The 283,088-nt window shown below is 35.0% G+C and overlaps 13 protein-coding genes across 21 annotated transcripts; 10 read left to right on the forward strand and 3 right to left on the reverse strand.

The window, feature by feature from the left end:
• Nucleotides 1-865: 865 nt before the first annotated feature.
• Nucleotides 866-11,768, forward strand: LOC120633745 (putative riboflavin kinase). The gene is made up of 3 exons (XM_039904075.1): nt 866-1,452; nt 10,107-10,258; nt 11,432-11,768. Exons 1-3 carry the CDS (start codon nt 1,365-1,367, stop codon nt 11,639-11,641), a joined length of 450 nt encoding a protein of 149 aa, XP_039760009.1. The 5' UTR covers nt 866-1,364; the 3' UTR covers nt 11,642-11,768.
• Nucleotides 11,769-13,235: 1,467 nt separating this feature from the next.
• LOC120633747 (40S ribosomal protein S27) lies at nt 13,236-16,423 on the reverse strand. Its single transcript, XM_039904078.1, has 3 exons — nt 16,359-16,423; nt 15,801-16,020; nt 13,236-13,408 (listed from the first exon to the last, which is right to left on the reverse strand). Exons 1-3 carry the CDS (start codon nt 16,362-16,364, stop codon nt 13,380-13,382), a joined length of 255 nt encoding a protein of 84 aa, XP_039760012.1. The 5' UTR covers nt 16,365-16,423; the 3' UTR covers nt 13,236-13,379.
• Nucleotides 16,424-17,114: 691 nt separating this feature from the next.
• Nucleotides 17,115-18,572, forward strand: LOC120633746 (DNA-directed RNA polymerases I, II, and III subunit RPABC2). The gene is made up of 2 exons (XM_039904076.1): nt 17,115-17,420; nt 18,276-18,572. Exons 1-2 carry the CDS (start codon nt 17,207-17,209, stop codon nt 18,461-18,463), a joined length of 402 nt encoding a protein of 133 aa, XP_039760010.1. The 5' UTR covers nt 17,115-17,206; the 3' UTR covers nt 18,464-18,572.
• Nucleotides 18,573-24,020: 5,448 nt separating this feature from the next.
• On the forward strand, nt 24,021-33,743 carry LOC120633749 (sarcalumenin). Of its 3 annotated transcripts, none has more exons than XM_039904081.1 (11): nt 24,021-24,104; nt 24,322-24,500; nt 28,674-28,760; nt 28,913-29,242; nt 29,443-30,065; nt 30,159-30,480; nt 30,563-30,735; nt 30,828-31,019; nt 31,346-31,609; nt 31,854-32,017; nt 33,002-33,743. In XM_039904081.1, the coding sequence occupies exons 2-11, from the start codon at nt 24,419-24,421 to the stop codon at nt 33,210-33,212; spliced, it is 2,448 nt and encodes an 815-aa protein (XP_039760015.1). In that variant the 5' UTR covers nt 24,021-24,104; nt 24,322-24,418; the 3' UTR covers nt 33,213-33,743. The 3 variants fall into 3 exon arrangements, with proteins under 3 accessions (XP_039760015.1, XP_039760017.1, XP_039760016.1); XM_039904083.1 differs by lacking the exon at nt 24,021-24,104 and adding an exon at nt 24,157-24,173; XM_039904082.1 differs by lacking the exon at nt 24,021-24,104 and having other exon boundaries at nt 24,180-24,500.
• A 1,593-nt stretch (nt 33,744-35,336) lies between these two features.
• On the forward strand, nt 35,337-36,613 carry LOC120633786 (protein Abitram). Its single transcript, XM_039904134.1, has 2 exons — nt 35,337-35,433; nt 35,838-36,613. The coding sequence occupies exon 2, from the start codon at nt 36,039-36,041 to the stop codon at nt 36,564-36,566; it is 528 nt and encodes a 175-aa protein (XP_039760068.1). The 5' UTR covers nt 35,337-35,433; nt 35,838-36,038; the 3' UTR covers nt 36,567-36,613.
• Nucleotides 36,614-37,657: 1,044 nt separating this feature from the next.
• LOC120633785 (aminomethyltransferase, mitochondrial) lies at nt 37,658-39,240 on the forward strand. The gene has a single exon (XM_039904133.1). It carries the CDS (start codon nt 37,995-37,997, stop codon nt 39,222-39,224), a length of 1,230 nt encoding a protein of 409 aa, XP_039760067.1. The 5' UTR covers nt 37,658-37,994; the 3' UTR covers nt 39,225-39,240.
• Nucleotides 39,241-41,029: 1,789 nt separating this feature from the next.
• LOC120633768 (intracellular protein transport protein USO1-like) lies at nt 41,030-60,101 on the reverse strand. Of its 3 annotated transcripts, XM_039904107.1 has the most exons (21): nt 59,796-60,101; nt 59,611-59,710; nt 58,503-58,733; nt 58,112-58,188; nt 57,637-57,781; nt 56,651-56,808; nt 55,549-55,598; nt 55,403-55,469; nt 53,167-53,385; nt 51,280-51,418; nt 49,968-50,073; nt 49,267-49,489; nt 48,435-48,614; nt 47,464-47,728; nt 47,214-47,324; nt 45,787-45,980; nt 44,823-45,167; nt 44,072-44,302; nt 42,422-42,607; nt 41,875-41,969; nt 41,030-41,453 (listed from the first exon to the last, which is right to left on the reverse strand). In XM_039904107.1, exons 1-20 carry the CDS (start codon nt 59,913-59,915, stop codon nt 41,883-41,885), a joined length of 3,234 nt encoding a protein of 1,077 aa, XP_039760041.1. In that variant the 5' UTR covers nt 59,916-60,101; the 3' UTR covers nt 41,030-41,453; nt 41,875-41,882. The 3 variants fall into 3 exon arrangements, with proteins under 3 accessions (XP_039760041.1, XP_039760042.1, XP_039760040.1); XM_039904108.1 differs by having other exon boundaries at nt 41,030-41,969; nt 58,515-58,733; XM_039904106.1 differs by having other exon boundaries at nt 41,030-41,969.
• Nucleotides 60,102-60,745: 644 nt separating this feature from the next.
• LOC120633703 (pseudouridine-5'-phosphatase-like) lies at nt 60,746-63,958 on the forward strand. The gene is made up of 4 exons (XM_039904020.1): nt 60,746-60,920; nt 61,502-61,720; nt 62,613-62,842; nt 63,528-63,958. Exons 1-4 carry the CDS (start codon nt 60,866-60,868, stop codon nt 63,705-63,707), a joined length of 684 nt encoding a protein of 227 aa, XP_039759954.1. The 5' UTR covers nt 60,746-60,865; the 3' UTR covers nt 63,708-63,958.
• An 11,702-nt stretch (nt 63,959-75,660) lies between these two features.
• LOC120633653 (ecdysone 20-monooxygenase) lies at nt 75,661-144,117 on the forward strand. The gene is made up of 9 exons (XM_039903947.1): nt 75,661-75,864; nt 117,958-118,171; nt 120,158-120,356; nt 124,432-124,622; nt 134,487-134,682; nt 136,636-136,798; nt 138,674-138,907; nt 139,524-139,721; nt 140,875-144,117. Exons 1-9 carry the CDS (start codon nt 75,814-75,816, stop codon nt 140,977-140,979), a joined length of 1,551 nt encoding a protein of 516 aa, XP_039759881.1. The 5' UTR covers nt 75,661-75,813; the 3' UTR covers nt 140,980-144,117.
• A 4,774-nt stretch (nt 144,118-148,891) lies between these two features.
• Nucleotides 148,892-159,512, forward strand: LOC120633969 (glycoprotein 3-alpha-L-fucosyltransferase A-like). Its single transcript, XM_039904405.1, has 7 exons — nt 148,892-149,029; nt 149,282-149,439; nt 149,831-150,071; nt 151,095-151,292; nt 152,000-152,232; nt 158,770-158,941; nt 159,176-159,512. The coding sequence occupies exons 1-7, from the start codon at nt 148,892-148,894 to the stop codon at nt 159,314-159,316; spliced, it is 1,281 nt and encodes a 426-aa protein (XP_039760339.1). The 3' UTR covers nt 159,317-159,512.
• Nucleotides 159,513-159,690: 178 nt separating this feature from the next.
• On the forward strand, nt 159,691-162,856 carry LOC120633793 (putative hydroxypyruvate isomerase). The gene is made up of 4 exons (XM_039904145.1): nt 159,691-160,156; nt 160,760-161,044; nt 161,289-161,419; nt 162,500-162,856. The coding sequence occupies exons 1-4, from the start codon at nt 159,964-159,966 to the stop codon at nt 162,674-162,676; spliced, it is 786 nt and encodes a 261-aa protein (XP_039760079.1). The 5' UTR covers nt 159,691-159,963; the 3' UTR covers nt 162,677-162,856.
• A 78-nt stretch (nt 162,857-162,934) lies between these two features.
• LOC120633794 (aurora kinase B) lies at nt 162,935-165,349 on the reverse strand. Its single transcript, XM_039904146.1, has 6 exons — nt 165,145-165,349; nt 164,812-165,003; nt 164,570-164,726; nt 164,024-164,160; nt 163,333-163,564; nt 162,935-163,059 (listed from the first exon to the last, which is right to left on the reverse strand). The coding sequence occupies exons 1-6, from the start codon at nt 165,213-165,215 to the stop codon at nt 162,973-162,975; spliced, it is 876 nt and encodes a 291-aa protein (XP_039760080.1). The 5' UTR covers nt 165,216-165,349; the 3' UTR covers nt 162,935-162,972.
• A 36,506-nt stretch (nt 165,350-201,855) lies between these two features.
• Nucleotides 201,856-265,633, forward strand: LOC120633601. Of its 5 annotated transcripts, XR_005659200.1 has the most exons (23): nt 201,856-202,144; nt 244,967-246,225; nt 246,460-246,667; nt 247,466-247,511; nt 248,796-248,884; nt 248,978-249,761; nt 249,841-250,533; nt 251,021-251,216; nt 255,687-255,934; nt 256,051-256,173; nt 256,311-256,475; nt 256,630-256,874; nt 256,965-257,122; nt 257,874-257,989; nt 258,939-259,086; nt 260,033-260,155; nt 260,280-260,501; nt 260,718-261,430; nt 262,038-262,205; nt 262,494-262,589; nt 263,539-263,635; nt 264,688-264,938; nt 265,102-265,194. XR_005659200.1 is itself a non-coding variant. In XM_039903829.1 (22 exons), the coding sequence occupies exons 2-22, from the start codon at nt 245,001-245,003 to the stop codon at nt 265,209-265,211; spliced, it is 5,973 nt and encodes a 1,990-aa protein (XP_039759763.1). In that variant the 5' UTR covers nt 201,856-202,144; nt 244,967-245,000; the 3' UTR covers nt 265,212-265,633. The 5 variants fall into 5 exon arrangements, 4 of the variants coding, with proteins under 4 accessions (XP_039759763.1, XP_039759764.1, XP_039759761.1 ...); XM_039903829.1 differs by lacking the exon at nt 264,688-264,938 and having other exon boundaries at nt 265,102-265,633; XM_039903830.1 differs by lacking the exon at nt 264,688-264,938 and having other exon boundaries at nt 257,874-257,980; nt 265,102-265,633.
• Nucleotides 265,634-283,088: the final 17,455 nt, after the last annotated feature.

The raw sequence follows: 283,088 nt of genomic DNA on the forward strand, positions 1-283,088 counted from the left end.
TACTATTTGAAATGAGTATTTGAATAGAATAGAGTAGAATTTGTTTATTTACCAGAACAACACAAACAGACTTACATACGGAGTAACTTAAAATTTTGTACTTAATTATTAATAGCTTTAGTCTATGATGTATCGTGCCAATAAATAACTTGCTGGCTATTTTTATCATGTTGCAATCAATTTGTATAGAAATCACATAAACATGGCAAAAAGGGGCTAAAACATCGTGCCGGTATTTAAGCTTGACAGTGATATAAATACATCGAAATTCACAAATCCAAAAGCTAAAATAGCTTTATACTTCATCAACATACACTAACCTGTTCATTACACGAAACACTGAACTTACCGTGATACAATTGAAAACCGAAACTTTCCGAAATTTACAATTGAAATCCCTCTTTGCAGAGCATGCATGGAGGAGAATGAAATACCTACGCACGTGATGCTTGAGTGCACGGGCGTGACAGAGCAACGCGAGATTTACCTGGGATCACCAGCCACTATCCCAGAAGTCCTCAGCAACCTGGGCGGCATGCTGGGATTCTGGAACGAGCTTGGATGGCTGGAGTAGCGAGCAACAATGGGAAATTTCACGTATAACAAGCAAAGTGCTTACGTGCGGAAACTGCCCAGAAGAAGAAGAAGAAGAAGAAGACAATTGAAAACATCCAAATATCGTAAATGGTGACTGGCGGTAATTTTTCTGGCTCTCGACATTGGAATGATGGTATGAATAGAATAGTTATTACTCGTATATTTCTCTATGGTCATAACTTCTTCATACAAAAGTCTACTGTACCCTTTACAAAATTCAACTTATCGTCTGGGCAGGCTGTAATGTATATAACACTGCGCTCATAAGTGCAAGGATTTTGGATCACGTGACCTGTGATTTATACGTTACCAGGCGCTATTGTATTTTTATTTATATTTAAAGTGACCAAAATGGTAATAACTCAAAACATACAATGAGTGAATCAGACTGATAATGAGGTTGAAAACGGACGAAGTCTGTGTGTAGAGGTTCGTTTTCACCATAATTGAAACGGAACCCTAAAAATGATCTCGAGGTGACATACAATTTGACAGCACATAGTATGCCAAGTCTAGAAAAATAGATCAAGAACGACAGTTCTTCGCTGTTTTTTGTTGGGAAATGTTGTAAATTATTTTTATTACTAATATAATTTCCTGGTGTGAGTTTCGTCATTTTACAATTGTAGAGACGTATTACGGATGTAATTTATATTTAATTAACTGAATTAAAAAAAATACATATTCAGTCGGCAGGAAATATTGTCAACAAAATCTGACAAAAATACAAAGAATTACATTCGCCCAAAATTTTCGGTAAAATAAAAATGTCACTGTCCTGTTTACCTTTATTTTTAAAAGGTGAAGTAGTAAAAGGGTTCGGAAGAGGATCAAAGGATTTAGGTTGTCCTACAGGTAATACATTTTTAGTTATATCAATTTGATACTTAAACCTTCTTCTTGATAAAAAATAATTGTACAAAAAACATAATGACAAAGAAATATAATAAATAAATAATAAATTAAATTATATCCTAATTGGAAAGATTTGTTTGCTTATTTGTATCAATTTTATTTAATTTTTTCACTATTATTAACAAGCTATACATACAGTAATAATAAGATTTATTCAATAACAATATTAGTAAAGCAAGATAACTAGCTCAGTAGGCATGACAACATGGTTCATCTTACATAAAAACTTGTACTAAAATAAATTGTCCCTAGTTGACATAAAAAAATAGTTTGCAAAGTCCCTATCTACTACAATAACTAATTTTAAATCAAAAATTATAGATAAATTTAAAGAACTGTCATTATTAGACAATATTAATCATTCCAAATTAAAGTCAGTTTATCAACAAGACAATTTTATGTAGGTAAATCTTGGATGGATGCATTTAGGAGATAACGAAAAATTAAAATTACTTTGATTGACGGGAGGGCTTTACATCTATGAGTTTGGTATCTCGGTTGTCATTATTATGCTTAACATAATTATATTACAACCCTTAGTTAATGTGGGTTAAACTGTGGGGAACAGCTATTTTATATATAAAATTGCAAAATTAATTTTTCCTTATGGTACTTTCAACCTAATTCTTTTATTTTTTATTCCAATAACCTGTAATCTCACCCGCTGTTATGTGTTGATGCAGTTTAAGATGGTAACAGAACCTGTCAGGTGTATCACAGTTATATTAAACCCATACCCTAATCAATTTTACGTGACATAGTACTGGAATTCTGAATTGTTTAGTAGCACATCTTTGTTGGTAGGGAGGTAATTAGCCTTGGCCGAAGCCTCTCACCAGACCAGAACACAGAAAATCAAAAAAATTATGCCAGGGACCTCCCACTTAAAACTGCAGTGCTCACCACTGTACCGCAATTTATAAAACAGATAAGACATAAACTAGTTTGTGTTTATTTAGTTCATGAAACAATTTGCTTTGTCATTAGTATTTAAGAACTTATAAATGTATATAGTTATTTGATGTGTAAATGCTGTTATAAGTAAAGCAAAATTATGTGTTAAATATGAGTATCACTCATGTGAGTCACATTTCCTCATTCAATTTGTAAAATACTATTTAACATTATTTATCCATAGTCACATATTAAACTTAATTTGTTGGAATTGATGAACCTTTCTTTAAATAAATAAAAAGTAAAAATTTCAATTTCAATTTCCAAACTGTGATGTCTTGACCCAGTTACATGGATTGTGGTCAAAGAGGGACTCAAATTTGATAAACCAATCTGATAACAGTACCTATGTTCATTATATAATTTAAAGAAATACAGTTCAATTGTTTAACAAAGTTCTATCATAATGAATAATGATGGCCCTTTTTACTGTAATATATATTACTATTATAGTTCTACATTAGATTAACATAAATACTGTGTGCATTTAAAAACAAAAATATCTTTACACTTCTCATGCTTATTTTGTGTTGCTAATATGTAAGCCAACTGATAATTATTGCTCAATCTAGTAATTTATTTTGGTTTTAATATGGGTTATTCTAAAGTCTCTTACAATAAGTTGGGGTTATACAATAAAAAAACATTTATGCATAATTTAAAAGTGTAGGTGAATATGACTACATTTTTGAAAGTATTGCACAATACAAAGTTAACAGCTAATGTTGTATTTTTAAAACATATATGAGTTTTGAGGACTTTGACCTAGTCTCCCATACGTAGCATTTTGCATCAAGGTGTTCAAAATGCTTCACTTCAAATGACTTACGATTGTTGCTTATCTATGATGACATAGGCAGGTATTAAATAGTTTGTGATGTAACACTCGTTCACATAATCCTGTTTAAAACTTACAAATTGTTACTATCATGCTTTGCTATATTATTTCACAAGTGTTTTCAGTACACATTAAGGCCACAGTTGATCTGGCATAATAAATGTTTTTTATGATAACTGGGGCTTTGTAACACTTAAGATTACATTTCATTTTAAGTACCATAATGGCCTAAAAATAAGGATTATAATTCTGTAATGAAACATCAACAATATTATAGTAAAACTGTTATAAGCGATGGTAGTGTAACCCTGTTCTTAAATGTTACACTTGTTTATACAGTTTATGATATCAGAAAGGCAAATAATAATTAACATGAGATATAACTTTTGTCATTATGTAGCTTGTTACATCTCTGTATTTTTAAATACCATTTGTGCTAACCTGTTCAAGGAACATGTTATTTATCTAAATATTAATTTAATCTGTCTGGTTCTTACTTCTTAGATATTTATGTAACTTGTTGGTCTAGTGGTTTACATAATTGACTGGAAACGACCCAAGTTCAATTCCAGATTCTGTTTGAAAAAGTTTGTGTAAGTTTGGGAAATGCGTTTGACTTAGCGTTCCGGTACGTTGTCGCGTAGAAATCATAATGTTAAGGATTACTTAAACGATAAAAAAGCTTGGGTGTGAATTGCTCTAGCTTCATAGCTAAATAAAATAACTGTGATAACAAAAAAAAAATTACCCGGCTAAGTTTGTTGTGGACTCTTCTTAGACCAGGGCGCGTTTGGAACCCTCGTAACGTTAGTTTTAAGTTGGCGAAGTTATCACCATCCCCTTACAATTATGTAAACATGTATGTATGAACGCTTCGTAAGTGCCTGTGATAGGCCTACGTGAATAAAGAAATTTCAAATTTGAATTTGAAAAATTTGCAATCTTGTATAAAGTCAAAGTCAAAGTCAAAGTCAAAGTCAAAAATATCTTTATTCAAGTAGGCCCACAGGTGGCACTTTTGATGCGTACATAAGAATTACACGGTAGTGAGATGATGGCGATAACCACATTCGTAAACTTAAAACTAAAGCTACGAGGGTTCCAAACGCGTCCCGGTCTAAGAAGAAGCCCACAACAAACTTAGCCGGGTGTTTTTTTTTTTTTTTTTTGTTATCGCCATCTCACAATGTCATTTTAAATTATTAGAAGAGCAACCTGGTTAGAGCAATAATTTACACCCAAGCTTTTTTATCGTTTACGTAGTCCTTTATACTATAATAGGACTTTTCTATAAGCTTACGTTTAATACAAACTTTGAACTTTTTAAGAGACATCTCCAAGATGTCAATTGGTAGTTTATTGTAGAATTGTATGCAATTTCCTTTAAACGAATTATGAATTTTATGTAACCTAGTATATTGCACTGTAAGTTTATTCTTACTTCTAATGTTTAAATTATTGCAGTCACATTTTTTCTTAAATTTAGAAATGTTTTTATGGACGTACATTAAATTTTCAAATATGTACTGACTATACACTGTCATTATTTTAAAATCTTTAAATTTATCTCTCAATGACTCTCTCGGACCCATTTTGTAGATAGAACGAACAGCCCTCTTCTGCAGCACGAAAATAGTGCTAATATCAGCAGCATTACCCCAAAGTAAAATTCCATATGACATAATGCTGTGAAAGTAACTAAAATATACCAGTCTAGCAGTTTCTACGTCGGTCATATGGCGTATCTTCTTTACCGCATAGGCAGCAGAACTAAGCCTGTTCGATAAATTATTTACATGAGGGCCCCATTGAAGTTTAGAATCTAACGTTATTCCTAGAAAAACTGTCGTATCCTCCAGTTTCAGTTCCTCATTATTAAGTAGTACAGTGGTTTTCACGTGTTTAAAATTAGGTAAAGTGAATTTTATACACTTGGTTTTTTTTCCGTTAAGAACCAAATTATTAGCTTCAAACCACTGTACCACTTTAGCGAGAGAGTTGTTTACGTCGTCAAAAGCTAGTTCACGTCGATTTATTTTAAAAGTCAGTGATGTATCATCGGCAAACAGAACTATCCCGTGTTTATCCTTGGCAAGGTAAGGAAGGTCATTAATGTAAATAAGGAACAGAAATGGTCCTAATATAGACCCCTGTGGGACACCTATTTTCATAACTGATCCATTAGACCGTTTTCCATTCACGTCGACTTTCTGAATTCTATCGCGTAGATAGTTACTCATTAAGTCTAGAGCTACACCCTGAATTCCATAGTGGTGTAGTTTCCTAACTAACGTTTCGTGTTGAACACAATCAAACGCCTTAGATAAGTCACAGAACACACCAAGTGCATCACGTGACTCCTCCCAGGCTTCAAATATGTTTTGTATTAGCTCAACACCTGCGTCGATTGTTGAGCGACCCCGTGTGAAACCAAATTGCTTAATATGAAGTAAATTATACTTATGAAAATGGTAAAGTAATTGATTTAAAATGAGTTTTTCAAAGATTTTACTGAAAGTGGGTAGTACGGATACTGGTCTAAAGTTAGTGGGGTCAGAAGTACTACCCGATTTAAACAATGGAACTATTTTACTAAGTTTCATTAAGTCAGGGAACACACCACAATCTATACAATTATTAAATATTAAGGCTAAATCGGGTGCAACAATATCAATTAATGATTTGACAACGTTTACGGAAATGCCCCACAGATCATTTGTTTTTTTATTAATTAATAATTTAAAGGCTTTAATAACGTCAGAGCCACTAACATGCGTGAATTTAAAAGAATGGTTACACTCAGGCACATTTTCCTTTAATAGAGAGAGAGCCATATCTGGTGAAGAGTTTAATGATTCTGTTGTGGAGACGGGAATGTTGGTAAAGAAGGTTTCAAAAGCAGTAGCCACCTCGAAATCTGTTGTTAAGGCTTTATTATCTACATTAAGTTTAAAGTTAATATTTCGTGGTGTTACTCTTCCCGTCTCCTCATTAATTATGTTCCAAGTAGTTTTGATTGCATTGCTGCTATTTTTAATTTTATTTTTGATGTATCGCGTCTTTTCTAAGTGGCAAGCGCGTTTAAAATTCTTGGAAAACAATTTAACATAATCCCCAAACTTATCACCAGTGTTAAATTGACGTTCAGCATACAATTCGTACAGCTTTTGCCTATTTTTATGAAGTTCAACATAGGTATGAGTTAAAAAGTTGTGGTACTGGAACAACTAATGATCGCCACGGTACTACAGACTACCCAAAAGCGTAGAAATATCTTGAATTTTAGAGAGGGGAATGGGACACGTTTAAGCCCACAAAACGGAAGCAAAGCTCACAAAACAGCTGCTGAAAAATCCGCCATGCAGATACCCATTTTTCAACAGCTAGTGGCATTTATACTTATGAAAAATAAAGACCGAAGAAAGTATCTTGTGTATTTTCGAAGTTATTACATTTGTTTCACAATTCAGATTATTCAACGTTATCATTAATCATTTTAGTTGTTTATCAGAGTGCTATCTAGTGTTTCAAAATTATTTACTGCTGCCAAAGCTTAATGGTTTCGTATTACAATTCTAGGAGATAAAGAGTTATAGGGGCAGTAATGTTTTCTAATCTATATTAATTTCAAAGTTTTTTTTGTGAAAGTAGGTATAATACTCTATTGCGAATAAAATATTGTTAGCCTAGTGTTAAGGACTTCAGCTTTCCTTGCGTCGGGAACGAGATCGACCCCGGATATGAACCGCTTACTTTCCAGAGTTATGTGCGTTTTGAGCAATTTAATAATTGATCGATTTCGTCGATCATTTATGGGTCATTTGGGAATTTATAATTTTAAAATTTTCTATTCCCTGGTCTGGTATACGCGGCGCCAAGCAATTTTGATTTTCAGTGTGTCGCTTAGAATTGATTATGGGTATTGTGTTTTACTATAACTGCTTTACCCTTTAGGTTAGCTCTCTAATCATCACATACCTACCATTACTGTTTTATGTGTACTTTATGTTACATAAAGTGTTTCAGACATGCACTAGTTGACCTATATTATTAGTTTGAAGCGCTTTAATACATATAATTTCAAAATAAAAATATGGTCCAGGTCGTTCACTGAATCATTGAAGCTACTGTAGGATCGCTTTGCAGTGCGACGCAGTGCGCGATAATCCTTAATTACATTACGTTAGCACGCCGACCTGGATTTACAAACAGCATTAACACGGCGAGTGTTGGTTCCACGTGTTATAATAATCGTTAAAGCACGCCAACCCACATTGGAGTATCTTGGTGCGTCTATGCTCTAAAATCAACTCATAGAGATAGATGTCCCGTGCCCAGCAGTTAGATTAACATCCCCATTTCATAGGCTTATGATGATCACAGTGATGGTTTTTTTCGTAGCTATATGAGCAATAAAAACTGTTTTATAAGCAAACCAGTACCTAACAAAGCTTTTGGTTGTACTCTTTGTTTCCAACCAATAAATTGTACTTATTGATCTAAGTTCATCGTAGGAGATTATAATTCTTATCTTTTATATCTATTACATTTACAAGCAATAAAACATTCGCCGATAAAAGCTGATAGTATTTAAAAAAAGTTTATATGAGACCATAAATAGTTATAACGTCCAAACTCTATTGGTGTACCTAATACAAGAGGCATCGGATAGATCTCCTCTCTCTCTCGCGTTTGTTCATTCCTATAGATCCTGGGTGAGATCTCAAGTCTCCATCGGGAGAAAAGTTGTGTGTTGGAAGGCAATTTTCTCGATGGTGTAGGATTTGCTACGACTAAAGCCTCTGAATTTTTGGCCCTCGGTGTTTGCCTGCCATTAGTTTTGCTAAGCAATCTAACCAAGGGGGGTTAGATTCTCTATCTAACCCCCCTTGCACGATGTACCCAAAATATTATAATATTTTTTAAAGAAATTATTCAGCTGCGACGATTGTGCGCTTGGTTGTCTGTGGTATTCTCAACATGTGGCTCCCCTCCAGCATCACATCTTAAGTCGACAATAAACGCATCTATGCTTTACCTTTCTGTTACCTTAATGGTCCACCCTTAAGCAAAAAAAATTTGGGATAAAAATGTCAAGGCAAGCTAAAATCAAGGGTTAGTCAAACAGGGCGGATTGTTATTTCTTATGCCTCGATTTTAAAACATAGCACTCTTTGATAAGACCTAGCTTTCGATAGAGTTTTTTTTTTGGTTCTTTTTTACACACCGAAGTTAGTCCTTGACTGCAATTCACCAATCTCCTGTATGATGCCGCCTTAGAGGTTAACAAGCCAAGCTGTAATTTAGGGCAGGTTTCTACGCGGCATCGTACCAGAACGCTTAATCACATGGCGGCATGTGTTTAATAGAACAGCCGGGCTGAAGCTTCCTATCAGCAGACCATAGAAATTTCAGAAACTATAAGTTCTTAAACTTCTATCTGGGTATCAAACCCGGGGCCTCCCGCTCACTACTGCGCTGGAGAGGTCGTCATAACTGTTGGAATAGGTATTCAAATTTGAATCAAATTTATGGTCGATTTGCTTCAATAATTTAACTGACCTAAATATCTTGCAATTAATCAATATGTAATTAGGTGTATACTGTATCTTCTGTAGGCAATTAGCACATGATCAAACATAATAAGTACTATGTCCAGCGAGTTTCAATTGACTTCATTGACAAGAACATCTGTATTAATTGGTCGATTGATACCCGCTCGCAATTTTCCCGGTATTATACAGCGCTAAATAAAACTGGTAGTGTTGACCTTAGATATTGTTGTCTGTGGCAGAGGATATCACTATTTTTAATCAACTTCAAAATGGGCGTTTATCAATTATTTATTAGATAATTTACATAACTACGATTACTACTAAAATAGCCGAATGGCGCAGTGGGCAGCGACCATGCATGCTTTCCGAGCCCTTGGGTTCGATTCCCAGAAATGGAAAATGTTGTGTTATGAACATGAATGTGATTTCAGTGTCTGGGTGTTTATCTTGTATATTATAAGTATGTACGTTTATTATTCCAAAAACATATTCATCAGTCATCTTAGTACCCATACTACAACCTACACTTACTGTCGTAGTTTATTTATTTTATTTATTACTTATTTTACTATATTTCAAACAACTTTAATTTTATCTTTACTTTTTGTTTAATTTAATTCCAAGTTGTGAACACATACTTTGGGTTGTAGCTTAGAACAAAACTTGTTAATACTTATATTTTGATCTACTTTTAGTTATTACCTGTTTTGTATACCTAATAACAATAAATAAACAGGACAACATAAGTGTATGTATGTATATTTGTCGACGCATTTTTCCGAAACTATTAGTCATTCACCATTATTTCTTTGATGGCATAAACACTTAAATATATCTACCTACTAACGCAGCAAGGAAGAAAATAATACTTTAGTATTAGACCTGTCAATTTTGTTGAGTTTATAGATTCCACAATAGAGTTGGCAGCGAACGAAAAAAACAATGTTTTATTTTTTATTCCACTAAAATTTAGCCTTCGATCGCAATCTCACTTGATGGTAAGTGATAATGCAGTCTAAGATGGTTGCGGGCTAACCTGTTAGAGAGCATGTCAGTTATACTAACCTAACTTACCAGTTTCTACGCGTCATCGTACCGCTAAATCTCTTAGCGGCAAGTGTTTATAGGGTGGTAACAAGCTACGGCTGAAGCCTCCCCCAGACACCTACCTTTTCTAATTTAATGATTTTTTAACAATTTTTAAACGTATTTATTCAACTTAGTAATTTTCTGTTGTCTTTTTGCAGCAAATTACTCACGCGAGGTGGTACAGACACTACCCAATGATTTGAAGCCTGGTGTTTACTATGGCTGGGCCAAAGTTAATTCTACACCCGTTCAAAAGATGGTTGCCAACGTCGGCTGGTGCCCTTTCTATCAAAATCAGGAATTGTCTGTGGTAAGTTATCGATCTATAAGATTATAGATAACATTGTGCCGAAGGTAAAATAAGATTTACCTTTGCCTTGTTTGAACAATGTATTAAAAAAATATCGTGGTTATTTTAATTATTTTTTAGGCAACAAAAACAACTTACAATTGTAATTTAAAATTAATTCTTAAAAAAACAAAGTTTATATTCTAATAATTATGAGTGCATATAGGTCACAGCGTGAATAAAGGTTTTTTTAAAGACACAATTGATTTTCTTAACCACATCTTAACAAGGCTGCTGGAAGCCGATCGGAATTGTTAAAACTGTAAAATGATGTTGAAAAAGGGCATTCCTGTGAGTTTCTTCTCGGTAGAATCTGCCTTCCGCAGCTGTGGTAGTCACTAACAACAGACTGATTTGACTTTTAAAAAATGAAGAGTCGCTGGACACGTTCAGCACAGGATGGAGGCGTGTGGAATTCGAGTAGGTTGAAGTATAATAAAATCAATCAATCTCTGCTATTAAATATTTAAATGATAGCGCTATGATGGCCATGGTTACTAGTGCTCATCAATTATTTAAATAAAAGATAAGCTAAACAAGTGATATTACAATTTGCTATTGGTTTTCGGCTAGGAGTTGAATTTTTATATAGCACTCATTTATAAGTGATTGCTTCCTTGTATTTTCTAATATGCCGACTATGAAACTATAATATAAAAATCGTATTGTATGTGCATTTCTGTTACCGCTATATCAATAAATACCTACTAATAAACAATAAATCTTATATCTTTAAACGAGCAATTCTTGTATATAGATATAATTAGAATCTCGGAATCGGCTCCAACGATTTTCATGAAATTTAATATACAGGGGGTTGCAGGGGGGGGCTATCTGTGTTTTCCGGTAACAACCGATTTGGTGCAGACGAAGTTGCACGGGTCGGCTAGTTAAAAATTAATAGAGGCTCCCATACAACAGACATTATTACCTTTTTGCCAATTTTATAGATAGGTAATGTTGCGGAACCGTTCGTGCGCGAGTCCGACTAGCACTTGGCCGGTTTTTTTATCTACGTTTTACTGCTTGGCGGCACGCATTTGATCGTCGTGTTGTAACCGCCGAAGATCCAGATAAACCAGTCGGAACGGAATAAATGATAATTCTTGACAAATATTTTTAATTATATTTCAGGAAACTCACGTGATGCACGACTTTGGGAGGGATTTCTACGGATCAAATTTGAAAATATGTATGGTTGGTTATTTGAGACCAGAGATGAATTTCAATTCTGTGGATAGTTTGATAGAAACTATCAAAAATGACATTAAAAATGCGGATGAGCTGCTAGACGTTCCAGAGGCAATTAAATTGAAAGATCATGACTTCTTTACTGATCAATGATACATTCATTAGGTCTAGGAAAATTATGTTTTTTTTTTTCGTTAATTGTTATTGGATTTAAATCCAAGCTGTACAAATATAGTGTTATCTTATTATTAAATATATTTTTTTATACGAATGTTATAAATAGACGAATAAATATTTATTCTTACTTACTTTATGTAAATTGTGTATAATATGATATATATTTAAAATAAATATCTGTAACCTATTAATTGGAATAATTAGTGAATTAGCTGCTTAATTCCATAATGTGATATTTTTATATTGTACCAAATTATTATGTAAATAAATAAATGAATTTTACATGTTTCGTTACGTATTTTTAAATTTATCTACGCTGGCTACCATTGTTATAAACTTTAGTCTCACCCCATGCTGGACACAAGCCTTAACTAGATAATATAAAATACTCGCGAGTACATAATGTAAATGGAAATATGCACAAGAGATTGATGTCCAGCAGATGTCCATCAGTTGACACCACTCCAGTACAGATTGGCAGCTTAGGTAACAGATAATATTCTTAGGTAGTTTCACAAAGATTTTAATAACATCTCCATAGCGAATCGTGAAGCTACGAACCGGGCTCGAAAGGTAGATTGTAGAACGGTTTTACGTACTTTTTATCGTCCAGGCCCCTTATAACCTCTGGTTTAAGCCGGCCGTTTAGTAGGAACCCCGATTTTTGATGTCACGCGTTATCCAGCTGTTCGTCTTATCGCGTCACGAGGACCTAACATCTGGCGCCCATAGGATAAGAAGTTATAATAATCGATGCTTGGTACCAAAATCTTAATATTCTCTAAAGCACAAATAAGATTTACACCTCTAATACCAATCCAATTACTGGGCATTATATGGCCTATTATTCTTCGGCTCTGCTCACACATATGATTGATAATTCTGCATATTGCCAATAATGTTGAATTGTAGAATTGAAGTATTGGTACAAAATATAGACACGTATGGACAATATTATTTATTAATAAGATTGTTAGCGGGCAGCTTTTGATTAGGAAACTGAAGATTAAAAGTAAAAAAATATAAGGCTTCGAACAGCAACAGCCAAAAAAATGATCCAAACCTTTAAGAATCCTTAATCCAAAAATGTGAAATAAAATTTTACGATTTAGAAGATAATCTTCTAGTGTCAGGTATCTGAGATACAACTGGTGGTTTTCAGTGAATGAAAATAATAGGCTCTGCAATATTGTTTTATTGTTAAATCCAAGTCGAAAAGTAAACTGATACAGTATTTTCAGAGTAGGAATGCCTGATTTTTATTAGTTTCGTTTTCCTGTATTCTGTAGAAAAATAGCTTTTAGGTTTATCTAAGACTTGGTATGATTGAAAACAATAGTAAAGTAATTTTTATTGATGGTGCCACCAGTAAAACTTTATCAAAGTTACTGGAGGCACTTATATGTGAGAAACCTGATGCCTATGAGTTCTTGTTTGTATTGACTCTAGTTTATGTCTCATATTTATCTGTGGTAAATCTCTTAAAATAATGTGTATGGATTGCTGGGTCAAAATATTTAATTCCCTTTGATATTATTATGATTAAGAGGTTTAAATAAAATAACTTATGTGTAGGTAAAATTACCCTTTGAAAAAGCCTTTATTTGTAATGCTTTAACAAATCCAATGAATAATAAAAATTTTATTACTCATTCATAATGATACAATTGGAAATAAAATGCAAATCTTAAATTAGGGCTCTCTTCAGGTAATTCTAATGTTGTTTTCTTCTAAATGAACATCCTGAAACAAAAGTAGATAATTATTAGTAAAACTGGCTGTACACTGCCACCTTTTGGATATGGCTATTTTTCAAACCACTGAAAATAAAAATCTTACTCAGATCCTTAATGTCAAGAACATTTTAACGAGCATAAGCAACACATTTGATGTAAGGTTTCAAAGAGTTGGTTGGCCTAGATAGACCTGGTTGCAGTATCGGGTGTATCTGTCATTAGGATCTTATAAGAGTTGCTTAAATTCCTCCAATCGGGAATATTGTGTTAACCTGTTTATATAAACAGTAGATGACAGTGTAAATAAAAGGAAAATAGAAAATTTGTTCATTAAAAATTGGCTTAAAATATCCTCTAGGAGAAGCTTTTTGGGCTCATACATTAAGATTTTAAAATTTATTTAAACAATATTAATGAACTCTATGATCACTATCTCATAAATTGTTAATTCAATGATCTGCAAATTAATGTTGTAAGAATAAGATAATAGTTAGTTTCCACCAATAAATTTTAATTTGTCAGATAACTGAACAGTCAACATAGAGGTTCCCGGTTATTTCATAGCCATGTTGCTGTATAATAAAACCTATGTAAAATAACATAATCCTAGATATGGTACATTTATCATCGTAGTTGGTGGCAGGTGGCTAATCTAGCAAAATAATGCCAAACCTGTGTTTCCAACCATAATATAATCTTCTATTTTTATGTAAGCTATGTCTTCCGCCTACGAGACACTTGCGGTCTTGCGTGTAAAAAAATCCTCTTGATGTCCCTTCATATAATACTATTTTCTTCCAGAAATCTTTCCCCATCCACACTACACACGTTTGGAACTTACTACCAGAACATATTAGACACTGCCGATCGGTGCACTCTTTTAAACACAATGTAAAGGAGCATTATCTATCGTTGTCATAGTATATTTATCACTGTTTACTTATTATAGATATATATTTATATTTATTATATTATTTTTATGTATTTTGTATATATAGTATATTCAAATGTTATTGTATTAGTATATAGAATTTTGTTATTATTTAGATATATTAAATATACTTAGTAGTTATTATGAAGTATATTGTACTTTTATATGACCTATACCACAATTAAATCATCTTATTCACATGTTTTAACACAGCTAAGAACCATTGCAATGAAAACTGCTCCATATAAACAAGAACACTTCAAAATCAGACTATACATTACAATGCCAAAATTAGGCAGAAAAACCAATCAAACTTATATAGTGATAATAAATTGAAAACCAATTATACTCAGTTAATGAAAACTATTAGGATACATTATTTTAAAGTGAATGAACATCAAAAGCATGTGCCCAACAAAAATTTAAGAACAAATAGAAATGGTAAAGGTTCAGTTTCTTCTTCAGGGGACCAAGTTTAATCCCCAGCACATTCCTCTAACCTTTAATTAACTAATTAAATAAAACACTCTTTAACTTGAAACCTTGTGAGGAAACCTGCATGCCTGAGGTTCTCCATGCTCTCAATGTTCAGGTCTCAAGTCTATCAATCAGCGTTTTTTTATTGTGGTGAATTTCAGCTAAATCCTTCTTATTTTGAGGGAAGACCTGTGCCTTATTGTATGGGTTCATAATCATACCATTACACTTCTTTTGCTATAAAATATTTACTCCAGGCCTTAGGGAGATATTAATTTACAAGATTATATTATAAACACTAGCTAAGGCATTTAAAAAGCTAGTGGATACTGGCAGAAACTACAAAAGGAGTACTTTTGCAACATTTGTTGTCACACATCCAGGCTCCACAATTTCACAATATTTTTTTCGCATTGTTGCACAACAACAATGATGAGACACTCAATAGTTCCTTTTCTATAATAATAACATTGTGCAATATTACTTTCATGAAACTGTGTAATTTTACTAATATTGAATGCTATGCAGCCCTATATTAAAATATTGCACCATTTTATTGAAAATGGTTTGAATCAATACACTTTTCAAATTTATGTAGGAAAAAGTTTTCCTTGTTCCAAGTAATATAATGCAACATAACTATATAGAACGATAATTTATTGGAGATTTATAGTAATTTTACTTTAGAGATACAAATCAGGGATCAGAAAATTAGCTAATCTCTAGGGAAAGGGTTTTTAAATTTATACTTAGAAAGGGATACAAAGTTACCTCTTAGGATATTTATGATATCAAGAGGTTTTTTTTTTAACAAAGCACGTAATAATGCTATGAACTAATGCTGCAACATTATATACGAACTTAACTAAATGACTGAACATTATGAGGAGCAGAGCTATAGCCTATTTAGTAAACATACTCCACAATAATTTTGCTAGATAAATGGTGGAAAGGGTGTATAGGTAATTGGTACATATGAAAGTTCCTTTACCTTCAGTTAATCTGGCGCGACCACCAGTGGGTTGGCAAAGAATCGTCGAGCATCCTGCACATACGACTACTCTCTGCGCGTGACTGAATACGGTTGTGATTTTATAACAGCCTGGGCATTTCACGTCCATGAAGTAAGAGTTTGGATGTGGCACAAGCCTCTTGAGCTTGTGCTTCCTCCTCTCAGACGCGGGCGAAGGGTGCAATAAGTCAATTGCGAGCTGAAACACGACATGTTTAGGTTAGTTTCATGCTTTCACTTACACATCTAATGTTATGTATCACAAAACCATCCGTAATTCGATAGGAAATAGCGTCTGGATGGAACAATCAAATTAATATAAACGTTTATTGAATTTATTTGCCACTAAGTTGAACTTTTGTGTCAGATAATAAACGTCAAATAGTGCCATGTGTTTATCTTGATTTGGACGCAATTTCTGTTTTTGGAGGATGTTCTCACAATACCACACAATTGCTCGTTTATTTATTTACACAATCATCACTGAATTTTGTCACAAGGGAAGTTTAGTTTGGCTAAATTTTTAATAATACACACCGGCATGGTTTCAGCTTCGATGCAGAACCGGAAAAGGAAAGACGATCTATGAACCAAAGACAAGACAGTAGTTTCATAAATAATTTAGCATAAGCTTAAGTCACGTTCATTTTACTAGTAGGTACTGTCATTTATCAGGGTAACTTTGGTAATACTTTATAAGTATTTTTTAGGAAGCCGTGAAAAGTTTTTATTATTTGAAATATGTTATTTGTTCATATTCTAGTCAAATCGAATTAGGCGTAAGCTTCGTAGAAGCGAATACTCTCGCATCATTACATTAACCCATTACCGGCTCACTGCACAGGTCTCCTCTCACATTGAGAAGGTGTTAAAACCGTAGTCCACCATGCTGACCCAGTGCGGATTGACGGACTCCACACACCTATGAGAACATTATGAAGAACTCTCAAGTTGCCTTTGGCTTTGAAGCAAGTGATATTTTAATTGCTTAAAATGCATATAACTTAGCCAAGTCAGTGGTGCGTGCTGGGGTTCGAACCCCCGGAAGTGAAGTCCTACCCACTGGGCTATCACCGCTTCAATATTTTAATTTACTACCATAAATTGTTATGTATATGTTGCTATTTTATTGTTATTATTGACTATTGTTTTAGGAAGGTCACAGATGTTAAATTAATTGATTGTATACTAAACTCTAAAAATGAACTTGGCATCAGCTACTTATCTATACAGTTTTGATTTCTGACAGTATATTTGACATTGACATTTAATACTTGTGTGTACTTGTGGTTGTTTTCGTTTTCGAATTTTTGGTTATTTTTGATTCACGGCCTTTTAAATTGCATTCAGTTAATTAAGGTCATCTGAGTTCCATTGAATAAATAATGGCTGATGAAGAATACGATGGAGAGGACGGGGGGGCAGATTATGACGACATCGTCGAAGAGGACAATAATATCGAGGAGGTTGAAGAACAAGAGGAGGAACCGGGGTACAACGTGCAGTGCCTGGCCCCAGGGCAAGCCGGTGGTGGAGTGGAGAAGTCCAAGCGGATCACCACACGATATATGACTAAATATGAAAGAGCACGGGTCTTAGGTTAGTTACATTTTAGTGAAAACATTGGAAAATTAAAAAGGAATGCAAGACTTTATAACAATGCAACAGGTCCCTTTTACGACGATTTACTGTTCAAATACCAAGTTGCAATGAAACTAGCATGGTTTGTTTGTAATATCATACTAAGCTTTCAGGGGAGGTTTACCCAGTACATGTTTGTATTTAAACTGGCTTAAGCATCAGACTTGGAAACTTCATTACCCACCTCGCCGAGCCAAGAGTCTTATAGGCGAGGATTCACCACTTTTGACTAAACTCCAAAGTCTTGATCATTGTCAGAAGGAACCAGTCTTATCTGTGTTTTATAGGATATACTTTGGAGTGTGTGCTCAGGAACTATTCGATCTCATCCCCTGCCCAACATTCTACCATCACACTGCAATGCAGGCGGCATCCCTATGTTGCTAATGTCCCAAAAAATTGCATGAAGCAATTTGTATATTCTTTTCTTATATATGCATATATAAGAAAACACTAAAGGCTAAAGTTTGGAACACCTTTTCAAGTTCTGTGTTACCTTATTCTTACAAACTGGCTATCTTTAAAATAAGAGTGAATAGGCATCTACTAGGCAAATGTTTCCCACCCTAGACCACATTTACACTTTACATCAGGTGGGATTGCGCTAGTCTATTAAAGTAAAAAAAAAAAAATTAAAATCCCGCTGCTGGAAGCAGCCGCTCTCGAAGAAAATTGGACTACAGTGCTCATTGAAATACAAAGCACAGATAACATGTATTATTGAATTTTGTACATTGTTCCTTATACTGTGTGAGTCTGGATAGGGATAGGTTTTTGATTATTCAGATTATCATTTATTTGTTCCTGTTGCAGGTACAAGAGCCTTACAAATAGCTATGTGTGCCCCAGTAATGGTGGAATTAGAGGGAGAAACGGACCCACTGCAGATTGCTATGAAGGAACTGAAACAAAGGAAGATCCCCATCATAATACGAAGATATCTCCCAGACCATTCCTATGAGGACTGGAGTATAGATGAATTAATTATTATTGATCATTAAGAATAAGATATTCATAAGATATATTTAGGGTAATAATATTTTAAGACAAATTACATTATCATAAGTTACTGTAAACAACATGAAATAGAAAATAAATAAATAAACAATTTTTAAATTTTTTTATTTCCCTATTTCATTTCAATTTTAAAGGTTAACAAGCTTCAGCTTGTGAATTTGTCCATGTTTGTTTTGGGTTTGAAATATTGCGCAGGAGGTTTTAATTTTCCCATGATAAAAATATTCTATGTACATTTCCAAGACTAAAGTTAGAATGTTTTTGCAGTAAAGTCATGCATAAATAACAATAAGTTTTTTTAATTTGACGCAGGGTTTTGAACAGCAGGCAATTATCCAAACGAAACCATGTACCTTGCGTCTTTATTAGTCCTTTTAGTATACAAGAACCATGCCAAGAATTTTAAGAGTCAACAAATATGTCCAAAATGAATTATCTCTTAACTCTATCTACATAACTAAATGCATTGGTTTTACTAAACCCTCTTATCCTTATACAACATGTACACAGTGGCATGCACTTCATACATGCACAAAAGCTCTGCCTACCCTAAATTTTTTATATAACTCATAAATACGAAGGATTTTTCCATTTTATGGTACCTATCTTCCTTCTTCATGCATACCCTGGTCAAAAACCCTGTGCACGCCACTGCATGTAAATGCAAAACCGAAATAATACTTTACAGACTTTGGAGTTTGTAGGTCTCTGAGACTTATGTGTGAAACCAAAAACCTAACCAACGTAACCAGTTTTCGAGTAAACCACTGCCATAGATACAGCCCTAACATCACATGCAAAATTAAAATTATGTAACTCTCGTCGCTTTATTAGGTACGCGCCACATAGCGCAGGCACTATGCCCGTGTCGGTCTTTTTTCTTTAATAGGGTTGTCAAAATAAATAATAAATAATGTTTGAATTCGTTTGTATGGAAAATAAATATGCTTCTTTTGATTTTTTTTTTTCATATAAGGAATCACCCTTATGAAATATACTTATGCATCCTTCAACATTATTTCGTAATTCGGTTACACGTTGTATATACGTAAGAAAGACAGAATACACTAATCACCTACACTATCAAATGTTAAAGATATATCAGTCAATATACAGGTAGCCCATCATTGTCTAAATTTTTTTGTTGTCGTAATAATTTTAGTACCAGCCCGGAGTTTAGAATTTGGCATTGGCATTGTTTACATGTAAAGCTTCCGAGTTATTTCATATAATAAGAAAATAAAAGACCGCCGACCCATACTGGAGCTGCTCTGAATTCCAGTGGGAGGCCAGTTACCACTCGATCAGCGATACCTTACGCAAATTGCGGCGATCCAGTGGTTCAAAACTGCCATCCTGCATTCGTATAATAGGTCGCTGCGATTGAATGCTTTGCCTCGTCTTTAACGGGAAGTGGCATCACAGATGTCTCGTGCAAGATCCTATTGTAATTGATTCCTTAGTTTAAACTGCCTTGCGTCTTTCGCGATTTCTACCTCTTCAATAAGTTGCTATATTAGGTGGTCTAGCATATCGCAAGATATTTTATTTAAGAAATGTAATTGCATGCCATCCTATGCCCAATGTACAATTAACCCATTAATAATTTTAATAAATTATCTTTTAAGGAAATATGTTATGTGTAGTTGGTTTTTAATTTAATAAAAACCAAGGAATATATGATCTATGTCATATTTTACAATAATTTAGTATATTATATTTCTATAACCCCAAATTTTCTGTGAATTTGTCAATTTATTTGAAAATGGATGAATAGGGATGTAGACAAGTTTTATTTTACAATTAAAAAGCGCGTTTCATCATATCAACCCCTTACCGGCCCACCACAGGGCATGGGTCTCCTCCCACAATAAGGAGGGTTTAGGCCGCAGCCGAACACGCTGGTCCAATGCGGATTGGTGGACTTCACACGTCTTTGGTAACGTTATGAAGAACTCTCAGGCATGCAGTTTTCCTACACCGTTGAAGCAAGTGACATTTTAATTGCTTAAAAAACGCAAATAACTTACAAAAATCACTTTTTATTCTTAATAGTTGTGCTCATCGATACCATATAACAGTCTAATGCTGGACTAACGACCCAACAAGAGGGTTTTCCCATGATCACTACGCTTGTTAGAAAGGTTTCTGGACGAAATTCTCAGTAGGTAGCCGATGCTGCCCATTCTCCGTTAATTTATTATTTCCTTACTCGCCTTGTATGACAACTATATTCCGATTTGCGGTCACCACTCGGCAATAGTTTTGATGCTCCAAGTTGTTTAATAAGAAATATTAAACTTGACCACCTCCTTGGCGCAACGGTGAAGGCTTTGAATTTAATTAGGAGGTCCCGGGATCGATTCCCGACAGGGGCAATTTGAGAATTTATAATTTCTGAATTTTCTCTGGTTATTTCTGGGAGGCTTTTGTTGTAGCTAGTTACCACAGTGTTCCGGTGCGATGTAGCGTACAAACCGATTAGGGGTATGACTACCATACTCCCTAACATCTTAGGCGGCATCATCACTTACCATTAGGTGAGATTGCAGTCAAGGGCTAACTTGTAGTGGAATAAAAAAAAAATTAACTTCATATTGCTACAAAACCCTAAAAGTGCACGTGTCAAGCATAACGTAACACCCTCTCGATTACTTATATAATCATTGAATTCCAATGGAAATATATCTCTTCGATAAACGTTTTGGCAATTGTTATTAATTCTGTAAATAGCCGTTGCTGTTTGTAGTTGTAGTTTTTTCCACGGAACACCGGCGACGCATTTTTAATGGCACCGTCGAAATAGCGCATATCGTAGCTATATCTAGGGCGGAAATTATATTATGTAAGGTGTCTAATTTATGGCGCCTAGGAGAAGAGCGGGGTGGCTAAAAAGCGTGAGTCAGTGTAACGGATATAAATATGTTTATGATGCATATCCAACGGTGAAGGAAAACGTTAGTAAATACCTATACCTGCATGCCTGAGAGTTCTCCATAATATTCTCAAAGGTGTGTGAAGTCTACCAATCCCCCCTCGGTCAGAGTAGTGGACTACGGCCCTTACCTGCCCGTGCCCTGCAGTGGACAGTTAAGATGAAGTAAGTATCATCATCACCATCATGTCTACCCATTAGCGGCCCAAACTGTATTTTTTCATTGAAAATACATTGTTATATGCAATTTGTAATTTTATAATCTGGTTTAAAAGGACTCAAGGTTGATGCGAGTAGCAGTGGCGTGCACTTCGTACATTCACAAAAGCACTGCATACCCTAAACTTTTTGCCATTTTATGCAATTTTCCTGCTGTATGCATACCCTGGTAAGAAACCCAGTGCACGCCACTTGCGAGTAGGTAGGTATACAATAAGTAAAATCTGCTTCAGTCATTCTATCTACCAGATAGGTAAGTATGTACATTCTACCTATTCTTACTAGATTTAATAAAAAAATAAATAAAGTGACTAGGTCGTCTAATTACTTCCCTACACTTTTTCTATCACCAAAACGTTTTGTAGCTGCAATGCAAACGAAGTCTTGTAGTGTACATTAAAGTCTTATTTTAATCCCATCTGGCAGATCATATTAGACGTGATTGTTTACGTGACGTTCTATCAATATGGAGAACAATCAAATGGTGACGGAAGTCAGGGCAGGGCACGCGCGGGAGGGAACGATGTAATTTTAAGAATGGCAGCTTGAAATATTCAAGCGGGTGGTCTAGTCTCGCCTTGCCAACTGATACTGTAATTCGATGGCCGGTATTAATCTTTAGGTATTCTGGCGTCTTATTGAATCTTTTAAATTAATTTTGTTAATGACCTATTTTACTAGCTATTGACATATATATATTTGCGCCGAGTCCGGCTAAGTGTGACTACGTTAGTACCTTGGAAATAATCCTATATTTAATTTTTAAATGACTATATTTTATTAACTTGAAATAAAAATATTTTTGTTTTAGACAGTTTGCTTGTAAATTATTGAATGAATTAATAAAAACATTTGAATTATACGCCACACACAACTTCAGAAAATAGAGACAATATAACTTCTTTAAGTATTAATTGTTCGCATCGTTTACCTAAAGGTTTGCGAACAATACCAATAGCTACTCATTATACAGTGCTACGAAGGGAATTAGCTGTATAAATTTACCTCCAAACCTACCCAGGAACAAATTATCATAACTCCAGCCATAACCTAAAATGTAGGTAATATAAAAGTATCGAAACAATAATGAAGTTGCGCACTAAAGAAGAGACAGATGGATTGTTTGACAGAGGAGTACTAAGTGGGATAAAAGTTGCCGGATGATAGATGTGAGGAATTGGAGGTAATGTGAAAGGGAATTTCGAAAGCCTTACAAGAAAACCTACTACAATTTTGTGACAGGGAAATTGATAGCACGGTAGCGAACCAATGCAAAGTTACGAATGGGGTAATACGGTTATGAGCCATAGAGCCTGTTGAATGTTGGCTGACTTATTGAAGAAGTAAGGCCTTTTATGATGTACACTTTTGCTGAGAAGCAGCCACACAGAAAAGGGACCTGGGTGAGTCCTGATGGTTCCACGGTTGATTACTTCCTCATGTCGTCAGATAGGATTTATTCAATGATGTATTTGTGATGAAAACCGGATGTGATGGCACCGAGAGCGTGCTAATAGGCATATTAAATAACAACATACAGCTAGGATATGGTGATTACCATTGGTAATCTCATTTAGTTGAAACTTGATCTTGAGTGAGGTTAAAAAGTTTTACACACAGTTATAGATTCAGTCCTGCTATCGATTCTAAACTCAGCGACTTAAACAACAACATGTTGCTAGATGATGATGGAATCTTAGTGGAACTCCGGAAAGCGGGTGATTAGCTATTTTTTATTCAGTCATTCATCAAGGGACAATGTCAAGGGCATGGCACAAGAGCTTGTTTGTTCAATTTTTAAAAAAAGGAGGAAGTAAGGAGTTTTTAATCTTTCACAACAACTAGGCTAGGTATCGTCCAAAGAAGGAATCAAGGATAATGAAAAGGAAATAAGGAAAGTCGTAAGGAATGGTTGGATAATGCTTATTCAACTTTATCAAATAGTGATATTCTATTGACGTCGTATTCTTTTTTTCTATCTTTGTTTTTTTATATAGCTTAAATAACAGAGGGATGATTTTGACTGCTTTCACTTACGAAACCTGATGTCAAAACGTCAAGTATCTTGCTCAGCAGCACAATTTAATGATTTGTACTCAGTACTGTAGGTACAGAATGATGGTTGAGCTAACCCAATCATCCGGTAGATGTTCTGGAGACTGGAGAGGTATATTATGGTGGTAGGTTACGGCTTGTTGGTCGTTTCACTGCAGAAGTTTGTAAAAAAAGGTCTAAGTTTCAAGCGCAAACGCATCTTAGTTGTAGCTTGTAGCGTAAAACTAAATAATTCATGATGAGCGATGCGTACGGCGACGGCATAAGAAACACCAACGCGACCCGCCCGCCCAGCGATTGGCACGCTTTACGCGCTGAATCCGAAGCTCGCCGCGCGGGGAGCTCCGCGGGCGAGCACGCGCCTCGCGCGCCAGTACCCCTTCGACCAGCGATGCTGTGCTGTCTCCGGAAATAGAGTACGTCCGTCGTTCCTCCCCGCGGACCCAGACGTCACCGCGAGTGACAACGCGACCATTTAAATTGCGGTTAATTTTAACGATCGCCGCGACTAAGTCATTCAGTTATACCATAGATACGGCCTTTATCTTGATTGAACCGCAATTTAAACGCGGTGCTTGCGAGCTGCATTCCTGCGGGAATGCATTTCGCTCACAGTGCGATCTCTGTTTTCAGTGTAGTTTGTGATTCGCGTACATAGATCTACCGATCGGGTGCGCGAGTGTGAGTGCAAATGACTGGTAGCCCGGTTTAGTGGGCCGGACCTTACAAAATGTGGACCAAGAGATTAAAGCTATGGAGGTTTATGTTGTGCGTGTTGTTTGCCGTATCGGCGCTTGCGCTCGCGGCGAGAGGTAAGTGGAGTCGCGCGGCGGAGCCAGGGCAGCTGCGCACGCCCTGCGTCACTACATCGTTGCTATTTTCGGTGTAACTTGCGCTGAAATTATGTAAAAACGGCGTTTGTGCGCTATTTTTGGCTATAACCTTAGGAGAATATTTAAACTACAAGGTTATTATGATTTAATTATCACTCATCGTGTTCTATCAGAGCTGGGAGCGGGCAGCGCGCCGCTAGACGTGTCGCACGGTATAGCTACGCAAATAGAAATACAGGGATTTGTCGTTGAGCGTCGCCATCTTGTGAAAAACGATAGGATCATGACGACATTATAAAAGTGAGACACGGAAATAGGTCAGATCATAACTTTTACATAACTTCTGACCTAGTTACATTCAATTACCTGCTGGGTACATGATTTTTTACTAAAGCCTTCTTTAAAAGAAGTGGTAGGTAGGTATATTAATGCATTTTTAAGATTATATATACTAACATATAAAAAAACGAATTGTATTGATTTATTTACTGATAAATTGAAAAAATAAGGTGGATTTGAAAAATCCTTGGGTTGGTTATAATCGCCTAATAAACCTACCCCTTAATTATTTAAATAAAACAAAATTAGTAAAAGTAGATTGCCATTTCATTTCATACAATCCGGGTCGAAGGACCAAAGCTTCACTATACGTTTTTTACTATCTTAAATACATTTTTATCTGTTGTGTAAGTACTAAATGTGTACCTTGTGTGTAACGTGTACGTTACTTAATGCATTAATGAATATAAATCGGGGAAATTTTTGAAAAACTAATGTAGAGCATTCAATTTAGTACTAAATCAATGACGAATAATCTGTAGCTAGAAAGATTACAGTGAGGAATGTATGAAGGCCAATCCATTTGGGTCAAACGGATTGCAAGTAGAAAGCAATAATAAATATCGTAAATCTTAAATAGCTTGTACGACCTAGGCATTGTTTATTTGACTAATATTTACACATAAACTAAATTTTATTGCCTGTATCTGTAATATATATGTCGTATCTGCTTTGTTGCGGTGATGCAGTACTGAAATAAGGAAAGTTTAAAAATAATCTTGGTCTCTCTTAACTTAGGGTAAACCAAAGGAATGTCTTAAGATTTCTAAGCAATCCGTTTAGTTTACATAGGTACCTACTACATTCAAATATGTGACTATTGAACATTATCACATAGTGAGCTTAAATGGGTTATGTGTTCTTTTATTTTGCCCATTTGTTTAAAAATTTGAGTTAGCTCGAAATTTCAGCAGATTATTCTCCAGGATCAGGCATCATTTATCACACTGCCTTGGGCTTAGGTCGTTGGCTTCGCTTACTTTATTTCATAAACATTATTACTTTTAAAAGAGCAAATGCGAAACGGAAAGAAATGAATAACCTAATTAAAAAGTAAAGGATGAAGGAAGGAAAATGTTTATTAGTAACTTTGCGTTGCAGAGCTCGTTCGGGGAAGCACCTACTACAGTACTACTACGTATTTCTGCCGAAAAGCAGCATTGCTGTGTTCCGTACATTATTACAGGCCCAAGAGGCTTAACACCGACGCGTCATATTGACAGGGCGGCACTTTGTAGGACGTATTCCCTGCAAGACGTGCGAAGCTAGGCTCTGTGTATAGGCGATGGTTTGTCACTTCCAATTATTTTTAATTTTTTTTTGTAGACGAGCTCTTGACTGCAAACACACGTGATGGTGATGATGCAGCCTTAGGTGGAGCGCGCTTGAATAGCGCCATTTACTTGGTCCGTCTAATCCTCCTCCTTAGTCGTCCACTATTGACAGAGTGGTCGTGGTTGACGATGATACATTTTCTTTGGCTACAGCAGCCCCCGCGATGCGCCTCCATTTGTTACGATCTTCAGCGTTTCGGGAACATTGGACTATGGAGGTTTGTGTTGCAGCTTTTATTGTGTCTGTCCAACGCGTGGGTGATCGACCGCGTGACCGTTTGCCTCCCACTTTCCCCTGGACAACAAGTCTTTCCATGGAGTGTTTATTCCTAGTTATGTTTCCAAAGAAATTGACTTCGTATCTGCACAGTCGACGATAACCTCTCTTTGACTTTTAGTTCCTTCAGGATCGACACGTTAGTCCGAACAGCTGTCCAAGGGATCCGCAACAGTCGCCGACAGCACCACATTTCTAGTGCATCGATCCGTCTAATATAACTATAAAAGAAAACAAAGTTTGTGTTTATTAATTTTATACCAACAATATATTGTACTCCGAAGCGATCTGCAATTGGTACTTAATTTTAAAACTAAGTAAGTTATTATCCATAAAGTCAAAGTCAAATAATTCTTTAATTAAAAAGATGGCACTTTTGATGCGTTGTTTACATACAAAATGTTTACATTGTAGTGAGTAGTGATGGCGAATACTACATTCGTAAACGCGACAAAAATATGCGAAGGTTTCATTCGTTTAAATTTAAAACTGAAATTATTTATCGAAAATCCTTCTACCACCTCGAAGTGTGTTTTTATACTTATCTATACAGAAAATTTTAATGCCTAAATGTGGCCCGTTTGCCTATAAAATGGAAATCTCTGTTTTAAACGAGGTGTCATAAATATTTTTTTCTCTGTTATCAAAGTTGAATCTTAAATTGCTTTTACCAGATTAAAGTCAATGACATGAAGAATCATGCTACGTAATATCACTCACTTATGTTTAGTATTTACTGAGATAAATTGAAATCAGTGCTGCCAAATTTCCAATGCGTCGCCTTAAAACTAAAGCTACGAGGGTTCCAAACGCGCCCCTGGTCTAAGAAGAAGCCCACAACAAAACTAGCCGGGTGTTCTTTTAGTTATCACCATCTCACATTGTCATTTGAATTAGATATTTTATTTCATACGAGTATGTCGTTCCGGTAGAAACCTCTAGACCGGTTGAGTCGCTCAAAATAAATACATTCGTTAATGAAGGTTCTAAAGGCACCTTGATCTAATAAGAAGCCCACAATAAACTTGAAATTGGCTACAATAAAGATAGCTCACATGAAAAAAAAGTTCTTACATAACATAAATATCGTGTTAATTTTTTCTGAACAGCTGTGGTACAACAAACATAAGTGAAATAAAATTAACATAAAATAAACATATAACATATTACATAATATACATAAGTAAATGTAGTTATAATATGTTCATCAATAATGAAACACTGTTGAATAAGTACACTTTTATTTCAAACCTCAGAACGGTTATGTAGCCTTTACAATAATATTATATTAATTTACTAAACGCTAATATTATAAGTAATAGCTAGGTACGTGTTGTTTATCTGCTATACTGAAATGATGGGATATCAACAGACTATGCAAAGGTGATCTTTTTAATATTTGGTTACAAATAAAATAAATAGAGATATTCTTTAAGAATGAACATTTTTATTTTATTTTAATATTTTCAAAAATATCTCTACACTAAAAATTTTTTTAAATATTGATAACATAATAAGAAAAAGTTAAATAATTTCCCACGAGAGGATTTAAAGTAGTGTAACTGAGGAGAGATCGGCCTTCACCCAATCATGAAACAATGTTGATTGTAAACAAACATGTTTCACTAAGGTCAATGATTTCACATCCTTCGGCTTACTCAGAATTTAGAACGTTGGCTTCCGTTTATTTTATTTCTAAAGTAAAAAATTTCCACTACGAAAAAGACTGAGCAGAAAACGCACAGTAACTAGTTCACATTCTCCGAAAACAGTGAGCTGTTTCAGATGCGTTAGGGTCACACCGGAACTCGTGTTAAAAATGCAAAGCGAGATGAAATGAAAAAACCTTAAAAAAACATAGTAATGGGTTAATCTTAGGAATCTACCGCCGCTCCTGTAGAAACTGATGAAGCCAAGCTAAATGATAACTTGTAACGGAACCCTCATAGGATTACTTTTTTGTCTGTTTTCCCGTCCTGCCGATTGTCTTTACAATAAGGTGTTTTTGCTATAGGTAGGGTTTGAGTAAAAAATCGCAAATTCTGCAATATTGAACTTTTTTTTTACTATTACTACATTAGATAATCGTGAATGAATTATTATTTTTCACGTTTAAAGTTAAATTATATAATCATAAACTAATCTAGTTAAAATAAAATCATGGAATCATGGAAAATAAATTGAGTTCATGTTTTTTTTCAGCCGATGACGACATTCCTTCAGAGTCACAATGTCGTCCATACATCGAAAAGGCACTTAAAGAGCTCGAATCGGGAGACACAGAACCAGGTACAAAATGTTTGTATATCGTTTGTATGCAAAATATTTTTTTAAGAAATTCACACAAACTAAAATAAAAAAAACAAATAAGGATATTAAAGCAAACACGCACATATTTCCTCCATTAAAAATCATAGTTTAATATTAGTTATATGTTTCAGAATCTACAGAACAAAACGAATCAAGTGAAGCTAGTGTAGATGACGATACGAAAGAAGAAACTTCAGCAGAAGGTGGGGCGACGGCAGAGGCAGATAGTGCAGAAGATGCAGATAGTAAAGAAGATGCACCATCAGTAGAAGTTGCGGATGAGCCGTACGTATCTCAAGTATCATATGAAGAAGAAGGTAGCCCTGCCGACGCAGAATCTAAGGAAGACGCGACCACAGAAGAGACTGATGATAGTGCCGAGAAACAAGCAGATGACAGCAAAGAAACTGACGGAGACAGTAAGGAAGATGCATCTGCTGACGAACAAGAAACCGAAAAAGGTTACTTTTTTATATTTGAATGACAAAATTATAAAGTCAGCCCTTTTTAAAGTGCGGATAAAAAAGAATCCCGATACAATATCAGTGATTTTTTTTTATTGCCACTAATACATCAGTGATTTTTTTTTATTGCAACTAACTTAAAATACATAGGAAGTAGAATTTAGGGCACAGTAAAAATGTTTACGATTATTTTTTAGAAAGTGGTGAGGTAGCGGATGAAGGTGTCAGTGAAGAAGATTCTGAGGATAGCAAAGAGGCAACTGAAGATAGTACAGAAGATGAAACTCAAGAAGAATCTACTGAAGCTTTAGCTGTAAGCAAAGAAGAAAAAGAATCTGATGAACAAGAGGGCGATGATATTGCAGAATCCGAAGCAGTAACTGATGTGGATAAATCTGAGAAATCTACCGAAGCATCCGAAGAAACTGATGAAGCCAAGGCTGAAGGTGAAAGTGACGAAGATACCAAAACAGAAGAAGAAGACGATAGATCTCAAGAAAAGGCTGAATCTGATGAAGTAAAAGATGACACCAGTGATTCCCAAGAAGAAAAAGACAAAGAAGATTCTGGAGAGGATACAGTAAAGGAAGAAGCTCAAGAAAATTCAGAAGAAGAGCAGGAGTCAGCCAAAAAAGATGAATCTGTTGAAGGTGACACTGCAGAAGAAAAATCTGATGAAGATGATACCGAAAAAAGTAGCAATGAGGATGAGGCAAAGGAAGAAAGCGAAGAAAAAGAAGCTAGTGAAGAAGATGTAGATAAATCCGAAGAAGCTGGTTCTGAGGAGAGTGAAGGCGCTCCCGAAGAAGACTTGCTCCTAGTAAGTTATTTCACATATAACAAGACAAAATTCGCCAAGTATACGTTTTAGTGACATAAAATTAGATACTGTTATTTAATTTTTTATTTTCAGACAGGGGAGATTCCCGAAAATCTGAGATCCCGTGATCACATTATTCAGATCTTAAGACTAGACGAAGACGCAAGTGAGGCAGAATTAATTATTAAAAAATCAGCTGACATTGTTCTCAGAGATTTGAAAAGACTTTACGAGCACTCTATAAAGCCTTTGGAAGCTCTTTATAAGTACAGAGATCTGAGCAACAGACATTTTGGTGATCCTGAAATATTTTCGAAGCCCTTAGTACTGTTTATGGGACCATGGAGTGGTGGAAAATCTTCTATTTTAAATTATTTGACTGGAATAGAATTTACGGAATGGTCTTTAAGAACAGGTTCGTATTTTTCGAGTTCAATTTCATTTTACGTATCGGGTATCAAGCTAACAAAGTATAACTTTTACACAATATTTTATAGGTGCTGAACCATCTCCTGCTTACTTCAATATTTTAATGCACGGAAAAGATCCAGAGGTACTTGATGGAACACAGTTAGCTGCCGATTGGACATTCTCTGGATTACAGAAATTTGGACAAGGTTTAGAAGAGCGTTTGAGGGGACTTAGATATCCTAGTAAATTACTAGAAAAGGTATACGCCAATATATTTTAAAAATCAAAAAAAAATGTTTTAAAAATGTTTTAACTTAACTACTAAACTACAATTACGTTTATCGATTTTAGGTGAACATTGTTGAAATCCCTGGAATACTGGAAGTCAGGAAACAAGTATCTCGAGTCTTCCCATTCAACGATGCTTGTCAGTGGTTCATTGATCGTGCAGATATCATATTCCTTGTGTATGATCCTTCAAAACTTGATGTCGGACCTGAAACTGAGGCTATCCTCGACCAGCTTAAGGGCAGAGAATCTCAGGTTTGCTTACAAAACATATTACACAATAGTTAATGCATTCGTTACTTATATATAATTTTTAGAAACTAATATCTTCAATAATAGATGAATTATTATAATGAAAGATAATAAGATACGCGGCTTCCAAAAATTGCTATGAAACCAGTGTAATATTACTGCTCTTCGTCCCCAGTGCAGTACTGATTCGGATCAATATGCATTAAACTTTTAATGATTAGGAAATTTAAAAAATATATATTATCAGAAGTAGATTTAATATATAAAACAACAGAAAAACAACAGGCATATAATTATTGTGAAAATAATACTTTATTTTTATTAAACAGACTCGCATCGTGCTTAACAAAGCTGACACCGTTAAACCCGAAGAGCTAATGCGTGTGCAGAGTGCACTTATCTGGAACATATCGCCACTGATGAGCTCCCCACAGCCTCCTGTAATGTACACGGTCTCGCTGTGGTCACTGCCGTATGAACCGGGCGCGCCAATCCGCCTGCTGCAGGCCCAGGAGCGTGAACTGCTGCGCGACCTGCGACAGGCCATCGACCGGCGTATAGAGAATAAGATCGCCAGCGCTAGGAGATTTGCGGTGAGAATTCCGAATAGCACGAATTACAAACCGGATATAAGCACCTTGGCGGAATCGGATATTTTACATGATACTTTTTTTGCTTTAAATTATTTTAAAAATTATCTTTATGTTGGGAGTTGTGGATGGGAATCTAATGTTAATCATCCTGTCCAAAAATTTAAACTATGAGTCTAACGAGTCTGTAGCAAAAAGATCAAATTTACGTTGTAAAATTAAGCTTATGCTTTCAACCTTGTTTTAGGTCCGCGTAAGAAATCATGCTAAGATGGTCGACTGTTATCTAACAACATACTATAATCACAAAACTATCTTCGGTAATAGAAAGGTTATTGCCGATGCTATTATTGAGAATCCTCAGAACTACCATATATATGAGGGTCTCAGTACACTTACCAACATTTCCAGGTGAGTCTTTAAAAAAGTCTACTTCAGTTTTCTATGAGTATATCATACTGGTCTCCAGCTTATCACTATAGGACTTTACAAACCAAGCCCAGAAATTCCTATCTCCTAATGTGGTGTAGTAAAATTTAATACTTGAAGTGTTTAACATTTCAAGTATTAAATTAAACCCAACGGTTGATGTCTAGTAGACGCTTACTCCTGGTTTCTACTGATGGAGTGCCTAAGTGGTGAAATCAGAAATTATTATTAGAGGATTCAGAATAAAAGAAAGCTAAACGGGATGTGAAGAAGAAGTAGTAAACGTGTAGATAAACAAAAGTTAGTCTTTAAAGGAAGTTCCCTTGCCGAAAAACGTTGCGTTTCTATGATTTTATACACCTAGGTGGACAGAGCGTACTGTTGACATGAAGTGAGTTGTAGGAACCTATTGGGTTCAAGTTACTGTGAATGGCAAAGGGAATCTAAAATAAATGCCTACAGAAATACGTCCTGTATTGATTGACATCCGTTCATTGGTTGAGATGAGGAATTACTTGTATAAGAGAATGTCTTAACCACAGTAAGCTAATAAATGAAAGCCACAAATTAATTCATTATCTTAACAGTAACTAATATATGTTAAATTTAAGTCGATTTTTTAAACATGTATTTGGGTCGAATGTAAACATTTCTGTGGTGGTCTAAACTGTTTGTCACAATAATAGATATAGAATAATTTCAAACTCACACTAAAGTAGGATTTTGTTTTCGAACGAACGTTATTTAGTGTAGTAGCTGGCAGAACCTGAGGAAAAAACGTTATACCACTTTTTTCTTAGCCCTACGCGTCGCGAGGGTTTAATCGGACTTTTTTTCTGATTGTCAGATTCTAGTACAGAACTTTGTTCCTAATGTTTTCCCTCCACTTTTTTCGGCATGATAATATATGAGCGATGTGTCCGGAATTCATTAATTATTTACTAATAACGAAATAAAATGTTTTAGGTATGATCTTCCCGATCCAGAAACATATCGGGATTTCTTCAGACTGAACTCGTTGTACGAGTTCCAGCAACTGTCGGCTACATGCACCTACTTCCGCGGCTGCCCGATCACGCAGCTCGACGTGGCTATTGCCTATGACTTACCAGAGCTGGTCGGAAAGTACAAGAAGATGGTAGAAACTGCCACCCCCCAGGGAATGCCCAAGAGTTGAAACGCAGGCCCTCGCCACGAAAAAAAAATAACACCTGCTTTTTATCTTAGCGTATTGGATTAGACGAATTTTTGGGCACATTATGCATTTCTTTTTCTAATTGGGCGTCGTAACATTTTATAAAAAAAATAAACCCGCATTTTCTATTCATTCGTTTAATCATATAGTAGATATTTATTTTGCTTGAATACTCGCTTGTTCCTGTTTTTGACGTGAATGTTATCGTGTCTGAAGGTTTGGAACTACCTGTTTGATGTTGATTTTTTTTTGAATTTTAGTAAACATTGAAAATGCAACACACTTCCATTTTCCTAATTAACCATTTTTATACGAATTTCAAAAAGAAATAATCTAGTCATTACGTTTAAAGGTTGTTAGTAAAACGTTGTTACTATAATTTATTTATTGAGGTGCGTTCCTAAAATACTAGGATCTAAGTAATTATTTTATTGCTGTCTCAACCCTGATTAAATCTATGTTAGAATGAGACACTATGTGAATACTTAAAAAAATTAAATAAAATATTGTTAACATTGTTTTATTTATATACCCTACAATCGAACCTGTATAGCATATAAATTGCAATCTCTTTGACGGCCCGATTGCTAATTCAAGTTGAATCGAAGATATGAAGAAACCCTTACTACCAGTAATTCTTAATTTCAAAGTTTTTTTATAATTATCGGACATCCCTTAATCACGGTATTATTTGGGGCGATTTGACGTCTATGCCATCTATGGTAGGTATGTCTATAAACCTAAGCGCATTAAATCTTAATATATATAAATCTCCTGTCACGATGTGTGTCCGTGATGGACTCCTAAACTACTTAACCGATTTAAAATTAAATTGGTACACCGTGAGCAGTCTGGTCCAACTTAAGAGATAGGATAAAGCTATCCTATCTCTTAAGTTGGACCTTTAATTATAGTCGCAATTTTATTTTATTTAAAATTATTTGTCTATAATTAATTGGCAGTCACATGTTATATATACATATATACTCATTTAAAGCTTAGCGATACTGAATACTTTAAAAACAAAATCAAACGCAGACGAAGTCGCGGGCAACAGCTAGTATAATTATATATTCTCATCATCACCCTCGGATTTCTTTCGTTTCCCTGGCTGAAAGTCGTCCTATATAATAATCTTTAAGATACAAGATAATTATTGCTTCGCCAAATTTGATAATGACCATTTTAGTTGTGATTGATATATTTCAAAGGTTATTTTTTTATTCTCCGGAAACAAAGAAAATTTTATTTTTCTAGGGAAATAATAATTACAAACTAAAATGAATATTTACAATAAATATAAGCCGTCTAACTTTACTTACCTCTGGAAACTGTTCTCGTTTGCTATTCAGTATATCGTACATTACAGAAAAGTGAAGAACTATCTATACCTACTGATAGTATAAATGCGTTTGTTACATATGATCGGCACAACTGCTAAACGATCTACTAGACTATGGAGGGTAGAGGTAAGGAGAGTCATCTTATATGGGAGAAAAGTTGAAAAAGTGTCCAGTTGTATGCGCTAAATAACAGTTCAAAAATCCTCCACAGTGGCGCTGGTGGATGCACACGGTATGGTATGAATGTAGCAATCGTAGATGAATTGAAGTATGCCGAGTTAAAAAATTTAATGTCATTATCGACTAAAGTAGTTAATTATTGGGAATTTCAACAACTTACGTTGTACAAAATATTGTGGTAAATATAACCTTACTTCCTTGTTTATTTTTCAAGCCTACTCTAACAATATTTATATTTGGCGCTTCTTTTAAGAGTTACCTTGATGCAAATGTGGCGCCATCCTAATTTAATACATTTTGACGACACTTTTTCATATACACAGATGATCCTCCTTACCTCTACCCTCCATATAATAGACTAGACTAGATGAAATTTTCTCAGCTTGCATCCTGTAAACAGAATATTAACATTTTTTATAACTTCGGTAAATGTTTTATTATTTATTTTTATTTTTTTATTTTTTTTATAATGGCTTGCGTTTGTACCAATTGGGTACGATTTACTTCGCCAATGTCACGTGGTATGGAGGAGACACATTTCGGTAAATGTTATGTTATAGTTCGTTTGGCATGTCTCAATTAAGCTAGAGCTCAAATCTATACAGCCAGTTTATTATTTAAAAAAAAAAAATTAAGATTGACTTTGACATCCATCTCTACTCAAAAAAGGTTGAGTTGAGGTTAGTTTTGTTCTGTTTTGCCTATTTTGTCAATATTTAAAACACGTAATGCACACAGATTTAGCACCTCATTTACATACGAATGAATGTAATATTCTAATAAAATTATTACAGGACTGTCACGTGGAGGTAAATTAAGCCTTTTAAGTTTACTGATATCCTTCCCCACTTACATTAGTAAGTTTTTGGCGGCCCCTTAGGTATGCTTGCTCTTAGTCCAGTGCATAGATAGTGATACCTGTTCAGGTCGGTCAGAAATACAGCTGTACCTATTTGGTCATTCTGATCCTAATGCACAATAACATATATTTTAGCAAATGACCTATGACGTTATTAAAAAATATATCTTAGGAATGATATCTATTATTGAACTAGTATAATATGAGTTAAATATTCCCTTGCAGCATCCATTTCGAAAGTTTGTCGGATACTGCAATGACTATGATCGTGATATGAGAAAATGTTTAAAGGCAGAACGAATCCAACGACAAAGTGCTAACAATGCAGAAGCAATAAGAAAACACGCAGAAATTCGCGCAAGGATATATGCAAATCAACAAAGCTAGTTTTTTTTTCTCTATTAGCTACATAAATCATTTTCTACAATGGAGTATAACATCTTAGACTCAATAGACCTCAATGACCCAGCCATCTATAAATCATTCACAGAGAGATACTTCAGTAAAAGATACTTATTGAATGTGAACGGTATTAAAAACAATGACATTATGTTAATGTTTCACTCAAACAGGATAACTTTAATCTGTCTCGCCCCAAGCCACTTCTTTTTTAAGAAAAATGACAATTATACTTTGAATTTTAATATAGGCAAAGTTGATCGGCTAAGTAACCAAGTGAAGGGTAAAGGGAAAAAGGGTGGGCAGGCACTTTTTCCTGATTCAGCCATTTGCAAAGTTGAATGGGGTGATAAAACTGCCTTCACAATTCCTTGTGGTATGAGAGGCACTCTAGTAGAAATAAATGAAAAGTTAGTTAAGTATCCACAGCTTTTGAAAGAATCGCCTGACTCGGATGGGTTCATTGCTATCATGTTATCCAGTATTGCAATTACCGATGCTACAAAGAAAGAATTAATAACACACGAAGAGTATTTGAAAATTGTTAATGTGTGATATTATGTTTGTTAGATTAGAATAGAAAAAATAAATGACTTTTTATTTATGATTTAATTTTTAACAAACATTTTAATGTGTATACTTACTATCCCTAAAAAATATTGTGGCAGGTTTTTAAAGAATCCTTGGGGAAGAGTTTCATTTGCCTGGGCGTATAATGTCTAACTCCAGGATACAAGCTTTCTTATATCTATGTAATATTTTATCAAGAGTGGTTTATAAAAGTATAATTTTTTTAACTGTGCTGAAACTGTACCTTTGTTCTTTTAGGGGATACAAAGTATCATATTTCTCCGGGATGCCAGCAATCACAGTGTCTAATACATCAGACATAGATACAAAAACACTTTCGTAACAATATTTTCAATCGCATCGGTTCGCAATCGCAATCGGTTACTACGTTTTACATTATCTATAATACTTTTAATTCCCTACCACAAATGGCTGCTAATAAAATCAAGATGTGTGGCCTAGTAGCAGCACTAAAAAATTGTTTGAAGGTTTGAAGGATAATTTGTTGTATTCAGTTTCTGCTATAATAATTAAATTAAGAGTCAACATCGTTCAACTCAACACAACACAACACTTATGCCGGTTTTCACTAATGACGATCAAGATTATGCCTAAATAAGTAACGCCTAATCTAAGGAGATTCCTAGGCCTATTCCTATAAGGATATCAACCATTCACCTATAGTTTTCACCTAAGAGTTGGTGAAACGATTTTATTATAGACATCGCCCAAACCATTAGGCTTTCGATTGAATTTTATATTTCCAATAAAATTGCTTTAAACACTAAATTGCACTTAAAGTAGGTTCCTCGAGCCGACATACACAATCATCATCATATTATCAACCCATTACCGGCCAACTACAAGGCACGGGGGTCCTCGCACAATGAGAAGGGTTGAACGCGCTAATCTCAGAAAATGCTGTTTCGATTTCGATTTTTTTCGGATTGGTAGTATCAATTAAGGATGTTTAATATCACGCTACGACAAAAATTATCCTTTTTGAGAGATTCCGATGGGTGCGATGCGTGAACGGTAAACGTAACGCCAAACGACGGAAATATGTAGTAAGTATATCGAAATTGTTTCTTTAAAGTTCTATAAAACAGTCCGCGACAACATACGGACTACTTTTTGGAGTAGGCACATTCGCGGACGAAGTCGCGCGGGTCCGCTAGTCCTATAATATAAGTAGGTAAATTGAACCTGGTTTTAAAATAGTACTTTAAACAGCTCAAAAGATATAAAATCTTCATAAGAAGCTGTATATCAGTTTCTGTATTTGTTGTTCTTATTGTTATCAGTAAACAGTTTAACCACCGCCTGAACTATGACCTATTATTATTGACATCATGATAATTTGTAATCATTTAGTTAATTTCACCCAAATAATAGCACCATTTGCATTGAAAAATGAGTTCTAGAAGCATTACCTTTACTAAAAATAGATTATTTGCGTGCCGTGTTAGCAGCACAAGCATACAGACTCGAAGTTTAAGTGACAGTGATGCAAAAGTCAAGAAAACTCCGCTGCATAACTTGCATAAGAAATATGGTGGTAAATTAGTAGACTTTGCAGGTTTTCTCTTACCAGTTCAGTACTCTGATTTAAGCGTTTCTGCATCTCACCTCTTCACAAGAAGTAATGCTTCCATTTTCGATGTTTCTCACATGCTGCAAACTAATGTTCGCGGAAAGGACTGTATCTCGTGGTTCGAGTCGATTTGCCCGGTAGATTTAAAAGGAATGGAACCTGGAACTGGTTCTCTAACAGTGTTCTTGAATGAAAAAGGTGGGATTATTGATGATCTGATCGTCAACAAAGTGATGGAAGATCAACTTTACATTGTTTCGAACGCTGGACGTTTAAAAGTCGACAAGCAGCACATGATGGAAACTTCAGAAATATTACGTAAAAAAGGCAAAGATGTGACAGTTGAGTTTTGGGATGTGACCGAGCGGGCTCTGATAGCTCTGCAAGGACCAAAAGCAGCGAACAATTTACAAACTTTAACAGATATTCCACTGTCCGAGTTAACGTTTATGACGTCTCAATTAGGTCTTGTCGCGGGTGTTGAATGTCGTGTTACTCGTTGTGGCTATACAGGCGAGGACGGTTTCGAAATATCTATACCCGCAGACAAGGCGGAAAATGTGACAGAAGCACTGCTACAATCACAGGATATAAAACTAGCAGGTCTCGGTGCGAGGGATTCGCTACGTTTAGAAGCGGGGTTGTGCTTATATGGAAATGATATTGATGAAAGTGTAACGCCGGTGGAAGCCGCTTTGACATGGTTGATCGCCAAGAGACGCCGGGCAGAGGCAAATTTCCCTGGTGGCGATCTTATATTGCGTCAAATTAAGGAAGGTGTGAGTAAAAGGAGGGTAGGGATAAGAATGGAGTCTGGAGCTCCTGCTAGAAAAGACGCAATTCTTAAGAATGTTAAAGGAGATAATATAGGTAAAATAACGAGTGGTTGCCCAAGTCCTTCGCTAGGAGGTAATGTGGCAATGGGCTATGTTGTCGAAGAATTTAAGAAAGTTGGCAACGAATTATCCGTTAACATCCGAGGTAAGGATGTGTTCTGTAAAATCGCAAAAATGCCTTTCGTACCATCTAAATATTACGTTAGGAAATAAAAATGCTTTTAATGAGTACAAAATAGTAGTTTTATTTACAATAATTATTACTAATCCAATATAATTATTATATTATAATAAACATAATAGAGAATTAAGTAACGATTCTAATATTAACACAAATAAAGGACCTTTGAACTATACAAAAGCGTGCTCACAATCAAATTAACCAATTAACACAAATAGAAGTAACAATTGAGCAATAATAAATAAATTCGATATTAATTGGATCATTCAATACGTCTATTAAGTATAAAAAGAAAATAGTGCATTTTACAATTTTGTAAAAAAACATTGTGTAATTAAAAGGAATGTTAGGGCAATGTTTTGTATTACATTAATACTGTTTATTATTTATTACTTAATACTTTAAAAAATTTATCACAGGAATCAATCCTAAATGGAAATTGTTATCAAAAATATTGTCTTTTGTTATGTTATATAATTATTTTGAATATCTTGGGGCCTTAGTTTATTTTAGGAAATAGAAAATAGGAACTTCGCAATTTATATACTGTACTGCTTGCTGATACGTTACAACCATAGATATTATGTTATATTTCAGTCCGAATGCAACCTAAGTAGCGTAAATGCAATGTTTTACATACAATATTGATCTTCTCCTATTTATGAATATACATTCTTTAAGAAATCGTAATATTATTATAACCTATTTGTTTGAATCTATCCAAAATTATTTACTTAGCATATAGCACCTTTAGAATTGAAGTGGCATAACTAAAAATATTAAATATTTCTAATATTTAATATTTGTAGTTTGTAGTACTTCTAACTTTTATGCATGCATCAAGCTTATTTAAATATAATAAACTAAAAATTCCCAAGTATTCAATTACGTTTTTTGTGTTTACTAAAAAAACTAAAAATTTGGGTTAAGCAATTTAAATTCTAAAGGTGTGAAAGGATATGGCTTCAAATAAATTATTACATTTATACAAATGTTAAGTTGCCTATAACCGGCATCGATGTATATTATAAAGTTTACAAAAACAATAGAAAAGGTAAGCACCTTTATAAAATCTTGAAATATTTTATTTTGCTTCGAAACCATGTAGTAGCACAGTTTAATACAGTTTATTGTGAGAATACTGTTCAAATATTACCAATAAAGAACTGTTTCAATTTAAACTCCCGGTTTAATGTAATCTCTTTGTTAAAATTTTATCTGAAATTGACTACATCTAATCCTAGTAATTAAGTATCAACTTATAAAGTTTTGTACAACACACATTTGAACTTGGACGGAGATCAGAACTAAAATGTAATTTATTAAAATGGCCCTTTTAATTAATATTATTAAACTTAAAATTAGATACTTTACAAAAATAAACTATAAGACACAATAAACAACATTCTTTTATATTAAGTATTTCTAAACTGGTATGCCTAGCTTTGTACTACTAATTTGGAGTTCTTTATATTAATACATATTTTATGGAATTAAAATAATAGAATTAATAAATATTTAAAAAAAAAGTTGGCAGTGCTTTTGGTTTACATGGAATGCATACTGATATATAGTGTAAGTGTGATATACACTGACTTATATTATAAACATATAAGTAGTGGTAGAAGTTTTTGTGAAAAATCTCGTCTGGGTAAGTTCTACCGCCAATCGCCATGCTTCTGCCGCGAAGCAGTAATACTGATATACACATGGCGGAATTTCGCAGAAAGTGCTCCTTGCATGCCTTGCAAAGTGTTGTTTTATTTATAGGCGATTGTGTTCCACTTACAATCAGACAAAAAACATATTGAACTCTCTATCCCTATACAATTTTAGGAGTTTTCCTCACATAAATCTCTAAATGTGACAATGTCTTTGGAACTAAAATTATGGTGTTTTTAGTTATTCTAATTTACTTCCTAGGACACTCGTATAACAACGCTAAAATGGTGTCAATAAATTGAAGACAAAAATAAAGTCAGAGCAGCCTGTGTTGATATACCGTGAAATTACTTTAAGCGTCTACGCGAATAATATTGTTTTTTTATTTTCCTAACATAATTGTGGTGTACAAATAAAGTGTTAAATAATAATAATAATAAAAAAAACATAAATTTCACATAGGACATCTCTTTTGACATATTAAAAACATAAATTTGCGTAAAATTTACAAAATAAAGAGAACTTGAATATTTTGCTTTACCTACTTGCCAGCAATAATTTATTTTTATTCAGCAGCCATGTGTTAAACGAGTATGAATCTGAAAAGAATGAAGCTGGAAATAGATAACAAGAGAATAATCACGTAGTGAAATTAGTTTGTATTGATGCACAGCTTTTTATACAAATTTTATGCGTAGCAGCTATTTTATTGAAAATTAAAAATGCCGGACTGTAGGAAAGCCATGTGCCATGCCAATAATGAAACTCCACTTAACAGATTTCCTGTACAATAATATATTAGAATACAATGTCATCGACTGAAAAATCTACCTTTAACAAAATGGTAATGTGACATATTTAATGTGATGTATTTGACTGCTCATTGGATGCCATAAAAATTGCTTGATCCTCATTGGTTGAAATAAAAAATTATTGTTTTTGAGCCTTGTCTTGGTCAGGCATGAAGTGAAGACAAGCATAATAGCTTTTGACCTATTAACAATCCACTGTTTGTTGTACCTTTTTTGTCAGTGAACACTGTCCGGGCTGTCCTTAAAGTTAGCTTGGGCAAGTCTCGCGAAATCTTCCGTCAGTTCGTTTATTCTTTCTGTGTACTAGAAGAGAAGATAATTGAGTAAAATTTTTATTGGCAAAAAAAAAAAACGAAAAACAACGATAATCAATGTTCTGTGAAATAAAGTTATTATTTTTAGACCGGAAACCTGACTATCCTGATTACGTTAACGTTGTTGACATTTTGTCTCAATTTTGGCATCTCTTTATACAATAACCATCTGGATTGTTGACACAGTCGAATTAAAACAGCTTGACATCCATCACATTTAAAAACTCACAAAATGAAACCAATGGAGGGAGATATTTAATTTTCTCTCGCGTCGGGAATTCCCTTGGCAGTGACATTTTGAGGTCGATTCCAAATTCAAATGGATAAACGATAATACAGATTTGACATAGCACATTATTAAAAAAGTGCCATTTAAAAAAAAAAAAAATTAAATGTCCTAAACTGTAAATTAGATGTCCTAGTTTACAATAGTGTACTCACATCAACCTGCGTGTATTGCTGAGACTGCGACGGTGTCCGCTTTTCCTTATGTTTCCTTTCTTCCTGGACCCTACAGTTCACGTAATAGTTTAATTGGTTCTGCAGTTTTACAAATATTTTCCTGTATTCATCTTGTATCCTGTTCATTTCATTGTTTATGTGGTTGTCTTTTTTCGCCATATAGTCCTGCAAAAATTGTTTTATTTCAGAGGTTTCATACTGGATAACCAATAGGCCTTGGCTCAGGCGACGGACCAATGGCGGCATAACCACACATATCTCTAAAATCAGGGTAAGAGAGTCTATCAAACAACCAATCAAATACACTTTATTGAAAACCAAATACAAAGCATTAAAGAAATATACACAATTGAAATGAAGAAGAATACACAATAGGCAGCCTTATCGCTTAAAAGCGATCTTTACCAGGCAAGCTACCAAATCAAATTAAATACACACACAAAATAATTCTTAAATAATAAATACACTATCTCAAAGTTTTAAATGACTTCTATGTATGATGCAAGACAAAGGTAGAACTGCCCATTCCCTCCGAGGAAAGTGGTCATAAATAAGAATAACCGCAACTTACTTTGCCAAGAGCATCGTTTAGGAAGAAGCTTTTTTATAGTAATAACTGACCCACTAAGCAGACGACCCATTATGGTATGCGTTAAACTATCAACTCACTTCTATGTTATATTTCACATGTAATGTATGCATCAAAAGTACCATACATGCCCCTATTTGAATAAAGAATTATTTGACTTTGATTTTGGCTTATCAATTGAGCAACATATCGCAAGGCATGCAAGGAAAACGTCCAACAAAGTATCGCCTTATCTTTATAAACCACAGATGCCTGTAGTTTTAACGGTAACCACAACCTTCAGACCGGGCAGAGCTATGTTGCATAGCGGGAGAAATAAGCATGGCTAGTAGTAGTAAATCTTCCGACGAGCTCTGATACAAAAAGCTCTACTACTACTAAAACTAAATATACAGGATAAAATAAAAAATATAGCTAAAATATTTTATATGCATTTTAAATTTATAATTAATATTATAATTCCTCCAAGTGTAGGTAAAAACACTAATATAAAAAAAGCAATGTGCCATCTCTTGTTTCAAACGTGTCTCATTGTAATATGGACCTTTGAAAACGTAGATCGAAACTGCAACGTTTCCTACTAGATGACGCTACAGTCGCTATAAGACTAATGTAAAAGGCATATACCAATTTCGGCATCGATGGTAGAAGAGCCGTAGCTTAATTGGAAAAAGCGCTCAGGCCGCGATTGCTAGAGAGTCGCAGGTTCAAATCCTGTCGGTTCCGAAATTTTTTATATGCATTTTACATTTATAAATTGATAATTTCTCCAAGTTCTCTCGGCCTTGTAGTTCCTAGCATTAAACTCACAACTTTTCAATAAAATAAAAAAAAAATGTTATATCTGTAAAGTAACATTACACTGTGAAACCAAATACATGTGATTGGACAAGGCCGCGAAGTCGGATCAGTGACCACATGTTGAGACGTGGTTCAGTCACTGTTGCCGAAGTTTCATTACAGAGTAGTAACAAGTAGCAGTGAGACGTAAAAAAATGATCAAAAAAAAATGTGATGTGAATCATAATGAAAATTCTCACCTTATAAGTCAAAACAGTTCTCTTAGCGTTCTTATATTTCTCCTGCATTGTTTGGTGGTCGTGCTGCAACGTTGCGTATTTCTGTTCTATTTGCACCAGAGCCGATTGCAGGTCCAATATTTTAGTCCTCAACGAGTGGCACTCTTTCGCACTGGAGCTTGTCTTCTGTTTCCAATCTTCTTTCTCCTTCTTCAATATATCTTCTAAGGAACCCAGCCGGGATAGCCGTTCCTTGAATACACATAAAAAATGACAAGATACAAAGGTGCCAGTTCAGAGTGCCTATTTGATTCGATCGCGTGAAAAAGTTACCTACGATTTGTGTAACAGCACCATATATTTATAATATTGGGAAACAGTGTTGTCTCCAGATGGCGCTTTTACAATTCCAATATAGAAAACCTCACACTAGGCAATCTATTGTATACGATTCTCTAAACTAAACGAAATAGGCTATGTTTGCCACGAATACGAATGTAGTCATCGTCATCATTATTCACTACTATGTACACATTTTGTATTTAATCAACGTCTATGTGCCTATTTTAATAAATTAATATTTGACTTTGACTTTAAAATTTGGTGCCAACAGAATAAGCACAAATAATTAATGAAGTGAGAACAATATTTTATAAGCATGGCTTATCCTTTTGTTCGATATTATTATAATTTATACATACGCTTTTTAACGAGAAAAACCCACGAATTATCAATTTTATTATCATAAAGAAAATAGACTACTTCTTTTTACCTTAAACTTTTCAGCTTTATGCCTCCATTCAACGATTTCGTCCTTTGCTCTTTGGCATTCCTTTTGCAATTCATTATGCTCTTTTATAAGCACCGATATCTCATTTTCTTTAGACTCTAATATTTGCGTAACCTTCGATCTCTCAGATAATATGAATTCTTTTAATGTGTCAATTTCCTTCGCCTTTCGTTCTAGTAAGTCTTTTAGTTTAGTCACAGTTGCTAGTTGTTCGGTTTCCATTTCTTTTAAACGCCTTGCGCAGTTCATTTCTATCGTTTTGATTTCTAAGGTGAACTTTTCCGCTATTTGGTCCCGTATCGCCTTTTCCTTCATCATTAACGCAGTCTAAAACAAAGAAATTAACTCATTAGAACATATACACCCACTATAAATAACATGTTGGTAATTGAATTTCCCTCTAAATAGATATATAAAAATAAATAAAACCTGATTTCATTAATATAGTAGTTTTTTTTTTTTTTAATTTCTTGTTTTTTTAATGCAGAGGAGGCCTGTGCCTCTGATGAATATTGAAAACAGTTTCTTGTGGCCTAGTAAAGCAAATTTTCGGCATATTCTTATAGATATTGTTTTCTCAAGCAACCAATGGTTTCTGGAATATAAGGCTACTGGTGTCCAAAAAGTTTTTTAAAAATAATTTTATTTAAGAACCTGCTTACTGTCCGGCAAGTATACAATAAGCCGAATTTTAATTTGTCCATCCGTTTAAGATGTTACGATTTGTTACTAATAACACACTTCTTGCGGTGCGGTACATCATTAGATGAACCTGGATAGAAATCAACGAAAAATGGTTATAGTTGTTTTCTAGCGAACCTTCACTTTTTTTAAGACCATTTTTTTTAAATTTTAATTTCAGAAAGCAGACAAAACTCGCGAGCCAATCAGTTCACGTCGAAAACAAAATTCTAGCGCTAAAAATCATCGTCAGTTTTTTTTCTACCTTAGCAGCGAGAGGATCTTCGCAGTCAGGTGCTGGATCGACAATAGGTACGTTCTGCGCTGACGTTTCTTCAGTATTAGTACCGACGGAGCGAAGATCCGTCAGTTTCTTGTAACGTTCCATTATGTACTTTTGAAAGAACTCTGCTTTTCCTTTCAACTCTTTCATCAGCGTTTCGTTACTTTCTTGGGAAGCTGGAGAAAATGCATAAAATATGTTTATGAGGCTTTACACCTACTTCTTAGGTCAATGGACACATGGTCTCACGGCATGCCCTGATATAACATCTGAAGAATCAGCAAGACACAGCTGTGTTGGCGGTTTGAAGGAATTTGTTTATCTGCAACTTGGACAAACTAAAATCATAGTATTGCGGAAATACCGTAGGTAGTTCCGAAATTTACAAACGCTGCAGAAATTGTCTGGTATATCGGGTGATCCCGATGGTGCCCGATGGTACCAGGCATCTAGATGGTGGGCACGGTTTCTATGGCATGTGGTATTTTGGCTGGTGGAAGGCTTCGGTCGTTACTTGTTATCACCCTCCTGACATAGACGTGCCGCGCGATACCACGTTGAAACCGATTAGGGCGGGTTTAATGTAACTGCCATTCTTCTTCGGTTCTCTAGCGACTCCAAGGTGTAAGTAAAATGTCTCATCAAACCACGCGCTTTTCTTTGTATGCAATCGCAATGAAAGGAATAGTTATTGAGGTGTTTCTGCACGGCTAGCATGGGCAGGAGACAATTATATCCCCGGGGAAAGGATAAAAAATTATCTTCTCTCACAGCTTTTTCAACTCTCAGAGCACTGGCGCATAAGTGGAAATTCATAAGCATAATAATTATAGGCAAAATATGTTATGTTGTATTGTAATGTTTCAAAAAGCTGATGACAGAACAATGTTTTAGCCCACACAAAGGCATGTAAATTGTAACATTAATAAATTAAAATCATATTCAGATTAAGTCAATTTAATTATATAACAATGTAGATTTTATTAAATATAGTTTAATTTTATGTCCGATGCCCTAGAGATATTGAATTTTATATAAGGCCTGAACTATCAGCAAAGTATTCATCTTTATATATATATATTTATTGTGGCTGGACCGATTTAAATGATTTTTTTGGTTTGCGTTTGGGTGGCACCTTGGATAGTTAAGATTCACAAGTAAGCCCGGCAAATAGCGCTGGGGTCTGCTAGTTTATTTGTGTAATTGATATACCACAAAAAAAAATTACATGGACAGAAAAAGAGGAAACTTAAAAAGTATGATCCAAAGGGCGGCCTTATCGCTTAGTAGCGATCTCTTCCAGTCAACCTTAGAAAAAGCAAGAAAAACCAAACGGAATTCTAACTAACTTCTTCAACTAAACAAATATTTTTTTTAGATTGTAATTATTATTAGTAAGTCAATCTTACCCAATTTCACATTGTACTTGCTCAGTTGATCTTCCATGGTCCTGATGTGTTTCATCTGTTTTTCACATTGCGCACACGCTTCCTTTTCTTTACGCATTGCAGTTTTCTCGTCTGCAACAAGTTAGTTTCGTGTTAAAGTCTCGTTAGAAAAGATTAAATGGAAACATCGTGAGGACCTGTATGGAGAGTTATCCATTATGCTTTATATGATGATGATTGAATTATTAGTAACTTATTTATATAATCATACCTTCGAGGAACTTGTTGAGCTTATCAGTAAACTCCTTCTGTTTGTCTGTAAACTCTTTTTGTAGCTCCGATATTCTCCTATTAGCTCTTTCCAATTCATCTCTTACGTTTGTCAATTCTGTTGTCAACTTTTCTACCAGCCTCTTCTCTTTCTCTATTCGCTCCACGTAATCTCTCTCCTGAGACTTGTACTGTTCAATTTCTCTTTGACTTTTTATTTGTACGTCCTTTAGTTCCCTTGAAACTGCATCACGTGCGCTACATACCTTTGAAATCGTGCTCTTCATCAATACAAATAATAAAATTGGAATAAGGACATTGTGGATTTGAGCAACGGGTTATTTTGCGGAAATCCACCAACTTCATACAATGTACATTCAACTTAATTTGCTATATGCCGCGACAAATACGTATGGTGTAACTTAGATTTTTTAGTCTGTTACATACAACATATTTACTTATATTATTAACTGCGGGTACACCGGAGCACTTTGAGGAGATAATCACAACGAAAATGAACAAGCAATTGTCTTAGCAATTGTGCGTTGTGAATATGGTTAAAATTTCTGGATTTTTGGATAAAATAACTTTTGAACAAACTAAGCATTTTCGAGTGGATAAGATCAAAAATAAAAACGTGTGAGCCGTCACGGGACGCCTGGCAGATATGAAACATCGAAATTGTTTTCTGTAAGTTATTGCAGATATTGCATTATGAAAAGATAAAGCATTACAATTTTGTTCCACAAATTAAAAAAAAATCAACGAAATGGATAACCACTCCTTTTTTTAAGTCGGTTAATAATGTCTGTTTTGTTACAAAATTAATATTCATTTTTATTGTTACATACGAAATACAAAAATTCAATCATAAAGCGTGGCGATGCATCGCCACGGCATTTGTCGCCACGCCAAAAATCAGGTTTACCCTCAGCCTATAGATGACAATTCACATCAAAAATATTATCTAACCTGTAAATACAATGTTTTCAACTCGCCGTTTTCCTTCAAAGTGATTTTTAGCCGTCCATTGTAGGTTTCCAATTCCCTTAGGAGATCAGCGTTCGCTTCTTGGACTAACGATGCACGACTACCTTTTTCCGTCTTTAGTTTGTCGTATTCCATTTCGAGCTCGGTGTATTTTAATTCTAGCTGTATAATATAAATAAAAGCTTCAATAGATTAAGGGCGGATGTTGCACTCGTTAAATAACCTAAGGAGTAAATTTGACAAATTTCTTATCAATCAACTATCAACATTTCGAATTAATGTAGCATGATTTTTAAACAAGTTGATAGCAAATTGACTATAACTTATATAATATAATGCTCTATTACAGCATTTATAAGGTATCTTGGCCGAATACCGAAATATTTCTTAATATTTAAAAGTCTGTGTAAAGAAGAAGGAAGTAAGTACTAAGAGACAATTTTTCCTTGTAATTGGTGTATTATCAGCACGTTTAAAATTTAGTTCTGATTTAAACAAAAGTGTAGAAGTAATCAAAAATAAATAAAAAAGCTAAGTTCAATATGTTATTACTGCGGAAATGTTAAGTAGGAATAATGTTAAGAACACGAGTATATTCAGGCACCATGCTATTTTTTTATTAGCAAGCAATAGAGATTTATAATAATTCGAAGAATAAGCTATTTAAAAGAATTAATCCAAACATTCATGTTATATGTATTTTATAAAAAGATTTGTAATATAATAAGATAATTAAGTTAATTTTGTTTTATGTTTAGTTTTGGTGTGTTATCATCTTTATTATTATTATTTGTATTAGGATATTTTAACTCACATTTTTTATTTCAGCTCTTAGATCCTCACCATCCTTTCTCAACTGTTCGTTTTGCGCCTTATAGCTCTCTACTAAGTCGCTATCAGTGTTTGTTCCGAGCAATTCTACTTTGTTTTGTAGAACTGCCAAGCGTGAGTTGAGTTGCATCTCTATACCTTTTTGTTCTTCCAACTTCGTTCTTAGTTCGGACTCTTGCTTTCTATGAAGTTCTAGTCGTTTTTCACTATTTTGTGGAATCAAAATTTTATGATTTTGTAAATAGATTTGAGCTTTTGTAAATGGCTAAAGAATGAATATTAACAATCATTATTTTCATTAAATAATGTAGTTCAATAATTAAACTGATTGAAACCTTATACTTTTCAATATATCTTGATTCTTGGGGTCCGTTTTCGAACTGATTGTGACTGTATGTATGATTTAAGAATAAAATATTACTTGCTTTAACGGTAAAAGAATTCGTTGTAAGGAAATCTTCATCCCTGAAAGTTCGCCTTAATGTTTTCAAAAGGCATCCGGAGGCCTAAACCCTTCTTGTTGTTGGAAGAGACCCCGTGCTTAATTGGGCCGGTAATAAGTTGATATAATGATGACGATGTTAAGGCGACCCAACATTAGTGGGATAAGAGAATTAAAGTAGTGAGAGAAGAGAAGAGATGAAGAGAGAATTGAAACTACGGATGTGTTAAAAAATTTCATACCGTTTTGCTATTTCATCTTGCATGCTAGACAATTTTTGTATCTGTTGTTTATGACGACTTAATACTTCTTTTAATGTTGCTAACTTCCCAGGAGATGGAGGATCACCTATGAAAAAAAATATGCATATTTTTATCGAAATTACCTTTTTGTTGTAAGCGGACTAAAACTGAGTTTTACGCTCTAGTGCACAGTACTTGTAAGTATACTTTGTTTGTATGTGATTTTTAATTTTTGCCCTTCCGATTATCTTCATTTCAGAATTTATTCACAATTATTATTTTGAAAAACGATTATGTGTAAGAAACACAAAATAGTTCCCATATGACATTAAATTTGGCCTTTAGTTATTTTTATTTATATACTGCTCCAAATGTTTTATGTTTATCCCTTATTTATAATAATAAATATAAATATATATATTAAAAAAAATGCTGTTCGTTACTCGCACTGAAACTCGAGAACGGCTGAACCAATTTGGCTTATTTAGGTATTAAAATATTCGTGGAAGTCCAAGGAAGGTTTAAACAATTGGAAAATATAGTTTTTTTTTTACAATACACACACAATTGTTTGTTCATCTTATATGACATTGTATGTGTTGCCTGTTTTTAGATCTGAAAAATAGTATGTATATATTATATACATACCTGTATATCTTTCCTATCTGCACTTAATATCATAGAGCTAAATAGTATGTTTGTTTATTTGAAACTGCCAGTACGATGCTAAAAACTTTACGTAGCTGATACGTTGCAGACTATGAAGCTATACGCTGCGTCCCGTTGTTTAAGCGGGTGAAACCGCAGGGCATAGCCAGTAATAAATATACTACGACAATACAAACAACAAAAATGTAGCCCCAAAGTAAGCGTAGCTTGTGTTATGGGTACTAAGATGCCTGAATGTTTTTATGAATAAAATAATACACAGATAAATACTGAATAAGATTAATGTTCATCACACTAACATTTTCCAGTTGTGGGAATGGAAACCACAGCCTTGGACTCAGAAAGCCAGTTATAAATACAAATAAATATACTACGACAATACATACAACGCCATGTAGCCCTAAAATAAGCGTAGCTTTTGTTATGGTTACTAAGATGACTGAATGTTTTTATGATTAATAAATATACAGATAAATTTTACTGTATAAAGTCTATGTTTATCACATAAACATTTTCCAATTGTGGTAATCGAACCCTCAGCTTTGGACTCAGAAAGCAAGGTCGCTGCCCACTGCGCCAATCGGCCGTTACGTTAAGACGATTAATAAATAATTATTTAATATTATTTTTCGTAGGAAATTACCAAGACTATAGCAATTATCAGGAAGTGCCTCCATCAATATCTGATTGAGTGTAGTCCTCCAGTTTTCATACTCTCTCTGAGTGGCAGCCATTTTGTTACGGCACATAACCAATTCTTGCGCCGTTACTTGTAATTTTGACTAAAACAAAAATTATAAAATTTAAAATTAATTTATTTCAAGGCCTAGTTTATAAGCACTTTTGTCGTCACGTCAAGACAAAACGTCAAGTCAGTCTGTTTGTAGTGACTCTACCACCGGTTCGGAAGGAAGAGATCCCACTGAGAAGAGCTCGCACTCTACTCACTCATACTAAAATAAGTCATGCTGTTGTCCGCCTTCTTCGTTGGCGTTTATTACGGTTTTATTACAAATCCCGTGGGAACCGATTGTTTCCCTGGGATAAAAGTAGCCTATCCTCCCCGTCCTTTCAATTAACTCTATGCCAATCTGACAAACAATCACACTTTAGCATTTATAAATATTAGTAACGATAGCTGTCCGGGAATTTGGTTGCGTTTGCTATACTCCGCGAAAAGCAGGAGAGTCTGTATCGTGTAATTTATAATTACTAATACTCCACGCCTAACAGATCTTCGGAAATGTACCCTATACGCACGTTTCGCACCGAAACCGGAGCATCCTCAGGTGATCTGTCTGTGATACATGTTACAAAAACTACCCAGTTTTTCTATAGAATTCATTTCGAATAATTCCGATTTGAGTACTAGGTAGCCCCGCAGGGTGATTACGTATCTCGCGACAGGTTTGCGACAAGCGTAAATCTTGCAATCACTGCTGTCAAACATCACTTTATTTATTGTATGGAAAAGTGACGTTTGACAGCAGTGATTGCAACATTTTCGCCTGTCGCAAACCTGTCGCAAATACGTAATCAACCTGCGGGACCCGGTACGGAAGTATCTCGAGTCGGTTGTGTTAACCAAAACATTTTTTTTATTTAAAAGCTAACACCTGGCTGCATTTTACCTGCTGGTGAATGATGATGCAGTCTAAGATGTTAATGGGCCTACCAGCAGGGCTAGGGCAGGAAATAAAAATTATATCCCCTTAAAAGGAATATAATTAACGTGTCTATCTGCTAAAGCACGGGAACAGGGAAAAGAAGTAGTTTGACCCCGAGTTTAAATGTATTATTTGCAAGTTTAATAAGCATTCGTTCACTGTCAAAGCTACTGAATTGTGGAATGCACTCCCATTAAACATAAGACAGGCGAAGTCAGTGGGCATATTTAAAAATGCTGTTAAGGCTCATTATCTCGCTCAGTAAAGACGACTATTATTATTTATTTATCTACTGAAACTCATATTTAAGTATTTATGGTATGTATTAGTATATTTATTTTTTATATTTATCAATAGTATTTTTGTATTTGTATTATTTATTTATGTGTAGTTGTATTTGTTTATGTATTAGTATGTAGATATTCGTATGTATGTATTAAATAGTGTACCCCACCTATTCGTTTTTTTTTAGTTTTCCTAATCCTAAGGTTGCCTGGCAGAGATCTCTACTTAGCGATAAGGCCGCCTTTTGTAGCCTGCTTCATTCTTCATGTGTTTGTTCTTTTTTTTGTCTCGTTTTTCTGAGTGGTGTACAAATAAAGAGTGTAAATAAATAAAATAAATAAATAAATATTTGGATATTATTTCCACTTGTGCGCCAATGCTCTGAGAGTTGATAAAGCTGTGGGAGAAAATAAAATTTGCATCCGTTCCCTTGAGATATAATTTTCTCCTGCCGAAGCTAGCCGTGCTGTTAGGGGTATGGCAGTTATAGTAAACCCATACCTCCGATCCTATAGAACTAGCGTGATTAGTCGCTTACTGCAAACTCCAGGACATACGTAACGTTATAAATAACTTACCCCAAGCTCCTTAACCTGTTCCCTTGCGGTGTTCCTTTCATTGGTCAGGTGGAGAACTTTTTCTTTAAGCTGAGCAGTCTCACCGTTGACAAGTCTACTCTGTGCGACTTCTAATTCACTGGCCAATCGATTTATTGTAGCACCTTTTTCTATTAGTATTGCTTCTTTCTCCCTGTCGCGTTCCGTACATCGTTTCTCTAACATTTTTATCTCATTATCCTAAAATATTCATCATTATCATCATCACATCAACTTATTATCGGCCCAATACAGAGCACGGGACTCCTCCTACAATGAGAATGGGTTAAGGCCGTAGTCTACCACGCAGTGGCATGCATAGAGGGTATACAGTAATCGGACCGATATAAAATTTAAAAAAATCTCCAGTACGGGTTATAAACAGGGTGGCTGCAAACTTGGCGCAGTTTGCAGCAACCCTGGTCTCCGAGCCCAGGGCCGTGGGTTCGATTCCCACAACTGGAAAATGTTTGTGTGATGAGCATGAATGTTTGTCAGTGTCTGGGTGTTTATATGTATATTCTAAGTATTTATGTATATTATTCATAAAAATATTCATCAGTCGCCTTATTACCCATAACACAAGCTACGCTTACTTTGGGGCTAGATGGCGGTGAGTGTATTTATTTATTGATTTATTTATTTGGTATCTATGACCCATCACTACGCACTACACTATAACATAAATGGAATAATTAAAAACTAAACTAAACTAAATAAAAAAAAACTTACATTAAATATTAATATGCAATATAAAAAATAAAAAAAAAGTAACGTCTGTTTGGGTATACGTATTGTCGTAGTATATTTATTTATTTATAAAAAACATAACGATAGGCATTGTACGTGTTATAAAAAGCCTATCCTAAAGTTTTTATAACTTGTAATGGAGATTTTCTTCATTTTATATCATCTGCATACCCCTCTATGCACGCAACTGCCACTACGCCACTACGGCCCAGTGCGGATTGGTTGGCTCCACACACCTTTGAGAACATTATATAGAACTCTCAGGTATGCAGGTTTCCTCACGATATTTTTCTTCACCGTTGAAGCAAGTGATATTTTTATTACTTGAAACGCACATAACTTAGAGAAGTTAGAGGTGCGAGCTGGGATTCGAACTCGGCCCCCCGAAATTGAAGTCGAGCTCCTACCCAATGCGCTATCACCACTTCCTTCCTATTACTTAAAATGTTAAGTCGTTATGTATGTGTATTCAAAGTGTTGCAATGAGGGCTTCGACTTCATCGCCATTTTTTTTAATTTTTTTTTTTTTTTTTATTACATAAAGTTTCCAAAAAAAAATAAAAAATACTTATAGCTAGCATCAATATTATCTATTATTTTTATTCCGTGGGTACCAAACCTATGTGTCACTCTAGGATACACGTTATATTTGCGGCAAATTTTGTCACGATTGTGGTGATTGAGCTAACAAAGGTAACAAACAATCAAACAGACACTCATATATTACAATACATTTATAATATATGAGTGTCTGTAGTATGCGTGTATGATTTTTTGTATTTTACACTTTGTATGGTTCCATAGCTATCTCGATGGTCCGCTGACAGAGAGAGCTATTTTGCCATACAAATAAGCTATTCTTGGAGGATCTCTACAAGACCAAGTCAGAAATGAGGAGATCTGTAGTCTAAGGAGTAAGTCCTCAAAACGGATCCTATACATATCATTCAGCTCTGAACGACTATCGATTGTGATGACGATAAATTGGCTCCAACATTATAATATACTAAGACAATACACACATCGCCATCTAGCCCCAAAGTAAGCGTAGCTTGTGTTATGGGTACCAAGATAGCTGTTGAATAATATAATACACATAAATACTTATAATATACAGATAAACACCCAGACACTGAAAAACAATCATGCTCATCACTTAAACATTTTCCAGTTGTGGGAATCGATCCCACGGCCTAGGATTCAGAAAGCAGGGTTAAACGACGGCCGTTTGGCCCACTGCGCCAAACGGCCGTCTATTCTAATAGTCTAATAAATGATAACTCAAACATCATTAGCACTACAGCCTTTTGATGGCCGGCCAATCGATCCCCGGCCTAGTCCAATCGATTTTTCCACCTATCTTTATATTGTGCCCATGTCCGCCAGTTTCGCATACTAATGACTGATGCATCTCGGTCTACTCTAAAATGACTTAATTAAACAGTACAAATAGACAAAAATTTAATACCTTTTCATCAAGCCTACTCTTAGCTTTTATAAAATCGTTTTGCAATCTATCCATCTCTTCTCGATGCCTGAAAACAAATAATGTAATCAGAGATTTCGAAAACTTCATTACAATGAACATATATAATTATTCAGAGAGTTTGATACCTATCTTGCTGTTCTCTGAACAGGGCGTCAGTGTCGTGAGAATGTGCCACCTGAAAATAATCTAAATTTTATTATTTTTTCTATGTTATAACTAAGGTCTTAAAGGGGTAAAATAACATATTTAAAAAGCCTTTTGTGAGGTGTGGTGTGCAAAGCTCACAAATATAATTTAGGTATTTATATAGCTGTTTACCGCGACTTTGTCGGTATTTTTTTCGTGGGTCCAAAATCTCAAAATATATAAATACCATAGATCGGCTATATACAAGGTACAATTTTGCATGCGTACAAAGATAATGCCGTAGATGTATGGAGGTCGTTATACAAATATTATACAACGTGTACCAGAATTACGAAATAATATTGAAGGATAAATAAGGTTATTAAAATATCTGAACACTGCATTAAAATCAGTGATTTAGTTTAAAAGATCTGAGCATACAAACAGCGGGAGCGTTGTTTTAAACTATGTAAAGATACATAAAATAGGTGTCCTCGTTTGTCTGTCACATTGTTGTCAGTTAACTTCTGATTTAGGGTGTTGTCTGCCCGGTTTGCGAGTAACTACATAATGTAATTTAAAACATTTATGTCTTCTCTTTAAATAGTAGATTACTTAATTGAGAGAGAGGGGGTAAAGCAATGTCTTACGTTACAGCCGCCGGGATAAATCATAAGTAAACGAAGGATTTAGGGGCGCCCAAAACGAAGGCAGCTTTATCCTTGAGTTAAATACTCCACTTTTCACACCTCGCGGGGCAATAAAATCAAGTTTTAAAAGGATTTTTTTTGAAATCTTTACTCTATGGTTCGTGCTCACAGGCTCTGGTGAGTGACAGGGATGCCGTCAAACGATAGAACGAGATAGCAATATTAGAATGAGCAGACTTTATTCGTATACGCCGTACGCAATGTTCCATATTCAAATCATAAAAGCCGCTAGGGACTCCAGTACCATTAATAATCCGTTAAGCCTATAGGATGTATTGGCGTGCTTGACCTTTAATTACTAGGCTATGTAATAAGGCAGCGAGTGGTGTGTAAAATGTATTTTATGCGTTATGAATTATATTTTAAAGAGGTCGAATATTCAGCAGCTAACCTGCATGGTGTGAAGTCTTTGTTGAACTTCCTGCACCGCTATGTTAGCGGCTCGGAGCTCCAGTTTCAGTTGTTCTTTATCTTGCTCACTTCCCACAAGCTTCTCAGTGAGTGATGTCATTTGCTGCTCCAACTCTATTGACTTGTGCTTGCTTGATGCTGGAATTAATTGCTCTGTTAAGTTTCTTACTTATATTATAAAAAAGATAACACTGCCAGAAATGCAATGCACAAAAAAAACCACAACTCATGCACAACAAAAATTCTTGCCTCACCCCCACCAACCCGCATTTGAGCAGGGTGGTGGGTCTACGCTCTTGCGATAAGGCCTGTGCCCAGTAGTGGGTAGTCAATAGGCTGAGGGTGAAATGCCCATTTACTTTATCAATTTCTTTTCTGGTTTGTGACTTGCATGTGTAATTATTTTTGTATATTATTAATATTTAATATAGGTATTATTATTATTATATAATATATGTATTATGCAGTTTCCTATTTAAACAGAACAGAATGTGTAATGTTTTTTATCTCTTTCTCTCGTAAACATTTATGTGTTTTTGTTTGTTGTTTATCAACATATTATTCAGTTACCATGGTAACTAGTGTTTTTTATGCAACCAAGGTATGATGTACAGCCTGAGGCTAGTAAATCGCCCTGTCAGCTTCGCACCACAAACCATTTGCAGTGATCTGAATTTACTAACGTCAATCGCAGTTACCTCCGGTATATTGAGGAAATTAAAAATATGTAATCCGCCAATTTGTAGCGGCGGCCATCTTGGACCTAAGAAAACCCCATAGTTAACTTTTATATTGTAATTTTTATTAATAAATTAGTAAAATTACACTTCTTTGCACCCCAACGTAAGTAGCAATCTGAGATCATAACTGATCAAGTTACTAGCATAAACCTTAACAACTACTACAATGTAATTATGTTTCTAATTTTTTAATATAAATTTAAATATTATTAATCATCAACAATACCAAGTAAGCAATGAGCTTCCTTCAGAGATAACTCTGCCTTATCTTTATCTTGCAAGGCAGCTGTGAGTCGTGCTCGAAGACTGTCCACCTCTAAGTCAAGTTTTTGTCTCTGGTCAGCTAATTGTTCACATTCTTTTAAACGCATCTGTAATAAGAAATTCAATAAACAACTGTAAAATTTAGATTATTTACATATGCATTTATGGGTGTCATATGGTAGGAAACTTTTGTTTGCTGACTGATGATGGCAGATTAGATTACAGTTGTCACTACCCCTCCCCCTTCTTACTAGGCGACTAAAATATAAAAAAGAGTGAACAGGGGCGTCCTCTGTGCAACTACAAATTCATGTACACTCATGTACATTTATGTACTATCTTCTGCAATCACCAACCCACCCGTCCAGAGGAATACAGGCCTTTATTTCATAATTGGACTATTGATGAATGAATAAACAAAACTAAAGATAACTTACCTCATACATAACTTTAAACCCTTCCTCATTCATATAGTCTTGTCGAGCCTCAAAATTGTTAATGCCATTGATATGTCCTATAAATATAAAACAAGTTAAAAATAATGTTAAACTAAATCTTTATTTTCATCAATTCGAAATAATATCTTATCTATAGAAATCTCGAAAAGTAATTTGTGTAACTAAAAAAAGAAAGAAATAAATATATACTGACAAAACACACCTTGCCACCTAGCAGTGGCGTGCATAGAGCATAAAATGAAGAAAATCTCCAGTACAAGTTATAAAAAATTTAAGGATAGGCCACCTAGTCGCAAAGCGTAGCTAGAGTTATGCATACTAGGACAACTAATAACTGATAGTTGATTTTAAAAATACATAATTCATGTACCTGCTGGTATACCTCTATATTCTTGATTATAATAATGATTTTGACCATCGCCAGCTCCATATGGACTGTAGGCAAGTTTCATTGGATCCTCTATGTTCCTCAAATGCTGCGAATGATTCTTAGGTATTTCACAAAAAGGCTTTGACGGTTCAGAAGCATGTTGAATTTCTTTTAAATGATTTAAAGATTCTACATATGTAGGTGGTAATCCAGTTCTAACTGGATGCTGACCTGAAATTTAAAATTTAAAAATCATTATTCTATTAAATCGTTTTTGAAACAGTAAATCAAATTTTAGTAAGAAGAGACATCCAAACATTCAGACCAAATGTATTTTAATAAAATATTAATATTTGTTGTACTATTACAAAAAAATTGAATTAATATTAAAATTGTAGTTTTGACTGAGCTGGTCCCCATCACCATTAAGTACTGTGAATACACTGTATACCAAAATTGTTGTTGTTGTGTACCAAATTTTTTATTGGCTGGTTATTTTATTGCAACAAAAATAAAGTGTTTTCTTAAAAGTGGAAGTAAAAGAAACTAATTTACAATTATAATTACAGTTCAAAAGAATAAAAGGAGGCCAACAAAACCGAATATGACAAAGGCCTTTACTTTATCATATTCATGTTGCAGATAGGCTTATCACACACAGTCAATTTTTTTTAACTCTACTTCAATATTTCAATATATTCTGCACACAGGCAATATTATTGTCAATAATATTTTGACACAAGTGTTTTAATGTGTAGTGTAAAGTGAAGGTAACACTATATTATTGTGTTTCATAGTTTAATGATAACAATGAAAACCAAACAAACCTTAGCTATTTCAAAGTTTTGAGTTTTTTTATAAAAATGGGGAATACTTTACTTTGTGTTTATTTAAAAGTATAGTAAACATTTTGCTTAGAGCTTGCTTAATGCTTAACTTCATTACACACACTGTTCATGCAAATTTTTGTGACAATAGAATTCAACATATAAAAATGTTAAAAGTCCAGGGGTTCAGGACAAAGTGGTTGGGTTGGTCCAATTGTCACCACCAACAATTGAACTATCTTAAATTATTATTTTAAAATATTTATCTACGTAAAACTTACCTCCATTGGGGCAAGATGCATCCAAAGTGTAATTTTCACTACTATTTACAGAATCATCGTCGTGAAAATCGTCAAAAGCATTGTCTAGATTATGTTTCAACTGAAAAAAAACAACAAAGATAACAAAGTGTGTGTGTAAACAAATTTTAAACAGGAGGTTATGTTATGATATCTCGATTATTTACCTCTTCGTTGAGACGCTTTCGATCTTCCAGTTCCTCCTGCTCTTCAAGCCTGTCTTGTGCGCTATTATTTATGTGAATGCTTGCAGCACCTTGAAACAAGCTCATTCCAGGCCCATCCATGGTAGATGCCTACCTATGCTTTGAGCTTTATTCATGCACTACAACTTTTTTATCAAACTCTTCGCCACCAATATACGTCACTAATATGTATAATACGCAATTATAGAACTATGTTATACATACAATCAAATTAAGTATTTTTTATAGATAAATGAAAAGTTTTATGTTTTGTTTGGTACTTTAGCAACTTTTCCCACTTTTGAGTGAAATGTCAAATGACGTTTCAAATAAACGAAAACATCAGTGCTGCCAGTGTTATTTTTCCACCTTTTTATTAAACTACATCATAGTGTAGTCGAATTACTGGTAAATTCTCTGTTTGTGAAGTTATAGTAACACAATATTATTAGAACTACTCTGTTTTGTTAGGCTCAGATTATTGAGGTTAACGTTACCAACATAATTAGTGTCTTTATTATGATAACAATGAGTATATTAATGAATTTTTGTTTCAGAAACGAAATTTTGCACAAGTATAAAACTTCTTAAACATAATATGGTAAAAATTAAAATTACTTGGTACTTGCTAGTAATCATTTGTATTGATGGTGCCTACTATTTACTTTTAAGTAATAATAATAACAATTATTATATTATAACTTAATTTCTTCTTCTGCTTTTAAACATCGCTGCGATGTTTGTGTAAAATACTCACAATAAGTAACAACTTTAATAATTATTGTTTGCATAGGTAAGTATGCATAGCGTTTAATATTTATTAAAGAAATAATTATTTGCGAATTAAGTCTAGTCATGGTAGTCAGATAAGATAACAAATTGAACCACGATGAACGGTGACGCTTTGTTACGTTACGTTAATTCAAGGCAAATACCACCTTACTGTAATGATTACATGATTTAGCAGCACTTTAAAAGTTTATCTCATAAAGAAGGACGTCGTTTGTTAGCGCGGTACAATTTGGAAGTGTAAAGTTTTCTTTCAATACAAAATGCCGTTTAAACCAGTTTCTCACGTACTTTTTGATATGGATGGATTATTATTGAGTAAGTCTATTTTATAAAATTTTATGTCCCGACTTCCGCGGCGTCGCTGCGTCGTTGGTGTCGGCTTTGGTGTATCGTAAACATCGATACAACGTTTAAAATATTCTTTATTACTACGTAAAACGTGAAGTATCTAGTACTCGAAAGGTAGTAGTAGGAGAAGTAGTATTCGAAAGGTCCCGAGTTCGAACCCCAGCAAGGGCAATTTGGCATTTATAATTCTTGAATTTTCAGTCGTCTGGTCTGGCTTCGGCCGTGGCTAGTTTCCATCTTACCGACAAAGGCGTATCGTCAAGCCATCGATATAAATTGAAGTCGTTGCGCCAAGCGATATACGGTTACGGTACTATAAAACCGATTAGGGATATGGGCAGTTATACTAAAAACTTCCACACACCTAACAGATTGTCCATTTACCACCTACACTTTCTTGGACAGGAGGAGTAAGTGTTAATTGTAGTCGAATAAAAAATAAAATTAACAAGGTTTTTGATAAATGTCCCGTTGATATAGTGGTTATCATCTTCGACGACGGATCACGAAGTCGATTATGATATTTCTGTGACAAAATTTATTTTCAGATACTGAAGACTTGTACACAAAAGGCTTTGAAGAGATTGCGTCCAGATATGGCAAACTATTTACATTTGAACTCAAATGCAAAATAATGGGGCAACATAGCAGAGAGTTTGCTGCCAACATCATCAAGGAGCTGAATTTGCCGCTTACCGTTGATGAGTTTCTTGTGGAAACGAGAAAGATTTTCATTGATTTATTTCCGCAATGCAAAATTATGCCCGGTAAGTTTTATTTTTATATCCATCCTAAAATTACTTATAAATGCGAAAGTGTGTCTGTTTCTTTTATTTTTTCAATCACTGATCTTCTTCAAAATTTGCATTTCCTTTTCATACATATGAATTTATAAAGCATATACAATCTTTTTTAATCCAGAAAAAAACACCCGGATTCTGGGTAGATGGTATTCTCTAAAAAAGCCTTTATTATCAATGCAACGCTTCAAAGTCAAAACCGATCTTAGCAAAATCGAAAGTTATTCATTTATAGAGATCTTGCTTGCATCCTGGAGACGGTCATAAGATATTTTTTATCTCGGGAAAACTAATGGTTTCCGCTGTATTGTAAAAAAGCCGGAAGTCGCGATTGGCGCAATGGTCAGTGACCCTGCTTTCTGAATCCAAGGGTTCGATTCCCACAACCGAAAAATGTTTGTGTGATGAACATGAAAGTTTTTTAGTGTCTGGGTATTTATCTGTATATGATTAGTATTTATGTATATCCTTATCTTAACATATTATCAAACAAAGTCCCCTACCGGGTGTGTCTGGGTGCGAAAAACTAAAAAATGAGGCGTGCAAAACTACCGAATGGATTTTCATACGGTTTTTACACATGGGCAGAGTGATTCATGAGGAAGGTTTTAACTTTTAGTATATAATTCATTATGTTTTTCTGTAAATTGAATCAAGAATAAATATTAACCGGTTAAAGGATTTCGTAACCTGATACTGCTTCCAAACATTATTCGGTTAAAGCACTTCCGTAATATGAATTAACGCAAGCATTTTTATGGACGAAATCGATGTAATATTTTTTCATACATTAAATTCTATAAAAATAATTTATTGGGTTTCAAGACTAAGTTTTTATGGAAGTTTCTCTTTATTTCAGGTGTTGAAAGGCTACTTGTTCATCTATCTAAACATAAAATACCAATGGGTCTAGCTACAAGTAGTAGTAAAGAAACCTATGACATGAAGGTATCTCGACACCAAGATTTCTTCAATTTGTTGCCATTTAAGACGTATGGATCCGATGCTAACGTGAAGAGGGGAAAACCGTCTCCTGATATATTTTTGATCGCTGCTACTAAATTTCCTCGAAAACCGGCCCCTGAGAAAGTAAGTTTCTTTGTACCCTCCTTTTTAAAAAGCAGGTTTAGGCTTGTGCAAAATTCCGACCCGTCTCGCTGTCTAGATTCTATTGGTGAAGCTTCACTAAAATGAGTACTGTATTTTCTAAAATATCAAATAGACTTTCCAGAGAGCCTTGAATAATAACCATTGCAAAGTGATGATGTTTAAAATAATCACTCACTGCAACACTGTCCCGGCAGTAGGTTATAAAATTCTTGGCCTAGAACACGTGGTGTACCATTATCACAACCACCAGTCGTTTATCATTCCATCCAAAATCGGTTCACTTGTAACTCTTGGAAGCGTGTTTATCCAAACACGAAACGCGAAACATATGTTATTAAATAAATTTTAATATTTAAAAAATTCGGAAAAAGTATTTAAATACTATATATATATTAAAACACAGACTACAAAAAACACTTTTTATACATTTAAATTTTCTACATTCTACACTTTACATTACTTTTTCTTCACTTTTTGTACATTCTAAACTTCAGAAGAAGTATAAGAAACCATGGATTTGTCACGGCTCCATTAAGGTAGGTATTAGTAGCGCTGTCTTTTTCACTATATATTTCTTGGGACGCATATTTTTAGAAATGACAATTCACTTAGTTTGCACAGCATTACTCTGCGATCACTATACGAAAGCTTTAAATATTTGCAGTGTCTAGTATTCGAAGACTCATTAAACGGGGTAAAGGCAGCTGTAGCAGCTGGTATGCAAGTTGTGATGGTCCCAGATCCCCGCTTCGATCGAAGTCTAGCGCCAGAAGCAACGCTAATTCTCAACTCTATGGAAGATTTCCGTCCCGAAATATTTGGTTTGCCGCCGTATGATGATTAACTGATTCATAAAACCAAAATATCGCTCGGAAATCGGCCAAGGTTATGGTTTTGTTTGTATTAACACAAGTCGTTCGCACTAGTCCAATTATAAGTTTATGATAATGCTAAAAGTTTATGTAATTTGAATCTCAGCTAAGATTTGTTGCTAAGCTTACCGAAATGGTTTAAGTAAATAATTACCTATTTATTTTAATATCGTACAATTTTTTTATATAAAACGTTGTACCTACTTGTTAGAAGATTTTTGCATAGCACGTTTTTATGATAACAATATATACTGAGTGTTTGTATGTTGTTTGAAAATAAAAATAAAATGTTTATAAGTAAATTCTTTTATTTTCCCATTATACATTGATCAATCACTTGACTTAAAGAGCTAGTTAGTAGATTGTATAGCTGCTCATCATCATCGTCATCATCATCATATCAACCAATTGACGTTAATAATTACATTAAGAACGTCCAACGGAGAGTGAATAGTGAAAGCTCATTTCTACATGATGCGTTTTAGAATTGGCAGGCGCTTATAAAACTAAAGATTTAAAATTTGTACTTTTAATTTATGAATGTATAAAACGTTTGTCAAGTCTACCCAATAAAAATATATTATATTCATAGTAAAATGCTATAGGGGAAAAAATACTGCATTTTTCGCTGAATATTAATATTATTAAGATTCTGTTTAGCCGGATACCTATAGCAAAACTGGGCATTGTTGGTTTCTTACTATTCATACATGGCTTTTTAAAACTTTCTAAGTATAGATAAACTTGGTATTCGATACCCTTTTATATAGTAGCAAGGAAAGTACCAAGTCATTTTCTACATTTTGACTTGGCACCGACTTAAAAATTTTAGAAAATATTTATTTCTTGTTTTTTAGTTGTTTTACAAAGACAACTTTTTTGTTAAACATTTTTTTTTCACGCTTCTCAGTGGCTAGGTTTGCACCTATTACAAAATATTGCTTTTCCGAAGCCGGGCTGAGGAGTTCTCCCGGCACTTCTCCCTCAGATCTTTTGTTGTGTGAGCATAAATTGTTACTAAAATTAAAACACAACCAGTGTAATTCTCATGATAATTGTATAGTTCCGCTGGCCTTTCATTTAATTTCCATTCTATTACAATAATAGATATAATTCTTCTGGACGTATGTTAGTCGCCCAACGCCTCCTGAACGGGTCGAACGATTAGGATGAAATTTTGTGTATTTTTCAATGGGTTCCTGGATAGTTTGAAAACACAATTAGACCCGGTGCGCTGCCCCGGTATCGGGGCAATACCGATAGTTCGACAGTCCGTTCACAGTTATTTTACTTCTGAAATGACCTCTTTCTCAGTTATGTACCATTAGTCGCCTCATACGATACCCGCGGGAAAAAGAGGGATAATGACAGTTGTATTCTGACCTGCCCTCACCAAAGCCTAGCATTATACTACTTATCATTTAGAAAATCGAAATGGCATCAAAATTGAAACCCCCGCTGCAGTTTTCAGAACTGCAAGAATTTGAATTTGTCGAAGATATTATAGTTCATTCTTTTCTCACAATTATAGTATTAGAGTAAACGCCGAGTAGAAAATAATCACTGATTACATATTTGTAGTAGAAAGTTAATTCAAATAAATGGGTAGTAACCGATCGCAATATGATATTTTTTTACCTGGCGTTAATTGATGTTGGTGCGCTCTTCTTTGTCGGTAGTTTCTAATTTTTTAAATGTCATTCCTACCTATTATGGATGCGAATAATAAATAATTATGTTTTAATAAGAACATAGATCGGTTTATTTTTTGTGCACAAGTTTGACCTTAGTTAATACATTGATACCTTACGGACCACCCAATAAACGATAGGGCTGCCTACTTAGTGCTATCTATATATATAAAAATCAATGCCACTTTTCGTTGTAATTTTATAACTCAAGAACGGGCTCACCTATCCAAACCAAATGTTTAGGCTTTGTTCGGACTATTAAATTGATGGTTTATGTGAAGTTTGCACGAAATCGGTTAAGCGGTTCTTCATTTAACACATTTTTTGTAACTAATATATTCAATAAATGGCGGCTCTTTTTCTGAATGGGGGAAAATTGACAAATTTAAATTTCAGATGGGGATTGTGCTGTCAAATTGGAACTTTTTTTAGTGTTGACAGTATCAGCATGTTGTTATGTCATTCATGCGGTCATTTAATTTTGGACATGCTTCGATTAAAGCAAATTGTTTTTAATATGATTTCAATAAGAAATTCATCAAATGTAACCTCGCTGTATTGATGATGATGTTGATGTGTGTACACATTTTTAAAATTATGCATCGGTAGGTCTAGAATTACCTTAAGAATCATGTTGTCAAAGCATATACTCAACCTCACAAAGAAGTTCTGCGCCTTTCGGAGACGATATGAAGATATCACTATTTTATGTCCGTTAAGTTGATTCTTAATATCAGCTTTTTGTTTACAAAGAGAATATTATTTTACCTCACAAAGACTATCTATACCTACTTATAATAAATCTGTAACTGGAAGATTTCTGTACATTTAATATATTTTGAAAATTTTGACCGGGGGATGTTTTTAATCGACACTGAGTCCAAAACAGATTTTTATTGAATTTTTGTCCGTCTGTCTGTCTGCCTATCTGTCTGTTCGCGCATCACGTGAAAACTACTGAACGGATTTAAATAAAATTTGGTTTAGTTGTACCTGATATTCCGGGTCAACCGGAATCCGGGTATAGGATACTTTTTATCCCGATAAACAGTAAGTTTCTTCCGGGAACTACGATGAAATTTTTTATAAATTTTACATCATAGTTCCGTTAAATTTGAATCGATTTTAATATAATCTTTTTTTATGTGACAGTGTGTACTCTTAAGCATGTATTGTCTCATTTTAATGAAGATGAATATTGTAGGAGATAAAGGAGTTTGGGGGGCGATAAATCGATCTAGCTAGGATTCATTTATATTGGAATCTTGGAATCATTTAAATTGGACATACGACTATTTTTTTAAGTCGACTCATTTGCGGACGAAGTCGCGCGGGTCCGCTAGTATTTTTTTATGTGCCGTAGAAATAAAACCTACCGCTCTAAATTCTTACTAATACCTAGCATTAAATAGAATAAACACAATAAACCGAAGTTATAATGTATGATTTAATAGTCGTAGAGCTTTTTGAAATTCGTCCGGGAATTAATACCGCCATGTTTTCAGTGTGAAGTTTCCGAATGTCATGGTTGCCGGTGTAATTACGGTCACTTCAGGCTGGCGATGTTTTACCACCTACCTACTATCGGGTGCGCCATCTGCCTGCCGTCAATTATTGCTATGCCCACGCAGATGGCCCTCTTGATCGTAAGTGGCAAACCATCACTTGTAAAAAGAGCAACACTTGGCAGGACATGCAAGGAACACTGAAAAGAGTCCTTCAACCTAAGGTCTAGGTGTTAAGCTTCATATGCTCGAAGTTACACCAGCATCCACAATGTTTAGCCTTTTCATAAATAGCCTATAACTATGGGCGAACCCAGCTTCTGGTCTAGGCAGGGTTGCCAGATCGATTCTTCCTGGTATCGGAATAGCCGATATTTCGGGATTTTAGGGCTTTGGTCGGGAGAAATAAAAAAATAAGTCAATAATATTAATTATAATATATATAAGAAAAAAAAAACATAGTAGGTATTTGTGACACATAAGATAAGAAGCGAATAAGCATGTTTATTATTTTTGTTCTTGCCATAAGTATTTGTCATTTTTTTTGTGTGTTGTTTGCAAGTTTCGTTTGACGAAAATGTTAACTTAAAATTATCGAACTTGTTTTTCGGGAGATTATTCGCTTTGTCAGGAGTCGGGAGGACAAACAAAAATTCGGAAGAATCCCTCCAATTCCCGACCGTCTGGCAACCCTAGGTCTAGGGGTCTAGGTGCAAGTGAGATTTTTTTAGGTCAGATCCTCCGCGGCTGTTTTGTGAAAATTGAAAGATCAAAACTCTATAATGTATACTGAAGCCATATTTTTTAAGAGGGTACACACATTTTCTGCGAGATTTCCAGGAGAGGACAGCTGCGAGGGCAGCTAGGTGAGGCCCTATACTCCCTTTGGTACGCCCATGCCTATAACAGCCCACTGCTATATTAAAGGCCTCTCACAAGAGGGGGTTTTCCAATATTCACCACGCTCGCCAGACAGACACCACGAACGCAGTAGATGATCGTAGTAGCACATAGGACACTTCTGCCCGTAAGTATCACTAACATGTGATTATCTATCTAATCTATCTATTTAAACAAGCAATTCTGGAATATTTAAATCAGGAAACATATTTCTTGTAACCCTGAAACGGCGCTAACGATTAATTTGGATGAAGTTTTGTATTAAAGATAAGGTCTCAATTCCTTAGCTTAACTCGTACCTATATAGACGTCTGTTTCGCAAAATTCGATTTTAAGCAAAATACATATTATAAAATATATTAGAACACATTATGAATTTTCTTATTATTGGACAGATGCAGGCGTTACTATGCGGAATTCCATATTATATAAGTTAAGCTTCATTTGCTATACTCCGCAAAAAGCAGGAGAATCAATCATCAATTCATACATTTTCCAATTATATGACTTATTTTATTACTATACATAAGAATCTTTACAAAAAAAAAAAACACGCTTTAACAAACATAACGCTCATCACAACACGAAAAAAGCTCGGTTGCAAGCTCGCCAAGCTCGCATTGGAGCGTAGGGGAGTCTAAGTTCTATGCCCAGCCGTGGGACAATAATGAGGCTGATAAGGAGGTTGATGAACTGATAAAAATTCTCAAGGCTTCATAACTACTCCTTTAGTTATGCAGCCTTGAACGTTTTACGTGTGAGGAAGTAGAATCTTATTAAAAATAAAAAAAAGTTGAGCAATTACGAGTAATACTCGTCCATCCAGGGTTCCGTATTCCATAAGAACAAGTGTTGAAGTAAAACGATAAAACTTCCTTACCGTAAAACTACTCGTAACTTTATTTGTAGAGGTTCAAATAGGTTTTATTTTTTACATATTCACATAATATGTAAAAAAAAACGGACTTTAACCAGCATTGTTTGGGGTTAGTTTTATTTGTCCTGTATAAAGTTTATTTATGCTTACATTTATCTCAATTAACTAGTTCCATTTATCTCAAATAATTATAATTAATGTAATGTTCTTTATTTCAATAATTTGTTAAAATAAATAAAAATCGGCTTTAAACTTTACACGTAAATCTTAGTACATATTCGGCTTGGTTATCTCACTCTAAAGTACAAAAACACAATGAACTCCCTGATTTTTCTGCATTTTAAAAGCGTCTAATGTTAGTCCATTATACATATACTTAGAGCGGTAATAGCCCAGTTGTTAGGTTAGGTAAGGCTTCGGCTTCACTTTCGGGGGGCCGAGTTCGAATCCCAGCATGCACCTCTAGCTTTTCAAAGTAATGTGCGTTGTAATCAATTAAATATCGCTTGCTTAAACGGTGAAGGAAAATATTGTGATGAAACCTGCATGACTGAAAGTTCTGTATAACAGTGGCTTGCATAGAGGGTATGCACAGCGTATGCAGATGATATAAAATGAAGAAAATCTCCAGTACGAGTTATAAATACTTGAGGCTAGGTTTTATACAACTCTTACAATGCCTATCCTTAAAATTTTTATAACTCATACTGGGGGTTTTTTTTCATTTTATATCATCTGCATACCCAGTGCATACCCTCTATGCACGCCACTGCTGTATAATATTCTCAATGTTCTTCCAATTTGCTTGTAGAGGGCTGGTAATGGGTTGATATGATGATGCTGATTAAGTATGTAATTCGATGGCTTTAGTAGTTTTAAATAATAATCATGCGCAGAGGTCTACAAAGTCGCACTAGGGTTCCATTTTAATTATTTTGGCGCGGAACCCTAAAAATGGCATAGCAACAAGATTTACATCTGATGCATCCGTAATATAAAGCATCTATTTAATAATCGTTACATTCACTGTGTGCAGCAGGCACTATCGACACCAGTTCCATGCTTCATTGGGTTAGTAGGTTTTATTGCAACTGAGCAAGAAATGCAGTGCAAGATTCTAGACTTGTACGTCTAAAATCTTTATGATCAATTGTAAGAACAATCAATCTAATGCTATAGCATCCTCTGTCAATTGATGTCTGGTGGGAGGCTTTTGCCGTGGCAAGATATCAAGAGGAAATCTGGACGAAAAAAATCTCGAAAGGAATAAAACTGGACAAAAATAAATCTGGACGAGACAGATCATCAACATCTGAGGTAGGTTATAGGTATGAGACATTACAACAATAAAAAGAATACAAACATATAAAATATAAGGTGAGGGAGAACATAATACTTGGTATTTCAAACCATTGAAGATCCTCATCAAAGCAGAAACACGACCGAAGAAGCTGGGTCCATAAATAAAGAAAAAAATATCGGAGTGTCCCATTATTATTATCGGAGTGTGTCATTATTCTGGACTATTGACAGTACGGTTTCCCAGTATTGTAACTAGAGGGCGCTTCTTTGATACCATATATAAATCCATATAATTCTGGTCTATTCTGGTCTATTGACAGTACGGTTTCCCAGTATTGTAACTAGAGGGCGCTTCTTTGATACCATATATAAATCCATATAATAAAAAGTTAAATTTTACGCTATCGAATAGAATAACTTTATTCGATGACCGATTGGCGTAGTGGGCAGCGACCCTGCTTTCTGAGACCAAGGCCGTGGGTTCGATTCCCACAACTAGAAAATGTGTGGCGAACATGAATGTTTTTCAGTGGTCTATATGCATATTATAATGAGTCATATATATCATAAAAATATTCATCAGTCATTTCTTAATAGTTCAACGGGTGCGTACCACGATAATATTTTTGGATTTGTCGATATTTCGACCCAGTTGCATGGATCGTGACCACGATGCTGATTAACCACGAAAATCTTTAATTCATCAGTCATCACCCAAACAAGCTACACTTACTTTGGGGCTAGATGGCGATGTGTATTGTCATATTATATATTTATTTGCTGGGATGTGGTACATATTTTTGTATTATTTGTGACTCCTGAACATTCAACTAATTTTACAGTATGCAAAAAATCGAATACTAATATAAAAATAATAATTAAAATGTTTCACAAAACTTGGGCAATCTACAATGACACTTACAGATTTTATATAACTCGTATTAAATTAATAACTACTTAGACAAATAAAAGAAAATAAGTAAACGTATTTAGGAAATCTCACACTTGGCACTCTGATACCAGGCATCCAGATGTTGAGGATGCAATTTGTTTCAGCGACGTTTGTGCGGCAAAAAAATAGGGAAGCTGCTATAAATTCAAATAATATTATTTTCGTTTTATCGCAGCCATTCTTTAGTCGCATTGATGATTTATAAGCTTTTAGTTTTAACGCCAAGCTTTTATCATTCGACCTTCACAGTAAGTAAAATAGGGCTCTTGTGTTATTAGGGTAGTTTTACTGTAATGTTATTTTTTTTGTACCACATAGTATAAACTGATATAAGAGAAACAATTATTTATATAATCGCGACATTGCGATTTCTTCCAGAGGAAGTAGATAACATTTTGTTCTTTCCTCGGAAGAAAAATGTCTCCTGCCCATGCAAGCTGTAGCAGTGGAACATTGGATAGTGATGTTGATGACTTGGGCTTAAGAACGATACAGAATAAATAAAATAAAGTAAAGAGGTGTATTTACCGCAGTAATAGTTGCGATTGTTGGATTGATTTTCTATTCGGGCGGAGTAAGATGGCCGCGGGACGAGCGGCGCAATTGAATTAAATTAACTAACATAGTTGTTGTTGTTTTTAATATTTATTGTTATGATTTTAATTTAACTAGCGTTGTAATTTCCACTTCTTTGTTTTTTTTTTTAATTCTTATTTTTGAACGAGACGATCGGCTGTCATTCTCCGATTGGTTAACGCGATAACGGCATGAACCAATCAAATTGATTGGATCCTACCTGGACGGCTGTGAATTTTGGTGGAAGACTGGGGTTTTCTTCTTGGCGGGTTGGATCGTTCTCTGAAGGGTCAGGGAGTAAAATGCGAGGTTGCGAAGACAGAATAAGTTCATATTGTCGTCGTTTATAAAGAAAATTAATATAGTGATATTTTGTGGTACGTTTATTTGCATCTTTTCGTGTCCTAGTATAGTTCTAATATTATTTATTTATTTCTTAACAGCGTTTATGAAGCCCTGTCAGGCTGACTTCTTATGATTACAATTTAAAAGATTTCAGTCTTAGGATTTTAATTAAAGTAAATAAAATTTACTTAGTTATTTTTAATCACTAGGTAGGTTAATCAGTAGGTAGAAAAAGTTTGAAAAACAAAATAATTATAATTTCATATACAAGTTATCTTATTTTCTTTTAAATAACCTATTAGTTACAAGGAACTGTATCCGAGCAATATTGTAGATAAAATCTAGTTCTTTATAAATTGATCCTTAGAAATTAAGTCTCAATAACTAAAGAGACATAATCGACAAAATATAATAGCTATTAGCTAGAAACGGTTTCTTAAGTAAAATAAAATAAAAATAATAAAAAGTATAAAACTACTAACCATAAATATAATAAAAAAGATTAACGAGCATTATGTCACAATATTAGCAGTTTTATCAAACACTTCTTGTTTTATTATTGCTTTTAAAAACGATATAAATATTTTTTTCTTGAAACGAGCAGATAACTCTCGGCTAAGTTTAATGACTTATTCAATATCAACTAATATGTTTTTCCTCACGTTTTTGGGGTTCCGTAGGTACAATTAGCTAGCTAGTAGCTTTTATTTACTATGATGATATTCTATTTTTGGGTGTACATGGGTGTAGATAATGATCTTCACCCGCTCGAGAAGAGAATCGAAGAGAATGAATACGGAGAGAAATAAATGATTTAATATATTATGAGACTTAAATTAAAAATTTAATGATGTAAGTTTATTGTTTAAATAAAATTAAGCAAAATCTAGCCCGGCGAAGCGGGCTGGGTACGCAGGTAAAATATAAAAAGAATTTTCCAAAATAAATGACTGTTTGAGGTAAAAACACAACTGTATTGAGAAAATCCTCCTTTTTAAAGTTTGAAAAAAAAACAGTGTTTGAATAGCCGCGCTAATACTCCAAAGACCTTATAGAAAACCGTGAGTGAATAATGTTTGGTGCCCACTATACACTAACTAATACTTACTTTTGAAAAAGTCTATACACATAGCTTTCTTTTTTTTTTATTCCGCTGCTCGCTTCTTTTGGCTATAGAACCCTACACTGCTTGTGGCCCGACTCGCACTTGACCGGTTTTAATATTTTATCTAACAGATCCATAAATATAGAAATAATAGGTATCGTTGTACTATCATGAAAAATGACGTGTTATTACCCCAGAGAGTTAAGGGGTAGGGAAGGGTGTTATCAGGGAAAAAAAAAACCTTAAACCGTCTCGCCGAGTGTTATTAAATCCTAATGATCAGAGCGCACAGAGAATAGATTTTTTTGTTCCACTACAAGTTAGCCCTTGACTGCAATCTCACCTGGTGTTTAGTGATGATGCAGTCTAAGATGGTAGCGGGCTAACTTGTTAGGGAGTATGGTAGTCATACCCCTAATCGGTTTCTACGCGACATCGCACCGGAACACTAAATCGCTTAGCGGCCCGTCTTTGTCGGTAGGGTAACCAGCAACGGCCAAAGCCTCCCACCAGACAAAATAATAATAAAGTACAATTTTTACTATAATCACAATATACCCCAAACTAGAGTATCTCGTGTCTTATGAGTCAGTCTCTTCCCACATGTGCAACGAGATTATTGAAAATGACATCAAGATAAAATTGACGGCCAAGTGGCGCAGTGGGCAGCGACCCTGCTTTCTGAGTCCAAGGCCGTGGGTTCGATCCCCATAGCTGGAAAATGTTTATGTGATGCATGCAAGCATGAATGTTCTTCAGTGTCTGGGTGTTTATATGTATTTTATAAGTATTTATGTATATTATTCATAAAAATATTATACACAAGCTACGCTTACTTTGGGGCGCCATGGCGATGTGTGCATTGTCGTAGTATAAAAAAAAAATATATGCCGTGTGTTGACGGCAGATCAGAACACTGATTCGGCGATTTAGGGAATCTATCAGAGAACGGGCAGCATCGTCCTCTGTGCTACTTGTACCATCTACGGATTGTGAAACCGTCTTGTGATTATTGGAAAACCCTCCCGCTGGGAGAGGCCTGTAGTCCTCTAGGGGACTGTTATAGGCTATTGGTGATGATGTTGATGATGATGATGAATCTAAAAATATATAAAATGCATCAAAACCCGGAATGCCTTTTACATTTTTATTCGATCCTGGTGATTGGAGTGCAACATGAGTAAAACAAAAATAATAAAGTAAATGTTACCTTTAATTATCCTCGACCCCCAAACTAGGACATCCCTTGACTGAGGGAAAGTTTCTTCCCACACCTGCAACGAGACGTTGCTTTACTTTTAAGTTGACAAATAGCAATTAAATAATTTTAAAAGTATGCAGTATGTTTGAATGCTTCAAAATCCGGATGGCTTTTTAAGGTAAGTTTCGAGTTCAAGAAACCGAGGGACATAGGTTCTTGTTGTAATCGGCTGCCTGTAATCTTAAAAAATCACCCTATATTATAGGGTGAATTTTTGATACGGCCGCCGTAAAATTACTCTCGAATGAAGTTTTTCTACTTCAATTATTATCAGTCCGGATCTACTTTTTTTCTAAGGTTATCTAAGCATTGGCACCTTTTCTTTCTTTTTAAAATTTATGGTTAAAAAAATTGGCCCCGAATGGGTCGAAATTAATTGGGCTATCGCCGATGATAATTCACGTGAGTTAAGCCGTTAATTTCACAGTAAAAAATAAAAACTAAACACTGCTAGAGTTTTTTTTCTGCGACTTCCCCTTACAAAGAACACAGATGTAGGATGCGTTCAAAAATAAAAGTAATAATTAACGTCAGAACACATTCATAATTGATGGGCGTTTAATATTTTTCAAACACGTATTTTGGCGCCCTTTTAAAAAATCACCCTGAAACTATTTGAATATTTATAGCATTCAAGAATATTTAAAAAATAAAAAACATTAGCTTTGTCAAAAATTTAAAAACATTATTTTTGCTGTTATAATACAAGGCTCAGCTAAGGATTCATTTCTGCATCTTGCTACATTCAACCTATAAATATGAGTTATGAAGTTGTTACTTTGAATCCATAGAAAAGTCTCCTTCATTTTTTAAATCAGCAGTTATATTCTTTTGACAGTTTCCGATAAGCTTACGAGTAGGTATAACAGAATAAATAGAAATACAGAAAACTAAATTATTTCATTCGGTAAATTTATCGATGGTTAAAATGTGTACCAAAAATCATTTATAATAATCAATACGTTTTATGATGAATCGACGAATGTAGAGTCGATCACAACTTTATGCTAAGATAGTGGTCATGTTTTAATTCAGCAGCCTGAACCAATTATTAAATACATGTAAATGTTGTTCCTAAAACTTTAATATATATTTTGTTGATAATGATTAAGATGGTCTCAATGCCATATGAAAAGGGACAATACTTAACAAGCAATTGATCTTATAAAGGCATGTGCGTACGGCCTTGATCTACAATTTTAATTCTTTTCTCGAGGGCCCTTATATATTAATTTTATTGGTCGTTAAAGAAAGTCGTTTAGCTCAAGTCCTGGTGGTCGATTGGTATCCAAGATCCACAGTTATAAGTCTGTGGATGTAGAGCGTGAAATCAAGCGTTCAGCAAGAAGTAGTAAGGTAGGTATATAGGGGCGTACGAGTCGCAGACAACTCAGTCGGTATTCGCCAGCACACGGACCCTGAGCGCCGGTTTGTAACGAGTAAAGACACAACTATCGGCATAAGGAATTCCTATGTACTGTGATGTTAGTAAACAATAAGTGTATAAATAAAAATATCATAGTGATTCCTCTGTCAGTCTTAGTGTGAATTTAAATGGACAATCATGTCTCTTCCGGGTGTTTTCCTTTTTTCACATTACGTGGAAAGCTTTTGGGTAAGTTTTAACTTTAGATAAATTTAAGCAATATAAAAATGTACTCGTGTATAATTAGGAAACAAATAAAACAATTATAATTTAAAACTAATTAAGGAAAAGTAATAAATAATTAATATTACTAGATATTAGAATTATTGTTATACGTTAGATTTGAACTAAAATGTTAATTATTTTCATTACAATAACTTTTAAGTACTACACGATAAACGTGATGTACTTTTCGTGTGTGTAAAAAACGTAAAATTAAAAATTGCAGCACATTAGTGGTTTCATGTACATAAAGCATAAAACATTAAACTTTTTCTGTCCGTGGAAGCTATACATTATTCACGCAATATTTTTCTTGTATATCTTACGTTGATTAGGCGTTACAGCATTGTTGCGTGTTTTGGTATCTACGTATAACGCTCGTGGTAACTCAGCGGTTTTAAATTTACTTTTTACTTAGAATTAATTGAGAGTAAAACGAAAGCTTTTTTTCTTAATTTGCACGGTGAACGGGTGAACTACTTAGATAAACCATTTTTAGTGTTCCGGAACGGAATGTTTATATGGAATCACTTTGTGTCCGACCGGTTGTATACTGACGATGTCTCGGTGATATTTTAAAATAGGACGTTTCATTTTAGTGCCTTCAAAGTGCCCATGAATTTAAAAAGTCGTTGTTAATAGAGGGCAAGATTCCGGTTCTTCGGACTACCCTTCTGAATGGAGACTCGTATCCTATAGTGGGCCGGTAATGGTATAATGAAGACAATGAAGAAATTACATAATTTACCTAAATGGTAAATTATGATTTCCTAGTAAAATCGAAAATATTTATGAAAATTCATCGCCCATCCTTCGAAGCCTTACTGCTAGACCCAGCCCCTTCTCTCTCATACGAGAGTGGTATCTAGTGTTAAGATCCACCACACTCCAATGAGGCCTGGCGAGCTTTTGCGATTATATTACCGTAATTACTACAATAATAAGAGTATGTCAGTGATACTAACCGGCTCGGACGACTAAACGTGTTTCTGATAAATAATAACGCGTAGGTGAAAATTAAAATTCTAAGAATTACATTAAATTTGTGGGGTCTTAATATAAAATCCATAAAAAGAGGTTTATCCCATATCTTTGATTAAAACCGTTCAGTAAACAGTTCATAATTGATTAAAAACGAATCGGAGCTGCCAATCAAATTCCAATAAGATTTTCAGGAAAACTGAACCGATACTGGAAATAGGAAACAAAACTAAGATTCTATCAAAATGTTTGCTTGTATTAACAATTTTTTTCTAAAAGTAAGTTACGATTTGTAGCTGATAATTTGAGCTTTTAAGTTTTCTGTTCGCAAAAAAGTGTACACATCCAAATGACGATGCAGCTATTGATTTGCTGTTACTTGTGTGCATCGTGAACCCAAATGTTCTTCATTCAAGTTCTACCGAATTATAGGGATGTTTTGCTTAGACTAGACTTTTGGCCCGAGGCAAAGAGTGTCTACGCTGCGTGGAGACGAAACGAATATAAGCTCGTTCAGTGTACATATTAATTTATTATTGCGTTGGTTGTCCTTCATTCCATCATGTATTGTAGGTTGGCATCATTCGGCCTAAACGATACTTATAGTGACTTTGTACTCATATCGAACCATTTTACCGGCGTTCATTTTTCAGTGAGGAAATTCGCCTTTAGCCAGGTTTCATTTAAATATTTATTATCAGTTAACCATGAATTCGACCGTGAAGTAAAGTACTTACACCTTGCAAACTGCCCTTTTTACATATTTAAACAGTTTTGTCGAAATGGATTCATTTTTTCTTAAACCTAGCTATGAGAGTCTTAAAAAAATTAGTCCAACTGTCACAAAAAGACAGACCGGGCCAACAATATAGTGTGTATGGGGGGGGGGGGGGGGTTATGATATTTTTACTTAATCTCGAGAACTTATTAAGAGCGAATATTTGTATTGGTTTATTGAGCCATTAATAGAACAGTATCTTACAGTTTTATCATCATCATCATTATCATCAACCCACTACTGGGCAAAGGTTTCTTCTCAAAACGGATTCAGGCTGTAGTCCACAACGCTGGCCACGTGCTAATTGGTAGACTTCATAAACCTTTGAGAACATTATAAAGAACTTTCAGGCATGCAGGTTTCCTCACGATGTTCTCCTTAACCAAAGCAAGTCAGATTTAATTGCCTTAATTAAAAACGCACAAAACTCCGAAAAGTTAGAGGTGCGTGCCGGGAATCGAACTCGGTCCCCTCTAACGGGATTTCTTACCCATTAGGCTATCTATATTTATTTAAAAAAAAACTTTTTTGTATGAACTAGTTTCACCAGAAAAAAAAGCTTTATAAACGGTTTAATGGAGAGTTAGTACATATTAAAAATGCGCGATCTAATGTTCCACAGACATAAATTTTATGCGATCACAATTATGAAAATTTTACTGCTCATCCATAAAGCTTGTTCACGGTTGAAAGGCTTTCTTTAAAGTTCATAGCTTCCTGCACATCAGGCTAATCATTTAAAATACTTAACTAGTTCACACTCTACACGATACTCATACATATATTCAGTGGAGTGCACTCCACACATTCGTAAAAGCACAACCGAAAGCCTCTCCTAATTTTTGATATAGCTTGTATAGGAGGATTTTTTTAATTTAATGCCATCTTCCTGCTGCCTATGTCTACCCTGTTCAAAAACTATACGCACGCCACAGCATATCAATAATAGCCTGTAACAGTCCACTCCAGGAAGGCCCCTTCCGATACAAGATTAAGACAGAATTTAGGACTTCGCGTTAAGGACTCTATTTTCAATTGTATCAACGTTATGTTTTAAGCAATTTAATTAATATCACATGCTTCAACGGTGAAGGAAAACATCGTGAGAAAATCTGCATGCCTTAGAGATATACTGCTGGCCCAGTACGTACCAGGACTCCGGGTTTAGAACTCTATTTTCAATTAAATCACATTTTTGTCCATCGCAGTGGGCATCCAGCCAAGTGGGTAGACTTCAACTTCACTTTCGGGGGGTCGATGTCAGCGTGGTGGACTAAGGTCCTAAGTCCTGTGTCCTATAGTGGGCCGGTACTACTGATGATGATAATCCGGTGGATTCAAATACAACTTCACAACCCCGCTTAGCCTTATGCCTTATGCTTAGTTAGAGTATACCCATATCTGAGAATTTAAAAATATAATTAGGAATACCTTCCAATACCTAAACTAATCTATTATCATCGAAACCATATCAATGAAAAAAATCCCAAGCGTAAGATAATTATAGTAAAACTCGATTGGGACCTTCAAGGTTTCCATTTTGCATAAAGATCAAGTGCAATTTAATTACTTAGAATTGTAGTTGATTTTAGACTCTGTTATCAATAATTAAGTCTCATTAGTCGCCTTAACGCCGTGTAACGAGGTGTTTCCAGACATTATTGTACTCCAGAAGGAATACGTGCGCTTATTTAACCGAATCGTTCAATATTCAGTAGTTATAGGTCATCATAGATTTATATTTTAACGCAAGCCAATCCGATTCAAGGTTATTTTTTTCTGTAGGTAACTAACTATACTTATTCAATAGACATTTTATTTGAATAACGATATCGGCCATTTGAAAATGTAAACAGTGTGATAAACGTAACAATATTTGATACTGTGGAAGTATCACATATTAGTTTGTATAAATAATATTTAGACATAGGTACGTACGAGATATTTTTTCTCCTGACAACTTACTTTGTTAATTTGATGTTTTGTCTTGCCTAACTAGCTATATCGTTATAGATAACGAATTATGGACGATTTCAGACCAGTTTATTGATTTATCATCGTCATCATCATATCAACCCATTAGCGGCCCATTAAAGGGCACGGGCCTCCTACCATAATGAAAAGGGTCTAGGCTGTAGTCCACTAAGCTGGCCCAGTGCCGATTGGTGGACGCCCTACGCGTTTGAGAACATTATGGGGAACTCTCAAGAATGCAGGTTTCCTCACAACGTTGTCCTGCACCTTAGAAGCAAGTGATATTTTAATTGGTTAAAGCACACATAACTTGAAAATTTAGAGTTGTGTGCTGGGATTCGAATACGGCACCCTGAACGTGAAGCGGAAGCTTAACCACTAAACTCTCACCGCGATATACCGTTTGCTTTACTCGATCGATTCTAAGATCACTCAATGCAGCGGGTGTCGTAGTATATTTATTTATTTAATGAAGGTTACGCACTTTTGATAACGGTATGTAAACTCGGACTCAGGCAATAACAGAGCATAAGTATTTATTGTGGTTGCTTTAGATTTGATTGGAGGTTTGAAGAAATGGCAAAATACAGTAACAATGTTATAAAAAACAGGTTCCGAATATTTAACGTCCATCGGTAATAGTAGAAAAAAAAACTAAAAAAAACACGCTTAGTATGAAAAAAATTGTTTATTTATAAAAGCGAGTTTTTTTAGTTTTTCTTATACTATTATTTTTATTAGGACAAAATTAATCGGTAACCCATTTAAAGCACCAAAGTTGTTACTATTAGAGAAATCGGCTAAACATAATGGTTGGAAATTAAAATTAACAAATTTCCTGTCTTATCGACTATAAATGAAAATTATATAAAGTAACAAAAATCTTATTTTGCAAATTGAAAAATGTAATAATCTCATCAGATCAGTGTATTGTCATCGGTACTCGATGTATCTACAAAGTATGAACGACATCAGATCGTTTGAAGAGGGTCAAAATCAAGTCCAAAGGAGTCGGTTACATATATACAAACAAACATACAGGTGAAGCTAATAAAAAGCGTGTAAAAATAGGCCACAGCTAGAAATAATACATCATACCAAATAATAATAGGTAGATACCTACTTCCGGACTTGATTCAGCAATTTTCACTAGCACGATCATGTTACTTCTACGCAGATACCTACATATTATGCAGCGGGTGCAGTATTAATTAAAACCGCTATAGTAATACAAATATATAAAAAGATTAGTTATGTACAAAAAACAATTCATTCACCTAAGAAACCGGCTCATTTTACAGGTTCTATACTTTGTAATACCCAGCCGGGGTTGAAATAATGTGAACTATTTGCAATTAGATAATATATTTGTCAACGGTCTCATTATAGGGATTCTTAATTAGTAATTCGTACCATGGTATAAAGGATATGATACAATTATTTTATATAATTATATTATATACTAGATGTGCCCTGCGGCTTCGCCCGCGTAATTTTGGGAGGCAGCGTACTGCTACATGGTCGACACCGTAATTTTTTTTTTTAAATGAAAGTTTATTATATTATTTCTAATACCTCCAAGAATATGTATACAAAGTTTCATGAAGATCGGTTCAGCAGTTTTCGTGTGAAAGCGTTACAAACAAACTTACATTCACATTTATAATATTAGTAGGGATTATTTTATAACAAATTACCGAATTAAATCTTTGAGATGTCCCTCAATACGTTCAAAGTTTATATAAAACGTAAGCTTACAGAAAAAATCCTATTATAACGTTAAGGATTACTTGAACGATAAAAAAGCTTGAGTGTGAATTGCTCTAACTTCATAGCTTAATATAAATTTACTGTGAGATGGTGATAACAAAAAAAAATACTGGGCTTAGTTAGGTTTAAGTTAGCGACCGAAGTTAGCACCATCCCCTTACAATTATGTAATCATATTATATGTATAAACGCTTCATAAGTGCCTGTGATAGGCCTACATGAATAAAGTTTATAAACAGAGACATGAGAAAATGGGTTAAAGTACCCGTAGAAACAAAAAAAAGAGATATACTGTATGTCGCTAGCGTGGGGATAAGTTAGCTGTTAACATGTTAGGGTGCCATGGGCCTTACAGTTACAGTGCCATACTTTCACTGCCCTCCTCTTTCCGATGGTTTCGTACGAGGCGACTAAGGTAACAGGGGACCAGCGGTATCGTCCTCGGTGCTTCTACTACCATCTGCTATCACCAACCTGTCTGCCTGCCTAGCGTGGTGACGATGGGCAAGCCCTCCCCTTGGGAGAGACCAATAGTCCAATGGACTTTTATAGGCTATTGATCATACCAAAGTAGGTAGTTGTTGTTACCTGACTAAAGTATCTTTCGATGAATCTATGATTTAGAGGTAACCAGTTATTACTTACGATTTTTTCTGCCTTTGTTTCAGTTTCTTACAAATCGCGGTTTTTTTTTTAAATATTAACAGCGGGCAAACGAACTAGTGGGTCACTTGATGTTAAATGATCACTGCCACTCATAAACATCTGCAGCACCAGAGGAGCCACCATGCATTGCCGGCTTTAAATAATCCGCCCCTTGAATAACCCTAGATTGTATTTTTGAGGAAACACATCAGATGGGAGATTGTTCCATAATTTGCAAGTGTTTGTTTTTCCGGGCTAGTTATTTAAGTATACACACGACATTCAAAAAAAATGTATATATATATTAGTCTACACAACAATTATAGGTACGGTGTGATCCCAAAATGGTGTTCCGTCTGCATGTATACTGTGTCTGTTAAGACCCAACGCACTGACAGAGCAACGCTTAATAACTATGGATATGCTGTAAAATAATATAATGTAAAAGTATTATATAATTAAAAAATAAATAAAACGTTGATTAATAAAAAAAAAGTAAAAAAATACATAAGGTTATTTTTTAAACTCGTGGTGTACCGTCTCCAGCACGGCTAACATGTTCGCCAAATAATCTCTACCCGTCACTCGTATTTTTACTATATAGATGGACGATATAATGGACAGACATATTTTTCTCGTGGCACGAATGCAAGCCCTACAGGATGCAGTTTATCTATATGCCAAATATTGTCACGATCGGTACACCGGTTGAGCCGAACATAGGTAACAAATAAACCGACACACATTCAAATTTACAATATAAGTATGGAAAACATCCTACTCCCACGAGTGCAGATAGATGAAATGCGCGAAAGCACACGATCAAATCAAAATTGATTACTTATTCGTTGTTGGCACAGTAATTGAAAACGTGGAAGGAAGTCAGAAAATTGCAGCCTTAACCAAATGATATCTTAAATTTTCTTTTGCATTGCATATGGAAATAGAATGTACCTAATAAGCTTTACATGACGTTCCCAGTAGAGAGTTAAATTTACTGTGTAAACTGTTTAGTATTTATCCTTACTAATATTAAAAAAAAAATCTTCAAACCTTTATATTTGAATAAAACCTGAATGCTGCCCTGGCTGTGTATGAAGTATTTATAATTTTATTTTGTACAGTTGGTAGGTCTTCGACTTCACTTTCGAAGGGTCGCGAGTTCGAATCCCAGCACGCACCTCTATCTTTTCTGAGTTATGTGCGTTTGACGGATATCACTTGCTTCAACAGTGAAGGAAAACATCGCGAGGAAACCTGCATACCTGAGAGTTCTCCATAATGTTCTCAAAGGTGTGTGGTGTGTTCACTAGGCCAGCGTGGTGGACTATGGCCTTAACCCCTTCTGATTGTGAGACGAGAACTATGTATTGGGTTTTTCTACAAAGTTTTCTTAGTAACAGCCCAGAGTATGCAAACTGGTGGTCATTAAACCCCGTGCCCTGGAGAACACGTTGAGCTATCGATCTTGCGCCTGATCTCTTTCCGGTTGTGGATCTGCCAGATCTGCCGTCCCATTAACTATTAGAGTGAAGAAATAAATAATAAATAAATAAATATACTACAACAATACACACATCGCCATCTATAATATACATATAAACACCCAGACACCGAAAAACATTCATGTTCATCACTCAAACATTTTCCAACTGTGAGAATCGAACCCGCGGCCTTAGACTCAGTAAGCGGGGTCGCTGCCCACTGCGCCAAAAGTGCACTTGTGTTATAGCGCACACTTTGGCACTATATTATCTCCCGCGTAGTGGATAAATCTCTCTGAAGATTGAGCACCGTGACCACAAAGGTCAGGGAAATCATTTTTATCTATCTCACAGAAAGAAGGTTTTTAGAGTAACGAAGCCCCCTTCACCCAACCTAACATTACCAAACCTATTTATTACTTATAGGTATAAGTTTATAAGAAATAGTCGGGTGAAAGGTCGACAAATATTTGATTGCTCAGCTGTATGTTGTTTATCAAATTTATTTTAGTCGTGTACTGAAACAACCAATATAAATAAGAAAAAACCTTAAACGTAAATGCAGGTTTTCCTTATCACGCGAGGTCACTCTATGCCATATATCATTACTTCCTCACTAATATTATGAATGCGAAAGTTTGATGTTGATGTTTACGCATTGTCTATAATTACGCACAAAAATTACGAATTGACGTGATTAGCATATATAAATTCTGTTTGTTTTTAACTTATTATGAAATGCAATCTTTTCATTTTTGCATTACTTCTGATTTTTCCTACTAAACTAATAGACAAATAAGAAAAATGTAGGTAGAGTACAACCATTAGTAACTGGCCACTTAAAAGATTTCTGTAGAATATATCAATATTTTGATCGTAATTTGTTTTAAGGAATGTATATTTAAAATATCAGTGGGTAGAAGATTTAATATTTTATTTATCATGAAGGTGCAAGCCAAAAAAAATGATAGTGTCCGACTTACATCTATTTTATTTATTTATTTTTATTTAATATACCCTTCAGTTTACACCAAAACATAATAAAAATAATGAAATTACAAATATTAGGCGGGTAAAACAGGCGGCCTTATTCCTAACAAACGATCTACCATACAAGTTACAACCTATCACAGAGTGTGCCGGAAATCGTACTCGGCCGAGTACGATTTCCGGGGTTGGGGTGGGGTTTAAAGCCTTAAACCCCAGCTTCATAAAAGAAGAGCAACGCAGGTTTTGTATATTACAGTATTTATCGTAGACTGAAAGGTAGAACTTTTTCCTTAAAACGTTAGGTCAAGTTGAAGGTGAACCATTAGTTTTAGTACCTTGGTAGATAAGGTTTTAGTACCTTGGTAGCTAAAGGAATATATAAGAAGTTTATAGTAAGATAAGGCTCGAACAACAACGCCATGGCTGTGGCTTTATACAAAGTGTAAATGAAAACCGAAATAAAACTTCACAGGCTTTAGCGGTACATTACGTACTGTATGTGAGACTTATCTGTGAAACCGAGAACCTAATAGTTTTGGAGTAAACCTCTGCCATAGTTTTTACTGAAAGTAATCAGATACAGTAATAACAGCACATGCAAAATTAAAATCTGTCAATTTATTAGGTACGCATCGCGGAGCGTAGGTACTATGGCGGTGTCGGTCTTTTATCATAAATAGGGTTGTCATAAATAAACACTTAGAATGTTTTGAATTAGTTTGTATGGAAAAATAAATATGCTACTTTTGATTTAATATTTTTACAGGACGATTTCTTATGAAAAATACTAATAAAAATGCAAAATGCACCCTTCGTTTTCTTTGTGCATGTGTGAATGTGCATTATAGCCTATAGGAATGGACTTTTTTAGTAGTTAACACGTATCACCCTATACCTTTCACCATCACAATATTATTATATAAAAAAAACACAAAACGTTACAAGTGTGTGATAGTCAGTCGGAAAAAATATTCTGTGTTCGTATTGTGATTAATATGATATGTGTGATATTTGGCTTCAAATCTAAACCGATTTTTAATTTTTTTTTATTAATTTGTCCTTTCTAGATAGTCCCATTTGATGACTGTTGATATTCTGATCTTTGGAGATAGAGTAAGGAGCTGCTCAATTGATAATAGAAAATTAATAGCGGATAGTAAACTTTAACAGTATATTTTCCACCGCTTGCCAGTGTCGTTTGTTATTGACAACAGGTGCTTAGGTTTCATACCTTAACTAAATCATAGTTTAATTACTTGAAGTAACGTTTTTTTACATTCTCGGAATCACGACAGTAGACTTATAACTTTATTATTATCTGTTTCGGTGGAAATAGGTATTTTTTTTTGCCATAATACCTACCATGTCTTAACTTTTTGTGATAATAAACTAAAAGATATCAATTTATAGGTCGTAAAAGTCTCAAAAACGAGCTCGGTCACAGTCGGTCAAATGCATAGAAGTTATGCCGACATCGTGGATGATGACTCCATAAACGGTTTCTGTTAAAAGTTACAGAAAAAATGCATGATGTAAAAAGTATCTTTATATACATTCATCTATACTAAACTCTTAACATAATACTGTATCTAAAGCACTTTTTGTAACATATAAAAATATCAGTTTAAATGTGTTAGATCTAGAGATTAGTTTTAATTCTTAACTTCCGGTTGCTTAACTGAGAGTCTCAAATGTCATGGAGATTTAAAAGAAAGTTAAAACCATGAAAAACATTCAATGAATTGAGACAGTCTGTGAAAATGTAATTGTAATTAAGTACAGGTACTTATCCGCCGTTTTTAGGCAATCTAAATTAATTGATAAAATCAAGACTGACACCTTCTACACCTAGCCGTGCAGGAGGGCAAGAGACCGTGCATAGGCGCAAATATTTAACTTAATAAAGAAAGGAAATAATTAATTTTTAGGGGTAAACCTCTTCCATTCCGTGTTCCAGTGCTTTGGCAAGTGGACAATATCATTTCATCCCCTGCCAGGGGATATAATCGGGGATATTATTTTTGTCTCCTGCCTATGCTAGCCGTGGTACTTTTGAGCTACTGTTTAGTCCATGAAAATAATATCTTGGTTCCACGGAACCAACTCAACATTATCCCAGCGAGGTACTCATTTAGTGGAAGATTTACAACGAATCGAATTAATGTAACTTTTGGTTTTTATATGATAACTGTCCAATTTAAATTAAGAGTGCGATTTGATTTAAAGGTCATCATAGCTAAAGAGAATCTCGTGTATACGGGACGTATGACATCTCTGCCTATAGACCACTTTGAAGTTCATGGTATAAAATTGGCATGCAGTGGTTTGTAACATTTTCGTTTTATTATTGATTAACACGATTTACTCAGAAATAAGATGCTTTCGCATGAAAATTTTCTACCGTATACCTAGTACTTACCTTCAACAAAAAAGAGGTATGTTCCGCGAATAATTCGTTTACTTCATAGATTTGATTTACTAAAAAAGGAGGTATAGTAAAGATGTTCTCGTACAATGAAATTAATAAGTAAAACGTGAAAACCTTTTAGCATGCAATATCAGGGTTGGGGTGGGATTGAGTGTTTTAAGTATTCAAATTGATATATGACGTCATTAAACTGGCGCCATGACGTGATCGCCCATTTCTTAATCAAAAGGATTTATTTCATGGAAGTTTCTATTCATGTTAGTATATATTATCGTGAAACGTGTCTACGAACGCCACTGGTCCATAGCTTTATAAAAATCTCATGTGGTCAAGACTAAACCAGTTGTTGATAAAAGAAATAGTGCAATGGTTCTTGTTTGACGATATTAACAGCATGTTATTTTTTTACGTGTCTCGGCAAAAGACCTTTCTGACATTCACTACAAACAATAAAATAATAAAACCTTTGTTACCCACTTTAAGTGGTTTATTTTGCTTGCGTGTCCATTGGCCATACCCAACAGGCTACACCCTAAATGTTTTATAAAGTTATAATGTTACAAAAGTAAACAGTCGCATTCGATGACCACCCACTTGGCGGGAAGTCAAAAAGCCCAGGTGTTGCCTGCCGCAGAACCAAACGGCAAACCTTCTTGGAACTCGGCAAAAGTTTAATCAAATGAAAAACGTAACAAATTCTTTATAATTAGAATTTTTATAACACAACACTTGATAAACTCGACCGTAAAAGTCTGTCAAGCGTGCTCTGCCATCGAAATAAATCGTTGATTTCTGCATTCATTGAAACACAGTTCTATATTTAAAACTAGGTATTAAGGTTAAAAATACGATGTAAACTGGTTCTTCCAAGCTACCTGTGCCATTAGAAAAACATTGTTAAAACAACCGCATAAAAATAGCATGGTTTCCAGAGCTTAACCCAGCCATATTTTACTTGTAATAATGGGCTAGATTCTCGTGCGTAGGTACATTGATTAAAAATTCCTTACAGAGGGGCAATAATCACAGATTAAATACAAGTTACTGTTCTGTGTAATGATGAAGGCACTGGAGGCAGCCTTTTTTTCAATTTTCATGTTTATATACGTTTGTTTCTGTTATTGCCTTCAAGCTTTTAGCTACACTTTAGGCTACACTATACAAATTTTTATTCTGTCTAACAAAATTGACACTTTTAAATTTGATGGGAGGTTAGTGTTTTGCAGCCATCAAGATGATATGAAATTGTAATTACTATCGTGTATATAATATCTGCTAATCATTCATTATAGAGACAGATGGCAATTCGTTTTAAATCTCTATTAAATATTCGAATTGTCAAATTATCGAAAGAAACCATTTCTTGTAATAATATAATCCCCTAAATATGTTACATAGAAGTTATAGTAAAAGTATTCAGCGACTGAAAAGAATTGATAGGTATATATATAAGAAAATGGTGATAAAATAAGCAAGGTTGACAAGCAGGTATCTAAATATATAATGCACGGGTTTTGGTTTGCCCACTAATTGATTGGTACTTACTCATCAAATATATTAAACCTTTACATTTAATAATATTATTAACATCGTGTCCCAAAAATTGGTCTGGACGGCTTATATTTATTGCAAATATTAATTTTAGTTTGTAATTATTATTTCCCTAGAAAAATATATGTTCCGTTGGTTTAAAAAAAAATACTTAAGTTACAATTTTTATTTTAGAATCCCATGGCATGCTTAAAAAAGTGTAGGCAGTACTTATGAGTGCGCGTAATACAATTTTAAACTATTCACGCAGACGAATAAAGATAAGATCACCAGTCGTTTCCTCTTGCCTATGGGGCCTTAAAAACCATTGCCTTGACGCGCAGACAAATTATTTTTATACAATCTATTGTGATGTTTCTAGACTTAATACATACGTACATTAGGAGATATAAATCATTATTGAATTCGTTATGAAAGAGGGTTGAAACGAGGGGTCGCTCCCTATGGCTGAAGGCGTTATATACTAGTAGGCTTAGGTTAGGTCGGGGTTTCCATATCCAAGAGATAAAAACAAGGATAAGTCAGCGATGAGACCAGCTCTAATGGCACAGAAAAACTAAAGCACTAGGTATAAGGCGTGTGAAGTCTACCGATCCGAATTTGGCTTGCGTGGTGGACTATGGCCTAAACCCTTCTCATTCTGAGTGGAGAGCCGTGCCGTGTAGTGGGTAATGGGCTGATGATGATGATGAGATGATGATGATGATGATGAGTTGTGTTATGATTACAGTGCGTACTAAAAAACCTTTGGGATCCTGGAAGGGATCCTTACCTTCAATTTCACAGCTCTATTGTTATTGCATTCTCAGTGATTTTTCTGTGTAGAGTATAAATAGAAAAAAAGTAAAGTCCGCTTCGGCTACGGCTTGTCACAAACTTACTTCTCCTCAGGCGGGGTCCTATGAGATACAAAAGTCTCTTAGAAGAGAGGGTTTTTGAGCTAATATAGATAAGGATCCACGCTGTTTAGTTGGCGGACTGTAATACAGTGTTAGCACATACATTTTGTGGTGCTCTCCTGTTTTTCTCATATAGAGGAAAAAGTTAGGGTATGCAGTGCTTTTGTGTATGTATAAAGTGCAGATCACTGCGGGCCACTACTGAGAATTCCATGGACGAAAAGAAGAATAAGAAACTAAATAGATTAGGTGATATGACTTTCGGACAATAGTGAGACTTCAATCAAGTAAAAAAATAAGCCTATTACCACTCGTACAACCGACTAGTTATATCTTTGAACTAGTGAATTTCCCAAAAGCTCAACTGAATGCAAATCCTCTCAAGAGTTTAACTGCTTATGCACACTAAACACGTATGTAAAAATTAAATAATATTATGAGAACTATGGTTCTTAAAGGCTTAAACTAAAGCTTGCTTGTAATTAAATCAAAACTGATAGCATTACCTCAAACTTGTGTTCTCACTACCCTCAAGTCTTAAAATAAAAACATTTCGAAAAATAAAACCCGCTCTGAGATTTTAGGATAAAGTATTTAAAAATTATAATGAAGAGTATTTCTTAACTTCGCCTGAAACGAAGATACTACTTACATTTTAAAACAGGACTTGTCCATTTAAAACGGGACGGCTACTGACTGTAGGGTGTGAAAAAATGCGGCGTTATCATCGTGATTTATTTTTATTGTGACGTTGCTGCGAAAATTATTAAACTCGAATGTATTGTTGCCAACTTTTCTTATATTGTTGGACGCTCTTGTAAGATTCTTCTGTTGTGTAACTACCGGTTTGAACTAGGGCCGGATATCGTTAGAGATGTTAGCCGTTTCTTTATATTTCTTTTTTTATTTTAATTGCGTCTATCATCTTCCTCGTAGTAGAGTTTTTTTGACAGAGCTTGTCCCGGGAAGCACTTCTACCATGCATTGCTTACCTTGCATTTGACGGCCGATTGGCGCAGTTTGCAGCGACCCTGCTTTCTGAGCCCAAGGCAGTGGGTTCGATTCCCACTACTGGAAAATGTTTGTGTTGATGAGCATAAATGTTTTTCAGTGTCTGGGTGTTTATATGTATATTCTAAGTATTGATGTATATTATTCATAATAATATTCATCAGTCACCTTAGTACCCATAACACAAGCTACGCTTACTTTGGGGCTAGATGGCGATGTGTGTATTGTCGTAGTATATTTATTATTTTTTTTATTTTTATTATTGCTGTGTAACAGTCTGAAGGGCGTGATATCCTGGTGATAAACCACGTGTGGCTTAACATCTACGCCTGAGGCTGATGAACATGGTACGAACTTTTGGAAGACTTGTCCTTGCATGCCCTGCGAAGTGTTGCTTGGTTTATATGCGATGGATTGCTATTGCTATTCGGTGAAAATAAATGGTTACTATCAAGTGGCTGTATCTGCTTGGTCAGTCTATCGTTACTATGAAAAAACATCAGCCACCTTATTCATTTATTATTAAATTTAACCTTTTTGGCTCTGGATTCTAGCCCTTTTAGTCTATTATTTGCGTTCCTGCCTAGGGTAAAAGAATTTAGACATTAACCCTCCACGCTGCTCCAATTCTTGTTTTAACGATTATAATTTTATACAAGTTATATAACGGGGACTGAAAGATTAACGTGCTCTTGGGTTCAGATCTATCAGTCACACTTTGGCTTTGTTCGATTGTCGATAGTAAGGTTAAGTATAAGGAAACACATTTATACCCAGACACTTAAAATTGTCTTGTTTTAATTGTTACTTAAGTCTGAGCAAACACAAAGTATCTAAACTCAGAGGAAAGGGCACGTGGCTGTCAAGAAATACCCAATGCAAAATATATTAAGGATTAACCTAAAATTATAAATCGAACCTAATACTTCGTGATTTGAAGTCGAACGATAAAGCCTAGATTTAGATCTTCGAAAAAAGGCTAACCTGCGAGTAAAACTAAAAAAAAACCGAAGTAAACTTGAAACTTGAACATAACGTTGCATTACAGTTAGTTCATAGAACAGTTACTTCTATTTGTGGAACCCTGAGCAAACAGGAATGTTGGAAACGGGATCGAAATGGGAACAATGGTCAATGAGGTAGGTGGATACTGGACACCTACTCTGTAGTCGTCATGAATGCTTCCGCGTATACTCTTAGCTCTTATGACGGTTATCTATTAGGTACTCGCTGTGTGACGTGTATCTTGAAAACTATATTTTCTTACACACTTAATACTTTTTTTTTTATTATGAGGATAATTTTATTTCTGATCCAACGAAAAATATTTTTTTAAAGGGAAATATTAATACTTAAATATTCACGCCATCTATATTTTCCCGTATGAACTTATCATTCAGTACGGCTTCATAGGGAGGGGACAAAAATTTTATCCAGCATTATCAGTGGATAACCAACCAAAGTACAGCAACGGGGAAAAAGACAAATAACTTGTGGCAACGTTAATATTAATACAATTAAGCATATTATAAAGCCTGATCGCTGAAACAAAGAAAAGTTTGATAAAAGAGTTCAAATAGCTACACCTATTTAAAAAAATGATCAACCCGACTGCCATGTGTTATTTCGAGTTTCGTCATCATAACCTTTCATCATAATCTCATTAGCCTACTGATCTGTAGCGGTACACTTTTACTAGCAGCAATCAGCTAGTCGCGAATCAAGTCTTCCCTCACATGTGACCTTAGAACCTGGTGTACCAATAAGGTCGTCAAAATACGCCTCACGTGGTCCACACAAAAACAGTTACTTGAGCTCCCAGTTATTTTGGGCGCGCTCGACAATCATACCAAATTCATTAAACCCACCTGTGTTTTGTTTGCATTTAACGTTTATCGACGCGCCGGTAACAGGTTAACTGGCTAAAACCATCCTATTAGTATGATAATGGATTGCCAAACCGGTCGTAAACCTTCGTGATACGAAATTTCGTGGCGGCTACGCATCTACGCGACGGTTCGCCTTGAACCTCCATCAAGGACATGCAAGGTTTGGTATTCACTCACTATACTTACTCGTAGTAGGTACGCTGAGACATCGAGCGTCTGACCTCGGACTTGATCACGAAAATATTTACTACAAAGTGCATTCAAATTATCAGCGTATCTCTCATTGAGCGTTACAAAGTTACATAAGTGAGTAATGATCGTTAAATTTTATCAGATTGTTTTTATGAATGCGAAACGCATCATTGTATAAATATATATGTTGGTGATACAATATAAACATTTAATTATTGCCTCAGACACTTATAACCAATACAAAAACTATACCCATTTTGTTCGTGTAAAAAACTATGCTAATTTCTCGTGTTACAAAATTGACTACCTACCTACGTGATTATCACCAATATACTATCCGGGGTAAATAATAATTAAGTTGCATACAAAATATAATCCCAAATTTTATTCTTTAAGGATTGATTTTCCAAAAATTCAATAATAGGACTTTTGTAATATTTATCAAAAGCTAAAATTGGTACGAGTTATCAAAACTCGAGTTTTAGTGCAAAGAATAACAGGATCTCTATCCAAAGTTGCATTCCCCTAATCAGCCCTTCCGAATTGATTTTTAGAAAAACCTACGTAATCGAAAAGATTATGTCCAAACGTATTATTGACATCACTGCCCATACATTGTATAATAGAGGTCAGTGATTGACATATACATAAATGTGGCATTTTTAAAGTTAGAAATGGCGCGTATACTCGGGATTAATATCGTCATCAACATCACGAGGTGTTCGACCGCTGGCCTCTCTCATAGTCTCTTTTATGTGCTATAGAACCGCTACAATGCGGTTTTGTGAGCATAGAAAAATAAGAACTCAAACTCCTTGGTAACAATTAAATTAAAGCCCCTGATAAAAGATTTGTACGATCACAATAGGCATGATGACAGTAACGCTAGGTATGTGATTTAAAAATATAATTTTATTTATATTCGAAGTGAGATTGGAATTTATTTTCAATAAATAAAACTGCAATAGCGATCCGCCATGACAGGTGAAAGGCCGTATTCCAAATTATGACGTCTAGTCTATATAAATTTAATTTTGTACCGCTTGAAGTTCGAAAATCTCTACGGATATCAAGTATTTTGTGATTTCAAACTATCAGTTGCTAAATTTTTCGTTATCAATATTTGGTATTCTCATTCTCTATTTAGTTTGGTCATTCTCTATTGGCATTTATCAATAATCTTTAGCTTTGGAACAAGGACTTACTGAAGCTCTAATTTGCGAATGACGTCACGAATGCGGCCATTACACCCGTTGAGCGTTTTCGTGGGAAATATTTATTTAAATTCATTTTGTGATTTATACCAACAAAATCTACAAAAATAAGATATATTTTGGCAAATATGACAGATATATCCGAACATCATAGAGCAGTTTTACAAAATTAGTCATCAAAACCTTAAAATTGTTTAAGTATCAAAATATGACGGTCAGAGTACAATGGGCGGAAATGAACTAATTTCAAAGCTTATGCCTTCAGCACACTTGTTTTGCCAGCGTTTCTAGCGGAACATTTATTAAAAAAAAAACATATGTATGACATTCTACTGGCCAGTGCGTAGTTTCTCGAAGAGTTTAAGACCTAAAAGAATACAGAATAAGGTACAGAGGTCCGATGAAGCCGTCTAAAGTGCAATTGTGCTTACATCTTAGTGCGTCCATACTGGATTTAGAAGTATTACAGGCCCACCACAGGGCACTTGACTCCCCTGAGAATGAGAAGGGCTTAGGCCGTAGTTCACCGCGCTGACCACGTGTGGAATGGCGGACTTCACACGCCTTTGAGAACATTAAGAACAACTCTCAGGCATGCAGGTTTCCTCACGAGATTTTGCTTCACCGTTAAAACGTTCATACCTTAGAATAATAGAGGAGCGTGCCGGAATTCTAACTCAGCTCCCCGAATGTGAAGTTGAAGTCTACTAGTCTAACATACTATTATATATAAGGCGTATTCTTAATATGTTATTCTTTTTTTTTTAATTTTTTTAATGTATGGAAGTAGAGTAGTTCAGCAGAAGAAGTTCCAATGGTGGTTTGTACAAGGTAAATGCTTTAAAGTCTCAGAGAGGCGACAGCCAACTTTAGTTCGGCCAAGTTAGATCGTGCACTGTGAATAATAACCAAAGCAGGATAATGAGTTAGTTTGCTCTCCATGGAAGGAAAATAAAAACGAAATTCAGACCTTAATTCCTTCTCCACCTCGACTTTGGTCAATAGACCTGGCATCTACCCATATATGCGTCGGCTCATGTCGAATTACATAAGCAATCAAGTTCAACAGGCATATTTACTTGGCGAATAAAATTACGGCGTTGTTTTATTTGAACGCTGCGCCGGCCGCGTCCCCGCCTCGTCTGAAGGTTATATGGTTATACGAAGGGAAGCAGACGTATGCGCGTAGTGTTATAGTGACACATATCCGATGTGGCGAGACGATCGAACTGGGCGGCCTTCGGGGAGCAAAACGAATAGCGCGGGCCGCCGTCGTCAGTCTGCAGGGAAGCTGCATATAGCTTCGGAGGGTTACCATACGTGAAATTCAACAGTCCTACCGAAAACCTTTTGTGTAACGCGAGTGTGAAAGCACTTTAAATAAATAATAAAAAAATACAGGGTTAAATAAAAATTACTAGAAAGCTCTCGGCCTGTAGTTTATTACATTAAAACTAACAACTTTTGTAATGCGACTTTTTTTTAAATCGATAGTTCGCGAAATATTAAAAATTTAATACTTCAGACAGATACTCTACTAGTTTCTACTCTGTAATGTAAAATCGGCAACAGCGCGGGAACTACGACTCTATCGTGCGGTCACAGACACGGCTTGCGCAATCTTGTCGATTCACTTATATTTGGTTACATAGTGTAATGTCACTTTACATAAATAAAATATTTATTATTTTTTTTGTATGAAATAAATTAATACTGAATTTTGAAAAGTCGTAAAAAAATGTTGTCAGTTTTTTATGATAGGAATTACAAGGATGACAGGCTTCTGTTGTTTTTATTTAAACCTGTAAATTGCGACAAAACACACGTCATCAACAAAACATCCATCTAGCTCCAAAGTAATCGTAGCTAGGGTACTCATATAACTGATAAATATTGTTATGAATAATGTACATAAATATAGATAAACACCCAGCACGGGCTTACAGCCTTGGAGAAAGCAGGGTCACTGCCGATTGCGCCTATCGGCAGTCAATGGTCGTCATTGGCGGCAGTATCCTTATTTCCTTACTTAATTTAAAAAATGTGTTTGTTTGTTTAGCCCGGTCCGCAAGCTGAAAAGTATCGCATGATACTACCTGCACGATAGCTTGTATCCTGGAGACGCGCTAAGACATAGGACTAAAAAAAACGTAATTATTTAAATAGATACAGTTTAACAACAAATCGATCATGATAACATTTTACATAGTATTCTTATTAATTGGGGAAATGTCGATTTCCTCGGGATTTAATTAAAATACCAAAATAAACGCAGAAAAGTCACGGGCAACAGGTAGTGAACCAATAGAGTGAAAACAGTAAGCTAGTGTATTATTAGTTATGTTACAAAAATGTAATACAATATTTTACCATTTTATTTAACACAACGGATATTTGGATATTCGGACCGGATTTTCCAATGATTCTGAAAATAACTCGTATGATTGCCATTACTCTTTCGCAAGGATACAAAGCATATTCGATTATCTCAAGCCCTATAGTAATTTTTATGAAAATTGTAACTCATGACTTTCGCCATAAAATGATATTACAGTCAGTTTGTTGTATATCGTTTTTTTAAGACTTTTTCTTTCTCATATTTTGTTTTATTCACTTTCTAAATCTTAACAATAGGAAAGTTCATGTATTGATTAAAACCTCGTGAATTTGTAATTGAATATCAGTAATACAATGAATAAAAGAAGCGTACTTAAGACTTGTTAAAGGGTACTTAAGCGAATCCTACGTTTTAATACCTATGCGTTAATGATCCTTCCATCCTGAGCCTCTATTATATGTTTTAAAAAGTTAACACCTGCCTTTTGAGTCTGTGACACACTGCATTATAAGAACTTGTTAATTTTGCATCAAGTTGTAAGATCATCTGGATTGGTTGTACATATTAAATTATAGAATAACGCGGAGTATGGTTTACATGAAAACATACATTACTTCGCATTTTTACTGTCAGATTTTTTAAAGCATGAATGACCGTTTTCACCATCGGGGAACAAGGCAATGCACCAACAAGTAACACCTAATCCAAGAAATTCTTATCACTTAAGAGTTGGTGGTACGCTTTTTTCTATACACAACGGCTTAATCATTAGGCACTTGATTTAGACGATGCCTAAGTTTAGTGAAAACGAGCATGATTGTTAACTTGCTAATTTTAAAAAAGCTTTTTAAAATATTAATTTACGCAGATTTCTCACCTTTAAATAAATAGTTTTTATATGCATTTTAAATTTAAAAAATGTTATATTTTTATCCGCATTATATCATATAGTTGGTGTCGCTACTGCGTACAGATTGCCGCAAAAATAATATAATTAGTGGACACGCATCGCAATAAACAAAAAGACACATACGAAGGATCAAAATATTTTTGGACGTCCTTGCGTCTTATAGAGACACGTTTATGATGTCCGTCATAATAAGTGTCGGGTCCGATATCATTGGCTTTAATCTTTCAATCTAAACGCAGCTTTTGTAATAAACTTTGTTTTGTTTAATTATGATTGATTGGCATTTGATATTTAGACCGTGAGACAGGGAATGGTTGGTTGTTTAGGTTAGGTTATTTGAGTACCTACCAACTCGAAAGCTTCATGATTTTAAACTTTGAGTCAAAATAAACCAGATCATGTTTTACCCCCAAAAATAACTACCATTTCAAATTTTTTAAAAATTTTGTTTTTAAGATTTATTAAGGCTAAAAGTTTTCGATTGGAACAAAATTATCCTAACTTAACTTCAAATCAAACTAGTGGTAGGTTTAATCATCATCATCTTCAGCCAAACCACTGCTGGGCCTTGGAGCCTTTTTAGATCATAAACATGCTTCAGTTTGGGTCGACGGGCTGAGTTTTTTATTTATATAAAACTAGCTGTTGCCCGCGACTTCGTCTGCGTTTGATTTTGTTTTTGATGTGGCATTCAAGTATTCAGTATCGCTAAGCCTTAAATGAGGGGATTGCTGCTGTCCGCTGAGGAGTTTTGTCCTCTATCTCCAACTACATTCATCAGATCTGCACGATGTTTTGGCAAAATTAAACACATATTATAACCTCTATAGTACAAAAATAATTATTTAAATCGGTTATAATTTGTCGGAGTTATGGTGTAAAATCGTCAAACACTTTCATCCCCTCTCCAAAAGGAACCGAGCTTAATTTCGGGGAAAAAGTATCCTATATTACTTCTAGCACTTCCAAGAATATGTGTACAAAGTTTCATAAGGATCGATTAAGTAGTTTTTGCGTGAAAGCGTAACAAACAAACTTACATTGGCATTTATAATATTAGTAGGGATAGGGATAAACCGACCTAATCAATATGGAGTTTCCGAACTCTACAAAAATATCTAATAATAACCATAATATGAAGAAAATATTATCCAAATACAGTAGTTCGCTATATTTATCTTCGTTAACTTTACAAATATTTACGTTATGATACGTGTTTGTATATTTCATAACGGTAAACATTATAAAGTAACTACTAGTAAAGGTACTCTTTCTGTCAACCGAGTTCATTTTACATGAAACCTACGAGGTGTAATGTGAAAAGAACACGGTTTACATGCGCAGTCGTTCCATAATTTATACAAAATGAGAATTACATTATACAATTATTTATTTATTTTTTATTTTTTATAATAAATTATTAATTAGTAGTTCAACCAAAAAAGCTAAAACCAACTAAATAAAATTATTTTTAAATGTCACAACAATTTTATAAACTTACATTGTAGTGTAATTAGAAAAAGCACTTTTCGTTTGCATAGTTTTGAGCTTAAATTGGATTATTCCTATTTGTCCCCCAGCTATTTCAAATTTTTCAGTGTTCAGTTCACATTTTTTATGTTTTTTTTTTGATAGTCTACTACAGCAATTTAACTGAAATTATTATTACAATAAAAGACAGACTTAAGTGTTATTTTTCAGAAAAAGCTTTTTTTTTTGCGAAACTACTCTGTTTCTCAACATCCCTATTAAGAAGTTGGGCATTAAAAATGTTAAAAGGATTATAAGAAAAGGCTTGCTCAATCCGTATGGGCCACACGACTTTATTTTTCAAAACATTACTTTAGGCTCGTCTGGAATGTTGGACTTATTCGTTCATTCGCCGGTAGGTAGGACCAGTTTTGGACCGAGTTTTATTATAATTTGTTATCTACACAGAATATAAACAAGCAGCGCCCAATTTTTACGAGGTTTTTGACCTAGGCATCCTCTTTGTTTCGAGCCAAGTTAGATAAAAATAATTGAAGAAACAGCTATTCGCCGCCGCCGTGGCGATAACCTCAACTTACGTAAGTTTTGAGGAAGAGTTGTTGCTACAGAAACGTCTAGAAACTAGGGAATACCTTTTATGTATGTATACAATAAATTAGTGCTGCAAAAGTTATAGCATTTATCGATAAGTTTTTATTCGTTTTTACGAATAATTTTTTTTTTTTTTTTTTTTTTTGATATCGTGAAGTTTTAACCTTTTGTATAGCTTGATTGCTATGGTTAACCTACCATTAATTTGAACTGTCCTAAAATAAAGAACCTGTTTTGAAGAATTTCATAAAGTGCAAAGTTTAAGTGACAATATCCTAAAAAAGATCATCGTTCGTTGAATTCTCATACTATGAGCCTCAAAAAGGTTGAAGAGTTTTGAGAGAATGCGGTGGCGTGAAAATTTATTACCAAATATAAGACACCTCAAACGCAAGTAGGACGCAAATTTACACCAAATGCGCACGCTTTAGTTTCTTCGTACCTTTAGAACAACTAACTCAAACTATTGACTAAGACAATATTATTAAGAAAATGTGACTGTAATAATTTGAACGTTAGAAGCAAAAATAAACTTGCACTAGACTACACAAAATAAGCAATTCATTTAAAGGAAATTGTATATAATTTTACAATAAATTACCGGTTGATATCTTGGGGATGTCACTAAAGAAGTTCAACGTTTGTATTAAGCGAAAGCTTATAGAAAAGTCATATTATAGTATAAAGGATTACGTAAACGATAAAAAAGCTTGGGTGTGAAAAATTGCTCTAACCAGGTTGCTTCTTAAATATTTTCTAATGACAATGTGAGATGGTGATAACAAAAAGAACACCCGGCTAAGTTTGTTGTGGGTTTCTTCTTAGACCAGAGCGCGATTGGAACCCTCGTAGCTTTAGTTTTAAGTTTACGATTGTAGTTATCGCCATCACTACTTACTGCTATGTACACATTTTGTATATAATAACGCATCAAAAGTGCCATCTATGTGCCTATTTGAATAAAGAAATATTTGACTTTGACTTTGACTTTGACTTTATAATTATTTTATCAAGAATACTAATTAATTTAAAGTAGCAACTAAAACAACATGATGACTCCAACACCATATCAATTGAAGGATGCCCACAGTTGGCCATCGGACTTTTTTAAAATAGGAATTATTAAATTTCACGTTCTTCCTGTTTCCATCGGCACATGCGGCTGATTGGTTAGCATTACGAAACTATGGATCAGTAACCTCCGAAATATTTATGGATACTGCGTATTGAATATCGATAGTTAGTCGATGATATATTTTCGTTTCCCTAGATGTCGCCAATTAAAAGCCTTTATTTGGCATTGTTTCGCAACTGTGTAGTCTAGTTATAACTATAAATAGGTAACAGCGGTTATTTGTCGTAGCTGATGTCTGTTCCACACCCTTCGGCATACACCTACGATGCTAATTGCAAATATTAGGTGTGTAGTATAACTTACTTATTTGCTTACCGATCATTACAAGTGTAAATATTTTGATGTAAGCTTCTAAAATGATTATTTTTTATCTTTATTAATACACGGAGTATTGCAATATTTTGCCATTTTACAATTTTATAGTTAAAATAGTGTTGCAATATTGAATCATAATGTGTAGGCATAGGCACTGAGTTTATTGGCCGGCGAGTTAATTCTTTAGCATAAAGTTTGTATAGGTTTTTTTTTTATCTGTCTTATAGCATAAACAATCTTTTCGTTACAATGAACATAAAGATAATCAGGCAAAGCTGCTGATTGCTAAGCTCAGTAATTTTTTGGATTAAAGTGAGCTCCTGAGGATGCTACGGAGTCAAACTTTCATGGTACATTTTGGAAGATAAGTTAAGTGTAGTTTAAATAAATTACAGGAATTATAAATGCACCGTGCATATTTGTCTGGTTTTCGCGTAGGAAAGCAAATTAAAATGCTAACACTGACCTAATACCAATTATGTCAGTGGGTGTTTAGCTACTTTATAAACATTTCAGAAAGTTTGCGTTACTATAGGTTTGGCACGCAGATTCATCCTTGAAGATGGAACCAAGAAACTGCCTCTCTTTTCTATCATCAACATTTTACTCATAATCATCTTCCAATTTTGTTAGAATTGAAAATAAAGAGATATGTTTCCTTTTCATTATGAAATTCACCATTTGTATCTTAACGTAATAAATGAGTCATACAATTTTATCACATGGTTTAAACCTATGCATTGGTAGGCCTAAAAAACCTAAGATTAATTATCTCCTATTCGAAAGCATCTCATATCAAACAAAGAAATTAGAAAATAAAGTTTGCAGTAATTTGTTTCTTGTTGAATTATTATACCTTGTATTTTAGAGTTAAATAAAATACTTTACTGAAACGTTACACTAACGAGAAATGTACTCTATCCAGAAGCATTCGCTGATTGATAAAAATAACTACACGAGTTGGCACGTTAACTTGGGGTATCATCAAGCGAATCGCTAGATACCTGCGAAACGTGGGGGTGTTAAAGTTCTTACAGAAAACCTATGCCCAACAGTGGGCGCTGTTGATATGATTATGTTGATGACCAGTCAAGAAATAGCGGGGAAATTTGAAGTCCGTGTGTTTACATAAATAAAAAAGTCATCACTGAATACCAAATTACCAGGCACCCAGATGTGCAGCAGAGGTAGTCTGAGTATGCCTACCATTGATTTTATGAAACAGCCTGTAAATTTTCTCCGTATTTAACTAGTGAATTGGCTATCGTTCAAGCGTCTATTGCCTCCTATTTCGAGGGCCTGTCCTCTGATCGCACCCAATCAGATGTAATTGTCGTAATCAGCGACACCATCCTGTGTTCAATCGACGCAGCACACAACTGCTCCTCATCATAAACTAGCCACTTGATGCAAACAGATTAACATAACTGCCGTTAGGTATGTAAAAGTTACTTGTTCTGATTTTTATTCTGGCGCCGTCTTTGTCATTTAGAAGTCTCGCAGATAGAAGAGTCTGAGCCGAGTGAGTAAGACTTATACTTCCCAGCAGCAAGTTCCATCCCCGGCACGCACCTTTAACTTTTCAGAGTTATGTGCGCTAAATATTATTATCGAATAAAATATTCACACACAACAAAAAACCGACTTTTTAGGTACTACACTACCACGCTTAAAACGGTTGTAGATTTTTTTTTCTTGCTTTTTGGTTGGTACATACTAAGAATTTCCTAAATCAAATTAGTAACCTAACAATTTTCTCTACTCGGTAATCGAACTTAAGACCTCGATATCTGTAGTTAAGCGTGCCTCTAGACCAACGAGGTGGATATCAGTAGGTAATCGTTCAATAATCCGGATACGGACAAGTGTGAGCGAGTTCAACAAATTGTATGCAAGATTTTTTTTCTCCGCCTCTGATTGTACAATGACCTTAGTGTTCTATCTATTTAAATACTAGTTGTGCCTTCGGCTTCGCCGGTGGGGAACTCTTGTGCAAAATACTACTAGCCTTATCCACCCACTAACTCACTGATTTATACGCTTACTGACTCACCCACTGATCATCTATCAACCAACCGTCACCCATTAGATGCAATGACAAGGGGATAAAGTTTACTCCATATATTAAAACACTGCAACAGTGAAGAGGAGAAGTTTATCCCTGTTTAACGTACGCATCGCACGTAAGTATATTATTTGGATATTATGTCCACCCGTGCGCCTATGTATTATATCAGAAGAAAGAAAACGTTTTGTCTTTTCACAGTGGAGCAAAATGTCTCCTGCCCTACATGCTAGCCGTGCAGATGAAGAAGTTCAATGCTTCGGTAAATCCCTTAGGAATCCTTAAATTACTTGGTATCATATGTCCGTCACTAGGAAACAAGCTATCAAAACTTCGTCAATTACTGCAACAGTTAAAAATTGAAAACTAACAAACAAACAGACGGACAATCTAGCATTTAAAACTTTAGTTTGGATAGTTATCAGGGATCACCCCTATTATATCTTAATAACCTATTTATTATGTTTATATAATGTGCGCAATGAGTTGTGAAAGATCAGTCTGCATTGTTTTAGTTCAATTACCTATTGGGGAAAAAAAATATCTGAAATCATTTATTACTTATGCATTGATTTATTATGTTACTAGTATTTATAAGCTCACTGAACTTATCGTATAAATTTAAGGTTTTCAAAGTTGTTACTATGTTGCATATTATATTTATCAGATATTAATTCATCATCATCATCGTAATACTAATCTGGAGTCTGCCTTATCTGCTATTGTATATATGTGAGCAAAAAAATTTTCATTTTATTTCATTTTACTATCCTAATTCCGGCTCACTACAGGGCACGGGTCTACCTTCCGATTGAGATGGGTGTAGGCCGTAGTCCAAGTGGCTGCGCAACTAGGGATTTTTTTTCTGACACGAACGTTATCGAGATCTCTCAGGCATGCAGGTTTCCTCAGGATGTCCTTAACCGTAAAAGCTAGTAGTAATAATTTGCTTAAATCGCACATAACGAAAAATGTAAGGTTATTGCCGGGATTTGAACCCGGTAAGTAATTTCTAAGGCTTACCCACTATGCTAAATTATTATCTACGATCGAAAAAGCAGTTCTACATTGCGTCAGATAATAAAATATAATCAATTCTTACGTCTACAAATGTCATGTAAATACGGTCTAACATTTTTTTTCGCCAAATGCGTACGTGATCGTAATAACGTATTGAGTTCAGCTTCACATTTAGGTAGGTACTTAGTGAGTGTATTTCCGGTCCGGAACCATTCATGTAGGGTCGCAAGAATTAATATGTTTTTGAACATCTCTCGAGATTCAAATTATTGTAACTTAAACCTCAAAATTTAAACCAAAGAAAAATGCAATCGCAACTTTTATAATGTAGTCATAACTTAATACTTGCAAAGACTCACATTTTAAATAAACTTTGAAATTCATTGTTTTTAAATATATTTTAAGAGTTTCCTTGATTTCTCCAGGATCCCTCCATTAGATCTTGAACTAAGAAAGAGACTTTTCAAATCGGTTAATAAATAGCAACGTTCTTAGGTAACAAACATATTATCTCCTCTTGTTTTCGAAGTCGCTTCAAAATAACTTTGCCAAAATGGTATTGAACTGACGTATTTAAGGATTCACACTTCAGTTCAGTATTATTATGTTTATGACTTAGCCCAGGAAACGCTTAAATCGGATGCCCAATGACTTGCCTAATGACTTGCCGATAATGGGTGATACGTAGAGATAAAAAACTTTTCACAAACTCTTAGATGATAACTAACAATAAAATTAAAAAACCTAGAACCTAACCCGAACCGAACCGAACCTTAACCTAGCGGTTATATGAGTTGCCTAGTGAAGATCGGTTGGTGAAAGGTGTGCCTATGAATCTTCTTGGACAAGGGAATGCCTAATTAAGTAACACATAACTTAGACATTGCCTTGTTCGTGGTTTCGTTAGTGAAAATGGATATTAATCTAATAAAGATGTGCGAAGAACACAACTTAATTTAAATGCTATATCACAACAACTATGGGACAAATCAATAAATTCTCCTTAGAGAACATTTATCTTGGTAACATTCTATAAAATCCTGGAAATCTCAGATACCTGGCAACCTTACTTCCAAGGTAGGGTTCGTTTGACCTTGAAAGGGTAACATTCTCGTTTCGCGATCGCTATCTGACCTTCACAACCCTATCAGTTGGGGAGGGGACGAAATAAAGGGACGGTGGATGTTATACTATGATAGGTGTTCGCAAATGATGGTAAAGGGGTTTGCATTTGTTTAAAGGGAGTTAGGATTGCTTTTATAGTTATAAAAGCAAACCTTATTTCGAAAAATTTATAAATAATCAATAGTACAGCGTTCTTATGTTTGCAAAAATTTTAAAACTAGTCGATGGACGACTATGGTATATATGAAGATGTAGGAAGATAGCATAAAATGGAAAATAAATTCTATTAAACAGGTTACATAATTTTCAAGGGTAGGTAGTGCTTATGTGTACCTACGCATGAAGAGCTCGCCACTGTAATCTGTAGCATTCTGCGATTTGCCTCGTAGCACGTTTAAATGGGGTTTGGAAATGTTTTTTGAATTATTAAATTGTAAGTGATTTAGATATATTCATCCTCGACTAATCACATTGGATCAGCTTGAGGGGTCTATACACTAAAGCCAGCACTCCTGTAGGAAAGGAGAACTATGCCCAGCCGTGGGGCACTAAGGTGATGGGATAACTGCGACATATTTGATAAAACTTTTGCCGTCTTCCTTAGCCTCTCTTACCCGTAGAGTGCGATAGGGACAGCTACAGCTCAGACCGATTTTACTGGTAAAAATTTGACTAGATTGACGTTTCATATCCCCCTGTTTTTTCATCCAAAACAGCACATTCAATTATTTTCAGCGTGGCAATATTAAAAAAGATTGCGCCCAGGTTCCTCTTACTTTTTTCATATTTATTTGTTTTATATATTATCACCAAGAAATTACAGCATACGTAAAATATTTGTAGTTGAAAAGTGGATCAAATCGTCCTTGGACTTCCACGCAATAAATGTAGAGCAAAGTGATAAAGAAGTATTTGTTCAGTTATCAGCTAGAGTGCAGTAAATAAGCTGCATCAAAATATATGAATTGCATTAGTAAGTGTTTTATCTATTCTAACTTTCATATACCTACCAGAGAAGCATTACATTGTTGTTTTTCAATGGTAGAGTCCTAACAAACTTTACAAATCAGTAAAAACCGACTAACTGAACTTTTTATTAGTGCTCAGAAATTAGGCATCTACTTGAATTAAATTAATTGTTTTTTGTTTAGATTATAAATTCAAATGTATGACATTTGCGAGATATGTCCCAGGAGGGCTAATTTTTAAGATCCCGTACCCAAAGTGTAAATCGGTGAACCGTGATAGTAAGACAGTTGAAATTGTCACACCTTACGTGTTTCTGTTGCCGCTATAACAACAAATACTAAAAAACAGAATTAAGTGAATATTTAGGAGGGGCTATACTATTTACTTATCAAATAAGTAAATATTCCATACAAAAGATTTTTAGGCCGGTTTTTCTTCTCCTAAACCTCTTCGATCACTTAGTCAGGCCCTTCGTTATGATACCAAACTCATCTATTTGTTACAAATATTTTATTTGTTCAACTATTTGTTACAAATATTGCATAGTACCTACAAGCCCTTGCTATGCGGACTATGATAGAGGTATGTACAATGAATTTTTATTCTGACTGACAGACCACCTACATTCAAATCGGCTGAACGAAGAAATCTAAAATTTCGACATAAAATTCTCTAAGCATCTAAAGGTGAATTTAAATAAATTACACCCTAAATTAACGGTGAATATATTTATGAAAGGATGTTATATCCATGAAACTTACTATTTAGGAAATTGGTTGAAAAATAAGAAATTCGCGTGTCAACCTTTTTAAAATACTACCCCTGAACTGGTGAAATACGAATCAAAGTTTGAATGAAAGTTTTTTATTTCTGATATCTTCTGGTATCTTTGAGTTATACGTGGGAAGAATGTTATTTTTACCTTTATTAGCTTTTATTGTAATTTGAAGTCAAACTTAGGAAAAATTGTATTTTTTTTTCTTTTCCTGTAGCTTGCATTCGCAATGTGTAAGACATTATAGACAAACGAAGTTTCTGGCATCCGCTAGTTTGCTGTGCCGCAAAATCAGGCAAATCTGTGTTAAATTAGTCATCGTGTTAATTGTATACATTTTTAAAGGTTTTACAATCAAGTATGATACCGAAATTGTAATTATTAGAGTACCTACTTCCCTAGTAGGTGTTTCGTCTTAATTCAATCGAAAGTTATTATCTTAATGATTAATAAATTGACTTCAATGTTTAAATTTTTATAAATTTAAATAAAGATAATTAAACAGTTAGTATTATTGACTTTATTGACAATCGCTTCGTTCGTATTATTTAACTGACCATTCATATTATTTGTACTTGTGATACATTTACTTTTATTTATCGTCATTGTTTATATGATGTACTTGAACTGAAGTATCGTAAATAATGGGTATCAGTAAATTTTAGCTTAAGTTATAGTTTTAAATACTTTAAAGTTCTCTTTCAATTACCACAGCATACTGTTAGCATAAAACACTGTCTATATAATAATAAATATATAGAGTTTTGTTTCTTTATGAGAACTCTAATTTCTGAAACTACCAGACGGATTTCAATAAACTTTTTATTATTTCATAGCTTAATTTTTGAGGAAGACAAGCAATGGTCGGATGTTGCGTTGCGGTGGGTCATAAAATGCGAGTTTCTATGGGAAATAATTTCTTATCGAACGCGGATGAATTACTTTATGTTTAGTTTACATGTAATGCAGCAATGCATTAAATGTAACCCTACCATTAGAACATAACTAAAGATTGTTTAGTATTTTGATATTTTTGTTAGAATGTTCAATACCCGGAGTTAGGAAATGGGCGGTCGGTCCTGGTAATTAACACTAACTTGTGATAAAAGTCTTGAATGCCCACCAACCCTAATTGAAGCAGCGTGGTGGGTCTATGATCTAACACCGTCTTTCCTATGAGAGGGGAGGCCAATGCCCAGCTGTGGGACGTTAATAGGTTGTGGATTATATTGATCAAATAGAACAACTGAATGACGGTGAATAAGCAGCCTAAAAAGCCTAAACAAAATATATATATATGTATTAATAGAAAATTGAAGTATCCTTTACTTCCTTTTTCTTTTAATACTGCCCAGACAAGTAATTCCTGATTAGGTATACAAAGAACGATGCCGAAACTATCAAACAGAGGAAATGTCTAGACTAAAGATGTCTGCAGAGAAAGTCTGTACTATTGATCCTGCTCGGAAATAGGGCTGTAGAAAGCCAGTTACGAAACGACTTTGTTGAAAGAGATGTCCAAACAATTCTCATTATTTAAAGAGCTTGAGAGATTTGTTCGGAAACGTAGCTATCCTATAAGCTGTTAGATTTCGGTGTCCAATTATAGACTTATATGTATCATAAATAAAAACCACGTTTGTCTAGTGGATAACATGTTCAACTAGGGATCTCGAGGTCCCGAGTTCGAATCCCGGATGGTGCTGAAATTGGGTTTTATGGAAACAAAAATTTCCGTAGCAATCCGCAGTTAGGAAATTGGCGGTGTACACTACAATTTAAAGGCCAAAAAAACTAAGGCGTGCCATGAATACACTTTCCTATGGTGTGAAAGACATGGGAGCTATGCTATGATAGGTTTTAATATCTGCCATGTCAGAAGAGGCTTGTGTCGAGCGACGTTGTGACGTCAACGTCAGCTTATGATGAGGTAACCAAACCACAGTTATAATTAAATGATGAAATTACCTTTTGTTAACGAACTAGACCTCCCTGTTGTATATATATAGTGGTGCTTTTTGCGAGTAGTAGTAGAGGCACACAGAGCTCGTCTGGGGCATTATTACCGCCATGATTATCTCGGCCACCAATCAGCATTGCTGTGTTCCGGTCTACAGGGCGTGGTTGCCGGTGTTGTTACAGACACATGAGGCTTAACACCTACGGCTCAGGTTGATGGGTACAGGCTGGCACTTTGTAAAACGAGTCAACTGTTGCTCTGTTTAAAGGCTATGTGAAAAACATAGCCTTTAAACGGGCCATAGCTCATCGGGTGAGCCATGCTTGGCTCATAGATAAAAAAAAATCATACATTTCATCTCTATGATTCCAAACAAGTACATTTAGTAAACATACTGTACCGCATCATTGTAGAGATAACGACTCAAAGAAATTATACGTCCTCAAACGATCGCTTTATCAAATGTAGAGCAGTAATGCACGTGCATACAAGGTACTAATAAATAGATCTTAAATCTCTTAAGATAGAGCTGAAAATTGCATTTTAATTAGTATCCCTATGTCGCCCTTCGTATGGCTGTGAGGGCCTATTTGCTCTTAGTATCTTATCTCTTTGATTAAACTCGCCTTGTGCCTTCTTTGTTAGCACTTACCATTGTCCTTCAACTTTATTTAATTTGGTCTGTATTCAAGGTTAGATTGCAATTATTTGTTAATTGCTATGTAGAGAGAGGAAGTTGTCAGTCCACCTATTATTTTGACTTTTAAACAGTCAAATTATGCTAAAGCATGATTATGTCTTCTTAAAAGATGGACGTCTACTGCTGGACATATTTCAATCTTTTAAAAGGTTTCTCCCATACTATGGGCATTGCAAATGCGTTGATAGACTAGTGGTTAAGGCCTTTCGGGGGGACGAGTTTGCTTCCCAGTAGACTTTTAGCTCAATTATGTTTAGATATGTACGTTTTCAAATTTATACAATTGAATATCACTTCTTTTGGTGTAGGAAAACATCGTGAAGAAACCTGCACGCTTTACCGATATTGATGTTTTCAGTGCGTGTGAAGTCTACAAATAGCTGCTGTATTCATATTAAAATGTTAAAGCTTCTTGGGTCAACCAAGTAGGTACAACCAACTAACCTCGTACGGCTCGATATGAAATCATTAAAATTTGAAGTCAGTAATTTTGCGACGTGAAAATATTTCATGATAATTATCATCACTTATCAACAAATATCAGTTCTACTGCTAGTCATAATATGCCTTAAGCTTAGCCCGCTCTCGGAGTCTGGTACCTACCTACTGCAATTTTTTACAGTAATACCACAAACCTCTAAAAATATTTAGTTTTACTATTTAGTTTAAATAGAACCCCATTTTTTCCCTTTTTAATGACTTAGGTCTTGGCACTGTGGGATTCTGCATAATAAAAATGTCACGAAGTTTTCTAACCTTTACCTATCCGACTTCATAACGAAATTAATTATTTAACTGTAAAAGAGCTTTCGAAATACGATTGTACTTATCTAATTTAATTTGGCTTGGCAATTTTGGAACAAGTTTCGATGATTTACATGATAATTTTAACTTTAATATAACAAAATGGAATTGGGTGTAAATAAGAAATGGTCCGTTGGGAAAACAGAAAGAGATCTTACTATTCGATGTTTCCCACCTTTGTTTCCATTTTTGTTAATATTCAGATGTGGTATTTCATCCACAGCCTTATAACATTTCACTGCTGCTGATTGCTGCACAATTGTAGTAGATTATAGTAGTACCACCGAGGATGCTGCCCGTTCTGCATTCTAATAAGATGGTTCAAGTAAGCTAAATTATCCTGTCTGTCTCCAGAACAAAAAACAAAACGAACTTTGCAAAAAGTACAGTTTTTTTTTAATCATGTGAGAGAGATTCCAGTTTGTTTTTCCTTTATAGAAATCTTAATAAGACAAGCTATATTATGGTACGAAATGTTATCAAGATTGAGGAATAGGATAAACAGAACACGGATAAAAAAAGGTTTGTTTAAAACACACTTTGAATTTATAATTTTAATAGATATAGATTATTTTAATAATTTAAGTTAAAAACATATTTTAGAGAGTGAACATAGATAATCAACTCTTTATAAGGGATTTTCCTTGTGAATGGTATAAGAAAGACGCCGTACTTTTGAGTCCAAACGTAGGTTCAACAGTTCAAGTATTTATTTTTATAAGAAGACAAGGTCGCTCTATAATAGCTATGCTGGTTTCAAGTTTGGTCGTAAAATTTGGAATGGATATAAAGAATTCCATTTTTTTTTTGGGATTAAATAGTAAACAAAAACCTGCTAGACCCACCTACCTACCTAATACAGGATGTAATTATGATTTTATTGTTATCTAGTTTTGATTGCATACCAGTCTGTGTTATATAAGTAGGATTTTTTTTTTTACTAAGTCCACTACAAGTCAGGCTACAATCTTTGATGGTAAGGGCTGAATTATTAGGGGTATGGCAGTTATATTAAACCTATACCGCTAATCGTACGATGGTATCTAGCCAGAGCCGAAGTCTCCAGAGAGACCTTTCCAGATATCACTAACCTAACACTTAAAATTGCCTAACATTAAAAAATCGAATTATTTTATTCATAGCTTTTATTTTTGGTTCATTTAGTTTTAGGAATCTAACAAACTAGGCTCCCATTACCCATCTTTACTATGATGTTTGATAAATTTCTCTGATTTTACCTACTTACCTATTTTATTTCGTTTACGTTACTTTTAACCTACGACCCGCGTAACGCAAGCAAATACTCATTTACGAGTATCAACATCGGGCATATCAAAAAATATTTATTTATTTATATTCCTACTTATCGTAGAAAAAAAACAAAAAAATACAAATATATACATTGTAGTATTTTTGGACAGTAAATACATATATGGACATATATTGTCCCATAATTCTACAATGATATGATACTTGTTGACGATTTTAAGCGTTGAACTTTATAGTTTTTTTTTCATTTAAGTTATAAAGGCAGCCAAATAAAATATTTCGAATTATTACGCGCCAATTTTATTATTAAAATCCATTTTTATTACAATCTCTGTATTCATTTGTATATACTTAATTTATTTACCAATATTTCATTTCTTTTGCTACAATGTAAGCTTTTACGATAAAATGCTAATTTTAGTAATTATGTGGAAATTTATGTTAGTAAATTAGCTCACGTTGTATAATGTTACATGACAGTCGGACCATTTCTTAGCAAATTAATTTTTATTCCAAGAGCTCGTGGGAAATTACGCGGGGGTGCTTGATTAAAACTGAGAGTACGATATCGACTGAACTTCGATTCGCATCCTTTATATCATTGAAATGTGAGCTGTGTAAAACAAAACCGTTATTTGTCGTGCATATATTTATTTAATATGACATGAATTATTTGTGTTTTGTAAAAGTAACAAGTATACATTTCATAAATTGTATGCAAAACAAATTCGGTTTTTTTTCACAACACATGTTATAAAGCTCATGAAGCACTGAGCTAATTTGAGTCGAGTCAATATGAAATGAAATGAAATAAAATGAAATTTATTGTTAAAATATGGTGTGTTAATGCTTCATTTCAGCTCTAAGTATTATAAATTAGATCTTCCGTGCATGGTCCCGAAACAGGTGGGGCCTGGCATCAGAAGTATCTTGTTTTATTTGTCCGCTATTGAAGCAAAACAATAACATTGTATTAAAACGTTGCTGTGGAGTTTGAGCTTTAAAAACCTTTTCAGATACATTTCAGAGATCTATTTAAATTCACAACTACATAATATAGAGCCCTGTCAAATTCACCTGCGTTTTTGATATTAAATTTAAGATAAATTATCTACTAAACATTTATTAAAAGTTGCAGATAAAATTTTAGAACTTAAAATCTTTTGGGCTTTTTTAAGCACCATCTTATAATTTGGCATGCTCTCGCGGGGCATTTCTGTTTTTAATATTTTGCGGGTACATAATACCTATGCAGTCGATGCAAGTCATTACTGCGCATTAAATTAATAAGAAGCTCGATAATTTAGGAGTAAACTATCTTCAGATTACACCCGAAGGAACAACTCGGGGAAATGTAATCGAAAAGCCAGCTCACATTGTCTTATATTAATGTAAAAAATAATGTTTTTATTTCAAGCGAGTAACGAAGTAAGTAATTCTAGTTTGTCATATTATTATTTCCAGTCTTAACTGATTCTGGTAATACTTAGATACTATTGTTCTCTTTATCGTTGCTTTTACTGTTGACGGATATTAATCGCTATTTATACTGTTGTTTAAAAATGTTCAGGTAAATGGATAATATGGTATACCCTGTCGATATAGAGTTCACAGCAAATAGGTTTACGAAAAATTACTATTTGAAATTTTGTCTATTGAGAATCTGAAAAATTGGATGACGTAGGTATTTAATTATGTTTTCTGTATCATGTATGCTTTATTAACATAACATTTGATTTCTAATAACATAATTAAAGTCGATTCTATGGCCCCTTAGTGTGTAATAGGTCACTTATCCGCCCACTTGAGTCTTCATTTAGAAGCTACGCAATCATAATATACATTTATAATATATACTATGTCGACCACTAGTGCAGTAGTGATCTTTGTGGAAGTTCCGAGTTCGATCCCCGGAGGAGCAATGCTCTAGTTTGGTCTGGTTGGAGGCGTTGGCCAGCGCTACCTACTACCTTAGCGATACAGAAGTGCCAGTTAGTGATTTAGCGTTCGATCGGTTGAATTGTCAGACAAATTCAACCGATCTAACGCTAACAGTTTTAGACTTAGCCTTAGGATTTGTTAATACCTACTTAATTTATTGGAATCCATTTAGCCATTTTAGTGTAAAGAGGCGTTGTGATTTATTATAAAAACTCCACGCACACGTAGTCGCGGGTATTAACAATCCAAAGATGGTTGGAGTTTGCCTTTAACAACTACGCTGGACAGACAGACGGCTTGGTGATCGGAGCAGATTATAATATTAACATAGAGGACACTACTGCCCGTTATTCATTATGTTCCCTAAATCCTCGTACGAGACCCGCGGGAAGAGAAGGGGTGGTGACAACTGTATTCTGATTTGCCATCACCACCCCGCAAGCTAGTGAAAAATAAATAGGTAATATTCCAAAGACATTTAAACGTTTTTTTCTTTATCTTTAACAAAAAAATATACGTGATTGATAGGTATCAAATTAATCAATTGCTTGGTAGATTGTTTACTTATGTTGTGAGCTTAAAATATGAGTAATATAGGTGGACAGGTGTCATATTTTGCTTAGCATTGCGCTCTTATTCAATTATAATGAATTTCATTAGTGCGATTAACCTTTTCAATCAAGTGGGTATCTAACGCCGCACGTGGTAAAAAAAAACACTCAACAAAAGCTCTCCGTATCACCTATTAAAAAATTCTATGCGAAGACAATTTGCTATAATCTGCCACAAGGCCGACGAACGGACAAATTTGTGTACGGTGAATTTTGTATTTATTTTAAGCAGTTGCCATAACACCACACCATTCTTCTACAATACGGTATCTACTAACATTTTGATCGTCCCTATTAATGTTCACATTACAAAGCACAGCTGCAAAGTCAACTTTGCAATTTTTTTCCCGGAATATAAAGAAGTCTTTGTGTTTGTCCTATGGTTTTGTGTTGCAATAAAGTTTTTCTATTCTATCTAAAAAAAGAATAGATTCTTTCTTCTTCTTTTGTTTTCGTCATCGGTAAGGAGTCTGCTTTTTAACTATTTCCACGTACTTTAAAATCTTAGCGCCGTTGCTGCGTGATTGCCTGCGCTTTTGACAGTATGAGTATACTTAGTAAGTTTAATGTAAATAATTAATTTACTACGATAATGCACACATCGCCAACTAGCCCCAAAGTAAGCGTAGCTCGTGTTATGGGTACTAAGATGACTGATGAATATTTTTATGAATAACGCATGGTACTATAGAATACATAAATACTTAAAATATACATAAACACCCGGACACTGAAAATCATTCATGTTCATCACACTAACATTTTCCAGTTGAATCTGAATGTGAATCGAACCCAGGGACTTGGATTCAGAAAGCAGGGTCGCTACCCACTGCGCCAATTGGCCGTCTATATTAAGCCGTCTATTGAGTATTGGCCGAATATTGACTAAAATGAGAACAAATTAAACGTTTTGTTATGCAACAAATGAGTTTTTATCAAAGGCATATAACCGTTCCTAACCGAGGTTCCGTTAAAAGACAATTTATCCCGAATTTACTGACTTGCTAAATTACTGGGTACCGTAATGGTGGTAAAAAATGCTAAAAAACGCTCCTGTACTGCGGTTGTCTGAATGAGGGGTCGGACCTTTTTTTATTCAATGCATTTAGGTAGGTCGTCCACGATGACTTTTTGCATCGATCCAAACGTTTGGTTGACGCGCGAAGAGTTAGAGTAGGTAGGTATGACTTAATTTGCTGACAAGCACTAAGGGAGGTCGACTCTTTGCAGTAATTCAGTACTAATACAATCGCAAATAGACCGCGATACAAATAAGTACCTCTACCCATGTGACCACGATTTTGCATCGTTACTTTTTGAAGTAAAACTTCTTAAGCGCGACTAGGGAGTAACTCAGATCTTTTTTCTGACGGAAGTAACGCTTACGTCAGACGTCTGTGTAATTTCCGCTATTTAAAAATGATAATTTATATTGGTGGTAAGCATAATATGTAATATACTCCACGCTTCTTGACCTATACGGCAGCTAGTGGCAAATCTCATAATCAATTAGGATTATTTATTTCCAATATTTTCAAACGGATCCATTGTGAATAGCAAAGTGAATAAAAATAAAAAATAAAAATATTTTAAATTGCAAAGTTTTTTTTTAAATCTCTGAATATACTTATCGATTCTCAGTACACGCACACACTTTTTTTCGTGATTTAGACTTGTACTAAAAACGATAATTCGATAACCCTCGCTCTACTTCCTTCCGATGTTGTCTAAAATAGTCGTTAGTACCTATAGATGCTCAATAAAGAAAGTTACGCGTTAGAATCAACTGTATCTATATTATACTTCGCTTTTGTCGCGCGTTGCACATGTGACAACCGATCGAAAAAGTCTCAGTTTATCATGCTACAGGGATCGAGATTTCGCACGGAACAGCTAGAGCTACCTAAGAAAAATGTGCATTTATGTTACATCACTAATTTCTATTTGGTGTATTCCGTAATAAGACAATGGTCTTATTATTCTATGAAACAAGAAATATACCTTAAAAGACTACAAAGACAAGAAACTTTTTCCCAAGCGTTTGAATAACTGACTGATGTTAGCTTCTCATTTAGCTGATTGCACATTACAGGTGAACTAACATACCCAAATTTTGTACGCAATATAGAACCGATTCACCTACAGTAGTTTACCAATCTGCACTTGGTCAGCATGGATGACTACGGCCTCAACACTTCTCATTCTGAGAAAAGACCCGTTCTCTGTAGTGAAACGGATAATTGGTTGATGATGAAGACGACAGAAACGAGGGACAGACGAGATAACCAAGAGATGCACTCGCTCAGGGTACTGAGAAAAACTTTGCAGTAAAGATAATATCCAAATTGTTTGGCTCTAAACGTAGTGTACAACCTGCATCCACGGTGGCATGTCAATTAGCGCTCTACACGCTGCCAACAAAAGAGTCGGGCAAGAGTCTTAATATTTATTGAATGCAGGACGCAAGCTTGGACCCACGTTGGACGTATTATTGTGGCATTCGCTTCAGACCCTTTGATCCATTTTCGAGAATGTTAAGATCCTCCTCCTCGAGATTAAAATGTCAGGCAAACTATCTTTGCCTGTATATTTCTAAAAAAAAGATCTAAGATCAGCCTGGCCAAAATTATGTATCGTCAGTGATCTATGTAAGTTTGTGGTGTGTGGAGTGGGAATTCAGATTTATAGGAACCCAGATCAAAGAGAGAGCTAATGATAACATAAATGGCGGGAATGTAATGGACAGAAGTGTGCGGAAGTTCAAAAATTGTAATGCTGTAATAAGAGACACTTAAATCGGTTAAACAGTGTACAGTAAGAGTAAGAGGTTTACATATTATGTCTTGAGAATTGTCTTATCCATTGTTGTATAAGTTAAAATACTAACAAGGCAGTCGTTTGCGATTAGCTTTACAAGTCAGCAATGATTGCCTAATGCAGTAAATGATCCAATGACTCGTAACTTTCGAGCCTCTTGCATTCCGCGCTGGAATGAAACGGGCCGTTGGTCATCTCAGAATTCGCGGCCTAAGGCGTTACGCCTTACCGCCAACCGTAACGTTGCGTAAGCAGTTACGCAAAGCCAATGTCAAGATCGCTGCGTCAACACCAACAGCAATGAGGTCAACGACCGCGCTAGCAAACAATGCTAACCCGATAGTTGAAACCTGAACGAGTTCACATCTGTTAGTGTAAAATAAAAAACGAAGCTCTTGAACTTGCTTCGTTCATTCATAAAGATAATGTGCGGCGATTTCACCTGTCGCGTGGAAACTCGCAACCTCAATTAATAATATTGATTAAATGATTCATTGGCTATGCATGATTTGTTTATTTTATCTGTCAATGGTCACTGGTGATGCATTTTTAAATACCTTTGGATTTATTATTTTTGTTTTATCTGGCTGAATAATCTTGGAGTGATTTCCACACGGGGACATTGTGTCGAGATGCTTCCCCCGATTCGTTTGATGTTCCTGAAGTTTAGAGGAAGTTTTACGGTGCACACTTCAGCTCGTTGGACTCCAACGTCTATCGATTCTCGGTTGCTACTACATCTTGGCGGTTTGGTTAGCTTTGTAAGTGAGTTAGGACCACAGATAGATATATAGATAGATCTTTTTTTGCATAATACACACATAATACACACATAATACATACGGATACTGAACCTCATTACTAAATAATCATGGAGAGATACTCTGAGCGTGGCTGTTTCTGTGTACCTGGGATTCGATTCGATTATACGAATGAGAAATAGGAAAATCGATCGAATAGATGGATATCCTAAGTAGAACTTTAGTAACACCCAGATGCACTGTTAAAGTGGAAACATAGCTCGAAGGATTGTAGACTCAATGCGTTAGAAGGGCGACCCCACACTGGTAAATGCAGCTTTTGAAAACCTCCCTACACCTAGAAGTTTATCTGCTAGAACTCTCTGGGTCAGGGTCTCTCTGGGTCAGGGTCTCTCTGGGTCAGGGTCTCTCTGGGTCAGGGTCTCTCTGGGTCAGCGTCTAGGGTCCCTGTCAATGGCGTCTTGCAACCGCAAGACGGTACTAACAGATTCTCAGGGAGTCGCTGGTAATAAGGACAAGATCGTTAAATTTGGGAATGCCATTAGAATTAATTTTATTTTTAAAAATTATTTCTGGCAGTTAGATACCTACCCTTAACCTCAGCTAGCTAGCTTTCTAGTTAGACGAAATGACTAACCACTAAACTTTGTCCCACAGAGCACGCCACCTCCCCTAGTGGATTGGTCTGGTGTGCCAACATTGGTGCTAGCACTGGTTGCATTGGTGATGGCAGCCACAGCTTTGCTAACAAGGCCAATGGATGGGAAGAGACCAGCTCGGCTGCCGGGACCTCCAGCTTTACCATTCCTCGGCACAAGATGGCTTTTTTGGAGTCGTTATCGAATGAACAAACTACATGAAGCTTATGAAGGTAAGGTGCTTTGCAATTATTCAATAACCGTATAAATAAAACTCTTCCCAAAGAAATTTAGACCGCTGGTTGGCGCAGTGGGCAGCGATCCAGTTTTCTGAGTCCAAGGCCGCGGGTTTGCTTTCCACAACTGGAAAAATGTTTGTGTGATGAGCATGAATGTTTTTCAGTGTCTGGGTGTTTATCTGTATATTATAAGTATTTATGTATGTTATATAATTACATATGAATATTCATAATACATGGGTATTATGAATATTCATATGTAATTATAACACAAGCTACGCTTACTTTAGGGCTAGATGGCGATGTGTTTATTGACGTAGTAAAAAAAATTCTGTAAGTTTGAGAATAATGTTTAACACTACAAGTTAGCCCTCGACTGCAATCTCATCTGGTGTCAAGTGATGATGAAGTCTGTTACTCTAATTGGTTCCTACCGGAACGCTAAATTGCTTGGCGGTACGTCTTTGTCAGAAGAGTGATAACTAGCTATGGCAGAACTCTGTCCAGACCAGAGCAAAGAAAATTCAGGAATTATGAATTCCCAGCCGCACCCGCTTAAAACGACAGCGCTCACCGAAGCGCTAGGGAGGCTCTCAAACCTGGGAGGACTGCATTGTTTTCAATAATTAGGGTTATTTATCACAAGCGCGGTTTCCTCATTGAGGTTTATGAACCATCGATGCTAATTTGGCAGAATTATCGTTGAGGGTTCTACTTTAATATGTATGCTTTCCACAGCTTCCCTTAGGTTAATGCGAATTTGATTAAGCGACTGTTTATTCTTCGATAATTTTTTTTACTTTTTTTATTATACTACAAGTTAGCCCTTGACTGCAATCTCACCTGGTGGTAAGTGATGATGCAATCTAAGATGGTAGCGGGCTAACCTGTTCAAATTCAAAATTCAAAATTCAAAATTCATTTATTTCAAGTAGGCCTAATATAAGCACTTTTGAAACGTCAAGTCTGTCTGTTTGTAGTGATTCGACCACCGGTTTGTTGGGGAGTATGGCAGTTATATTTAACCCATACAAGACCCTAATCGGTTTCTATGCGACATCATACCGGAAAACTTAATCCCTTTCCGGCTAGTCTTTGTCGGTAGGGCGGTAACTAGCCACGGCCGAAGCCTCCCACCAGACACAGTAGAATTTGTATCAATACGACTTTAAATCATTGAAAGTTCACCATAAAGTAACTAAATATTATATAATATGATGTAAAGTTATATAGTTTTCGCTAGAGTGCAGTAGTACCTACAATGATTTTCTAATCACTTTTGTTTTTTATTTTTTTGAAAACATTGTGCTATCATAATGTTTTTTTTTTTAACAATTATTACCAGTTGGCCCACACAGGGTTTTCGACAAGATTATACAACGTGTAACCAAATTACGAAATACTATTGAAGGCGGCATAAGTATAGTACCAAAGGAAAATAAAAAAAAAGTAAAAATATAAATATACAATATATATATATACCCTGTAAAAATATTATATAAAAAGAAGCATATTTATTTTTCCATAAAAACTAATTCGAATAACGGTTTACTTATAAGGAAGATAAAAGACCGACACGTACCTAATGTAGTGACGGGAGTCATTTGATTTTAATTTTGCATGTGATGTTAGGGCTGTATCTGATTTCTTTAAGTGAAATCTATAGCAGTGATTTACTCAAAAACTATTAGCGTTCCGGTTTCCCAAAGAAGTCACAAAAACAGTAGTCAGAGGTAGTTTGCACCTGAGACTGCGTGAGAAGTAATATTTCCGTTTCTTTACACGTTGCACGTTGCTCTCCAATCAGAATTTCAATAAAATTTTGACGATTAGACTACGCCACTGGTTGTGCAGCATTTGGTCGCTCTATACATTTTTGGACAGTGTCCTTGTAAAAAAATGTCTAGGTATATTCTTGCCAGCGGGGGTTGTTTTTAATTGTTCACACCCTCGCCGTCACAATGAGATATTTGCACGCAGACATGTTCAGGCGGTACGGGCCAGTGTTCGCCGAGATCACGCCCGGGGGCGCTCTAGTCGTCTCCATTGCTGAACGATCCGCCCTCGAAGCGGTCCTGCGCACCCCTGCCAAGAGGCCTTACAGACCGCCTACAGAAATCGTCCAAGTGTACAGAAGATCGAGACCTGATAGATACGCCTCTACTGGACTTGTTAATGAGTAAGTTAAGGGTTAACAAGTTTTATTTATTTACTAGCTGTTATGTATTAGTGTTTCCTAGGCCTTTGTTACCATACGGCATAGCTCAACGAGTCGCGAAGCTTAACTAGCATTGGACAGGGCACATAGCTCAGAGAACCGAAGGACGTTGTCCGATGGTGGTCCCATGGTCCCAAGGTGCTGAAATGGCGACTTCGCACCGGAACACGCGGCGTTGGTCGACCCCTGGGGAGATGAACAGATAACAAGGGCTTCCGAGTCCCTGGAAGCCCCTGAAAACTAAACCCCAGCCCAGGACCTTGGATTTTGGAACTCTTTACAGAAGAACTATGTCCAGCAGTGGACGTCCATCGGTTAAGGTGATGATGAAGGATTAATCCAAGATGCTTTCATAAACATGAATTAATAAAAGATTACATGACGCCCCTCCGGACAAATATTATTATTACTACTATTATTATTATGGTGAACTCGTCACCCACACCATAAACGTAAAGTGTATAAAAGCATGACTGATATAATAAAATAAGTGTAATATACACCTGTAACCTGCAAAAGGTTGCTGAGAATCTCAGGACGATGGTGATGGTAGTTCTATTTATAAGAAGCTACACACCAAGTTAGATAGTAGTCAGCCGACCAAATAATTTATCTTGTTAGAAACTTGGACATATGCAAAAAGGTAACCACTTGCATATACCAAGTAAAAGCTTTTTCTATGTAGCATAATGACGGTGACTTCACAACTCACCCACACGCTAATATATTTTTTACTATGGGTTTCAAGTTTTTAGATTGTTTCCTAGCCACCAGCTTTCACTTATCACGGAATTGTCCAGAAACCTGTAATGAGTATAATCAATATTATGAGTTTTATACGCACAATAATGTAACATAAACACGCTGTGTAACAATGTATATTGAATTAGGATTTTTCATAAGTGCCTGTGATAGGCCTACATGAATAAAGAAATTGAATTTGGATTTTAATTTGAATTTACAGCTTAATTCTTTTATTTCTAATTAAACAGATTAAAGTCTAGTTCACATTAAACGAGGTTCTAAACTGAGGTTATCGATATGTCATTTCCTCATTTCCTGAAAAAGATTTTATAACTCATTAATTGTATATTTATATTAATTGATCAATTATTATTTCTGAGGTGCGCCATTCGTTTTTATTATTTACTAATATTTGTCAAATTCAAATTAAGAAAAATGGAATGGTATAAGAATGTATACCTACCATTTCATTTTTCTAAAACGAAAATAAAGGTTTTTTTTATTTATTTTCTTATTTGGTTTATCAAAATATTTACAAACAAAATAACTTAAAATCACTAATGTAGCCCACCCACCCGCAATGACGCGGCGTGGTAGGTCTTAAACCGTCTCTCCTTAGAAAGAGAAGGCCTGTGCCCGGGAGTTAAATGTAAATAGGCTGGGGATGAACTGAAGCTTTCTGAACTCCTGCAATCTATATATACTAAATAATTTAAAAGTTTTCACTGCACGTTTTAATATATGTTATAGAGATTATTTTTGTGACAGCGGAACGAGAATAAAATACCTGTATTAATCAATCAAAATAAAACCATTTTAAAAATACGAATACTCAATACAACTGTACACCAGTGTGAATAGTGTAGGTACACACACTTAAACATACACTTGCCTTGAAGTACCTGCTTTGACCATCGAATGGCCTTTCATTCACTTGGGGACTCGAATGGATATGATAACTGATAATTCAGTCTAGCACTCAGTTTATGTGAACTAACCATTACGATATCAAAACAAATATTATAAAGCGTAAGTATAGATTTTATGTGTCATAATTTTTAACCGATGGACGTCTACTACTGGACATAGTTCTTTTGTAGAGAGTATAATAATAAAAAAGAAAGCCGTACAGCAGTGGAAACTTTTTTGTTTGCTTGTATCCAATAGGCTCCGAAACTACTGGACCAATTTTAACCATTTTTCTACCAATACAAAGCTTGATAGTCACCAAGTAACATGGACAATTTTTTTTTTAATTAGAGATCCTTAAGAAAATTACAATAATGTAACTTAAATTAGCAAAATTTGTCTATAAAAATTAATTATTTGGCGTGGGCTGCTAAAAATATTGATGATACATAAAAGTTATGTACAACATGATTAAAGTACTTCCTGATTAAATTCTCCGCGAAAACGGATGGTTCCTGCTGGATTTGTGAAAAACCGTAATTACGAGGTTGAAAGAGAAATATTTGAAAAAAACGTACGTACGAGGTCCCGAGCTAGTTGAAAATAAAAATATTTGTAAAAAGCTGTAATTACGAGGTCCAGAGCTAGTCGAAAATAAAAATATTTGTAAAAGGCCGTAATTACGAGGTCCAGAGCTAGTCGAAAATAAAAATATTATGCTAATGTCAACCAATTACAAACGAATTAAATCAAAGCTTATTAATCAATCTCGATTTAAATTGAAGTGACAAAAAATAATTGTGCTCAATTATAAATTTTACGTGTTGGACAATTATAAATATATGTACTACTCAACTAGGAAACCGCGAGCAAAAAATATCAAGCGACATGCAAAAAATACAAAATACTTACTATAAGCCCTTTGTATCGTAATTTGTATTAGTAAAGTTTTACCAACACATGAGATGATTATGAAAATGTTTTATTCTGAGTCATATCATCAGCATCTTCTCTCTCAAAGTAAGAGATATCTAAAGGTTATGCCCTATGTTCTTAGTAGATAAAGGACGAGTCCTATCAGTATCCGTAGCGTAAATAAAGATTTATTTATTTTAATTTTAATTAAAGAAGCAATCTTTAAAAAAACAATAAAAAATATTTAGTAGTTTGCATATTCTTTCCAGGTTATTTAATGATTCTCATTTATTCAAAGCAGGAAAATGATATAACTCATATTTTCGTTAACGCTTTAATTTGCTGATCACGTACGTTCAGCTCTACGCAGGTGGTGACTAGTTTTTGCTACAACCCACTTCCTGTTTTGTTCAGCGATTATTGGGTGCAAAAATAGGTATTTTATTATCTGGTTTTACTATTTTGCCGTAATTTGTCCTTGAGTAAGCTTTTATGGAAAGTGACACAGCTTTTAAATAATTAATTATTCGGACTTGGCTCTGTTATTGTTTTTGTGAGTATAAATCGTTCGCGCGTTTTAAATATGGTGTCGCACCCAGTTATCTTGATGATAAAATATACCTACAACACAAATTTTCATCATATCATTATTATCGGCCCAGTACAGGGCACGGGTCTCCTTCGACAATGAAAAGGGTTTAGGCCGTAGTCTACCCAAACGGCCGACTCAACTCCCCTTGGAGAACTCCATTATGAAGAACTCTTAGGCATGCAGGTTTCCTCTCGATGTTTTCCTTCACCGTTGAAGCAAGTGATGTTTTTTATTTCTAAAAACAGGCATAACTTCGAAAAGTTAGAGATGCGTGCTGGGATTCAAACTCGGCCCCCCGAGTGTAGCTGAAGGTATAACCACTAAACTATAACCAACCTCGGAACATAAAGCCTATACAGAACAAAATATCAAAGTGAGATAGAGTTTAAAGTGATCAGTTAAATAATGAACTACAAACCATCCATCCTCTTCAAAAACAAGATAAATTAAATACTAAACGTGCTCTCCTAGGCACGGGGGTGGACTACGCCTATTTTTTAACTTAAAGCTGGTACTTATAATTTCTTGAAATAAACCAAATTGTGTGCTGTCACGTATTTGATTCAAACCTGGATATCGATTCGAACAGAGGACCTAATCCGTAATCCTTGGTCACAGTACAGGTCACAGACCAACGAGCCAGTTGTTTCATAAATGGAATGATATAATAAATAAATAATAATAAATTTATTTAATACATAGTGGTGAAAACATTACCAATGCCAATTTTACATAATTTATCTAAGACATAGTTTTCTTTTTCAAATGATGCAAAATATAATAAATTAATTTAAAATGGTTGAACCAAAAACTAAGCTAAAATCTCTAAAATAATGAATAAGATCCGATAGTCATGTCAATCATATTGGATTCCAGACAAGGAGAGAAGTGGCATCACCTGCGAAGGCATCTCACTTGCGAGCTGACCAGCCCTCACACCATTCAAGGGTTTATTCCTGAGCTGAACAGCATCTGCGACGACTTCCTCAACCTGCTGAAGAACTGTCGAAGGCCGGATGGTATCGTGCACGGCTTCGATCAGCTTACTAACCGCATGGGTTTGGAATGTAAGTACATAGTAGTAGTTGAGTAAGAGTACAGCTATTTGTGATAGAGCTCGCCCAGGGAAATACTACCACAATGCTTATTTCTTCCGACAAGCTACATTGCTGTGTTCCGGTCAGAAGGTCGTGGTTGATATGGTATTTATAGGCACTTTAGGCTACGCGTCAGGTTGTCGGAGACAGAGTGGTGCTTTGAACGTGTTCCTTGCATGTCCTGTGAATGTTGCTCTGGAAATTTGTGATGGTTTCCCGCTTCAGGGCCATCTGTTAGGTCCGATAATTAACACTATAAAAAATGAATAATTGTTATTCAAAATATTAATAAACTTTAATTAACATCTTGAATTATTATTCACATAGATAAATTTTACTCTCGTAAAACTTAAAATTGACCTAACTTGAACTTTTTGAAATTAAATTTCTTTTTGTAAGTAGCCAAGTAATTGTTGGTGATATCCAACCTCATAAAAGTAAGTTGAAAGAGAAATGAGAAAAATTAAGTACAATTCTAGAATTCAGGTAATTTACATACAGAAATACCTAATGAAGAGCATAGCGACTTTAAAATACGAGACCAAACAAATGAACAAATTATTTATTAAAATAAGTCTATACATTTTTTTTAAATTTTGGTGAGATGCAGGTCATTTACATTAACTATAACATTGAGGGTTCCAAACACGCCCACAACAAAAGTCCGACAAGAATATATCCGTTAGAATTTGGATACAAAATACTTCATTCGCACATTCATCATACCTAAACATTTTATTCACATTTACAATGTTTACTCAGATTACGTTAACGGATGTGTCTAAAACGTGTAAAGTTTATATTTGAAAATGAACGATAACGCGGTTAAGTAAACAACCACTAAGCTTCATTTAAAAAAATGTTTGATATTTTCGGGTGTACATTGATAATAACCGTGATAATCATATTAATGTTCTAAATAGGCAATGGTATAATATTTTATCTAATATACCAGGAATAGAAAATTTTAATCTGTATGATTACAAAATCAAAGTCAAGAAAGAAAAGTGTAAAAACAACGAAATTGTTTTCTGTAAGTTTTTGCAGATATTGCATAATGAAAAGTTAAAGCATTACAAATTTGTTCCACAAATAAAAAAAAATACAACCAAATAGATAACCATTCCTTTTTGTAAGTCGGTTAATAATGACTGTTTTATTACAAAACGAATATTCATTTTTATTGTTACATACGAAATACAAAAAATCAATCATATAGAGTGGCGATGCGTCGCCACAGCCTGCGTCGTCACGCCAAAAATCAGGTTTACCCTCGCCTATAGATGTTTCACATCAAAAAAGTCTACTAATCCACACTTGGCCATTATAGCCTATAGCCGGAACCCCTCTCATTCTGAACTAATCTGCACTCTATAGGCCTGGCTAGTTGGCCAGGAATGGGTTGATGATAATAATGGTATTATAATTATATAATGTAGTCTTGACCATATTAATAACTCAATAGCTGGATACGATTAACTAAAATTTGGCCACTTCAGTTTTCAACGTTCTAAAATCGAATCTCCCATGCCTCCAATGGATGTGCAATTTCAGAGAAATGATTTCTCGGAAATATTATTTTAAACAAAGGGTAATAGACAGATTAATTACACCATATAAATATTCTAACAAGCTCACCAACCATAATATCTGTTTAGATTTATCTTACTTTCGACTGCTGACATTTTTGGCAAGAATTCCAACCTTTGACCTTTTTTGCTAACTTATTTATTTATCAGTTGCCAAAATTCTTGAACCTACTTACTTTTTATTACAATTGACTTGATAAGTAGTCAGATATATTCTCATTACCAAATTAAGTACTTAATGTTCCAGAAGTAGTAGTAATTAGGATTACCTACTATGATAAAGATATAGAAGAATATATTTAGTTTTTTTAAGTTATGAAGTTGTTTAACTAGTCTTCTCATAGATTTTATGCATTGAACATAAAGTAAAGTAAAACCTTGGTTTTACAATCTCCGTATTATTTCGTGTGTTTAGAGGTCAGGTTATTCAATTCGAAACAATATTTATAAAATCATAACCAAAATAATGTGAAATCATCATGGAACCATTTTCAAAGCAAGTGCTATTAACTATACCTTTTTGTACTGAATTTTACCTCAATTTTGTCATTCGTGGCCGGCTCATATCTTCAGTGGGGTACGCCAAAGACTCGGCACGTACTATGCACGCTCAATGTGTATTTGTTACTCGCGATTCGGAGGATTCAAAAGACTAATACTTAGTGCACTCAAGTTAAGTTTTTTTAATTTATCCGTGCTGCCATCTCTGGATAAATAACAAACTTTTAAAATCTTTATTTTGTTTTTGTTATATCTTTAAAATGATTGAGCAAATGTATAAGATGTACACCGGATATCCGTTTCGTCTTTTATTTTTGTCTAGTCGGGTCATAGTCTGGTATTATTTCCGCTATTGAATTTATCGCGTAAAATCTGATCACAATAGAATTCTGTCTTTTTTAAAGATAAAAACAACGTTTCTGACAAGAAATCTTCGAAGTGTTTAGCGTTAGTTTTATTATTTTATAAAGTCTCTGTAATGGTGAGGGTCGTTGACCTCCCGGGCGCACAAGAGAACGCCCGGATTAGGTCCCCGGCAGGGGAAATATTTGTTTTTTCTGGCCCGGTAATAGATTTAACCCGTGGTCATCATCATCATCATTGGCACTACAGCCTATTGTGGGGCCGGTACTGCTGGATTCGATTTCTCCACCTGTTTCCCTGTCCCATGTCCGCGAGTTCGGCCAGAGTGTTGCTTGTTGAGTGTTGTGTGAGCTAAAATACATAAGTTGAAACTATTTGTGTTAAAAGAATTTCATACCTAATGACAAGGTTGTTTGGAAGCAATTAGCTTCGTTCTCATCTTCCAGCAGATATAAGAATGATTGCGAAATTGTAATTTAATAATGTTTGTAAAGAGCAACTGCTGAATATCTTCTCTGCTTCTTCTCGGTAATCTGGCCGTTTGAACCGGTGGTAGGGTCAACAAACAGACAGACTTTTAGAGAGTGCTAATATTCAGCTTATTTAATACTTTTAATAAAAAGATTTTCAATACTTGAGCATGTAAAGTCTATTTTTTCTTACTTTTCTTATAACAATCACAACAATCTTTTTGATACTTTTTACTGTAAAAAGTTAAGAAAATAATGAAAACACACATTACATAAAGAAAATCTCTTTTTATTGGGTTTGTTTATTTTATATACTTTACTTTAATTTAATTAAAAGATTTTTTACAGTAAGATACGCTATGCCGTATCTGCGTGAAAACCCACCATATAATAAACTACTATTTTGTACTAATGACACGTTAATAGATTCTATTTAAAATTTATTATGCGTGTTATTTTAAGCCATAAATAATGATATTGTATGCATGAGAATGCTTACTTAATTGGAAAGAGAAAAAACGCTTAGAACTAAGTAGGTATGTTAATTAATTAATTTTAAATTTGCGGTCTTAATGGACCATTATTTAAATATAAAAATTAGCGGTTTCAGAAAAACACATCTGGCGCAGTAATTATTAGATACGTACTAGCTATATCTGTATGTTGTTTTAACTAAAATTATTCCCATGTAATTGATGTAAGGTATAATTTGTATTGTTTAGAATCAATTAAGTAATATATTTTTCTGGTGGGAGGCCTCGCCCAAAGGCCCGTGGCTCGTGGTTTCCTACCAACGACAAGTCTGTCTGTTTGTAGTATCTCTACCATTAAGCCGGTGCTAGAGTCACTATTTATTTATTTATACTCTTAATTTGCACACATAAAAAATGCAGAAGAAGAATAAAAAAAATATAAACATTAAGTATTGCTGTGCTTGTCTACAGGGAAGAAAGAGTAGGAAAGAGTTAGGTGTCATCTGAACATTTTAAACGGGTATTACTGTCGTGTATTGATACGAGAATTTTAACGGTGAATATTTTTAAGCAGTTCGATGAAATTTTGAGAATGCGTACCTACGAAAATCACTCAATTGTGGATATCAACGATATTTTATAGCTACAGGTTTGCTATACGTTGGATATTATTTCTAGCCCTAGCCTAACCTCTGAGCCAAATAATATGATATAGGTTAGCCTGGTTAGCTAGAGTTATACTTACGCGCCCTTGTGCTGTTACCTAAATCGAGGCTACATGTCGCAAACAGTGTGCAAAATTTATGTCGATTTGAATCTTTACTTAAAGTGGGTTTAGGTTGCATCATCAGACCTTAGGCCTCCATTGACGTAATAGGAACGGTCGTATTTAACATCTGAATGAAATATGGCATGCTGTTAAGAGATAAGTAATGCAATATAGGTCAGAATAGTAAGTGTACGTGATAGTGGAAGAGCAGGTGAACTATGCTTCTTTGATGAAAGAGACAATATCTGCTCCGCTAGCACTGACAGAGCATGCGTATCTCACGGCCGTAAATGAAGAGCTTTCTACTTAGTAAATTATGGACAGGGCTTTGTGAAAGGGTATTAATAAATAAATATAAATAAATATAATACGACACTACACACACCGCCATCTAGCCCCAAAGTAGGCGTAGCTTGTGTTATGGGTACTAAGTGACTGATGAATAATTTTATAAATAGTATACATAAATACTTATAAAATACAAATAAACACCCAGACACTGAAAAACATTCATGTTAATGACACAAACATTTGCCAGTTGTGGGAATCGAACCCACGGCCTTGGACTTAGAAAGCAGGATCGCTGGCCACTGCGCCAATCGGCCGTCTAGAAATTATAATATGAAAACTACTGGACTGGGGATGAACAACATTAAGTTAGTCATAGGGAGTCGTAAGACAAAGGTGGCACAGGAGCATGGATATCCCATCAAAAGGCCTCTCTATTCCCTATGGATACTAAACGCCTTAAAATTTCTTTTTTGATTACATAAGTCTTAGCCTCTTAGGATTCCATTTAATGTTTACACAAATAAATACTGTTTTAAGCTTGTCGGAGTCCTTAATCTAAATAAAAAAATCGCCAAATTATTAAAAAAATTATAATATCCAACTTAAATGGTTGGAATACTTTGATTAGCAAAATTAAAAAGAAAAAAATATTAGAAATTGTCTCGAGGTCTTTTTTCATTAAATTCCTCGGCCCGTGCCTCGAGCACGAGCCAAGTCTCTCTCGCTCATTATTGTTATTCTATTATAATCGTCAAAGCTCGCCAATCCATGTTTTCTATGTAGCTTTTAAGCTCGAACTGCACTCTTTAGAGAGCTGTACCTAGCAGTCGGATTTTAATAAACTGAACTCTTTTTAGTAATAATGTTTAGTTAGTTTAGTTTTTTTTCCGTTGAATGGAAAACTATCGTCTATAAACAGGGCAAAGTCAATACTAAGTAACGCCTGCTTCTATCCAATGATAGAAGCAGTGGATAGAAGCAGCAGGCGCGACTTTGCGGAAATCTATGATATGAAAATTAAGCTTAATTTGCTATACTCAATACTTTACAATGAATGATATTGACTTAACAATTATTCACTGTAAAGTCAACATCTCCTGAGGATGCTCCAGTTTCGGATCGGAACGTGCGTAGAGAGTACATTGCCTAAGATCTGTTTGGTGTGGAGTATAAGGATTGAAGAAATTCACTTTACTTACACTTACATTACACCATACAGATTCTCCTGCTTTTCGCGGAATATAGCAAATCAAGCTTAATTTTCATAGTTCAGCAAAGTTTCGTCCTGTGTCCATCAACCTGAGGTGTAGGCTTTAAGCGCATGCCCCCTTAGTTACACCGGCAACCACACTTTGCAGACTGGAACGCAGCATATACACAATGCTGTTTGGCGGAAGAAATAAGTAATCCTCTAGATGAGCCCTGTCACAAAAACTTCTTAGGGTGCCGTCTCCTTACGAAGGTTGGCAATCATTAGGGCTATAGCTGCTTTGGACACCGCTGGTCTAAATAATGATTTGGTGCTCTTTCCAAACCATTGTCGTAGGTTTTTGAGCCATGATATTCTTCTCCGGTCAGGCCTTCTTCTGCCTGCCACTTTACACCTGCCTGTCACTAAAACATCCAAGTATTTTTATAATTGTTATTAGTGTTTTTACCTACACTTGGAGGAATTATCAATTTTATAAATTTAAAATGCATATAAAAAATTTCGGATCCTGTCGGTTCCGAAAATTTTTATATGCATTTTAAATTTATAAAATTAACATCTAAGTACTACTAAAACGAAGATGATGATGATGGATCACAAAACATTGCAATCACCGTAGTAGCTGTCATTCAATAGCAATCGACATCAGCTCTTACACTACGCATGTGAGTGCGAGAATGCACCATTAGAAATGCATTATTAGTTACATTATGAGACGTATCACATAACTGGGACGCCTTATCGTCGCCCGGTAGTTATGACATGACACTTTTGACGCGTGTAACATTGCACAGTGCACATAAATTATTGTAACTTGTATGGGTAGGTAGATAGAGCGATAACAGAGTGATATTTCTACTAATATTATAAACGTTTCTTAAGTATAGTTCAACGGGTACATACCACGATAATATTTTGGATTTGTCGATATTTCGACCCAGTTGCATGGATCGTGGTCACGACGGGACTGCGTAGGCAAGAGATGTCAAGTTGGATGTCACGGGCAGAATCTGACTACCCGCTTTCGTGTTCTTTCGACAAATCCCAAAATATTATCGTGGTATGTACCCGTTGAACTATACTTAAGAAATGTTTATTAACCACGGAAATCTTAGTTTAAAATCTTTTATTATAAACGTGTATGAAATTGTGTATGTTTGTTTGTTACTTACTCGTATGTTCGCTTCAAGTACCGCATTTTCACACTGTTGTAGCTTGAAACGGACATAGGATTTTGTGTATACTATTAGTAGGTACAGTTAAATGATTATAATATAGTATGTATGTCATACAAATAGTAGTATTTAAATGGATCCAGCTGTTTGTGTGCTACGATGACATACTCGTAAATATACAAACAGACCGAAAACACGTTGAAATTTATAACACCCCTCATTACGTATCGGTGGCTAAAAAAGTTTTAAAACCTTCACGCCGCTAAATGCGTGTGCTTCTGCTAATTAAACACATAAATATGAAGTTTGTCAGCCATTTTGCTTTATTTATTGCCATTATTAACAAAATGGTCTATATTTACTCCGATATGCGATGATGACGAAGAATAAATCGCCATAAATTACTCCATAGAAGACATTATAAAATCTTCAGATGCAAATTTGAGTTTTTGCATCCGAGATAAAGAGCTTCTATTATAATGACCAATGGTAGGTATATTAAAACCAGCTTTCTTACGCCAATTAAATTTCGCAAGATTTATTGACGTGAATTATGTGAAGTGTTTTTTTTATTAAATTTATCTTTTTCATTCCGGTGGCACAGCACAGTTTTTAACAAAAAAATACCAAGTGCAAGTGAGTGGAGCGCACAGAAGGTTCCGTACCGTCTTCGTTAAATGCCATAACAATACGACAAAAAACGAGGTGACAAAATGGCTGTACCCATTGAATTCAGAACATACGGAATCCTCATTCAGCCATCATTGTGTCCAAAAACAGCCCTGCGCACGTCTCATTTTACACTCGCGGAATGTTGGTAGCTCAGAAACTTTTTATTGTTAATGCTTCTAACATAGCAGGTAAAATAATTACTGTCTACTGCTAAATAGTTTGAAGTGACTTACTGTTTGTTCGAGAAACTAAACAAATATTAGTCGTGTACACGGTTTCTGTATGTTATTAATTCAGTGGTTGTACCATACAAATTATTAGTATGGTACAACCACATGCACCCTTGAGTACGGAACCCAGATTTTTTGTATTTGTTGCTTTCTATTATAATATCTGATTACATTTTAAATTGAAACTTACCTATAAATTACCATAAGTAAAACAGAGCTGCAGTGACTAGCAAAGAAAGAAAAATAGAAGTCAGTGTTTTTTTTTTTTAATTTTCATAATTTATTTATATACTAGCTGTTGCACGCGACTTCGTCTGCGTTTGATTTTGTTTTTTGATGTGGCATTCAATTTAGTTTTAGTTCTAAAAAAAATTAAAATATTCAGCATCGCTAAGCCTTAAATGAGGGGTTGGCTGCTGCTCTATAGTACAAAAATAATTATTTAAATCGGTTATAATTTTTCGGATTTATGATGTAAAATCGTCAAACACTTTCATCCCCTCTCCCAAAGGAACCGAACTTAATGTCGGGATAAAAAGTATCCTGTATTACTTCTTACACTTCCAAGAATATGTGTACAAAGTTTCATGAGGATCGGTTAAGTAGTTTTTGCGTGAAAGCGTAACAAACAAACTTACATTGACATTTATAATATTAGTAGGGATAGGGATAGGGATAGGGATAAGGATAGGGATAGGGATAGGGATAGGGATAGGGATAGGGATAGGGATAGGGACAGGGATAGTGAAGTAGGGATTAACAATAACACGTATTCTGCAAATTACAGCTGAAGATGCATATCATTGTAGATAGCACTGTGACAGACCGATAGACGGAAGGACAAGCATGGACAGACATGGATTAGAAAAGTTGAACTAACATTAAAAAGAGATATTCTATAGCTATCTTTGTTAATAAATATAATTTTACCTTTAGTTGCTTCCTAACGTACCAGTCGAGTATCCGCGAATTATCGTAGTTATAACAAGAAAATCGGTAACAAAAACGTGATTGTATAATTGTTAGGTCATTACTGCATTTAAACTAACAATAAATTAAATGATAACACTACAATCTATACGTTATATTTCGGTCAATTATTAGCAACAGATGGTTAGATATCGTGTCGAGGTTATTGTTGCAGTTATTTGGGTTAACCAACTAGTGAATAGTAATAAGATGGAAAACCTAGATATTAATTATTTATGAATGTTTACATTTCATTGTATACTATAGAAAGTTATCGATGCTTACGACCTGCCCGGTAATATATTATTTAGGTGTAAAAAAGGCGTTTTTAATGCTAGAGAGTGATTAGTATCAAATGGCCTCTTTGCTGCTCTTTATAGTTATTACATTGATTTAATATATTACTAGTATTTATAAGCTCACTGAATTATCACATGGTGTCATCATCCATCATCATCAAATCAACCGACTGACGTTCACTGCTGGACATACAAACTCCACGATTCTCGGGGCTCCTCGCGACTCGCTTGATGTCATCTGTCCATCTGGTTGGGGATCGACCAAAGCTGCGCTTACCGGTGCGGGGCTGCCACTCAAACACCTTGGAACCCCAACGTCCATCGGTTCTCTAAACTATGTGTCCCGCCCATTGTCACTTCAGCTTCGCGACTCGTTGAGCTATGTAACTCTAGTTCTTCTACGGATCTCCTCATTTCTAATTTGATCACGTAGAAATACTCCTAACATGGCTCTTTCCATCGCCCGCTGAGTGATTCTAAGCCTTCTTATGAGGCGCATAGTTAGCGACCACGTCTGAGACCCGTAAGTGATCACTGGCAACACGCTAGATTTTAATAACACTTGTACCTGGGTTGAAAAATGTTGTACCACCTGCAGTCTGTTCTCTTTTTTTTCCTAATTATTCTAAGGTTGCCTGGCAGAGATTGATATTGAGCTATAAGGCCGCCTTTTGTACTCCACTTCTTTTTTCATGTTTCTTTGTATACATTCTTGATTTGGTGTACAAATAAAGTCATCGTCAGCATCATGAAATCAACCGACTGAGTGTACACAGGTATTTTGTAGACAAGTACTAGAAAATAGTTAATGCTTTTGTTCCAGCGGTATGTGGACTCATGCTGGGCACAAGGCTTGGTTTCCTTGAGAGGTGGATGTCAGGAAGAGCGGCGGCTTTAGCATCAGCAGTTAAAGCGCATTTTCGGGCGCAGAGGGATTCTTACTACGGTGCACCGCTTTGGAAGTTTGCGCCAACTTCGCTATACAAGACCTTCGTGAGAAGCGAGGAGACTATTCATATGTGAGTTTATTTCCTAAACGTGTTTTTCGTGACATTTTTGTTTTCAGATGGCAGTACTTACTAGTTGCTCTACAAAAACAAGTCTTATTGAGCGATAAGGTCGTCTTATGAATTTAACTTTCTTCTTTATATGGCTGTGTCTTCTTGTTTCTAATCTTGATCTGGTACCATTGTATTTCAGTATCTATCATAATGAGAATGTATTTCACGCGAATTTTACGAAGTAAAAAGGTCAAGTCTGTAGGTTTCTTGTGTTTCTACCAACGGTTCAACAGCCCTACTGTACCGAAAATAAGCCGAAAAGAAACTCAGCAATTGCACTTTTCCAGCATTAACTTTTAACAATCACAATTTTTGTGTAAGATGTGTGTTATCTAAGATGTGTTTATAATAATAATAATAATAATAATAAAGCTTTATTTACATTCCTTACAATTAAATACCTTACTGGCTAAATATAATAGAGTTAAGTAAATACAATTTTCCTTAATCCTAAATTCTTATTTTCTATTTTAATGTTTTCATAGCTAAGTAATATATTGCCCTTATTGTACTTATACTATCTAATTTACGTAAGGACCGCCAGCAGCGGTAAAAGCCTCCTCCATATTTTTCCATTTGCACCTGTCCCTTGCAAGAGTACTCCATGTCTTACCCGCAACTTTCGCGATGTCGTCCTCCCATCTTTTCAATGGCCTACCGGGTCTTCTCTTCCAATCCATGGGATGCCAGTTGGTAACAATTTTTGTCCATCTACTATCTTGACATCTTTGAATGTGACCCGCCCATCTCCATTTAAGTTGCATAATTAGCTTTATGGCGTCTCTTGCTTTGGTCTCTCGTCTTATATCAGAGCACCTAATGCGGTCTTTAAGTTTAAGGCCAACTATACTCCTCTCCAAACCTCTTTGACATGTCCTTATTTTTTCAATGTCCTGATTGAGAGGGGCCAGGACTGGCATGCATAGGTAAGACATGGTAATATACACGTCTCTAGCGCTTTTGTTTTTAATCTTATTGGTAAATTTCCTTTAAAAATTTCCTTCATGCTCCAATATTTTTTCCATGTATTGGTGATTCGTCTATCTATTTCTTTGTCAATAGAGTTTTGGAATGAGATCAGATGACCAAGATAGATATATTCTTCTACGTATTCTATGACTTTCGATTGTATTTGTATCTGACTGCATGTGGAGTTTGTGATAATTTTCGTTTTTTCTTGATTTATATGCAGACCTACTTTCATACTTTGTAAATTTAATGTTTCCAACATATACTGTAAACCATCTGAACTTTCAGAAAATAGTACTATGTCGTCCGCAAACCTCAGGTGTGACAAGAAGCTACCGTATATTTTTAGCCCGACGTTGTCCCAATTTAGTGTCCTGAATATATTTTCAAGGACAGCTAAAAAAAGCTTTGAAGAGAGCGGGTCGCCTTGCCTTAAACCTCTTTCTAATTTAAATGGGATTCCGACCGTGTCTATACGAACGCTAGATGTACTTTTGTGGTAGAGTTCTTTTATAATGTCTATGTATTCACTATTAATACCCTGTTCTGCTAGAGCATTCCACATAGCATTATGGGAAATGGAATCGAATGCTTTAGAATAATCGATAAATCCAATGTATAATGGTTTTCCATATTCCTTGTATTTTTCTATTATATTTTTTAGTGTGTGAATATGATCTATTGTGGAAAATCCTTGTATAAGTGTCTCCTAAGATGTGTTTACTGATTATAATATTTAACTACTGGTTTGGTTTATAGATAGATAGATAGATAGATAGATCTTTATTTGCATAATACACACGTTTACATAGATGTCATTTAAATATCAATACTACGTTGACTTCGTAGTCACAGTGTATTGCCATTGTTGTCAGTTTTAACATCACGCAGCGACCCCAGTACAAATAGGATATAACCTGATAATTATTTGAATGTTGCTAGGATAGTATCAGAACTAATGGAGGAAGCGAGATCGAGGACCCGTGGCGCCGCGCAGGACGACGGCATGCAGGAGATCTTTCTCAAGATACTCGCTAACCCTGAGTTGGATATGCGAGATAAGAAGGCAGCTGTTATAGACTTTATCACCGCGGGTATCGAAACGGTAAGATTTATATCTCCAGCCAAGTAAGAGTCAAATTTCCGCGTTTAGGATTCCGTGTCTCGGAAAGAAACGTATACTTAATTGTTCATTAAGCAAAAATCATGTCATGCTTTTTTTGCGAATGTAACCACTATCCAGTCAAATTGTTCACGCGTTCATATACTATTGTCCAAAAAAAGAGGTGTCATCGTTTTTTGGGTTCCACATATTATTCCACAATAACTTCTCAATGTCCAAAAAATTTAGGTTGTATAATCTAGCGTTAGAAGATTTACATCATCCCGATCACAAGGTATAGCTTTTTAGAAAAATTCAACACAGCAACATTTTCATCTGTCGAAATCTGTACCTTGATTGTCATTGGTGTTTTTTATTACTATGCGTTAGTAGGTTTAAAGTAGAGACTTACACAGGTTACATTTTTTTCTGTTATAGTTACATAACATATACCTACCTACCTTTACTCACCTTCCGTTGTTTTCTTTCTGTTATTCGTAAAAGCAATTCATAACCAAGCTCTTTATTGTTTATGTCATACTTTAAATAAAGAATACGCACACAAATTAGTTATAGGTTTCTTGGTGATATATTTAATCTGATTTATCTACTAAGTTCTACAAAATACAATGTCAAGGATACCAACTTTGTACCATTTGTAATATTGCATTGGTTTGAGTAGTAACAGTAATTTAATAGATGCAAATATAAAATATATATGCCTGCCTTACCCTATTTCCTAAAGGACACCAGTCTTTATTTAATCACGCGCTCTGAGAGGAAAACTTGCTCACCATGGAAAACCAATCGAGTATCAGTGGGTTAAGGTAAAAATTTGTTATTGAATAGTTAAGTTATGTTCAATAATGACCCATTGAATTGTTTTCCTGGTTCCTATAATTTTAAGAGGAAATTATATGACGAGAAATGAAAAACCTTGGTATTGAAGGTGTGAAGTGAAAAAAATTTAGATGCAAGCGATTTGTTGGAAATAAACACCAAAACAAATAATTAAACTGGTATGCGTATTATTTCTCAGGTTACACAAACAGTTCTATCGATAATACTCGTTCTGACCTCTAACTTTTCAGCGTTATGTGCGTTTTTTACTAAAGAAAAAAATATCGAATGCTCTAACGGTAAAGGAAAAGTTCATAGTGTTCTTAAAGGTGTGTGAAGTGGGCCGGTAATGTATGTAGTAGGTACATCCCTACTAATATAATGAATGTCAATGTAAGTTTGTTTGTTACGCTTTCACGCAAAAACTACTTAACCAATCCTCATGAAACTTTGTACACATTTTCTTGGAAGTGTTAGAAGTAATATAGGATACTTTTTATACCGACATTAAGCTCGGTTCCTTTGGGAGAGGGGATGAGTGTTTGACGATTTTACACCATAACTCCGAAAAATTATAACCGATTTAAACAATTATTTTTGTACTATAGATGTTATAATTTGTGTTTAATTTTGCCCAAACTGTGGTTGGAGATAGAGAAGGGTTTGGGCCGTAGTCCATTACACAGACCCAGTGCGAATTGGTAAACTTTACACGCCTTTGAGAATATTATGAAGAACTCTCAGGCATGCAGGTTTCCTCACGATGTTTTCCGTATCCATTAAAGCAAGTAATATTATAAATTTCTTTAAAAAATATATATATAATAGCCTGAGGTGCGTGCCGAGGACCGAAAGTGAGGCCGAAAGTCTAACTACTCGGCTATTACCGTTTAAAAATAAACAATAACAGACTATAAAGAAGAAAGATAAAGAAAGAAACAACCCTACCTCCTATGACAGAGGAGGCCTGTGCCCATCAGTGGAAGTCACTAGGCTAACGGATGATAGTATTATTGACAAACATTCCCTTTGTTTCAGCTGGCGAATAGCCTCGTCTTCCTTCTATACTTGTTAAGTAGTCGAGCAGATTGGCAGCAAAAGATACGATCAGAATTACCCTCCTGTGGAGAACTGCGTATAGAAGAATTGGCAGCGGCTCCGTCTGTCCGCGCTGCTGTTAATGAGGGCTTCAGACTGTTGCCAACTGCGCCATTTCTCGCGAGGTTGCTGGATACGCCTATGACAATCAGCGGAAATCGGCTGCCAGCTGGGGTAAGGTCTATATGGTTTGTTGTGATTTTGACTTGAGTGTTATTACTTACTATCTGTAAGTACCTCTTCCCGTGGATGTCGTACGAGGAGATTAAGGGCATATAACGGAGATCTGGCAGCATCTTCCTCTGTGCTACTACTACCATGTGATCACCAACCCGACTGCCCAGCGTTGTGATTATGGGCAAACAATACATTCACATAACGGGATAGATATACTCATATACGACATACGATGATTATTACTTTTGCCAACGAATGGCATTTTAAGCAATCAATGAAATCTTTTTATGTATAATTGCTAGTAACTATATAACGCCTAACTAACCACCTCAACATCTCAGACGGCAGCATAAAGAGTTAATCTGTCGGCTCTTGGTTTTTCTTCTTCTTGCGAATCTTGCGGTAGTCTATGATTACCTTCAGGATGCAGTTATGTGATAATTATCATCAAGGGAATAAGTTTATTGAAAGACAAACTTATTCCTTTGAGGATACCTACTACTTGGCACCTATTTTATGGATGAATCGCAAATCAAACCAATACAATAAACATATTGTAATCAATCGTTTTTACGCCCTTTTTAGGAATTTAATTTAGATCATCTTTCTACAGACGTTTGTGTTAGCCCACACTGGAGCTGCGTGCCGGCGTGAAGAGAATTTCTGGCGTGCCAATGAATACCTTCCCGAGCGTTGGATCAATATTCGCGAACCTCATGCTTCGGGGATCGTTGCACCGTTCGGTCGTGGTCGTCGGATGTGCCCGGGAAAAAGATTCATTGAACTCGAGCTACATTTAATATTGGCTAAGGTATGTGTTCATGGATTCAATGGAAATATAATGTCGCGTAAAAATGTCATCTTATAAAATATAACCAGTTGCTAGCAATTCGCCCACATTTATTTTGGGTTTCCCGCCAAAAAGTCCCGCAGGAAACCCATTATTTTTTCGGGGCAAAATGTTTCCTAAGGTCGTTTCCCGGAGGTAAACTATTTCTATGCAAACTTTTACTAAGTCACGTTTAGCAGTCGGCTTTTGTAGATAACAAATGCTATTTTTAGTAATACCGCTGATAACTTTTACCAGCAGCGGCAGTAATAATCCGGAAAGGTATAAATAGTATGTATGTCCCATGTCCATCTCCAGGATACAAGCTACATTTGTGCCAAATTTCATCAAGTTACCTTTATCTCATAACCCCTTCGGTAACCAACAATCAATTATCGAACAAATACTTTCGTAATTATTATATTAGTATGGATGTGTCAAAAATAATGGATCCATTCTTAAAATGGATATTATAAGTCTTGCGAACAAACATTGTACTCAAATTCTAATAAGAAATAAATCAGCGCCATCTGTAAGAATATTCATGAACGACGACTTTAAATGAACTAGAATGCGTAAGTAGATATTTTCATTTCATTAAGTCCCTTATCCTTATAGAACCTTGTAAGAAAGGAAATAAAGATTCCTTCACATGTGTTCCTTGTAGTTTTCAGTTAAATAGGTATACCAGGTTATAACGTCTTGGCATCAATGAGTTGAGTGCCATTTTGTTTATTTAGACAGTGAAGCAGTAAAAATAGTAAAACGAATTTATTGAAGCTTATCCCTCCGGTTCAGTCATAGTCATAAATTATTAGTAGTTTGCGATAATACCAAATAGTTTAAATATGGAACTATTCCAAAAAAATATTAAATCCAAAAGCGCTAGGGCGCTAGTTTTGTCTAATATGGTGAAGGCGTCAGTCAATCGGTCGAACGTTTGATGTGGCTATGGGCAGGGCACATAGCTCGAAGAACCGATGGACATAAAGATAAAACTAGTCATAGGAAGCCGCTGCAAATACTTGTAGCAAAACGACGTGGTTCGTGGAAATCCCTACAAAATACCTTCAGTGACCGTCCTTCGGTTGAGATGTAAATGTATGTATATATATAAATTATTTCTGTTTTGCAGATACTGCAGCACTGGCGTGTTGAATACGATGGCGAACTAGACGTTCAGTTCGACTTCCTGTTATCACCAAAGTCACCAGTGTCCCTGCGGCTAGTCGAGTGGTGAACCAAGCGGCGCGTTTGTTTATATTTGCGGCAAGATACTTGCTCTATACTTTTGTGGTGATTTTCTATTAAACGACACCGAGACGGTAGCGACTGAACCAACCCACTTTAGCTTTAAAAAACATTATTTAAAAATGTTTTCTACAAACAAGGATCCATTATTACCTAGATCACCCTGCAACCTAAATACAACATTACCAATGTAACGAGACAAACAAGTGAATTTATTACTTCTTATGCTCTAGTGCATATAAGTGTTCTATTTCCACCCGATTAAATTGAAAAGCAGATTGTATAATTCGTTAATAAATCTCTATTTATGGTCGTCTAATAAATTAAACTTCGTTGCATTAAACTTAAGTGGAACGTCTTGGATAAAATAGCTGGTTGTGTGCACTTAATGTGCATTTTTTTATTTTCGTGTGGCTTCTATTAATTCTATTATTTCAATGGGAAACTTAAAATATATCATGCCCAATTTTTTATCCGTCCCTCAGAGGACATAAAATTAGACAGATGAGTCGCATAGAGAATGAGAAGGGTAAAACCAAAATGATATTGATTCCTTTACTGTACATTTTTCATAAGAAACTTATACAAAAAGATTGGTTGTGATTGTCCGTAAAGTGTAATCTTTCCCGTGTCGAGTCGTTCTCGTTTAATAGAAAAAACAACCTTTGCTCCAAATCACGCTCACTGTACTGATTATTTTTTAGTGATAAAAGTCGCTCCTGTGTTGTATTGTTTTAAGTAGTTCTGTAAGACTCCGTAATATAATGCTATGGTAAAGGAAGATTATTTCGTAAGAATTTTAATCGGAAAAATGCTGATCTTTCAATGAAAAATTAAAGCTATTGTTACTTCGTTTTGATTACTATGCCTCAGCCATTAAAATGTGCCTTTAACACATGTAAACTTTTTTTTAGAAAAACTACTAAAATCTTTAACTTACTTTGTAATATTGGTACATGCGATAGAAGTAAAACATTAGGTTATTTTCGTACGTCCATTGTGATACGACGTCGAATAGATTTGATATTGCTATCCTTATCTAAGGAACTAAAAAAAGGCAGCACTGCTATATTCCATATGTCATCTGAAAATTTCGTATTAGATTGTTTATATTTAAAGTAATAGGCTTCCATTTTGAGACCAAGATTAGCTAAAGTCAGCTGAGGTCAGTTAATTTTCACGTTTCCGTTTAATTTTTTTTTCCCCACCGTTCTTCAGGAATTTTCCTCCTAATTATTTAACTATTTCTTTACGAGCCTTATGAAGTGTCACTTTAAGAATTAACATTTAGAATTAAAAACAAGGGTGGGCTGTGACGTGATAGACCTTTGCTAATAATACCTACTTTGTATAAATCCGCCCGCGGAAAGAATGCTTTCCTGAATGACGTCTGTCAGTGGGCCAAAGAAACATTAATTATGATTATTTATTTGATTGTCTGGTATACTATTCTATAAACATATTATACTTATACATACTATTCGTATTTTTAGAATGTCCTATTTTTTTTTTCTTTGTTGCAACTGCTCTTTTTACTCTCCATTTCTTCCACTACCTTAAGTCACTGGTAAAGATCTCTTATAGAGATAAGTATTTCCGTATCCACATCTTTAATTGTTTATGATTATGTCAGTTCTTTTGGCACGAAATAAATTAATAAATAATTAGACTTCTTCTAGCCGAATATTTGCCATTAAATTTTGGGCACCTTTATATTAAAAAATATATAAGTTTATATATCGATATAACTACTTTAAATCAAATAAATACAAATATTTTCAAAAATAAAACATTGTCTCTTCAAAGTTACATCGTCCATTCAATGAAGACCTGTCAGGAATGCATTATTTTCCAGGCCGTAATATATTATAACCTAGATAACTTTTTTTGCTGAAGTTTTAACTTCAAAGATTCTTTGATTCTTTATTAAGTACCCTTATATAAGTACTGGCATACAGTTTTTAATAAGTCGCTTGGGATACCTTCTCTAAATACCTTGGTACTTAGTACTAGGTACTTAGCACACAAAAGTTTTTACGTTTGCATAAACGTATAACTCTTTCATGTGGATTCAATATATTTAGGTTCATATCCGCGTCGTTGCAACGTTAAGAACTCTAAAACTTCTATTCGAATGTCGTAAAACATGAGAGTTATTGCATAGTTTTTTTTTTAATTTAAGTTTAATATTAATAACCTCTGATAAGGCTCAAAATTCATAAACAATCGATGGGTTCTTAAAGTCAGATCGAGTAAATTTAAAATTAAATTCTAATAATTTAGTTCTAAATTTAGTTTGTAGCTATGAGTGAAATTCCATAGTGGAAATTTTTAACAGGGTATTGGCACAGTCTGCTCAGATAAAAAACCTCTGTTCTAGCACGAAGAGTTACCAACGCAAATCTGTACACTAAGCTAAATTGAGCGGTCTCTTGTTTCACTTGGCATTGATTCAATTTTGGCCTTGGAAAAGGATAGCACTATTTTTGACTTGTCAATTTAGTTTACATTTAGCAGAAATAAAACTTTTTTTAGCCATATCATATGCTATACAAGACCCTAAATTATGGGTATGTATAAGCTGCATACAGAAGCGTTATAGCTATTATACAGCTATATTACAGTATAGGCTCGAACTAAAACTCTTCGTGATAGGGCTCTTTCTTGTATCGTGAGAATTTTCACAAAATAAATATTAAATAGTTAAGTGTTTTTTATATTTACCTATGCTAAGCTTAGTTCGTAACTGTAATACGTAGTAAAATATGGCTGTGTTAATATCAAAAAGCATATTTATATAATTATTATCAACCATAAATACCTCTTTTAGTGAACACTGCATGCCTACTGTAATCTGACAGTGAGATGCTTTTACCTTATAGGGGTGTAAGTCGCTCAATCATCCAGCATAAAAATTGGCCACCTAACAAATGATCACAACGACTCAACTTACATTTAAAAAGTTGAGAAAACATGATATGGCCTTCGTAGTCTATATCACAAACCAAAATGAACCGCTTTCTCTAGCAGCACTGCGACCTCTATAAGTAACATCATCTCATTGCGATCTGTGCCCCTAGTGTAAGTTTTCCTGTATCTGTCTTTGAATAAAACTGTCAAAATATGACGTTTGGTCTTTCTTATAAAATTTCAGGTTTGCGCAAGCGCCGATGTAGTGTCCAAATTCTCACACAATTAGTTATCAAGGTTCCTAGTGTGATTTTCTACCTACCTTATTCTATCCTGTGAAAATGAAAAAGATTAGTATGGAATCAAAATGGAATCATCTAGTGGCAAATATGTTTCCCAATTTTATAAATATCACACGATCGAATACACTAGGCACCCAGCACGGCAATAGGCAGGTTATAAAAATAATATTCCCCAAAAATTAAAATTAAAAAAAAGGTTTCATTCATGAATACGAAAGGTATTGGCAGTTATGAAGCGTACACTCGTTAATTTACAACTAAATCTAGGTGGCTTCCGAACGCCCACAACAAACTTAGCCGTGGGTTTTTTTTTGTTATGACTATCTCTCAGTCAAATTAAAATTTAGCTATGAAGTAAGAGCAATTCATACGCAGGGTTTTTATCATTCATGTATGAATAGGTTAATACCCGTTTATTATTACACGTACCTATATTATTTGAATAATATTTATACACGTGCGCCCCTTCTCGGAGAGTTACTATGTTGTCCTTTCTCCTTGTGAAGCTAGCGATAATTTGCCATTTTATATGGGGGCCCAAACGTCTCGTAACTAGAAAAAGGTTTTACTTTGACATCATATTTTATGGCATTTACAACGAAACAATTACCTTCCTCTTTGCTCGCATTTGTAAGAAATAATGAATGTGTTTAATATCAGGTTAGTTTTAATTAACGATAATTTTTATAATATGAAGTTAAATAGCTCTATAAGTTACACAAGGGCTCGGATCTGTCTGTCTAAGTTCTGTTCGTCAGTTTTGAAAAGATGCCTAAAATCTTCTTGTTTAATTAACTTCAGGGGGCAGGGAACCTACACTGTCCCTCTCTGGGTAGGCCTTGATTCATTTTTTAGCTACCCCCTATGTTCGGCTCAAACATTGCACCAATGATGATGAAAAATTTGATACATAAATATATTTTATCATGCTAATAGATATAATACTTTTATTCCCGAGAAAGCTCCTGGAAACCGGCCGGGCCTCTCGGTATTTAAAGAAACGCATTGGTTACCTATGCAAGACTTAGTAGCTATGCCAAACTTGAAGAAATTTCGCAGGCTTCAAAAATTTTTTATGTAGATTGACGTCAGAGTCTTGGTATGAATTTATCATTTTATATTGAGGACTGAACGGAGGACATCATGTAACTTTGGCAGATTTACTGAATGTCAAATTATGTAGTTACGTTATTTATTGGCTCAGGAGTACATAATGTATGACTATATATTATATAATGAGGAAGATTTTATTATTCATTTTACATTTAAGTAATAATGTTTCGATACGGTATACTTAAAAACGATTCTTCGATTGTGACAAAGGTATAGACTCACGAACATAGGTACCTAAACTATCCTAAGGTTGACGGGCGGTTCGACTACTAGATAAACCAAACACTTTGCTATTTATTAAAATTAGTTTAGGATCTCTTTTACATTATTAAATGTTCCTTATTTTTGTAGCCTTTGTCATGTAAAAGTATACGAATATCGTTAGGTACTGTTAAAATTTACCTTCGTTCGAACCTTATTATCTAAAGTTGACTCTTAGACTATATTTGAAATGAAGTTTAATGATGATTTTTTATATATCTTAAGAAGAGTAAGTGAGAAAGTGAGTAATAATTACTTAAGTAAACTTGTTTCACTGTTTTCTCCGAGAAGTTTAAGTTTAATTTACTCGCATCCGTTGAGCAATAAATAATACTTAGTAATTTTTTTCTTTCTTGTCTTATTCGTTTTAAGTATAAAGTATGTTTCAAGCACAAAATTAAGAACATACAGAAATCGTGTACACGACTAATATTGAAGCATCAAAAACCCACTTAGATTTATTAGTGTTTCTCGAACAGGCGGTTAGTCACTTATGTGAATAAATAATAATACACATAGGTATATATATATATATTTTAAAATTAAATGGTTCTAAAATTTAAATTAAGAACGACGATAATATATAGTTCGGCAAATGACAATTGTCTATTGTAGGTTATTCTTTTAGAGTAGCCATTTTAAATATATAAATTTTACCTACAAAAAATAGCATTGTTCAAAAACCCCTTTCTAATCTAATATTATACATATTCGTCATGATATATTTTTATAATATTAATTCTCACAAAGTTGGCTCACTTATAATTTTTATATTAATGGCATCTCGTATCTTTATATCACCTCCACAATCTAGTTATTTGAAAAAAGTATAAGGTAATACACAGGGAGTTCTGCTCGTTATGTTAAACAAACATAATATAAGGAAGTGGCCATTCCTATATTTATTAATCATTGTATTAAAAATACAATTAAGTTTATTTATGGAATAAACGGCCGAATACCGAAAATATTAAATGTTTTCCTAAAAAATACATAAAACAAAACGTTAACGCTTTTCCGTATTCGGTGGTTACCTCATCGTTGTTAAAAATAATAATAATTAAAATATCATAAGATTAAACATTTACTGACACTGTTTAAATATACATATTATAAGTAAATAATAGAATTAAGTAACAGCTACATTGTATTCTGATAATGCTGAAGTGTTTATAATAAAGGAAAATAAATAATTAAATTTGTGTTATACTGTTTTATCAACCTGCCTTAGGTTGATAAAATCTCTCTTTTTTATTTCGCTATCCTTAAGAGCCAATATTCATGTATATCTTCTGGTCAGTATCAATTTACATACGCGACTTTGCACGATCACATAATATGATAGTCTGAGTAATTTTTTTTCGAAATTTTTGCCAAGTTCCATTGGATGCAGCAGGTTTTTAAACACACAAGCGCAAAAGTCAAACTCCCAATTTTTTGCTTTGTATCCTATCAAAAATGCTGATAAGGCATACCTCATCCATTTTGCTGCGAGTATTTAGTTACAATATCAGCAGCATAGCAGATAACCTACTCATATTATTCAATCTGAGTCGCTTCTATAAACACCAGCTTAAGAATACGCCAATCTTTTACATGCGCAATCTCTTCCCATTCCTACACTCCTGGTATTGAGATTCGCGAAACCTTGCAAAAATGGCATTCCCGTGTCTCGTTCCAGGGGGGGCACTTGCTCAATTAAAGCGCTCTAGCCAACAAAGGATATGAATCAGGAAAGAGTGCTGTTTTCAGTTCGAGTGCATATAATAACGTCAGCATGCAAAGATTCTTAAACACAAGCTTAAAAGTCAAACTCCCAAATTTTTTGCCTAGTATCCTATCAAAAGTGCAGATAAGGCATGCCTCTTCCATTTTGCTGCGAGAATTTAGTTCCAATATCAGCAGCATAAAAGATAAACTACTCATATTATTCAATCTGAGTCGCTTCGATAAACACCAGCTTAAGAATACGCCAATCTTCTACATGCGCAATCTCTCTATTCCTATACTCCTGGTATTGAGATTCCGATTCTCCAAGTATAAACCACAGCCCTCACCGCTGCGCCAAGGGGTCGAAAAATGCTGCTTAGCGGAAAAAAATAATGTTGCTTAGCGGCAGAAAAAGCATGGCGATAGTACATGCCCGGACGAGGTCTGTCGCAAGAAAATCTAAAATTACTATAAAAATCGCACAATACATCTATTTTCGCATTGTCAGTGGTAAATATAACTATTAAAATGATTGTTTTTTTTAGTTCAAGGCACTCCATAGCGTCATATTATATCTTTCTGTTTTGGGTATGCCACCCTCAGGAGATGGCTGGGGATGGGATCCTTCATTCACACGAAGTATGAGGTTTTTGGATTTTCTTTATATTCAATATAAAGAAAATCCAAAAACCTACGATAAAATTTAAAAATTGGCTTAAAAAAGCTTATATAAAGTGACAAAATATATATTTTAAAGGCTCCCAAATGTTTGAACTGTAAAAAGTTTTTATATTCTAAATATATTCTGTCAATTCTCTCGGTCCGTCATGCAAAATTGAAATGTTTACTCGTAGTTCAAACCTTTTTAATGTTTTTTACTGTGTGTTTTTGTTTATAAAGAGTCATATTATTATTTATAATATATTGTATTTTATTTAGTACTAGGGAAGGATTTTTGGACATTATCTTATTTTTAAATTTCTTATTTATTATTTGCATTTTGTTAAATAATTTAACGTTCCTAACCAATATTTTAATGGTTAATAAAAATAATACGACTGTTTCCGATAGTCAATGGGTGTTTTCTAAATAATCAGAAGATAAATAAGTACCTACATAAAATAATAGTTATCTGGAATCAGAGTCAAAATGAGCAACATAAATATGTACACATATTATAAAATTCTTTGTAAGTCTCTACGTAAGTAATTGTCGTAGAGAAGTGTACTAAAGGTTTTATAAATTTGTATCTTTGACTCTAGGCTTGCCAAACCGCATACCTGCTATAAGATCACCTGCGCTTCAACACTCGATTTAATATTGTCTTCGCTCACAGGCCCGTAGTCGCAATAGTGTCCTAAACAATAGCCATTGATGTAATCGTAATTAAATCAAATTAAAAAAAGAGGTTGAAATACTAACTTCACAATTTTTCCCGATTGCGCGCCACAGTAGCTGGAGAAGAGTAGCGTTTTGGGTACACCAGTATACTCTAGAAATGTTATCAAATTCTCATTCACAGATGATGGAACATAAATGTGGATTGAAAAGAAAGGAAGAGCTTAAATCGTGAGAGAAAAAGCATAAGTGCGTGTCCACCTAGGCATGTGGATGCGGGCAGCACGAGTGCTGCGACGTTTAGTGCTGCTAGTATTGTTGTTGCTGACTGCACTGGTGTTGCTGCTGCTACCGCCACCACCGCAGTATAGCCATCAAGCTAGGGTGCCGCAGTTGAGAAAATATGTCCGTATTCAGAAATAGCATCTAACTATTATTTTTACAGGAGATAGCCGGCCTATTTTTAAGTAGGAAATAGAGCAACAATTTGCAGGGTATGCAAGGAGCGCGTCCTTAAAAAATGTCGGCCTGTCCTTCAACCAGAGGTGTAGGTGTTAAACCTGAATCGGGTAGCTATTGAATCGAATAAAAAACTGAAATTGAGAAAATTATTAAACACTTAAATATTAAGTTTTGTTTTAAAAAATCCTTTTCCAGCGCTATACTGGAGAGGATCCGGTTAAATTAAAAAACACTAACAAAGATATTAAGGAGAATCCCCAATTGCCTTGGTTTATGTCTGGCGGCAAGCAGCGTCCTTTGCATCACGACCCTTACACTAAGCTCTTTCCTGAAGATGCGCCTGGCCACGACAGGTTAGAAACTGTTATTATCTTTGGTTATTTCACGGTTTATTGAACACGATCACGATCATAAGTCATGACTCATAATTGCCATTTAACTATACCTACACCTATTTAACTGTTGATGTTTCTGGTGGCAAAAATATTTTTTGGGAGATAGTGACAGCTGCATTTCAATAGAACGTAGCCGGTCGACGAAATATTAAATAAACCTGACCCGCAAGCCGAAGAACCTTCCTTCTTCCGCGAAGCATTATATTGATTTAATATCACTTAAAGAAGAAAGTTATCGGGCTATTTTCCTGAAATCTATATCGAATTTGATGATTATTTTTTTAATGCACAAGGTAAGTACCGATAAATCAGCCAAAGCTTGCGATTTTTACGCCTTTATTAATTGCAGAATTGTCGAGCAGCTCACTTATATATTACCAAAAGATGAGGACGTATCTATTGTGAAGATATTACTAGCAAATGGCTTGGGGAATTGGGACCTGCCCGGTGGAAGGACAGAGTTCATCAGAAACAAGTGTCCTGTGGACGCATGCTCTATCACTATCGATATGAGAGAAGCCGCTACGGTTGATGTTGTATTGTACGAAGATTATCACAACTCTATTGATGTGAAAAGACCACCTAATCAGGTATTTGCTAAATCATTCTTTTTTTATTTATACACTAGCGATTGACGACAATCACACCTGATGTTAAGTGAAAAGACCATCTATCACCAGATATTTGCTCAATCATTGTTGCACAACTGATGCAAGGTAACGATGCAGCCTTAGATAGAGCACACATGCCTAGATTTAGTGTCAATCATTATTAATTTAAAGTCACTCATCACATTAAGTTGTGGGAAAAACGGAAGTTGGAAAGGGATTCAAATTATGGCGGTGCGCATTAGAAACGGGGAAATAGAGCGCTTCGTACCAACGTGTCAATATGATCTCGGCGACGCGGTAAGGGTGCAGAGTTGCAGATTCTTATGATTTAAATAATAATTTTAACATTATTAATATACTATTGTCAAAGAATTTACTACCGTAATCACTCATTTTGACAAGGTAAGTTTTTGCTTCACGTTCTGTGTTCAAGTATTAATAAATAGATAAATCATAAATGGTATCTGAATAAATACTAATCATAAAAACTTTTTTATGTTTGATATATAAGTATAAGATTATATGCTCGAAATACAGCTGCATTCTTAGACTCGCAAGCGTTGAGCTGTTGCCGAGCATCGAAACACTGCAATGATTGTATAAAATGGAATTTAACACCTTGTATCAAAGTTTAAATTCGTCTACACATCTTTGCATAGCTTTCTGGGTAGAGCTGACATGATTAGAGACTCGATGTACCCTACACGTAAAGTGAAGGCTACATCGAGTCTCCATGCTTGCAATCGTGGAGTATTAAAACTCGGTAAGGTCAAAGAGAAGTGGCCCTATAGTTTTAAACTCGCATATACTATTATGCAATTTTTATTTTGCTAAGAGAAGGTGAAATTGCGAGTGAATTTGCTCTAAAACAAGATGGTCAAGTTTTATTTTACTTTAACGTTACAGGGTATCGATACTCGAAACGACCTTTGATTAGGAGCGTGGAAATCTTAAGAGTTATCATGAAAGCTCGCATTATATAACCTCATACTGCATTTCCAGATTTGGATTCTATATTATTTGGAATGTCCGTACAACACAGCTACTCTCAGGTCCACCTTATTAAACGTTTTCAATTGGACGGCGACATATCGCCGCGATTCAGACATCGTGGCTCCTTACGAAAAATGGGTATACCATGATACTTTGGTCACGGAAAAGGTGCTAGAAAGGAATTACGCAGCAAATAAAACAAAAATGGTATTTTAGTAAATAAGTATCTACAGAATAAGCTATCCTTAACTAAGCTACGTAAATATTAAGCTAACAGTGTGGGAAGACAATATACTTTACTTTATTTTGCAAAATTTAAGAAAATGAATTGAGTTTTTGACTTTGCATTCATTCGACATGGCACGTGTTAACCAAGCAACTAATCGACGTGATGTCGGGCAATTCACACATTTTGCAGGTGACGTTGACAATGCAGGTTTCTCGCAATGTTTCCCTGCACCGTTAAAGAAAGAGCTGTTTTACTTTTTCAAATCAAAATCGTATGTAATTCCAAAAAGTTAGAAGTGCCCGCCGAGGATCGAACTCGGTTCCGTCGAATGGGAAGCCCAAGCTCTAACCAGTTTACACACACTTTTTATATGTGACGGCCGACTGGCGCAGTGGGCAGCGACCCTGCTTTCTGAGTCCAAGGCCGTGGGTTCGATTCCCACAACTGGAATATGTTTGTGTGATGAGCAATAAGTGTTTTTCAGTGTCTGGGTGTTTATATGTATTTTCTAATTATTTATGTATATATAATTTATAAAAAAAAAATATTCATCAGTCATCTTAGTATCCATAACAAAAGCTACGCTTACTTTGGGGCTAGGTGGCGATGTGTGTATTGTCGTAGTATATTTATTAATTTATTTATTTATATACAAATTTAATTCACTTAATTGGATTACCTACAGGTAGCATGGTTCGTTTCCAACTGTCACGCTCACAATCGTCGGTTGCAATACGCGAAACAGTTATCCAAATTCATTTCCGTGGACATCTACGGTGCTTGCGGGTCGCAAAATTGCCCACGCGTTGACCCCGATTGTTTCAAAATGCTCGATAAGGAATACAAGTTCTATCTGGCTTTTGAAAACTCCAACTGTCAGGATTATATTACAGAGAAGTTCTTCGTGAATAGTCTTCAGTAAGTTAATTTTCCTATAAGTAACTACTTATACTTCTTTATCGTTAATCTGGGGTACCGCTGCTATGAATAATGGAGCACCATTATTCCTAAATTGACGGCAGCGTCAGCTTTTCTGCTATGTACTTGTCTGGTGGCCATGTGGTTATTTCTACATGCCGCTTTTCCATGATAGCTATGATTTTTATATGTAGCCATGATGAGTTCATTACGACGGGAGGTACAAAAGTTCGTGAAATGAAAGTATTTTAAATAAAATGAAACAACAAATCTATTTTTTACTTTTCAATATTAAGCTGAATACATTTATTAGATCTATGAATTAAAGTACAAAAACTATGATAGTGTTAAAGAATACCTTAGTGAGAGTAATACCTATACCTAATTAGTTAACTTTTGTAACTGTATAACAACATTAATTGTAATTGTATTATTTGCCTAATTAATTTAAAATGACATTATTACCTATTTCTGATTATTGTATTTTTATTCTTTAAATTGTAAAGTAATATATATTTTATTTTTTAAATCATTTGCACACTGTCTGTGACAGTCGATTGTGAAGGGTCTGTTTAATTAAATGTTTATTTGTTATGTAGGTACCCACAATTTGGCAAATATATAAATATTATTATTATTATTATTATTAACTCACATGTAAAAGAAACCCCATATTTATATCTTATAACGTTTAATCGTTTTAGTATCTGTAATTACAACATAGCACATAATAAACTCAAACATCAATCTATCTGAACTTATAGCACACTTTTAATTAAATACAAAGAGATAACTCCTTTTCAATTCAATTCTTGTTTATGGCTTTTGTCTGTGCCAACTGGGCACAAGGTACTTCGCCAATGTCTTGTAGATGAAGAAGGCACGAAGGAGATTGATCGGTGAAACTAATGAAAAGTTAATTTTGAATATGTACCAAGAAATAGTTGTTATTAGTAAGGATATTTTTTGTACATTATACTTTAATTTTATTACTTACTATATATTTACATAAAAATCTACAATAAGGACTGAAAACAAACATTAAAAAACATTTAACACTCAAAGGACGGGGGACTTTGGGAGGAAGAACGTCATAGAGGGGATAGGTAAGTTTGGGACAGTTAAAAATAATATGAGTTATAGTGCCCTCATCCAAGCCACACTCACAGATGGGATAACTCCTTTAATCTTCCCTTGAACCTTCTGTCTGTACGCCGCTGTACCTCTATTTTACCCGCCATTTATATGGCCTTCCCTGTTGATCTGGGTTCCTGTAATTTTGAAATTCTACTCCAACTTATACCAACCACAGATTAAGCATAATTATGACCAGACTGAACGAAGATACCTTTTTATCTTTAACTAAATATACATAATACAAAGATAGATTTCCTAACTCATGTAAGACGTACGAAACTCGCACTAAATACCTTCAATTAGCATGCAAGTCTTACGAAACTCACGTAAAAGAAAGAAACACTATCGAATCACATGCAATATGTACAGAACTCGCATACAAGGCACTTGCATCCCAAAATCTTGCAAGGCATAAAAAAATTAAAACAGTTCTGGAGGAGTTCTTTATGTAATGAAACTCATCGTACCTACTTAATTAAAATGTCTATAATTAATTATTTTATTAATCGACTTTTACGATATACATTGTTGAAATGCATTAAGTATATTATTTTTGTGTATTTATATTTTTTTGTGTATTTGAATTTATTGCCTAGCAAATTATTTGCCTTGTCTCCTCAAGGAAAAATAAAATATTGTGGAAGCGATAGCGTCTGTTAGGTACGTAGTAAAATTTTCAGTGTACCTAATCTATCACGTTAAATATAAATTTGTTAAACATCATAATTATTATTCTAAATTCAAAAAAAATTCAAAATTCAAAATTCATTTATTTCAAGTAGGCCTAATACAAGCACTTTTGAAACGTCAAGTCTGTCCGTGTGTAGTGACTCTACCACCGGTTCGGAAGGCAGATTCTACCGAGAAGAAGCCGGCAAGAAACTCAGCAGTTGCTCTTTTCCAACATCAAAAATTTACATTTTATATTTTAACATTCATTTTTCTATCTTGTGAGAGATGAAAGCGGAGCCGGATGCTTCCAAGCAACCTTGTCATTAAGAAACTCATCAATTGTATAATAACCTCGCTGTAATAAATGTGTTTTAACACATTCTTTAAACTTATGGATTGGTAGGTCCAAAATTACCTTAGGAATCATATTATAAAAGCGTATACTCAATCCCACAAATGACTTCTGCACCTTTCGCAGACGATATGCAGATGTCACTAATTTATGACCATTTCTTGTAAGTCGACTGTTTATATCCACTTTTTGTTTATAAAGACTAATATGTTGTCTTACAAATACTATATTGTTATAAATGTATTGTGAGGCTACCGTAAGTATACCAATTTCTTTAAATTTTTCACGGAGGGATTCACGTGATTTAAGTTTATATATTGACCGTACAGCTCTTTTCTGCAATATGAATATAGTTTCAATATCAGCAGCTTTGCCCCATAATAAGATCCCGTAAGACATCACACTATGAAAGTACGCGAAGTAAACAAGTCTTGCTGTTTCTACGTCAGTAATCTGTCTAATTTTCCTGACGGCGTAGGCAGCCGAGCTTAGTTTACCTGCTAGTGTATCTATATGGGTACCCCACTGAAGCTTACAATCCAAGGTCATGCCCAGAAAAACTGTGGAATCTTCCATTTTTAGTGATTCTCCATTTATTATTATATTTTTATTAACTTTCTTTACATTTGGTAAAATAAATTCCACACACTTAGTTTTTTTTGCATTTAAAAGTAAATTATTGACAGTAAACCAGTGCGACACATGCGACATAGCACGGCTTACATCGTCAGAGTTGTCTCTACCTCTATCAGTTTTAAAAATTAGAGATGTATCATCAGCAAACAGTACAATGTCACAGGTTTCACTGACATGGTGTGGTAGATCATTTATATACACCAAAAATAGAAAGGGACCCAAGATTGAACCCTGTGGGACACCCATTGACGTAGCCGACCCCTGCGACTTAATGTCTTTTATGCAAACCCTTTGGGTTCTGTCACTGAGATAAGAGGCAACCAAATTTAGTGCAACGTTTTTGATACCATAATGGGCTAGTTTAAGAAGCAAGGTTTTATGATCGACACAATCGAATGCTTTGGATAGATCACAAAAAACACCAATGGCATTCTGCGAACGTTCCCAGGCATCGTACACATGTTTTAAAAGTTTAGCGCCTGCATCCGTGGTGCTACGACCTTTAGTAAAACCGTACTGCTCCGGATGTAGTAAGTTATTTACATTGAAGTGATTCAAAAGTTGATTTAATATAATTTTTTCAAAGACCTTACTAAGAGCTGGTAAGATTGAAATGGGTCTGTAATTGTTAATGTCGTTTTTATTGCCAGATTTAAATAGAGGTATAAGTTTACTATGTTTCATTAAATTTGGAAAAGTACCTCTATCAACACATTCATTAAAAAGTATGGCTAAGTAAGGGGCAATAACGTCTATAATGTTAGATATTACCATTACAGACATACCCCATAAATCACCGGTTTTTTTCTGTTTCAACAACTTAAAATTCTTTATTATATCATATGCAGATATATGTTTAAAATTAAATAAAACGTTGCACTCATTAACGTTGTTCCTCAATAAACTCTGAGCTGCAGTAGGTGAAGAATTAAGTGAATCAGTCAACAAAATAGGAACACTCTGAAAAAAGTTTTCAAAGGTACTTGCAACCTCACTGTCAGCGGTAACTTTATTATCATTAATAATTAATTCAAAGTTTACGTTGCGGGATTTAGCTTTCCCAGTTTCATTATTAACAATTTTCCAGGTTGTTTGTACTTTGTTATCCGATTTTATGATTTGATCCTTAAAGTATAGCGACTTAGCATGAAAGCAAACGTTCTTAAACGTTTTAGAGTACATTTTTACGTGTTGTAGGAAAGCTGGAGTATGGTTATATTGTTTTTCACCATAGAGCTCATACAAATTATCTCTACTTTTGTATATGCCAATAGTTGCCCAATCGCTAAACTTTATTTTTTTATTGAAATCTATATGTTTGAAATTGAATATTTTGTTAAATTCATTTTCTATAATATTAAAGAGCGTACCATAAATGCTGTCAGGATGACCGTTCTTAAAGACAAGGGCAGGAATTTTGGATGATATTTCACCTTTGAATCGCGTCAATTTGCTCTTAGTTATCGGCCTACACTTGACGATATGTTTATCTTTGTTTATATTATTCAAAACAGTAATTTGTTGGCCACAATGATCTGATCTTAAGTTGGTTATTATCGATTTACCTAAGATATCACAGTTGTGAAAAATATTATCTAAACACGATGCTGAGGTTGCTGTGATTCTAGTAGGTTCACTAAAAGCATAATTTAAATTAAAACATTTAAATAAGTTTAGCAACCTAGTCGTAGTTGCATTACTAAGTAAAATATCAACATTAAAATCCCCGCATACTATTGCTTTTTTTGTGGATACAGACAATCGCTTAAGCACATCTTCCATTACATCCTCAAAAAGGCTAAAATCACCTGAGGGGGGACGATATACACACACTATTATAAATCGCTCCAGCTCCACACAAGATAGTTCTACAGTGCGTTCAACAGAAAGACTAACTATGTCTTTTCGCTCCTTACAAGTTATATTATTGTGTACAAAAATTAAGGACCCACCATGAATTGCAGTCCTTCTGAAGAACACACTTGACATTTTGAAATTCCTTAAGATAACTGCTGGATGTGCACCAGTGAGCCAATGCTCAGTAATACACAGAATGTGTATATTGAGTTTTTCCACAAACAGTTCTATTTCAATTTCTTTGCCGGTTAAGCTCTGTATATTTTGATGTACAATGTTCATATTGGAGAGCTTCTCCGTTGTCTGGCTATCTAGTTTAAATAATTATAAGAAATTTTCTTAGTACTTGAACAAGTACTTGGGTCATTATCAGAAATATTGGTACCTAAAGTACAATTTGTAAAGTTGTCAATAGACTTAGTTACAACACTTGTAACTGTATCATTTAAATTGTAAGCTAATAATGAGGCTATATGTTGCTTACATTTTTTTGACAGATAAAAAGTATCCCTAGTCAATAACAGTGGTGAAATAAATTTATTCACATCAAAATAAAAAACTGCCTCACTATGACGGCATGTCAAGTTATAAATTAATAAATTTAAATTATAAATTTGCTTATTTCGCTTAGAACTAAGTGTGCCACAGTACGGAAAGGCACACATAACAAATCTACATTTAGATTTTTCATGCAAAGCCAGCAATTTTTCTACACATCTTATAATTTGTGTCTTTTTTACATTTAAGCTGTCTCCTAACAAAAATATAACATTTTTATTCACATCTAAACTGTCTATGTTCAAACTATCAATAAGATAGTCTAAATTAGCCCCCGGTGAACATCTATTAGTCACTGAGTGATCTAGGTAACAGTTCATAATAGGACCAAAACCTTTACCTAGCTTGTCTGAAATTACTAAAGTGTGTTTTTTATGCTTACTTGATAAATTATAATCTAAGGATGTAGTGACAGGAATAATACTTTCACACTGCTCTTGGCAGGTCTCTAGCTTATTAGAGGACAAAATACTACTACTTAAGTCTAGGTTAGCCGTAGGTATATCTTGAGAACATTGACATTTATTTGCCAATGACTCAAAACGAGCCATATTGTAGGTACCTAGAGCTAACAACTCATCAGCTGCCAGAATTTGTTCATCAATCTGCTTTTTTGACAGCTCATATTTAATAGTCATAGTTTTAAGTGAGTCTTCCAGCTGTTGAATAACATCATTTAAGGTTTGGATTTCACTCTCATATTTTTCCCTGCTACTTTGAAAAGAAAGAGAAAAGGTATTTAACTTATTTAACAAAACTGAACGTTCTTTTCTTAGTATCAGGTTTTCACTGCTTTTCTTCTGGTTTTTTACTAATTTTTGAGTTTTTTTTATTATTTTACTAATTCTAATGTATTTTTTTATTTTATTGTGGCTATTTAAAAAGGGGAGATCTATTTGAGGCTTGGTTTTTTTAACACAAGGGCTATCACAAGTCAGATCGATGCACATTGGCATTGTTGAGGATGAAGTAAGTAGTTCATCATACAAGTTATTTGTTGATTGCATTTCAACATTTTGTAATTGTGACTGAAGGTCATCAATAGTTTTATGTGCACTACATAATTCACCCTCCAACATAGTAATTCTTCCTAAAGCTTCATCATAAGTAGATATGCATTGGTTAAAAGAATGCACTGCCTCCTGGAGTTGGTTGCGCTCCTCTAAGACCAGAGTGTGAGCGCTATGTAGGTCAGCTAGTTCACCCTTTAGCTGGGAGTTCTTGGCAATAATTGATCTCAGTTCCATCATTCTGTTAAAGAATGTATGTCTTGGAAAGTGTTAAAATTAGGACTTTGAGATCTGAAACTTTATTAGGGATTTTAGACACGACGTGCTACCTATAGTAATGGGAGCACGTCCTTCGGAGTACGCAGCAGTAGCGCCACACAATTCTTACATACACGTTGATGAGTTCGCTGGGCCTGAAGAACTAGCAGCGTATTTACGTCGCCTAGATGAAGACGACACTCTCTTTAATTCGTACTTCAAGTGGAAGGTATGAAGCAGTGCAATACATTTACCTATTATATATCTAGTAGTAGTAATACATATTTTATCTTGCAATAATTATTTGAATTTGGATTAAAGTCTTCATGCACAAGTATCTTTATAGTGATAGCAAGAATCATGAAGATATTTATAACCAGCAATGTCGACGCGCCAACAGTCAATAAAATTAAAAAAGGATTACGAAAGCAATTTGTTTATAACATATTGATGTGTTTTACAGGGCACAGGAGAGTTTATTAACACATTCTTCTTTTGTCGCGTGTGCGCAATGGTTCATGCGAGCGCCCGCCGACAACGCAACGTTCACTACACGGACGTGCAAGCGTGGTGGCGCAACGCCACCTGCACGCAAACTGACTAAATTATATGTGTTTATGTAACAGCGGGTAATTATGAAATACTGTCCTGATTATGGGTCTTGATTTTTTTTTACATGAATCGAGATGAAAAAGAACCCATGTAGAGTTGAGTAACATAACCTATTGAATTATTTCTTCTTAAAACAAAACCATAAAGGTACGTTAAAGAAATTATTCAAAGACTGCGTTCATCGCGATCTCGATCCGTTCCCTCAAATTTATCGCCATTTAATGTGACAATCCTTCCTTTGTGGACTTTAGGAATAGCTAAATGTAGTAATGATGGATAACAAAGAGTATGAAAGCACTACGTAATAGCTTAACGTAGCAACTCATAGTAGCAACTATGTAGCAACAAAGGAAATCCATAAACTGTAGATTCCGTATTTTCGTCTATTTTCAATTTTGTCACTTGTCAGCGTCAGCTGTTTTTGACGTACCTAACAATTTGCAAAATCCAGAAGACATTAATTGTTTGAAAAGTTTGTTTAGGTACCTATTTGTTAGTGGTTTGTTATCATTTTATCAACAATTATTATCGCTTACTTGTAAAGCAAAATCCCACTGAACAACATATAAATAGTTTCGTTATCAAATGAACTTCATTTAGAAGGTATTGGTAACTGGTATATTTTTGATTAATTATTTAATGATGAAGTTTTGCGCAAACCTTGCTTTTATGTTTACGGAGAGTTCAAATATTCTTGAAAGATATGCATTGGCGAAAGATGCTGGGTTCAAGGCAGTGGAGTCTGGATTCCCACTGGGGTATAGTATAGAACAAGTGAAACAGGCGAAGGAAGCAGCAGGAGTTGATCAGGTTCTGATAAACCTAAAAACAGGTACTTCATTTTTTTTTTCGAATCTTATTTATGTAGGTACTTACGTTATTAGTTTTTACACTGATCGCCATAGTTGTAGTAGGTAGTAATTAGCTATTTTGACTTCATACTAGGCCTCTAATTAAAGAGAGTCAGAGAATGAACCCTTGATGCTGCTCCTGTGCAGATTTTAACATGTATTACTATATATTAGTACCTAATATAATTATAACTAAAGTTAACATTTCTAAGGCCTTTTCTAGATTGACAAAGCCAAAATCCAATTAACTAACAAGGCCTGACCTACAATAATTATGGGCCAAGACCTTCGGATCTGTCAAATATGCTAAACACTAGTCTAGTGAGTAGACCAATAATTAATTGTTGTTGATAGTATACCCAGCTAAGTTGTTGTGGGCTTCTTCTTAAGCCAGGGTGCGTTTGGAACCCCCATGGCATGGTTTAGTTAACAAATGTAGTTATTACCATCACAATCTATCTCATATAAAATGAGATAAAGATCAATTGCCTTCTACAGTAGCAGTGGCTACAGTTCATTAATACAGATTATTATGATTTATGAGATTATGACTGTCATTATATTTCACAAACTTTACATTACAGGAGATGTAACTAAAGGCGAATTAGGAGTTACAGCAGTGCCTGGCAAAGAAAATGAGTTTAAGGACAACTTGCAAATAACCATAAGCTATGCAAAGGCTGTTGGTGCTAAAAAAATACACATCATGGCTGGCAAATTAGAAAATGTGTCTCCTCAACATTGGGCTACATATGAGAACAACCTGAAATATGCAGCAGATGTCTTGAAGACTGAAGGGATATTGGGAGTTATAGAACCTATAAACCAACATTCTGTGCCTAAATATTTCTTAAGTGACTATGGAAAGGGTAAGAAACCACCCAGTTCAAGTGCAATTGATGGGTGCCAGATAGAAATTTCGGCAATGATCACCTAGTAACTTATTATGTTCTCACAGAAATGTCAAAGTTAGTCTCAACTCCCAATTCTTTAACTAATATGTTTCCATCCCAGTATATAGAAAAACTATGTTTGTTAGTCCATAAAAGAAAAAATACCAATGAGTTGCAATCACCATGACTTAAAAATCCTAACTTTTGTTTTACTTTTCAGCTGTTGATATCATCAAGCGGATAGATAGTGACCATTTAAAATTGCAACTGGATATTTTCCATTTGCAACATATTGTTGGTGATCTTTCCTACAACATCAAGAATCTCATGCCTTATGTTGGCCATGTTCAGGTAATTATCTTCATAATTTGACAGCTACTACACCTGGCAAATATACAGATAGCTTTCAATTGACTTTATAAAATTATTATAGATTTATTACGACATGCATTTTAAGACATTTATATCATTGATTAAAAATAATAGGAAAAATTATAAGGGACCAGATGAATATATTATCAAAATTATATTAAGAACTTAAGAAATATAAAGGCTGTGATGCATAAAATTAACTTTTGAATTTTTTTACACAAATAGCTTTCTGTTGAAAAAACCTGTTTTATCCTGGAAAAGCACCTGGGGACTTTTATCCTGTAGATATTGTAGGATCTCACTTTTAACCGAGGAAAATTTAAATAGAAGAACATACTTAAAATATATCTTGTGTGTATGTGTACGATACCCGCGACTTCGTTCACGTGTTTATTCCCGCGGAACTCTTTTTTCTCCCGGGATAAAAGTAGCCATGTGCTATTCCAGACTACAATCTATCTCTGTAACAAATTTCAGCTAAATCGGTTCAATCGTTGCGATGTGAGTGAGTAACAAACATATAAACTTTCGCCTGTATGATATGCTAGCTTCTGTCCACCAGTCTGCGTTTCAGGATGGGGTCTAAAGATTCGCTCCTTAACAATTTTTAATCTTACCACGGGAAGTATTTGGGCGATTGGTATAGAAAGTACATGTCCTTTTTCATAGCATGGGTGACATGCACACTAAATTTCAAAACTGTCTGCCCACAGCTTAGGTTGTAAAGAATCTAGTTTTCCCTCTGGAACTACTTAAAGAATCGGAAAGGTAGTCTCTGTTCTTTTCTATGTCAAAGGGTACATGGGTAGTATATATATATATATATATATATATGTATCCTACTTCCATATAATATGATATAATAGTGTAAAAGTGTGTTTGTATATATATATATATAAGATATCTTGTCTGCTGTCAGGCAGTACATGAATGAAGAGCACACTAGATAAAAAGTGATCATCATCATCATCATCATCATTATCATTCATCACTTCTTTACTAGCCCACTACTATTAGGCACAGGTTTTCTGCAGTTCAAAATATCATGTTTGTTTATAGATTGCACAAGTACCTAACCGCAATGAACCTGATACTCCAGGGGAGATAAACTACAAGTACATACTTGAACACCTTCAAAACAATGGTTACGATGACTGGATTGGTCTTGAGTACAAGCCTGCTGGAAATACTAAAACTGGCCTCAAGTGGATAAAAGACTATGGCTACAACTTGTAACAGTCCAACAAAACAAAGAACAAAAAGAAAATATTACATATGTATGGTGGTTCCTATGCAGCTGAAAAGCATCCTGTGCACACAAAGAAAGTGCCTTTATTTTTAAAACAATGTTAAGTTGTTAAGGTTGAATTGTGAATATTATGTTTAAGTTAAATAAAATACCTGTTTTTAATAATATTTTGTAGTATATTAAAATCTTAATTTTGTAATTAAGATTGATGTTAATGATTATTAACTTTATTGTTAAACTTTATTGTTAAAGTTAATAATCATAGGGCACAATTAAACGAGCATTATTTTACATTATGAAATTGTTGCACCCAATAATGTTTTTTTACACCATCAAGCGACAATCTATCTTTACTTGAGGTCTTTAGAAGCTGAAAGAGAAAAATAAAAATTAGTTGAGTTATTTATAATGCGGCATAAAGTGCATTATCTGAACAGATGCCATTTCTCAGCTTACATGGTACATTATACAACATTTACATTACGGAATAGACATTAAAATAGTAATTTGTACCATGTCATTCTCGTTTACAGCTACATGACTGATGCATGGGCACAAACATTAATACTTATCTAATAAATTGGTGAAGTATTTTAAATTTTCATAAATTGAATATAACATTAGTACAAAATATGTTTATTACCTTCGAAATAAGATCTTTGGCGCCTTCAGGTACAAATCTAGGGTAAGTCATGTCTAAAGCTAAGATTCTGGCGTATGTTTTGTCTTGGCCATCACTTTCAAAGGGTGGTTTACCCACAAGGAACTCATACAAGAGTACACCAATACACCAGTGGTCAACAGAAACATTGTACACTTCTCTTTTAATCATCTCTGGAGGGAGATAGTCCAGTGTGCCACACATTGTCTTACGTCTGTAAGGAATAAAATATTTTTTTATTGCTTTTACTTTAGTCTTCACTAGAGAACAATAATTGAAAGTGACTTATTTAGTAATGAATCAATAATTGGATTTATAAGCTTTTGGTAAAAAAGAAGATAAGAAAAATATTTGTCAACTAATGAACACCCCTAATAGGGCACTCTTTCAAAATTCAATTATAAGTGGGATGAATTTCTTCTAAAAAATTTACTAATTTGGTGGTAGTACTACAATTGTATATAATCTTAAATGAATATTTATTAATCTCATCTGTTCTAATTTGGTGGAAGTACTACAATTGTATATAAACTTAAAAAATATTTATAAATTCCATCTGTAAGTCCCCATATAAACACAACAGAAACTCTTAAGTTACTATACACGGGGGCAATTTGTTGATGAAATAATGAAACTGTTAAATTTATAAATTGAATGATTTATTCATTTTTACCTTTCTGATGGAGCATGCACAGACCAGCCAAAGTCTGCAAGTTTGAGGTCACCATTGTATGCCACTAAAATGTTCTCTGGCTTTATATCTCTATGAATCACATGGTGTTGATGACAGTAATCAACTGCATCTGCAACCTGAAATTAATACATTTCAGTTGAAATAATATAAAGCTAAATTAAACAATATTTTTAAATCCCTTATATATCTGCTTTATATTTTTAGACAGGAGTTGAGATAATCAAAAGTCTAAGAGATAAAGTAGTTTTTCAAGCTACTGCAAACTGGAAATCATACATCATACGTCCATGGTCAGCCAATTATTTGGTTGCTAAACAAAATAATTTCTAAAAAGGGTACTTTGAATACAGAGGAAGTAGTGCAGAGAGATATTTATGTCACAACTATTAAGGTAATTCGAACTTACAGAAGATTATGAGTTATTTCATTAACTGATTACGGTACAACTTCTATACTCATTATGTCTCCAACTGTTAGGGTACCCTGAACAATATTCAAATTCAATTGAAGTAAAAAAAAAAACACCTGATAAATATATTTTGCAGCTTTGTTTTCTGGAAATCTTCCTTTAGGCGAGCTAGTCAAGTGCTTATAAAGCTCTCCACCAGCAGCGAATTCCACTACAAGATATATTCGTTTTTCATCATGAAACCATGTTAATAGTCTTAGAACATTTGGATGCCTACAGGAAAAAACAGATTCAAATTAAAGGACATACATTAAACTGTCATAATTAGGAATGTAGTAAATATATTTTCCTTACTCACTTTAAGTGTGATTGTATTTCAATTTCTCTCATAACCTGACGCTCGCATCTGGATTTCAATATTTGTGATTTGAACAGTGCTTTAATAGCTACTAGATAGCCAGTCTTTTTCTCTCGTGCGACGTGAACGTGTCCAAACTTACCACGCCCCATACTGGAGCCAAGTTCAAAGTCTTTAGCTGACCATTTATATCTTAAAAAAAATTATAAACATAAGTAGACTACAGAGCTAACAGTTTTAGTAACGCGAGTGCACTAATTTACTGTCATACCGACAAAATAGAGAATTTAACTCCTTTCTTTTTATGGGAGAATAACTCAAGATTAAACTTACGGTTTGTTATAAGCTTCATGGTTGATAATTTTAGTTTCCAGATCCGCTACTTCCTTCAAATCAACCTCCATATTTTTGTTTGTATGGATTACGCAGGTAAATATTCTTGTTTATCTACAATTTCGGTTGTTTTATTCGCGTAGAACAATATATTTAACTTAACTACTTTTCAAGTTTCTACCGTTATAATTTTACGTTATGTCAAATATTTGAATATAACATAGACCAACTTGAATCAAATTGTTTTGTCTATGGTCAACTTTAATGTGGCACTTTATGGCACGTCCACACGTTCGCACTTCGCCACATGCGAGCGGTGCCGAGTGCAAGCAAGTAGCCCTCTACTTGTATGTACTCGCTCGCCTCCACTCGTGCACACTCGTTTCGCGGGGCTCGTCGATATTCGCTTAAGAGGGCGATTTTTTGAAAAATATTAAAGTGGCGAGTGTTCCACGCGTACGTTTCGCATTTTTGTGTTCAACAAGACTACGTAAAATAATAACAACTGTAAAACACTCAGTAATGTCTATATTTATTTAAATACTATTATTTATTTTTTCCACCAAGGCCTAAACCCTTCTTATTGTGGAAGGAGACCCGTGCCCTGTGGGTCCGTAATGGGTTAATGTAATGAAGATGATGATTTATTGTTTATAATATTAAAAGATAAGGGGAAAACATTTTTTTAATAAGGAACTTTGACATTTATTTCTATCGAGATAATTTAAGTGACTTTTGGAAAGCGGAAAGTCTTTAGGTCAAAAATAATAAAAAGTGTGGTGTTGGGACAATATATGGAAATAAAGTCCCTTATTACATAAATATTAATTTCAAGTTCTAGTCGAGGTAAAAAGGAAAATTATTAAGCGCATGTTTGCGCTGAAAGATTGTGTTGTTGACAGGTCAAATGCCCGACTTAAGTCAAGGAAACATACATATACTGAAGTTTTTCGATTTTTATACTAGTCTACATATTAGTCTACGGTATTTCAGTCATTTGATTAAGTACATAATTTGAAATTAACCTCTTGCAAAATATGCATAAATTAAAGAAATGTTATGGCAACACTGTATCTGAACTGTCAAATTGCGAATACGCCGAGGTGGCTGTCACTTTGAAGCTTGATAGACGCATAATATTAGGTCCTGTAGGTATGTATCTGAGCTCTGAACTTAATATAGTAGTAGGTACTTGTTATGTTCCGCGCAGGTAGGTACTATTAATTCAGAAAAAGCGAAAAGAATGCTTAGTTTTGCAGTTTCTCCAAGACGTGTAAAATTTTAGATCCTTACATTACGAAATTAGAAGATTCGAACATAAAGATTTCTTTAAAATATAATATAGGTATTTATTTAATCAAACTATTTACCACTGCTATCTATGCACTTTTGCCATCTCATAGGTAGCTCATTGATCCCTTTGCTAAGAAGACCCTTCGAACGGGAATCAATAAAACATTTGAAGGCGCTTTGGACTGCCGCATCGGTGTAGAATTTTTTCCCTTTCAAGAAATCCAAATATATTAATAAGGTCAGGGATTAGTCTTGTTGTGTGTTACCTATTTCATAGGAATTATTTATTAACTACGACAACGCACACATCGCCATCTAGCCCCAAAGTAAGCTTAGCTTGTGTTATGGGTACTGAGATGACTGATGAAGCAAGGTCCGGAAAGTACGGTGGATATATTAGACATTTCAATTGAAGCTCCTCAAATTTGGTAGCCGTCTGTTGTGCAATAGCATTGTCCTGAAGCAGCGGTGGCCTAGAGCGATTGACCAGACTCGTTTGTTTAGCATCTAGCTTTCCATCATGGTTTGCAGTTGGTGACAATAGACATTCGTTATAATCGTCTGGCCAGATATAAGAAATATGCACCAAACACTCACAAGTCTTTTTTTTGAGTAATTTTTCGCTTGGGGAAGATTTGGCTGGTTCGCCAGGGTACAGCCATTGCAGTGAGCGTTTCCGATTAACATACAGGTTCCACTTTTCATCACAGGTTAGTTGGAATTAAAATCCTTTAATTATTGTGCCGTTTGAGTTATGTAACATACCAGTTGACGCGCGTTTGTCGGTTTGCTGCACTCAATTCATGAGGTACCCACCTTTCAAGCTTATTCATCTTCCCAATTTGCTTATAATTAAAACAGTTATGTCGGTGGTAGGACGTGGTTTGAGATGGATCCGCTTGCACGATAGCCTTCAATTCTTCATTATCAACTTTGGTCTCCGGCCGTCCACGGGGCTGGTTCCGAAGGCCAAAATTTACAGAACGAAAACGTTGGAACCAAAAACGGACTGTGTTATCTTTTGCGACACCTCCACCATACACATCAATAATCATTCGAGTCGTTTCTCTAGGACTAGTGTCACGATGGAACTCGTACTAGTAAATAATGCGATATTGCAAGTTTTGTAAACTGAGTGACATAAATAGGTACCATAAGAGGAAAAAAAATGAATTAGATTTTTCAAAATACAAAATCATGAGTAAATAACTGTTTTAATTTGAAATTGTAATTTCTAACCAAAGGGGAGATATTTGAGATCAAAGTGGCCAGTAACTACGACAAAACGCCAATTTCATATGTAAAGACCTACATATATACCAAACCCCCAGACACTGAAAAACATTCATGCTCATCACACAAACATTTTCCAGTTGTAGGAATCGAACCCACGGCCTTGGACTCAGAAAGCAGGGTCGCTGCTAACTGCGCCAATCGGCCGTACTACATTTGGTATTGTTTTTTAATCCCTGGATGGAAAATGTAACCACATTATTGAGTTTTAATAATACTATCATATCGTTGGACTCGCATTTATTAGCAGCTTTCACGGGTCATTCTCTAAAGCGTCCTCCATCCCACTTTATTTACAAAACTTAATTTATCATTACTGGCTTAAACCTTTTGCTAAAGCTAATTAAGCTAATTCTATAAACGAAGGAAAATAGAACTCACAATGAGCATAACTCAATAAACACGTAGTCGCCCTAATGAACTGAATCGAGCCGGTGCATTGGCGAAGAAATTATTTATTCAGTTGGTACCTACAGCAACACGCCATAAAACCAAGAATTTAATTGAATAATACTGTCATATAAGTGTCATTATGACAAAAATAAATAATTTACAAAAGTTCATAACTAGGTATCTCGTAATCTCGGCCTCTTTTATACACAATTCTTGTTGCAGAAAACTTGTTCCTGTCATTATCGTGTTTTTAACTAAAGACGTGGCATTTAATTTGAAATAATTTTATGTATGGGAGTTCGCCAATTTTTTTTGTCTCCATTTGAAGCAACACTTGTCACATACGAGTGTCTCTCGAATTAATAATTTGTAACTAAAGACTGGTCAGTCTTGGTTCTTCTCTTGGTCTTTCAGTCTCAGTGGTAATATTTATAAATATATCACAAATAATAATTGAGATCAGAGATTAGCACATAATATACTTACTATCAGTTAATACGAACAATGGCCTTGAGTGAAGAAACAACGGTCAACCGATGCTTTTTCAGGTTTTCACATATTATAAAAACATCTTGGTATTCTGGATCTTCACTATAGGTACTTCAAATTTACTAAAAATAAACGTTAGAGAGGCACATCAAAGTACCTACAAAATCTGCTACAGTGCGGAACCCTGACAAAATTGGGGTTGATCCCCTAAGGTTTGGGGTTGCATGGCGCTCAGGTTGCCATGCTTCTTTGATTGTAGGACTTGTCCATTTCATAAAGTACCTACTGCCAGTTAATTGGTTCTTGCGTATGCTACTGTACCGATTTTATTGTGTGGTGAAGGCAGATCAGAATACAGTTATCACCGCCCCTCGTTTAACTTTTGTCGTACGAGGCGACTAAGGGAATACAACCAAGAACGGGCAACAGCGTTTTATTACTACCATCCACTGCGATCACCAAACAACCGAGAAGATAATGGGCAAACTCTTCCACAGGAAGAGGCTGTTAGTCCAGAGGACAGTAAATATTAATGTACTAAATATACTACGACATAACACACTTCACCAGCTAGCCCCATAGTAAGTGTAGCTTGTGTTAGGGTACTAAGATGACTGATAAATATTTTTATAAACAATATACATAAACACATAATATACAGATAAACACCCAGACTCTGAAAAACATTCATGTTCATCACACAAACATTTTCCAGTTGTAGGAATAGAATCCGCAGTCTTGGACTCAGAAAGCAGGGTCGCTTCCCACTGCGCGAATCGGCCAACACGGATTTTTTTCCTTTTTTTCCACATAGCGTTCTATTGTACTCACACAGGGATTAAGGATATGTGTATACTATAACTAAGCATAAGCCATATCTAATCAGGGTTGTGAAGATGATTAGATATGGCTTATGGATCCATCGAGGATCATAACATAATTTAATAAAAGGTTAGGTTAGGTTATAAACTAAGAATTCTATAAGGATCGCATGAAACATCTACAAGCCTGAATCGTCTTCCTATCCAATGTTAAATCATCTACGATTAAAAATCTAATTGCGATGTCCCAGAATAGCCAATTAAGAAATGGTAACCCTTGTTAGGACCACCCTAGGTACTGGAGTGTTATCAAAACACTACATTAAGTCTTTGTTCTAAGTAAGTATGCACTTTTTATTGTAGCGTTAAGTGATTCAGTGTCTTTAGGCTTTTATCCCAATGGCGATTTGCGAACGTGTTTATTAATCGCCTCTTTGTATTTAAATAGCTGAATAACAAAATTTTTTAGACATACAATAACAGACTTTATAAAACACCTAAAAAGCAAGAAATAAATATTTTTGCAAGATTTTTAAGTCGGTGCCAACTGCCAAGTAAAATTTAATGCCTTTTATACATGCCATTTTACTTGGCACTGACCTTTGATTTGTTTGGTATTACATACCAAACAAATAGAATCGCCAAAATCGGCGTATAAACAAATATATACAAAAAAACATACAGTCTAATTGAGAACCTCCTTTTTTAAGTCGGCTGAAAACAGCCTTTATTGGTGTAGAGTAGGAGGAGTAAGTGGTACATGTATGTTATCATTTTTATTTGCTAAAGCTTCATGGGTTAACTATGTTCAAAGATAACAGAACTTCTATTCAAATTTTTACCCCTTTTTCATCTACAGGGATGGATTTCGCGGAATCCCTATGTTCACGCCTATTCCTAGTTTCGGGGTTATGGATTGCGTTTGCGTTGCGTTGCTTTTCGATGTCGATCAGTCTGTAAATTCAGTCATCATCAACCCGTTGGTTGTAGGTGGTTCTGAGGCAGTAGTCCATTACGTTGGCCAAACAGATTGGTGTCTGTAATGGACTACTGCCTTCACACGTCTTTGAGAAAATTATAGAGAATCCTCGGGCATGCAGGTTTCCTAACGACGTTTACCTTCACCGTAAAAGTAAGTGATAAACAATTTATTAAAACGCACTTATCACGAAAGTTACGGGTTACACACCCGTATTGTATCAAGTACAAAAAGTAAGTAACAATATTGTCTACCGCTATAATCAACTCAGATTATAATATATTTATTCCAGATTTTATTTACCCGAGGAATAAATTTGTAAGATTTTTACGATACCTGTCGAAACGTAAAATTTAAACGTAGTAGTAGAATTGAGATTTAATCTATAATAATTATGCTCAACTCTATGAACTTAACATAACATACATTGGACATAACCAAATAGTTGCACAAACTGAGAGGCTATAAAGCGTAATATGTTGGAAACAATTTTCTAGCCCATGTACCCGGCTAACATAATGCAGTCATAACTTCAAGCGCTTCAAGCGCTTCCAAACCACCCCTCAGTGGCGGGAAAGCGCGGAAAACGCGCGCACCCCTACTGCCTTCATTCTGTGGGAGACCGCGCGGCCGCGCGCCGCTCAATCAATAACCACGCATTTCTACCGAATAAAAATAAATTATTCACCGAAACCATCTAAAATATTACCTAAACAATTAAATATAATGTTTTATGATATAAAAGTGTTCAAAATGTAAACCTATGAGCAGTGATTTACAAATTGTATTATCGCGAAATAAGTGCGACGCAGAATCGTTTAGGAGAGACTAGGTAAGTAATACATAGGTAATTATTGGCACGTTACGATGCCCTACATTTTAGTGCGATTTCTTGTTTAAGCTGACTCTACGTTTATTACGTGAATAAGTATTAACGAAAAAAAAAACCAGTTGTACCGGTAGTACCGCGTGATTGATTTTACGCACGTAGTAACTAGTAAGATAGTATAGTAATTTGTGGCCTGTTCCAAATTTAAATAATTTTAAATGGAAAATTCTATAAACTCAGCTTATTAAAAAAGCAGTTTGTTATCTGTGGATAATTCTTCTTCTTAGTACTTTAAGTTTGATTAGTGCTTAGTATGTTATACTAAAAATTAGGAAGTACGTAGTGTAGATATGTGGTCGTTGACCTTGCCCTCCCCTACATTCCGAATTCATCCCTCTTTAGGGGTTGCCGGCGAGCGGAGATGAGGCAAGACGTAACAATAATTCAACGAGATAAGATACCTACTGGAGGCGTTACGTGTCACTTGAGTTTTATGCTCTTCCTGAAATTATAGCGACAAGGGCAAACTTAATTGAGGGTTAAATTCAAATTACCCTTATTTTACAAATTCTAATTGTTTGTGCCTTCTAATGCTTAGTGGGTATTTTTAAATTATTCTTACCCATAATAAATTCTATTTTTATATAGTAAAATATATAGGTAGATGCTACTGTATTAATATACATAACCATGTCACATGTGAAATTCAGATTTCGTATGTTTGCTTAACTGGAAATATTTATAAATATTATTTATTTGAGGAATTCATGTGAAATTTTTACCCAACGTTGAATTTAAATATGTTTGTACATTAGTATCTTGTATTCACGGAATCAAGAATTAATATGAAACTGATATACAGCCCGGGTATTGCCAGTAGGTTATAGATTGTTATATTTTATACTAGCTGGTACCCGCGATATTGTCCGCGTTAAATATTTGATTTTTCCTGAAATTAAAAGATATATCGGGACCGCGTATCTCCAGCACTACCTGAAAATCAGTTCCATGATTTATACGTTATCAGGTCACAATCAGACAGGAATACATACATCATCTCTACATCTCAAGTTTATAATATTACATCTGATGTGCACCTCAGGTTGAGGATGGTTGAGGCTGAGGTTTAAGCAAATGCCCGCGTCTTCGTCGGCGTAGTATTCCTGGTTTCCCGTGCACTTGAGAAGTTTCCCTGTGGTGCATATGCCCTTCTCCAAAAATAAAGCTATCGGGAAATTTCAAATGTCCTTAAGATCAGTCCAAAACTTTATACAGTAGAGGGCTACAAACAGGCGGAAAGACACACGTTGGCATTTATAGTTAATTTATTTTAATATATTATTTATAGGATTATGCCATATGTGGCGGCCCTTATTTGACCCAATCGGTTTCTAAATAATATCTAAGAATGATTTAAATCGTTTTACATTTGACGGAGTAATGGTGTAAAATCGACAAACTATTTCAACCCCTCCCACAGAGGAATTAAGCTTGAATTTCGGGATAAAGAGTGTCTTGTGTACTTTTTTTTTTTTTTTTTTTTATTCTTTTTTTTTAATGGCTTTTACAGAACAGCTGCATGTCAGCCCTATTGTAACCTAATAAACATTAACTTTACATTTTATCAGCAAATAATCTAAACAAGTGGCACGCCTCGATGGAGTCTGGTCTTCCTAATAGGTTATGAAACACGCCAACGTGCAACTTGTTTAGATTTAAAGATGCAATTAACTGGTTCCTAACTACGTCATAACGAGCACATTCCATCAGCAAATGATGCACATCATCTGTTACACCACATGTGTCACAGTTGGGAGAGGGTGTCTTTCCCATAAGAAATCCAAATTTGCTAGATGGAATGTGTCCCGATCTTAGCCTATGTGCGAAAACAACATATTTTCTTTTCAGCCGTGTATAAGTACTCCAAGGTACATGAGGAGGCTCACATTGAAGTGTTCTATACCATATCCCTTTTTCTAAACATATTCTATCAAAGTATTCTTTCCATTCTATCTGACATAATTGCCTATATTTCGGTAGCAATTCAGAATAATTTACCATAACCTTAGTATATTTACCTTTCTTGGATGCATGTTTTTCCAACAAGTCAGCCTCCTCATTACCTGACAGGCCAATGTGCGATGGAACCCATTGCAATCTCAGAACGTCTTGTGTACTTATACTTATATATTTATCTTGTAATCCTCGTACTATAAACTCAAATCGTGCAAAGTTTCATTTGAATTCATTCAGTAGTTTCATCGTGATGCGCGGCCTAGATTAAGACAGACAGGCGGACACGAATGAAAAAAATTACAGTTTTGGGTTTACAGTTTTACAAAAATATGAGATAGAAGATATTTTTAAATTTTTTTTTTCGACTATTTAGAGTTTCAATTTACGTATGGATTATCACACTCATTATAGCCTCATACTATTGCTGAACATTGGAGTGCTAACAAGACTGTAGAATTTGGTTTTAAATACCTTAGTTACATAGGTCATTTAAATCAAACTCTGCGATCTTGTGCCAATTGCCTTCAGTGGCTCCTTAAGATTCCTTTGGTGTCGTCTGGCCGCCTAGTCCGGTCTCTACAAAAAATAATGCTAATTTGTTACTGTTCCCTAAATAAAAAGGGTGGATATTAGAATCAAAAGATAACACAACTCTGCCCTAATATCCCAAAATTATCTGAATCTAACTACAGTTGTAGTTGCAAGCCCACCAACTTGAATTGGAGCAGCGTGGTAATTCTATGGTTTAAGTTATCAGATAGTAGCACTTTGCCTTATGCTAGCGCAATGGCTCATTAGTGGTGATTATAATAATGATGATACTCAGAGCAAAGCTCTCTCCATTGCCCGCCGTGGTAGGTACGTGCCCACTTGAAATAGCTTGTAAAGAGAAATGCAGTGAGAAGTCAGTTCGCGCCTACTGCGCCCTTTAAGTCATGGAAAGCTGTTTACCGATAGCGATAGTACATCCAGTTGTATGACGACGTAAGAGAAAAGTATTGAGATGACCATACATTATGTCTTTATGAGACACTCCCTTTTAACGCCTCCCTATGAACCCTTCATGAGTGCCTACATGAATAAAGAAATTCTGAATTATGAATTTTAATGATTCAGCATACGCATAACATCATGTCTCGTCACTTACTCAAGTTGAACTTTGATGTGTTGAACATTGTAATTTGAACTTTTCAACATTTTTTCCTGTATAAGACAAGTAGACAGCAGCGTGTAAACAGTCGTCATACACTTCAATAAAACTTTGTGTTACATAAAGTTAAGCTCACATTTCAATGCTAAAATTCCATTCGATCGATCGATTCGATCAGGCTGTGCTAAGAACATTAGTAGGCTGGCCACACTTACCTACACGCTACCCGGCTCGTATAGGGTAATCAATCTTTTTCCTACCTTTTAGTTTTGTGTTTAAATATAAGGAAAAAACAATTAATTCAAAAAATAATGTTTGTCAAATCAGCATAGTTATCGGAGGTACAGTAAACAGCTCCCATATCATTGTAAATATAAATCGCACAATAAACCTGTATATAATGCTAAAAATAATTCAAACCCAACAAGGCTTTATAAGTGAGTGTTTTTTTTTGTGTTGCCTGAAATAACTTAGGCTATTTCACTTGCGCAGTATTGTTAGTGAAGCAACGATATATATATTTATAAAACAAAGTCGTGTTAGTTACACGTTTAGTTTTATGATATTTGATTTTTTCTCTTAGACTGGGATAGGATAATAAGATTCATAAAAAAAAATTATCCACGTTCGCTGGTACTTCTAGTTATGTATAAATGAGGTTGATATATAAATAAAATGGTACAGCTTGATGCCGGCAGGCGGCAGAATGCCGGCTGTAGATCAGAATCAGGCAGATCAGGTGCAGTTGTCCTCACTTTTTAGATGGTAATATTTCCGTATGATATTTCCTATTTCCTAACTGCAGGTACGCTGCAATGATTTTTGCTAACATTTCCCACTATCTATCTGCAGTTGGTGGTCAACCTATCGTGTACTTAAAAGCTATCCGATGGTAGGGACACTTTCACTGCCTCGCCCAGATTATCAGATGACTGTTACATTACACAACGCGTAATTACCTTCACTGTCCTATCAAGTTCAAGATTTTAGCCGCGTTGTGCTACCCGGTGTTGAGCATTTACGGTTCTGCTTCCCGGGTTTCTTTATGAAATGAACACTTTCACTACAGGATTTGTTATTATCTAAACTTGTCAATAATTAGTTTAGTATCAAAAATTAGGAAGAATAGACTGAACTTACCACTATGCAAAAAAAAACAAAATATTATATCTCTTGCTCTGTGAAAAATGAAAACTATTTCCAGTGGGGACCGTACATTTTTCCGAAATAAAAATAAGCTTATGTGCTACTCTATGGAGCATCAATTTCAATAAATAAATATTATAGAGCTACGTACATTAACATGCTCACTCACAACACCTAAACACGCGCATAAAAGCTGTGTGCTTGTACACACACACACCGACATACTTATATAAACAAAATTAATTAAATGTTGAATACGTAAAATTGTAAATATGTATTCCCTCTGTTTTTTCTTTAATTTCGATGTACCTACTTTCATATAAGAGGTCACTGACCCCACAGACACAGCATCCTAATTTAGGGTCCAGGGTAATTTAAAAGAAAATTGTACATTTAATCATATAAAAACTATTCATATTATTATTCTAGACATAAATCTATCTGTGTACAAAATTTCATCCAGATCCGTTCAGCCGTTCTGGCGTGATTGAGTACAAAACATCCATTAGAACTTTCGAATTATTAATAAAAGATTAGTATAAAAGATATAACATCACGCTTAATTGCTACATGTAGTCACAGTAAAACCAACTTATTTTTTGTGTAAAGGATTAACCCGGCTGTTCAGCGCTGAAATGCAGGCAGAATTCTTGGCACCATTCCACGCGGGATTTACTTGTATAATAAAATTAGTTTATGAAATTTTTCTTTAGTAACAAGTTTTATATATAAGTAGTTAATAGAAATAATATTATTTCTAATAACTATAACGCTGATTTATAGAAATCATACTAAGTAGTACTTGTATCGAGATAAATAACTAAGTAAAATATTATTTTACAATCACATTAAATTTTACCGCTTTTCTGCACTCTACCCGTTGTCGCATTAACTCACGTAGGTATCTGGAGCAATTTTCCGGTCTGAATAATCACAAATTATGTTCCTATTGGTTTTCCGAATGAACTGATTTCAAACAATAAAAGAAGAAGAACAATAATAAATAAATAAATTTACACAATTTTGTAATCACAATAAATAAAAATATACTTCAAAAAGTTACACATGAATATTGACACATTTTCAGTGTTAAAACGTTATCTTATACCTTATACTAACAATGAAGAGAAAGAATTAGCTTTTTTGTTAGTTAAAAAGACCTTATTTCGGGAACTGGCAGTAAGTACGATTTAATTTTTTTTTATTGCATCGATGAAATGTTATGGGCTATTTTATTAACATTATGCATTCCTAACTTTGTGAGCCGAGCAAAAAGATAAAACATTTGAAAATAGTGCCCAAAGAAAGCAAATAGAATGGGATGATGCGACGCGGTGGTTCGTTGAATAGCGGACGAAAGAGTCTTGGATTGTTTACATGCGTTTTAAGATTATAAGACACGTCAAGATTGTAAACATACGTTTTATAAATAACTAAACCAACTTATTTCATATTATGTATTTATACCTTTATAAGTGAGAGAGGGCACTCCGTACCGTTAAACTCCTATATATATTGCGCGTACATAAATGTTTGCGCAAGAAACCGCATAATTGAGAAACTTGTAAATTGACGATCCCATGAACTCTCGGTTATCAAAGTAATATTTCTTATAAACAATTCTATGTATAATATCAGTTATAAGAATGAATAAAAGATACTTCATCATCATCATCATCATCACATCAACCGATAGACGTCCACTGCTGGACATAGGTCTTTTGTAGGGAGTTCCAAGTTCCACGATTCTGAGCCGCTTGGATCCAACGGCTACCTGCGACGCGCTTAATGTCGTCTGTCCACCTCGTTGGGGGTCGACCAACGCTGCGCTTACCAGTACGGGGCTGCCATTCCAGCACCTTGGGACCCCAACGTCCATCCTTTCTCCGAACTATGTGCCCGGCCCATTGCCACTTAAGCTTCGCGACTCGTTGAGCTATGTCGGTAACTTTGGTTCTTCTACGAATCTCCACATTTCTGATTCGATCGCGTAGAGATAATCCGAGCATAGCTCTCTCCATCGCCCGCTGAGTGACTCTAAGCCTTCTTATGAGGCCCATAGTTAACGACCATGTTTCAGAGCCATAGGTCATCACTGGCAACACGCACTGTTCGAAGACTTTCGTCTTCAGGCACTGAGGGATTTCTGACGAAAAGATGGCACGGAGTTTCCCGAACGCTGCCCATCCGAGTTGGATTCGGCGGTTCACCTCCTTCTCGAAATTGGACCTACCTAACTGGATCGTGTGTCCTAGGTATACGTATTCGTCAACAATTTCGAGTGCAGTGTTCTCAACGATTACTGGTTGAAGCGGAACATGAGCATTAGACATAATCTTCGTCTTGCTCATGTTCATTCGTAGGCCAACCTGTTGAGAAGCTCTGCTGAGGCCATCGAGCATCGTATTTAGGTCTCCCAGAGTCTCTGCCATTATGACTACATCGTCGGCAAACCGAAGTTGAGTGATGTACTCGCCGTTAATGTTGATGCCAAGTCCGTTCCATTCCAGAAGCTTAAAGACGTCCTCCAACGCAGCGGTAAATAGTTTCGGGGAGATAACATCTCCCTGTCGCACGCCTCGCTGCAATTGGATTGGTCTCGTAGTCTGATCCTGTATACGAACTGACATAGTGGCGTTTTTGTACCAACACTGCAACACTTGGATATACCGGTAGTCAATTCGGCATCTCTGCAGTGACCTAAACACAGCCCAAGTTTCCACCGAATCAAAGGCTTTTTCATAGTCCACAAACGCTAAGCAAAGTGGCCGGTTATACTCTTCAGTCTTCTGTATAACCTGCCGCAGCGTATGAATGTGGTCTATGGTACTAAAGCCCTTACGGAAACCGGCTTGTTCGGGAGGCTGGAAGTCATCAAACCTACGAGCGAGACGATTCGTAATGACTCTCGAAAACAGCTTGTAGATATGACTCAGCAGCGAGATGGGTCTGTAATTCTTCAACAAGGTATTATCACCTTTTTTGAAGAACAGAACCACCACACTCCTGTGCCATGCCTCTGGCGTTGTGCCTTGGTGAATAACGGAATCAAACAATCGCTGAAGGACTTTCAGTATCGGTTTTCCACCTGCCTTCAGGAGTTCTGCCGTTATTCCGTCATCAAAAAGATACTTAAACACTTAATATTAAATATTCATTAATTATTTGCTTCATAATTTCTACCATTTCAAAAAACAAACAATAGAAGGAGGGACCTCCTGTTGAACGGAAAAAGGAATAACTATTTCGGAATATGCAAATAAAGCCCTTACATATGAGTCACTACTTGGCCCAGTAACCTAACTATTTAATTACGACCCCCCTTTACTGACAGTAATTCAACACGGAAATTAGTTTTCGCCTTTATTTCACACTTATCGTTTCCTGCGCTCTTCATCCGCGTTCTTTACGGTTTTTATAGAAATCCCGTTGGAACCATTCGCTATCCTGGGGTAATAAGTAGCCTAAGTTTCTCTCCATGCTTTCAACTGAATCTATGCTAAAAATGAAGTTGTTAACTTAGTTAGGGCGTGAAGGAAATACAAACAAGCAAACACACTTTCGCATTTATAATATTAGTGAGGATTTGTGCTAAAACCTTTCGCCTTTCTGAGTTTCAAGATTGTAGATCAAAAGAAAGTATCTTATTGATTTAATCGTAGTGAATGAGTGGGACTTTGGTATTGAAGCAGTCAACACGCTTTGTTAAGCTGCATCTATGTATTGCGAGTAACTAGAAGCTTTTCATCTTTTTTTATTCCACTACACACACTATAGGACTCTAATCGGTTACGATGCGGCATCGCTCCGGAACGCTAAATCGCATGGCGGCACGTTTTTGTCAGTAAGGTGGTAAAGAGCGATAACAAAAGCCTCCCACAAGCCCAGACCAGAGTAAATTCAAAAACCATAAATTTTAGATTGACCTGCCGGGATCGATCCCGAGACCTCGCAAAAGCAGCACCACGTGGAGGTCTTCAAAGTCTGCCTTATAAGTTTCAACTTGACGTCTGAAGCCATCTCTGAGAAAAATTATGATGAATTAGACGGGCAGACTAAAAGACAAACCGACTTAATCAATTTCTTTGGGTTCCTTAAATGTAAATCTGTACTTATATATAAAAGGAAAAGTACTGGATATTTGCCAAAAAGGTAGGTATTATATACTTAACTTAGCGAAGGATTTTTGTAAATTCTTCTCTTAAAAGGCAGTGAATTGCGGGCAAAAGCTAGAATGTTATAAATCTTACCTACGCGGCAAAGGGTTTGAAACTGCTTAGAGTTTAATTAAATCACAAAGAGCCAGACTTCCTCAAGAAGTGAAGGCAACATAGTAGCCGGGTAGGTATAACACGGCTACGTTGGAGGGCCTCTTGTAACGCTTTCCTTAATTGAAGATACTCGTCCTGCTAAAGTTGCTGGGAGCTTGCACTAAATTATAAATTGGCTTTCCTCTTCATGAAAATTTTATTCGTGATTTATTTTTCCGACAACGATGAACGAACCTTTAAGCTTTCGTTAAGTTTGTTTGTTTTCCTGGTGTTAAACATACATTTAACACAATTTGTTTACACTAGAACTACTTTGAAGGGTAAATGTGGTTTTGAAATGTAATTTAAAAACATTAATTTTATTTTTGTCACTAGAGAGAAATGAACATTCAAAATGCCATAACAAATATTCATTATGTGTCAGTATTATGAGGGTTATATTATTCTGACAAGAAAACCTTGGGTTAACGTCTCTTTTGAAAAACGAATTCGTTTTGCGTACAGTAAACATTTCAAAAAAGTACCAGGTTGCGGAAAAACATTTTCTAGAGCCAATAGGTATATATTTTAACAAAAAACTGCGCTTTGAATAGGTATTGTATTTTAATACAATATACATGTCATTAGGAGCGATTAGTATTAATGGGCGTAGTTTTCAATTTCTAAACCGTTGTTCGGTGTCGGTTATGATTATAATAGTAGCAGTAGTATTGCCATAATTTTTGCGATAGCTTGCGGGACCCAATAATCTGTCTACGAATATTTATCTATCTTTTTATGCATCCAATACAGATGATAAAGCTAGTGTAAGTAATTTGTCTAACTACGCTAATTTCTAGAAGCACCTATCTCTTACCCGACCGATTTGAAAATTTTTTCTTTCATTTGATAACCCGATTTGTGTGGGCTATCTGGCTATTTGCCAACATGCGACGATTAGGAGCAGAGCAAACGAAGTAATAACAGGCGAGCTATATGATGCGATGAGTCAAAGTATATTGTCTAGAATACCAGATGAAAATTCGCACGGTCAAGCCTTATTCTTCGGTTTCAGGATGGTCTGTCAGCAGTTGGACATTAATGATAGGCTAGAAATGATGGTGATGGTGAAAGGATTCGTCCATGAACGAATGAAAGTATCAAATTTTTTGTAATAGCTTGCGGGACCCAATAATCTGTCTACGAATATTTATCCATCCAATTCCGATAATAATGCTAGTGTTAGTTATTCGTCTGACTGCGCTAATTTCTAGAAGTACCTACCTCTTACCCGACGGATTTGGAAAATCTTTCTTTCATTTGGTAGCCCGATTTTTGTGAATGGTTATCTGGCTATTTGTCAACACGCTATGACTCTAGGAGCAGAGCAAACGAAGTAATAACAGGTGAGCTCTGTGTCGCGATGGGAGCGAAGTATATTGTCTAGAATACCAGATGAAAATTCGCATAATCAAGCCTTATGGTTCGGTTTCAGGATGGGCTGTCAGCAGTTGAACATTAATGATAGGCTAGAAATGATGTTAATGATGAAAGTATTCGTCCATGAACGAATTAAAGAATTAATAAATAAGAATACTGTAATAATAACGCCTAACAAGCTTAGGGAAAAATAAGAAAAACAATACAAAAGATATTAGCCAATTCCATAGGAATCCTGTTTATCGGGGACTTACTTTATTTCATCATTATCAACCCATTATCAGCTTACTATAGGCCACGGGTCTCCCGTCAGAATGAGAAGGGCTTAGGCCATATCCCCCACTCTAGCCATAAGCGGATTGGTAGACTTCACACGCCTTTGAGACCGTTATAGAGAACACTCAACCAAGAAGATTTCCTCGTGATGCGTTCCTTCACCGTTAAAACAAGTGATATTTTAATTGCTTACATTAAAAACGCACATAACTACGATCGAACTCGGTCCCCCCGAAAGGAAAGCCGAAGCCCTAATCTCTAGGTCACTCCGCTTGAACTTTTATTTACGTCGTAACAAAAAATATGCTATTACGTAATCGGATTCAAGAAGGGTTACCAGTAGCCTTAGTACAAGATTTTCTTACTCTCAGTCGAGAAGTCAATCAATTCGCATATCAAATTCTATACCGCCAAAGAAAAATTTATCTTATGCCGTCGCCTTAGAGTTGCAAAACCTGTACTTCTCATTTTCATTTTCTTTCTGCAAAAGCTAAACAGCTGTGGGTAAATTTGACGTTAAATAATATATAAATAGGATCCATATTCTCTGATGCTTTAATATTTCGATACTCGAAAACGACACCTCGATTGTGAAAGCAAATTTCGTTCTATGCCTTTACTAGGACTTTACTAGGTTAACAAGATAGCTGGCGACTGTAGCTTTGAGACGAATGACCAAGGCGCGACGCGTAACAATCGATACTCTCATGTAGGTCAGGCTTTGTAGCCCGGGAGATGATGACGTTTCTGTTTTTTCGTGTAACCGATAGAAGGAGGGGGTAATATTGTTAACGATACATTTCACTGTATTGGATAGAATGACGAATTTTGTGTAGTCTATGGTGTACAATGAATACCACCTAAAAGGCTTTGCCCTAAAGGTTAAACGGCTAAAAGTAGTTTGAAACTTAGGTTGATTAATCAGGGGAAAAGTCTGTAATTCTTATGATAAATCCTAACGCCTACACCTCAAGTTGATGGTCACGAAGTGGAACTATGTAGGAGGTGTTTCTTGAAGGCCCAGAGAAATGTCTGCTCTGCTCTGTTTATAGGCGACGGTTGTCCACTGATCAGGTTGGCAATCTGCTATAAAAAAAACGTAAGACTTGTTGCTTGGATGCCCAGCGAAGGCTGAAGGCTTAACGACAAGGCTGCTGCCTGCTTCTAGCAGGTTCCGCTCTCATCTCTCACAAAATAGAAAATTTATTATACATATATATATTTTTTCATTGTAAACTGTAAAATGATGTTCGAAAAGAGCAATCTGATGAGTTTCTTGCCGGCTCTTCTCGGCGGAACCTGCCTTTTGAACCGGCGGTAGTCACTACAAACAGACTGACTTGGCGTTTATAAACTGGGCCTACGTGAAATAAATAAATTCCTTATTTTTTGAATTTTGAAGTGTCGCTCTGTTTATAGGCGATGCCCACTTACCATTAGGTAGGCAATCTGCTTTTTTTACTATAAAAAAAAACAGACTTGAGCTTTAGTCAAAATAGAACCACGTGTTGCGCAGTTTTGGGAAATGTTACATAGTTTGTGTGTCTTTAATTATTTAAGATATTAAAACTGCTACTGCTCTGTTCAGTTTTTATACAGTTATTAGAACTGCACACAAACTGCAAGTGAACTGCGCATTCGGTTTGTTATTTTAATGCAGTTAAACCAACCGCAAACAAACTGACCCAGACCTGCAAATCTGCAGTTGGCATGCGTGATAATGCAGCTGTATGCATGTACCGTCATTTTCATAATCATCTCAACAATAGGACGTCTACAACTAACACGGATTTTTCGTAAATTCAGTTTAAAATTAAACGCGTTAACTTGAAAGGTGTTTTGTAATTTATTTCCCAGCTAGATAAAAGGTAAACAAATTGCAGGATTTTATCGCAGAAGTGCGACAATACGCTCAGCTGCGAGTATGTCCGTTTAGTAGTAGGTACTACACACACAAATATATGGCGGAAAATTTTGGTAATAAAGAACTATTTATAAGAGTAACTAAAGATTTTTGCTTTTAAGGATACATTAATATTTTAATTGATAAGTTATACACGTTTTAAGTGGTATGTTTATCAAACAGCCTCATTGGTCAAGACGTTTGTATGTTCAGCTACGGATCACGACGTCCTAAGTTGCATTCCAGTGTCGGGCCAAGAATTTGTACTTGGTTTTCTGTAAAAAAGTCCCAGTACCGACCGGCGTGAGTTATGAAAATTGCGGTGTCTTCTCCCGTGCTTCGAGAGCACGTTAAACCATCGGACCCGGTTACTTATAACTTTCTATATTAATCGCTTAAACCCGCCAACTCGTGTTGGAGAAGCGTGGTAGGCTTATGTTCTTAAATCTTCTCTCCTGCGAAATAAAAGGTCAAATACTCAGCAATCGTAGTGTGCTTAGTGAAAAGTTTGAAGTAGGTATTTACTTGATTATTTCTTTTATAGAAGAATAGTATTATATCAGCCAACTCTTTGACTATTATTGACAATGGATTGAATATTTGATACCCTGGAATCGTGTGTCGTGCTGCTTTATTAATAACTCAGACAATGTTAGTTCCAAGTTTGTACTTGGTAGGTGTAAGGATAAGTAACTAGTAGAAATGGTGACAAGGTGTCAAAAATTTTTTGTTTCACTTTCGCTACTAATCGAAGTGAGTTTAACTTTTTATGGTGTAGTGATAAATATATGTGTACTTTAGATATTGGCAGAGTAGCGCTAGTCTAATTCACCCCTGTCTCACATGAAAAAGTATGCCCATGTCCATCTGACCGCTGGGCTGTAGGACCACAATACTATAAGGATTATCTATCTACAAAATATTCCTGGTAAATCCTTTCCTATTGTGGTAGAGTTCATTAGCGTCATTTGTTTTTTTTTTTTATCTAGTTAGTTCTATTATATTCTATACCTACTCTTTGAATGTTATAGCGTTAGGTAAGGTATTTCTCTGATGCCGACGAACAACAAAAAAAAAACCTTTCTACTTTTTACTCGGCACGGTTAGGGTCCATGCACATGACGCGTCCTTAACGCGCAGATGTCGCATTAATGTTTGTAAAAACCGATTCAGTTACAGCTACTTAACTGTTTTTACTGATACAAAACGCAGAATGTCTATACAAATGTGCTGTGATCACGCATTTATAATCCGATAGAAACTTAAACCGCGCTCTATGCGCGACCTGTAAAAGGCAAAAATATGCTTTTTTGATTTCTTTGGCACCCTAAACACGGTAACCCGATTTTAAATGATAATACAGTCTCAAATTTTAGCTGCTGACCGGTAGGGATAAGACAGTTAAATTAAACGCATAGGTACTCCTTTCAAATCCTACACGGCATCGTAACGGAGCATTTCAGAATCGGAAATACCGTGCCGGAACGTTTCGCTTATATACTCTAATTGCCCCCGCCTACTACCAGTATAGTCGTAACTAGACAAGGCCGAGGTCTTCCACTAGTCAAACATTTTTACGCTTCTATGTTTTTAGTGGATGTATACAAAGGTACATCCAAAGTGTATGCAATACGCCGTGTGCATAGGCCCTAAATGTCAGAGAACTCGGCTACATTTTAGTGCAGCCACAAAGATAGGGAAAATAAAGTTACTGTCGACCCTTTTAGAAATTGCCTCGTTACCAACGGTCGTTCATTACAATATTTATGGATGAAAAAAATCTTTAATGACGAAGATTTCCTAAAATAAGTCATACAACAACAAAGCTGAAAACTAAACTACTAAACTTAAATTCTATCCTTTATTTTTGAGAGTTCCCTAAAAGCGAACCCTTATGGTGGAAGTTTTTCCGCTTGGCTCAACCTTTTACACAGCGATTGTTATCAAATCTACAGTAACTCTATGCAATATCAAAAAAATAATTGAAGTACATATATTCTAGCTCAAGTTAATCTTAAAAACTATTTTAGGAGTTCCATGTAGTAATAATAATAATAAATAAGAAATAAATATAGGTACTACGACAATGTACACATCGCCATCTAGCCCTAAAGTAAGCGTAGCTTGTGTTATGGGTACTAAGATGACTGTTGAATATTTTTATGAATAATATACAGATAAACACCCAGACACTGAAAAACATTCATCTACATCACACTAACATTTTCCAGTTGTGGGAATCGAACCCACGGCCTTGGACTCGGAAAGCAGGGTCGCTGCCCACTGCGCCACCCGGCCGTCATCTTTTTTTTATGTAGTAGTCGCTTTTTATGACTGAGGAAGGACTACCGCGATAATTAGTTCTGCCGCCAAGCCGCATTACTGTGTTCCGGTCTGAAAAGTGTTGTTGCCGGTGTTATTACAAGCACACGAGGCTTACCACCAACCCCTCAGGTGGACACAGGGCGGAACGTTATAGGGACGTGTTCTTTACATGCACTGAAAAGTGCCGCTGTTTTTAGACGATGGTTTTCTGCTTACCACAAGGTTACCCTCTGCGTAGTATACTTAAAAAAAAAAGTTTAGGATTTTTTTACAAGCGTAGTTTTTAGTGACACACGTGAACGGACACACACTGCAGCACTGTTAAAAATAACATAACTGTAAAAGTCAAGGAAATATGCCGCTTCTACCCTTTGCAAAGTTATGAAATGCCAGCATATTCTCATAATTTAAAAATCTCGCTTAAATATTTCATAACAACGTATTGTCAGAAATTCGCCCCGGGCCCATAACAGATGTGAAGAATGGCTAATAAATACAGCAATTTACTTGTAACATCGATAGCTCTTACAAAAGCAACTGTAGGTAGGAATACTTTCGTTTATAGGGTTTCGCGACGGAATGGTTAAACCAAATTTCATATAAACTGTCTAAAAAATCACAAGACAATTTTTTCATTTACTCGACTTTTAGAGGTCAAGTGCAAAACAATAATTTTATTAAGTAGGTACTAATAACTAGCAGATTTTCTATCTAATATTATGAGAAAACTGTGTAAATTTTCATTCTATCTTGTGAGCTTAAGAAATTTTTCCATTTTCCACAAAGGAAGCTTAAGACAAAGTTAAAAGTAATTTATGGATATAAAAAAAGATATTTAACAAACTTTTATTTCATTTATGATCCTTCGGAACTGATTTTTTTTAAACTGTGCAACAAGTAAGAACTCATATTATTGTCAGTTTCTTAAATGTTACAGCTGGGAAGTTGGTATATGCCTCTTACATAGAAAATAAGGTTGTAAACCTTAGAATTCAATGCTTCATTACGGGATGGCGGGCTTTTGCGATTATTATCACATCATAGTGACAATAAATGGGACCAATTTAAAATATTATTTTCCAATTATGTTAAGGAGTATTTTAACACCCCCTGGCACAGCGGTGCGCGCTATGGTTATAAGCGTGCGTTCCCGGGTTCGATTCCGCACAGGGGCAATTTGGGAATATTTTGTTTTCCGAATTTGTTCTGGTCTGGTCTGGTCTGACTCTGGTTTGGTTTGGCTTTTTAGGAGGCTTTGGTCGTGGCGTTTCGGAGCGTTCCGGTACGATGTTGCGTAGATTTTCATTAGATAGCAGCGTAGTAGAGATTCAGGGAGTTGTAGGGATGTGTTGCCCGCTATTTGTTAGCCCGCTAGCCCACATCTTAGACTGTCTCATCACTTCCCACTAGCTGAGATTGCAGTCAAGGGCTAACTTGTAGTGAAAAAAAAGTTACGTCTCCAAACACCATCGTAAAATATTAAATATCGAATTACTCTAAAAAAGTAAGACGTGATTGGACAATATTTATCTAGGTAGGTAGATACGAATCTTTATTCCTACAAAAGTTGCAAACAAACAGTACCTCCTCATTCCGCTGACCTGCTAAAGCTACGGAATCCTCTATAATTCCTGCGACTCTAACTTAAAACAATTTCCGCTATTTAACAATATTCGTTCAACCATAACCACCATCGTCCATAAAATGTCTTTAATACAAAAATTTCTCTTTACAGAGTTCTTCTCCAAATTGCCAACGGGTCAGCAAACCCGGTGGCATAACGTGTGAAGTGAACTGTCGTTAGATGAAGTGAAATCGTACCAAATGGACCTTGCGGTGAATCTGGATCGGGAAGATTACAAGATGGCGGCCGCTCCAGCGTCCTGCATGAGCACCGAACATGGCTGCGTCATGTTCGACTGCTTGGTGCATCTTTGGGAATGGTGAGTTCGTTATTTCTTTCCATATTAAGAAAACTGTCTCGTTCGTCTTATGTTTAACACGTTCAATTTCTGTTTGGATTCTCATCGTCCGATTATTGTCTCACTAGAAGTAGACACACCAGTTTTTTAGATTTCGGGCTGATTCTAAAAACAAAAATGTAAAAACTCATGAAATAAAACAACGCTCTATGTGATCCGTAGTCAAACACGTGGACCAATAGTAAAACGAAGGCAAGAGAAAAAAATTATGAAATTTTCGAATCATTACAATAAATAATTCCAGTGCTCGACCAGTGGTAATAAATACGTCTTGTTTACAAAAAATATATACTAATATAATTTGCATTGATAGACGAAAGTTTATGCAAGCAAAACATCATATTTTTTATATGTTAATGTTTTAGCATTTTGGAAGTACGTTTATGTTAAAATTACAAGTATTTGAACATTATTAATTATAAAACAATTATGGCTCCATTGGCAAGAAATTCCCGCACGGGTCACAGCAAAAGCGATTCTTGTCATTGCTAATCTCTCGAAATTAGAAAATCGTGAATGTGTGAAAGAGAACGCGCGTATGGTACGCTTAGTTCGTTCTCTTTCACACATTCACAATTATTTTATTATTTTAATTTAATCTAAGTACTATACATGTATTTTAATTTACTGTAGGACTGAGATGTTAAGTCATAAACAATAAAAAAAAAAAAACTGTACCTTAACAAACTGTAAGTGTAACCTTAAACATTATTTAATACTGGCTAAGTTTTAAAACTTCATTCGACGAATTTCATTTCTCCACAAATGCTTTTATACCAGGCAGTACTATAAATTTAGGTCTAAGTATAAAGCAGTAAACTCAGGTGCAGCTGTCAAGGAATTCTATAGATGTCGTTACCGAAGGCGTTACGAGAAAAAAATTATGAAATTTTCGAATCATTACAATAAATAATTCCAGTGCTCGACCAGTGGTAATAAATACGTCTTGTTTACAAAAAATATATACTAATATAATTTGCATTGATAGACGAAAGTTTATGCAAGCAAAACATCATATTTTTTATATGTTAATGTTTTAGCATTTTGGAAGTACGTTTATGTTAAAATTACAAGTATTTGAACATTATTAATTATAAAACAATTATGGCTCCATTGGCAAGAAATTCCCGCACGGGTCACAGCAAAAGCGATTCTTGTCATTGCTAATCTCTCGAAATTAGAAAATCGTGAATGTGTGAAAGAGAACGCGCGTATGGTACGCTTAGTTCGTTCTCTTTCACACATTCACAATTATTTTATTATTTTAATTTAATCTAAGTACTATACATGTATTTTAATTTACTGTAGGACTGAGATGTTAAGTCATAAACAATAAAAAAAAAAAAACTGTACCTTAACAAACTGTAAGTGTAACCTTAAACATTATTTAATACTGGCTAAGTTTTAAAACTTCATTCGACGAATTTCATTTCTCCACAAATGCTTTTATACCAGGCAGTACTATAAATTTAGGTCTAAGTATAAAGCAGTAAACTCAGGTGCAGCTGTCAAGGAATTCTATAGATGTCGTTACCGAAGGCGTTACTAACTTACTAGCGAAGCCTATTCTACTAGCTTGTGATTCTAGCACACTACGGTCTACGTAGTCCTCAATATTAAATGTGTTATTGCGTTAGATGATTTTCAACCTTATGCAAATACCATAAAGTTACAAATGCAGTAGCGTATGTAGAAGCTGTAACCTTTTATTCAGGCTTGAATGGATGAAAACTGTCGCCTGTCACAAAGTTGCATCCGAGCGGGGATGCAGACGGCTCCGGAACTTTTTAATTTGACACCTGTTTTCTTGATCTAAATATAAAATTTTACTTACAAATCTCTTGTTGCAGTGATGTCATGAAAATATAACACTTTTACTTTTTAGTGAATACATCTAAATGATATATGCAGCCACGCTATAGCTGTACGCAGCCACGCTTTGATATGGCCCAGTCTGATATCAATTTCCGTTTCTGTGGGAAATTAGGATATACAATTATTTTTATATAGAAATTCCATGTTATATATAAATTTAAAATCATCAAATTGTATAATTTTTGAGTATTTTTTTTTAATTTTTTACTTTTTCTGCTTTCCCAACGAAGTGTTGTAATCGAATAAATTAAAGAGGAATTTACATGTATGTAGGTAATTTATCATTTTGCGAATTCAAAATAATGAAAATATTAAGTTGGATCAATAAATAAATCATGATACAAACATCTTTCGTTAGTACGCGAGTGACTGCGGACTTTTCGGAAATAATGGGTATCGTCAGTAATAGACACAGCTTCCAGTTGGTGTGATTTTTCGGATATCTTAAACAATTATTGTCATATTTAAGCCCATCATCAGAAAACCGTAATAAATTAAACACTAAAATATTCTCATCTCGTGCTGAAAACTGCACAAAAATCTGATCCCGAAGGCCGAAAAGTAGCTTTTCGGGTTTATCGCGTTCGGACAGACCGACAGACATGAATGAATGAATGAATACACTTTTATTGTACACCACATAAACATAACAAATTATAAGTAAAAAATTAACAAAAAGTATACAATTTGGCGGCCTTATTGCTACATAGCGATCTCTTCCAGGCAACCAAAGGCGTTAAAAACAGCTGAAGAAGTGAGGTAGGTGGTGCATTTATTTATTAAATTTTTATTAAATAAACATGCATAAACCTATGTATACAAATATAATATATACATATAACAAACTTACAATAAAATATATAGATAGTGATAATAATTAATATATACCTATATAATTAATATCAATAATAAATAAATATATACAAGATTGTCAAACCACACATAAAACAGAAGGGAATAGGCAAGTTAAAGATCCGCAGATGCAGACAAAAAATGATCTTTGACAAGTTTTTTAAAAATGGTAATAGACTGTGCCTCTCGGATTTCAAGAGGCAAGGCATTCCAAAGCTTAACAGCCTGAACAGTGAAAGATCGGTGGAAGAAAGATGAATTATGTGAAGGCACCCTTAAGATCAGCTACCTTGCAGTACGGAGAACATCAACAGAAATCTTCACTTCGTGGGATCATTTCTATACTAGGCTATTCGAGGAACTTTGTTGAATATTATATCTTGTAAGGAAACTTACTTAAACTTACCGTAATATGTAGAAAGTTTTTTGTTACTTACCTAAGTATTTTAAAATGTAGCATTACGCAAGGCTTTGAGTAAACAAACTCATCACAGGAGTTGGCGCCTGGCGGTCGAGCTTTCTTCAAACTTAGGTAACTAGAAACTACATTGCAAGTTGCAACTAAAACGATTCCGATCTAGTTTGTAACAACTGAGTAGATAGTAGAATATAGTAGACTGCTAGCCGGAAATCTTTTGCAAGCTTTCATCGCTTTAAGCGGTATTATTTTAATACTAGCTGCGCCCTGCCGTGTTATCCAAGGTGAATACGTCGTTTGGTTTCTTTGCTAGGACGTGAAGGAAAGACGAAACTTTGTGTAAAAATACGCATGCTTGTGTAAACCATCCTTGAGAAAAAGATGTTTTACCAGGATTTCTCTGCATTTTTTCAACTAACTTTATGCTTTGAAATCAAGACGATATCAAGTAAAGACAAACAAGTAAACACACTATCGCGGTTTTATAGTATTATCGTATGGATTGTTGAAGTTTTTGTTTTAGAATAATTATTATAATCCTTTTTGTAGAGACATCAGATAAGTGAATTTAACTACTTACAGTTGGTCCTTGCGTGCAATAAGACCTGTAGTAAGAGGTGACGCAGTTATAATATTAACCTATACCTTTTATCACTTTTACGCGGCATTGCCGGTAGGTACACTAAGTTGTGGCAACTAGGCACGCCCGAAGTCTTCCACCAGACAGAGCTTTACCAGAAATGATAACTTCGAACCAGGAACGTCGATAAAATATTTCATAGAATCTATCTTCTAACGCGAGCGTTGCCTGGGATAGACCTATAGATGTCTTATTTGAAAGACCGTAGGCATATCCTATTTTTGGAGGATAAAAGCGGAATATTTAAAGTGGAAACATTCCACAGTAACTATACGTTACAGTACCTATTTATGACCTCTTGTATACTACCAGTTATTTATCGATTACAGTACCTTTTTATGACCTCTTGTGTACTTCCAGTTATTTAAACTTTACTGTTTCCAAAAACAATAGGTTTAATTCCTTCACGGTAACTACTAAACATTGCTTAAACCTATTAAGTTAAACCCCCATTAAGACAGAAAAGTATCGGCTACGTTTAACCTTCGTTTATCTATGATCCTATTATGAATTTAACACCATTATTGATACGAGTTTTATTGTTGGTAGATAACGATGGAATAAAGGAATATAGTTCTATTTATTTCACTACATACAGGGTCTTAAATTATTGTTTCCAAGTGCTAGCCCATCGGTACCTGATAAAAAAAAAAAAGAATAAAAAAAAATTACATACAAGGAATAAAACAAGTAAACTTTAGCCAGGGATTCTGTATCTCACATGAGTGTCCTTAAAGTCGCGCGTCGTCGATGCCTTCAAGCCAAAAAGTTCGAACGGAGCGGAATGTTATAAGTTGATTTTCGTGCCCATCCGCATTAATAAATTTAAGGCTCAAATGTTTGGTCTCCTATTTGGAAACTGCTGCCTAAGGTGATATTTTGCATAACTTATCGTTAGTCCCTACCAGCTACAACAATTTTTCCCCGAAGTATTGGATGAAAAAGAGCTTAAAGAATAGGGTCTTAGTTGTTTACATAAAAGAACACACAATGCAATTAAATGTCAAGTTTTTACATTGTGAGGAAACATACATGCCTTAGAGCAAAAAGGCGTGTAAACCACGAACTGATAATAAAAATGGAGAATAGGAAGCTGAGTATTGTGTGTATAACCAAGCTTAATGAAAAGTCTAGACGCATTGTTAGGATGCATCATGAAAAACTTACTGGCAGTGATGCTGGAAGTCAGCGCTGTGCCGAATACACAATGTTGGCTTCCAGTATCACTGCCTTTTGTGGTTGAGTATGTCTAATTATAAAGCATTGATACATATATCCCCTATTCTTCGAATTAGTTGTTTGAGCTAGCTGACATATTAATGCGATACTTGTCGATCGACGGGTGACCCCTCAGGTTATTGACAAAATCGTGACACGTTATCTTCCGTCTTGAAATATTCTTAGTATCGTTTGTAAAACAGGTGCTAAATTGAATATTTATTTTGGCAAAAGATTTTTTAAAGCAAAGGGACTCCACGCATGCACGCTTATTTTAACGATCAACTGCAATAGTAAATTAATAATGTGAATTCAGTCTAGTAAATTTCTATAATTAATACTATGATTGCCTGCATGAATCCCCTGCATGATATTCGACCAACGAAAAAAGGCCCCAACTTTTGTTTGGCCAAAATCGACCTAATTGTAATGGCAAACTTCCAAGAATTTCCTTAACGATCTCTTGGCTAACTACAAACTGTAACTATTTACTTTGTTTAACAACTTTTGTTGGATATCGGAAAACTCAAGGAAAACTATACCGCAAACTGATTCCGTGTTCATGCCCATAACGAAAACATTCTTTGAAAACAGTGCGATTATATTCAGCTCATGAAGTTTAAGACAAGAAAAAAATAAAGTATTTCTTGCCGTATTCTATCTACTTCAACTTTAATCATCAACCCATTACTGTCCCATTACAGGGTGTCCTCTCAGAATAAGGGTTTAGACCCTAGCCCATCACGCTGGCCCAGTGTAGACTTGACACATCCTTGAAAGTACCTAATATGGAAACTCTAAGGACTACAGGTTTCCTCACGATGGTATCCTTCACCGTTAAAGCAAGTGCCAAGCAATATATAATTACTTCAATTAAAGAGGCGAAGAGTATATATACTAGTAGGTATACTTTTTGTAATAAAAGAATAATTATTAAGAGAACATTTAAGATGAATGGCTGAAGGCTCACAATAATGATTTTAGTTCCTCAACATCACCATTATATCAACATATGGAGGTACACTGTGCAAAGGCTTTGTGACAGGTCTTATTTTTGCTACAGCTGGTCGGCGACTTGGGAAGCTGACTAACTAATTCGAGCCTTTTAAACCCCCTATAATTTTAGCTTCAAATTGCTTTCGAACTTATTCAGAAGTCTAAACATAATGCGAATTCTGATTTGGATGCTAAATCGATAATCGATTCAAATGAAAATAATATACTGAATGTTTAAAAAATTTTTCACAATACCTTTACACTATATACTTATTTGTATAGAAATATGACATAGAAAAAAGTCTAAAGTCTAAAGTTAGTCTGACTACTAAACTAAGGTAAATTTTGTTATTTTTATCCAACCTCGTAATCTAAGGAAATTATGCTGTGTATACAAAATATTGCAGTCAATGTTATTTCTCTAGTGACGTTTTCAAAATAGACATAATATTATAGTGTGACCTATATCTGTCTATGCGTACCCAATTCTAGTTACACCAAGATGAAAGCGAGCTTCAGACTTGGAATGGCGTCAAAACTCATTGGTATTTAGGTGACATCGTTGTGTGTGAGAACTTGACTTTCTGGGCTATCTATTGCGACAGCGTCCTTAAAAATAGACTGGGATGCCCTTGAATTCCCTAAAAATATATAGGTAAGTATAAAAACCTTGCGAAGAAGCAGGCTTTCCTTTGATATGCATGAGAAAAATATGTATAAGTATTTTATGCTTATTTTTTTCAAAGAAAGTAATTTGTCTGATATATAATAAATAGTTTTTATTTTAAAACATCTATTAGGCCAAAACATCATCCGAAAACAGTCATAAATTATAATACCCGCATTGCCTCACTCGGTAATGGAGCCCGCGACGTCCAAAATAAAATCGCGGCGCTGGCCGTTGCGCCAGAAAGCTCGTCAAAAATACTATTCAATAAGCCCCTGGCATCGTTCCTTTCCAATCATCTGATCGGAAGACTTTCGACACTACCTTTGGAAGAGCTGTGAGATGAGAGAGATTCATTTTAAAGTTCGTTGATGAGCTAGGGTCACTATCACCACTTAGTTAATTCTATAGGTGTTAAATTTCAAACATGAGTTTAGTGTTTCGAGTTTATTTACAACTAGTTTAAACCGAAATAAAAGTAAATCGACTGCTGACATAATTTGTCTTATAGAAGGTCACACTCTATATATTTACCACTGCGTTTTTGTCCATTTGCTATATGCCTGAGACCTAGTTTCTATATTTCGTTTATCTGCATAGCTTTAAATTGTGTTTGTATTATTGTTTCATCCTTGGCTTACTTTTGTTCTACTGCAGAGTTAGAGAGAAGAGAAGGAGATTTCATGCTTCCACCATCTACGTAGCTCTAATGTGGGTTGATGGACTTTTAAATATGATTATCTATATTATTGATAAAAACCGAGACTAATTTCAACTTTGAAGATTGTCTTAATAAAGTTACGCTACAAAACTTAGGGATGACTGGTGTAACAGGCCAAATGCCTAAGAACGGGTTGGCCCTATTCTAACGAGTTTTGGCCCGATCTGTTAAGTAATCTTGACCAGGAATTGCCGACAGCTAAACCAACAAAGCAGTTTTTATTGCGTTGACAGGTTAGTATTTGGTTTCTATCTAGTTTCCATATTTAATTTTGGATTTTGAATTCAGTATTAAAAGTTTATTTTGTCTATGGTTTGGCTCGGCTGAAATCCGTGATAAATTTGTTGGAATGCCTTGCTAGCAGTTAGCATCTTCGACTGCAGATTACGATGACTTAGGAGTCCTGAACTCATAACTAAGATCCTGCAATCAATGATGAACTTGATGTGTAGTCCATTACAAAGTTTAACAGTAAAAGAGTACAACTTTTTTTTATCTTATGGTTACATGTTATGTGTTTCAAAATATTGAAAACAACTTTTCTCATCTAGAAGTTTTAATTCAAAATAATATATTCCGGCACTTTTTTTTGCTTCTTTTGATGGTAAGCACATTGACATAGGTTGTCTTACTAGCTAACTATAGCAAATCGATTTCCAAATCATAGGTGAGAACTTATTGTTCACGGACACTTTTTGATGACTGACAGCATTTCTAGTCGATCGATTGGTCAATAAGTATATATTTTGACCAAAGATCAGACCAAACTCAGTATTGGGCGGGTTTGAAGGGATATCATTGCTTAAAACGCACATAACTTACAGGTGCCTGCGGGATTTGAACTCGGCCCCCAAAAGTGTAACCGTAGTCGTAACCACTAGACTATCACCACTTCGGGTCGTGTTTACTGTTTATCTATTAGATGAGAGTGACAGGAAATCGATTACGGGTACCCAATGCCTTTCAGTGATAAGTCCGATGACGAATTCGAAAGCACGTTGTAGCCTACAAAGCCGATCGACTCATGATATGTGTACAGTCCGCGTGAATAATTTGAAACGTGTGATCTGTGATAGCCTATTGGTTAGGGCTTCCCTTTTGGGGGGACCGAGTTCGAACCCCGGCACACATCTCTAATTTCCAAAGTATTTTAACGCGTATAAATTAAACTCCACATACTTTAACGTTAAATATCGTGAGGAAACTGGCACGCCTGAGAGTTTGTCATGATGTTCTCAAAGGCGTGGGAAGTCTTCCTATACGCACTTGGCCAGCGTGGGAGGTACAGGACTACACTGTTCTCATTCTGAGAGGACCTGGGACCTCTATAGCGGACCGGTGATGGGTTGAAAATGATGATGATAATGGTGTTTTAGTTATTAAACTTTAAAATATTTGACAGTGAAGATGGTGAAAACAATAAGAAGCTTAGTTTGCTATGGCTTCTTCTTAGACCGGTTTGAAACCCCCGTAGCTAATGTACTAACATGTACAATTTTAATATACGCATTAAAAGTGCAATCTATGGGCCTATTAGAAGAATAAGAAGAAGTAGAAAACTTTATTGCACGTATAACATACAGCAAAAGAAACAGTAAGGAGTATACAGTAAACAATGTAGACACCCAAAGGCGGCCTTATTGCTGCAAGCAATCTCTTTCAGGTAACCTTTGTAGACAGGACTTACGGCAAGAGAACGGGACATTATTTGACGTTGACTTTGACGTACCCATAATGTAGACCGCAATCAAGCGTCAATTATTACCCCCTACCGCAATAACTGTTTATCCATTAAAAATTACAAATAGCTGCTGAAGTAGGTTTTTTAATTTGCTTTTCTTTCATGTTTGGTACAACATTTCCATTTATAATATTAGTGGGCACATAGAGAAAAATACCAAAAAGCTCTCGGCCTTGTACTTCCTATCATTAGAACTAACAACATTTGTTATACGACTTTCCAAAATGCAGTATTAATTAATTCATACAAGAAAAAAAAAGTGACATTACGCTATGAAAATACATGTGATCAGCGAGATATTCACCATAGTCCACTGTCCCTGTTGCCAATCCGCTGCGAGCGTACGAGTCGTGCTTCGCTCGCTGTTGCCGATGTTACATTACAGAGTAGTAACAAGTACAGTGTATATGTAAAATAATTTATATTGAATATTTCATATACTATCGTGTTAAAAAAAAGTCGTAGAATATTTTATAGTTATTAGTTTTAATAAATTTACAACTTTAATTTAATTATACAACTTCAGCCCGAAAGCTATTAAGCTGTTTTTTATTTAACCCTGTATTACAAGTTGTGAAGAGAGTTATTGACTCCGACTATACTATTTGTCCGATGAGTCCAAGTAGGGTCATTACTATTCATCGCGTAAAGGGGTCAGCCGTCGATTCGATTTCCACCATCTTCAACCATTCGAAGCACGCGGTGACATCTGGCGTACATTGCTACTTTCGTTCCCTTCACTTATAACTAGTAGGTTTACGCGTAGTTATAACGTTATTGGATATTTTTCTTATTGGTAATCGGTAAATCATTTCTGTTTCTTACATTATTTCTGAGCTTCACAGTGTAAACATTTTCCAGTTGTATATATTGAATTCATTTATTAGTAGATTGAATTTTACATTATTGTCATTGAAAGTTTAGCGCTACAATCCGTGATCGAATGGCATGCAAATTTACTACCTTTAAATTAATTAATATAATATTAATAATTAAATTACAATAAATTTTCAATTAAAAAAATTTCACTGTTTAATAAACTCATTTCTTAAATAATGTGACTCTTTGAATCTTAATTAAATATGTCTAGTTTGTTAAAAAATGTCACACACATATTCTTGTATTGTGTAATATCTCTTTTTTAACAAGAATTCTATACTACATATCTAGACTAGCGATAGCTTGATTGCAATCACACATATAAATAACGTTGCGGCCTAAAATGGAACTCGCTACTTAGTAGATTTCTTTTCACCCCTGATTTGAAGAAATAAATAGGTATTAAAGGAAGATGGAAGTCATACTGGCATTTCAGATCTTTGCGGCGCGAATTAGAAACGAGGATGCCAAGTGAGCTACGTAATGGATCAGATCTTTACCATGCCTTGCAGTTCGATGGTGTAGAAAGGTGTAGATGAAAACAAATTGAATTGCTCCTGAGCATACTCTCCGAAATATGACTTGTAGAATACCGCAAGACAGGCAACATTGCGACAGTATTTAAAATTTTCGAGTCTACCGTCTATTGCCTTGTCTCCTATGTGTCTCTTAGCCAAAGTGTAATTCTTCCCTTGTTTTTTTACAAGAACCTATTTTCTTTTCAACTGATATATCAAATTGCACTCATTTGACAAATCTGTATTTCATTGGTACGAGTATCTCATAAACTTCTCTTCCATTCCATTCGTTATTCAATTACGTGAAATGTTTGCAGTTCGTTAATGCTGCTGCTATTTGCAGGATTTCTGTTTATAGTTTCAATTAAAAATGTCAAAGCTGCGACTGGCACGGCTTCATCGTAGTGGTTTTAAGCGAAATAAATCCGATGTACCTATTTAGTTTTTAGTTTTATTTAATGGTAATAGACGAGCTCTTGGCTGCAATCACACCTGATGGTAATTTATGATGCAGGCTAAGCTGGAGCGCGCTTGCCTAGAGGATGCCTAATCACTCTTGATTCGACAGCACCACATACTAACAAATTTGGTGCTTAGCAGAAATTAAAATAGTTAAAATCAAGCTTCACGTAATGATTTTTTTTATCGCCAAACATCACCAGAACTTTTTTTGTGTATCTGTTCGAAATTAAAGCAATATTCAAAATTATTGAAGATTCAAAATTATTCAAAATACTACAACAGTGGTAATCAATTAAAATATTAATTTCTGTTTTAGACATTTTGAAGCAGCTGATCCAATTAAGTACCTATTCGTACGTTTCGATTGAACTGACACCGCTCCGCGCCGCTTACATATATATAGGATGCTTCTTATAACCCTTGAACTATTAATTTAATTTAATTTTCTTAATATAGGCAAGTTGCATGACGTGTTTCTTGCATGCCCTGCGAAGTGTTGCTCTGTGTATAGGCGATGGTTTCATTAGAAGGGCCTACTGGCTTGGTCCGTTTATTATTACCTACTATAAAAAAAAAAAAACAGTTAAAAAAAAAAATAAAAAAAAAATCGGTAAGAAACAATTGGCAATGCCCTGAGATAAAGGTTGAGAAAAATGTTTAGATATTGATGTAAACAATATATCGCTGAAGTCTTCTTTAAAGAGTAGTATTACTACCCCTGTGTCAGAAGACTCCGCTCTTCCATTACAATTAAAATAAACTAAACAAATTAAATGTGAGGATAATGTAGCATCAAAATCATGGCACACTTTTAGTCAAGCGGTAAAACAAAAGCATTGTAAAGATTCCGGAACTATATCGATTTGCCACATTGCGTCTCACTTGTTTTTGAAACAAAGAACCACTTGTCGTCGCCCGAGCGTGCCTTGCCCAGCTAATTGGTAAAAGTGAAGCTTTGGCCCAATAAGAAAGCCAAACAAAACAATACAAACCTGAATCGACGGTGGTAATAACCGAATCTCGGACAGTTATTCAATGGCTGCCATTATTTAGCGTAGGCCTCGTTTTGTTAAGGAATTAGCGAATCCTACGTTTCTTTTGGTAAAGTGATGCTGCAATGGTGCGTGATATTAGAAAGTAGCAATTTCCTGTATAGCCGATTGAGGTTTCATCTTCCTCTTCTTCTCTTTCTGGGCCTGTCTCTTAGTTGGGTTCACCTGAATCGTCCGTTGTACGTGTAGCCGATAGTGCGGTTCTCCGCTGGATCGATCCAGCCAGCCAAGCTCTCTCCAGAATCTTAGCAGGCCGCCCAGGTCGCCGAGTACTTCATGAAGTGTTGCTGACGAGCCATGGTGTGCTGCGCGTTGTTTTAGTACTTCATTGCATTGGGGCATTACGTGTATCGGTGTTTCATTTGTCTACACGCAAGCTCTGCATAAAGGATTGTCAGTTATACCTAAAATGTAAAGATATTTGTTTAATGGGCAATGCCCTGAGATTAAGGTTTGTTTAGATGTAAACAATAAACACAATTATTGTTGTCTCTCTTTGTATAGAATGTTGTAGTAGATTTCCCTGTTTCGGTTGACCAGACAACTGAACTGGACTACGGGTAAAAGATGGGTAGAAGCGACGTTTATGTGTAAAATATTGCTTGCAAGAGTATGGCTAAAAGTACGTGCGTACTGAGTCATTGCATTTATTGTGATTTCCTGTTCCTCGTTTATGAATGATGAAAGATTCCGCCCTCTACAAATAGACTCTCATAAAGTTCTCCTTACAAAACGCACATTGACTACGCTCGATACTAATCATATACGAAAAAGAACCTAGAAAGGTCTACGGTTTCCTTGGACAAAAGTAAAGTTCAAAACATTTTTCATTCGAGAAGGCCTGTGACATATACTTGGAATACATCCATACATTACATATTTTTAAAGGAAAAGATCCTAAAAAGCTGAAGATTTTGTTAAATAACGTCTATCTAAGAATCTTTGCGATTGTTACAAGCAAGCTTTGTTCAAGAGAAGGGGTATATTTATAGATAGATTTGTCAACAGAAACAGCACTTCAGGGAGAAGAATGTCGTTGAAAAGCTTATGTAAAATTGATAGCTTGTATTGATCCAATAAGTTCATGCCGCTTGGAAATTTACTAGAAGCTGGTTTACACAAGAACACCGTAATATAACAGTCGCATCTATTGAGGACATAACGTCCAAAAAACCGTGTTGTCCTACAATAGTAATAAAAATAATATTAGTATTAAATTATTATTCCTATCCTTTTATCGATTCTTTTAATCATTAAGATTTATATATATACTTCTTTAACTGTTGAAAAATTACTGAAGGTAGTGCATCAAAGCTTCAAGTTTACGAGCAAGTTGCTAAATGACCATAAAAAAGTACTGAAATATCGAGAGGTACTCGTAGACAGTTAATTTAAACTTATATGCAGACTGTTATTCTTAACGGGTAGGCTGATCGGAATAATAATAATTAACAGCTAGTTTAATAGTGTTTTTTTTTTTAATAAAGCATTGTTAAGAATTAAGAAAAAGTACAAAAACAATAAATGATATAAAAGAATTAACATCTAGTTTAATACCAAGTAACTTTGATTATAAAGTTATATTTGTCAGGTCTATTATAAGAAAATAATGCGTATCTTATAACTTACTTCTTCTGACAGTAAAACACTAAACGACCTAGGTGATTATAACCGTTAATGCGCTTTTGGTATTCAAATTAAAATTAACGTTTTCTCCAAACGTGCGTCTATAGGTACATATTCTACATCGTATTCGTTAAAGCCTCCGTCAGAGCCTCTGTCTTTTTCACTCTGATGGAATTCAAATTACCTTATCGGCACGCGGTGGAGTACAGGTAAAACCGGTATTACATTGTAAAAATGTAGATACGCTAGGCTTTGTGGGTTTTTGTAGGTTTAGATGACAGTTTCCATTAGTTGCATTATAGACGTACCTCGTGTACCGGTGATGACGTTTATTTTTACGTCTCTTTTCAGCTTGGATGCTTCTCGTATATCTATCGCGGTAACGTATCGCCCTCCCACCCGATGGAGTAAGCGCGGCCGCCGATAGACCGTTGTACATACTATACTTTGACAGTCGAAGGCGGACGGTCGCTAACGTTCTTACGCGATTTGTATCAAAATTTTACGCCCTTATCACAAACAACTTAGTGAAAAGTTTAAAATTATGACTTAAAATACAATCTAAGTCGACCTAAAAGAAAACTTAAGTGTTTCAGCGATCTAATAAAGTGAACACTAATTTGATTAAAGCAAGTTATTTTTTTTTAATGTTTTGTGGAGTGCTTAGTGGGTTGATCAAAGTACCTTTTATAGCAGGATAGCTTGACAAAGCGGTACTTTGTGGAGGATTGGATGCCACCAGCGAAAAAGGTATGAGAAACCGGATATTGTACTGGACACCCGCTCAGCTAGTTTACACAATAATTATAATGTTGTCCATGTATTATAGAAAAAGTTACGAGTATTTCTCAACAAAAGTACCAACACCGGTCGCGTCGGCTCGAAGTACTATAATTTCGAAATGGTATAATCTTTGGTCACGCTAAGTTTAAATATTTGTGTTGGAGAAGGGGCTTGGTTTGTGTATAAGGACGCCACCCTTCGCGTTCATTTTAGAAGCAGGTGTGAGTTCCACAGGTGGATTTGATTTGAATGTGTTTAGTTTTTAATTAGCACCTATCTTTTCTAGGCATATGTGAAACAAACATGCCTATTATTTCGTTTACTTGCACTGTATGATTTATTACAGGTGATGAATTTTTGACAATTATACAAAGTATATTATTACAAATATATACTTTGTATATTTTTAGTAATAATAGACAACGTATGTCTACAGAGTAGTATATATAAGTATTATGCTCAATTCGAATTCAATTAAGTAGGTAGGTACAATACCTACGTGTAATGTTTAGCCTTAGCACCTCGATCTACCTTTAAGTTAATAATTTCCTTAGCGTACTTAACTATACATTGAACAATGGTTGACTATAGTAAATATTTTTAAATAATATAACCCATATACTATCTACTGAATTGCATATACTCATGTCTTCATTGACAGTTGTAATTTAACCATGAATTTAAGAGCCAAGAAAGTAAAGGGTTGAAGTAGGCATATACCTAGGTAAAGTTGCAAAAATGTTCCCAGTAGAGTGTAGCTACAATAAAAGGCTAGCAAATAAGCCAAAGCTTGCCAACTTATAAGAAAAAGTTAAACTTACCCAACCGGTAATGAAATCCTAAAATGGATGTATTACAAGATAATTATTATGCTACGAAAGGGATGTTTTAAAGCAACGCTGTCACATCTTTCTGCCATTATTCTAATGGGTTTTTAATTCGTTAATGACTCACCTTTATGACAGATAAGCCTCCAACCAGAAGTGCGAAGAATAGACGGATTTCCAGTAGGCTGGCTAAGATTTTGTAATCCCAATGCAGGATGCGAAATAAAAGACGAAATACGAATAGTTAACATAAGAAGGACTTAGCCAATTTAGTAAACAAAAATAACTTTTGGTGTCTTATATTCTTGTATATTGGCACATTAAATTGAACGTATCATTACCACAGATTACATAAACATGTAAGTGTATATATTATTATTAAATAACTTAAATGCACCCCCAGTCCCTAGTCCACACAATCGTGTTCCTTCTGTATTCTATCAAAATCCATAGTGGCATCAGACATCCTTATGTCAACCCATTCGCACGAAATGTTCTTATCTTCTTTTCTGATGCGAACAGCTGAAGAGAAGAACGCCCTTCTGGCATCAATTTTCCCAGCCACGCATAATTATAATATATACAAGGGAAGCACACTCTAATCTCATCTTGAGACCTCATCTTTACTTTCCATCAGACATGATATTCACTAAGCACAAAGTCTATTCTATAAAAAAACAGAAGTTTTGTAAATTAATAACTATATATACTTCGTCCTCTTACATTGTTTGCAGTACAGGTTACTTTGAAATTCAAAGTTTGATACTCTGTATGTTGATATACTCTGTACACCCGTACATTACGAGAATATTCTTTGATAGACCCAACGCCCGCATTTCCGCATGAACAGGCGGCGGTGGCCGCTTCCAAAGCGCGAACCATTTATTGGAGCAAACGAAGTATGGGTACCTACCTAACTAAGTAAACCAAAAAATGGCAACATATCGAAACCAAAGCTTTCATCAAACTAGGTTAGTTTATTTAATGCATGTCGTCAAAACTCCGGACTATATCTCATTTCACAGGACATATGGTCACTTTATTTTATAGCCTCGCCGATGTGTCATCGACATTGGCTCAAAATAATAATAACTTTGTTGTACTTTGGCAATCCGGATTAAAATTGAAATGGCCAAAATCGAACTTTTCAATTTTCACTTCCAATGAGCGGAAATATCAAATAATGAGAATGGAAATAATTTATTCCTACAAAGCGCTAGTTGGGTATTGTATCTATCTATATAAGTATTGAGCTAAGCTATTATCTAAGTGGATACCAAGTTTTTCTATACGGTTTAAGCTGTTTTAGTCTACCAACTGCATTAAAGTAAAACAGTCTGGCTTCAAAAAAAATTATGAGTAAATCACCTAAATATGCAATTTATCAGTGATTATGAAAAACTAGTAGATATTTTGCCTGAATTGCTATGGTAAGTTAATGTCCGCCAACCTGCATTGCATCGTAACGGGGTTGTGCTCTAAACCTCCTATGAAAGAACCTGTACCCGGAAGTGGTACATTATTATGTTGATGATGGTAAAGAGTTTACTTCTTGTTAAGAGTTAACCAAGTAATAGATTGATGGAGAGCGCTATTTTAAGAGTATCTCGACGTGATCATATCAGAAATTTGGAGATCCGTAGAAGAACTAGAGTTACCGACATAGCTCAACGATTCGAAAAGCTTAAGTGGCCATTGCCACTTCATCTTTTAGAATCGTGGAGCTATGTAAGCCGCCCATTGATGGGACACATAGCTCCGAGAACCGATGAACGTTGGGGCCCCAAGGTGCTGGAATTTCGACCCCGCACAGGTAAATGAAGCTTTGGTCGAGGTGGATAGACTAAATCAAATCGAGTCACTGGAAACCGCTGAAAAAAAGCGGCGAGGACTGTGGATAGTGCAACTCCCCACAAAAGACCTATGTCCAGCAGTAGTCTTCAATTGGTTGAAATGATGATGATGATGCATATCACGTTTTGTAGATGCTATAAAAGAGTGCGGTGGACATTACAATAAATTATCTAAAATCCCGAATGATACAAGTTCTTTGAACGGATGACTGAAAGTTTGCAACTTGTTTTCGACGTAGGCATGCAGGTAGTCGGACCTTTCCGCAAGGCGAGATTTTTTCTGTGAAACCTTTGTAAAAAGTTGAACGGTTGCGTTAGTGCAGCATTAGTTTCGAACACTTGTTGCAATTCTGCAGACGTTATTTGTTTTTATGAAGAAATACGATCTTACAAACTTCCGGAGCGTCATATTATAGCCTCATCATATCATATCCTTAACTGTTTTAGTACCAGTGGCCTAGAATTCCGTTTCTGGGTTTCAGTATCAGTATTAGTTACTATGATATTCGGATGGGTTATATCTTCCATTATTAATAAAAACGATATTAACTGCTTTCTCGCTAGTAGCTAGGTTGATACGTAAGGACTGTAACCTTCGCGGAATTTTAAGAAGTGTAGATAGGTTAGGTAGGTATAATTAAGTTCTGTATAACACCTATCGTTAATTTAATCGTGGCTTACTGTTTTTGTTTGAATTTTATTTAATAGTCACGACTAAAATATAACAACAAAACTTAATAGATGATAATTGATGTTAAATTTTAAAGTAGCTACCTATCTATTTTTTAAACTCAATAAACAAGTAGATACTAGTAGATATAATTATCTACGTTAAGCGGATTAAGCCTGCATGATACACAGGCTTAAAACATAGAAAAGTACGTAATTTAATAAACATGCTTAACCTTTTAAAGCCTGTCATGCGGACATGTTCCTAACGTCATGCAAAGAATTTTAATTTCCAAGGTGCAAACCAGCTGATATGATGCAGCCTCTCAAACATACCAGGGTGAGTGCCCTGCGCATGCGCCGCTTAAAAGTACAAAAGCTCGAACAAAAAATATACGGACATTTTTAGCATTCCATACTTTTACGTACATTTTTTTGTTTCATTTTCTTAAAGGGCACTTCAGCTTTTAGCACCTCATATTATTACCACAGTATAAATAAGAGATACAGTAATTCGACGCATTCGATCTTGTGATGAATGGCGACAGTCTAGACAGAGTCAAAACAGTGTATATAACAGGCTACGTAGATCCCGTACTATTGATGCCAGTAAGGGTCCATACCTCCGTAACACAAAGCACTGATCGCAAGATTGCTGTCTATTTACTAAAAGGATCCTAAATCCGTCTCCAGGGCGCATGTTATTTCTGTGCCAAATTTTCATCTAGATTGATGCAGTGCTGGAGTCGAACAAAGGAAATAACACCCACATCATCGTATTTATGATATTTGTATGGATATGGATATAGTAGATCTATTTATTGTCTCAGTCTGAAACGTCGAAGCGAGAAGACATCTTCTGCTCGACGTACCCCCTTCCCCACGATATCGTCGAGCCGAGGGGTTAGACATGGCTACTCATGGGGAGCTTTGGCGCTCGCCCCAATTCCTCGGAGACGCTGTGGCAACACTTAAGGTGATATATTATGAAAATTAAGCTTAATTTGCTATTCTCCGCGAACAGCAGGAGAATCTCCGAAACCGGAGCATCCTCAGGAAATGTTCTTGAGGAAGCTCCGGTTTCGGGGCGAAACGTGCGTAGATCCTCGGCAATAGGGCACATTCATACACAGATCTATTTGGTTGTGGAGTATACGGATTGAAGAAATTATAAATTACACCATACAGATTCTCCTGCTGTTTGCGGAGTATAGCAAATTAGGCTTAGTTTTCATAATATATTATGGATTTCCGCAAATAAAGCCTGCTTCTATCCAATACCCTTAAGATGGTTAACAGCTACGAAATACCTATTCAGACGAGTGAAGCATAGCGCACATGCTTAGGCAAATAAACATTCAAATATATCGGTCTCCTCATATTTTTTTCAATAATTTACGAGGATTGTAGTGCGAGGTGCGAGGAGTGAGAGAACCATAAGCGTGCAATACTCATGGTTAATGTACTTCACTTTTTCTCATTCATAGACTGGTAACTAAGAAATATTTTGTGAGTATTCATTTTGTTATTATGGATATAATTCCTCTGCTTCCATCGATTCTTATTATATAACAAAATGTAATTTTACAAAAGAAAAAAATAGTCTATTCTAGAGCTTCTTATTTTAGATGTATAAATAAACAAATTTTTACCCGCTACTTCGTTCGCTTGGAAATTTTAATCTATATATAAACCACTGATCGTATCGACATGAAACTACCACCATTCGATGCGAAATTTTTCCTAGATGGTTTATGGCTATCTATTTTTTGAATTCCAACATTCCTTCATTTTTTTATTGCTGTTTTACTTTTATGAACATTTATCCCGCTAATAAAAACAAAAGATAAGCATTTTCTCTTGATTCTTTTGTTTTCATGGATTTCAACAGAGTGTATTAAACGGATTATGGTTTTTTACATTCAGCTAAGAATCTACTCACGGTAGTGGAGAACGGCTGGACCAATTGGGCTTTTTTTTATCTTCAGAATTGTCAGGAGAAAGTTTTGTATGTAAGAAAATTTTAAAAAAGCCCGATAAAAAGTTAAAAATTTCGATGATAATCGAAGAATTCCCATCTATATAGTCACACACCACGAAATCTCGGGAACCATAAGACTTAGAAACGTGAAACTTGGTAGGAATATTACTTTTGCTATGTAGAGGTCAGCTATGAATAGATTTTAAGAAATTCATTCTCCAAAGGGGATTGCGGGGGCGTTAACAATGAACAATTCCCGTTTTTAAACTATAGCTCCTATAGACTTCAAATTTGGTAGGAATCTTCTGTAAGAGGTGTAGAAATAGGCTATGAACGAATTTTACCATAGCTCACCCCACAGGGGGTTGCGGGGGTGGGTATTAACAATTAATATTTTTAATTTTCCAGCTAAAGCTCCTACAAGCTCCAAATTTTGTAGGAATTTTCTATAAGTGATGTAAAAATGATATATGAACAAATTTTACGATATCCCACCCCAAAGAAGATTGCGGGGGCGTTAACAATGAAAATTTTCAATTTCCAAGCGATAGCTCCTATAGACTCCAAATTTAGTGAGAGTGTTCTATATGTAATATAAAAATGATCTTTGAGCGGATTTTACAATTAATCACCTCCAATATCGCGGGGGTGGGTGTTAACAATAAAAAATTTCAATTTCGAAATATAGCTTCTAAAAATTCTAAATATGGTAGGAATCTTTTATTATTCACATAAAGAACATCTCAAAATGGATTTCAATAAAGTCTACTTCCGACAGGAATTGCGGGGGTGGGTGTTAAAATCTAAAATTTTTATTTCTAACCTGTAACTTCTACAGACTCCAAATTTGGTGGGGATCTTCGTGTATGTAGGGATATTCGTGTATTTCCTTACAACAATCGTCTTTTTGGCAGCGGAGAAAAAGTCATTGAGAGGTTTCAAAAACTAAACTTTACATGTAGCTATCCAATCAACGGACTAAGAATTTTACATTCATTTTACTTTTGCAGACTACATAACCGACGAATTCTTTTATTGCGGGATCGCGGAAATGTAACAGATTAAAATGAATGCATTTTCCAAGCACATGAGATGTGGAAAAGAAATTTAGTTACTTATTCCAATAGAATTCATAAAAAACATGCACAATTAATTTTTTATAAAAAATTGATGTCACGGAGAAAATTTTAGTTAACAGAAAATTCGTCGCAATTGAACCTAGACAGATTTCAACTTCACATATGAGACTTGCAATGACTTTAACTTAAACTTTCAATGCTCATTTCAAATTTTTTTCTTCATGTCAATTATTATTAATTTTTGGAAGAAAGGCACGGAAATGTTATAATGATTGCACATTGAAAGTTACAATAAATATTAGTGAGAAAAATCACCTGGAAGAAAGATACAGGCTAAATCGATGGAATTTGGAATTTGAGTAAGTCTAAACAATATCGATGCTTAAAGTTCTATCCGCGGGGCCTATTTATGTTCATACAAAAATAAAAAAAAGGAGAATAATAAAAATATGAAAAAAAATAAATAAAAATGAAACATAAAATGTAATTTATTTCCTTTTTCAATTCGCCCAGCGAAGCGGGCTGGAAACTATTTTTGTACTATAGAGGTTATAATATGTGTTTTTTATTTTCCCCAAACTTTGTGTAGATCTAAATGTGGTTGAATTGAATGCCACATCAGAAAACAAAATCAAACGCAGATGAACTCGCGGGCAACAGCTAGTAAAGAATAAAAACAAATCCGGGAACCGTACATTTTTCAGGGATAAACTTGCTTCAATCTATCTCTGTGCCCAATTTCAGTCGTTCAGCCTATCTAAGGTGATTGAGTAACAAACAACCGCACCACATTGATCTGCTGCATTTTCTACTATAAATGCTTTACCTATTTCAACGGAGGTATACTATACAATGAGTATAACGTAACGTATATGCGACTCGGAACGCATTAAGCAAGCAACAAACTTTTGCATTTATTAGTAGGTCACCTATTTCAGTGATACAGTAAATCCGTTTTATTGCACCCAGATCGGTGATGCAAAACCGATCCACCGTTTGACATTTAATCGCAAATGGGAAGCGTGAAAGGAGGCTGGAATGCAGCGGATGTGCCTGTTTTTGCTTCAATGTTTTTGTTTCTAATGTCGCTTGCTACAACATAAAGCATTCCGACCATACCTCGTCAAGGTTCGGCTTATTTCCATATAAGTACTTGACGCTTCCTGAATAATTTAAGTTAGTACCTATTTATCACGTTGCGTTGATTGTGCTACCTTGAAGCAACGTCTTGTAGTAATTTAATAAATCGTACGTCACTTATTTAATTTTTTACTTTCATTAATATAAATATTGCTATCATTCTTTTGAGGTTATTTTTCATTACCGACGTAAACTTTTTATAAAAATGTATATACCTATTCGACGAATCTTCCCAAAAGATGGCTATTAAGTTTTCATTTCACTCCCCTGCCTGAATGTGTCTTTTTCGAACGTAGATTCTAAGATAGCTAATTAGTTTTTATTTCACTTCCTTGCCTAAATGTGTATTTCCGAACGAAGATTCGAAACAGCTATTAATTAATTACTTTTCCAAAGTGATGAAACTATGGAATAGAACAGACTATTTCTCAGACTTAAGCCTAGTTTGCACTATGTTAGTAATTTAGTCTTGTAGCATATAAACGAGTAGGTAATTTAGTAGCTAAACGTATCTGAACATTAAAAAATGTGCCAAGTAGGTTAATAAGTTATTTAGCCGAGTCAATCCATTTCATTCTTTTTTTTCCACCACGTTCGCACGTTCGTGCGTATTGGGTTCCTGGCTAAACGTAAAGTGTCGGGCATAGACGGTATGCACAGGGTATGCAGATGATACAAAATGAAGAAAATCTCCAGTACGGGTTATAAATACTTAAGGGTAGGCTTTTTGTAACTCTTACAATGCCTATCCTTAAGTTTTTTATAACTTTAACTCTGCACGTCACTGGCTAAAAGTTCGCTAGTTACTGCAAAATGAATTTTATTGCTTTGTAGGCTGTTCATTTTGCTAAACACCACTTGTAAACTGGACTGGAATACTGTGCTAACTATTTTTGGGCAGTAGCGAGGATTGTAGCTACTAAATTACGTTCTACTACACTTAAAATAACAAAGTGCGAACTAGGCTTAACCCTTTCAAACAAATAAACGCAGCGGCTAAATTGACTTTAAATTATCAGGTGATTCTAGGTACCGCTAAGTTATTATTAATGATTCTATCATGTGAAGGGAGGCTGGAATGTAATGGATGCAATAGAATTTATAGTTAACTATTCAGTGTCCATTCATTCGCTCAAGGTTTTAGGTTTATCCATATTTGTTATTTCCCGTTAAGAATTAATTATATATAGAAAAATCTACCATGGACGGATATTATTTCTTGCGTGCTTAGATATTTGCTGCTAAAACCTTTATAATAAGGTTTCAATACATTTGTTTTAATTTTTAGGTATTTCTTCCGTCACATTATCCGTCATAGTTTTCTTAGATAATAGGTATATTTTAATAAATTAATCTATCTTTAAAGAAACCTAACGACCAAGTCAAAGACTAAAACCATGAAAATGTTATTAGTAGTGTGGCAATTGGAAAACCGGTACGTGGGAACCTTTGATCAACACACACCAATTGTTGATCGGATCACAGGAATCAGCAAAACCGATATAAAATAAATAAACAACAGATTAAATCATAACCCTCCAAGAGTCGCATAAGAACAGAAATTTCCTAACTTACCATTTGGTTTTAAAATATACCAGAACTTTGCTGCTATTTTATCTTTTGTCGTTGATCTTGTATTGTGTATGTAGATCATAAATAAAAATACTATATATAGAAGTAAAAAAATCTAGCTAGTACGATTGATGATTGATCCGCTGATTTTGTTCTGGACCCCAAGAAAGTGTCGCTGGCAATTTACTTTAAAATCATGGCACTCCACTGCTCACTTAAGCCTCGTTTAAGTTTCCAAAACGGGCCAGTGAAATTTGGAATGTACGTAAAGCTAAGTGTAGTGTCACTTTAAGATTAGATTTTGCGAAAAAAAGGATTAAAAAATTTCTACAGAGAAAATAGTGCCTCGAAAGTGGACTACGGAGTATTTTGTAAGGAAGTTTCTCGCAAAATAACAATGATGAGGCTCTTTACTGTACTCGTTGAGTTGTTGCTCGGAAATAAACGTAGCATCAGAAATTTTTTATTTAATTGAACTATCGTTTTTATGACGGGTAGTGGCCGATTCAGAATTATAAAACTACTCTGGAATTACTGGTCAATCTTGGCTGGAATCCAATGTTTTCAAGTTATTCAAATTGTCCTCTTCCGTCCTCCAACGTTGATCGTCCTCTGACATGCGTAACCAGCATGCAACCAATACGTATGCATTTCGTTCAGTCATTATACTTAATTTTGTATAAGGTTCATTCAATCTCGATTTATATCTAGGTACTTGTAAAATCCTTACAGCGTCTGACCTAGGCATATGTTGGTACGCTGAGTGAATACAATCACACGAAACATACGTTGCCAAATGCCAAAGCACATTGACTAATACCAAATAGTTAACCGCTAACCACAGCACCAAATCCGAAGCTGCAAGGCATTGCAGTTAGTATTAGTTGGACGGTCGATAGGCCCGCTGCGGTATTCCCTTGCGTAACCAACACCTGTGCATACAGGCATTTAAAGCTTGTTCAGATGTGATATTTTACGCGCGATTTGGGCAGCTTGCACCGTATCACAGCGTCATGCAGTCACTCGTTACCTAGCTTTCGTGTAGGCCGCTCTTAAGTCGCGGCTTTATCGCTTCCCGGTACTAGATTTTTGGCGCGATTTTTCCTACCTACGTAAACTGTAGATGTGCGAGTGATGTCTGGTTTATTTAAGTGATTATTAAAATAACTGACTTTAACATAACTTGAATAGAAATTGCCCGAAAATAATACTTTTATGTAAGTTCATTAGTTCTAGATCATCAAATGTAGATTAAGTACAAATACACTTGCATAATATTTTTGACAGTGAAAGTATTATATAGTTCAAAGTACATATCGTGTGTTATAAAGAAGAATGGCTTACAATCGTATACGACTAGTTTGATTTTGCGTCTTTGTGATTAAAATAATATCTCAATTATTTCTCGCATAAATGGTGATTTAACGGTAAAATATGCAAGATGGAGCTCACTTGTGTCTTTATGAAGCACATCTGAGCCATACGACGACATTTCACGGTAATCTAGTAGCAAGTGATAGTGAAATGAGCATTTTGTTATAGTGATATGATGTGATAAGCGTTGATAGCCCCGTGCGTCGGAACTTGATATCCTTCTAGGGTGGCAGAGTTCAAATCCCAGCACACACCTTAAAGTTTTCTATGTTTGAAACGTTTTAAGTTATTAAAATAATTACTTGCTTCAAAGGAAAACATCGTGAGGAAACCTGCATACCTGAGAGTACACCATAATGTTCTTACAGGTGTGTGGAGTCCACCAAACCGCACTAGGCCAGCGTGGTGGACTACATCTCATTGTGGGCCGGTAAAAGGGGTTGATATGATGATGGTGATGATATGATGTCTTTCAATAATAATATGATTTTGTAAAAAACAACATGCGTTCAGATGTGAGAGTAGATTGCAATATAAACATTGGAGGTCCGTCAGGAAGATTGAAGAAAAAGTATAGATTTAGCCTTGCTTCTACTACTTCTATTCATGCTTCTAATACTACACACTATATTTGAATGTGTTAAGTGGGTTTTTCGTCTATATTTTCTCTCTGATAAAATAGATGGCCGGCCTGTCAGTTATACATTGATCGGGTCGTTGGGATCAACCAAAAGCGAATGACATAAAAATTAGTATCGCATCTATCTCTAATTTATTGTGCCTATTAAAGTAATGCTTATGATTCCATACTAATATTATGAATGCGAAGGCTGTTTGTTTGTTAGGTACCTGTGTTAGTCTCAACTGTTATACCGATCTTGATGAAATTTGGCACTTATGTAACCTGCATCCTGGATGGACATAATATTCAAACGGAAAAGCTACAGGTAAAATTTTAAGGACTTTTCAGGACTTTATCTATATAAAGTCCTGAAAAGTCCTTGAAAACCTGGGTCTTAAAAAGCTAAATAAACGCGGACGAAGTCGAACACAGCTAGCGTTGTATTAATCTTGGCACTAATGTCGATAGTATGAATACAATGACATGTACGTAATACGTTTTCACTCGCGAGATTAAGTCGCGCGTAAATGCCTCATCTAGTCAAGCTTTTAGACGTGGAACTCGAAACTACAGTTACACACGTTAGGAAAGTAGTAGTCGGTTGTAGTACCTTCTCACCCACGCTGACAACGGGGACACGTGGATATGTGTTAATGAAATTGTAAAGAAACTTGTAGCACAAACGTAATTGTCTGACGCATAACTAGTTTTTATTATTTACTGCCTTATAGCTTTCTTGGGAAATGTTTATGTTATGGTTTTTTTGTAAGCTCTATCATAAGCACTGCGCACTTGTACTATTTTCGCGTGCATAATATTTCCTACTTTCTGATATCCTTTGTTATATTCTAAACGTGATAGTGTGGTTATTTATCGTTTCTTAGTGCCATCACTAAGCAATCGATTAATTCGATTTGTGGCATAGAGTTAGTTAAAAGAGTGCAGAGTAACGAAGACTACTTTTTATCCCAGGAAAACGAACGGTTCCTACGGGGTTTGCAAAAGACTGTAATCAACGGGAATGGGAAACGCAGGCGACAGGTAGTACAGTATAAATGCGGAAGTTGCTGCGTGAAAGATTGACAAAGTATCAATCAACACAATCGTATGTAAATATAATATTTCTTTACGGAGATGAATATGATAGCTGTAAAATTACAGAGAGACATATTCGTCCAGCTAATCATCTCTTGAAATAAAGATGAAGAAAAAACAAAATCTAAAGTTGGTAATTTAATATTATTAGGCTTTTTAGGATAAAAAGTAGGTATAAACCCCTGCCGAGAATCTAACCCTGGAACTTCCACCAATTCACCGGAAAGTTCACCGACCGCTTTATCTAATCGGGAAACTAGATAATGTATAGAACAGAAACAGGATTTCTATAATAGTAAAGATAAAATATGTAACGTAATATAGAAGGACTAGTTGTTAATAAAATAAAATAATCGTACGGAAAAGTAAATTGCTGGGTTTATCTAAACGTAAACAATCTTGACATATTTTTTAAGGCTGTTAAAAGAAATGCTGAAATTGTTTATTTACCTGTTCATGTTAACATTTAGTTACCAATAATAGTTAACATTTAGTTTAAAAACCTAGAAAATCAAAGTGCCTTTGACATTTAACATTTTTGGAAACCTTTCGTTCAAGTATAACTTACATCCGAGCTGTTTTTTCAATCTATATTTACGTTGGTTTTTTAAATTTAATGAAAAACAATACTTTTTTAGACTTTACTTCTTCGCTTAGTGAAATGAAAGTTTAATATTGCAGCGGGAAATTTTCTAAATTATGTAACGCAATTTCACGCAAAATTAAGGTGCCATTATAGAAAAGTGAGCCTTGCTAATAAGCGTCGCTTTCGACAGCGGAAATTACTTCGCGAAACTCTGCTGGAGTATTCCGTAAGTGTCATAAGTATGCGTAATAAACTGAGATATATTAATTTTTGAGATGTACTTCTTGTTTAACCTGTTTTCATTTGAAATGCTTCTTGAGAAAGGTAAGCTACTTAATGTTAAGGCATAGAAGTTTCTTTAATAGAACTTTTAAAAAAACGTTACTTTGGCTTACACTATTGCAATCATAGGTATTTTTAACATTTGCACTTTTTACTGTTGATGTTATCGAGACATGACCAAATCAAACTGCGTCGTCAGCGGTATTCTTGCTTCATTGATGTTTGTTTTGCCCGTTTGTATATGCTTTGTGCCTATTTTCAATTCTTAGGATAACAGAATTCCTTGTCATTTTTGTTACTGCCAAACGAGCCACAGTTTTTAAGTCAAAAACCGGTGTTGCAGCGCTGATTTTTTTTTCGTAGGTGTTACTCGACATTTGGGAGAGGTGCCAACAGTAGTTTTGAGAAAAGTAGCACTTAACGAGGAATGTTAGTCGACTCGTTAGCAGTTTTTTTGGATGCTCACTTTGTACCTAGTAGCTAAAACCTATTAACATGACCTAACATAGTTTTTAATACTAAATGCTATCGTACAGAAGTTACTTTGCAAAATACTACAAAATGTTATAAGAATTTCGTTTAACTTACTATAATCGGTTTGGTGTATTTTAGAGATTTTGGAGCAACAAATTCTCCAAAGCAAATTTATTCGCACGATCCTCAAGAGATACATATATAAACTTATTGCATAGTTATTGGTGTTTTACAGAGATTTTGTAAATCTTAATAACGCGCTAGCTTGATCTCATTATACAAGTTAAAGTGGTAACAGACAATGAGCTTCCGGGACTTAATTATTTCCATGAAGCCCACTTTGAATCTTCACTAACCAACTTCCTGCTACAGATCCGCTTTTTTTCTTTCCACTGAGTAAGCAATCGATAACATAATCTTCTTGTATTTTTTTGATTCTAATTGGGACTATTTTCTTCTATAAAAGTCTTTTCTATAACAATAATTGCAGTCTCTAGTATGCATATTCTGGCATTTATTATTTTTAAGGGGCAAACCAAGCCAAGCAAGGGTTAGGGTGCTTTTGGAAAAACATCTACGCTAATATTATAAACTCAAACCTGCTAAACTGAGAAAGTTTTAAATTCAATTTTCAAAAAACATTATCGTGCCGGTTAATATGTTTTTTGAAGACAGTTATTGGTTGTACACTTTATGCGTCCAACTCTGAAAACTTCTACTGAATAAAATAGTGCTGAAGCTTATGTTCAAACTATTTCATCTCACGCACTACCAATTCAATTCGAAAAAAAACAGTGATATTGTGAGTTAGTAATATGGTTTCTAGCTTTTTATTTTGACTCTTTAATTTGAACATAGGTGAAACCGCTAGTCGATTAATATTATTGTTGCTTTTGAATTTGATAGATTATGCGGTTTCACTCGCGTTAACTATTATTGTTATACCTATATTATATATTACCGAGTTAACTAAGTATTATTTTTATTGATGTAGCGGCGTATACCTAAGCGATAATTGTACATATAGATCTTTGGTCCAAAGTTGCTTGTGTTCTGTATGGTATTTCTTTGTCAATTGTAACTATTGTTTGGCACGTACAAATAAAGTTCTTGTATATTAAAATACCTTTACAATTCTGATGTAAAATTTAAATTTTCTATTTCAGTTCGTTTTGCATACCATACAAATGCTGTAAAATACACCTTTATTGGGTTAATTATGAAATTGTGAGCTGTGACAGGCAGAGAATGTGGCAACACTGTTCAATTTCGAACATCAAAAGTCAATCAAGCTGTGTGTCCCAGTTCATCCAGCGTTTAATTTGAAAATAGCACGGATCGAATCGGAAATTGTTCATGGAAGTTCCTGTGACCGGTTAAGAGCGCAAACGTGCCAAACTGACAATGTATTTCGAGCGTTTTTCCAAAATTAACCTGAAGCTCAATTGAACCTTTACTGAACAAAAGTGTTTTAAAAGATGTTATTGGCTCTCGTGTCTCATGACATTTTTAGAGATAACTGATTATGAGATGTCATATTACCAACATTGCAGACTGTTATTCATGTTTGTAATGCTGTTTCAAAATAGAGCTACGGGACTCGAGGTCAAGATTAAAGATTTGGTATTACCCGCCAAATTTGATTGTGCTGTTGTATTTGTATCTCTGTAAATTTTCTCTGTGGTGTACAATAAAAGTGTATTCATTGATTCATTATTACAAGATTCAACATGTGTTTAGAAACTTAGCTGTGTACAAAGTATATTATCGATACCTTTGATTCTACTAGTTATTATCGTTGACTATTACTGTTTTCCTATTTAAACACACGTTAAAATAAGTGAAAGAATGAGTGGTTTCTACGCAATATCCAACGGCCTCTTATAGATGAATTAAACGCAATGCTATTAAGGTATTTAATCATCTTTACAATATCGAGCTACACTTTCTAGGAGAAATTACCGACGAAAAATGTCGGACATGTATTCTCTTCGCTCTAAGTATAAGCAATAACTAATATCCCACTTCTGAGCACAGGCTTCATATAGCAGAGAAGTTTTTTTTAGAGCAAAACCCACCAGTTCGTGATACAGTTCAGAGTTATACAGTGCCTTTTAATTGAAGCAATTAATTATTACTTGCTTTAATGGTGAAGGAAAACATTGTGTATGCCTGGGAGTTCTCAATAAACGTTAACCTCTCTGCTGGGCTCGGCTTCACCCCTCTCATTTTGGGGAGTGCCCTCTTGTGGGCCGGTCATGGGTTGATGGTCTGCAGAAAAGTCCGCAAAATAGTTCATCAATAAAAGCAAACATAAGCACTTTAGTGTTATAAAGTTGGAAATGTACCTACAGGAAACACCTATCAGGAGATAGACTGACTCTGTGGTATTACTTCATTGAATTTCAAAGAAGATCCGTTTCTTTGATACTATACGAACATAAGCGTCGTCTCGTGCAATAAGTATCAATGGTATATAGTTATTGTAGATAAATACCTAGTTATTGTAGTGGTCGCACAGTGCTCGAAATTCGATCGATTAATAAAGCGATCGATCGACCGTATAATGAAGCGATCGATCGACCGATCTAGCGATTTATTTGCCTAATATTATAAAGATCATTGACGATGGTTTTTTTATTCCATTACGAGTTAGATAGTGAGTGATGATGCGGTCTAAGATGGTAACGGGCTAACCTGTTAGGGGTTTGGTAGTTATATTAAACCCATACCTCTAATCGGTTTTTACGCGACATCGTACCAAAACGCTAAATCACTTAGCCGCACGTCTTTGTCGGTGGTAAATAGCCGCGGCTAAAGCCCACCAGATCAGAACAGAAAAACATTCAGAGATTATAAACTCTCTAATTGCCGCTGTCGGGATCGTACCCGGGACTTCGTAATTAAATCCACAAAAATTACCATTGCTCTAAAGAGGTCGTCAAAACCTCCAACAGAAAGTGCTTCTTTGTTTGTTGCCTATGTTTGACACAACCATACATTTATAATATTAGTTCCTATGAACTAATGCTATAACTTTGTTATGCGGCGTGCAGAGGGCTCACTAGTTTAGGCTTATCTTAATATATATAAATCTCCTGTCACGATGTTTGTCCGCGATGGACTCCTAAACTACTTAACCGATTTTAAATAAAATTGGCTCACCGTGAGCAGTCTGGTCCAACTTAAGAGATAGGATATCTTAGATCTTTAATTATAGTCGCAATTTTATTTTATTGCAAATTATTTTTCACATATTATATATATATGTATATATATACTACAATACTCACTTATGGCTAAGCGATACTGAATACTTTAAAAACAAAATCAAACGCAGACGAAGTCGCGGGCAACAGCTTTGTAATTTTACAAAGGAATACTTATAGCTAGCATCAGAAAACCACCCAAGTTTGTAATATATGCTAACAGAGAATTAAGCCTAGGTACGTTAACTACAGAACATTATTGCCAGTTTACCATGTTGTGTATAAAAATGATCATAAGTGACAGCGCGATAAAAAGGAGGATTACAGTTTTTTCTTAATATTACAAAGATTAATATCGTCTCGTACATCAGTAGGTAATTCATTAATGAGGAACTAGGTAAACGTTCGTGCGCTTGCCATACCTATTGAACGCGCCCGAAGTGCATAACCGGCCTCGAGTGACGGCCCGCGTGCATACAGGATGTTGTACTTTGTTCCAGTATGTTATTGAAAAAGTTTTCTTTAAAAATTGAATATTTCAACTTAGTCGGCTTAGACGGCTGGTCATATATAATTGAAAATTCCTTCTTTACGTTTAAACTTGTATGCATAAATTTCATCAAATAAATGCTTGTTTTAACTTTCCTGCGCATATAATATAACGAGTAAAACGTTCGTCAAACTAACCGCATAATTTAATTTCCAACAGCACAAAGTTTCAGTTCCAAGCACAGTGTAATTATAAGTCTATGATTTTCGAGAGTTTGCCATGGTTGCGGCTTCTGTGGAAGTTGAATTGAGATTTTTCGACATTTTTGTAAATCAGATTCGAAGCGAAGCCGGAATATTTTGCAGAAATTCATAAATGAAACTGGCTGTAATAAAAAACGTTGCATATATTTACTTGGCATATTTGTAAAACAAGTTTCCAGTATGAATTGACAGACGTACATATATTGAAGCAATGTAGCGGGTCTTAGCTCTGTATCCCTCACTCTTGTGATGGAGAAAGCCTTTGGCCATCACGAGATGATTTAGTTTTATGATGATGATGACTAGAATTGTTCAAAATGTCAGCAGCGTATTATCGTCCAAGGGCTATAATTATCACACGGACTTAACTTACTCTCCGATGTACGGTGACATTTATGTAACTGACATTTTTTAGCAGAAAATCCGATATCTATACATTAGGTAAGCACACGAAAAACAAGTTATTAATTGCTGTCATTCTTACTTAATACCGAGATAGGCTATGTCGGTCAAATGCCCAATAACTACTGCGTAATCAACCCCAATTAACTGTCCCGATACCAGAATTACCACAAACCACTCGATTTATCATCAGATAGCCCACATAAGGTATGATATGCAATCGATATCTTTCATTAGGTCGCAACACCATTCCGTTTACGCAAAACGCTATTTAAACAGAATTATGCTAATATATTATGCAGTTGAACGTAAATATGCCGTAACTACTTTGAAATGGTAGATTTTCTAAGCAAAGTTCTATTTACCTCCACTGCAATTAGGAAAGATGGCCGACATTAGAAATGGCCTACATTTAAGATAGCGGATATAATAAAAAAAATTAAATACCTAACGGATAATAAATAAATATATTATACCAATACACACAACGCCATCTAGCCCGAAAGTAGTCAAGCGGCCTTTGCTTGTGCTATTTAATATAACTGATGAATCTTTTTATAAATAGTATATTAGGTATAATAAGAATGGTTATTTTGTTGGTACTACCAGATAAATCATTAAAATCTGACAATCAAAATAAATAAACAGTTCTGGGGACGCCACTTTTAACAGATAACAGACTTATAATGCTATAGATTACAGAATATGTAATGCTTACGAAAACAAACGACACATAACACACGGTTCAAATTGAATAAAACAATAAAACGGATAAAACTTAATAATATTTTCGGATATTTTTCGTGATATTTTAATTGCTTAAAACGAACATAACTTAGAATAGGGATTCGAACTCGGCCCCCCGAAAGTGGAGTCGAAGTCCTACTGGATGGGCTATCACGGCTAGATTGATCATTATTATATTTATCAGATATGTTGTTTAATTCCTTATAATTAAAACTAACCTAATTAAATTAAATACATTCATTATATCTTTTAATTGCGAGCAGCGGAAGGGTATCGTTTCGTTGTAAATGCCATAAAATATGATGACAAAGTAAAATCTTTTTCTAGTTACGAGACGTTTGGGCCTACATATAAAATGGCAAATTAACGCTAACTTTACAATAATATAATAATTAACGGGGATAAGTTTATCCTTTTCATACATATGATAGAATACGAGTGATAAAATAGTTTTAAACACTTTTGAAATCATATTCCATTGCAGTTTCACTTTATTATGGGTCGCGTTGTCTAACTTTGTATTCGTTGGTCATATCTGAATCTGCAACTAAAGCTAAGCTTACATTTAATGTATATACAACATTGTATGTAAATTGAAAATAATATTGCCTAATACATACCTAAGACACACATTTTGAGATCTGCGGCGCGTATCGGCAGTGCGCAATACTAATGAAACATGAAAACTCGTCATATGTTCGTTAACATAGAAATAAAATCATTTCTTTATTCATAAAAAGTAGAACGTGTGAATAAACTGCAGTAGAGCATTTTTAATTTGGATTCTTTAACTACTAAGTATTACACCTATTAGAGGTGTAGTCTTACCTACTTAAAGATAAAATTCATGCTCCAGAGCGTTCTCCAGCGAAAGTGCAAGTGTAGCCACTTCTAAGCATAATTTTGAAAAATATTAACACTTTAGTTTATTAAAGTGACTAGAAGACGAATATAGTATGGTTTGTTTTATTTTTCCTCAGGGATTTTTAACTAAATAGGTACAATAAGCTTCCCGGAATTAACTAAGGTTTAAGGTACCTAGAATTAAATTGCCAGAATATTACTTTTCACTGTAGATTCCTTTCAGTGTTTTCTCTTCATTAGGTCACTAGAATTGGTAACTTAGCGTATCTGAAGCACCGGAACGACATTATAAATAAAGGAATAAAAAACAATATAGCTACTCGAAATTTATACGGAATATGGGGACGTGGGGAAAATCAAGAGGTATCGCTTACATATAAAAAAAAAACACATCCGAGTTTTGTTATGAGTGAGAATAAAATTGTGAGATGCGTCAATGAACTAAAGTTGCTAGTTAAGTAGGTACATAGCTCAATGTGTTGGAAAGTTGAAGTGGTAATGGGTGAGGCACTTAGCAAAGACGGGTGGAAGTTGGGATTCCGATAAAATTCAAATTAAAAATTCCAATATATTTATTAAAAGACAACATAAAGTCCAATTAGGTGAGCAACAATGAAAGCTTATCACTATGTTAGTACTTTATAACTAACATGGACTGAGTCCTCTGATTAAGTATATTAATTCTAGACTGAGTCTGACTGACAGGACTATCCATTTTGCCGGCAATAATGCGAAGGATGCCGTTGCTGCTACTCCGGACTCTGCTCAGGACGCCTCGCCTTGTCTTCTTATGCCAGATGGCGTCGTGAAAACTACGTGAAAAGTTGACAATAAGCAAATAGTGGAAGTCCATCAGTTGAAATGATGATGATGAGCCGATATTCAAAATTTGCTGTTGTTTTCTAATTAATGATGTTGTATCTATTGACCTGGCGTTATAACTGCGTTCACTCCAAAGGTGCGAAGCGCGGTACCTAGGGGGCATTGTAGGTAGGTAGTCGTGGGAGATGAAAGTCATTGTCAAATAAGTGTTTGAGCAAAGCGTCGAGCGGCCTCACTATTATTTCGAAATAAGGTTAAGCACATATTATTCTTTTGATTGGCTCATTTCCCTTGTGAATTTGTTAATGGAATTAGTAAATTAATACGAATTTAGTATTATAGTTAATGAAGACGGAAATAGCCTAACGATTAAGACTTAAGGCTCGCGTAACTACCTACCGAGTTTTATTCGCCTGGCACGTAAGTCTAACTTGTCGGTTCTTTAAGGAAAACGTCGTGAGGAAATGTGTATCTCTAAGAGTTCTGTATAATGTTCTCTAAGGCTTGTAAAGTACCTATACCATACCGCACTTGCTACCTTCTCATTGTAACAGGAGCCCGTAAGAAGGTTGGAAAGTTGTTATAAAATGAATTTGTTTTCGCTTCGGTTTCTTTGCAATTAATTTAACTCTGTGCCAATTTTTTAACCCCCGACGCGAAAACGACGGGGTGTTATAAGTTTGAGGAGTCTGTGATTTTGATTTATTTTTTTTGAAAGGTGAATTAGTCGGGAGTGTTCTTAGCTAGGTATGTTTGATGAAAATCGGTACATGATGGCCGCCGCCACGAAATGGCGGATTAAGTACATTTTTTCTTACAACATCAATAAGTATCATGACAATTTTAAATCTAAGATGGCCGCCACAACAAAATTACGAATTACATTTTTTTAACACTACTCCCTCCGCCTGCGCCGCCCTTTTATTTGATATGTGTATGAAATAAAAGGGCTAGACTAGTAGAATATCATAAACTACGAAAAATTTTCAATTTAAGATGGCAGCCACCACAAATGGTTAATTACAGTTTTTCCACATTATAATGGGGAACGATCAGGATATCAAATGAAAATATAGAAACTGAACTATAGAAATCGCTTTAATGGCATGTTTGATTCAGCGCTATTAAGTTAACGAGCATATATATATATTTTTAGCATTGATAAAATTAGTAGGAATGGAGATATTTATTTTGGCCACTGAGGTCAATATCTCCAAAGAGATGCTCCAACTACGCGGGAGATATTAGCACACTGTGCATAAACAAGTCTCCAAGGCACGGATGTTTATCAACGCCAAACTTCTAGATGAATAGATAATCGCTAGATCTAAGAGTTTCTTGGTAGAAACCCCCAATAGATACTATTCATTGGTCCGACCCGGGTGCCTCGAGATTTACAGTCGACCATCCTAATCACTAGATCATTGAGGCAGTTGTGGATATTATATACACACACAACATCGGTACAATTTTGTAATAACAGTAATAACGCACGTGTTTATGATGTTTTAATTACTGGACGCAATCGCGTGGTCACAGACCGTTAATTATTCATGAAAATGTTTATTTTTGTGGTGTAAAGAGCTTTGTCGCACGCAAATAATAAAACATCTTTTTTTGGGTTTTATTTACGTTATAATACGTAGTTACATATTTCGCGGCTGGCTTTATAGGAACAGAACAATACATAGAATGATACGGTTACTATAAATGCAAAGGTCTGTTTGTTTGTTTTTTACCTTTATTCAACTCAACTACTGCACCGATCTTTATGAAATTCGTATTGTTGTATAAATTTAGTTTGCACCCTTAACATTAACAGGATTTTTAAGAAACTCAAAAGGTGGCGGACGAATTTGTAAACACTAGGATCCTCGTAGGAAATAATAAATAAATAAATAATTTATATACTACGACAACGCACCAATCGCCATCTAACCCCAAAGTAAGCGTAGCTTGTGTTATGGGTAGATGACTGATGAATATTTTTATGAATAATATACATAAATACTTATAATATACATATAAACACCCAGACACTGAAAAACATTCATGCTCATCACACAAACATTTTCCAGTTGTGGGAATCGAACCCACGGCCTTGGACTCAGAAAGCAGGGTCGCTGCAAACTGCGCCAATCAGCCGTCCATAGAGTTCTCTCTTACCTTTAATTATCTTAATTACGAACTATGTACGCATAGCTGTCCCCTGAACACATAAAATGATGAGCTTTGCTCTCTTATCCGCATCATCAAAAACCTGGAATGTCTTTCTCTGTAATCTCTTCCAGTTCCTAATTTCTCCACTTATTAGACGGTAACCTTGAGGTCAAGTACAAAAAAAAAGCTATTAAAGTATCACAAAGGCGCGTGAAGTCTTCGAACCCGCACTTCGTCAGCGTTGCTAGAGCCTTAAACCCTCGTCGTTCTGAGACGAGACCCGTGACGGTAAGGGGTTGATAATGATTATGATACTAACTATATAAACGATCTAAATTATATGTAGCCAGTAAATTTTAGCGTTCAATTTTATTACCATGAATAATTCAAACTAATTTCGGTTTAGTTTAGCCCAATTAATTCGCACTCAGCAGCGTCTCAGTTTTAAAGCGTTCGACAAAGCCTCAAGAGAATTATTTCGTTCGCACGTGCTGAATGCAGAAAGACATAGAGTAGTTAAGTACTACGTTGGGTTCGAATCGAATGGACTATTTACAATAGAGACCGTTTTTTATAGAAATATTTATGCGGACGTGCCTCTAGAATTCATATTGGCTTGTTCTTTGATAACGAGAAAAGCCAGTCTTTTGGGAACGCTTTCGTTTCACAGTGTCAAAGTGACCACGTAAACACGTACCGTCGAAAAATAATGAGTTTTGGTTTTGCATAACTAACTAGTTTTTCACTCAGAGTTCAAGGACCTTCCTTCCCTACTATCCTTCTTTGACTTAGGATAGATAGTAAAAATCACACCTTAAGGTTTAGATATACATATCTAACCAGCAAGATAGCCAAATGGTTAGTAAGGGCATCTGCCTTCCTATTTGGGGAACGAGTTCTATCCCCGGAACCCGGAAAATTTTGGAAAAGTTAGCCATTGACTATATTACCTGCATTGCAATATAATCATTTAATATAATCATTTGACGGCCGATTGGCGCAGTTTGCAGCGACCCTGCTTTCTGAGTCCAAGGCCGTGGGTTCGATTCCCACAACTGGAAAATGTTTGTGTGATGAGCATGAATGTTTTTCAGTGTCTGGGTGTTTATATATATATTTTAAAGTATTTATGTATATTATTCATAAAAATATTCATCAGTCATCCTAGTACCCATAACACAAGCTACGCTTACTTTGGGGCTAGGTGGCGATATGTGTATTGTCGTAGTATATTTATTTATTTATTTAAAAAAAAAAAAAAAAAAAAAATAAAAAAAAAAAAAAAATAAAAAAAAAAAATCTGACTAATCTGTTAGGGATATTGAACTTATATTAAACTCATACCGATTCATACTCGGAACATATTTCGAAACCATAAGTAGTTTCCAGTGCTTTAAATTGAATTTACTGTTACTCTTAAGCAAAAATTAAGAATGTACATTTACTATGCTAACATGTAGATTTACTTATGTATTCACAAGGTGACCTCTAACGTACACTGAAAAGGCGAATAGGTTACCCACTTGGCAGTTGGCGAGAAATATTCCAGATCGTCGCCCCAAGTTCGACTTATATTACGCCGTGATCTTATTACGATAAGAGACATCTAGATAATGTCCTACGTTTGTTGAAGTTTATTCAAAAATCGGAAATGAGATAGAATTTAGCATAGAAATATATCAAACTCTATTTTCCATGATGTCTTAAAAATTATATCACAGTTTTTGGTTTATCATACTTAATACCATTTCGAGATTTTTTGTTTTACATATTTTTCATACCTAATGCAAGAAGAGTTTTATGAGATAATCGCTGGAGTATGTAGCTCGCAAACGAATCGACTGACGAACTGATCGATTCTGATCCGGTTCTTTTCTGTTTGTATGCAGACGTGATAGAATAGTTTTCTATTAAATTAACGAAGATCTGGTCATTCGTTTGTATCAGCAAATTTCCAAAAATTTTAACTTAACTTATATGAGGGCGAGGAGAGTATTGACCCACAAAACTGTTCCAGTGCGTGTTGGCACGCTTCAAAGATTATTTACCTCCAAGGCACGGGGGTGACGAAGGCATCTTCCGAATTTTCAGGCTAGTTCATTAATAATTTATTGGATCCATTGTAGTATAGTATTTACTCTAACTACTAAATGACCGGTTGCTCGGACCGATTAGCAAGGAAGAACTAGCAGTCGCTTGCACTTTATACATGCATAAAAGCTCGGCATACCCTAAAATTTTTGTATAACTCATTAATACGAAGGATTGTTCACTTTGTGGCATCTTCCTTTCTTATGAATACCCTTGTCAAAAACCCAGTGCACGCCACTGAAAACTAGTAATATTTTATAAGAAGAAATTATCTTAAAGGAACATCTCCAGCAGAAGCATAACCTTATTCGCATAATATATATTTTAACATTGACGTTTTCAATTTTAAATTAAACATTATAACTTTAATCGTATTTATAATTTATTATTTTTCCATTGTATTCTGCTGTATTAATTTATACCTGTCAGAGCCAACGTGTTTTATCTTTATGAGATGAAATGTTGCAACAGCCCATATTTCTATTGCACCTGGCAGTTAAAGCGATAAAATAGTACGAGTAGGACAAGCGTTTCTGTACGTTTAAAATTGTTGTGGTAACATAGAAAAAAGCAAGTAAAAAATAACTAATTAAAATTCGTTTGTTTGGAATGTCATATTACAGATGGCCAACTATTTATTTCTTGCCTTATAGTTGTTTCACAAAGTAGTTGTTTTTATAAAACAATTTTTTAATGAATCCTTTCATCATTGTCCGGGTGTCCTCTTAGAATGAGAAGGGTCAGACCGAGTCAGGTCAGCATGTCGGTTTCCATACGATGTCCTTCACTGTTAATGCAAATGATATTTTAAAACGAAAGTTAGAGTATTGTATATTGGATTTTTCACTTAACAGTTATTCATTGTAAAGACAACATATCCTGAGGATGCTCCGGTTTCGGAGCGAAACGTGCGTAGAGGATACATTGCCGAGGATCTGTTCGGTGGGGAGTATACGGATTGAAGAAATTATAAATTACACCATACAGATTCTCTTGCTGTTCGCGGATTATAGCTAATTAAGCTTAATTTTCATAATTTTCATAATATAGAAAGTTAGAGTTGCGTGCCGTAGATCAAATTTCTCTATTCAAATAGGCACATAGATGACACTTTTGATGCATACAATACATATGTACATAGTAGTGAGATGATGACTATAACTACATTTGTAAACTTAAAACTAAAGCAACGAGGGTGCCAAAAGCGCCCTGGTGGTAAGAAGAACTCCACAATAAACTTATCCGGGTATTCTTTTTGAACTTGACCAAGCTTGGTCTCCCTGAAAGGAGGGGAAACCGCAGTCTTATCCATGTGGCTCCATCAGGTAGGTCTTCTTTGTGGGACGTGTTCCTTTCATAAAGGAATAATGGGAAGTTAGGTACCTCTTATTGTACTGAGGTAAGTGTTATCTTCTCCTACCTTGTATGGTTTTTGTATGGATCTACGCATATTGTGCAGTTAGTGTAGACGAAGTGCATTTTTATAGCGTTAATAGTATGAATCTGTACCTCCTGCCAAAAAGAGGTATGCTGTTTAAAAGCACCAAACTACCTACTTATGTACTAATGAAAACTATTTATTTATAAAAAATCTTTTAATTGAAATATAGTAATATTGTTTCTTTAAAATATAAATATAACCTAAAATAAACTATTTAAAACTAAATAAAATCTAAGACGTCCTCGAAACCACCGCATCGAGGCACAGTTCCAAAGATGCTGGCAGCATTGCCCCTTTGGATGGCCAAACTAATTCTTTGGTCAAGGTAACTGCCCGCTCTAGGATCACCGGTAGACCCGATAACCCTTTTCGATAATTCTTTGAAAAGGGCTCTTGCTCTTGCCATTTATTTATTATTTATTTATACTCTTTATTTGTTCAACACATCCAGTTCAGAAAAACAAAGAAAAACAACAAACACTTCAAGAATGTTGTAGGATACAAAAGGCGGCCTTATCGCTAAGTAGCGATCTTATCCAGGCAACCTTAGGATTAGGAAAACTAAAAAGAAAAACGAAAAGGTGGGGTACACTGTTTAAAACATACATACGAATAACTACATAAACCAGACTACACATATACAACAATACTATTGATAAATATAAAAAATAAATATACTAATATATACTTTAGCATACCATAAATACCTAAATATTAAGACGTACTCGCGGGAATCTGTTAGTTTGATTAATATTGCAAGGCTGATTATAACACTCCAATTTTTTATTAATGAAAGCTATAATATCGGCGTAATGAACTATGATCCAATAGACCGTTACAGATAGTTATTGGACCGGTTCCGTAGATCAATTCTGCAATCTCAAGGTACCTATATCTTATGTTGTCTGTAATAGATATTGATGTTGTAAATTTGGTAATGAATGACTTAATATCACTTTTTAATAAGATATAACATACTAGCTGTTGCCCGCGACTTCGTCTGCGTTTGATTTTGTTTTTTGATGTGGCATTAAATTTAGTTGTAGATCTAAAAAAAATTAAAGTATTCAGTATCGGTAAGCCTTAAATAAGGGGTTTGCTGCAGTCCGCTGAGGAGTTCTGTCCTCTATCTCCAACTACAGTTTGGGCAAAATTAAACACATATTATAACCGCTAAAGTACAAAAATAATTATTTAAATCGGTTATAATTTGTCGGAGTTCTGGTGTAAAATCGTCAAACACTCATCCTCTCTCCCAAAGGAACCGAGCATAATGTCGGGATAAAAAGTATCCAATATTACTTCTAATACTTCCAAGAATAAATGTACAAAGTTTCATGATGATCGGTTTAGGAGTTTTTGCGTGAAAGCGTAACAAACAAACTTACATTGACATTTATAATATTTGTAGGGATACCGTGTGATGACGGCAGATCAGAATACAGTTATCATAACCGCCTTCGCCTGGTAGGCCACTACGGGAACGGGCAGATCCCTCTGTGCTCCCTCGAAAATCTACTGCGATTACCGACATTTCCACCACTGATGCCATAATAAATTGGCTTTCCAACAATATAATATAATCACAGTATATAATTTAAAATACCTGACTCTCATGTTACCATGGTTAAATTATTTTCTTCTGTAGCAATCAATCATTTATTTATTCATTCATTCTGAATAAATAATGAAATATCATGTATTCGGGCGCGACCGGAATTCGCAGACATTACTCCCACACGAAAGCTTCCAAAATACATTCGCTTTAGGTGACGTTATATTTTGTCGCGCTAGGTATAAATAAATTTAAAATCAAAAAATAAGTTTTCAATCTATTCAAAAGTTACAAGTTCTCTAGAAGAACTATAGCTATTTATATAACTCCACGCAGTGGCGTGCACAGGGTTTTTGACCAGGGTATGCATAAAGCAGGTACATGACATAAAAAGGAAAAATTCCCCTCCAATACGAGTTATATAAAATAATTTGGGTATGCAGTGCTTTTGTGCATGTATGAAGTGCACGCCACTGAATCCACGAATTGCGAGGATGTAGTTGCAATAGGCGGGGCATATAATGACGAGCGCATACCGGGGACGGCTGGCACAGAGCATCTGTATCCTTCATCATTTTCAACCCATTATCGGCCCACTACAGGGCATGGATCTCCTCTCAGAATTTATATTATCACCAAACCTACCTATTGCCTTATAAAGATAAAACCTATAATATATGGCTTTGGAAGTTTTTACTAACAAAAGCTAATATGGTTTATTTCGTCAGTTTTTTGAACTTTTAAATTTCTGACTCACCCGAAGAATGAGGAATGTTGGTATTGGATATGCGTGATACATTCTCATAGAATGATTTAGCAATTTCCTTGTCGTCTTTAAAAGCAACTTCCAAAGAAGGATGTAGGCAGGATCTAGCCTACATATCTTAAACAAAAGGTAAAGTGGACAGTACATCAAAGACTAGAAAGAATAAAACGAATGAAATAATCCTAATTACGAGTATGTTATAAATGCAAAAGTTTGTATGGATAAATGGATGGATGGATGGATGTTTGTTAATATGTAACCCAAAAACTGCTCAACCAATTTGACTGAATTTTGGAATGGACGTAGATTTAACCCTGGATTAACACATAGGCTGCATTTTATCTTAGGGAAATGTAGGGTTCCCGCAAGATTCATGAAAAACCAAAAAAACCGCGTACGAAGCCGCGGGCAACGTACGAAGCTAGTATTCTAATAACGTCATGACGCCGGTGAACGGGTCTGATAACAACAATCTCTAGTAGCGGAATTTATAATTCCTGAACTTCTTTTGATCTGGTCGAAGCCTGGTACCAACCAGGCTTCGACCGTAGTTAACTTTGACGACAAACATGTGCCGCCACGAGGTTTAGCGTTCCGGTACAATATCGCGTAGAAACCGACGGTACATACTAACTAAAAATTTAAATATATAAACCTCGCGAATAACCTAGCATTTGTAAAATAACCCTTTTCTCTTTACCAGTTGTAACTCAACCTGTAACCTTACACTTTTAAACCTGACCGCAGCTAGTAGTATTGTATCGCCGGCTTTGTCAGTACAGTCATGGTCTGGTTGTTGCAACTTGCAACGTTTAGAACATTATTCAGTTGTAATTGATTGCTTGTCTGCTTACGAGAAAGGGAGAGACGGTATAATTATCATGTCAGTGTAACGTCTGTCAAATGTCCGTTTATACTTAACTTTGTTGGAAGGGTTCTAAAGTTTTCACCAGGCGTTCATTCTGAAAGGGGTTCAGAACAAGGATGTATTTTAAGCATTATAGAATAACTAGCTGTTGCCCCTGTCTTCGTCTGCTTTACTTACGGTTTTTTAGATATCCCTCAGGAACCTTCAGATTTTCCGGGGATTCCTGTAGTTTTCTTAAGGATTCCTAATTAATACCAAAAAACTTTAGCCCATGCCACTTCATGATAATTTAGCTTACTGTTGGCAAAAAAAAAGGTTAAAATCGGTTCAGTGGTTTCGGACCCCACAGGGTACAATCAAACAAACAAACAAAAAATCTATCCTCACTTTGATATTTATATTATTAATAATTATTATTTAATGAAACAATTAAAATTTCAGTTTCACGACTAAGGAAAATATCGTTAAGAAACCTGACACATCAACCAGAGGGTTCTCCATAAAGTTCTCAAAAGAGTGTGAAGCCAACCAATCCGCCTTTGCGAAAGTGGTGGACTAGGGCCTAAACTTCTTATTCTGGGAAGAGATCCGTGCCGAGCTGTAGTCTGTAAGCAGGTCATGACCGGTACTTATTAAGAAAATGAGATGAATGTTAAAAGAATACTGGGTAGAGTCCAATTTTATTTATTACCTTTCGGTGGATCGCCGTGCTAGAAGGCTCATCGGTGACCTTGCCAATAAAAAACTTAAGAGTTTGGAACATCGTCGCAAGGTTGCCTGCCTTTCGGTATTCTATAGGATATATTTCGGAGAGTGTGCTCAAGAACTATTTGATCTAGTTCCCCCCCTCGCCTTTTTACCATCGAACCGCGAGTCACCGTAAGGATCTGCATCCCTACGTGGTCGATATACCGCGGACGCGTACAAAGCGCTACCGCTAGGATCTGGAATGAGTACTTCTTACAACATGAGTACCTTCAAATCAAGAGTGCGCGCTCCACCTTAGGCTGCATCATCGCTTACCATCAGGTGTGATTGCAGTCAAGCGCTCGTCTATAAACATAAAAATAAAAATCGTGAGCACCTAAAAGTAGTTACAACTAAATCAGAATTTCTTCTTTGACAATAGTATAACGTTTACTGTGCAGACAATTATATACGAGTAATTAATTACCTCTTCCGTTTACTGTACCACGTGTCTACCAGAAATGGGCCTTATGTGACTTTTTGATAATTTGGCGGTTACTTTGCTTGACAAAAATATACTTTAAAACTAGACTGGAACATCACAACAAAATAATTCATTTCTTCATTACTGATTAACTTTTGTAACAAATGTGAACATTGAAACGATGAGTTACGAAATAGCCAAGTTAAATATTGCTGTAGAGTATTTATCAATCATAGTGACCTGATTCGAGAGGCTGATAGCTCAAATAAGAGTAAATAGATTGAGAAAGTTAAGAGGATTTTCCTTTGATCTCCGAACTTATACTGAACTTTATCTTCGTTTGGAATCACACTTCTGTTCCGTCCAATTTGTTTTATAGAAATGGAACAGGTTAGGTAATAAAATTGTTTGTTGAATTAGATTTGCTATTATAGGTAGCAATGAAACTGATAATTAAGAATTCTTAATATTTTCAAATTCAAATTCAAATTCAAAATTCATTTATTTCAAGTAGGCCTAATATAAGCACTTTTGAAACGTCAAGTCTGTCTGTTTGTTTGTTGTCTGTCTGTTTTATTTTATAAGTACAGAATTTGATATGAATAGTAAGTACCGAAACCCATATTTTTGCGATCTTAGACGATTTACGAGTATTTTATCCCGTAGGAAGTGTTTTTAAACATCTCACTTTGTTAACTTAAGTTAAAATAAAAATCAACAACAAATTTTTTGTGTCGGTGTCAAGTAAAACACATTTTTTTTGCTGTTTCTATTAATACACTGAACGGTTTGCAAGGCAGGTAGGTAAATACACGTTTTACTTGTGACCGATATTTTGGTAAAGTAAATAAAAGTATAGATACCCACTATCTGTACTTTTATTTGCTTTTAAGTCAAGCTCTAGACTAAAATATTCAAATTCCTTTAAAAGGGACCACTTTGAAGTTACACTTAACCCATTGCAGAAATAATTATTAAAATCAGTTACGAATGAAGAATTTATAATAATATAATAAATAAATAAATTTCTAATGCCCATTTGTTAGTAATCCAACCTAAGCAACTAAGCCCGAACAAAATTTATTAAGACAAATTGAGACAGTTCTCTTATATTTTAAAGTCGGGTTATAGTTGACCAAATACGGCATATAAAGTAAAATACCTATGTAATGCATGAGAGCACTATCTTTCGTAAGAATATATTATATTGCGTGAGTCACTGAGTCTGTATTATAAGGTAGGTACTAGGTATTATTGCCCTACTTACCTGTCAACTTTTAATTATCTAAAGCTTCTGAAAGTAGGAAAGTATTGGTTATACGTTTTTTTAATTTGAAAAAAGAACAAAAATTTGTGTCCCGCTGAGATACTAATATAAGTACATTATAGTTAAAAGATGTATAACAAGTATGTTCGTTAAAGGATTAATGCTTAAAACTATCATGTTGGTATCTGTACGTTTGTAGTTATACCAAGTATTTTTTTGGTATAACTTACATGTGACTGTGAAAGACTAATCTTTGTAGAGCTAGAGGTAAGCCATTCAAGTATGTACGCAGAAAACATCGTCTCGAGGATTAATACTCAAAAATCCCATATCGGAGTCTGTACTCTGTAGAAAGGAGCAAGTATCAAGGACGAATGCGCGCGCGCCGGTTGTTCACCTCGGCAAGAATGCGCGGGACCGCGGGCCCTCTTGCGGTCGGCCGTCGGACCGGTGTCGGTGTCCACACGAACCGCTGCATGAATTGCCTATTAGAATACCATAAAATCGGGTTCGAATTGTTCATTCATAGTTTAATCATAAAACATTGACTTGACATAAATATACGTGAATTCTATTTTTTCTTACTTGTCAAACTGTCTTACTTGTTAAACAATTCTTTTCGCTTTTAATTGTAAAGTTGATTTCAAATTGATATGAAAATGGTAGAAACACACTTACATATAGAACATATCTTTTTACTGGGTTCATTTTCATTTTTTTAAAGCACTTGTTTTATTAATATTACGTAAACATAATTTACACTAAAAAGTAAATCACTTGTTTTTTTATATTATTTAAACATACTTTACACTAAAAAATTGGCTGAGTGTAGCCATTTATTATCTCCTCTTCACAGATTTATGCTGGTACCTTATTGCACGCCACGAACAGAACACATACAAAATTTTCACTAAATTATATGCTAGGTCAAAAAAGGCAGGTACACAATGTCAAGTCAAAACCGACTATATAAAAGCATTGAAATGTGAGCTTTTAGGTCATGTGATTTATAGTGCTGTTTGAGGTATGTGACGCGTAGGCAACGAGTGGTCAAAACGTCGTCCGCTCGTCTTTTAATTATAAAACGACAAGGTTGTGCCGACTGTACCATAGTCTGCACAACCTTGTCTTCCTTAAACTTTAAGCCAGACTTTTTGGATTTTGACACATTTTTTTCTTCCGAAAGGATGTCTGGCTTCTCAAGTCCTTCTCATCTCTTATTTTACTACTAGCACAGTAGTTTTCTCTATGTCACGTAACATAAAGCTCATATTCCAATGACTAATTTCAGGCGATTCGGTTTTGAGTCGCTATTGTACGCGAAGGGCATAAAAAAGCTATCTTTTTAGTCTTATTTTGTTAATTTAAAACTTAACATAGTATTACGTACACAATTTATTAATAGTTTTTTAGAAAATTAAGCATACTACCCTCCCGTAGGTTTAGACTTAGCCACAGATTTCTTATGACATTAAGAGTTTGTGGACTTAACACTAAAAAGTCTTTCTACCAACGATCATCCATTTTTCATAACTATAGTATTTAAATTTAAACATTACATAGACCTAAGTAGGTACTTACGCATAAACCAACGGGCAAACATTAATTTATGAATCAATATATTTTTGTACCTAATCAGTTTAGGAGCAACCAAACGTAAGGGATTCCTTATTTTGCTATGGAACCTCTGAAAACAGATTCGACTGAACGAGATCCTGTAAATAACTCATGGCTTATGCCGTAGCAAACTTTTTATTCAGTCTAGTTTATTTTAGCTTGCCCCAGTAACTGGACGATAGAAGCCGTATCAATGCAATTCAAACGATTATATTGATACGGTTAACATGCGAAGGTTAAATTAGTTGCTTATGGTTGGAAATAAAAGGCCTATTATAATGATATCAAATATATATAGGGGTATTATAAAAAGGTTTTTAGTAATATGACATTTAAACATAAAACATCTAATTAAGCTATTAACTATCTTGTTAATCTTATTATATATATATATATTTCTTGTGTGCGTGTGTATGTCGCTGAACTCCTCCTGAACGGCTGGACCGATTTGAATGAAGTTTTTGGTATGCGTTTAGGTGGCACCCTGAATGGTTTAGATTCACAAACCAGCCGGACAGATGGCGCTGGGGTCTGCTAGTTACTATATAAGTTTTGCGCATACGAATTTCTTGCGATTGTTGTATATTGCCACCATTTTGTATTTTTTGCAAAAGCCATGAACAATAGTACAAATTAAGACAACATGAATTTTATTTGAGATGTAACATACTAAGATAACACTAGCTTGCAAAAAATTAAACAAACGAGTAAATACAAAACATATACATACCTTACCTTTTAACAGTCTTTATCACATACTTAATATGCTTGTTTAACCCTGCGTAATATCCTTCCACGATATTGTCTGCGAAACGTTCTGTTAACGATTCCACTACATTTAGGATTATAAGTCTACGTACATATCTAGACTAGACTAGACTAGAGAGGGTAGACTTTCAATTCATAAATCCTTTATCAACAATCCACAATTATCAGTGTTCTAGGGCACAATATAGGCCGTAGTCAAGGTACATAGAAACGATAAGGTACAGGCCTTGACCCTTCCAGTCGCACCCGATATCAAAGGGTTTAGATAGAGAAGGGATAGAGTACTTACAAACTACAAGTATTAGAAATCATATGAACGTAATGAACTCCTTATAAATAGTACCTGCTCGCACTTCATTTTTAGTAGACTGACTCGTCAACCTTGATAGCGATTGGTATTTGCAGGTGCAAGTAGGTCGTAACCTCCTTTAAATTTTATGGTACAACCTTAAGTGCATAAAGGATTATCGTACCTACAGCATGAGAGCTTCTCGGTTCTCATGTTTAAATTACTGTGTATTATTTACGTAAGTATCTATGTGGGAAAACTGTCACCGTACAGGCGTTTACTTACTGGCATGAAAGAGTATAAGAAACCAACATATCCGTATAAAGAGGGGCCGTTAGATGCTCATGTAAAAAAGTAGAAGTAGAATAATTACTACCCTGCGTCTGCGTGAGGAAGCGCGTAAATTTGCGTCCTTATTGCGAAAAATCGTAAAACGCTTACTTAAACCGGTTCGCATTGTGATGAGTGATTTTGCACCCAAACGCGTTCATAAAGCTCGAAGCCTTGGTTTGATCTTAGCTTTATAAATGCAATTTTTATTATGAACCACTTGTTTTTATCCACTGGTAATTAAAGTATATTATGATTTATGTCATAATGTGTTATGGACCTAAACACACGATTCAGTTAGGTAGGTCCAATTTCGAGTGAATCACCGAATCCAACTCGGATGAGCAGCGTAAAAAACCCTTAGTGTCTGAAGACAGTCTTGGAACAGTGCGTGTGGGCAGTAATGACTTACGGATCGTGGTCGCTTACTATGGGCCTCTTCAGAAGGCTTAGAGTCACTCAGCGGGCGATGGAGAGACCTATGTTAGGAGTATCTCTACGTGATCAATTTAGAAATGAGGAGAACCGCAGAAGTACTAGAGTTACCGACATAGTTTAACGAGTCGCAAAGCTAAAGTGGCAATGGGCGGGACTCATAGCTCGGAGAACCGATGGACGATGGGGCCTCAAGGTGCTGGAATGGTGAACGCAACATTGGTTGGCCCCCAATTAAGCGAGTCGATGTAAGCCGCTGGAAACGAGCGGCCCAGGGACGAGGATTATGGAACTCCCTACAAAAGACCTATGTGCCCCGTAGTGGATGTCAATCAGTTCAAGTGATTGTGATGATGAGAATAACATATGTAATTTAATTTAACTTTTTTCATAAGCTCATGTCTTGTGTTATTTATTTCTAGAAACTTATGATCATCTTTATCAATAAGATATAGTGTCTAAACACTTAAAACAGACTGACTGGGTATATCAATGTATACAGTTCTAGTTAATGTAAACTATGTTCACGGGTGGCTAAGTTTACTATTACCATTAAGTATGGTAAAAACAAACATTCTTTGATCAATGTATCACTCCTATGCATTTTAAGAATCTACGCTTATACTGAGGAGTTATTTCTGTTTGTCAGTTTACTGCTTAGTAAGCCCAAATCAACCAATTTACAAAAACTATTTGCCAAGTAGGTTTAATTTGGAGTGTAATTTTTTCATAACACTAGTATGATTACGTGATAACGTGATACTAGTTAAATGATAGAGCTTCTTACTTTATAAAATAAAATAAATCATAGATAAATCTGTAAATTAATATGTGTAGGTGTTAATGTTATCCAATATCATATTTTGTAATTAATATTATCTGCAGTGCAACGGCAAAGTCTATTGCGTTATTGATTTCATTCCTAATACTAGACTTATTTTTAACATGGAAGAAAAAAAATAAATGTTATTTTTTTCTGAAATATTATTTTATCGTAATTTTCATGAAATAATAATATTTGAACTTACCTAAAAGATAGGGTTCTCATAAACAGTAGAGGGGAAACACTCATATTCTTAAAATACCGTTTTGCCTCGTAATTAAATTTTAACTTAGGCTTTATTTAAAATTTCAACCACATTATGAAAGTTTAAAATTGTCTAACAAGAACTTTACGAGACAAAAACATAAAGGAACTGTTTTGACCTGTTCTAAAAAATGGAATGAATATAGTAAATTCAAGTGGACTCCAAAATTCATCAGTTGGTTATTAATCTACCCACCGCACAAGGTTTATACCTATTAGTAGAATGCAATGATTGCGGAATAGATTCTGTATGATAAGGAAACTATATTTTTGTCGTGCATTTAATTATTATCTCGTTGGATATAAAAGCCAATCAGCGTAACTTGTTACTCGTTGATTTTTGACTATGTGATCCATTAAATTCTATTATCAGATGGAGCGTCAGTCAGATGGGGTCATAATATCAAGGCTTTTCAATTATTAAAAGCTCAGAAGCGTATACCGTATAGGTAAGCTTGTGAAAGGTTAAAAAAATAATATAACATTTCGCAATCGATTGTTTTTAACTTTCGGAACCTTTAACTGTTGCTCTGACTTTGGTATTTAACAACAGAATTTTTTAAATGCACTATTTGTTTAAATTCTGTAAAGACTGTGATTCTCAAAGTGATGACTGATGGTTCTGAAACATGATCGCTTACTATAGGGGGATAGAGAGAGATTTGTGGGGAGTATCAAATCAGAAATAGAGGAAAAATTATGTTCTAGAGTTATCGACAGAGCTCAACGAGTTGCGGAGCTGAACGACAAAGCTGAGCTTGAAGGATCGACAGCTTTTGGGTTTTAAGGTGCTCGAGTGGCTGACTCGTTTTAAAAAGCGTAGTATTGGTAGACGCTACTAGTTAGCCAGAAGATCAAATCAGTCGCAAGAAGTCACTGGTTACAAGCGGAAGCATAACCCCTCAGAAATGCCCCCTCCGAAATCTATGTTTATGATAATAATGAGAGATTCTTAAAAAAGGATTGTAACAATCTTTTAACTTTTTAATTGGTTTGTGGTATCATGCAGATTGGGTAGTTTAATATATTTAGGTAGGCTTTCTCGGAGGGAACTAAAAACCCGACAGTGATTAAATGAAGGGGTATTTTATAAAGAATCTCTTTGTTGGCTGATGTTGCAAAAAATGCGAAACGAGTCTCTCGCAAATTTAATACTTCACAGTGTAGTGACGCACCCGGGAATGTAGGAGAGGAATTCCGCAACAGAACAACGGAAAACTCATTTTATACATTTTTTTAATGTCTGCGCAATTTTGTAAAAAGCTTTTTCTTAGCTTACGAGATTTTTTGTTTTATAAAAATGAGTCCCAGTTAGTTCCTTGATGGGGAAAAAGTTCTACCTTTTTCTTACCATTTGCTTAGTCTAACCCTTTGCCCTAGCTATGTTTAACTTTAGATTGAGAACATAATGCGTAAATCAGACTTATAGAGGCAAGTAAGGGAAGTAATAAATCCCGAATATCTACTACTGAGAATGCTGTTTTTGCAGTAGTTAGCTTCTTGTGACATAGCTCGTCCGGAGAAGTACTGCCACCGTTCTTATTCCTGCACCACCAAGCAGTATTGCTGTATCCCAGTCGAAAGGGCGTGGCGTTGTTACAGCGACACGAGACTAAATACCTGCGCCTCAAGTTCATGGACTGGGCAGCATATTTTGTTCCTTGCATGCCCTACGAAATGTAACTATGTTAATAGGAAATCGTTTGCAACTCACTATCAGGTGGGCCATAGGTTTCTAGGCTAAAATGGGTGAAGACAAAACCTTCTTCTTTATTTTGCTATAAATCCGTATGGATAACACCAACCGACGGAAAGCCGCAGTGGTTTTGTCGGACTCGCATCGACTAAATTCCCACGGTTTACCAACTCGTCGCCTGGTTGTTGGGTCACAGGGACGCTTTCGCATAAAACCGCAACGAGGCTTAAACCTACTAAAGCTACTATAACTTACTTCGCTTACTAAATAACCCTTAACAGCATCAGACACCAGGCGCTCAGGAATATTGTGCCACGATACGAGTTCAGAATTTTTCAAGTGCTTGGACATGTTTAGTTATATATATTGATTCAGTGATATTGAGTTTCCCTTGTGTGATTTTCACTCGATTCTCCCATATCGTCTTTAGATGTGAAGGTAAAATAATGCCGATTTTGTTTCTGTAAAGTCGTCATCACCATCAACTTTTGTATTGTACTGCATTTATTTCAGACTACAAAGGCCCATGTGTTAGTAATTTACAATAAACTTAATGTCTTTGTTAGTTAACATAATGAATGTTGTTCTAAAGCTGTCACCCAGTGTGCTTTGAAAACACTATCCTGTCTGTCAGCTAAAACCTTCCGATCAATATTATGGAACTGCTCTCGATCGTACGTCTGAGGGACGTGATATTTTTCCTGATAATTGCGAAAAAGCCATCAACTCGGTTCGGTTAATTAAATGGTACTAAGAAATTCTTAGAAAAAATGATTTTTGTCTAGCCCGGGAGTCGAACACTGGACATCATAAATAAAATATCAACGAGACAGTCATAACTATTTACTAATTTAATCAAACCGGTTATAAGTTTCTGTGCAAGTGCGATTTTGGGTGTTGATTTTTGGCTATCATAAATAACGAAAATAGGTTAGTGTTCGACATTGAAACGAGATTAATCGGGCGCGTCGTAACTCTCGCGAACTAAGGATTGTGGCCTGGCCAGTCGCCAGCTGCACCTAATATTCACCGAGAATACTTCGAGAGAATTATTTACATGATTTTTTACACAGACTAAACAGTTTTTTTGCTGGTTATGTCTATAATAATAGATCAATAGATTTCTCACGGCTACTCACAGTAAGGAAACAGTTTCACTAAATTGTGTAAATAGTTTTCTTTTCATATCTTCTTCCTTCTAACTATTTTTTTCATAATTAGACACAGAAATATAAAATATTGTTGCGCGTGTTCTTTGTCCATCCATATTACGTTTTTTTCAAATCCCGTGAGAAGCGTCTGTTTTCCGGGTGAATAGTAGCCTATATTACTCTCCATCCTTCTACTTGGCCTACATTCAACCAAATGCCAAAAATCAAGACGATCAGTTGCTTAGTTAGGGCGTGAAGTAAAGAAAAACAAACAAATATGGTATGGATATCCAAACCAAAATAACCGATAGTAGTATAAATAATAATTGCATAAAATATACCATAAAATATGTCCAACGGTTCTCTTATGAGCGTAGTATCTATCCGAGACGCTGGCGCTGGCCTCTGAAGACTGCTAGACTTAAGCGTTGCGCTGAACAAGGTCCAGATAGGTCACCAGTAAGGCTAGCACGGGCAGGAGATAAAAATTATACCCCCGATCATATCCACTGACAGCTTATATAATTAACGTGTCCACCTGCTAAATCACTGACACATGGAATAGGAGAAGTTTATGCCCGTTTACTAATACACACATATTATTTAGATATTATTTTCACTTGTGCGCCAGTGCACTGAGAGTTGATAAGCTATGGACGAAGATACATTTTTATCCTTCCCCCGGGGAGATAAATGTCTCCTGCCCATGCTAGTGCTGTTGAGTGGACCAATTTTTGGGACACGATATGTATTCAATGCTTTGTGTCCGATAATCATGGGAACAGAGTCCCAAAAAACGCATTGATCATGATTGGTCATTATTAGGCATCTGTACAGATATTTAAAATAGAAAAAACAGAAATTCGAGTCTTCCGGTGATCCTAGAGCGGGCAGTTACCTTGGCCAACGAATTAGTTTGACCATCCAAAGGGGCAATGCTGCCAGCATCTTTTCAGTTCTAGGAACTGTCCTCGCTACGGTGATTTCGAGGACGTTTTAGATTTTATTTAGTTTTAAATAGGTTATTTTAGGTTATATTTATTTTTCTATTTAATGCTTAAATTAAATAAAAACAGAAGGTATTTCGCTTTTATTTATAAGTCATATTAAGTGTATCATGAAAAGTTGCCGCAGAGAGGTTGGTTTTCATAGTTATTTTAGTTGTACGGTTGTATAAAATTCCAGAAAGCAAAATTCCAGTATATTTTGCAACCTGCTTTAGAAATTTATTTCGTCTAAAGCTTCGAGAAGAAAAATGAATTTTGTTTTGCAGAAAATTCCTTGTTGGTACCGCAAATGTTTTTACTTCTGGGTTATTTAAAGAACTAAACGTGTTTGTCGAATAAGCATTTGATTTCTTACTGATCTTTTTCAACTGAATTAGTTTTTATTGCCACTCAAATGAATTCTACCTACTGTAGTTTTCAAATCTAAATTTTGCTAACCGATGTAAATAGATATGATGCAAAAGTGGCGACGAAATTGGGTGCGCTACAATCCATGTAGGTTTTCGTTTCAGGAATCTTTAAAGAATTAAATTGTAACATACAACGTTAGTTTTAATAGTAGTAGAGGTTTTTGTGACAGAGCCGAGGAAAATAAGCTGTAAATCAGTTTCGCCAATGCAAGTCAGATTTGCAATTCGAAAACGGGTGCCTTTTAGGGGACATAGAATCATCATGCCTTCAGTATTAAGGGAAAAGATGTTGACTGAATTGCACGACTCTCATTTAGGCATCGTTAAGAGTAAAAGTAACGCCCGTCAGCGCATGTGGTGGCCGCAGATGGACGCGCACATCGAACGCTGGATCGTTTCATGCGTCCGAGGACGTACTACCGTCATGCTTATTTCTGCCGCTTAGCAGCATTTTTGCAATGCTGTGTACCGGCGTGAAGGGCGTGTGAAGGGGGTGGTGGTGGCTGATGTAATTGCAAGATTAACACCTACAGCTGAAGTTGATCGACAGTGCGGAACGTTGCAGGACGTTGTTCGTTGCATGCCCTGCCAAGTGTTGCTTTGTTTATAGGCGGTGGTTTTCCACCCACCATCAAGTGGTCCATCTGCACAAAAAAAAAAAAAAGTAATTTAAAAACTATTTCTTAAATCTTCGTTAAGTAACGAGCCTATTCAGTTAGGGATATGCATTTTAAAAGATGTAGAAGAAAATGACTAGCGTGATTCTTGAAATGAATTTAAAATAGATATGTATTATTCCTTTACTTCCTGGCAAACTAATAATGATTGAAGAGTCATTAGCGGGCAAGGAAGTAGCTGAGACACTGACAACAGTAGTGTATATACATCCGGTCATTAACTCTAAGATGTCTTTTCACTCGCTTTTAGTTGTTCAGATATAACAATAGTGAAAATGGCAGTAAAAATTCTTAAGTTTTATTAATCCGCAATATTATTTATTTTAAAACGGAAAAAAATGGTTTTTCATTATGCTCATTATTTCAAAAGGCCTGGCGTGTTCCATTTTTAAAACTATATAAATAATAATTAACATATACCTACATTTTTTTTACTTTATTACCGACCCGCGCCGTGTAGGCTACGGTTGTTGACATTTTACAGTTTACCTCACAATGTTATCCACCGCCGTTAAAGCAAGTTATATTTTATTGTATGAATTAAAAAAGCACATCACTTTCAGTTTTCAGGCGTGGATCGAACTAGGTCCCTCCGAAAGGAAGGCCGAAGCTTTAACCACAAAGCTATCACAGTTCTTATGTACGCTACGCAAATGTTATTAATTAAAAAATACACGTCCTAAATATTCATACCTTCGTCGTGTCGATTTGCGTGGGAGAATTAATACAAGCATCTACTTAGTATACTCGAAGGCGGGCTCGCACTATCTCACGTACCTACATTGTTATTTTGTCTACGGGCTTGTCTATTCTTTGTTATTTTTGTATCGCTTGAGTAAGCTATTATAGTAAAACTATGTAATTACGACTTATGTAACTATGGAACAAGAACGAATAAGGTTTTTCCACAACACCGATTCGGACGATTCATTATTTCATTATGTGAGATGAAATCTCAAACAAAAAGGCAAGTGCGAGCGTTACCAAACTTTGCTGATTTCAGCTTTTACTGATAGTATGGGTGTACCTGGTAGTTATTTTTAATTTATTGTATATTGTTGATTTTAGATTGGAGAATTCCGCTTGTAATTTCAGTCGTATCGTTACATCGTGTTACCGGTGAAATCCCCGAGTTATGGCTTCACAGCTAAACAGGTCTTGGCGAAGTTTTTGCAGAGATATATTTCATCCTGGAGATAGACATAGGAATACTGATTCATTTTATTAACAAAAAGTGAAAATAAACGCAGAAGAGATAAACAGCTAGTAAAAACTCTTAAAGCCCAGATGAACAGTTTTAAACTTTATAATATCAATGTTGGATTAAAATAGAACTCCATCTAAAGATGTTTTCATTAAAGTTAATAAAACAAGCGATAAATTAATATTATGGTATTATGGTTCCTAAAACGTTACGTGTCAAAACGTAATACTGACTCTTTTCTTTCTTCAAACACGCACGTTATCAAACTGTGACGATAACGCGTCGATTAAGCGGCACGAATTGAATCATTCTAGTTTGTGTCCTAGTAGACACGCAAACTACCGCATAAAGTCATATTACACCGCACAAAAAGGATTGAAAACATTTGTGCTTTGGAATTTATTTAGTAAATATTCGATAATATAGCGTTTATTTCCTTTTGTTTCAGGATTGATCCGCCAGTTACTCAGACTGAATACCAAATGGAGAACAAAAAAAATGTCACAGCAACCCAACAACCTCTCACACAACAGCATCTCATGGCGCATCATGTCCACCCCGACCAAATATACACTCCGCAACAATCACAGTTACCTGCACACATAAACAACCAGTCTGCGCAAATTCAGCCGAATGGCGTCATGCATCAGTTATTGCAAAGTCAATATCAATCGAACATGAACGCACGATCGCCGCTCCTAGAGAACAGGCACGAAATATATGGCACCGGACATAATCACGATTATGCGAGACATTACGGAGCTAACGACAATTATAATTATCCACAATCACCACCTCGGCTCGAAAGAACAGAAATCCATACAGATCACAATGTAAATCACGAATTACTGCATAATATGCCTAAAGGATACAACGCAGAAGTGTATCAAGACTATTTAAAACGTAACCCACCGAAAGATAGTAACCAAATATATCAAAACCATCAACCTAATGTAAATCAATATAGACTTAATGTTAATCAGTACGGCGCGAAGCCGTATCTACCTTATTCAAATAGAATAGGGCCCCAAAGTAACACTGAGTTATTAAGAAAACAATACAATGAAATTCAACAAATGAAAATGCAGCATCAAATGCATTACCAAAATCAGGCGCAAATGCATCAACAGCAAAAATTTGCGGAACGGCAACTGCTACTGCAACAAATTCATGGTGTTCAACCACCTCCCAACTTACAAAATAGTATATACTCAGACAGTTCTTACAGAGATTTAGATCGATATAGTAGTAAAAATGATTTTAAGGAGTACAGCAGCACGGACTTGTCAAAAGACCTAGACAGGTACGCTAAGAATAATGAATATAAGGATCTACAGAATAGACAATATCACGAGACTCATTGGCAATCAAATCAAAGTGATTTCCGAGACTTAGATAGGCAAAGACAAGAACAAGATAAAGTAATAAGTAGTTCTCCACCGTCAGACTATAACAACCAAAGGAATGCCGATATGATTTCACCTATGAAATCAAGTGAGTCTAGTACGCCTAGTATAAAGTCACCTTCGTCGGACAGTCGCCGCAGTAGTAGTGGCACGCAGGCGTTACGATCTCCATCTGCCCAACGTATACCTTCAGCTCCCGTCACTTTATCTGGAATGCTTTACAAACAAGGCTCGGATGGTCTTAAGGTTTGGCGCAAGAGGTGGTTCGTTTTATCGGAATACTGTTTATTCTACTACAAAAGTAAGTATTGTTTTTACATCTGAGATTACATCAAATGTCAATTAAAGTATCTTAATAATCTTGGTAATTTTGTAACGTTATAACCTTAATTTATAAATATATACACCAAATTGTACTCTCTTGATATGTATTTATATGTTTGTAACTACTTTTTTTTTCTTTGGTGTACAATAAAAGTGTATTAATTAATTCATTCATATATGATTAAAATACGTAAAATGTATTTATTATTAGGCCAAGATGAAGAAAAACTCCTAGGATCCGTCCTATTGCCTTCATACAAAGTCTCGGCGTGTACGGCAGAGGATAAAGTGATGCGGAAGTTTGCTTTTAAACTGGAACATGCAAATATGAGAACATACGTGTTAGCTGCGTTAGATCAGGAAGCTATGATGAAATGGGTGAAGGCGCTCACATTGGCAGCCCTTATGCAAACATCCAAGTAAGCTATCACCTACTTACTTAATATGCACTACTATTTAGACTTGCTTTTAAATTAAGCTACATTACACAAAAAATTATAAACCGTTCTTTAATATAACATAATTTCAGAGTTATTATAAAACTTTACTAATGTTATAAAGAGGAAGAATTTTTTGTTTGTTTGTGTGTTGTCTTTTTAAAAACATTTTTAATAAATTGTCGACGTAAAAAATTTGGTAGAACTACACCTAAATTGAATGCCAAAATCTCTCAAATAAACTTTCCTACGGACTTGCATTAAAAACAAAAACTCGGCTGTATAATTTTCCTCTTTCTCAACCGCCCTGTTGGTCTACTGGTTAGAATGATCTACTCTGAATCACTAGGTCCCGGTCCGGATTTTTCTGGTCACTCTTTATAAGCTTAACTCTCTTTATAGATTATGTATTTACTTATATATTTATATCCTTAGCAATACGCTGAGGTTAATGATGATTAACCTCAGCGTATTGCCACTTATTATGTGCGCGCTACGCTATAATGATAGTATGTACAAATCTGTATCACAAAAGCTAGCTGTGTTTTCGATATTTTGTAAATCTGTCGCTCTAACTGTTAAATATGATACGAAATCCAATTTAATATTAAGAGCTCAATCTTTATATGAAACAAGTTTCAAAAATTTATTCAAAATCAAGACAAATTATTATTGGATAGAAGCAGGCGTTACTTTGCGGAAATCCATAATATATTATGAAAATTAAGCTTAATTTTCATAACAAATTATTAACTTTATAAACGTGCTCTTTGTTTTCAGTGAGCAGCAACAAAAACAAAATGATCGGGCAGCTGCAAAAACAGAGGTGCGTATTATTGTGGGAACTGACAGCCAACATTTACCGATGCAGGTGACCAACAATTAGGTCGCCGGAGCATAACCAAGGACAGATATTTCCGTGCCGTTATAACTGCGGATGATTTGTGGATACAACATCAAAAATTGGTAGTGTAATTAACTTATATAACGGGTCCGTTGCTCGTTCAGGTATACACTTAGCGAACGAACTCATTGCTTCTTCGAATTTGCATGTTCGGTCATAGAATCAAATAAGATGATGTGATAGTTTTTTGTATACGAGTATGAATAATTTATGCTATTTATCACTGCTATTACGTATTACAATTACAGGTTATTAAAATAATTTGTGATTTCCAGTAAAGTGGAATCAAAATGTTTTTTTTCAGACTTACAAAAAAATAGTTTTTTATTATTATTTCTAGAGGTAGGTACGTTAGAACTCTGTTATTAATAAACAGAATTGAAAATTATTTTTTATTTGAAACGATATACCTAAGTCAAGGTCTGTTTAGAAATCCAGGAGAAATCGAGTGAACAATTCAAATGTTATAGCGACATTAGGGATTTGAGTACTTTTTAAAGTAACTTGACTGTGTGCTTTCGTAAAGCACCATTTGATCAAGTGAATCTTATGATAAAGACCACTACTACTACTACTACACAATAATAAGTATTGCACGGATTACAACTCTTTTATGGTTTATGGTTCGTAAGCAAGTTATGCTCGTCACAATAAAGCTGCTGATGGTGAAGTATCGGGAGAACTCCTCATCACTTAAAGCTCTAAGTTTGGGAAAAGAAATAATTGTAAAAGGTTATAAGCCTTTGACATTTGGCTTAGATAATTGCAAATCTATAAATTATTGAAAAGAGTAAAAACATTTTTTTTAACCGACTTTTTTTTAACTAAAAAGCAAGAATAAATATTTTCTACAACATTTTCAAGTAGTTGCCAAATAAAATGTAGAAAATACTGACACTTTCCTTGCTACTATATAAAATAGGGAATTCTAAGTTAATGCTCTATTGAGCATTTATATATTTTGTTCCCTTTGCCAAGTAAAATGTAGAAAATGTAGTAGAAAGTATTAGTATCTTGCTTTTTAGTTTAAAGTTGTTTTTTTTTTAAACAATTTTTGTTGTTTCACTAGTAAACCAGCGCTGAATTGGAAACTGATTTGACATATTTGATTTGGAAATTTGAATTCAAATTGGAAACCGAATTTGAATTATGTGAAATAAATCCGGTTTATTGGTTATTTATATAGGTATATTTTTATCATTGTAGGATGGCGATGAGGCAGGCCCTACGTACGCAAATGCTCCACCTAAACCAAGGCGAGCCAACGATGGCTATAATTCACCCAGCCCTGACATGTAAGATGACCTATTTACCTATTGTTTGAGTTGCTTCTCAAAAATTGATACTTGAACGGATGTTAATTTTCTATGTTTTGAATGATTTTACAGGTATGATCCAAATTATGATCTACTCAAAAAACCTGCATCACACTACAGTCAAGCCACTAGTCACACTCGATATCAAGACACAACCTACAGCACAAAACAGGAGATTTACACAAGCAGCCCGCAATCACCACCCATGCAAATACCGTACCAAACGAACAGACCTTACGACATGCAGCAACTTTCTCTACCTTTAACAAAAACAGCTTTCGATGATCCTAATAAAACTCCAAACACTCCATCTATGAATAAATCTAATCCTCAATCCCCTTATTTTGAAAATAGGTCTAGAAATCAGCAGCAGAAAACGCAAGAAGACAAAATTGAAAACTTATACGAAAAAAAATCCAGTTACAATCCCTTTCTGCAAGATTATGAAGGCAGAGTTGAACAGAATGTGAAAAGTGATGAAAGAAATAGAGCTGGCCTAGAATCAAATAAAACATTGATTTATAACGAAAGTTACCCTGAATCTAGAACCAGCTCAAAAACATACGTTGATTCAAATTTATATGGGCAAGAGGTGTATGGTGATGTAAATATAAAAGCTAGTAAAACGAGTACAATGAATGAACGACTGGCTGAAAGACGGACTCCTGATGCCTATGGCAGATCAACAGCTATGTCAGCATACAATACTGAAAAAATTGGAGACTATGAAGATATTTATGCAGCATATGGAAATGAAACCGGTAAAACATACGCTAAATCACCAAATCCATCGCAATCCCGAGACACGATTAGTTTATCTAGCCACAAATCACCGCAAGATCAACCTACTAACTCCGTATGTATTTGAGCTATTTATAGTGCGTCAAGTTTACTTAAATTAATAGTAATTAAAAATATATTTATATCGGTTTCAGGTTCCAGAGAAGACATTTAGTGGTCCATCAGTCTTACGAAGGAAAAAAATGCAGGCAAGTGGTATTCAACCACCAATGCCACGCCCCCATAGTGCAGATTTTCTAGAGTATGAATCTAAAAATGAGGCATTTTATAAAGTAACGCCAGCTTGTAATACGCTTGAGCCATCCAAACAACCACCACGTCCAAAATCTAGTCTCGATATTAACTCCTATTATGATCCAAGTTCAGATAAATATTATTCCGAAGAGAGTTATGCACAAAAAATGCGACAATCAGCACAATATTTGCAACAACAAGGTCTAAGGCCAAAAAACATACAAATACCTTTAGAAAAATATGCAAGTGGTCTTGCTGAGAAACAATTACATTCACCCTATACTCCACCCCATAACAATAACTATGAAACTGAATTCAGTAACAATAGGATTATTCGTGATAATGTTAGTTATAATTCGAAATATAGTGACATTGAAGGATTGCATTCTAATTGGACGTTAAAGGAAAAAGATTTAGAAAATCAAAAAGATTATTTAAACAGAAGTGGTAGCGTAATGAGCGATGGTTCACATATCAGTGCGTATGTGAAGGACGCTGGTAAATTTGATCCAGGGATTGAAGGATTTATGAGATCGGCTAGTGCAAGGCTGCCATCATCTGTAGAACGAGAAGGAGAAAAGAAAGTACAGCAGGTAAAAATATTATTCGATTAACAAATTATTTGCTCTAGCCGTCTGAAAGTTGCAACTATTCGCTTGTAATGTGTCTATGCTGCTATATATATGTTAAGAATGCGAAATTTATTTCGTGAACAAAGGAAACGCCAATAAACACATTACAAATTAATAAGTTTTTCTGGATAAAAATAAACAGTGTGTATGATTCAAATCCCAAATATAAAGTATATTTATACACCAAATTACATTCGTTAATTTTATCATCAATTACACAATTATGTTTTAGTTCCCCGGAACCGTTATTTGCTCGGGCTAAAGAGCAGTCTGTTATGTCATTTTCTGGTCCATTAAGATCTCCCGTTACTATATGTCATCTGTCCATTAAAACATCACGGGTTTTTAGTGCTAAATCGCAACTACAGTACTTTGAGTCTCCAACATCCATCGATCCTTCAAGTTTTGCACCTTGATTTTAATTTTATATTTTTTTACCTATTTTAAGCGCGAAGAGTCTATGAAAAGGTTGCTTGAGTGGAAGCAGAGAATGCTTCAGTCTCCACTAACTAGGAAGAGTACTCCAGCTGCTATTTCTCTAACTAGGTCTTTGAACCAAAGCCGCCAGTCATTGAGATCTGATCAGTATAAACCTAAAACGTATAAAAATGCTTCCTATAACAGCTATTCTTCGGACGATGAAGGTATGTTTAAATTTATTAAATAAAAAGTCAATTTGTAATAAAAAATATCAAAGTGGAATTGATACAGCATGATAGTTCATTAGACATAGCAGTGTACTTTACAACTACAGTAATTTAGCATGTTTATGTATCTTTTATAATATTTTATTGCATGTACTATTTTAAGAACGAAAGTATCAAAATATATAATATTATTTTGATAATTTTGTCAGTATATAATATTTTTTTACTGATGGGTAAATTGTAAAAAAATCAAGTAATTAAAAAAAATACGAAACTTCATACTAATACATATTAATTGGGCATCATTATTATTTAAACGTTACGTTAATATTATGAAAAAGTAAAAACGCCAAGTAGATATAAGTAATATTATTTTTATTACTATACAATTATGGTTCCTTTTGCATATTATGTTATATTATACCAACATTGCAACTTTACAACAATTTAATATTATGATGACTTCGCTTTAAGGAAAGGTACCTTCCTGCCTGCCTGGACATAGTGTCACTAACACGATATTTTTTAAGTTTAGTATAGGTGGTGGACTATAAATATTGTTTTGGTGGTATTGTATTAGTAGTTGCACACATTTAACACTTCATGTTTAAAAATATTTTTTTTAATTTATTTACTAACAAATAATAATTACTTCAGAACAAGCAAAACTCGTTAATTTCCTAATAAACTTTCTCTTGAAAAAATAATCAAATATTGGTTTCGCTTTTGCACCCCAGAAGAGACACCGGGCACTGATCTGCAAAATACGAGTGATAAGCAGGCAGGAAGGTCCCATAAAGTAAATAACGCAAGTCCATCCTTTACGCGACTGATCTCTCCGCACGCGCTTAGCTCTCCTTCACTTGCAGAACATAATCCCACTAAAGATACTGAAATCTCGAAAAGCACAGAAAATGTGTATGAAAATATATTTTGTGCCATTTCAATCCCTAATGTAGTAAACGACATTATTGACAATAGCACATACGATAAAAATATAAGCTGCGTTTTTTCTAGTCAAAGTTCAAAGGTAGTTGAAAATCAAGATGGATTATCGAATGAAATAGAGGAAGATGGTTATGAAACACAGAATAGTGAAGCAGAATCTGAAACTCAAATTGAATATACTGATAATGATTTAGATGAAGTGTTATTAGCCTCAGATAATGAAATTGAGAACCAAGGAGGGAGCAATGAAGGCAAATTAAACATGGAAAATATAAAAATGGATGAAATAGAAACAGACATGCCACTAGAAGCGCTTTCAGTCCGCACTTTAGGTGAAGATCATTATTTACCTATGAGCCCGCGAAAAATGTCAGCAATTGAGCCTGCTCATAAAACAATATTAGAGAATTTAAGCGTCTTTGATCATACAATGCCTGTAACTTACGAAGATAATCCTTATGTGGAAATGAATTTGGGGATTGAAGAAGATGACATGCAGACATATGAAATTGTTTGTGTAAATAATGGTAAAGCGGAACCTGTTTATATGGAATTAAACCATGTTATGTCGGAAGAAACAACCCCTGAGGATAAAAAGGTTGATTGTATAGATACAGCATCAAATTTTGCAGATACTAAAGAACAAACCTTGAAGAGAATATCCAAGGCAGATAAAAATACTAAGGAAAAAGCAGAAAAATCTGATCTTGAAGATGAGAATTCTAAAGATGTATCACTTGATACACCCTTTTCTAGATTTAGTATTTCAGACAATTTTCGACCTGCATCATATTATCTCAGTGGTAGTAGAACTATTTTAGATAGACAAGATAGTTCTGACAGTGATATTCTCCCTCCGCCGCCTATTCCAACTTCACCACCACCATTTGACAACAATATATTAGATGAAGAACTCTCGAAATATATTTTAGACAAACTAGACAAATCTGATTTGGCCCAAGATAATTCCATAATTAAAATGTTGACTAGTGAAAATCAAAATCTAAATAAAATGAAAAGAAAGACAACGTCTTTAATGATATACGGAAGTCGTACTTCAATTCATGATACACTTACCCGGGGTGAAAAAGTTCGCAGCAGTAGAGCAAGCTTGACACAAGAAAGAAATAAAGTCAATGATACACCAAATAGTGTGCTTAATACCTCTATTATAGAGCAAAATGTAATACACTGCAATGAAACAGATTCTTTGAGAAGTTATAATGCTGATAAAGGCTCATCTAGGTTATCAGTAGAGTCCGATACTAGTAGTAGATTTGAAATGGCTCCTTCAAACATTTCTTCTGAAATTACAAGTTTGGTAGGATCTGACTCAATGGTTGAGTTAAGACACCCATATGAAGCTTACAGTTTTGAAACTGTTATGAAACGCAGACCTCTTTCTGATGATTCAATATTTGAGCTGACGGAATCCGAAAATGTGGATCCACATACAAACTCTTATAACTCTAACTTTGAAGAATATTTAGAAACTTTGGAAACATCAAGAGCTGAAGTTAATATTAAGAACAATAATACGAATACTTCTATTTTACCAGCAGCTACAAGCAGTCCTTTTATAAATAAAAATAATTCTTTGGAACATATTCAAAATAGACATATGCGTTCTTCAAGCAACTCTGATAACCAAAATGTGATAATGCATTCGGACGAAGATAGAAATAATACAGTAAATACATTTAAATATAATAATCATGCTTTTGATTACTTAGGATCACAAAGTTCTTGCAGTTCAACTGGATTGCCAACATCACCGTTATCATTTTACAGTAAGAGTTTTAACAGAGATACATTAAAAAAGAAAAACTTGAATAGTGATATCATGGCCGATAAAATTAAAGAATTTGAAAGCGAAAAACAAAATTTCAGGCATAGCATTGAAACACCAGTATCTTCTACAACAACTGGGTTTCACAGTAGGGAAAGTTCAGCTGAGCATAGTGCACCTTATTATTATTCAGATCTTTCCTCACAAGAACATATTAATGTTCTGCCTTTGTCACATTATTTGAAAAATACCAATATTCACCGTAAATTGAATAATCAACGTCGAAGGGGACCAATGCACAGAAAGAATGAAATTTCACACATTCATAATCCTATACGTGATAATGATGTTTTAATATCAAGTCAACCTTTCGATTTAGCTACTTCATCTAGAAGCGTTTCAGTTGAATTCTTAAGTGTTGTTGAAAAAACCCCAGATATTGACTTAAAAAATATATACGAATCTACGAATATCAAAACATCTAAAATACCAGAATCGATGAATTTGATATCTAGCCTTGGGTGTAAAAAGAGCCCAAAAAATAAAAATTGTGATCAAAGCACTTTCTTGGAAGGGAATAATTTAAGTCATAATGGAATACATGGTAGCCCTTCACTTAAAGTTTCTTCCGGCAGTATGTCGTCCCATTGTAGTGGAAATTCATCAAATACCGTGTATTATGACGCCGAAACAGAAACTAGTGCTTATGAGAATGTTTTGTACCAAGGGGAGAAACATTGGGATGAAGACATTTTGTGGAGAGATAATTTAAGACGAGTTTCACATAGACATGCTCGTTCTATGGACGATTTAGACACTATGCCTGTTGAACGTACAATAGCGAATGGATCGTTTGGAAATGCATCTGCTTTGAACAGTATAAAGCGCGTTAAAAAAAATATCCACGAGAGAAGTATAAAAAGCGTGACTTATGTTAATTGTGATATTCAAGGGCAAATTCAAAGAAACCAAGACTGCAACACCCTTAAAAAAATAAAACAAGGGCTTAATGAAGAAAAAAATGAAAATGATGTTTATGTCAGTCTTGTACAAGAATCAGAAATAGTTAACGAGCAATGTGATGAAGGAGCTTACGAACAATTAACTTTGGGTTCTCCAGAAAATTTACTTGCGGTACAAGACTTAGCATGTAATTCTCAAATAAATCAGGTGACGAATAGACGAAAGTTTGAAATAGATAGGGAGAATCTACGGCAGTGGGATTTAATGTCCAGTGGTTTAATGAAAAGTGAGGTAAGGCGTGTGCGGAGTGTAGTTGCAGGATTGGGCACAAGTGCACCTCTGTGTAACATGGAGGCAGACAGTGCAAGCAATGAAGGTATCCTATAACATAATATGGCCCTATAAGGTACAAGATGTAAGTTACATTTATCTTGTGATTCTCAACAAAAAGTTATACAAATTTAAATTATTGTAAATATTATTTTGCGTGGTATTTTCATACATTCAACGATTTATATATTTTGGTTTAATAAATGGGTAAACACGATGAGGTGTTTAGAAACACGTTTGGCAATTGGCATGCGACACTTAACATGGATTTTGTGTTATAATCAAACATATTTCATGTAAATAATAATTAAAAAAAATACTAATACATTTTTTTAAACACTTTATCCTGTTTTTACCACCTATATTGAATCATACTTTGTGGAGTTATGTAATTTTAGAATAAAAACCCATTATATATAGAGTATTACTTTTTGCAGCTTCTATGACAACGTCAGGCACAAATATAGAACCCGGCTCAAATAATAATAATAATATTAATAATAACCAAATAAGCCAGCAAACTTTGTCAAAGAAAGCATTTCTCGGAAGTAACACATCGATTGGAAGGAGTAATAGGGATGGGACTATACCAGTGCGAGCTGTAAGTCCAAGAGTACGGTGGGTCGAAGAAAAACCTACCAATGAACAATATTGTTCGCAACCGATTACAGCATCACAACAAAATGTGAGTTAACTAAATTGCACTCAGTATTAAAGGAGAAAGTTAAACAAAAGATATACTGAAATAGAACTTCTCAAACATGCTTTTAATAATACGTGCCAACATCTGATTATTTTTAGTTGAATACAATGACGGCAACAGAAGATGTATGGACAACAGTAAGGTCACCATCAAGAGCTTTACAACAACCAATAAGGGCCGTCAGTCCAAGAGTAAGAAGAAATACTGAAAACGATGATATGGTATGTAATTAACATTATTCAAAGTATTGTTTAGTTAATGTGATGATTATGTAGTTGAATTACTTATGATTTTTATCAGTTTTTTATGATTTATTATGTATTTTGACTTTGTTCTGCTTCGTCTTTTATTGCGATAGCGTAAGGAGGGCCATAATCCAGAATCAAGGGAAGTACCAACGGCTGGTGAGCTCTTGGGAAGAAGTCATGAAGAGCTCGTGTTGCTTTTGATACAATTAAGAAGACGTCATGCAGCAACTCATCGTTCTATTGAGCAATGTTGTGTTCAGATTAGTAGTATAGAGGTGCTTATTTATGCTTTTTGTACTGTTACTATATTTGATCACTGTACTGTGGCTTTTATGTTTTTCTTTTAATTTTGATGCATGATTTATTATTATTAATTTATTTTGATTTATGTTAGCCGTATTTATCGATAATGATAAAAATGCTTTACAGGATTGTCTTAGCTCCCTGAAAGCCATGGAACGGGAAGAAAATCTACAACGCTTGGAACAGTTAAAGACCCAACTAATGGAATTAGAAAATCATTATGAAAAGAGTAAACCGTTGGTGCAATTGGTTGATAATATGGTAAAACTAGGTTCTCTATATAACAGACCTGGATCGACTATTGAAAGGCTGGAGCGAAATCAGAGACTAAGGCAAAAAGTTCTTGCAGAACATGCTATGGAACAACAACGGTAAATTTGTCATTCAATAACTGCACTATGAAGTAATTTACTTTTTAACAAAGTAATAATATTAACCAATAAGTTCTTGTACAATTTTAGATGGCTTGAAAGTGCAGCAGCAGGTAAACCGTTAGAGACTGAAGCTGCTAGGGTTAGAGTTGCTGAACTGTGGGCACTGGAACAAGAACTAGCAGATGAGGCAGCCATACTTCAAGGTCTTAAAACTGATAAAGACGCCATCGACTCTTTGCTCACTGGTAATTTTCAAAATTTGCTATTAGCTTATAATTGTAGTATATTGTAATTACTCAGAACGTTTATGAATTACTCTTTACGTTAATTTGTCAAATTTGTATAAGATTTCAAATCCAGACCAGACGGAAATTTGAACGGTTACTTAAACATACTACTATAATATATAAAACGTGTAAATGAAATGCGAAATAATACTTCACAGCATTAAGAGGTACATTATTATGTACGGTCTCTGAGACTTATCTGTGAAACCAAAAACCTAATAGTTTTTGAGTAAACCACGCCAGTCATTGTTTTACTAATAGAAGTCACATACGATAACATCCTGCATCCAGTGACTCCTGCGACTTTATTAGGTACGCGTCGTGTAGCGTAGGAACTATGCGCGTGGCAGTCTTTTCTATCTTCAATTCGTTTGTATGGAAAAATAAATATGCTTCTTTTGATTTTAAATTTTTACAGGGTGATTCCTTATGAATATATACTTATGCATCCTTCAACATTATTGCCTAATTCAGTTATTATGTAAAACAAAAACACTGAAAATGTTTTATTCACCTAATTAATTTATGATTCTGCCTATTCCGATTAAAACTTATCGTGGTGGCAAAAATATTATGCTTAAGTTCGAAAGTTTGGACCCAATATTTTTCATATATTTGAGTAATTTAATAATTAGAATTTATATTTAGATTTTACTTTAAAAGAGTAGTACCATAACTTTAAATTAACGCGTACATGTTGTTTTTCCAGGAGTACGCAGTAAACTGGATAGTGTGAACATAGGTTCACGAGCTCAGCCTTCAGGCTTAGAGGCAGAGTTGGCGCGCGTGCATGCCATGCTGGCGCACAATTCTAAGGTTTATAAGGTTTTTAGCTATACCATGCACTTTTTATTTTATTTATTATTTTTATACTAATGAACAAAATATTTATTAACTCTTAGCCATCTAATCTATTTGTTTTCGCGAAAAACGTCGTTCGCAGTGATCAGTTGCATTTCAGTTCAACGACGTCCATTGTGGTTTGATTTTCAGTAGTAATATTATACTTGACCAAGGACCAAGCAGATGGCCGAACCTGTTGGTAAGTGGAAAACTATTGCCTATAAACATAGCAACTCTTCGCCGGGCATGCAAGAAACACGTTTTACAAAGTGCCACCCTTTGTGAAGCTTAGGTTTTATTCCGGTATAATAACATGTTATTATATACCACTGCTGCTTGCCGGCAGAAATAAGCATGGCAAGGCAGACGAGCTCTGTCACAAAAATCTATACCAAGTACCTTATACTAAAATCTTTCGCGTTTGCTATTGGTAAATAAGCATTACTTTACGATCTCTGTGAATGACTTTAGAGTAAACAAAGATGGTTAAGAGTAAATTATATTTCTTATTTTTAAAGCACAATCATTCCCACATTCCTTTAACATTTTTGAGCTGTGCTAATTTTATCGTTCGTTATCTAAGTGAATTTTTTAGTACATTTCATAACCATATTCCAATTTTAAACCATTTGTTGATTTTTAACCCATAAATGTCTGCTCCGCGCAGTTTTTATTTTGATTATATTTAAATGAGTTCCGGCGTATTGAATTGATTGATTTTTCTGTATTATCGTGCCGCATGCCACATACCATGCTTATTAGGATATAACGTTAAAGTTAAAATAGTTTCAGTGTGTAACCTAGCTCACGATCCGTCAAATATGTACTTTGAAACTTCATTATCTCCTACTCTATGTATAGGAAGGAGTGACTGTGACAATTTTTTCCGGATTTCTTAGCATACCGTCTTAAATTGAGGTTTTTTTAACAGAAACTAGAACAAACGGTTGCGGACAATGCACGTTTGGAACGGGAATTGCATCATCTACGTCGCGCCCTTCGAGCTCAACGCGCTAACATCCATGCCCAAGCTTCACATAACACGCAACCATCGCACCCCACTGCTATGTTAGAAAATGGTAAGCATAACGAGGTACATATACGATTTCATCACATTTGTTAAATGCGTTTTCAAGTGGTATTTGATAAATTCTCATTAATCTGTGGTCGAAGTAATAGATAATGGCTACACTATGGATTTCCATCTTTTTTTTTTTTATATATCCGCTTCCCTTTTTCCCGCATCACGCCGTTAATTAGTTGCACACCTATATCCGCGGCATACGCACGTCAATCTTCCGCTCATCCATTCAATAAAACCACATGGTCGGCCGGCCAAAGAACCTTATACTGGACGATTAATAGTATTTAAACCTACATCAGTGCTTTAGTGTTTAGTGATAACTTGTGAAACCTTGTGAAGTGACGAGAAATCAAGGGAAAACTGCATTACGAAGAACTGTAAGTCCACGTGCAAATACTTTTCTGTCCAACCCTAGTTATCCCTTGTTTTATATCCTTTAAAGCCATAGTTTAACATTAAAAAAGGGGAAAAGAATCCAGCAAACCCTAAAATATACAGTCCACTAAATTTACAAAGAAAATTCCATTTTATGGTGATGATTCCCCGAAAGTAAAAATGGCGTCACCAAGTGGTGTTATCAAAAATTAAGAATCTAGTAGAATAATCTGTACAAGAAAATAATCAATACTATAAAAGTGTTCAATTTTGGATAGAGCAGATGTTACTTTGCGCAGTTTCATGAAAAGCAATGAACGTTTATTATTTGCCATAATTTGCGGATTATAGCAAATTAAGCTTAATGTCCAAAGAATTTGTGCTCATTTCCAAATCATTTCTTGGAGTGTTCATTCTATCACAATAATTTCACGAATAACTTATTCCATATTCAATCAAGAATATGGATAAAGCTCTGTATCTTTATGTATGCCTTTATCTTTATGTATGCTTTTTTGTTTAAGTAGCCTATCAGATTTGCTATAAATCTGTAATAATTGTTACAGAAGTAACACGAGTACAGCAATTGGTGTCAGCACTTCAGCGTCAGCGTCAAGAGCTCAGTCGAGCCGTGCGTCATCTCACACAGCAGTCGCACGCCTTACAGATCACTCATGATTCTATGCCTGGTAAGTCATAGTTAAAATGTTCATAATTCGCAATTCATAAAATAGTTTTTTTTTCTAATCGTCATCATGAATCATTTATTGTCAATTAGTTATTAGTATATTAATTGACAACTCATTATTAAAGGTAAACGTCGTCCAATGTCAGCTTGGCAAGAAACGAATCTAGACACAGGTCACACTATCGATCATGGTCAATCTGAGTATGATTACGATATGCAAGGATCAGTAATGTCTTTAGGACATTATGGACAAAGCGTGGAAACACCGTTGTATGTGGACACAAGAGCCCCCGGTATGGATGTCGCTTCTCCAATAAACAGTGAGGAAATGCAACATACAGCTTTTGGTAAATATCAACAATACAATTTTACTACTAGGTACTTAACATTTGATCTATACAACTTAGCCATAGTTCCAAATGGTACAAATGTTATTTACATTTGCATGAACCACTATTTAATATTTATTTTTAAATTAAACTGTTATTTCTATTACTACCCAGTTATCTAGATGGTAAAATAAGGTTGTATTTTATTCCTTAACTTACAAAATATTTTCACAGGTAACCTGTCTAACGTAGAAAAACAAGAGATCAAAACGGTTCGAATTGTGAAACGGGAAAGCGAAAGACGGCAAAGAGATCGCGATCGTTCTTTACAACCTTTATCAGATTGGTCCAGTAACCACATTACTGCAAACATAGATCAGTTTTTAGAAGAGGAATTGGTACAACCAATAAATAATTATAGAGCTTCCTCTCTGCCAAGAACTGAGTATAGCAAGTACGAAGAATATTATTCTAAGCCTCAAAACACTGACCTAACAAATTATCTTGGGATGAATGATAAAAACATGCAACAGAGTCCTAAATATCCTTCCAGTCCTTCATTATCAAATTACGATTATTCCAGGGACATTTCATCCTTGAGCAGTAGTTACAATAAAACTTATGATAGATCTGGAGGTTATGACCGTAATATTTCTTTGTCCACGCAATATTTGAACAGCCCAACAGACAGTTCTAGAACTTTGACCAATGATCCAATGTCAAAGACCAGCAGTATTGTTAGCTTAACAAGATCAAATATGGAATTGTCTCCTATATTTAAAAGCGAAGCTGCAAAACAAATTATAACAGAGATGTCAGGAGAGCCAAAAAACGGCTCTTTGCATAGACGACAAGTGCCAAAAGAGAAGAGGAGGCACTATACTGCACCGCATCATTTGAGTGCAAAAACTCTCAATGAAATGCCTAAGGATGTGTACAATCAAGATGTACGTACAGTATTTGCTTAGTTTTTTTACGTATAGTATTTGAGATAAAACTCATTTTCATTTTGTAACACTTTATTTTACAGAGGAATTTTAAACAATTTTCAATTTCGTCAGCCGATATGCCAATCTATTACTAGATACTTTGTATTGAAATGATTATGCCCTTTGGCAAAGGCACTAGCGGTCCTATTGACTTATTTATATGGAACCCAACTTTTTTCCCAAAAGAACACCCGCCTAAGTTTGTTGTGGGCTTCTTCTTAGACCCGGGCTCGTTTGGAACCCTCGTTGCTTTAGTTTTAAGTTTAAGAATGTAGTTATTGCATCACTACTCACTAGTATGTATACGTTTTGTATGTAATCAACGCATCAAAAGTGCCATCTATGTGTCTTCTTCTTCTTCACCTTCAAAGAAGAAAGAAATATTTAACTATTGACTATTTCTATCCTCAGCCTTCCGTATCGATGCCATCCATTTTTCATCGTCTGGTACTTCGTCATATTGGTGGCCCTTGATATTTGAGTGTATTAAATACAAATTTGTGCATTTTCATAAATTTATTTTATGATTCTCAATAATCTCAAGATCAAATGTTTTTGGTTCCAGGCTTTAGGAAGGTCACTGGACGACGCAGACATGGAACGTGCACTTCGCGGCGCTGCACCTGATGTGGTCCGCTCTGCTCTCCCAGCGCGAAGATTACCAGATTCTATAGATCAACTGTTGGCCGCTCCACAAAAGATTATTATACCAGAACGGTATATACCTGAGAAGGTCAGTAGTATAACAAATAAATAATAATCCGAATTTACAAGTTTTTTAATGTTTCGAAAAGTAAAATAAACTTAATGGAGTAAAGTATTTTAGTTTTTATCTCTGTAGTTAGTCAGTGTAAATAGTCAGCTTAGAAAGTTATGGTAATTAAACAAGACGAGCAAAATATAAATTTAATAATTTAAAACTTTAGTAGTTATAGGTATGTGACTTCATTATTTTACTGAGCACTCTGTGTAAAAACGTTTTAACGAAAGATAATCGAGTTAACTGCTACAATCTATATAGCCTCCAGAACTGTCCCCGGAAGAACAGCAAAAGCGACAAGAGAAAGTGGAATCAATAAAAAAGATGCTCACGAGCTCTTCTGCCGATCCTAGCAAGGTTAGTAGTACCTCGCACTAGTATAAAAACATAAAAACAATTTATAGCGTGCATACGTTATAAAAAACATAAAAATAGTATTTTCTTAACTATTATCTCGAAGTGTGTATCACAAGTTATATTTTAATTTTAATTACATTACACACCAAGTTTATAATTATTAATAGAGGTTAATATTAACCTCACAAACTTTCCTAACTGTAGAATAACTTTTCTATCAATCTTTAACTTATCACTCTAAATTTAAACAATGAGTATCACACCATGTAATTGCTTTTCCATTACTTTGGATACTATCCTTCCATTGAAACTATCTTGTATTATCATATTTTATCTCCTCATTAGTGTATCTATAAGCATCTTGCATAGTTCGCTCTGCTTTTGTTGTTATACTGAATGATGCAATTTTAAATTTTGCATGATCATCTTCATATTTATTTTTATCATAATCAACTTTCAAATCTCTCTGTTCCTAGATATGTACTGTTTATAACATTACAATAAAAATAGATACATCGTGTTTGCAGATCAAAGTAGAATATCGTTAAAACAATTTATCTGTTTTTTATTTTTTAAAAACCGTAAAACTAGTGTTTTCGTATTCATAATAATAGTCTTTATTAAAAGTTATAACTCAAATTTATGATAACCTTCTTTGTATTTTCTTATAGAAAAATAATATTGTATTCAGTGCACATATAGTAGGACAATAAAGATAGTTGTTTTCGGTTATTATAATAAGGACGTGATGTTTCTTTCTTCTTAAAATTGAAGAAGTAGGAGACAGACTCTTATGATTATATTTTATATTGACTCTTGAGGTATTAAAATTCCTTAAGACGATTTATGAAACTACCCTGGTAATTAAATGATCTGCAAACCCGTAAGCTTGATATAGCCGCTTCGAATGTTGGCTGTGTACAAAAGCGCAACATATGTGTTGTATTAGAGCCCAGACGGACAAGAGAAGCGCCAGCGAGAGCACTTGCTCCAGATGAACCAGATCCTTGCCGAGCAGGTCACCGAGATGAGCAAAATTATAGCCGGTAAGAATCTGCTTATTTTAGTTACGCTGGTTTCATAATTAGATGTGACTGTTTTTTAAATGCTAAATCGCATTTCACAAACTTAATTTAAAATATTTGGGTTCCATAATCTTTTCTTAAAGTTACAATTCCGGCCGCCTTTCAATTTTTAAATATTTTAAAGATTTATTGACTTTGAGTTCCAGCAATATTAATTCTCGAATAATGAAAGGTTTCTATTGCTTACATAATATACCTACAGACATTGATTTGAATAATATGCGGGAGCTTGCGTGTTGAACTACATACCACACAATTTTTTTGTCACATATCTAACATGAGTACTATTGGTATTTGGTCTAATGGTAAATTTGAAATGTAAATTTAAACATTTTATAAAATAAACCAAGTTCAAGATGCATATAAGAAATGACGATTTAGCATGAAAGTTTTCTTTATTGGCTACATGATATATAACACCACAGTAGCAGCATTCGTCTTTTAGAAGAATAAAAAGTAGTTTTTTTCGTTATTTATTTATATGTTGCCAGTTTAATGAGTTGTGTTATGAGAGCTATCAAAGCATGAAGAAATAATTATTAGAAATATAGATATTTAGACTGTCTGTAGCTTGCATGATCTTTGAGGATTGGAAAACATTGAAGTAAAATTCATGATAAAATACATTGAATTTTATTCTAAGTTAGCGTTAACTTTATTATCTATACATTTTGTATAATGTACCACGTTTTGTGTTATATAACTACATCTTGAGGTTGTTTAAATAATTTTAAAGAAGTAAGAAACTCAATTAGGCGATTCATTTTTTTTAATTTTCATATGAATTAGTTTATGTTTATTTCTTGCTGTAGTCAGTATTTTTATTTAAAGCTACACAAGACAAGTCTATGTCTACGAATCCGCAAGAATATACGATAACTTTCTTTATTTATCCCCTATATTTATCTTTTTCTTTTTCAATGTTATGCTTTGATATTTTTCAATGTTTGGTGTGACTAATAAACACGTGTGTCCACGCATGTAACGACAAGCTTGATATTTGTCCCCTCCAGGAACCAACACTGATGGGCCGTCCAACGTGAACAACTAAACATCGACACCTTGCCATCCTTTAATACCACGCACAACTTAGCCAAAGACAATTTTCACATTCATATTATGTTATTCAGAGACATAAACGAGTACCCATAGCTTTATCATTACACATAATACAGTCCATGATATATTATAAACATCCCCTTCCTGAACTAGCGGTCCTGAAGATTCCAGTTTGCAGCATGGTTTCGTTTATTTGCATTTTGTTGTGAGTTGAACTTTTTTTTATTATCTTCGTATAGTTAAGCATACTTAATTTGCATTTGGATTCATACCAATAATTTTATATTTGATTCAGGCGAAAAATAAAACGTTTAGTCAGGATTATTGTCATTAATTTAATAGTAACTTTTTTAATTTTATATCACCAGTTAAAGCACTAGAAGAGCTGCCTCTACAGGATAATATGGACGACTATGAAGATCGCTCACCAGACGTTGAACTGCCAATTTATCAACAAAGAGACAATTTCTTTACATAAATTTAGCCTAAATAAAATATTTGAAATTTTTGCGAGGTGCCCCATCATATAGTCATTGTATCGGCTAAAATGGCTACAATGGATTAGTTGATTTAATTTTGGGAAAGTTTCCCTAAACACTATCGTCGAATTCAGTAGTCATACTTTAATCGTAGGTATATAGTATCGTATATATACCCGTGAAGCTACATATAATAAAAGTAATCGTACATAGACCATTATTATATAAAGTAAAAAGCTTTAATTATTATTGGCATTAGTTTTTTTTAAATTGTATACGGACAAGGTTCCACGTAATGAATAAAGCGATACATAATGATAATATACAAGTATGTAAGCCAATAATTAGTAACAAAAGGGTAAACATGACCAGTGGCGTGCAAAGAGGGTATGCACAGGGTATGCAGATGATATAAGATGAAGAAAATCTCCAGTACGAATTATAAAACATTTAAGGATAGGCATTGTAAGACTTATAAAAAGCCTACCCACAACTCGAACTAGAGATTTTCTTCATTTTATATCATCTGCATACCCTGTGCATACCCTCTATGCACGCCACTGAACATGACTATGTTTTATTAAACCAATATTTTCAAGAAACCATGAATTCCTGATGATTTTTAATATTTACATAATGAAAAACTAAGACCATTATCAATCAATAAAGTACCGTTTTAAAATTTACCTAAAATACTAAAAATTGCTGATATCAAGAAATTAACGTTGAAAGGGTTTAATAAAATGTTATTATTATAGAAATGTAACGACTAGGGTAGTAGTGAGATGATAATTAGAAATTGAATATACTGTGAGAGATATTGAATACATTAGTAAATTTGAATATTACCACTAGGGGAGAGAAATTGCTTTAACGAGACCTTCCACCGACTGGCTCCGCTTTGGCTTTTAAACATATCGTGTCATATCTTTAGACATGTATAATTGACGAAGAATGCTGTATATTTTTTTCTTATATCAGACGTCATTTAGCAATTGCTCAATTTTAAAAAAACATTCCGTTTAATGTTATCTATTTCGAAAAAAAAATATTTATGCTATTCATAAAAAAGCACTTTATGGGTCAGTTTAAAAATATAACTTAATCAATTCATAAAATCTAACTAGAGATTTCCAAATAAAAGTCTCGTGATTAAATGTCCTAATTATAAATATATAACGATTGTAAATATCTACCTACCTGACTTACCAATATAATTTTTATTGAAAAGAATTCAATAGTTATCGTGGTATGTACACGTCAGATATTTATAATTACGTAGTACAATATAGTCTTCTATATAAAGGGCCTTCAATTGTTATTTTAGACGTAAGCTTATGTAACTTACAATGTAGTGTATTTATAAATATTTAAAAAATGATGCCATGTTAAACAAAAGTACTTAATATTGTAGATAAAGCACATCTTATATTTTAGTTTTCAAACGAATAGAAATGCGTTTTAGTATTATTTCGTTTAGTAATATTGTTTATTGATAATATTATTTTTCATTTTATTAACCATATTTAGTTATTAAAGGGCTTGATTTTTTTTTATTGTGTACTGTAATGCACATAGTCAATTGTAGAAAATCAAAACTTCTTATGAATATAACAATGTATTTATCGAACTTGTAACATAGTGTCATATTGTCCGAATGCTTCATGTTTTATGTAAAAGAAGCAACGAATTTGGAACATTTGTGATAATCATAAATATAACTGATTTTTTTAATATATCACATGTACCTATACTTCTTTCAATATAGGTAATCTTTGAATAAATGTTTAGATGTAGTTCATTAGCCTATATAAGCTTTAAATACTGAAGTTATCATCTTTAACACCGATTTAAAGTATATATTGTTATTGATATATGCTACAGTTGATCTCTCATTTAAATTTATGACCATACTATAAACTTTAATTCGTTTCAAATATTTCAATAAATATAATTTAATTTAAGTTTACTTAGTTTTTAACTTATTAATCATGGAAAGTCTTTTTTTGGCCATATATAATATAATTAGAATGTCTTACTTTTAATTTTTATATAATCACAATTATTAAGTATAGTTCTGAGATCGCAATAGTATCGCATCGTTTGGTGTGACGTTAGCGTCTGTGTTCCGTGAAACAATACAATATCCTATTAAAATTAATCGTTATATTAACAAATTCGTATACAAAATGATAATTTCCTAGTAAATTTATAGACTGAAATAGTTTTTGCCTTAAAGCCTGTCCTCTTAAAAATTTCCTAAACCTGTATTGTTTATAATATGTATTATAATGTCAATTATGTACCTATTTTACTTATCTATCTGAATAAAGAATTAATATCGTTCACTTGTTTTTGTTCATTATACTTGTGTTATATGACGACCGGTTCAAGACCGGTGTAGCGTTGGTTACTTCAAAGACTTGGTTGGTTGGTTACTTCAAAGATTGGTACGTCGCGATTCGGAGGATTAAATTTACCAATACTCAATATTAAACCATTAAAATAAATGATGCATACTCTATTTTTTTTAACCTATCTTATTATGTAAACAATATGTTCATTATTCTTTAGTGTACCTAAAGAAGGTATATTTTAAAACTGTAAGAAAAGCAAATGTGTTGAAATAAATAAAAACAAATAAAATTATAAGAGATATTCTTTTAATAGCGGTATGCTTTTATTATATACTAGGGGTTCCTCGCGACTTCTTTGTCATACATGATTTTATCGAAATTTTAACCATTTACGCAGCGCACGCAGCGCAAGCTCTCAAAAAGAAAAAGAAAAACCCCGATTTTGCAACATTCATTATACGTGCATTTCACTATTAATCTATCCAAAACAGATTTTTTTTTTTAAATCGGGAGCAATTCCTGAGATCAGCGCGTAAACAAACAATCAAACTCTTCAGCTCGTCGCTTCGTCGTAGTAAGTTTCATCATAGTTAGTTATTTCTAAGTACTTGTATAAAAAGTAAAAGTTCTTTTTGATGCCGTTACTTTGTAAAATTTGAAAGTAAATCAATTTCGAAACTGATAGCACCGGATCGTGCGAATCAATGCGACGTCGCGATTTGCTGCGTGAAATTGCCTCGTGTGTTTCTACAGAAACATTAGTCGATGTTTATATGTAGTTAACTATCTCAATAGTTCTAGATTGGCTGAGGTCGTACTTCAACTGCAGCCACCCAGCCAAGTCGACTAACGTTTTAAACAACTTACAAGTTTATCCTTGTAATTTTCACACTCATCATCATGATTATCGTTCATTGCGCAATGAAAACACGCGCACAGACTTAGTGAAACACGAGTGTACTGTGTAGGAGTTCAATGGGAACCGTGACGTAGTTACCCCACGGTTCACACTTAACTAGTATGTATGCCCGTGGTTATTAACTAGGAGGAGCGCAACAGGACAACAGAGACGAGAAATACAAACGTTAATAAAATCAAACGAATCAACCTAATTGACATTCACATAATGATTATCATTATTTCAACCGATAGACGTTTATTCGGATATACTGTGTTGTTTTGTTAGGATTTCAACAATCTACAGTCTTGCGCTTGTATCTAGAGATTAATGACACGTCACCTGTAGGTAAGTTTAGTGTAAGGTCTGCCAACACTGCTTTCGAAGGGCAGGGTGCCACTCGAGCACCTTATAAACCAAGTGCCGCATTGACCACGTAGCGAGAGTAGCAATTGCTACGGGCCCCGCGCGAATGGGGGCCCCGCATATTTAATACCGCTCATCTCTGCCTGACTGATTGACTGACTGACAGACACGCACACGCACACAGACATCGCCTATATTGTTTTACTACACTATTAATTACCCTAAAAATTGTAACCTATAGATAGCAAATATTAATAGTATTGTATTTAAGATACGTGTTGAATATTGAATTGTATTTTTACCACTTTATAATTAAGAACCCATAGCAGATCAAAGGCTATTTTAAAGAATTTGCTACGGGCCCCACGCTTCCTTAATCAGGCACTGTATAAACCCAAGGTGCAACGTCCATTAGCTGTCCGCTTGACGTGCCCCGCATATACTCGTAGCTTATTTTGCTTCACAATTAGTACCTACCTACAGTTATTTCGGGAGCTATGGTTCTTACGGATTCCTTCAGTTATGAGACCTGATTCTTTGAGCATAATATATTTTTTCCATCACCCGCTGCGGGACTCGACTCACCCTTTCTATAAACACTACGGGTGTAATAACATAAGAATTTTTTTATATTTATTATTTGTATTTCGGTATGGATTACACTGAGCATAATTCAAATTCAATGTGACCTCATTTGTAAGAAACCTAGAATCTTTATAGCATCTCACACTCGTGTATTGCCTTGACTTTTGGGAACTGAAGATTAAATAGGTGCCTACTAGTCAGCAGTGCATACCATTGTATGGTGCAAATGTATCTTGACATTGAAATAAAAGGAAAGCAAACACAATTGATCTACGGAATTTCGACCTACCCACGTTGACTTAAGAAACTTTTTGTGCTGATTATAGTAAGCATAGGATTCGGTTTGTGTCAATAATTTTGAATAGCATTTAAAACAAGTATTTAAGCTCTTTGAACCTTAGGTCGAAATTATGCGTTTTCTAAACGAGGTTGTGTCGAACTAGACTACTAATTTGTAGTTCATATTTGAACTACTAGATTATACCATCGAGTTGATTTAGTGTTCAGTTGCCGCTGAACAACTAAACTTGAAATAGGTAAGTAATTATGGAATTGACAACTCGATAAATATCTAACCATCAATGTAAATGCACACAGTTATTGCAGATGCACGTTTATACGAAACTAAACGAAACACACGTACATACGAACACGTACATACGAACACGTACATACGAACACGTACATACGAAATTAAACGAAAAAAAACAAAGAGAAAAACTACGCCTAGTTAAAACTAAAAGCAATTTTTTTTATCGGACGTGTCTGACAGTGCAGCCGTAACTCTTCGGTGATAAATTCACATACTCTGATGTGTGCAAACAGTGGGACGTAAGTCGCGGAACTAACTTTGGCCCGTCAGTGAGCCGCACGGATATCCGAAAGGAATCTGGGACCGAAAAGTCCGCAAACAGTTTGCACGGGCTGCGAAACCCGTTCGTGCATCAGACGGACTTGGCTGCTCGCACTACGAGGTCTTTCTTGTTGGACAATAAAGTCACTGCCGCTAATTCTAGAATTTATTTAATCCTAAATTAATCTTAAATGTTGTTGCCTACATGTTCCTTCGTCAACAGTAGCCTTAGTGCAAGATTTTCTTGCTCGTAATCTATGAGTTGGTTTCAAACCATCAACGTTTCAACGCATCAAACCATCGTCTTTAAAATTAGCAACACTTTGCAGGGTATGCAAGGAAGCTGTCCTTCAAAGTGCCGTCCTGTGTCCATCAACCTAAGGGCGTAGGTGTTAAACCTTATGTGCCTGTAATTACACCGACAACCACGTGATAAGCCACGCCTTGGCAGAAGAATTTCCTGGACTAACAGTGTCTCAAAAAGCTCTACTGCCACTGACGCTACAGCGTTTTTAACTCATCAAGACAACACAATGTTAAAAAAAAAAAATGTTGATAACACTATATTGTATTGAAGTGAAATTGCATGGTATTCGAGCCCGCATACTATATTGCGAGGTCGCTTCGGTAAATGCGTAGTATGTGAGTATTTATCAAATGTGACAGACAGATGGGCGTACTTTAAATATCTTTAATACAATTTTATCTTAAGGGCAGATGAAAGTTAACATTGCTTAGAACATTTATATCTTTGGCCACAAAGTAGGTATTTTGAATATATAGGTAAGGTAATCGGTATGGTATATATATATATTTCTTTTGCGCGTGTGTATGTCACCAAACTCCTCCTAAACGGCTGGACCGATTTGAATGAATTTTATGGCACCCTGGATGGTTAAGATTAAAAAATCAGCCCGACAGATGGCGCTGGGGTCCGCTAGTCTACTATAGTATTCATATCAATACCTAATACAAACCGCACGCTAGTTCCTTTATATAAGTAGATACCTACCTGTCAGTTTTAAGATTTAACAATAAATCTTTTGGGCCCGACCTGGAGATCGAACCCTGGACCTCGTAATATATAGTTGAACATCCTAAGCACTTGGCTACCTAGGATGATGATAAGAATTTAAATCAAATAACAAAATAAAATATAAACCCTAACGTCGATGTTAGCTATATTAATTGAAAACTGATACCAAGATAGATCGATTTTTTTTGTGTTTAACTTTAAAAGTTTATTAAATCATATTTATATTTAAAATCCTGTAGGTAAAAGTCAGACATTAATAAAGAGTTATTAAATGATAAACATTTTTCTTTTTAAAGTACAATTAATGTTGATTGCACATTAAAGTCATTGAAGCCGCATATGGCAATTTTCAATTTGATAACGGGCCGCTACTAAATTATTATAACAATTATATAATCCCTACGGAATGAGTTGACCTACTCAAATGTTAAGAGTACTTAGTTATATTCATCCCCATTATTTATCAGCCAATTCCTCTGTACCAAAAAGTGGAACTTCAAAAAAAAAATTTAAATAACAAGGAATATCGGCATATTCCTTGCCCGATTCCCGCGACTTCGTATGTGTTTCTCTCTTTTTTACTTTGTCTCGTAGTATTAAGTTAACCGCGGTGCCGATGACCGGCTCCAGAAAGTAACTACAGATAAATGTTAACAAGCTACTCGAATTATGTTTCTACTATAAAAAAAATTAGGACTTTCATACAAAATTCTAACGTGTATTTTACCCCCTTAGGTGTAGAATTTCCAAATACCCTTTTTTTGGCAGACATCGCCTACATATACACTACAAACTCGCTAGTAATAAAATAGGTCCAGTGTATTTTTAGAGCGCGTGTTTAATTAATTCACTCACCTTTCGATTTTTTTATATATGTTTGTTTATTGTAAATAAGTAGGTAATTAAAATCGACGATAAATTTTATAGGAATGGTTTTAATAGCGTTGAAAATATAATCTCACGGGAAATCAGACATTCCTAACGAATGAGTTTTCTAGTATTATTGCGGTGCTTGCCGCTCGTTTCGTAGTGTACGATCAACTTTAACACGCTCCCTGCGGAGACGCCGTTATATCTGCAATACATGGCTTTTACTTACCACGTACTTAAAACAATGTCGTTGAACTCGTTTATGAAATCTTTTTCAATGTATTCAAAAATAATTATTGTTATTTTTTTTACAGCTTTTTTATACTTTGGTAACGTTATGAATGTCATGCTTTACCATTTTAAAACTTAGCTTTATATATAAATAAAACAAGAATTTAATACAATATTTTAAAGTAATATCTGGCGGTGATGATCTTATAAACTAAAACCTTACCATAACAACATACGTAGATAACCAAAGTGAAAGAATCATGAAATGCAGATAAGAACGTAGGATGGAAACTGAGAACCTTTTTTTTTAAATCGTTTGTAAATAAATTTAAATGGATTCTAATTTATCTAGCTTTTATTCAAAATCAAAGCCACAAAACCTCTTTATTATGCAGAAGCATTTAGAGAGTTTGTCGTCGCTATACTAAAGTATCTATTAGCCCAATTCTAATAGATAAGGCTATTTTTAAAAATCCAGTCCATTTGTAGCGATACTCTTTTATTTATAAGTACTTCGTGGATGTTTCCATTATGCAAAATTTGTGTGTATTTAAACATGTGTTTTTATAGGTTGTTTACAAATCGCGTAGGAACCGTTTGTTTTTCTGAGCTAAAAAGTAGACAATGTTACTTTCTGTCCTTTTTTCCAACTCTATGTTAAAAATCAAGTTAATTGGTTGCTAAGTCGAGGCGTGAAGGAAGGAGAAACAAACAAGGACACTATCCCATTTATAATATTACTTACGATCAGTGGCGCGCATTACATACGTGCACAAAAGCACTGCATACCCAAATTATATATATAGCTCGTATTGGAGGGGAATATTTCTGTTTTATGCTATATATCTGCTTTATGCATACCCTGGCCGAAGAAACTGTGCACGCCATTGCGAAGGTTAGGGTTCTCTCAAATCTTCTAAATTTTATCGTTTTGTCATGATAAAGTGTAGTGCAGCGCCCTACTAGCATATAATGCGATCACGATCGCAGCGTGGTTTTATGGGAAAAGCTTTTGTTGGGAGTGGGGTTTAGTATAGGAGTGGGCCGTTATAGGTTATTGCTGATGATGACGTTCAATGAAAAAGGTTTTTATCAATTTCACACTATAACTCTGTCACATATAAACCGACTATTTAAATGACGTAACGTGGGTTTATGAGAACAGGAGCAATGCCCCTCAAAATGATTTATGAACGATCATTTTATGACCAATAAAAGACAATAAAATGGTTTTATTAGGTAAAAGAAAGTGCTATCTTATAAACTGCCATTTCTTTTCGACAAAATTTCTGAGTGATCAGTATTTAAAACTAGGTTGATTACAAAATGACTTTTTTTATTAGCTTTCTTCCTTTGACTTTCGGGTTAGACCTAAATAGTTAAGTATTGGGTTTATTTATTAACACATTAATCAATCGGTCTTGGTTATTTTTCCTAACATGTGATATTAATCGTTTGAGCTTTGAAACCAGCATGTGTATTACGTCGGAGCTTCCAACGGGATCGAACGCAGTTGAGGGGATCGAACGCGGGACGAAGGCAGTTGAGGTGAAAGCTATACTTAAAGGGATATTACTGCAATATGGAGTGGCATATTTCTTCTTCAGAAAAAGCGTCGTAGAAATAACGATAAAATTAATTTATTTTTCTCGAAATAAAGGGTAAAAAACAGGTCATATTTTATTACACACTCGAGGCATCACGTCGCTACCTGCTTTTGTAGAGCCCTCAAGCACATACATTTTACTTTTTACGTGTAATATGTTGCTGTATACTACCATCGCTTAGAGTAGTATTATTTTAAAGTGACGGTTTATTTGAACGTATCTTGACGTGCCTTAAATAAGGATTGTAATTCTGAAACAAACACTGAAATAATAGTAATTTATACCGTTTCTTGCAAAACTCCACGTATTCATCTCTGTTATGCACTATTGAGTATATCGTTGTGTTATTTTTAAAGTGAGAATAATTGACAATTGACGGACCAGGCAGATGGTCCAACATCAGTTGGACTATCTGTCTGGTATATGCGATGGTTTCCAGTAAACATCAGTTTACTGGAAACCATCGCACATACAGACCAACATTTCGCACGGCATCAGCAAGGAACACGGCCTACTACTGAGTGGTGACCTGAGTTTTAGGCGTTTATAATTACATCGGCAACAACGCCTTTCAGGCCGGAACACAGCAAACCTGCTTACTAGCAGAAATGGCCATGGCAGTAGTAGGGACTTCCTCCGATAAGCTCTGTCACAAAAAGTTTTACTCCTACTAAACAGTACCTTACTGTGAAATATAAAGCTTCACAACAAGGTTTGCACCTACCAAGGTGTAAAGAAAGCTTTTTGTGAATCTTTATGTTTCATCATCATTATATCTCATTACTGGCAGACTACAGGGCACGAGTGTCCTCCTAAAATAAATAAATAATTTTTGAAGGGATTAAAACCGTAGTCCACCACGCTGGCGGATTGATGGACTCCACTCGCCTTTTAAAACATTACGAAGAAAGAACTCTAAGAAAACGCACATAACACAGAAAAGATAAGAGTTGCGTGCTGGGTTTTGAACTAGGACCCCCGAACGTTAATTCGAAGTACTATCCACTGCGCTATCACCGCTTACTTATTTAATACCTTATTAAATTATAGCATCCAAAAAATATTGCAAATCTTTTGTTTACAATATTACCGGTGCTCAAAACTAAAATACCTAACTCTTTGTTCATTAATCCATTGTGTTAAGGTGATTGTTAATTTCCACACGTACTCGTATGTGGCACGCACAGAGATCAATGTCGATCGGTCTTCCTTCCGTTAGTTCGGTGACATCTCGAAACGCCTGCGGACCGGTTAAGAATCACTACGGTGACCATATACTATTATGGAAATTGAATAATAACCAGTTTTTTTTTCTTTAATTTGCATTTCTCATAAAAATATTAAAAACGCTTTAGCGTTATGACTCGGGTTTTCAGAGAGATAGAGGGGAGAGCCACACATTATGATGTTATATAGTAGTTTTTTTTATTGCGTCTTAATAGGCGAAGGTGTAGTAACATTCAGCCTACAGTATTTTATAATGTTGTCAAAGCCTTCTACAAATACTGAACTCTATGATTAAAAACTATAGCAGATTCCTCTGTAAGTAAAAATGAGTTGATCTATCTATGCAGGGCCCGCCTATAAAAATGTTTTTCATAAAATTATTAAAAGCCATGTGCAATTTTAAAGTAATTGTGTTTAAAAAAAACCATTCACTGCTTTTGCTTAGGATTTTTTATATTTATTTATACTCTTTATTTGTACACAAATAAAAATACAGAAAAAGAATAACACGGACAGCAGTATAAAAAAAGCGGCATTATCGCTTCGTAGCGATCTCTTCCATGCAACCTTAGGATAAGGAAAACAAAAGGATGAGATACTGCAGGTTGTGCGTATTAAAAAATACATACTAATACTGGAACTAGATTACACAAAAAAAATAATGCATAATATAATAAATATTAAAAAATAATAATAATAATAAACTAATATATACATTAATATATCATAAAAACATTAATAACAGTAAATACTATTACAAGCCGTCTTTAATGTTAAATACAGTGGTTTTTGACAGCTTTCTTAAATATATAAAGTGACTAAGATAAATAGGGTCGATAGCCTAGTGCTTAGGTGATAGTGCGTTTTTAATTTAAGGAATTAAAATATCACTTGCTATAACGGTGAAGGTTAACATCGTGAGGAAACATGAATGCCTAAGAGTTCTTTATGATATTCTCAAAAGTGTGTGAAGAAGTCTACACTTCTGCACTTGGCCAGCTTGGTGGACTATGGCCTAAGTCCTTCTTATTCCGTAAGGAGGCCCGAGCCCTGAAATGGGACGGTAATGGGTTGTTATTCATGATGATAACAAAATAACAACTTTTCATTTAGCTTTTCAGCTTTTTCTATCAGGTTATAGAAAGTAGATTAAAATTCCTTGGTAATAAAAAAACATGGTATCTCTACGCAATTAAAACGATTATTGACTTCAGCACTAAAGCGGGCTCCATTATAATTAAATAACCCGGGGCCTGTGACATATCGATTCATATTGTATAAAAAATATATAAACTTAGGTAATTGTTCTTCAATCTCTCGTTATATTTATGTGTAATTTCAAGAGCGGTATTATAACGTATAAAATGATGGTTTCAATATTTTTAAAATAGGAATATTTTATCAAATTATAAGATTTACATTTTTTATAGTTAATCTAAGTATTATTTAGCCTATTATCAGTTGTTTCATTACCTACTGATAATGAATCAAATCTACTAACTTTATTATATTTTGATCTCAAGTTTAGAGTGTGATTAGATTGACTGTTAATTCGGGCGTAAGACTATAGAGTTGCTCTCGGAATAGATTTCCATCTATTTTAACATAGTTAAATAAAAGGTTGATAAGTTAAATGTAAGAACAAATAATGTTACAACTTTTACTATTAACTTAATATGTTTAACTTTCTAAACACATTTTCTCATAGTTGAATCTCGAGTGATTAATCTTTAATTGACGTCGTCCTAACATCGTGCATACCAAAACCGGTTTGAGTCAAAATTTGCAATGTCGGAAGCAACCCATCTTGACAAATTAGTTCTAAGGAAATTAAAATATAAACCGATGTCCATAAAATGTAAAACAAGCGTAATAACCTTCCTCGGATCTAAGGGTTTAAAAAAAATACACGTAGTAAACCTAACTAGGGCGTAGGCTTACGTACTCAAAAAATTGATCCAAATATGCTAACACAATGAATAGAATGTCACGAGGTTAATGTGCCTATGAGACGTTATCTATTCTTATAAATGAGCAATGTCATTAACAATTTGGATTTAAACACGACTGTATCATCACGGTTTTGTATGGTGGGAGGCTTTGGCCGTGGCTGGTTACCACTCTACAGGCAAAGACGTACCGCTAAGCGATTTAGTGTTCCGGTGCGATGTCGCGTAGAAACCGATTAGGGGCTTGACTACCATACGCCTTAACAAGTTAGTCCGCTACTGATTTAGACTGCATCATCACTTATTGCAGTCGAGGGCTAACTTGTAGTGGAATAAAAATAATAATTGTTCTGTTGTCTTTAGTTACAATAAGTCAAAGTTATATGGCAGCGGTAATAGCGCAACTCTAGTTTTTCAAAGTTAAAATAATATTTTAATTACTAAAAAAACAAATTTTTTTTAGTAATTAAAATATTATTTGTTCTAACGGTGAAGGACAACATCGTGAGGAAACCTACATGTCTACATGTCCCACAATGTCCTCAACTGGAGTCCACAAATCCGCACTGGACCAGCGTGGTGGACTACGGCCGTAACACCACCCCTTCTTATTATAGGAGGAAAACCGTGCTCTGTAGTGGGCTGGTAATGTAATGATGATGATGGTGACACGAAGTGTTTAATTATTACGTTAGTAATATATTAGTGTGTATCCAGAAACTATCTGCATCCACTTTTTAGTTTTCGTAAACGTTGTAAAAAAAAAAAGTCTCAATAAATAAATAATTTCAAGAACTTATTTCGTTTTTATTTTAATGCTAATGTTACAGTTATGTTTTAAAGTATAAGTTGAAGATACTATTTCAAGCTATGACTTTATGTGTCACAGTTAGAAAAAGTCTCATTATGTCGCTATTTTGCTCTCGGAACCAAATGAAGCAATCGAAACAAATTAATACAACAGTATAATTTTAGAACCAAAAATTGCATTAAATTATGATGAACCATATTCATAATGTACCAGAAATTTATAATCTACTGAAATTTTTATTTACAAATATCAAAGAAACAAGATAAGTCCGGAACTTAAAGAGTTCGGCTTGGTATTTTTCAATATCAGTCGGATCTATGACATCGAAGAAACCAATATTTGTGTTAAGTAGATGTTCCCGTTTATTTATTTCCTTCCCATCAAAGCGGAATTGAAATACTTAGCTCAACAGAAAGTTGTGAGAGGAAATCATCTCATTAAAATAATGATAATTATTCTACAAGATTTGATAAAGACTTGCTTGAAATGTGTTAAATTGACGTTTTAAATCGTTTTGAAATAGCAACATTTTTATTTTTATTTAATCTGAGTATTTATAACATTATAGCTTCTATTCAGCTTGCAAAATATACTTAGGTTCGGATTTTTTTTTTTAATTTTAAACTAATGTTACATTGCCTAATAAGCACTTTTGAAACGTCAAGTCAGTCTGTTTGTTGTGACTCTACCACCGGTTCGGAAGGCAGATTCCACTGAGAAGAGCCGGCAAGAAACTCAGCAGATTGCTCTTTTCCAACATCATTTTAAAGTTTAACAATCTTTTTACATATAAACCGGGCAATATTTCGCAGGACATGCAAGGAGCACGTCCTGCAAACCGCCGCCCTGTGTTCATTAATTTGAGGCGTAGGTGTAGACTTCATGTGGCTGTAATTACACCGGCAACTATGCCCTTCAGACCGGAACACAGTATCTCAACAATGCTGCTTAGCATGCAAGCATGGCGATAATACTTCCCCGGACTCTGCCACAGAAAACTCTAATACTTTTTTTCAAATTAATTATCTGTGACCGATGATAGATTGACGTCCCTCCGAGGCTTTTTAAACATCACCGATTTCCTACCTCCAGTTTAGTATTGCGAATTTCTCGACATATAACCTAAGTCAAATAAACAAAAAGATTATGTGGCAAACAAATTTTACTATTTTCAGCGAAGAAAACAAAGCGATAGTTATAACTCACGTCAACAGCTAGTATCATGGGAGTTCCTGGAATGTGAAGCTGGTTTCTTGGGTTCCGTACCCAAAGGGTGTCAACAGGACCATATTAGTAAACCTCTGCTTGCCGTCCGTCTGTTTGTCAGCGAGTTGTATCTCCGGAATTTTAATAGTGAGAGAGATGATATTTGCACAGCGTGTGCAATCATATAGCTGCTATAACAACAAATGGTGAAAAAAAACCAGACGGAAAATTTGAAAATTACCATTAATATAATTTAGAAAAGAAACTATTGTGGTATCTAGAAGGATTATACGAAAATGAAAAAAAAAATCCGCTCTTGTTAGTGCTTTAACTTGAACGACAGTACGGAACCCTTTGTGTGCTAGTCCAAATAGCACTTGACCGACTTTAAGCAGCAAACATTATATGCACTATTTTTAGTTGAACTCTTCTGGAATACCGTATGTGAAGTTATATCTTACAAGTTATTTCTCACGTTTTCGTCCCCGTCTGTTTCGGTTTCTTCAATCCCGTCGGAATCATCCGTTTTGTCGGGCTAAAAATGTTACTATGACTTGCTATATTACTATTACTTACTATATTACTCTCATGGTGTAAACCTATTCTCTATTTAAAATCTGTTTTCTGGTGTGAGTTTGAAATTATAATTACTTCCATCATCAAAATCTGCTTATCCCACTGCCGGGCACAGGTCTGCTTTCATAGAACAAAGTATATCTGTATATTTTAAGTATTTATTTATATAATTATAATAATAATAAGTTTGTTTCAATTAACAGTTACACAGTAAATTTAAAATAGTACAAAATAAGGCAAACGTAAGGTAATGTGTATCATGAAACCCAAGTCACAGTTATTATCGCCCATCTCTGGAGCGAGAACCATAAACTTAAATTAAATCTAGTGAGATGAATAAATATAGAAACCTAAAAACCTTTTGAATTAAATTCTATTGAAAGCATTGATAAAATCTTAAAAAATTTAATATGAGTGTGTGCGTGCGCTATTGTGTATGTGTATGTGAGTGTGATTATTAATAAAAATATTCAACAGTCGTCTTAGTACCCATAACACAAGCTACGCTTACTTTGGGACTAGATGGCGATGTGTGCATTGTCGTAGTATATATAAAAATAGTTTTCGAACAGGTATCTACCACGCTGCTCTAATGTGGGTTAGTGCGTAACATCCATATTCTTTTAGTAATCTACAGTCAAGTTTGTGTTTAAAATAACGACGTAAACGAAAATTACTTTTACAATAGCACAAATTCCTTTGCATATTAATCTACGTAAAACTAAAGTAATGATATTTTTATTCCACTACACGATAGCACTGTTTCCCAAATAGTCTTCTTCTTGTCCTTATTTCATGTTCCCCACTGAATCCACTGACTTATCATATTATCTTCTCCATCCACTCACTTCTATTAGCAATAATCTCACTAGCCACTTTACCTTACACCGTTAGCACCAATATCCTCTTTCACAAAACTCATTCATATTTTCATTTACCTCTCACATTTCTTACCAGAATAATGTCAAGTATTTACTTTATGGGACATTCTACTGGTAAAATACTTTTTTGCCTACGTATGTAATACGTAAGAATTGTAAAAATTAAAAATTCTACTAATGTGTACTTTGATCCTATACTTTGATTACTAATTTAAGTTATATTTGACTGTTTTTACTTAAATATATATACATTTTTAAATTAATCTGACGAAATCATTAAAAAAAAAGATTGCAAAAAATAATCGCAATTCTGTATACTACTACAATCACGCCGATCATATCACGATCTTAAAATACATGTAAAAATTGTAACGGAATAAAGTGTGAAAGGACAGCAATGAACTTAAAAAAAGTAAGTAAAAAATAGGTCCTTACTCTGTTCTCCAGAAATATCTAAAGTTTAGAGATTTGTCGAGAACAGAATCTGTACTGTACTATTATTTACTAACTCGTTCTCAGCTCAGAGATTTTAAAAGCATATGTAAAATGCCTTAAGTAAACAGCGTGTAAATGGTAAATTAATACATTTCATACAGGTTTGCGCACCGTTAGTTGACCAGCTCTCTTTGTGCTACAGATGCATTTTCGGGATTGTCGCCGCGCCTTTTATCAATCACTTGTATACAGCATGCTTTAAAATCCTACTATGGTAACGTTCATATGTTTGTATAGATGCAATATTATCTTTTATACCTCGTACAGTCAAAGCCTCTGATCATAATATACTCTATGTGATCGTCATCATCACCTCTAACGATTGACATCAACTTTTGGACATAGGTCTTCGGTAAGGAGTTCCAATATCCATGGTACTGGGCTTCTTTCCAGCAGTTTCCAGCGACTCGTTTAATGTTAATTTTTTTAGGTCGACCACCTTAGCATACTTTTTATATATAATCAAAGAATATATACAAGTAGACTGGTGAAGCAAACATAGCCCAGTGGTATCTATCTTGTAATGAGGCCCGCTTCAGCGGATGCACTTCGACCCTCAAGGATCTTTTGTGCTCTAGCCCAGTGGTAAGGCGTGCGGGTTTACTTTCAGGGGACTCAGTTTGATCCCGGCAAGCACCTTTACGGAACGTTTTAAGCGATTTCATCAGTTGTTTGATCGTAAAGGCTTGCTTAAAAACATCGTTAGAACACCTTAAGGCTCATGTTCTTAAAGCTCAGTAAAAAAGCAAATGCTTGTAAAGTTCATCAATTCACTTAACACGGTGGAACTACGTCTTAAACCCTACTCATTCTGAGAGGAAAATCGCACCCTCGCACCCTGTAGTGAGCTGCCGGTAATGGGTTGCTAGCATTGATGATTACGATACAAATGTAACAGTAATACAAGTATAAGCAAGGTTATATATCTAAATTTGATTGAATGATGGAAAATTTGATATCGACAAGTATATTACTATCTCGTACAAGGGCTCGTATTTGAAACAACATATAAATACTTTACCTACTGTACTTCAAACTCAAGCTGCATATACACTAACCTATAAAATACAAAAAAAAATAGTACAGTGACTGACTAAGTAACGGAATTTGGATAAAGAAACACATTCCACGAAATGGTTGGAAGGGAAGAAAAGCTAAAAGTTGGATCTATGATATCAGTATTGAAGCGATAAACTGTAACAATAGTTTTAATAATTATTAAAATAGAGGATTTTTAAATGCAATTAGACCTTTTTATCACTCATAAAAGTTGGGTACACTTTTTCTAATTGAGACAGATCTCGATTTTCTTATCGAAAAAAGAAGTTAGTAATAGAATAATCAATTAGCCTCATAAAATATAAAACTCGGTCAAGTTGTAAACAAAGAGTGAATTCTCAACACGGAGCCTTTATTTTATACAGAAAAGATAACTTAACTGAGCACATTTTGAGTCTTTAATTTGGCCACCTCCTTAATCCAAATTAACAATTTACTTTTACGTCAAAATAATTTTTACTGTGTTATTATTTTTTTTTATTTCTTTATTATATGCTATTAGAATGTAATAGAGAATGAGGGCTCAGGATAGTAGATTTCATAACAAATTTTAATAATTATTACGTGAAGCACTTGTCTAATTGGATTGTTTTTCTCTAAGATAAGATAGGGGAAGTGTTCTAGTACATGGTTTGAGGACAATTCCGTAACGTGCTTCGGAGACTTGTGGTGTTTTTGCGAAATAACTATAAAATAACGAATTATACATTTCGATATTTTATTAAATCGTAATTGAAAAAATCCTATTTTCATTTGTGGTGTTACTGTAGATATTAATATTTTTTTTTAACATATCCACGGCAGCAATGATCCATCTTCAAATGACATTATATGTTGAGTATATTAAACAAAAATTACCTTTATTAAAC

The sequence above is a fragment of the Pararge aegeria genome, chromosome 22, assembly GCF_905163445.1.
Source record: "Pararge aegeria chromosome 22, ilParAegt1.1, whole genome shotgun sequence".
NCBI lineage: Eukaryota > Metazoa > Arthropoda > Insecta > Lepidoptera > Nymphalidae > Pararge > Pararge aegeria.

Excerpts from the sequence above, each read along its gene's own strand:
- LOC120633745 (XM_039904075.1), top strand. The coding sequence starts at position 1,365 with ATGTCACTGTCCTGTTTACCTTTATTTTTAAAAGGTGAAGTAGTAAAA. Across the intron at positions 1,453-10,106 it reads GGATTTAGGTTGTCCTACAG|CAAATTACTCACGCGAGGTG; the intron begins GTAATACATTTT and ends GTCTTTTTGCAG. Across the intron at positions 10,259-11,431 it reads AAAATCAGGAATTGTCTGTG|GAAACTCACGTGATGCACGA; the intron begins GTAAGTTATCGA and ends ATTATATTTCAG.
- LOC120633747 (XM_039904078.1), bottom strand. Across the intron at positions 13,409-15,800 it reads TCGCGCCAGATTAACTGAAG|GATGTTCATTTAGAAGAAAA; the intron begins GTAAAGGAACTT and ends CTTTTGTTTCAG.
- LOC120633746 (XM_039904076.1), top strand. The coding sequence starts at position 17,207 with ATGGCTGATGAAGAATACGATGGAGAGGACGGGGGGGCAGATTATGAC. Across the intron at positions 17,421-18,275 it reads TGAAAGAGCACGGGTCTTAG|GTACAAGAGCCTTACAAATA; the intron begins GTTAGTTACATT and ends TTCCTGTTGCAG.
- LOC120633749 (XM_039904081.1), top strand. The coding sequence starts at position 24,419 with ATGTGGACCAAGAGATTAAAGCTATGGAGGTTTATGTTGTGCGTGTTG. Across the intron at positions 24,501-28,673 it reads GCTTGCGCTCGCGGCGAGAG|CCGATGACGACATTCCTTCA; the intron begins GTAAGTGGAGTC and ends GTTTTTTTTCAG. Across the intron at positions 28,761-28,912 it reads ATCGGGAGACACAGAACCAG|AATCTACAGAACAAAACGAA; the intron begins GTACAAAATGTT and ends TATATGTTTCAG.
- LOC120633786 (XM_039904134.1), top strand. The coding sequence starts at position 36,039 with ATGGAGTATAACATCTTAGACTCAATAGACCTCAATGACCCAGCCATC.
- LOC120633785 (XM_039904133.1), top strand. The coding sequence starts at position 37,995 with ATGAGTTCTAGAAGCATTACCTTTACTAAAAATAGATTATTTGCGTGC.
- LOC120633768 (XM_039904107.1), bottom strand. The coding sequence starts at position 59,915 with ATGGATGGGCCTGGAATGAGCTTGTTTCAAGGTGCTGCAAGCATTCAC. Across the intron at positions 47,325-47,463 it reads GCTCAACAAGTTCCTCGAAG|ACGAGAAAACTGCAATGCGT; the intron begins GTATGATTATAT and ends AACTTGTTGCAG. Across the intron at positions 41,970-42,421 it reads AGCAATACACGCAGGTTGAT|TACACAGAAAGAATAAACGA; the intron begins GTGAGTACACTA and ends CTTCTCTTCTAG.
- LOC120633703 (XM_039904020.1), top strand. The coding sequence starts at position 60,866 with ATGCCGTTTAAACCAGTTTCTCACGTACTTTTTGATATGGATGGATTA. Across the intron at positions 60,921-61,501 it reads TATGGATGGATTATTATTGA|ATACTGAAGACTTGTACACA; the intron begins GTAAGTCTATTT and ends ATTTATTTTCAG. Across the intron at positions 61,721-62,612 it reads GCAATGCAAAATTATGCCCG|GTGTTGAAAGGCTACTTGTT; the intron begins GTAAGTTTTATT and ends TCTTTATTTCAG.
- LOC120633653 (XM_039903947.1), top strand. The coding sequence starts at position 75,814 with ATGTCTCTTCCGGGTGTTTTCCTTTTTTCACATTACGTGGAAAGCTTT. Across the intron at positions 118,172-120,157 it reads ACTACATGAAGCTTATGAAG|ACATGTTCAGGCGGTACGGG; the intron begins GTAAGGTGCTTT and ends ATTTGCACGCAG. Across the intron at positions 136,799-138,673 it reads TCACCGCGGGTATCGAAACG|CTGGCGAATAGCCTCGTCTT; the intron begins GTAAGATTTATA and ends CCTTTGTTTCAG.
- LOC120633969 (XM_039904405.1), top strand. The coding sequence starts at position 148,892 with ATGTGGATGCGGGCAGCACGAGTGCTGCGACGTTTAGTGCTGCTAGTA. Across the intron at positions 149,440-149,830 it reads GATGCGCCTGGCCACGACAG|AATTGTCGAGCAGCTCACTT; the intron begins GTTAGAAACTGT and ends TATTAATTGCAG. Across the intron at positions 150,072-151,094 it reads TGAAAAGACCACCTAATCAG|ATTTGGATTCTATATTATTT; the intron begins GTATTTGCTAAA and ends CTGCATTTCCAG.
- LOC120633793 (XM_039904145.1), top strand. The coding sequence starts at position 159,964 with ATGATGAAGTTTTGCGCAAACCTTGCTTTTATGTTTACGGAGAGTTCA. Across the intron at positions 160,157-160,759 it reads TCTGATAAACCTAAAAACAG|GAGATGTAACTAAAGGCGAA; the intron begins GTACTTCATTTT and ends TTTACATTACAG. Across the intron at positions 161,420-162,499 it reads CTTATGTTGGCCATGTTCAG|ATTGCACAAGTACCTAACCG; the intron begins GTAATTATCTTC and ends GTTTGTTTATAG.
- LOC120633794 (XM_039904146.1), bottom strand. The coding sequence starts at position 165,215 with ATGGAGGTTGATTTGAAGGAAGTAGCGGATCTGGAAACTAAAATTATC. Across the intron at positions 164,161-164,569 it reads CTGCAAAATATATTTATCAG|GTTGCAGATGCAGTTGATTA; the intron begins GTGTTTTTTTTT and ends TATTAATTTCAG. Across the intron at positions 163,565-164,023 it reads GTGCATGCTCCATCAGAAAG|ACGTAAGACAATGTGTGGCA; the intron begins GTAAAAATGAAT and ends TATTCCTTACAG.
- LOC120633601 (XM_039903827.1), top strand. The coding sequence starts at position 245,001 with ATGGAGAACAAAAAAAATGTCACAGCAACCCAACAACCTCTCACACAA. Across the intron at positions 246,226-246,459 it reads CTGTTTATTCTACTACAAAA|GCCAAGATGAAGAAAAACTC; the intron begins GTAAGTATTGTT and ends ATTTATTATTAG. Across the intron at positions 247,512-248,795 it reads GGGCAGCTGCAAAAACAGAG|GATGGCGATGAGGCAGGCCC; the intron begins GTGCGTATTATT and ends TTATCATTGTAG.